The 284,953-nt window shown below is 45.2% G+C and overlaps 9 protein-coding genes, 1 long non-coding RNA gene and 1 pseudogene across 34 annotated transcripts; 6 read left to right on the plus strand and 5 right to left on the minus strand.

Moving 5' to 3' along the window:
• The first annotated feature begins 2,271 nt into the window (after positions 1-2,271).
• Positions 2,272-3,344, plus strand: LOC309829900 (3-hydroxyisobutyrate dehydrogenase, mitochondrial-like; annotated as a pseudogene). The gene has a single exon. The product of its transcript is annotated as a 3-hydroxyisobutyrate dehydrogenase, mitochondrial-like (transcript).
• A 4,878-nt stretch (positions 3,345-8,222) lies between these two features.
• PRR13 (proline rich 13) lies at positions 8,223-11,842 on the plus strand. Of its 2 annotated transcripts, none has more exons than XM_082666058.1 (4): positions 8,223-8,336; positions 8,897-8,935; positions 9,307-9,668; positions 11,176-11,842. In XM_082666058.1, the coding sequence occupies exons 2-4, from the start codon at positions 8,917-8,919 to the stop codon at positions 11,215-11,217; spliced, it is 423 nt and encodes a 140-aa protein (XP_082522184.1). In that variant the 5' UTR covers positions 8,223-8,336; positions 8,897-8,916; the 3' UTR covers positions 11,218-11,842. The 2 variants fall into 2 exon arrangements, with proteins under 2 accessions (XP_082522184.1, XP_082522185.1); XM_082666059.1 differs by having other exon boundaries at positions 8,314-8,414.
• A 6,109-nt stretch (positions 11,843-17,951) lies between these two features.
• On the plus strand, positions 17,952-40,189 carry PCBP2 (poly(rC) binding protein 2). Of its 12 annotated transcripts, none has more exons than XM_082666026.1 (15): positions 17,952-18,106; positions 20,434-20,576; positions 21,141-21,164; positions 21,253-21,285; positions 22,184-22,300; positions 24,694-24,825; positions 25,796-25,923; positions 26,942-27,029; positions 28,860-28,952; positions 30,035-30,076; positions 31,330-31,402; positions 31,912-31,950; positions 32,890-32,942; positions 33,838-34,007; positions 39,966-40,189. In XM_082666026.1, exons 2-15 carry the CDS (start codon positions 20,508-20,510, stop codon positions 40,000-40,002), a joined length of 1,098 nt encoding a protein of 365 aa, XP_082522152.1. In that variant the 5' UTR covers positions 17,952-18,106; positions 20,434-20,507; the 3' UTR covers positions 40,003-40,189. The 12 variants fall into 12 exon arrangements, with proteins under 12 accessions (XP_082522152.1, XP_082522154.1, XP_082522148.1 ...); XM_082666028.1 differs by having other exon boundaries at positions 17,953-18,106; positions 25,796-25,924; positions 26,955-27,029; XM_082666021.1 differs by having other exon boundaries at positions 17,954-18,106; positions 32,887-32,942.
• Positions 40,190-40,714: 525 nt separating this feature from the next.
• On the minus strand, positions 40,715-47,714 carry MAP3K12 (mitogen-activated protein kinase kinase kinase 12; the record flags this gene model as incomplete). Of its 2 annotated transcripts, XM_082666010.1 has the most annotated exons (14): positions 40,716-41,792; positions 42,193-42,466; positions 42,558-42,628; positions 42,826-43,450; positions 43,646-43,783; positions 43,907-44,023; positions 44,147-44,256; positions 44,504-44,612; positions 45,350-45,508; positions 45,674-45,832; positions 46,113-46,304; positions 46,470-46,653; positions 47,255-47,463; positions 47,563-47,699. In XM_082666010.1, the coding sequence occupies 14 exons, from the start codon at positions 47,697-47,699 to the stop codon at positions 41,694-41,696; spliced, it is 2,583 nt and encodes an 860-aa protein (XP_082522136.1). In that variant the 3' UTR covers positions 40,716-41,693. The 2 variants fall into 2 exon arrangements, with proteins under 2 accessions (XP_082522137.1, XP_082522136.1); XM_082666011.1 differs by having other exon boundaries at positions 40,715-41,792; positions 47,255-47,714.
• On the plus strand, positions 45,749-46,952 carry LOC309829808. Its single transcript, XR_014297430.1, has 3 exons — positions 45,749-45,816; positions 46,552-46,651; positions 46,892-46,952. It is a non-coding gene; the product is annotated as an uncharacterized lncRNA (long non-coding RNA).
• A 10,224-nt stretch (positions 47,715-57,938) lies between the features above and the next one.
• Positions 57,939-63,038, plus strand: TARBP2 (TARBP2 subunit of RISC loading complex). Of its 4 annotated transcripts, none has more exons than XM_082666036.1 (9): positions 57,939-58,130; positions 58,678-58,847; positions 59,664-59,766; positions 60,367-60,462; positions 61,021-61,093; positions 61,312-61,429; positions 61,717-61,844; positions 62,276-62,477; positions 62,634-63,038. In XM_082666036.1, exons 1-9 carry the CDS (start codon positions 58,078-58,080, stop codon positions 62,789-62,791), a joined length of 1,101 nt encoding a protein of 366 aa, XP_082522162.1. In that variant the 5' UTR covers positions 57,939-58,077; the 3' UTR covers positions 62,792-63,038. The 4 variants fall into 4 exon arrangements, with proteins under 4 accessions (XP_082522162.1, XP_082522164.1, XP_082522163.1 ...); XM_082666038.1 differs by having other exon boundaries at positions 57,942-58,130; positions 58,683-58,847; XM_082666037.1 differs by lacking the exon at positions 57,939-58,130 and adding an exon at positions 58,268-58,378.
• Positions 63,039-63,369: 331 nt separating this feature from the next.
• Positions 63,370-64,407, minus strand: NPFF (neuropeptide FF-amide peptide precursor). Its single transcript, XM_082666060.1, has 3 exons — positions 63,963-64,407; positions 63,613-63,734; positions 63,370-63,500 (listed from the first exon to the last, which is right to left on the minus strand). Exons 1-3 carry the CDS (start codon positions 64,062-64,064, stop codon positions 63,407-63,409), a joined length of 318 nt encoding a protein of 105 aa, XP_082522186.1. The 5' UTR covers positions 64,065-64,407; the 3' UTR covers positions 63,370-63,406.
• A 2,790-nt stretch (positions 64,408-67,197) lies between these two features.
• On the minus strand, positions 67,198-158,559 carry ATF7 (activating transcription factor 7). Of its 3 annotated transcripts, none has more exons than XM_082666016.1 (12): positions 158,440-158,559; positions 139,894-139,962; positions 94,723-94,819; positions 88,666-88,784; positions 85,442-85,579; positions 83,489-83,646; positions 82,156-82,255; positions 81,511-81,624; positions 80,772-80,924; positions 77,716-77,913; positions 76,080-76,188; positions 67,198-72,547 (listed from the first exon to the last, which is right to left on the minus strand). In XM_082666016.1, the coding sequence occupies exons 2-12, from the start codon at positions 139,939-139,941 to the stop codon at positions 72,330-72,332; spliced, it is 1,452 nt and encodes a 483-aa protein (XP_082522142.1). In that variant the 5' UTR covers positions 139,942-139,962; positions 158,440-158,559; the 3' UTR covers positions 67,198-72,329. The 3 variants fall into 3 exon arrangements, with proteins under 3 accessions (XP_082522142.1, XP_082522141.1, XP_082522143.1); XM_082666015.1 differs by lacking the exon at positions 158,440-158,559 and adding an exon at positions 158,108-158,162; XM_082666017.1 differs by lacking the exons at positions 77,716-77,913; positions 158,440-158,559 and adding an exon at positions 158,108-158,162.
• On the plus strand, positions 90,908-91,306 carry LOC309829350 (potassium voltage-gated channel subfamily E member 3-like; the record flags this gene model as incomplete). The annotated part of the gene is made up of 1 exon (XM_082665208.1): positions 90,908-91,306. One exon carries the CDS (start codon positions 90,908-90,910, stop codon positions 91,304-91,306), a length of 399 nt encoding a protein of 132 aa, XP_082521334.1.
• Positions 158,560-186,465: 27,906 nt separating the features above from the next.
• Positions 186,466-193,070, minus strand: ATP5MC2 (ATP synthase membrane subunit c locus 2). Of its 6 annotated transcripts, none has more exons than XM_082666045.1 (7): positions 192,515-192,580; positions 191,009-191,172; positions 190,402-190,577; positions 190,220-190,289; positions 188,894-188,971; positions 188,203-188,399; positions 186,466-186,738 (listed from the first exon to the last, which is right to left on the minus strand). In XM_082666045.1, exons 4-7 carry the CDS (start codon positions 190,256-190,258, stop codon positions 186,624-186,626), a joined length of 429 nt encoding a protein of 142 aa, XP_082522171.1. In that variant the 5' UTR covers positions 190,259-190,289; positions 190,402-190,577; positions 191,009-191,172; positions 192,515-192,580; the 3' UTR covers positions 186,466-186,623. The 6 variants fall into 6 exon arrangements, with proteins under 6 accessions (XP_082522171.1, XP_082522172.1, XP_082522173.1 ...); XM_082666046.1 differs by having other exon boundaries at positions 192,538-192,555; XM_082666047.1 differs by lacking the exons at positions 191,009-191,172; positions 192,515-192,580 and adding an exon at positions 193,023-193,042.
• Positions 193,071-219,804: 26,734 nt separating this feature from the next.
• Positions 219,805-234,985, minus strand: CALCOCO1 (calcium binding and coiled-coil domain 1). Its single transcript, XM_082666013.1, has 15 exons — positions 234,917-234,985; positions 232,533-232,712; positions 232,093-232,195; positions 231,168-231,358; positions 229,446-229,604; positions 228,894-229,042; positions 227,139-227,229; positions 225,070-225,225; positions 224,613-224,867; positions 224,027-224,152; positions 223,444-223,539; positions 222,967-223,075; positions 222,539-222,741; positions 221,823-221,929; positions 219,805-220,875 (listed from the first exon to the last, which is right to left on the minus strand). The coding sequence occupies exons 2-15, from the start codon at positions 232,686-232,688 to the stop codon at positions 220,698-220,700; spliced, it is 2,079 nt and encodes a 692-aa protein (XP_082522139.1). The 5' UTR covers positions 232,689-232,712; positions 234,917-234,985; the 3' UTR covers positions 219,805-220,697.
• Between the last annotated feature and the right edge of the window lie 49,968 nt (positions 234,986-284,953).

Consider the following 284,953-nt stretch of genomic DNA (forward strand, 5'->3'; position numbering starts at 1 on the left):
ATTTTATTATATATTTATTTATATTCTGCCTCTCCCACCAAGTTATTACCTCGATGAAGGCAAGGATTTTTTCTCTGTGTTTTCACTCTATCCCTAGTGCTTAGAACAGTACCTGGATAGATTGAGAAATATTTGTTGAATGAATGAATGACAGAAGCATGGTAAATCATTAATGATTTCATGAATCAGAGAAATGAGCTTTACAAGCATTATTTAAATGCTTTTTAAATAATCTGCGTTTAGGGAATTCCCTGACAGTCAAGTGGTTAGGACTCTGTGCTTCCACAGCAGGGGTCACGGGTTCCATCCCTGGTCAGGGAACTAATATCCCACAAGCTGCTTGGAGTGGGAAAAAAAAAATAAATCTGAGTTTAAATCTGAGGAAGAATTTCCCAACTAGCAGGTAGGTGAAGAGAGGTATGGAGGATATTGGCAACCTATGAGGGTCCTGAAGAGAGGTTAAAATCATCCTAGTTTAACAGTAAAAGTTCTTAATATTAACAAGAATCATGATAGTAATACATGGTAGCATATAGTAAGTACTTATTATGTGACAGACACACGATTATCTCATCACAACCCTATGAGGTAGGTACCATTGCCACTGTTTTACAAATGAGGGAATTGAGGTTAAATAACTTATTCAAGGTCACACAATAAGTGTCAAAGTCAGGATTTGAATCCAAGTCTCTCTAACTCCAGAACCACCTTGCTCTATTCCTCTTTGTCCATTTGTTCATTCATTCATTCATGTAGTTATTTATTTAACAGTGTATTCATTTATACCATCCTATGTACCAGGCACTGTGTGAACTGTTAAGTGTCCTTACTTTCAAGAAGCTTACAGTCTAATGTAGGAAGCTAACATTAAGTAATTACTGATTCATGTCTAATTATAAACTGAGATAGGTGTGCTAAAGGAAAGACAAGATTCGACTAGAGGCTGCAACAAAGGAGTTTTACCTGACTAGGGTGTCAAGGAGGCTTCCCTGAAGAAGTGATCCTGGAGCTGAGAGCTGATGAATGAGCAGGATTTAATTAGGCAAAGTGGAGAGAGACGGGGAGAGCATTCCAGGCTGCAGAAGCAGCAGGTGCAAAGGCCCTCCTGCAAATGGAACCAAGATCTTCTGGAGGGATGAAAGAAGCCTAGGGGCTGAAGAGCAGAAAGCCAGGGGTGAGTAGTATGAGAGGAGACCAGCAAGGTAGCAGGGCCAGACCACTGCAGACATTGCAGTAATAAGATTTTGAGTATTTTTTTGTTGGACAAGTTGGAGGAAACAGACACTCATGTATTGCTGGTGAGAATGTAAATAAATATAACCTCAATGGAGGGTAATTCATCAATACCTATAAAAAAGTAAAAATATGTAAAATGACATATTTTTCAGGTTATTTGTTACAGCATTGTTTTTAGTAGCAGAAGATTGAAAATAACACAAATATCTTTTGACTGGTTAAATTGATTATGGTACGTCATACAAAAGAATCAAATAGGGTTGTGAAAAAGACTGAAGACACACTGTGCTGACTGGTATGGAAACGTCCCCAAGATATATTAAGTGGGGGGAAAAGTTGCAAATTAAACTCTGCATAGTTTGCTGTTTGTATACTTAAAAGAGGGGATATAAATTTATATCAGTATTTGCTTGATTGTAATGAAGAAACTGTGGAAGTATATATAAGAAACCAGTTATGTGGTTGTGTGGGCTATGTGGGTTGGGGGAGGCTGGGTAAAGGAGAACAAGAGTGGGAGGGAGACTTTTCACTTTCTACCTCTTGGTCCTTTTTGGTTTTCAAAGCATGTGAACGTATTACCTATTCAACAAAAATGAATACGTACATGTAAAAATACTTTCCACCTTTGTCTTAAGGATAATGCAAAGCCGTTGAAGAATCTTAAGCAGTAGGGTGATGTCACAGTTGGCTTTAGAAAACAATTTCTGAGGTGGGAGAATGAATTAGAAGAGGGCCAGAGTGGATGCTGACAGGACATTTAATGAAACACCACTTCATACCCACTAGCATGGCTATACTAATAAAGACAGACAGCAACAAGTGCTGGTGCAGATGTGGGGTAATTGGAACACTTATACATTGCTGGTGGGGGTATAAAATGGTGTGGCTATTTTGGAAAGTAGTCTGGCAGTTCCTCAAAAAAGTTAAACATACAGTTACCGTATTACCTAGCAATTCCTCTCTTAAGTAAATACCCAACAGAATTGAAAACATATGGTGGTTGCACGCGTCCCCACGCACCCTCACAGTCAGTGGATGAGCCGGGGCAGCAAGGCAGCCTCCTTACAGCTCTGTGGAGGACCTCGGGCCTCCCTACTGGAGCCGCTGGCAGGGGCCAGCCTTGCAGCGGTGTGTTCTAGGTCAATGGCTTCTAAGATTCCAGCTGGATTCACTGGACTAGGCAAATGGGGCATCCAATGGCAAAAAAACTCATGAAACATGGCTATCCGCTTGTTATTTATGATGTGTTCCCTGATGCATGCAAAGAATTTCTCGATGCAGGTATACAGGTAGTGTCTTCCCCAGCAGATGTAGCCAAAAAAGCTGACGGAATTATTACAGTGTTGCCCACCAGTATAAGTGCAATAGAAGCTTATTCTGGAGCAAATGGAATTCCAACAAAAGTGAAGAAAGGCTCACTATTAATAGACTCCGGTACTATTGATCCTACAGTTTCGAAAGAATTGGCCAAAAAGTTGAGAAAATGGGAGCAATTTTCATGGATGCCCCTGTTTCTGGTGGTGTGGGAGCTGCTCAGTCTGGGAACCTAATGTTTATGGTGGGAGGAGTCACAGATGAATTTGCTGCTGCCCAAGAGTTGCTGGGGTACAAGGGCTCCAATGTGGTGCATTGGGAGCCCTTGGGACTGGGCAGGCTGTGAGGATCGGCTACAACACGCTGCTGGTATGGATGGTATGATTGGAACTGCTGATGCTATGAATCTGGGAATCAGGTTGGGGCTTGACCCAAAACCATTGGCTAAAATCCTATATGTGAGCTCAGGACAGCTTTGGTCAAGTGATACTTATAATCCCATACCTGGCATGATTCACGGAGTTCCCTTGCCTAATAACTATCAGGGTGGATTCAGAACAACACTCATGACTAAGGATCTGGGATTAGCACAAGACTCTGTGGTTAGCACAAAGAGCCCAATCATTCTGGGCAGTCAAGCCCATCAGATCTACAGGATGATGTATGTGAAGGGCTACTCAGAAAAAGCCTGCTCATCTGCGTTCCAGTTTCTACAGAGGAGGAGACATTCTGAGTTTGCCCTTTGGCGGTGGATACTGTTGGAAACCAGAGTCTATCTTGGAACCTCCTTATAGCTTGCTCCACAAGTAAATGGGTCTGTCTGCTTTTGATTGTCTTGGTCACAGTAAACCCTGGGATTTTTCACCCATTTTTAACTGCTTATTCTTTTTTTTTTTTTTTTTTTTTTTTTTGCGTTACGTGGGCCTCTCACTGTTGTGGCCTCTCCCGTTGCGGAGCACAGGCTCCGGACGCGCAGGCCCAGCGGCCATGGCTCACGAGCCTCGCCGCTCCACGGCATGTGGGACCCTCCCGGACCGGGGCACGAAGCCGTGTCTCCTGCATCGGCAGGCGGACTCTCGACCGCTGCGCCACCAGGGAAGCCCTTTTTTTTTTTTAATCCATTTAGCAAACATATAATATCTGAAAATTTTTTTTCTGTTAGCTACTGATGGTCCCTGCTAACTAGCTGACTCACCTTTTTCAAAAATTTGATCTCTGAGCATCTTTAACTAAATAGTTGCATATTTCAATCAGGATATTATTTACTCCAACTTACAAATAAAACCACATTTTTTTTTTAAAGGATAAAACATATTTTAGGGGAACAAAAATAAACTGGTGTGAAGAAAGGACTTATAGAAAGGGGAAGTATAGTGAATTACTACCTGTGTCCCTCAGAAAGTTTGTCCTTTTAACCAAGTGGTGGTATTCTTGCATTACTGAGGTTACTAATTTATTTTCTAGGAGTTGATAAAGCAAGAGAACGCCTTGCTGCATGGTATATAATTTGGACTCTGTTGCATTTATCTTGGTGTGTCTCTCTTGTAACAACTCCCAATACTCAGCGAACTTGTTTTTTATATTTTTGTTTCCTTGTACATTCTTTTTTTTTTTTTTTTAAGTAATTTTATTTATTTATTTATTTTTGGCTGTGTTGGTTTTTCGTTGCTGCATGGGCTTTCTGTAGTTGCAGTGAGTGGGAGCTACTCTTCATTGTGGTACCCAGGCTTCTCATTGAGGTGGTTTCTGTTGTTGCGGAGCACGGGCTCTAGGCGCACAGGCTTCAGTAGTTGTGGCTTGTGGGCTCTGTAGTTGTGGCTGGCGGGCTCTAGGCTCACAGGCTTCAGTAGTTGTGGCTTGTGGGCTCTGTAGTTGTGGCTGGCAGGCTCTAGAGCGCAGGCTCAGTAGTTGTGGTGCGCGGGCTTAGTTGCTCTGCCGCATGTGGGATCTTCCCGGACCAGGGCTTGACACCGTGTCCCCTAGCATTGGCCAGTGGATTCTTAACCACTGCGCCACCAGGGCAGTCCTCCTTGTACATTCTTACTACATGTTTTTTGACTTCAGAAAAATGACATTAAAAAAAAAAAGAATGACATCTTTAGAACTATTTCAGAGCCAAGGATGATATGTGTTTTAGATAATTATTACATTATTCTAAATATAACCATATAATTTTGAATTCAAATACATTTCTATGCTGATAATAAAAAACACATATGGATGCACAAATTTGTACATGAATGTTCATAGCAGTGATATATATAATAGGCAAAACGTAAAAACAATTCAAATGTCCATCAGCTGATGAATGGATAAACTAAATGTGGTATATCCAAACAGTGGCATATTATTCAGTATTTCCTTCATAAAAAAGAATGAACTACTGATTCATACTACAACATGGATGAACCCTGAAATATTATGCAAAGTGAAAGAAGCCAGTCACGATAGGCCACATATTGTACAATTTTCCGTTTGTATAAAACAGGAGAATTTATAAATTGATTAGTGGTTGCTAAGGGCTTGGGCAGAATGGGGGAGAGGCAGGGAGAGGAATGAGGATTCACTACTAATGGGGTGTGGAATTATTTTAAGGGGGACAAAAAATGTTCTAAAATTAAATAATGGCAATGGTGGCACAAGCTCAGAATATGCTAAAAACTATTGAACTGTACCCTTTAAATGAGTGAATTGTATGGTATATGAACTCTATTTCAATAAAGCTGCTTTAAAAAAGAAATAGTTTTAAATATTTAAATTCTAAGAGGCATCATGCCCATATAGACACATCAATAGTTTCTTTCAAACTCAATGATCTTACAAGGAAGAAGTAACTCAGATATAAATTGCGTTAAAAACAAAAACAAAAAAAGTGCCAGTCCCAATTCATCTCAAATATTTAGCACAAACCTGATATAAAAATATATCAATATGTACTATGGTTATGTAAAACATAATATTGTATGTCAACTGTATTTCAATAAAATATATATAACAAAAAAATTTTAATTAAAAAATTAAAAATTGGGACTTCCAGGCTTCCCTGGTGGCGCAATGGTTGAGAGTCCGCCTGCCGTTGCAGGGGACACGGGTTCGTGCCCCGGTCCGGAAAGATCCCACATGCCTTGGAGCGGCTGGGCCCGTGAGCCATGGCCGCTGAGCCTGCGCGTCCGGAGCCGGTGCTCCGCAACGGGAGAGGCCACAGCAGTGAGAGGCCCGCGTACAGCAAAAAAAAAAAAAAAGAAAAAAAATTGGGACTTCCCTGGTGGTCCAGTGGTTGACTCTGTGCTCTCAACGCAGAGGGCCTGGGTTCATTCCCTGGTCAGGAAACTAGATCCCACATATCTCAACTAAGAGTCTACATGCTGCAGCTAAGAGTTCACATGCCGCAACTAAAGATCCCACATGCTACAATGAAGATCCCATGCACTGCAACTAAGACCCAGCGCAACCAAATAAATAAATAAATATCTAAAAAAATACAAAATCTATCAAAAATTTTAGTTCAAGATGACAAACTCAGTATAAAATTTATCTTCAAATTTTTTGTAGCTCACAAATTTGGGATGTAATGTTTTCATTATGGTTGAGTTCAAAGTATTTAATTTCCATCATGTATTATACTTTGACCCAAAGTTATTTGCAAGACTTTTTTTTTAACTTCCAAATGTATGTTTGTGTTGCTGAATGCACACAAGCTCCTGTGCCCGACGCACAGTGAGGCCAAACCAGAACATTGGAGTTTGGAGCAGAGAAAGGTTTATTGCAGGACTGAGCAAGGAGAACCAGTGGTTTGCGCTCAAAAGACCCAAATTTTTTGATGTTTTTCGGGGAGGAGTTTTTATAGGCAAAGTTTGGGGCGAGGCCTGCAGGACATGTGACTTTCTTCTAATTGGTTGGTGGTGAGGTAACTGAGATGGTATTCCAGGAATCTTGTGCTCAGCTGGAATTTACCATCCTCCAACTGGGTGGGGGTCTTAGTTTTCACAGAATAACTCAAAAATATATTGTTATGTATATCCCTTTGTTACAGATGAGGGTTCTTGGCCTCCCTAATCAATAGAAATTGATCAGAGGTCAGACAAGAAATTCAGGCAAGGCTTTACTGGGGCCCCTGCTACAGCAGGGGGGAGCAAGAATGTACAACAGGTTCCCTCTCTGGCTCGCTCCCTGAGGGGTGGGTGGTGAGCTTGTTCCTTATGTGGGGTGAGGGTAGGGGTGTGTCCAGGGGTCGGGTTGGAGGGGTGGCTTAGGTGTTTTGCCCACCCCTTAGGTGGTGGTGTGTGCAGGGGGCATGCGCAGTACCCTGCATTTGCTGCAGGCTCTTCAAAAGTGGCAGTTGGGTTTTTGGTCTCTTTTGTATCTTTTGTCCAGAATTTGCCCCAACTGTGCATGCACATTATTTTTAGTCCCGTACAGTCTCTTTGTATTTTGTTGCTCGAGGAGAGGTGTGTCCAGGTGCAAAAACTGCAGCACTGCAGCAAAGGGTCCCAGGTCCCAGCCTGTCTCACTTTCAGGAGAAACCAGGACCCTGCTTTATTGATGCACTATTGTTTTTTGACTGTTCATCCTTTGTTTCTGCATTCCCTCCCTTCCCTAATTAGCAACTGTTTGAATCTGCCCTTTGGAATTCAGGGAAGGTCTAGGAGGCTAAACCCTTTTTCCTACAAACTAGAAAAGGGGACACGGAAAGGCTTTTGTACCCGTGAGGGCCCCACAGGGTCCTGCAGGTTTCATTTGTATTTATATTTTATGTTGTGGTCAAAGAATACAGTATATAATACACAATTCTCTGAAATTTGAATTATATTAGTTGAGACCAATTTTTTAAAATGTTTTATGTATGCTTAAGAAGGATAAGTACTTTTAAATTTTGGGTGTATGGTTCTATATATATTCATTAAATCAAGCTTGTTAATTGTGTTATTAAAAAAAATAGAGGCCATTGCTGCAATCCAGTTGAGAGATGATGGTAGGCTGGGAGCAGAGACGATGGAGAGAAGTGTAGTGATTCTAGATTTATTTGGGAAACAAAACGACCCTTCCTGAAGTTGGAAGGAGATGCGGAGGAAAGGTGAAGGAAAGAGAGAGCCATCAGGATGACTTCTTGGTTTCTGGTTTATGCAATTTGACAGATGGCAGAGCTATGCAATTGAGATAGAGAATCCTAGGAGAGATTAGAAATCTCTGTATTTTCCCCAAGAATGTTTTCTTATTTCCTGTGGGGACTAAGAGGGAGGCCGCAATATTGAGGCTTGGGGTGAGATTTAGCAGCTCTCCGCCCTTCCTTAAGCGCTCCATCCATATATATATATATATATATATATATATGTCTGTATACCGCTTATCACAGTATATTCACATTACAAGGTGTGGCACCCACTGGACTAAGGGCTCAGAGGTCAAGGTTGAGTTTCCCCAAGGCACTCAAGGACTTCGCTCAGAAACTGGCCCCGCCCTCTCCTAGCCGGTTTCTCCTAGCCCCGCCCCCAGGAATTTCCGGCCCGCCCGCTCCTCTGTACTGCCGCGTCCTGAAGCGCCTGGCTCCGCCCCTACCGCAAATGCTGCCTTCGAGCCTAGAGTGATTGACGACTATGTTCTCCAATCGTAATGCTGAATGACCACATAGTACCAATCAGGCGGTAGCAGAGGCGGATGCTGAAGCTTAAGGTGGGAGGGTGACCAGGAAGTGAGAGTGGAGGCTGAAAGGAGGAGTCCGCCCAAGCAGTGGTGTAGAGGTGACTGGACGCCTGGATTCCTCAGTTTCCTCCTTCTTCCATTCCTGGGTGAGGGGGTCCCTTCGCAGCTGGGAGCCAGGATCTCTATTTGCCTTTTTTAATGTGGGAGGGGGTATGTCTAGCCATGTAAGTGTTTGAGAATCTTTCCTGAGCCGCCTACCTCCTTTCGCCTCAAGGCAGGTCCTTTTCTTAGCCTGGGGTGGGGGTCCTGTCCCCCGTCACTCTTCTCCGGGAGCGGTTAAGTTGTTTAAGATCCCTTCGCAGCTTATAGGTGGCTAAAGTCTTCCGGACTCGGTCTCTGAGTGATGGGGATAGCGAGATTCGCGGAGTCTGCCCCTCTCCGGAGGACTTAGAAACCTCCAGCCGCGGCCAGAGCTAGTGGAAGGTGGAGGGGCCCTGGGAGCAAGGTTCCTGTGGTTAGGGAACTAGGAATAGAATAGGTGTTGGGGGCGAAGGAACGGGTGGAAAGAAACATTTCTTCTGTGGAGGTCTTGGTAGTTCTCTGAGAGGCTGTTGCGGAGCGGGAGGCGTTGGAGTTGAGCTTGGTCTCTAAAACCCCTGCCCATTTCTGGGCCGTCAGCTTCTTGCCTTCATTTGTTTCTCCTCAGGCTGGAAGAAATAGCTGAACATGTGGAATCCCAATGCCGGTAGGTGTTTGGGGGATCTCCTTTCTTGCTCCAACCCCTTTTCAGAAGGGCCACAACAGAAGGTTTCTGTGTCAGTTTCTCCTCCACCTCTCCCCGAACCCGCAAAAGCAAAGTCCTCAGTCCATAGCTGACCGATGTTCTCATCCTTCCCTAGAGTTCACTGCCTCCCTTTCTCCCCCGCCCTGCCAGGGACGTTACCTTTTATCTCTCTTACGTAAGTTTGTCTCCCCTACCCTCCATTTTCTTTCCTCACCTTTCCGTTTGCCTTTAACTATTGAGTGAGAAACGAAATCCTCTTCTTTTTGTTGTTGTTTGTTGTCAGAGGTTCTGGGCAGTTCTAATCTTAATTGATTCTTTGCTTCTTCCACCAGGGCAGCAAGGGCCATATCCACACCCCCCTAACGTCGGGTACCCTGGAGGTTGCAATCCTGCCCATCCACCACCTGCCATCCCTACCTTTCCTCCAGGCCCCTTTCCCACTCCCCCAGGAGCACCCCAGGGGAATCCAGCCTTTCCCCCTGGTGGGCCCTGTCACCCTGTGCCACCGGGGTATCCAGGATGCCAACCCTCAGGTCCTTACCCCCCTCCATACCCACCACCTGCCCCTGGCATGTGTCCTGTGAATCCATTGGCTCCTGGCATGGTAGGACCAGGAATGGTGATTGACAAGAAGATGCAAAAGAAAATGAGAAAAGCTCATAAAAAGAAGCAGAAACACCACAAACATGGCAAGGTCAGTGCCCTCTGGATCCTGGCTAGTAAGGGGTGCCCCCTCAGAGGGACTAGAGAGGCAGTGGGTGGGCAAGGAAGGAGGATTCGAAGTCTGAGGACATGGGGCAGCGATTGTGTAAAGGATTCCCACTGGGAAGAATCTGATAATCTTGATAATCTTGAGAAGAATTATTAGGCTAATTAGGTCTTCTATCTGGGAGGGGCTAGGCTGAGCCTTAGAATGGATATCAGAATCAAAAGCCTTTCTAATTTGCCTTTCTCTTCCCGGAATTCCACCCCTCCCCACCCCATGTTTGTTTTAGCAGGTTGGACACACCCACTGAGGTGGTCAAATGTCAAGCAATAGAGTCAGTCCTTTGACAAAGCAAAATCTTATATAATAATTAACAGATAATAATCTGGCCCTAGTTCCTGGAGTTTCTTTCTCTCCTTCAGTATTCTCAGGGTGTTGTGGTAATTACGTGGGCCTTATTGTCCTACTGTCTGGCAGGGAAACAGGACAAGAGCAGTCAGTGACTCTCAGCCTCAAATAAAGCCCTGAGTTTCATGCTCAGCCCCAAGGCTAAGTATCCTGTATGCTCACTGCTGAAGGAAATCCTTGCTTTTGCTGTTTAAGGGACAGTCTGGTTCAAGACTCCTGACCTTCTTAGAAAGCAAAGGGCACTTGGGTGGAGATGTAGGGCACCAAAGAATGTCCCATGGAGTGATCAGAGTTCATCTGGGTCTGATGATATCTCCTTTCCCTTTTCCCCTTGTAGCATTCCAGAGGAGTGTTAATTAGCAAGGGTAAAAGTAGCTCTCAGGACAATTCTGGAAGTGTTGAACCAACCTCGATCTTGAGGAGGCCTTAATTTACATTTTTCTGCCTAGCATTTATTTGCCTTATGGCTTTGGGTGCTAATCCTAGTTCTGGATCTTTGGTAGAAGTCTTAGGAGAAGGAAAGGTGAGATTGAATGGAGAGACTAAAAAATGTTTTTTATGACAGTTGTTGATGGGAGTATGCATGTGTAGAACCTTGACTAGGACTCTCCCAGCTTTCTCTCCCGCCTTCCTCACTTTCTCCCAGTTGGGACTTAGGAAGAAGTAGAGACAGATGCACACACAGCTGCTGATTCTACTCACTTTTCTTAGACTCATAGCCACTAGGAATGTCCATGCAGCTAATCATTATTATAAGGTAGCAGCTGTTTCCCTGCACTGTACTATGCTTGTGCCTATAATTTATTCCTTGCCTAGGCATTGGCTTAGGTAAAGAAAATTGGAAATTTGCTCCAAATGCAATAACTTCTGTGCAGTGATTTAGGATGGTTTCATCCATTCCTGTATGCTCACTGCTGAAGGAAATCCTTGTTTTTGCTGTTTAAGGGACAGTCTGGTTCAAGACTTCTGACCTTCTTAGAAAGCAAAGGGCACTTGGGTGGAGGTGTAGGGCACCAAAGAATGTCCCATGGAGTGATCAAAGTTCATCTGGGTCTGATGGTATCTCCTTTCCCCTTTCCCCTTGCAGCATTCCTCCTCCTCCTCCTCTTCCAGCAGTGACTCTGACTGAACACAGGGCCTGGACCCTTCCCTCAAGTCTCTCCAGTTCTGCTCTCCCATCAAGCTTGAGATGCCATCTTGTACTGGGGGAAATTAGCCCTTGTGTCCCTCCCCCCGCCACCCCTGCAATCTAAGCCTCACTCTGCTGTTCAACCCTAACTGGCTAGGGAAAATGGGAAAAGAATTGCCATGGGTTAGCAAAGGCCATCTTCCCACTGCTTGGATAGAACTTTTAGCTGGTGAATTTTGCAGGAGAACTATTTTTTGAAAATGGTGAGATTTGAGCTAAATGCTGCAGACAAGTCTAAGATCTGTAAAATGTGATTTCTTTACTTTCTTTTGTAATACTCATGATTGGGGAGATGCTGTGGAAATTTAATTATGGAAAGGAAAAAGCAACCTGTACCTTTCTTGTAATTGTGGCATGCTTGGATGATTTAGTGGCAAATAAACATTTCCCAGCAGGCGTTTTATTGATTGCACTCACTACAAGGCTGCTGGGAAGTGGAGTCCATTTGGCTGATGAGCTCTGACTGCCATTTTGGAAACTGATCTCTACTCCTTAGCTCAGGATGCTATCTCAGGTCCTCCTCTCACTCTCCAACTCTCAGTCCAAATAAAGCTGTTTCTCCTGGTCTCTGTTCACCTGTGCCATTACCGTGGTTGGGTCTAGCACATTCTACTACTTTCGCCTTCCACGGACCCTTTAAAGTGCATCAGTTTCATGGTAAGGAACCAGAGCGTCATCAGGAAGACAGCATACTGTCCTTACATGTCTCTAGTGGGAGGATCCTTCAGAATTGGTTCAGGCTTAGTGGAATGAATCTTTACTGTCTTCCATTTGATGAATGGATATAGGTCTTTAGCATAAGTTTTCATATCTGCTACCAAGGTTCTCAACCCTGGCTGCCCATCAGCTATCAGAGAGTGATTTAGGGCTTTGCCTGAAAGACTCTTGATAAGGATGGGGCCCAGCAAATCAGGATTTTTAAAACACTGTGGGTGATTCTGCTGGATAGCTAGAACTGAGGGCCACTGATTTACCAAGTGCCATACATGGTATTACACATCGGGTTCTCAAAGATCTGTTGAGTAGAGGAAAAAGACATCTAAGAGAACTAATTAGTACAGATGCTATAAAATGCCAGAGAGATATAAACCTAGAAATAATTGGGAAGTGAAGGAGGAGTCAAAGATGACTTCACAGGGAAAGTGACGTTTGACCTTTAGGGCCGTGAGTGGAGAAACATGAGTACACAAAAAAATGAAAGAATAGATCTACCAAGTGGATGGCAGAGAAGGACTGGGAAAGGCATGTGCTTAGGCACAGGGTCTAAAGCTCCATAGCATGTTTGGGAATCACAGGTATCCCAATGGAGCTAGATTAATTCCCTGGAAAAGTATTATTTAGGAAATACTGTGTTCCGGGTGTTGAGGTACAAAGATGAATAAGACAGTCCCTGCTCTTCATGGCCTGCAAGAGCTAAGGGAGCAGATAGATATGTGAATATGTGAATAGGTTATTATAATACAGTAAAAGGGACCACAACAGAGACAGGGATCAAGCAGTGGGGGAGCAAAGGAAGGAGTGACTGTGCCAGTGGGAAATGAGTGAGGTCCTGGCTGGGCCTCAGGATGCGTAGGAGGTTCTTAGTTGATAAATATCATCAGCTAACACCAAGCATTTATCATGTGCCAGGCACTAAGTGCTGTACAATTATAACTTGTGTTAATCTTCCCAGCAACTCTGTGAGGTAGGTACTCTGCTTCCATTTTGTGGAAGAAGAAAACTTAAGTCAGGATTCGAACTCGGGCAGTGTGGCTCCTGTGTCTATGCTTTTAACCCAGTGGATTTCAGGCAGAAGAAGCAGTTTTGCAGAGGCACAGAGTTGTAAAAAGGCGTGGGATGAAAGTTCAAGAATTCCTGAGCCTGAGATACCATATGGGAGCCTGAAAGCAGGAAATGAGGCTCTAGATGGGTCTAGAGGAAGGAGTGGACTTGAGAGATTTTACTGAGGTGGAACCCACAGGGCTTAGGGATTGAGTGTGGGGCTTGAACAGGGAAGGAGTGTTTTTAGTTGGCTGGATTGCATCTACCACTTGTCCCTGGGGTGAGTTATATGAAATAAATGCTTAAAATAAATATATTAGAGCTAGCTTCTAATTTTATTAGGATATCCAAGACCAAGGCCTGTTTTCCAGTGTCCTGGATTTGGGGGCCATTCTAATGGTTTTTTCCCAATCATACTCCGTTTTTATTTACTCATCAGCTCTTCCTTTTCGAGGAGGAGAGGGAGATGTGGGCACAGGGAGATTGTGAGGTGAAAGAGAAACAGATGTTGACAAGCAAACCACAAATTAAGGAGAGATAATGAGAAGTGGCTCAAGGGGGAAAACACAAAGAGAAACAAACAAATTAGGGAGAAAATTCACTGACCTCCTTCCCCAGTTTTAACCATGGACAGCCCAATTCCCCTTCCTGGCTTTTCTAAGTCACATGCACAACACCTTGCTGTTTTGCTATTGTTGTTTCTCAAAAGTCTATTAACTTTTTTTTTTTTTTATATTCCTACTAGCAATGTATGAGCAATCCATTTTTCCAAATCCTTGCCAGCATTTGGTGTTGTCACTAGTTTTTTTTTATTTTAGCCATTTTTATAAGTTTTTTTCTTTAATTAATTTATTTATTTTTGGCTGTGTTGGGTCTTCATTTCTGTGCGAGGGCTTTCTCTAGTTGCGGCGAGCAGGGGCCACTCCTCATCGCGGTGCACGGGCCTCTCACTGCTGTGGCCTCTCCCGTTGCGGAGCACAGGCTCCGGACGCGCAGGCTCAGCGGCCAGGGCTCACAGGCCCAGCCGCTCCGCGGCATGTGGGATCTTCCCAGACTGGGGTTCGAACCCGTGTCCCCTGCATTGGCAGGCGGATTCTCAACCACTGCGCCACCAGGGAAGCCCCTATTAACTTTTTGAAAGCTAAAAGTAATACATGTACTTGGGGGAAAATTGTAACATTTTTAATAGGATGCTCGGTGAAAAGTAAGGTTCTCTTCTCATCCCAGATTTCCAGCTTCCTCCCCAAAGGCAACCACGACTACCAAATTCTTTTGTAAATTTCCAGAGCTATTCTGAACATAGTTAAATATCCCCTCCCTTTCTATTTCTACCTTACATTGTTCCTATTGCCCCTACCCCGACTTTATATCAAATGGGAGCATAGTACAGGCCCTCTTTTGGACCTAACATTTTCCCATTTAATTATCTATTTTGGAGTTGATTCCATATCAGTATGTGTATGTGTGTGTGTGGGGATAACATTGTTTTAACAGCATTTCATTCAACCAATCTTTTATTGCTGGAATTTTAGAATGTTTTCAACTTTGCTATACATTTAACTGCTGTGGGGAGCGTTTTGGTACATATATCTTTGCCAGAGGTTGAAAAATTGGATGCTTACAGCTATATCTGGCCATGGACTTTTTTTTTTTTTGAGGGACCACTCTCTGTGTTAATTATCAGACATTTTCAATAAAGTTTCAGATTTCAAGCTGGAAACTCTAGCACCACTGCGCCACCAGGGAAGTCCCCCTGTTGCCTTTCATTAGGCCAGTTACATTACTTGCCTGGCTCCCGAGAGCACTAGGTTGGTGCGCCGTGTTTTGTGCATCAGTATAAGACTCTAAAGATGGTGGTTCTCACATGTTTTTGTCTTAGGCCCAATGTCCATGAGAGGATCTGGGATTCTGCCATTCTTTTCTTACTAGGAACTAAGTATAGTAAGATTTCCACACAAGTAATTGAAAATGGGAAAGGATAGGAAACCCATTAGGTCTATTAATAAAATCCAGGGCTTCCCTGGTGGCGCAGTGGTTGAGAGTCCGCCTGCCGATGCAGGGGACATGGGTTCGTGCCCCGGTCCGGGAAGATCCCACGTGCCGCGGATCGGCTAGGCCCGTGAGCCATGGCCGCTGAGTCTGCGTGCCTGGAGCCTGTGCTCTGCAACGGGAGAGGCCACAACAGTGAGAGGACCGCGTACCAAAAAAAAAAAAAAAAATCCAAATTGACACTGTAGCTTTGGGGACTGTTAAGTCATAGGATGAGTCTTCAGTTTGCTGTCTTTTCGGAATCATTTCCCTGTTTCAGGTTGTTTTGTAGCTGTAGGCAAGTTCACTCACTTGACTAATTTGGTTCCACTTCTGAGAAGAATTTATTGATTCATAAAATTATCAAGTGTTGCTATTGGATGCATCTTTTTCAAAGCTGGCTGCAACTGTTGGCCAGTCCCAGCAGAAGCCATGTTATTGTTAGTAGAGTTATGTTGTATTATTTTATCAACTTTTAATTTGATCTTTGTTTTGCGCCCATTATTAGAGATGATTTCACAGATAGCCACTCACTTTCACCCCAGCTCTTAGAGCCCCTGGGGTGTAAATGACCCAACTGCAAAATCTTGAGGTTAATCTGACCTTCAGCCCAGGCCTCACAGTAAGCCTGCTCCTTGGTTTGCTTTTTTCTGAGTGTCCTAACATTTTCCTACCTCCTTTGCTCTCTGTCAGTATTTGCTCTGCCCCTTGCCTTTGCCAAATGACAGACTTCTTTTTATTTCTATCTCACGTTGTTCCTAATGCCCACCCATCATTTGGAGGGTGGAAGGAAAGGCATTGGAGACCCCAAGCCTTATTTTCCACTTCAGAAAGCTATCTCTTTTCAGATAACTCCACTGAATTGGGGTTGTCCAATAATACTTGACTAATATTAAGGCCAGAACTGACACCTGAAGAACTCAAACAAGGGTAAATAATAACCCTGTAGTAGCTGTCTCTTTCAATATCCTTCTTTTTATTTTGTTTTATTCCCTTCCAGGGCTCTTCTCTATTTTTTAAACAAAAGTTTTAATTTGGAAATTTACAGATATATACAGGAGTAGAGAAAGCAGTTTAATGAACTCCTATTTCCCATAACCTAGCCTCAATAATTATCAACACTTTGCCAATCTTGTTCCATTCCACATCATATTTTTTCCAATTTTTATTATGAAAATTATTATTATTTTGGGGGGGCACACCACGGGGCTTACAGGATCTTAGTTCCCCTATCAGGGAATGAACCCAGGCCATGGCAGTGAAAGTGCAGAGACCTAACCACTGGACAGCCAGGGAATTCCCTGAAAATTATTTTTTAAAAGTTTGAAGAACAGTACAATGATCACCCATAAACCTACCACCTACACTCAACAACTGTTAACATTTTACCAAGTTTGCTTCATTTATATACCTATGTGAACCATTTGAAAGTCTGTTTCATGCATCATGACCCTTCACCCTTAAATATTTCATCATGTACCTCTTAAAACAGCATTTCTCCTGCATAACCACAATTCCATTATCACACTTAAGAAAACTAACAACACCTCCTAAAATTTGCTAATGTTCAGTTCATGTTTGAATTTCCTCAGTTGTCTCCGAAATGTCTTATATAGCTGTTTTTCTTCTTAAAAAAAAAACAGGATCCAAACAAGATCCACACATTACATTTGATTATCATTCTTTTAAATTTCTCCTCTTTTCCCTCCCGTTCCTTTTCCTCCTCTCTTTCTTTTCGAAGAGAACAGCCTAGTTGTCTTGTAGAATGTCCTGGATTCTGGATTTGCTGATTATCTCCTTGATGTGTTTAACTTTTTCCTTTATCCCTTGTAAATTTCCTGTAAATTGCAAATCGGGTCTGAAGGCTTGATTATATTAAGATTAAACACTTGACAAGAATACTTAATAGATGATGCTATGTACTTATTGCATCTCACCAAGGACTATGTCAAAGTTGTACTATTAGTGATGCAAAGTTTGATCACTTGGGTAAGGTGGTGACTATATGATGTTTCGATTTAAAATTTTCGGGTTTCTTTCTTTTTTTTCAAATAGTCCATGTGATATTTGGCACCAGGATAACATCCTGCTCCCTAACAAACTTTCCCTTAGAGTTTTGATGATTGATGGCACTTGCTTGAATCAATTATTTCATTTTGGGTTGGAGAATAAATGGTGATTTTCTAACTTTTTTATTTCCCTACATTCATTATATGGAACTCTTGAAAAAAGTTTTCCCTTATCGACTAGAGATGAACTACAGTTCTTCCTAAAAGAAAGGGTAAATGCTTAAATCTTTCCTTTTAATTACCAATTTTCAGAGTAAGTTGGTGTAAAAGTGACCTCCAATGTGGCAAATTAGCTTTTTTTCTCTTTCTGAGTATCACTATAGACTACTGGGTTTTCCCGGCTCTTGTCAGTTTCTCCTCACACATCCCATTTTCCCCTCTTTCCTTTATCCATGGCGACTGCCAACTCTCTCCGCACTTACGCCTGGGCTTTCCAGCCAGCCCGCTAGGGGACACTAGTTTCCTCCCTGCCCCCCCCACGCTGCCGCTCTATCATGAACTTCGCCGTCTGCTACCAGTTGTCTCGCTGGTGTCAGTGGTGTCCACGGAGCCGCTCTAGGCTGTTGGGAGGCCGTCCGTATTGCGTGGGGAGGGTTTGGACGACGCAGTCGCCTCGCCGGCCCCCGGGGCGGTTAGCGCTTCCGGGGTCGGAGGGTGCGCGGGGTTGAAAGCGGGCCGCTCCGCCCCGTCCCCCTCCCAGACCAGCAGAGGCAGCAGCCGGAGCAGCCGCAGCCTGCGCCCTCTCCCGCCCGCCCGCCCTCCGCCCGCCCGCCCGCCCTCCGCCGCCCTCCACCCGCCCCGGGGTCTCTTTCCCCCTTCCTCCTCCTCCTCCTCCACCCCCCCCTTCCTCCTCCGCCCGCCCGCGGGGCCCCCCTCGCCTTCCCGCCCGCCCCTATTGTTCCGCCCCCGGCCTCCCGCCCTTCCCCTTCCCGCCCGCTCCCCTTTTCCCCTCAGTCGCCTCGCGCCTGCAGGTAAGCTTCAAGATTCTCCCTCCGCCCGCGGCTATAGCTCTATTTCTATTCTTGCCATCTTTCTTAGCGGTCTCCGGTCCTCGTCACGAGCCCCGACCTCGCGTAGTCCCGCGTGAGCGCCTACCTCCTCACTCTGCTTGGCCGGCCATTCACGCGAGGCCCTGGCTCCGGCGAGGCCTACTAGGCCTCGCGAAAGGCCTTCCCCCTCCCCCCTCCCCCCCCCCCCGCTTTTTCCCGGTGGCGGCTGCGCAGGAGTCAAGGAGGGCGCGCGCGCGGTAGGGGGGGGCGGCGGTGGATTTGTTGGTTGAGGCGGGTGAGGGGAGGCGATGGCCGGCTTGCTGGCCGGGCGGGTGAGCGCGGCTCCCCGCGGGGGTCAGGCGCTGGCGCAGCCACACGAGGAGGCGCTACTAGTCCGGCTCCTCCCCCTGGATCGCAGCGCCCCCCCCCGACCGAACCGTTTATTTTTTTTCCCGTCTTTTCTAGTGGAGGGATAGGGGGTGCATTTTTTGAGTGGAAAATGCTTGGATGACCAAGGGGAGGGGGGCTGTGGAGTTAAAGAAAGGGTAGACGGGCTCCCAGTTACCGAGTTATGCAGGACGTTCTCTCGAGGTAACGAATTTTGAAATTACAAAATGCCGCTATAGACCCAGACCGAGCTATTTATAGGAGAAGGGGTAATGGACTGCAGGATTAACAGCTGGATTCCTGGGATTGGGTACACTGACGTTGACCTAGTCAGGAGAGAAGTATGACAGGGATTTCTTGGATGATTTGGAGTTGGAAATGCACCTTTATTCCTTACCTCAAGAAATGGCTTCAAATAGGTTTTCAATTTTCTTGCCCTTTCGAACTTGCATTTATTGTGGTATTTGTAACGTGCTTCCTATTATGTGAATGGGGATAAGGAATTAAACTGCCAAATTTTTACCATGTCTTACTGAAAAAAGAAAGTTTTCTGCACAGACTTAACTCTCTCTCCCCGTTCCCCTCCTCACCCCTAGCACTATTGTTTTTCCTTGAGTGAAAAGTGTTGAATTCTGGGATTTTGCCAGTAATTAATTATATTCTGGAAATGGAATGAAGTGCTTTGGGGATGCCTCAGTCACCTCAGTCACTTACTTGAGGTAGCCATAGGGCAGCTTGCCATATACAGAATGGTTTGGCAGCCACTTAAACACTTTAAATACTTAGGATATGTATGTTTTGTGTTAGAGCAAAGTTAAAACGGTGGCTGGTTTTGTGAAGGGGAAGACTGGGTGTAGGAGAGAGATCACTGATGTTGTTTTGAAGGGATGGGTACTAAAAATGTCACTGGAGAAATTTCACAACTTTGGGAAGAACCACTCTTAGGGCCTAAAGAGGTGTTGTAGGCTAAGGTATATCCAAAAACATTCTTTCTACACGTAGTCAATTATTCTAAAGCAGAAATGTTAGGAACATTTCTTTAGAGGATACGTGGGGAAAGGGCCTCAGTAGGAAAGGCTCGTTACTGCTGTTGTTTAAAACAACTACACAATAAATTTTTAGCAGTACCAGTTTTAATTTCGATTGTTTCCTTTGGAAGAAAATTTAAGATTTAATAGATTTGAATGAAGACTTGAGTGGTAACAGAGGTTAACACAGAAGCAAGGAAAATTTTCAGATCTTGAGTGACTATCAAGCTAGGTTGGGAAAAGAGGACTCAGGCTGCACTTAATGTATTGAGTCATTTCCCAAAGGGGAATATGGAACCCAGCCTGCAATAGAAGGCATTTCACATGCTTTTTCAATGAGGTTTTTGATGTAAATCTTTTAAAAATTATTTGGTGGCATCTATTGACATTCAAAATTTTAATGTGAGATGCCTCTTATCAATTTCTTTACCTAGAAATTGCTGCCAGTAAGAACGTTTACATGTGTCCTCTCTAGCTTTCAACCCAAGAAGCTTCCTAACAGGGAAGCGAAAGGTCGTTGCCCTGAGTGTAGTTGATTAGTTTGAGGTTTGCCCTCATGATTTCCAGGTGTTTCTGTATTCTCTTGAAGCTTATTCTGCTGAAGGACAACTGGTGCACGTTCAGCAGTTCCCTTAGAACCATTGCCAATTGAAGGAATCTTTCACATCCTGAGAGTCAGCGGAAACCATACCGTTAATGAGAGCAGACTGGAAAGTTGCCTTCCATACTCTGTAACAGAACCTGAGCTGTTAATGCAGTTGTGCTGGATGTATATAAGCCTGCCAACTGATAGACTGTCATTTAAGGAAAAGAGTTCATTAGAAAACATTGATAATGGTTAAAGTAAATTTCTGTTGTTTTCCTACTCTGATTTTCGTCATGTTTTCATTTCAGTTTTTGACTTTCACCCCCACCAGTGACCAAAGACTTGACCACTCAAAGTCCAGCTCCTCAGAACACTGCTCGACATGGACACCGGTGTGATTGAAGGTGGATTAAATGTCACTCTCACCATCCGGCTACTTATGCATGGAAAGGTATGCACCAGCTTGGGAAATTGGGTCATAGTAACTGCTAGGGGAGGGGCCAGGAAGAGAGGGCATGGATCTCGGAGCTCATCAGATTAGCACTGTGGGGTGTCTGGCTTTAGAACTCTTCTCTAGTGGAGTAGATGAGAGTGTAGTGGGAAAACGAACAGACTTTACTAGGAAGCGCCACTGAGCAGGAAAGGCTTAACCAGAGGCTAGAGCCAAAGACTGTCTCATACCTGGATGATAAGTTTTTCTCATGGATGTAGCTATAGCTTGTGATAGGTAGATTTCCCCTGCCCAAACAATTTTGGGGTAACTTTAAGGTGGGGTGATATATTTGGTATTTTAAAAAAGGATTTATATTAAAGATAGCATTTAATTACTCCATTATTTCTTCACAGTTGTTTGATAGCTTTGCTTATATTTTGAGCAAAGAAAATAATAAGCCTGTCCATTCCTTTTCCCAATAAATCTTAGTTTTTCCATTGCTTTGGACTGTTAAAAATTACTTTTTGTGATAATGAACGCTTCAGATTTCCTCATATTTGACACTAATTTTCTCCATTGCAGGAAGTTGGCAGTATCATCGGGAAGGTAAGACATCACTTCAACTCTAATTACTATTTAGTCAGTCTGCATTTAAATAGCAGTTGGAACTCACTCTTGACTTTTCCTCTTACAGAAAGGAGAATCAGTTAAGAAGATGCGTGAGGAGGTGAGTTATTGCGGATGGGGGGGTTAAGGGACTGTTAACTTGGGAAGTAAAAAACCTTTAAAACAAAAGCAAAAAAAAATTTAATGAGAGATTAGAAGGGGGAATTTTTTTTTTTGGCCGTGCGGCATGTGGGATCTTAGTTCTCCGACCGGAGATCAAACCTGCGCCTGCTTCAGTGAAAGTGCAGAGTCTTAACCACTGGACCGCCAGGGAAGTCCCAGAAGGGAGGAGATCTTTTTCTCTCTCTCTCTTTTTTTTTTAGATTTATTTATTTTATTTTTGGCTGGGTTGGGTCTTCGTTGCGACGAGCCGGGGGCCACTCTGTTGCGGTGCACGGGCCTCTCATTGTGGTGGCTTCTCTTGTTGCGGAGCACAGGCTCCAGGCAGGTGGGCCCCAGCAGCTGTGACACGCGGGCTCAGCAGTTCTGGCTCACGGGCTCGAGCCGCAGGCCCAGTAGTTGTGGCATACGGGCTCAGCTGCTCCACGGCATGTGGGATCCACCTGGACCAGGGCTCGAACCCGTGTCCCGTGCATTGGCAGGTAGATTCTTAACTACTGTGCCACCAGGGAAGCCTGAGGGGGAGATCTTAATAGGAGAAGCTTGTATTTTTCTGGCGCAGTTATTTGTAATGACAAATAGTATGCTGGGAAATGTAATTTTAGGAAGTCTCAGGTCATTCAAGACTTAAAGCAGCTTCTGTAGTTCATGTTTGAGGACAAATATGGAGCACTATTTGAAGTGATGTCGATATTGCCTTGTGTCAGAATCATGTATACAGGCAGTTTCTTGCCCATCTTATTTAGGAGGGATTATATATTTGCGTGTGTGTGTGTGCGCGCGCGCGCACGCACTCAGATCTTTTTCTCTTTAACCTTTTGGCTCTGTTTCTTATCCAGAGTGGTGCACGTATCAACATCTCAGAAGGGAATTGTCCTGAGAGGATTATCACTTTGGCTGGACCCACTAATGCCATCTTCAAAGCCTTTGCTATGATCATTGACAAACTGGAAGAGGTTTGTTGTTCCCTGCCCCTCATTCTTTATTTTGTGCTTCTAGGTAGTTTAATGATTTCTAAGGGCTTTTAAAATTCAAGGACAGACTAGCTCATAAAACTCCGTAAATGGGTTCTTTGCTCCCATTCATCATCCCCCAAATTGGACCATTTGTAATTAAAAAAAGATGTCACTTTAATCGGTAGAAAAATACAATTGTCCCTTGAACAACATGAGTGTGAAGTGTGCAGGTCTACTTGTACTTGATTTTTTTTTTTTTTTAATAAATACGTACTACACAACACGTATTGTAGAACTACACAATCAGAGGTTGCTTGAATCTGTGGATGCAGAACTGCGGATAAGTTAAGTTATACATGGACTTCTGACTGGGATGGGGTGTCGGCACCCCTAACCCCCAACTGTAGTTTGAGTGCTCACTTTGGCAGCACATAAACTACAATTGGAATGATACAGAGAAGATTGGCGTGGCCTCTGTGTAAGGATGACACGCACATTTGTGAAGCATTCCCTATTTTCCAGTTATAAGTAATGGGAGGTTAACTTTGTTTGGTGGCAAACGGTTATTACACTTACTGTGTTGATCATCTTGTAATGTATTTAAATGTCAAATCACTATGTTGTACATCTGAAAGCTAAATAGTGTATATTGACTATACTTGAATAAAAGAGCCCCCAGAAAAACCCCCAAATAGTTTGACTATTATCAGGGACTCTAAAAAATGTGTGAAAAACCAGCATGTTTTATTTCTTAACCAGCAGTTTTGAAGGTATGCCACCACTGTGTTGGTAATTATGTCCCCTGATTCATAGTTGAGTGGACTAAATTAACATGCTTTTGTTAGGAGCCCTTCTGAACACTAATATATTCCATAAATACAGGTATCTCCCAACCCTGGATGCAGTTATATATTTTTTAAAAAAATCTGGTAACTGTGTCTATACTATACTTGAGCTATACTTGAAGGGAGGGAATGCGTTTTATAAGTGATCAGAAGCAAAATATCAATACCAGAGATTTTCTGACTGAAGGAAGTTTTTTTAATAATTAACTGGTTTCAACCTTAAAATGCTGAACAACCATTGCCCTAGGTCCAGTCTTCAGCTTCCTCCCACTTCTGCAGTAATAGTGCTAATCATGCATTTGACATTGCAGGCAGAGGAGAGCTTCGGGGCTGCTGCTTGATGCCTTAATGGTGCCTGAAATCTTATCCTTGCCAAGATCAGAAATGTTATCCTTTGATCTGCAAGACCCTGCTAATCCAGAGCTTGTAGCTTTAAAAAAGTTCAGAAAATCTAGCGACTTCCCTGGTGGTCCAATGGCTAAGACTCGAGCTCCCAGCGCCGGGGGACCAGGTTCAATCCCTGATCAGGGAACTAGATCCCACATGCTGCACCAGAGAGCCTGCGTGCCACAACTAAGACCCGGTGCAGCCGAATAAATATATTTTTAAAAAATTCAGAAAATCTATTCATGCTTTCAACAAATAAGAAGCATGTTCTTGACTTTAGGGGCTTATGTTTGAGGAGTTCCCAGGTCTAGGTACTACATAGAGATTAGGCTAAAACCATTTAATTCTCAGAAGGCTAAACTTAACTAGTTTAAAGCCATGACTTTCAGATGCAGCATATTGTAACTGGAAAGACTATGGGCTTTGGAACCAATACAGTCCTTTAGTTTAAAATCTACAGCTTTTTAGATGTGATTGGGGTAGGTACTCAGCCTCAATTTCATTATCTGTACAATGGTACTATTACCAAGAAATTAAGACAAGGATAAATGGAAGTACAGTATTTAATCTTTATGTAGTTTTCTAAGAGAACAGAATTGGTTACTTGAATTTGTTTTGTTTTTTGTTTTTTTTTTTGCGGTACACGGGCCTCTCACTGTTGTGGCCTCTCCCCATTGCGGAGCACAGGCTCCGGACACGCAGGCCCAGCGGCCATGGCTCACAGGCCCAGCCGCTCCGCCGCATGTGGGATCTTCCCGGACTGGGGCACGAACCCATGTCCCCTGCATCGGCAGGCGGACTCTCAACCACTGCACCACCAGGGAAGCCCGGTTACTTGAATTTGGATTGCATTGTTTTATCTCTTAATATTTAATTTTGTCTTCTACTGAGAAAACTCTTTAATTACCAAAGTAAGTTTTCTCTCTACCAAGAACACTTCCGGTGTGAAGGAAAATATATTTAGGGCTAAACCTGAGGACGTTTGTAGGCCATTTTATCTTTTCAGAAATAGGGTTTTGGGGGGAGGCAATATTTGAACCTTTGTTGATGCAGATTGTGACATAATATGTCCCTTGTAAGGTTCTTTCATGGCAGTTATGGGTTCCCAGGGATCTGTTTAAACTTTTATATTCTGATGTTTTGACTAATTTCTTGTTGTAGGACATCAGCAGCTCTATGACCAATAGCACAGCTGCCAGTAGACCCCCAGTCACTCTGAGGCTGGTGGTCCCTGCTAGTCAGTGTGGCTCTCTCATTGGGAAAGGTGGTTGCAAGATCAAGGAAATACGTGAGGTTGGTAACTTGTGCTCATTTTCTTTTTGAAATGTAAATTATTCTAAATGTGCGTCTTCTATTAGCCTTTACTATGTCTAGGAAAAGTTTGTGTTCATTGAGATGAAGATTTTTATTAAAGTAATAGTCCTAGAAGACTGTAATTTGCTTGATATATGTGTATATATATTTTTTATATTCCATATATTTTAACAACAATAAATCAGAAAAGTTAACCAGAATTTCCACCTATTGCATATGACCCATTGGCAACTTTTCCATGAGACTACGTTATCTTTTTTTTATGTTTAAAGAGCTTTCAATTTGATCGATAATATCAAGTATTTTTCTTGGCCAAATCCCTAAATAGCAAGGGGAAAATGAAGGTGTATTGGGATGTAGTTGTAATTCTCCCTTTTAAATTATGGAAGTTACATGAAATTATGGAAGCTTTTAATTATATCTGGGAGTTATTGAATTGGATGTTGGAATGAAATTTGAATGGCTCCTAAAGGAAAACTAATTGTAGTTTTTGGGAGCCTTTTGTACATGCCATGTGAGCAGGGATTTTGATTTTGTTGATTGATGTATTCCAAGTACCTGGGGTGGTACCTGGCACATATAGCATGGGCTTGATATAAACATTTGTTAAATAAGAGAATGAAAGGTGGGTGATATTTGTGGGTATTTTGTTTGATGGCCTACAGAGCTATCATTAGCTGAGAGGAAACTGTCTAGAGGGACCCTTTTCTTGAGACCAGGTTAAATTTACGCTGTTATTCAGCCTTATTTTCAGCTTTCAGAGGATAATTTATAACTGATTAAACAGTCTTATCTGGAATAAGGGAAGAGTGGGAAGGGAGGATAAAAAGGGTAAGATAGGAGATGGGATAAGTGTCTACTGAGCTTTAGATTCTTAAGATTTCTGCTGGGAGATACTGAAGAGTATGAGCTGTTTTTTCTGATTTTTAAATTTTTTTTACCCCCAAAGAGTACAGGGGCTCAGGTCCAGGTGGCAGGGGATATGCTCCCCAACTCAACTGAGCGGGCCATCACTATTGCTGGCATTCCGCAGTCCATCATTGAGTGTGTGAAACAGATCTGCGTGGTCATGTTGGAGGTAAGCCCTCAGGCTCATGCTGAGAATGGGGGGAGGGTGATTTAGGGAGACAGACTGATCTATATTTAGTAAGACTAGAATTAGGTGAGGCTGTTAGAAGCCTTCAGTGGGGGTGGGGAAGAGGTTCCCTGAGTTCATATTTTCCTTCCCCCAGCTTTGACTTTTCTTATAGTGCAAGCAAAAATAGAAACTAAGCAGTGGTGATCATTTGGTTTACAGCGATTTTAGCAGAGTTGGTAGGGGAAGATTCACTACTAGGAATGAGTGGACAAAAGATGTATCTGGGTTCCTGAGAAGCTAAGTTAAATTGCCTTTCAGATTACAATATTTTAGCTACATGCAACTTTGATATATTCTTTAAATTAATTTCTGATGAGGCAGGATTATATTCAGAATGCTGTATGTATAAAAAAAAATGTATCCATAATGGTGTTTCTGAATGACTTATGAGGTTCTGGTGGATGCTATTCAATTAACAAGAATAGCAAAATTAAGGGGAATTAAACCGTTTTAGAATTGTCATAGGGAGTTGGTCCCATATTGGTGAGAAAGGAAAGTAGAATTTTCAAGTAGAGTTTAGGAAAATATTGATTGAGCCTTTGAACTATTTATGGACAGTCCTAAGTGCAACATTTGGGAGTTTTATTTCCTATTTTGTCTTTATTTCCTATTCAGGCCAAAATGTAGGATCTTAATTACCAACTCAAACGTACATATGTACACATACAGGTTTTTCGTGTTAATTAGACTTATTTGAACACATGGAAATAATGCCTAAATTATTACAGGGGAATCTGCCTTGATGAGAATTAGTGTGAGCTCTGTAGTCCACGGACCATCTTACTGCTTTAAAGGCAAATAACTGCAGATGATTTGAGATTAGATCTAGCCAGAGACAACGTTGGTAGGTGAGGGAATGGAAATAATACAGTTTTTAATTTAACTGACCTGTGTGAGCTTAAGCCACACAGCTGAAGCAGCTTTGAAACCTTATCTCTTTTTGTTTTTTTCCCCTCTGACTCTCTCCCAGTCCCCCCCGAAGGGCGTGACCATCCCGTACCGGCCCAAGCCGTCCAGTTCTCCAGTCATCTTTGCAGGTGGTCAGGTAAGAAATTTTTTATTGGTGGGCTAAGGTGAACAAGGATTATGTCTGAAATGTCAAAACTTTGCCAGCAGCACACCAGGCCACTCTGCATGCTTGCTGAAACCTGTACTCTGGCCATAATTTGACCTGCTTTCAGTTTTATTTATTTTTTGTAGTGGAGAAAGCTATGAATGCTATCTTATTTAATTTTTAGCAGGCAATGGGAGTTTTGTAGGCACTCGGAAGAGGTAATTTACTTAGTAATTTAAGGTGGGTTGGGTTAGAAGAACGGGTTAAATTGCCTTGGTGTCACTACTTCTTTCCCTACCCCACCCCATCCCATGTTTTTTCATGTGTGGGGTGTTCTTTAGAGGTCTGAATAAAGGTAGCAAAGAGTTGGACCTCTGAAAGAGATTCTTGGATGGTGGTCTCAAATTGGGGGTCCTGAAATTGAGTGTCCTACAAACTTCCCCTTCTCCCCACCTCACCTCCCCTACTCCTACCCCTTCACTCCCAAACTCCAGTGTGTTGTCCCCGGGCTCTTAACCTCATAAACACTGGTTTGAACCCACATGGCATAACAAATCAGCTGGGGTAAGGGTTCAGTGTCTAAGAATAGAAGGGGGAGAGCATGTTGGGTCTGTGACCTTTGGTGTTAGAGTAAGAACACCAAAGCACCTCTTTGGCCTCTCCTCCTTCACCCACCTAAACTCTGGATCCTTGGCACGTGGTTTATTCTGAATTTAGATTTTTATGACAAAGGGCACTGATTAGCACCATGGTTTTATGCTTTTTGGTTAGTATTTGAGGAGTAGGTAGGTTTTTAAAATATTGAGGTTCAGGCTGAAATAGTGACCTTGATTTTGGTAGCTGCCTAAATAAGTATAGTGCTCAAAGTGCCTTTTCGTACATGGGGCTGACCTGTTAAAAGCACAGATATTCAACTAGTTCCATCTTATATTTGAACTGGAGAAGCACTTAAAGTCCATCTCATTCATATTCTATTGAGTTGTGATAAAACTGAATAAGTTTTGGGGGACTTAGTTTGTCTTGTAGTTCTGGAAGCGTTCACAAGAAATTAATCATCTCATAGTTTAGTACCTTGCTTTTAACACTAGCCTTGTACAAACTGGTTTGGTCAAAGGGCTCTCCATGAGTCTGGATAGTTAGGCAGGATAAACAGGCCCAGAGTCAGTGTAGCAGGGAGGTTTAGTTCTAGGCGTTTTCCCTTCTACCCTGGAACTACAAGTTCCTACTTTTCTGGATTCTTCCACTCCCACTTGGGATTATCTAGAGTCCATACTGCACAGCAGCAGTCCTCTCCATTTACAAGTCTTCCTTCATTTCCCTTTCCTTCCCTCCCCTTCCCACCCACCCCTTCTTACCTCTTTGCTTTCCTTCCCTCCCTTCCCTTTATTCAATTGACCACCCTCTAAAAACTTGCAGCTTCTTCTTCCATGAGTGGCCCTGTCTTGGATTATTCCCATGGGCCTTTTTAAATGGACCGGTTCATGCAGTGTCCACAGATGGACCTGTGTCTTTTGTTCCTCTGTGACAAAGTGGGCTCTGTAGGGGTTCAATTTAATCGCACACTGACCAGGAGCTGGCATCAGCTCTGTTGCCCCACCCCTTCATTCTGACTGAAAATAGCCCAATTGTGCAGTGTGAAATCTGCCACCATAGGTAACTTTTTTTTTTAATTCACTGATTGCAGCTCGTTTCAAATTGTGTTGTGAGCTCCTTTTTAAAGGAAAAGAAAAAATTAAACAACTTTTTTTGTGTGAATTTCATGCTGGTGACAAGGTGCCGGATTGACAGCCCTGGAGACTGAAATCCTCTATTTATCCACAGGACAGGTACAGCACAGGCAGCGACAGTGCGAGCTTTCCCCACACCACCCCGTCCATGTGCCTCAACCCTGACCTGGAGGGACCACCTCTAGAGGTGAGAGGGGATGTTCAGTCTCCAAGGCTCACTCAATCCTTCCGCCTCAGCCGAGACTGCCAACACGCGGGGGGCCAGTGGCGCTGGTGATTTTTGTGCTGTGGACACCACCTGTCCACGGGGACCTGGACTGACCCCCCCACCTCATTTCACACAGGCTGCGTAGCCCACCAGATGGTAACACCAACTCTCTTTTTTTTTTCCTTTTTTTTCCTTTTTTTGTTCAACCCCTTTTCCCTGTCTCCTACTCCTCCTACCCCATTTTCACCTTCCCACCCCAACCTGGGTGCACTTTTGGGGGTACTGGCCACTGTGATGTGAGAAGCCTCACATCCTGTGAACCAGCTGCTCCTTCCTTCCCCTCCCTTCCCGATTCTCCTTGTCCCCACCCCATTGCCCTGAAGACCCAGCTCCCTTTTCGGGAGGTTATGGTGTGGGGGGAGGAGGGTGTAGTGGGAGCTGCAAGTGCCTTTTATGGAGGGGAGGTGGGAGAAGGCAGGACTTAGAACACAGTGATTTTTTTGTGTGTGTATGTTCCTATGGTCAGCTCCCTAGTGCTAGGGACCCAACTAGCTTCCAGTGCACTTAAGGTCTTTAGGCAGATGTAGAGAAAAATAAGATAGGAAAAGGGAAGTGTTTCAAAACATGCCATGTAGGTTTGTGCAGATAAAAATCATTCATGTCACCATGATTGGTAGAAGGGTTGGGGTGGCTGAGGAAAGACCGTTTTCCTTCTAGGCTATCTTGTACACAGGGAGAAGGAAGGGGGCTTGGGCAGTCGAGGCATTGTTTAATCCCACTTCCCACGTTCTCATTAAGAAACAGATGTGTTATTTTGTCTTTGATTGCAGGGAACATGGCTCCCTTTATAGGCATCCCGGAATAAGCCATCATATTAGGGTTTAAAGAAGGCCAACAGGTCTGACTGTATTTGTGAGATACCATCTGCTGCCTCAACCCCTGGCCTCCCTATTCTCTAGTTCAACTCTGGCTTCCTGGCTAGTTGAAATCTGTCTTTTTCCCCCCACTGGGTGGCTGTCCGTGATTGGTTTTTAATAGGAACTGTTTTCCTCCTTTTGTAGGCCTATACCATTCAAGGACAGTATGCCATTCCACAGCCAGATGTAAGTTTTGTTTTCACTTCTTGTTTTGAAAAGTTCCTTCTCCCGTCCAAAATTGTCTCTTTTCTCCATGTAGGCAGGAGTGAGTTGGGTCTTAAACATTTGCAGTATTGTTTTCCTCACAAGGTGAACTCCATATTTTGGCCCTTAAATAATCTTTAATCAGGACATAGTAGCACCTTGTTTTTGCCATTTAATCCCTGGAAATTATAATCTGGCAGATTATTAGATTCTGCTTTCTCCCATGTTCCAGATTACTCTAAAAGAGAAATGTTCCACGGTATACTGTCATTTGTTATCCCAGGGCACAGTTTAAATTGACAGTGGGCTGTGCATCTCTGCTTGGAGTCCTTTCCATGGCGGGGGATGGGAGGTGGGAGGTTGGCTTTGCCCTTCTTCTGTACTCCTCAGTCTGAGGTGACAATTTAAAAAGCATCTGGAGGGGTGGGGAAAAGGGGTTTATTTACACAGGGAGGGATAGGAAGCTGGATATTTGGGAATTCAACTCAATAAAACCTTCTTTGTCACTAAAAACTCCAACTTAAAAAGTGCTGGTATTTAGACTTCAAGGGCATTTCTTTCTGCACTTATCCTCTATCCTTACTAACTCTTTCAGGTGCTGAGCTTTAGATTTGGGAAGTTAAGATTGGCTCTTGGTTAGTGATAGCCCCCAGGAGGGGAAGTAGACTTGAAGAGGGATGGTTTTACAACAGCCAGGACAGTTTATATAGATGAAGAAAAACAGTTGTAGAAATCATGGGGTGGGGGTGTGCTAAACCCAGTTTGGTTTCACCTTAATCTCTCTCCTCCTTGCAGTTTCCCTGCCCCCTCATCTCCTTCCCTCCTCCCAGTACTGACAGAACCCTGCATGGTGTGTTTTCCCTAGCACCACTGCACAGTTTGTTTTCCTAGCCTGTCTGTGCTTGTCCCTGGGGCAACTGTTGCAATGGCTGCAAACACCTTCATTAAATAGCCCACAGGGGGATGGTTGTCAGGCGGGTGCTGCTGCTTGTCTTTTCACACACCCCAAATGCGCTCATTCTCTTTGTACTGATACCCTTTCTATTTCTAACCCTTACCTTCTTGTTGTGCCCATCCCCAGGATGGTGATACCAGCCCCATATCTTACTCTCTGTCATAGTTTGAGTAGTAGCCAACTTTGGGGATCAGGAGCTCTGCATTTTCAAATTTGAATGTGCTTGAGCCCTGACTGTTTTGCTCTTCTAATGCCAGCCTCTTCTGTTTCCTTCCTGCAGTTGACCAAGCTGCACCAGTTGGCAATGCAACAGTCTCATTTTCCCATGACGCATGGCAACACCGGATTCAGTGGTATGGATACCTCAGTGTTTATTTCTGTAAGGTGTAGTACAAGACAGAGGCCAGCCCCAAGGTCTCAGTTTGACATCTGTTTAAAACAAACTTCATTACCCAGCATCCTGCTGGTTTAAACTTGCCTGTTTTCTATGGCTAAACCAAAGGAGGTAATGTGTTTGTTAACTTGGTTTTCATTTGGGGTGAGTTATTCTAAAAGAGAAAAAAGACCCTGGAAGGTTTGGGGTGAGGTCTGGGGATGCTTGTCAGGCAAAGGGTAGGCTGATATTTCTTCTAACCCATCTTCGCTGCTGCCCCTTTGATCTGATTGGCACCCCCTTTCTCTCCACCAGCTGTTCATAGACCTGGGTAGAAACAATCCATTTGTGCCAAATTGTGTAGTGGTTTTTGTTTTTGTTTTGTTTTGTTTTGTTTTTTTGGGCTTTTTTTATATATATATAAGGAATAACTTGTCCGATAGGGTTAGGATGAGACCACCAAACTCATTTTCACTTGTATCTTAACAGGCATTGAATCCAGCTCTCCAGAGGTGAAAGGCTATTGGGGTAATGATTAAAAAAAAAATCTGTAGTATTCTACTGTTATATTAATAAACTGGTGGGAGTCTTGTTTCACTGCCCATGACATACCAGCAGAACATGCACATGGCAGAAAGGAGCTGAGAGAGCAAAGCGGGGGTGGGCCTGGTATCCCTGAGGGTCCCTTGATGGATCTGGCCTACCCCCTTCTAAAAATGCTGAGTTTTAGCAGCCACAGCTGAGAGCAAGACTAGACTTGTGAGTTAGCCAGCTGGTCTGGTCTAGTCCAGGTGTCAGATGGGTATGGGTGTTTGCTGATAGGAGTTTTTTTTCTTTTTCTTTGGAAAACAAAACCCAGAACAAATTATTGAGCAAAAGACAGGGAATAAATCTGGAGAAATGAACTTCCCACACCTTACTGCCATCTCATTCTCACTGACCTTCAAGTGTAGGTTAGGGGTAAGGGTGTGTTAGGAGGGTGTTAATCTGATATAGGTATATTTAAAGCAACTCTGCATGTGTGCCAAAAGTCCATGGTACCCAATAACAGGCATGATATTGGCGCTGGTGATAGCATCAGGTGAGATAAAATTGGAACACAACAGCAGGAAATCCAACCAGAAAAGGGGAGAAGTGCAGAAGTACTTGTTTAGATTTTGGTCCTGAGAATTGAGGATACCACATTCCCTTGCCCCTTGCTTCCATCCCCTTACACCCTAATAGGCTGGGCTTTGCAGGAAGTGTCATGAAATCAGCCTCTTCTGTGTGTACAGAGGAACCTTTCCAGCATTATTTCTACACCCCTCTCCCCCTCTTTCCTCCTTGGAGGCTTCCAAGTTAGTGATGAATCCCAACAGCCAATGCTGGGTTTCCAGTTCGTTTTCCTTCTGTTAGGTTAATGTACAAATCAGTGGGAGTTTGTATGCTGTGCATTGAACTTCTTTGCTCTCTTCTGTCTTTTAGCAGGTTTGGATGCATCTGCTCAGACTACTTCTCATGAACTCACCATTCCAAACGATGTAAGTATATGGTTGGGTTGCATGGGATGAAAATAAGAGAATTGGTTTTAAAGGATAGAGGTCTTTTCAACGGCATCATGCCACTCTTACGAAAATGGGGTTGTAGACACCAAATTAAATTCTTAAAACTACATAAAATCTCAAGTAAAAACTGATGGAGGAAATTGATGAGCCAGAAAGAAGCTTTTTGTCTCAAATAGAAATTCCCATTTGCCTTTGTTTTTTGTAGAACCTGAAGCCTTATCTCTAATTCAGTGGTCCTTGGATGTTCTGCCTGTACTATCCCAACGTGGTAGTCACCAACCACGTGTAGCTGTTGAGAATAATAATTCAATTTCTCAATCTTACTGGCCACACTTCATGTGTTTAGTTATCACGTTATTAGTGTCTACAGTATTGGACAGTGCAAATGTTGGCCAATTTTTTACTTTTTCCCAAGGCAAAAGCATTAGAAATTAGCCAGAATTCTTGTCACGATGGTGAAGTAGGAATCATGGCAGGATGAGTTATGGCATCTTTTTTACCAAAAACAGAATATACTTTTATCTTTATCCCTATCTCTGGTTAGCTAGGTTTATCATCATGTTTGCTCTGCTTTATTTTGTCTTTGGAGTTAGTACTCTGAGGAAGTGAGCTAATGCTCCTAGGAGTCATTCAGCTTAGAGTTGGCCCAGACCTGTAGTGATCAGACAGAAGAATAGGGCAAGAGTTGAGATATAATCTATAACTCAATTTTTAAAATCAGGAGTATATGAGTAGAATGTGTAGGATGCAGATAGTTTCCATTGTCATGTTTGTGGACCCAAGCTATAGAAGCCTGAGGAGTGGGGTGGAATTCTTGGACCTAACCATGCAACTCTTAATTTGGTATGCCTTGTTGTTTTTCTCCCTTAAGTTGATTGGCTGCATAATCGGGCGTCAAGGCGCCAAAATCAATGAGATCCGTCAGATGTCTGGGGCGCAGATCAAAATTGCGAACCCAGTGGAAGGATCTACTGATAGGCAGGTTACCATCACTGGATCTGCTGCCAGCATTAGCCTGGCTCAATATCTAATCAATGTCAGGTAAGTGTTCCCTATCTTTCGTGTTATTCATGCCAGCATAAGTAATGTATGTGTTGGGGGAAGTTACACTGTTAATGTAAAGTGTGGGATTCTTTGAGGGATGGAAATGGGAAGGGTAGAGATGGCAAAAGAAAAAGTTTAAAGTCTAGCTCTAGTTTTCACCCATCCTTAGTGTAGCAGAAAAAGAAACCAGTTTGTAATAAGTTTGCATGGGGTTGGGGGACGGGGAATAGATTGTTTGCATTTGACTTTTTGATGGTTTTGGGAGTGGAAGGTATGGAGCATGTCTTCACCAGTAGGACTGCTCTGGGTGGAGCACCGACTTAAAACCAAATGTGGGTCTTGCTGTAGATGTCATATAGACTAATACTTTACTAATGGGGTTTAGGCTCCAAAGCACCCTTAATTGAAATAAGGATAATGAAGTTATGTGACAGCAAGACAGTTTCTTGGAGGCAGTCATTACCGTTTATTCTGAAAACATCCATTTTTCTCAAGTTGCCAGTGTGTGCCATTGTTCAGAGCTTGTGGAAAAGGAGAGGTACAGGTATTGGATGTTTCAGAAATGCTTAGTATTTTCCTTTCCCCCACAGTCTCATCTCATCTCTTAATGACTTTCTGAGATTTTACTTTTTTTATCCAAACGTAGCTAATGTTAATACACACAGTTGTAGCAGGACTATTCACAGTCCAATGGGTATCCTACAAGGCATTTATATTACTTGCTTTCTCAGCACATGTGCTTAAGTCATGTTCTTAATTGCTTACTAACATCTTAAACCAGTGTTAGCAGCTCATTCCCCAAGGGACTTAGCTATCCCTTTTATGTAGACTTTTACCTAGTTGTTATTTACCTCTGTCACAGTCTCTGTTGTGCATAAAAATTTTATGGGTTCCTGAATCTAGTGCAAGGGAAAGGAATTCGTAAATATGGGATCTATTTTTTGCCATGCTTATGCAGATCATGTATTTATTCCATGGTCTTTTATCCCCTGGTTAAGAATTCATCAGATCCCCAGTAGTGGTTCTGACTTTTGCCTATGTCTTTTGATGCCTTGAGGTATTTTCTAGTCTTTATGTAGAAAAGACTTTCCTCTGTCTAGATCTGCTTTCTTCTTCAGCTACCAAGATGTCAAATTCTTACTGTTCAGACTGAAATGGTAGTTAATTCTGAGACTGTTTGCAAAGGTTTGTTTCCTTGTTTCTAATGGGGGTGGTGGGTTGTTAAGAGGAAAGAATCGTGTTCTTGGAAGCTGGAAACCAAGCGATTTTTCTTCTGCTTGGGTAGACCTGCCCTCAATGTTGTCAGATAGTGCTTCCACGTAACCTGCTTGCCTGACCCCTGTACTAGGTCAGTGGCTAAGTTGTAAGGAAGCAGAACGTGGTCCACCTTTGTTTTCTGATTTTAGTCACTCTTTTCAGGATCATCCTTTTTAATGAAACTGTCCAAGCTATGGATTTGGGTCAAAACTTTTCAAAGCTTCATTTAACACCAAGCAAGGACTATGTGTGCACGCAGCTAACTCTTCACTTTCTCATATTGGCCCAGTTTGAACGATTAATACTAGGTAAAGAAAGAGTTCTCTGTTTTCAGTAATGGACCCTGAGCATTTCTACTGATTTTGGCACCTTTTTTATGGATTGCAACTGTCCTTGGATTTAGGTAAACAAAATGGAGTCTTGAGAGGAGCCTCCTTGCCTTTGAAGAGTTCATCTTTAGCCGTAGGATGTCCAACAGACTTCAGCAAATGCCTGCAGTTCTGCCATAGACACATGCAGGCATTTGGGAGCTACAGGTCATTACTGTGATTTAGAGCTTATTTTAGGAGTAGCAGTGGTAGTTTTACTTTATTAAACTGAACTTTTCAGCAGTGCTTAAAGTTTCTCTCTTCCAGTTTTCTAAGGTCTATATGAGAAGTACAGTCAGTTAAAAACAAAGGGCCTTTTTTTCTCTCCCACCCCATCACCAGAAATGAGGCTTTATTTTATCTATGCTTCTGTTCTCAGCATTTTTCATTGAAAATGCTACAATCTTTGAAGTCTGAAATGAGTGACCTACTTTAGGCTCTTGTCCCTTTCCATCCTGATATATTTGGTTAGTTTGCTGTGGCGGTAGAAGCAAATTTTAATATCAGTTACAGAAAAAACAATTAAAAATTCTGTGCATTAGTATCCCAAAGCTGCTCAAGTGATTGGTGGGTGAAACATTTGTTCTTGTTTGGAGGTGGATGGGTACTCTTTCATTTTCTGCTTGAAATCGTTCTTTTCTGCCTTCCGGGTTGGATCAGTGTGTCAGGTAATATGGAAGTGTGTGATTTTTCTCAGTCTGTCAGCTTTTTCTTCACCATAGCAGTTTTAAATAGCATTGTGGAATGGAATTTGGCAAAGTATACATTTTTAGAGGGTGGGACACAGAATAAAAGACAGCTTGTCATAAGTTGATATTAAGTCTTCCTAATTGGCAACCAGAGGCACTTACTGATAACTGAAGCGGATTTTGTCCTGTACTTTTCCCTTTTGTGCTCTTCCCTTCCACCCACCCTTTTTTTTTTTGTTCCTTTTTTTCCTCTGTTACAGTTTAGAAAACGCTAAACCCTCCTCCCAGGCAGCCTCCGTCACGATCCCTGATCACCTCAGCATCAACCTCTCTCAACCCTCCACCCCTTCTTCTTCTTCTTCCTCCTCCACCACCACCCCCTCGCTCGCCACAGCGGGGACCTCCGACGCACCCTCCAGCCTCCCCAACCCTCTTCCGACCGCCCCTTGTGTCTCCAGTCTGCTTGGCATGAAACCCATCCCTCTCCTGGCTCTAAATGTTGTGTCTGCTGCTAAGGGTGCCGGGGCTTCAGCTACCACCACCACCACCTCTGCCGTGCCATGTGTAACTAACAAACTGAAAAGCGAGAAACAGAGATTCTCTCCCTACTGATTGCATATATCTTGGGGCATCCCCTCAAGTATTTTTTGGTTTTGTTTTTGTTTTCCCTTTGTTAACATTGGTGAGAACCAAACTATTGTGAGCTTGTGACCGTTTCCTTTTTACTGTTTTGGGGGATAACAGGGTGGGGGCAGGGGCAATGGTAAACTGTTTAGGTTTAGGCCGTTTCTGCTTGAGTGCCTGTTTCAGAGTCTGACTTGTTGAATTCTTATCTAGAGCCACAGTTCTTGCTCTTCTTTCTCATTGTTACATTTTGTAGCTTTATTCTGCCTTGCAATATAACAATGTTTTAGGCTCTGTGTTAATGAATAAAAGCTTCTCCATTAACCTTTTTTTTTTTTTTCATGGTTATCAGCCAGCCTTCTTGGCCAGATTTGTGTTTCTAGCTGTAATAAAGTTGCCACAGTAAGAACCTTAGTTGACTGTGCTGTGAAGGAAAGAAGTTATTTCTTTACCCAGAATGGGAGGCAAGTTGGGGAAAGTCTAATAAAGTTTGCCGGCTTCTGTCTGCATTCCTCTGAACTAGTATTACCCCTCTCCCTGTGACATTGGATAAATCTTGAACAACCAGTGGGTGACATTGCCTCAGATTTGGCAGGATTCTGTCCAGTTATCCTAAGTCAACCCTGATTATTCAGCCAGGTCCCTTTACCCTTCTATTCCCCGCCTACCTTTGTCTCCCCACCAACCCCATCATAATTAGAGGATTAAAGACCTAGATTTGGAAGGGACCTTTAAGATCAACTGTAACTCATTGATTCACTTTATCAGATTAAAGAAATAGATGCTCTGGGAGACTTTAAATTTGCAGATCACATGAGTGAGTAGTCAGGACTAGCAATTTGTGCTTTACATTTACTCAGTCTTCTAAGATTGTGCTTGATCTCCCTGAAGCCTCATTCTTTTTCGTATCCCAAGATCTTTCTCCATAAAAGAGTAGAAATGCCGTAGGTAAAATGGTGGAAGGGCTCTGATAGTTTCCACTCAGCCTGAATGCATATTGCCAGGGTAATGAAAGTATGATGCTCTTCCCAGGGACTTAGAAAACCAGTGTGGAGATTTCTTTCCTGGTGACCTTTTCCCATATCCCCTTTGGCTTACATTGTTTAAAAAACAAACAACAGAAAACCTAATTATATTGCAATATATTAACTTCTGGTTTCGTGGTCCCTCAATCTCATATTGGGGCTGTGAATTAGTGTTACACGTCCCAAGTCTGCCTGAAGGACTAGAGGGGCAAATTTCATTGTCCAGATAGGGTTTTTCTTGTTGGTTGCTAGATGCTCCTTTATCATGTGGTCCAGCTTTCCTTAGTAAGCTCTTTTTATATCTTGCTGATACCATCTCCCCCAGAAACCTGGTTTTTATTTTATCTAGTTCTTGATTTTAGAAGGCCTCTTTACCTAATGAGTACTCCCTAAAGGATTGCTTGGAAGGAAGTCAGATGTTTTAAGGGCTGACCAAAATCACCACATCCAAAGGTACTTCTTGGTGCTCGATTTCTTAGTAGCTTACAGCTCCCCCATGTGGTCCGTCTATTCTGGAGTCCTTAACACAGTATTTCTGGTTGGGTTTTCCCTTCTCCTTGCCCCCTCTCCCTGCCACCCCCAATTCCTGCCCAGGCTGTGTATAAATTCTGGACTGTTCTTTTTGGTGCCAGAGTGCCACCACCTTCTTATGTGAACTTAGTTTTTTTTAGGTCCTAGATCTAAACTGTTTGCAGCAGCTCCTTTCCTCAACCTTCAGTTCCCACTAAACTCTTTGATTCAGGGTCTGTTGTTCACGTTGCTCTAAATCATCCCATTTTGAGGTTGGCAAGAATCTACCCCCTTTAAGAACTATTTTCCTTTATGCTGAGGTCACAGTAGCATTTCTGACTTGAAACTAAATGCAGTTTGTAGTTGAAGGACCTATTACCTGCCCTTCCCCCACCCCCTCTGCCCCTGCCTTCCTGGCCAGTTTTTGGATTTGCGTTATTCTGGAAGAGATGCACATGCTGTCTTGACACGATTGCCAGTAAATTTTAAATCTTTATGAAATAAAGTTATAAACTCAGGCTTCCCTGCTGGTCCAGTGGTTAAAACTCCACGTTTCCACTGCAGGGGTGTGGGTTCGATCCCCGGTTGGGGAAGTTCTGCATGCCACGAGGTACGGCCAAAAAAAAAAAAAAGTTATAAACTGAGACTGGGTCTTACACATTTAGTTCTGTTCAAAATGGGAGCTAAGTCCTGCTGGCTACCTAATATCAGTGAAGCAGGCTGATAGCCGAACATCTAAAGACCTTTCCTTCAAAGCCCAAAATTGGATTCCAGGACCTCAAATAGTCTATTTGAAACAGGCATTGTAGCCAGGTATATTTGGATGGAGAATTTGGCTTAACAGGACCACAAATTGGGGAGCTTCTAGAGTGCGCTAGGGAGTTGCTGAAAACATTGTTTTGACTTCCACTTAGTCTTGAAAACTAGGCCTAAAAACTATAGGTTGGGTATAATTTTTGACCCATACTTAACACTTGCTGCTCCCTCTTTAACATGCCTTAGTGTTTAAAAACTCAAGCATCTCTTAATAGTAATAGTCTTCACATTGATGGAGAGACCTGGGACTGTTCTATTAGTAGCTTGGGAGAAACTAAAAAATAAGCTGGGCAGTAAAGAAAGTGTCTGTATATTGCGACCCTCTAAGGCTTTTGTGTGTGTGTGGGGGGGTGTATTTTCAGAGAGTGCTTAACATCTCCCACAAAGATTGTATAGAGCATAGTTTGAGGGATACCCACAATTAATAACCAAGGTCCTCAATTTCCCTTGGTTGTGAAGTAACTTGCCTCAGGAAGCTTGGATTGCAGGGGTTATAGGACCATGGTACTGATTAATCCAAAAAGTCTTTAAAATGTCTCCCTTGATAACTGAAGCAGATTATGTACTTCTTCACATCTCATCAGCCAGGCTAAAAGTTTTGGAGGTGAGGTACTGCTGGGCACTCAGAAAACTAACTTCGAGTTTTTTTTTGTGTGTGTGTTACAGGCTTTCCTCGGAGACGGGTGGCATGGGGAGCAGCTAGAACAATGCAGATTCATCCATAATCCCTTTCTGCTGTTCACCACCACCCATGATCCATCTGTGTAGTTTCTGAACAGTCAGCGATTCCAGGTTTTAAATAGTTTGTAAATTTTCAGTTTCTACACACTTTATCCACTCGTGATTTTTTAATTAAAGCGTTTTAATTCCTTTCTCTGTTCAGCTGTTAATGCTGAGATCCATATTTAGTTTTATAAGCTTCTCCCTGTTTTTTTTTTGTTTTGTTTTGTTTTTTTTTTGGGTTTTTTTTGGCTCATGAAATTTTTTTGTTTGTCATGGAAATGTAAGAGTGGAATATTAATACATTTCAGTTTAGTTCTGTAATGTCAGGAATTTTTCAAAAAAATTAAAAGATGGACTGGAGCTTTTTCTTTGTGAATAGAAACTGGATGCCACAGTGATTTCATGTGGGTTTTGGTGTCTTGCTGTTATTTTTGCACCTTTTATCCGTCAAAGGACACGGACCCTGCTTGGGTTTTTAATGTAAGCCTTTATTCCGTTGAAGATGTTTTCTTCTGTTTTACCACTCCCATCTTTTTCTGTAGCCCTTGAGCCTGCATTGCAGAGTGACCTTAATAGATATAGCAAGCTGGCTGTGCCCTTGGTCCAAAAGATGGGGGGTTATATTTTCCTAAGATTTGTCTGCAAAGTGTAAGCAAGCACTTCAACTGGGTGGGTGGGGAGGGATGCACATGCATACACATGGAAGCAGCTGAACGTGTGTCTCACTGGGGTTCAGGTTGCTGGGAATGCCTATACTCTTGTCCAGACTTAAAACGGTAGTCTCCTGTTTTTAAAAAGAATGGGTGTTTTATGGGTCCTACTAGAATCCTTTATAAAGACAGACCTGTTCCTATTTATGTAGATTTTTACAAGGTTGGGGCTGTAAGTGATGTTCAGTTTGTTAGTGAGAAAAGCATAAAAAGGAGGAAGTCACTCAGAGTCCTCAGATAACATCTGGAGCCCAAGGCTCCTACTTAGCTATGCAGGCTACCCCATTCAGTCACCAAGAAAACCCTCAACAGCTTGCCTGCATGGAGTGGTTATATTTCAAGGTTTTTTCACAGGGGTTACAATGTGACAGTCCCCACCCCAATCAGGCACCAAGATAAAAGCAGGGACTTAAAACAACACCCCAGTTCTTCAGCCTGAGCCATCACATGCTTTCACAATCTCCTGGCCTCCCCCTAGTCCCTAAGCCAGCGCTTGGGCAGAGAGATGGAGGGACAAAGAAATTACATTGCCACCTGAGAAACCTCAGAGGGGAGGACCCAGCCTTAGCCTCCCTCCTCCCAAGTGCAAAATGTGTAAACAGAGTAAACGGAAAACAAAAAAGTGCAGTCTAAATGGCTCCCTTTCCTGCTCCTCATAGTTTGGGCAGAAAGAAGAGAGAGGAAACTAGGCAAGTTTGGCTTTTCTGTCGCCTCACCACTTGCTGAACGTATTGGAGTGAAGCAGGAAGGGGCCAGTTTGCCCTTACCCATATCTCTAGGGCAGTACTTGTCTTTCATTTCCACAGCTGCCAGTGTCCCTAGAGTTTATCAGGTGACTTGGTCAGGGGTCAGTCTCCCTTGAGCCAGACTTAGGCTGGGATAGCCCTGTCTTTGTTGATTATGTGGCGCATATATATTACTTATATAAATATTTCTCTATGTACAAGGATAAGAGTGGCTTTCATGGAGGGAGGGAGGCTGGGGGCCGCAAGGCTTCACCACTGTTGGCATTTTCCAGTTCAGTGCTGTCACAGTCTGAGTCCTCAGAGTTGGGAGGGCCCTGTGAAGAAGAGCAGAAAGGCAGTGATGTGCGGCTCAGCATCTCTTGGCAAATAGATTCCTTCAGGATCCTTCACTGTGGTCTTTGTAGTTGCAGGTTTAGAGGTTTTACTGTCTCCCGATTTCAGTTGCTCAGGCCATTCTCCAAGGCACCAGACTTCTAGTTTCAGGATTCCTCCCTGGCTGCAATTTATAGGTACTGTGCACGCAACCTCGCTAGGTACTCTAGATCTCCCAAATTCTACCACGTGGATATTTGCTCTTTAGTACGGGAGGAAACAGCTTCAGATAGAGTGACACAGGGGCGAAGTACCTATCTTTCTGGCCTCTGCATCTGTCTCCCCAGCAGCTCTCAAATGACTGGACATCTGCTCCCTGTCCAGTACCTGGTTGCGACTCACCTGCTCCCCTCTGAGTAGGTTGTGGTGTGGGATGGGCAAGGAGCTGGGTTCCCGGCCAGTAACCACCTCTGAGGAAGGTGGGTCCAGTGGGATTTCTGAGCCCTGGGAGCACATGTCATCAGACCGCTCATCTGGCCGCTCATCAGTGTTCGTACTGCCAACTTCAGGTGTGCCACTGGGGGAAGGCTCACTAGCTGTGCCCTCCTCCCCATCTGACGGATTCTCTGAGCTGAAGGTAGATAGCGACTGGCGCATGTTCAGGCCCTGAGACCACCTGTATGTTGGGGAGACCAGGATTATAGCTTGACTACACCTTGCAGTTCAGAAAGCAAAGAATGCCATGATCTCCTGATTGCATCACTCACCTCTGGCTTGAGGTCAGCTCTACTTCACTGTCCACCTCTCCTTCCTCTTCCTCTGATGAGATTCCACGTTTCTGCAGGAGAGATGAGCAGACTGTGGTCAAAGGGGGACGAGGTCATCAAGGACCCAGGATAAGGAAACATGGTTTTAAAGGGTTAAGTTGGGAATGGCTTAAGATCAAGAACCTAACGTGGGAGGTAAATTAAGGACTTGCACCGCACCCCATGAAGAAGGAAAGGGGAAGAGCTCAGGAACCATTCCATACTTTACCTGACTTCGGGTGACAGCGGCCCTGTACAGCAGTGCAGCTGGGGTCAAGTGCTGGGACCCAGCCCGGCTTCCTCCCCGTCCCGCCGTCCCTTCCCTTCCAGTTCCCAGCAGCCCTACACCGTCACCAGGCCCTACTGGTGGAGGTGGCTCCCCTTTGGCTCCCCCTGGTGAATCCGGGCTGGTGGAGCCGGGTGCCGAGCCCTCACTTGGCGGGGTGTCACCCCGGGCTGGAGGTGGTGAGCCAGGGTCCCCAGCTCCCCCTGTAGCCCCCCGGCCCCGGGCTCCCAATGCCGCTGACAGCAGGTCGGGGGACGATGAAGACATCTTTCGGAGCAGGAGGTCATGGTGGAGCCCACGGAGGGCTGGAGGGCAGGCTTCCCAGGCTGAGGGTCCCCCTCCTAGCCCCACTGGGCTTCCTGGTCCCCCAGGTTCATGGGGTGGAACAACTGCACGAAGCCCGGGCAGGTCCCCGCAGCTGCCCTTGGCGCTGGCCTTGCGGTGACGGGTCTTGCCACGGCGACTCCGTCCTGGTGAGGGGGGGCCCTTAGCACACCCAGGAAGCCCCACCCCACTCAGGGCTGCATCTAGCTTGGGTAGCAAAGACTCAGTCTTGAGGATATCTGGCCTGGTGGGAGAGGGAAAGTGCAAGTTGGAGATTAACAAATTTATCACATGAAAGCACTCCCTAATCTCAGGCAGTACAAGGCACCTCTCTCCCATCTCAGTATCCGTCTTCCTGGCATCCTTGAGCCCTACTCCTGCCTCTCCAGCATCCCCCTTGCCATTCACAAGCGATGGCACTTGTAAACTCTGGTGCTACCTTTTGCTGTGGGGTGACAGCTTCTGTGGGACATTCCTCTTCTTGATGAGCTTCTCCATTGTGTTCCCGTGCAGGAGGCCTCGGGAAGGGTGTGACTTCAGCAGACCTGGGCACCTCCGCTCTAAAGCTTGCTCCCTCCTAAAGACAAAACACGTTAGCTGGGCGTGGGACCAGGAATGGGGGCCGAGGCTCAGTAGGATCTCCAAGTCAGGCACAGCTCCAGGAAGATGGGATTTGGTGTATGAGGGTGTGTGTGATTACCTGAGTAGCTCCCGTTCCTTCAGCTCCAGCTGCAACATGAGGGCATTAAGTTCCATGTACAGGTTGTTGGCTCTCTCCAGCTTCCGCTCATAGTGTTCCCTGATGTCCAAGGCGTGTCTGAAATGGGGAGAAGGGTCCCCGAGGTGAGCTGGCTTCACCTGGTGCCATAGTTTATCCCAGTCTCTGGGAACTGGTCTGCAGGCCCTGCTATTGGTGAAATCACCTTCCCAAAACACACACCTGAGCTCCTCCCGTCTCCGCATCACCAGCTCTTCTTCTAGGCGGTGCAGACAGGTCCCTTCTGACTTAATTTTTTCAAAATGCAGCTTTACCTCTTCACGCCACTCTGCCTGGGGGTGGAGAGAAAATTAGGGGTGAGACCTGTAGAAAGCCTTCGCAGGTGCCTGCACTGCTGCACACTGTGTGTGTTGGAGCAGACAGGAGTGGGGCACAGGATCAACCAAGACCAGGTCTCAGTCCTTCAAGAGCTAATCTGTCCATCCCCAGCCACCCTTCTTCCCAGCCTCCCCTCAAAGGACACCATTACCCCTGCAAAGAGAGGGAGCTAAGGTATTCGTTTTCCTCCCCACAGCACACCTGGGACTTAAAGTAAGTCTCCTGGGGTGTGGAGAGTACATCGGCTGAGGCGATGTCCAGATGCAGCAGGATCTGTCGGAATGATGGACGATTTCGTGGTTTGCTGTTCCTGGAGGAAATGGAGTCATGGGAGAGAAAGGAATTGCAGGGAGGTCCAGAAAGGAACTAGAGCATCCTTTCCCAAAGGGTGTCCTGGAGAATCCAACTCTACAATGATTCTGTGACAAAACTCCCTGGTCAACTATCTAGGAAATGTTACAGGCCATCTGTTAGCATATCAAAGTCCTGCAGTAAGGAAACCTATTTAATCCCATTTTCCAACTTGTTTGCCGAAACAAACCTTTTTGAGTAACTCCATTAAAAGAAACACATTTGGGGAAATGCTTAGCCAAAGATTAGAAATCTCCCACCTTCCTCCACGGTCTAGGTTCCAAACAAGGGTCCAGGGCCTCCCGCGTTCTATGACAGTCGATACTTGAGGCTCAACCAGCCATGCTCAGCGGCTGTGCTGGTCCTTCACAGGCGCTTCATAGACACCCTCTATATCAGATACTGTTGTCCCCATTTTGCAGATAAGGAAACAGGTTCAGAGGGAACACTGCTTGCCCAAGGTCACACACAGTTTGTGCGCCCCTGCAGACTATTGGTCAGCCCAATTTCTCTCCGTTCTTTATCCTAGTCCCCTTGATACACACTCTGAGTCCTGGGGTCTTTCTTGGAGAGCCATATTTGGGAGCTCTGTCCTCCTTTCCCTGTTCAGGATTCTGGGCCTGGATGCCCGGGTCCTGGGTGCTGGCTAACCGTCAGCCACCTCCCTTGCTTCCAGCTTGGCCAGGTGGTCCTTACCAGCACTGACGAAGCAGGATTTTGAAGCCGTCTGGGCAGCTGGAGGGCACAGGCAGATGGAGACTGTTGCTTCCCACACCCCAGATGATGGCTGAGGAATCTACATCTTTGTAGGGGATCTCACCAGTCAGCAGTTCCCACAGCACCACACCAAAGGACCTAGGGATAAGAGGGGACGTCACTTGGGGGGGTCTTCCTCCAGAGGCCCTGCAGGTTACTGCAGGCTTGTCTCACTTCTCACTTGTACTCAGGCCCTGGAAGAACCCCCAACCCTGCCAGCTCTCATGCTGGCCGCCTGCTATTAGTCCTCAGCCTGGCCCTCACCAGATGTCGACCTTCTCAGACACGGGCTCGTTGCGGATCACTTCAGGGGCCATCCAGGCTACTGTCCCTGCAAAGGACATCTTGGTGCTCTTGTCACTCAGCTCCTTGGAAGTGCCAAAATCGGAGATCTTCACCACATCGTCGTACGTGATGAGCATGCTGGTAAAGAGTGTAGTCAGCTGGGGCCCGGGCCCCTCCACGCACCTTGTCTAGCTGCAGCAACTCTACCTTTCTGTTTGAAGTCATCTGGGACACCCAGAAACGGGGGGCTTACCACAGCCCTCTTGAGATAGGGCTATCACTTGGGAGGGGTTTCTGAGATGGCCACATGGACTTTAGGACAGGGTCTGAAAGCAGGGAGATGGCCACACTGACCTGGGTGGGGACACCTACAGGAGACCGTGCACAGTAGCTTCTCCCTGCTCGCTTGCTTACTCACTTGGGGGACTTGAGGTCTCGGTGGATAATCTTGTGCAGGTGCAGGTAGTTCATGCCGCCGGCAATGCCCATGGACCAGTCAACCAGCAAGGAGGGGGTGACAGGGCGGCCAGCCCGCAGCACCTCATACAGCTGGCCCTGAGCGCAGAACTCCATAAGGATGCAGTAGCAGGGAGCCTGGGTACACACGCCCCTGGGAGCCAAACACAGTGGCATGAAGGGCTCAGCCAGCCCAGCATCCACTTGGTTCACACCTGGCACCCCCATTCCCACCCACGCCATTCTGGCACCCGCTGCAGGAAGGGTGCGGTAGATCCCTGCCCTCAAAAGAGAACCCCGGCCCCGCCCCAGACCTTACTTGAAGGTGATGATGTTAGGGTGCTTCAGCTTTCGCAGGTGCTTGATGTCAGTCTCCTTCAGGTCCCGTACCTTCTTCACAGCCACCTCCTCCCCATGGAAGCGCCCCAGGAAGACGGCGCCCTGGGCCCCTGAGCCCACCCACTGCAGGTCCAGGATTTCCTCAAAGGGGACCTCCCAAAGGTCTGTGGACAGGAGGCACAGTGCCACAGGCTCAGAGAGCCACACCTGGGGCCTTGGGGTGGTCAGGCTCAGGGAAAAGCATTGGGTTGGCTGAGATGACTCAAGGAGGGTGAGGCAGAAAAGTAGCTAAAATGGGCTGAGAAGATGAGGGGACAGGAAGGAAATGAAGGGGTGGTCTAAAAAGAAACTGGGGGGACTTCCCTGGTGTCATGGTGGTTAAGAATCTGCCTGCCAATGCAGGGGACACAGTTCGAGCCCTGGTTCGGGAAGATCCTACATGCTGCGGAGCAACTAAGCCCGTGCACCACAACTACTGAAGCCCACGTGCCTAGAGCCCGTGCTCCGCAACGAGAAGCCACCGCAACGAGAAGCCCGCTCGCCGCAACTAGAGAAAGCCCGCGCACAGCAACAAAGACCCAACGCAGCCCAAAATAAATTAATAAATTAAAAAAAAAAAAAACTGGGGAGTCAGTGGCTGATGGACAAATAAGGGGCTGGGCTCTGGGGAGAGAAAAGGATCATCAGGCAACTTAGGTGGGGCTGTCCAAACGGATGTCAGGCTCAGGGAGATGGGGAGAGGGTCTCCTCGAGGACACGGCCTACCTTCCTGCTGCTGCTTGTGCTCCGTGGAATAGGCCTTCCCAATCATGGTCCAAACAGGGCGCAGGCAGCCGAAGAGGCCTTCCAGGAAGCCGCTGCCGCTCTGGCACTGTAGTCGCACCTCATCTGCTCGAACTCTGGACGCCCGACTCTCAGGGGACCCAGTGGCTCCCCCTGGGCCCCCAGCATCCTGCTCGTGCAGCTGCAGGACACTGTTGGCAAAAGGCTCAGGGGGCGGCTCTCCACCTGGGGAGGGGCTGGGCCCGCCCCCGCCCTGCCCCCCGAGCGGCACTACATCTCGGAGTACACACTGGGTAGGCGTCAGGTCCTTCTCGGGGGTGCAGTCGGAAGTGTCTGGGTCCAGCTTGCGCATGGACGCCTCGCTTAGGGTGGACACGAAACCCCCAAAGGAAGGGGAGGGTGTGCGGGTCTCATGGAGGCAGGCCATGGCCTCTGGGCCCCGGTGTAGTGGTGAGCGGTGGGCCCTGTGGGAAAAAGGAGGACGGGCCGTCAAAGCCGCAGGTGCCCCAGCTCAGGAGGCTCGCCCTAGAGGCAGAGGTGTGGGGTGGGGAGCTGGGCTCACAAGAGCCTCCTGGAAGTAACACTTGAACCTCACCCTCAGGTACCTATCCCCCTCCAAGCTTCCCCTGGGATCCATCTTGGGAAACATAAGCTTCCTCTCAAGCATCTATGAGTGACACAAGTCTTCCTTAGGTATACAGGCAACATACCTAAGTACCATTCTCAGGTAGATACAGGTAACAGCCCTGCTCAGGTACATACTGGTAAGGTACGTCCCAAACCCAAGTAAGGTAATAGACTAGCTCCCTTCTCCCTGAAAGATTACTGTAATTTACCTCTGGAGCACATATTTCTTTCACTTGAGGCTCACATGCACACACGTGTCACATAAGGGTCCTTCGGATATACACATTTTGAGGCTCAACCTTAGGCACACAACAGTAACACTCTCACGCCTCCCTCACATTGAAGCACACACAGGTGACACTGCTAGGACTCGGCGCCGCTCAGGCACTCTCACAGGACATTCCGGGGCCTCACACTCATGTACTTGAGACATGACTGCTGAGAGTCTTATCCTAAGGCATATTCAGGGCTCACATCTGAGTCTCCCTCTCGGGTGCGCACACGTACACACCTGGGCCTCTCCGAGGTAAGTGACGGCTGTAACCAATGAGCTCCATTATCTGCCCAGCACAGACGAGGGAAAAAGGCAGAACCGTCCAAGGAGGATGCAGAAACTGTCAGGACAAGCTGTAGCCTAGTGCTTCACCCCCCTTAGCCCTCACATCAGTCCCACTGCTCCCCCAGGGTTCAGTTAGAGAAGGCCCTGTCTCCTTTCCTCTTTCTCCATCGCCCTCTCCCGCACTCCCCAAACCAAGATCCAGCTTTCCAAACAATAGAGATTTGTCCCAGTTCATAGCTGGGTGCTATCTATAAAGCAGCTATTACAAAATCTGAATCCTAGCTTTGCCTCTGTCGCTTACTGTCTGCGTGACCTCAGGCAAGCTGTAGTTGAGCCTCCATTTCTCCAACTGTACAAAGGGATGAACTAGCTATCACTCAGGCACAGCGAATTCTTCAACCTATACCAATCTTGTCCCAAGCCTGACACCAGAAGTCATCTGGTCTCCCATTTCCCTCCACATCTAGTCAGTTACCAGATCATCCTGAGGTGTAGGGATTCTTGAGGCCAGCAGTCCTCTCTAACTATTCAGCATAGTAGGGTCCCTCCTTAACCACCTGCATCGGAGCCTCTGAATCACGACTGGAGAGGGGTGGCAGGAATCTACAATAAAAAGGGCTCACTGGGTGGGGATGCACCTCTGATGGTCTCAGCTCTTGTAACTCTTGATTTCCAGGCCTCTCAAAGACCTTTTCAGTGGGCAGGTGTGGGGTTTGCCTGGGTGAGTGTTTAACAAGCACCCCAGTTGATTCTTATTATGCCTGGCACATTCGAAAAGCCCTGACCCAGTGCCTTTCTAGTCTCTCTTCTCTAGTTCCATGTTACTGCCTTAATTCAGGCCTCATTAGCTGTGTCACCTGGCCCAGGACAACTGCCCCTTAAATGGTCTCCAAGTTCTTCTAAGGCTCCCCCCACCCCATTCTCCACCTAGCCTTTAGAAGGATCTTTCTAAAGCACAAATTGGCCAGCACCCCTCTTCTTCAACCCCTCTAGTAGCCCCCACTTGGTCCTGCAGCCTCACCTCCATGCTCTTGGCCCCTCCCCAGCCTCGTCTCCCACTGCTGTTGGTACCCAGGCCATAATGGACAGAGCCTGTTACCAAGCTACATCAGGCGTTTGGGCCAGGGCACCTAATGAGAATGCTAACACTTATGGAAAGCTTACCATGTATGTTAGCCTCTGTTATAGGTGCATTAGCTTATTAAATCCTAAAAACTCTAAGTTAGGCATCCTTACACCCATTTGACAGAGGTAGCAGAGGTCTTAAATAACCTGCCCAAGGTGCTGTTAGCTAGGAAGAGGTTCAAGCTCTGTGCTCAGCCTGGAAGGCGCTTCTCAAGCCCCGTCTGTTGTTTTCCAAGTCTCACTTCATCCTGGAAGTCTTCTTCCCTGTCCCCGCTGCTCTGAGTTACTGTCCCTTCTGGGCTGGCACAGCCCCCTGTGCTTCCTCCATCATGGCTCCCATTATCCTGGAGACAAAGTGCGGTCGAGGGGGCGTCCGGCTCCTCCGAGAGCCTGTACTCCTGAGAGTGACGATGTCGCACGGGATCCCAAGGCTTCGAACAGCACGCGGGGAGCAGGAAGGTGTCCAGTAAGTCCACTGCCCTACACACCCCAGAGGATCGTCCTATGGGCCAGACGTACACTACGCGTGCATTAGCTCCCTCACTCCTCAGAACCACCCAGGGAAGGAGGTATTATCATTGGTCCCTTTATATTCTTGAGAAAACTGAGGCTCAGAAAGCTGAAATCCCAGCCTCCGAATCCCCAACATATCCCGCGAGATAACGGCGGCTTCAAGAGGTGAGATGCACGTAGTAAGGCAAATGACAGGCCAAGCAACGTGCCAATTCGCCGGAGAACGTCCGCGGGAGGACCCGAGGGCTTTCGCCTGCGCCCCTCACGCTGGGTGTCCCTTCCGGACCACTGAGAACGAAGGCCGGGGCTCCCAGCGCTCCGCCCGGGTGGGCCTGCAGGGAGGGCTAGCGGGACTGGGGCGCTCCGGCTGCTAGAAGCCAGAGTGAGGGCCGTTCGAAGCGGAGAGGAAGGGGTTACGGCCCCAGCGCCCCCTCCCGCTTCCCGACCTCCTTCCTGGCCGTCACGTGGCTTGGGGCTGGGGGCGGGGGCCCGGCGGCAGGAGGAGGGGGTCCGGGCGGGGAAGGGGAGGGGACGCAGCGGGTTGGGGGAAGCGCTGGGCGCTGCGGCGTAACCATGACGACTGGGCCCGAGGCGGCGCGTGAAGTCACCGGGACAAGATTAGCCCGGAGTCACGTGAGCGGCGATCGCGGGGGTGGGGCCCCGCCCCTGACCCGGGCTGGCCCACGTGCTGGTTGCGGGCTGTCAGGCGGGGACCTCGGACCCCACCGGCTGACCGCCTCTGCGTCCCCTCCTCCCCATGCCGACCCCCGTCCCCGCGTGCATTGGAGGGAGAGCCGGTGGTGGTGAAGAGAGGGGACTTGGGTTGACTTTGGGGGTGCGGTGCCACAGAGAAAGCAGGAAATGGTGAGACAGGGAGACTGGACACGCGAAAGGGCGACAGGCACGGCCAGAGAAGGAGGGCCTACCTAGTTGAGAGAAAGACCGAACAGCGTAAAGCACAGGGAGAGACACTCCTAAGAAGGATGGACCGAAAAACTGATTTTGAAAAGCAGAGGACACTGAGTAAAAGGAGCTGAAAGGGGATTGAAAAACAGATCATCTGTGCCCTCCCCGATTCATTTCCTATTTAGAAGCTGAGCTCTGAGTAGGCACAACACCTGGCTTTTTAAAGGAATTTTTCAGCCTTCACCTGGTGTTTGGCAACCTGGAGCCTTAGGCATAGAGAGGGTGACACGCTCTGAGACACTTGCAGCCAAGCCTCCCTCCAGTTCCCCTGGCCTCCCCAGGGGCCCCTCCAGTATCCAGGGCCAGCAGCTGGGGAGAGGGAGAGAAGCCATTTCACCTGTTTGTCATTTCGGGCAGTGGAAGTAGCTGAAGAAATAGGAGATGGGACCTAAGGAAAGAGAGGGAACCCAGCCACGCTCAGTCCACCCCTCCCTGTTCTCAGGCTAATGACAGCTCTTCCAGATTGACCTGAAGGAGTGTGTGTGTGTATTGGGGGTGGGCGGGTGGGGGTGGAGCTGAGGCCCCAGGAGATTATAGTAAACTGGAGATTCCTCTCTCCCAACACACACTCTCTCTCTGTGTCCTTTATCTCTGACCTGCCAGCTGTGTCCCACTGCCCCCCACCTGGGCCTTGGCACCAGGCCTTTGCGGCGGGGGGAGGGGATATCATGGCTAGGAACCCCTGCCCCAGACATTTGGTCACCCTGGGGGAGGGATGTCTCCCTGGCCATCAATTATGCAGAGCATGGGGGCAGGGCAGGGATGTGACAGGAGGGGCTGGATATCTCTGTCAGTCATTCTGTCAACCATATTTACCAAAAGGTCACTGTGCAGAACTCGGCTCCAGATTGGGTGAGGGGAGAGAGCGGTCCCCAAACTATGCATCTTCCAGGGGAAGCCGCTCTTTGGACACCCCAGGAAGCCCCAATTCAGTTTCAGCTACCAGGTTCTCTGTTTGCTGGTGGTTCCCTCCAGGTGGCTGTAGGGGTGGAGTGTGGGCAGGGAGTACCCCACATCCCTTTCATTCCTCCTCCCAGGTTCTCCTGCCTGAGATGCTGGAGGCCTGTGGCAAAGCAACCCATTACATCGTTTCTCACTCCTGTTCTAACAGCAGAATCTCAATGCCAAGCTGCTTGTCTGGCTGTCTTGGGGGCTCAGTTGAGAGGCCAGGCCATCTGTCTAAGTCTTGGGCTCTCACACTGAGCACTCGCCACTGTCTTGGACCCTATTTTGCACTCAGGAAAGGAAGATTCCCCTTCTCTCCTGACTGGGGGTGGAGGGGATGTCTTCACACAGAAAGGAGACCAAAGACTTGGGAATGGTAGTTCCACCAATCCAGGCTTTGAGATCCTGAGAGAGTAAAGGACTCTAACCCCTCCTGGCCAAGGCTCCCGGCCAATGGCTGCAGCTTGTTTTTGTTTTGCTTTTTACAGGATCCATGGTCCTGGCCCCAGGGTTGTTCTCAGATGGAAAGAACTACAGCTTTTCTGTTACGCCCTCATAAGGGGGGAATGCCTTCCCCTGAGAGCCTGGGCAAAACTGGAGATCACCCCTAACTCCAGGCCCCCAGCCTCACACAGGTCCAGCCCTGAGAACCCTAGCCGCCACCGCCTCTTCCTCCAGTAGTGTGGGCAGTGAAGGGGCTGGGAGAGAGGGGCGCAGTACTGTTTAGGAAAAAAGAACCAGCTTTGGATTTGGAGAGATCAGAACTAAAACCTCATATTGCCGTGAATTAGTTCAAGGAACGTAATCCCTCCGAGACTCCCAACCCTACCTTATGGGATGGTGAGGGTTAAGTAAGATGATGTGGGGAATGCCACGAGCACAGTGCCGGGGCTCCGGCTTTGTCTTTCTGGTTGGCTGGACACCAGGTCTTTCTCTGTGGATTCTGGAGGACATCTCTTCTGTCTGACCAGAAGGGAGACCAGAACCTTCTACTTCCCCAGGACAAATCTTGATTTCATGTCCCAGGGGAACCAGGTCACAATGGCAGCGGTGTGCTAGAGGCCCCTGTCCTTCCTTCGCAAATCCTTATATCCCACCTCCTCCAGACTGAGGGGGAAGGCCTAATTCCCTGTACCCCGTCCTCACCCCCTGGCCATCGTGGCCCAGGATCACCCCGCAGCCCTACCCGTTAAGGTTTGAGGGGAAGGCGAGGGTAGGAGCAAGGTATGATGGGTCACAGGGGTCCCTGATACTTAGGACCTCAGGTGCACCTGGAAGAAGTTCAGCGTATTTTAACAAATTGTTCCTGAGCCGTATGTGCATTTAAAAAGATCTGGAAGGGGCTTCCCTGGTGGCGCAGTGGTTGAGAGTCCGCCTGCCGATGCAGGGGACACAGGTTCGTGCCCCGGTCCGGGAGGATCCCACATGCCGCGGAGCGGCTAGGCCCGTGAGCCATGGCCGCTAAGCCTGCGCGTCCGGAGCCTGTGCTCCGCAACGGGAGAGGCCACAAGGGTGAGAGCCCCGTGTAACGCCAAAAAAAAAAAAAAAAAAAAAGATCTGGAAGGATAGAAACCAATGTGTAACCATTTCTAAGTAGGTGGAATTGTGGGTATTTTTATTAAGAAATTAAAAAATCTATTTTAAACTGAAAAAGAAGAAATGAAAATTACAGAGTGCCTATATCCATTCCTGTCACCTAGCCTTGGACAGTGAGCTAGGGAGGGAGGGTGGATGGCCTGAGAAGCAGAGAGGCTTTGCTTGAGGTCCTGTCTCTGCTCCTGAGCAGCTGGGCGACCTGGAGTATGAGACTTCTTAACAAACCTCAGTTTCTTCATCTCTAAATGGGGACAGTGGTCACTAGTTCACACAGTGGCAATGCAGGATATTATGTGGGTAATAACATAGGCTCTGGGTCAGATACACCTGGGTTCAAATCCTAAACTCTTTTGCCACATACTGATTTTTTGATTTTGAACAGATTCCTTAACTTCTTTACGTTTCAGTTTCCTCATCCCTAAAATAGAAATGATGATTATTCTACCTCTCAGTATTGTTATAAGCAGTATTGAGATACTCCACATAAAGTTCCTGGCCTGGTACCTGGCACACAGGAAGCTCCCTATAAACATTAGCACATGGAAAGCGCCTAACAAGCAGTAGTAGATTTTTATAAACGTGTGTCCCTCCCCTTCTTTCCGTTGTCTCCGCAAAGCAAGAGGCAGCAGAGATGGTATAGGTGGAAAGGGAGCTGGATAAACACAAGGGATAAAAAGGAGAGTGAAGAAAGAAGGAACCAAAGGAAAAGGGCTCTATCCTGGAGGATCCTTCTTCTCCTGTGGAATAGCGCGCCCCTGCCGCCTCGTCACCCTTCCCCAACACAGCTGCCCCTAGTTCTCCCGGGAGCAAGGGAAGCAGACAGACTAGTGTCTGTAGCCAGCCCATCAGTGAAGCCCCCGTGTCCCCTGCTGGCGTCATCTCCACATTCTCCTTGTTCTGCCTCGACGGGGACTCCTGAAGGGGTTGATTCCCTAATCCCTTCTTTCTCCCAGACCAGCAGGGCTGGGTGGGACTGCACGTGATGAGCCATTGGGCGAGTCCAGGCTGGTGGGTGGAAGAATTTAGGGTCCTCTTCCTGGCAGAGCCAGAGCAGCACATCACCTCAGGGGGAAGGACCCACAAACAGCAGTCAGTTTTTAGAGGGGTTTTGCCATCCTTAGCCATAAGGACAACCAGAAAGTCCTGAGCCACTTCCTTAGGTAAACTTCTTGCCTCCCCTGCCCATACTTGGGTTGAATTAGGGGAAGGATATTTAGTGGTTCGTTTTCACATGTGCTGGGGTTACTGTATCACACCATTGGTCTTCCAAGCATTGCCTCAGTCCCCACAGTGAGTGAGTAGATGGGTGGCAGGCTGGAGAGGGCAGAAGTTTTTTCCACCCTTAAGTGTGAGATAGGAGGGAGCAGAGGCCCTAAAGCTCAGAGGAACTTCAGTGCCTGGACGGGAAGACGCAGGGCGTACGCAGGCCCTTTCCTTCCTGAATCCCTCCTACTTGTCTTCCCTAGACATGACCCTCTGGCTGAAAGATCAGAGCTCCCAGAGCCATGGAGTCCATTCTGTGAGTTGGAAGGGAAATTGTGTTGAGGGAGGCACTGACTGTGGCTTGAGATGATTCTCTGTTGGACCTCGTGTGCACCCCTTCCTGGTTGAGGGCTGCTGACCCACTCTCCTCCAAGAGGGAGCAGGTGAAGGAGCTAAAAGGTGGGACTCTTCCCTCAATTCTAAGGGATACCCCACTATTTCCTTCCACTGTCTATAGAGCCTCTGACCCTTTCTCTTCCCTCCCCTTAGCCACGGCCATGGTTATAGGAGTTTTAACTCTGTGGAAAGGATTCCTGCTTATTTCTAAGCCAGGGAGTTTGAGGAGTGTGTAGGGAAAAGGGAGGAGGTTCATGAAAGGCCTGGGCTGGGGAAGTGGGTTAGGGGAGCCAGAGGCGATGGAGAGACTGAGGAGGGAGAAAGCCACGTAAGAACGGGGCAGGGGAGAATGACCATCACCTGGGCATCCAGGAACAGGTGCTCTTGCCTATAATCCTCAGGTGCAGCCTGCTAAGTGTGTGTGTGTAGGGGGAGGGGGGTGAGGGGCACATGAGGCCTTGTCCTTCCTTTCCTGCCCTGAGGGGGCCCAAACTCTTCTTCCTCCTTCCCTCTCCCCCCTCCTGAGGGTGAGTGGGAGGAGAGGAGGATGTTCCCTTGCCCCCTGTCCTTTACGTCCGTCCCCCAATCGTGCCCCCACCCCCACCCCACACACTCCTTTCCAGCTCTGGAGGCCCTTCGCCTCCAAGCTGGCCGCGGCGTTCCTCCGCTCGGTTCCCCTCCTTCCCATCCCCACAGGCGTCGGGTCCAGGTCCCCAGTTCCTCCATCCCCACGGTCTCAGCATCCCCGCGCCACCCTCGCCGCACCCCGCCACATCTACCTCCCGACCCTCCCTCGGCACCCGGACCCCAGGACCCAGACCCACCCCTGCCCCCGACCCTCCACAACTCGGCCCGGCTCTCACCTCGGGGGCTCCGCGGCCGCAGCACAAAAGGCGGCGCTGCTGCAGCTCGGCTCCGGATGCTGCTCCCGCCTCCTCCTCCTTCTCCTCCTCCTTCCCTCCTCCCCCCGCTGCCCTCGACCGGACCAGGGCGCTGTCACAGGCGATGCTCGTACGGTGTCCGGGTGCACGGGTGTCAGCCCCAGCTTTCTCCCCCCACCCCCCGACCCCAAGCCCCGTCCTCACTCGGCTTGAACTCCCGCTCCTTCCAAGGCCCCCGCCCCGGGCCCCCCGGGACGGACACGCCCTGAACGGGGGATGCTGCGCTGGAGCCGCGGCCTCTTAAAGGAGCCTGCTGCTGCCATCAGGCACGTTCCAGGCTCGTCCCTGGTCGTCCGGGCCCCGCACCTCCCTGCTGGCGGGGACCTGGAGCGACCCCACCCCCGGCCTTAAGCCGACTCTGTAGGAGCCCACTATGCTGGTCTTATAAGCTCCCTCCTATACCCTGAGACAGCAGCCCCTCAGGTGGGACCCCCCACCCCCCAGCATCGTTCCCCCTGTCAAAGGATCTTGGCCTGTCTTCTTTCCTCTAATTGTCACAACTCCAGTTCCACACAGCTGGATTCCACTCAGCTCAATGCCCCGTCCCCCTCCAGTGTTCCTGGATGACCCCTTGTTATTATTCCAAGATTCCTCTGGACCTCCACCCCCGCACAGAGAAGCCCATCTCTTCCCTGATCCATTCCCAGAACACTCTTAGAGTCAGACATTTTTCGTGATCTCTTTCTCTCCAAGGTCACAAGATTTTCCCTACATCTTTCAGGCCAGTGGCTGTGAGACCTTGGCGAAGAGGGAATGGAGCTCTGGGACCCAAAACTACGCGTTCTGCTCCGCACACAGATTAGTTGATTAGTCTTAAGAGGCCAGAATCCTCTCTTTAGCTGAGAGACCCAAGACCCACGGCAGAGGGAATGAGACCACTATGTGCCTTAGTCCTACTAATCCTGTTGTCCCACTATAGCCTGATTCTCAGGCACCAGAGGGGGGTCTCCTGGCGTAGGGGAACCAGCTACAGAAAGGTGTAGGGCCATTCTAAAAAGGCTTTGGAAAAGCGGAAACCGACAGGCTGCAGGGCAGAATTAAGGGGAAGGGAGGTGAAGGACAACCTAGGAAAAAGAAGCAGGTTCTGTGAGACGAAAGCCCGAGAGCTAGGGGCTTAGGCCAAAGGCTGAGCGGGAACTGAGACTGAGATGGGCTAGGATTTACAACTGCCCCGCTGCCCTGAGGGGCAGAGGATAGTGCCCTCCCGCGTCCAGGCAGGGCCCACCCTCCCAGAGTGCAGAGTCAGGAACCGACAGCCGCCTTGCACCTGGGCCAATCACAACCTTTTCTCAGAAAGAGGCGGGATCAAGGGGGGGTTGACTCTTCCCTTGTCCCCGCCCCTCTAGGTGAAGTAACCAGTCGCAATCCTCCTAGAGCAAGCGAGCGCAGTCGGGAATAACCAATTACGCCGCGAAACTTTTCGTGCACGTTTGACCCTGCCCCTCCAGCTGCGACAAAGATGGCGCGCAAGCTCCTGGGTTCTGTAGTTTTTAAGGGACCCGAAGGCCCCCAGTCTCGAGTTCGCCCTTACCGCCCCGCCCCTAGACGCTTCCACTCTGCTAGTACGCACGCCCAGAGCCCCAGCCCTGAGGCTAGGAGACGCGGAAGGAAGGAGGCGGGGCGATATTAAAAACAAAAAACAAAAAACAAAAAACCACCCTCAGCTCGGGAAGCGACAGTGGATGAGTCCGCTCCTCCCAGAAGGCGATGCTGCCTGCCCGGGCAAACCACGCGGAGGGTTGTGGGGCGGATAGCTCCCCTCCTGATGGAGACTCTTAGAGTCGGGTGGGCGGGGGACTCCATATCCCAGCATGCTCCGCGGCAGGCCCGACCGGCCGCGACTCGGGGCTTGGCCCCGGCCCTAGCTCGTCGGCGGTGTATTGGGGCGCGTGGAGGCTGCAGTCACGGTGGCGCCCGCGGAGACGGAGGAGGGAATGAGTGAAGAGGAGCAGGGCTCCGGCATTACCACGGGCTGCGGGCTGCCCAGGTGAGCCGCCTAGTACCGATCCCTGCAGGGCGCATAACTTGGCACGGTGCGGAGGGAGTAGCGTCGCGGCCCCAGCATGCACCTGGCCTGAGGGTTGTTCCCGGCAAGCACTGGGGTAGTGGGCCGTGGTTCCCGGCATGCACCCCGGCAGTGGCCACAGCCTCCAGCATTAGCTAGTTCGGGGTTGGCCCGGTTCCCAGACTGCACTGGGGCGTTGGGCTTTATGCCCCCGACATTCAGTGCATTTGGTGGGTACTGGGGACCTGGCCTGCACTGTGTCAGGGGACATGCACTTCCAAACTGCACTGGGGTACAGGATCCCTCGCCTTAACTAAGACAAGGAACAGTGCTTTCCCCGCTTGCCCTGGGGCACTGGACCCTGCTTTCCCAGCCTGCAACTCTACTCCACACTGAACCCAGCCGGTGGCTGCCTAAGGTCCCCTGGACCCTATGTCCCCCGTAGTGTGCCTGGATCTGATATGGCAGTGCTTGGCCAGGTGGGTGCAGAAAGGGGAGGTGTGATGAGGGTTTGTGCCCTTCCCCCCAGTATAGAGCAAATGCTGGCAGCCAACCCGGGCAAGACCCCGATCAGCCTTCTGCAGGAGTATGGGACCAGAATAGGGAAGACGCCCGTGTACGACCTTCTCAAAGCCGAGGGCCAAGCCCACCAGCCTAATTTCACCTTCCGGGTCACCGTTGGCGACACCAGCTGCACTGGTGAGGAAGGCTTGGGCAGCCTGGCTGGGGTGTGCATTCACAGGGCCCCATTGGCTTTATTGCTTGGAATCTATTCACAGTCCTTTTCTCCAAGACCAGTGAGGGCAGGAGAGATTTCAGGGGGAAAATCCCTGACTGGGTTAGGAGCACAGGTCTGTGAGGAGGTGGGTAGGACTCGGGAGAGTTAGAGGAGCAAAGCCGCGCTGCCACAGTGACCCGGCAGATCGTTGTTATCCTGGAGAAAGAAGTAAGAGGAGATAAATCGAAATCTCAGTGCAGCATTTGGGGGAGTGAGTGCCCGCTGTGCTGGACTCTGCTCCAGGTGCTTAATCAAGTTCACACTTACCTTAAACCGTGGTCGGATCCAGCTGATGTAGGTGGTAGTATCCTCATTTTGAATCTGAGGAAACCGAGGCTCAGAGAGATTCAATGACTGGGGCAAGGTCACATGCCTAGTAGGTGGCAGAGCCAGGTTTTGCCTCTAGAGCCTGCACTCTTTCTATTTTTCCAGCCAGCTCTATTGAGAGGAAAGAAAGTGCTTCCCAGAGGAAAGTGAGGCAGAGAAAGAACCTCCAGACAAAGTGTCTGACCTCAGGAGGAGTTCTGCCCGGCATGGCTTGATTTGGGGAACTCATGGAAAGATAAGGGCCCTTCATGACAGCAGTTAGCATTAACACTTCCAGTCTTGGGCAGGGGGAGGTTGATGAGAGGGGGCTTGGTTGACTCCTTCTGGCTGTGAGGAGAGAGGCTGTGGGATGCTGGTTTCTCTTCTGTCCTTCCAGTGACCTCCAGTATTGCCCACACCCCCTCTCTCAGGTCAGGGCCCCAGCAAGAAGGCAGCCAAGCACAAGGCAGCCGAGGTGGCCCTCAAACACCTCAAAGGGGGGAGCATGCTGGAGCCGGCCCTGGAGGACAGCAGGTGAGGGAGGTACAGCCAAGGCATCCTAGAGGCTCTGTCAGGAACCCAGGCCCCTGCACCAGCCCCTCTGCCCCGTAGGCTTGGCCTCGTGACACTGAACCACGCTGACTTGACCTCTTCCTGAGAGCTTCCTCTGGAACCCGAGCAGGATGCTTCCAGGGCTCCTGCTGCTGTGAAGGATTCTGGGGGGCAACGGCCAGCCCCAGTGAGGGGTTATGGCTGTGGTTTGGGGCCCAGGTTGGGGCCTGGGGAGGGGGAGGGGTGGAGGCTGAGGCTGGAGGGAGCTGCTCCCCAACATACTTCCCCTCTCCAGCAAGATGGCATATTCCGTCTTCCATACTCAGGTTGGTGTTTGTTGCTCCCGTGGTTCTTGGGTAGGAAGAGACCCTCCTCCCGCTTTTCTTAGTCTTTTTGATCAAGTGTTTGGCAGCAAAAGATCTCAGGAGGAACTGGTGGTTGAGCTTCCCTGAGTTTTTGTCTCTAGTGGGAAGAGATTTTCTTAGGGGATGGGCAGGTCAGGAGGACCTGGGTCCCACACCCTTTATTCCCCACCCCCACCCCACGTGGGTGTGAATCAAAGGCCCCCTTCCCCTCGGGAAGTTCTTTTTCTCCCCTAGACTCTTCACTGCCTGAGGACGTGCCGGTGTTTACAGCTGCAGCGGCTGCTATTCCTGTTTCATCTGCTGTCCCAACCAGGTATCTTGTGTTTCCTGCCTGCCCTGGGGGGGCGGGAAGGGGTCCTGGCTCCTGGCCCCTAGCCCTTGCACCCAGGCTGGTCAGGCATGAGGAAGTCTGAGTGTAAACAGAGGATGGAATAGTTGGGGACCAGAGTTTGAAGAATTTGCACCAGCTGGTAAGCTCTTGAGATGGGAGGTAATTTATAATTTTTCAGTAGCCACATGGTTGATGTTAAAGGTCTTGCAGGCCCCATTTTCTTCTGAGTTGGCCACATGATGGTCCTGTGTTTGAGTCCCATCAGGTGCTTCTGGGGACTGGACATACACCCCTCTCCACTGTCCTGGCGAGGCGACAGTCAAGTGTTCCGGAAAATCGAAATGGGCCTGGGAGCTGGAGGAGACCTTGCTGGGGTGGGAGGGGCAAGAGAGCCGGCTTGACGTTTGGAGAGACAGCTGCCTGCCTGGTGGGGAGTAGGGAGATGGCAGTGGGGGAAACCAGAACAGGGCTTAGGACTCATGGGCAGCCGCCGAAGGAGCCAGCCCCCTCAGCTTTGGCCCTGGGCCCTTTTTCCTTCAGGAGCCCCCCCATGGAGCTGCAGCCCCCTGTCTCCCCTCAGCAGTCTGAGTGCAACCCCGTTGGTGCTTTGCAGGTGTGTCCCCATCCTCATTTCCCATGCATGCCTGTCTTCCCTTGTACCAGGGGCCATGGGGGTAGCTGATGTGGGGCTGTTACCTTGTTCTGAGGGCTTCTCCCACCCCTCCTTTATTCCTTCTTTAACTCCGAGTCTGAGGCTTCCAGGGTGGGAGGGGGAGAGGATGTGAGGACTCTTTCTCACTGTCTTGTGCACCCTTGTTTCTCCCTTCCAAGGAACTGGTGGTACAGAAAGGCTGGCGGTTGCCTGAGTACACAGTGACCCAGGAGTCTGGACCAGCCCACCGCAAAGAGTTTACCATGACCTGCCGGGTGGAGCGTTTCATTGAGATTGGTAACTGGGCAGAGGGGAGTTCCTGTAGCTACTGTCCATCCCGCAGCACCTCAGCCACAGCCACAGGCAGCTCCCAGCCTCTCTCTGCTTTCCTGGCGGAGACCCCCAGCTTGGCTCCTTCCTCCTAGCTTTCTCCTTGCACCCTGTCCTGCCCTCCTCTTTTGGCCGGCTAGGTTCTCGGACACGTAGCAGGTCCTGAGCTCCTCTTTTCAGTTGACATCCCCTGAGCGGGTGGAAGCACTGCGTCTGTTGGGAACCATGATTCAGCAACCCTCTCCCCCTTGCAGGCAGTGGCACTTCCAAAAAGCTGGCAAAGCGCAATGCAGCGGCCAAAATGCTGCTTCGCGTGCACACGGTGCCTCTGGATGCGCGGGAGGGGAGTGAGGCGGAGCCTGAGGACGATCACTTTTCCCTCGTGAGTGCCTTGTGGGCTGGGCCCCGGGCTCCGTCCCCCACGCGGGGGGCTGGGCACTGGGGGCTCGGGTCTGTGACCTGCAAGTGAGCCTCTCGGGGTCCCAGGGCTGCTTCCGCCCTTTCTCCTACCAGACCCAGGGTTTCTTGGGCCCCCTCTCAGCCTCAGCTATAGGCCTGCATGGTGAGTGCGCTGGGGGAGGGAGCTGGCCCAGGGCAGGGGCCCTGTAGGCTTCTGTTACTGGAATGAGGAAGGCTGCCTGGCCATCCGGTCCACGGTCTAATAGCTAGAGGTGGCCACACAGGGGTTGACTGGGGGAGGCAATGGGAGGAAGCGTCCTTTGGGCTTTTCTCTCCTTGGACATAGGATGTCTGTTAAACGCTTGGGTCTCAGAGTCCCTGGCTGCATCCTCCTTCCTGTCCCCATCTTGTCAGGGTGTGGGCTCCCGTCTAGATGGACTTCGGAACCGGGGCCCAGGCTGCACCTGGGATTCTCTGCGGAATTCGGTGGGAGAGAAGATCCTGTCCCTGCGCAGCTGCTCCGCGGGCTCCCTGGGCGCTCTGGGCTCTGCTTGCTGCAGTGTCCTCAGCGAGCTCTCTGAGGAGCAGGCCTTCCATGTCAGCTACCTGGATATTGGTATGGTTACTGGGGGGCGGGGGGATGGTGGGACTGGACCCGAGCAAGTATGGATGGGAGTAAGGGTTCGGGAGGGCATGGTGATGACATGGACACCCCCTTCCCGGTGCTGCCTTCCTGCCTAGCACTGCCTCCCTCTTCTCTCTTGGTCTGCAGAGGAGTTGAGCCTCAGTGGGCTCTGCCAGTGCCTGGTGGAGCTGTCCACACAGCCGGCCACCGTGTGTCACGGCTCTGCAACTACCAGGGAGGCAGCCCGAGGCGAGGCTGCACGCCGCGCCCTGCAGTACCTCAAGATCATGGCGGGCAGCAAATAAAGCCCCGGCTGGACTCGTGGACATTCGTCCTTTGCTCCCTGCTCTTCCTGCCCCCGGCCCGTGCATCTGCCCAGCTCTGGTACCCCCTGGAGGTGCCACCTCTACCTCTGACACAGACTGCCTGCCTGCAGGCTGAGGAGGGCACAGGGCCAGGAACCAGGGGCCTCAGCTGGCCCGGGTTCTGTCCTCACGTAACTGGTAATGAAGAAGGGGAATGAAATCGGGAGCTCTCCAGTAAGAGCCTCAAATAAACGTGCTGCTTTTTGGATTCTTAAATCCTGCTCTGTTTCCCTGAGTAGTCGGTGGCAGAGGTTAGCACCAGGTCACTTCCCCTGGTGTGCCTCCCCACTTTGCTCCCCACAGGTCCCCATGTTTGCCTTTCCGGTGGCAGGAGGTTGGGTGCACTGACCTCTGGGAACTCCATCGCCTGTTCCTGGAGAGCTTGGTTTGGCAGAGACGGAGGGAGCTGTGGTTCTTGTCTTGGGACTCCCTCCTGGCCCTCTGTCTCATACAGACAGACACGCACACTGATTCAGAAGCCAGACAGCTTTATTTGGGGGGACACGTGGCACTTTCGGGTGTGGGCCTTGCATGCAAACATCAAAGGATGGCATGTCACTTCTTCCCAAAGCGCTGAGGGGCAGCCAGGCTCCAGAATGGGGAGCTCAGCCTTTCGTTGCTCCAGGAGCCCCGGGTGTTTCTGCCAAACCTTAGGAGAGATCCATCCTCAGCTGTAGGCCCTTCCAGTGCCCCCCTTCCCCGCTGCCCTCCCGCCCCTCTCACTCTGGCCCTTGCCTTGCCCGTGTCCCTCTTAGACTCACCTCTGGGGCTGAAACAGGAAGGCTGGACTCCGGCTGGGTCTCTGCATGGCCTGGAGCAGGGAGCGCAAGAGTGCCCCGGGGGTCTGGGCATCCTGCAGTGGGCGAGCGCCACGGTCTTCCTCCTGTGGTACAGGGGCATCCGGGAAGGAAGATGGGCTAAGGCCTTGGGCGTTTAGGTCATGAGGGGAAGGGAGTGGCTTCCGGGGGCAAGTTGTAGGAGGCTAAGGAGTCATTTTCTCAGATGTGAGGACCCAGTGACCCTGGCAGCCAGGGCGTATTTGAACCTGGAGTACAATTCTCAAGCTGAGGTACAGGAAAATGGTGACAAGGGGGTGGGCATGCTGACTTACCGTGAAGCTCTGGTCTCCTTCATCCCGGTCCCCTGGTCCTTCAGCGCGGCCCCAGTCTGTTACTAACAGCAGCAGCAGCACTGCTGCCCGTCTGGAGTCCATGCTGCCATCTGCCTTCCTTTGGCCACACCCGCCTCTTATACCTGCTGTCCCCGTTCCTCACCCCCGACAGCAGCCTGAGGGGGAATCTAGAGCAGGCAGTGGAAATGCACGGCTCCATGAAGAGCCGTCTGGGACCCCCCCCCCCGGCCCCGCTTTCCTCTGGCCCCCGTGGGACTTCCTGCTCTCAGCCTCCGGCCCTAGCCCCTAAGCCTGGAGTTATAGACTTTATTAGATGCATAAATCCTGTCTCCAGAGCTCAAGAAGCATCATTAATTGCAGATGCTTTGTCAGAGCCAGGCCCTGGGGGACCTTCAAGAACTCCCAATCCCTCAACAGGTTGGAGAGCAACAACTGATCACCTCCTCTTTCCTAACTTGTAGAATAAAAGCATAGAGACAGTCCTGTCCGGCTAGGCATTATGTCCTAGGAAGGAAGGAGGGAAGCGCCAGGGTCAGAGTCAGCCAGGATGACCCAGTCTGGTGACTGGAGAGGCTGCAGGAAGGGCCACGCAGCCCATTCACACCCATGTGTATGTACGTGCCTGTTGGAGGATCAAAAATGGAATCACTACTCTGAGATTTGCCTGTGGATAGAAAAGTGAGATACAGGAGACTAAAAGGTTTCAGAGCCCCCAGAAAGTGGAGATTGCTTCAGATGTCTGTAGACAGACCCCCATCTTCACTCGCACTGTTGAGGACCTGCCTCACTTCAGCCTAGGGAGCAGTGCTCTGCAGCTGAAGCACTGCTGCCACCCTGTGGTCACAGCTCTGCATTGTCAGGCCCGGCCATTTCCTTTTTCTGGAACAGAGTTTGTTGAAGGGTAGGGTGGCTGGAGGTCCTCAGGCCCTGACCCCACCGAGTCCCAGAAAGGCAGGGGCAGGATACTGGGGTGCCCACCTCCCTCTAGTCACTCCAGCCTCTGCCTGGCTCTGGCCCTGACCTACTGGGGCAGGTGCCTAGAATGCCACCTTAGGAAAAATCAGTCACTGCCTCTCAGGAAGCGTTCCTTCCAAGTCATCTGGTACAGTTTCCCTTCTGATCCTAGAGTCCCTTCCTCAGCAGTCCCACCAGTGTGGCTCTTGATGCTGCAGAGGTGCCATGACATAAAGGGCCTGTGAATCAGACTTCGACAAGATGCTTAGCTCTCTGTAAGAAGTTTCTTCACCTAAAACATGGCAACGTTAAAAGGAACCACTTCCTACGGTGAGCATTATTTGAGATACTTTTTGTAACCCATGCAGCACAGGACCTGGCATAGAGCAGGCTTCCTCACAACGTTAGCTGTGATTGTCCTGGGTCCTGGGGAACTTGCTATCTCCTCAGTCCAGACAGAATCATCCTTGCAAGGAGCTGGCTTTCATCTCCCTGTGGCCTCCACCAGGGGTCCTGGTTTCCCTCACTCTCAGAGAACACCTCTCATCGTTCATGTTACAAGCCTTTCCCATGTTTGAGGACAGATTTCATTCTTCCTTCCTTCTTTCTTTCGTCTTTCTTTGTTCAAGGGGAAGCGTTCCCCCTTCTTTAAAGTGAGACATCTAGAAACCAACTTACACTTAGGATAGGTAGGTTAGATCAGGTTTTGATACTCACGTCTATCAATGCAGCCTAAGCTAGGGTGAACCTTTTTGTAAGCTTTGTCTCACCGCTGGTCCCAAGCATAGAACCTGACATTCATCATCATTACATCTTGTAGTTTCACCACTTCTTACATGGGAGCATCAAGTCCATGAGGAGATGGTTCTTCTGTGGGAAATGGGTCCTGCGCTGTATCAAGGTCCTTGTCCATTCTCATCTGACCAAGTTCAGAGGAACAAGGTGTGAGGGTAGATGGGGTGCTGCAGAGCCGTTCCAGGGTCAGAGCCGTTTTAATCCAGCTCTTGCACTTCGCTGTGTGCCTTGGGCAAGTGCCTCAAGCTAAACCTCGGGTTATCATCAGTATCATGAGGTAACTGCTCCTGTTATCAAGAGGTTTTGTGAACAGTAAATAACTTGATGAATGCAAAGCATCTAGCACTCCACCTAGCACACAGCAGGCACACAATAAATGTTTACCCTCTGTGATTTCTCTGATCGCCAGTTACAAGTGGATCTGAGCTGAGGCTGCATTCAGAAAGGGGCTGGTCTAGCTGCTTCCTGTGTCCTGGATGGAGGTGATGGGTCTCTTCTTTGGCTAGAAGTTGGAATGGGTTAATTCTTTTAACTTGGGAAACTGTCCTCCCTTCAGTCTCATCCCCACCTCCAAAACCTCTCAATCTTGTTTCGGTATTTGGCTTTCAGCAACTTCCTTTACTTCTCTCTGGACTCCCACGTGCTTCTGACCACAATGAAGACCACCACTGCCTTTCCCGCTCCACAGGGGAGACTGGCGCTCCCTGTCTGTGTCAGTTACACCGAACACCGGCCACAAACAGCAATGTACATCTCCTCTCTCCTATTGGAAACCCCTCAGAGGTACCCAGCTATCTCCTGGTCAAGTTCTTTAGCCTGGTCACCCTCCTCACCTGTGGTATCAAGGAAGACACAGATGCAAGGAATTAGTAGTGACTGCCCCACACCTCCCCACAGTTCCTGAGCACTACCTGTTTTTTTCTTGTAAACCATCTTGCGTGTTTCTAAATAAACTCCACCTCTCATTTCCAGACTCCCCTCCTCCCCCCACACACAGAACTCATAGAATCATAGAGCACTTCTTCTGTCTGCGTCTAAGTGCACTCCCCAGGCATGCTGGAAACTTCCTGAGGGTAGGGCTTATTATTTTTTAATTGCGGGGGTGGGGGACATAACACTGAAAGGTTAAGAGGCCACTTGCCTTCCACCGCCCTCCGAGCCCCATTCACGCAAAACACACAAGTTCTCTAGTGAGGGCTCCCATGATGCCAAGGGCCCTCGTCCCTAAGGGCAGTGCACAGATCTGAGCCTTCTGTTGTGTTACGTAATTTATACAAACCACCCACCTCCCCTAGGCTGTGTCTTCCCCTGCATAAAAAGGAGGGATAAGAATGCCAGCTGTTTCTGTCCTAAGAAATGGGAGAGTGAAGACCGCAGACATGAAAGCCCAATGAATTCCCAGAAAGAATGGACAATGGGACTTGTAGATCAGAGTATTGAAACATCAGACGGAACAGTGCTTCTCTTGATAGTTTAATGTTATATTTGCAGCATAAATAAGGCACAATATATGTCAGGGCAAGGGAGGGGGGAGAAGGCATGGCCGGGGGATAACTGCTATGTGGCAAGGGGGCAGGAGGAGGGACGGTCAGGGAGAAGAGAGCGAAGCCTCTGCCTCAGCCCCGTCCCAGGAGACTGTGAGCCTGCTCACAGGGATCATGCTGAAGTGCGTGGAGGGGAAGGGAGAAGACAGTTTCATAACAAAACAGCCTGTAGCACTGCATCCTCCCACCTGTCAAAGTCTACCACTGGGGACTGGGGAAACCCAGACCCAGAGTCAAGTTCCTTGATGACATGGAGAGGTGTTGCTACATGTCAAGATATACAGATGAACAGAGATATAACCATAGGCACACACAGCTTTTCAACAGATACCATGTCAGGAGGCTGTAGCCTCCACTGTTGGGGCTGAAGGCTCATCTCCCTGCCTGAAAGGTGTGTGTTGGGGGCGGGGTGAGTGGGAGAACAGGACAGCCGGTCCTTCCTGTAACAAAGAACATGGAGTGACCAGTCTGCAAGGGAATATGGGACAACTCCTGTCCAGACCCACGCAGGGCAGGTTTTAGGAGTAAGCAGAGGAAGACAAACCTAGATTTTGAGATGAGTGACATTGTTGTTGTTTTAATGGGAGTGGAGGGAGGGACTGGAGGAAATGGAAAAACATGCTAGTGCTAAGGCAGAGGATGGTACTTAAAATATCCTTGATACCCTGTAAGAATTTCCCAGCTTGCCCCTAAGGCAATGGTTCTCAAACTTTAGTGTGTGTTAGAATCACGTTGAGTGCTTGTTAGAGCCCATCCCGAGTTTCTGATTCAGTATGTCTGGGATGGGGCCTGAATGTGCATTTCTAACAAGTTCCCAGATGATGGTCCTGCTGGTCCTGGACTACATTCTGAGAACCACTGCCCTAAGGGAAAGTCAATGAAACTAGTGCTCAAAGCCATTTCTTACAGCGAAATCCTCACTCACCAGTAGTTAACGCTGATGAGATAGCTCTGTGCTACCAGCCCCCATTAAAAAGAGAAACCCTAGCAGCTACAATACAAACCTGCATCTACAGAGGATGTAAGCTGCCTTAAGCTGCCCTACTCTCCCCAGCCTTTTCTCATTCCAGGGAAGAACTTTACCCCAAAGAGACACGAATGAACTGGTATGGAGGGTGGGAATGTTGGCTAGCAACCACCTACACTCACCCCTGCTGGGTCACCACCCTGGGATGGTGAGGATTTATGTCTGTGTGCACTTGCATGTGTGCAAACAGAAACAGAAATCTGTCTGTACTATGAAGGGAATGATTAGGGTTGTGGGAGGCTGAAGTAGGATGGGGGGCCTCTAATCTGCCTTAGGATCCTCACCTGTCCTGCTCTTCTCTCCGCCCCAGTCAAACAAAAGTCTAAAGAAAGCAGAAAGAGCATATCAACAAAGGCATATGTGATACAGCTAGGAGGACTGGATTCTAAACAGACTGGTTATGACATTAAAAAAAAAAAGTGTACATTTCCTTCCTGTGTATACAATGTACAATATTAATGAAAAATAATGATTTGGGGATGGGAAGGAAAGAAAAGGGAACTTTGTGGGGAAGAGCTGTCTTAGGGCTAGCACCTTTAAAGGAGCCTCTCAGTGTGAGCAAACGGGGGACTTAGGAACCAGAGGAGGAATATTTTGGTGTCTACTTGGTGGTTCAGGCTGTAGATGGGGCGTGGTTAGGGTTAAGCACCCTGTCTACCAGAATGGGTGGTGCTGGAGGGCAGTAAGTCAGCAAAGGAACTGGAACAACGGAACAGGCACAGGGAAGGCAGCAAAATGAGGTTCAGTTAGGCCATCTCCTCTTTTACTGCCACCGAGAGTGTACACAGTCTAGGACTTCGGGCCAAGGAGAGGAGCAGAGGCCGAAGGAAGCCAGATTTGGGTGTATGGCCAACAGGGAAAGATGAAGTAAAGGAGGCTGTACTCTTTCTAGTTCTTCCTCATAGTGTGGGAGGCTTTCAGACTTTTCAACTCTAAGCAAGCTTTCTTTTAAGACAACGGGGCAGTGCTCGCTTCGGCAGCACATATACTAAGACAATGCGGCATTAAGTCTGTGGACCAGAAGACCTGGCTCTGGCCCCTTTCTCTATGGCCTTGGGTCTCTAGCTGCTGTGTCCTTGGAGTGAAGTGGGAGGCCTGAGTCCTGTGTTCACTTAGAAGAGTCCTAAGGCATCCACATTCCCAGTCCCTTTTAGAAAGTGTCTTCCCTTAGGCCCCTAGAAAGGCCATGTTCCTTAAAAAGAGCTAAGTGACACCCTCCATGATGTTCTGGTCCAAAGGAGTCTGGAGGGCAAGGAGCAGGGGAGAGTGGCCACACAACTGGCTGCAGTAACAAGGTAAATGTCATTCCCCTTGACTACAAGAGAGACTTCAGGGCAAGCAATCGCTCTGCCTTCTTAGTGAGACTAAGGACCAACTGAAGAGCTGTCTGGGGTGGGGGAGGTCCTGTCGTTGTTCCTTCCTCATTTCACTGCTGCTTTACTACTAAGGTTCTGCCAATGCCTATCAGTTAGGTCCCCAATACTAACTTCCCACTGATGAAAATGAAATAAGGACTCAAGAGAATTAGACATGGGGATTAAGAAACTAAATAAGACCCTCTACATAAATTAGCCATCCTACACAGGGACAGACTGGCAGGACTCAAACTTCCTCCAAGGCCAAGCAGTGAGGCAGGGCATGTGTGCAGCGACAAACTGATTCTTAACTTGAAAAACACATGACTGAAGGGGGAAGAAAAACAGTCAAGGGTCTTATGAAGGCTCCTTAGGAGCCATAAACGCAGTCAAGCTTTAGGGCAAGGCTACAAGTGGGAAATAAAGATAACAAAAAATGAAACACAACTAAGGCAGGAGAAAATCCCAGGGAGCAGCCATCTAAAGGAAAAGTCCTGAGCACAAGTTATGCTGTGAAGTTTTAAAGGCAAGTGGAGTCCCTGGAGGTGGTAACCTGCATCCTGACCATCTGCCGTGCCATTTGCTAGTCTGAGTCACCTCAGGGTCTGTTCCTGTTGGGTCCTGGGTGGGGGAGGATGAGAAAACCATGTTTTCTCTCCTTTCTCTTCACCAGGTGTGGCTTCTTCAACACCAGCTCTGAAAAGCAGGAGGGAAAATTAAAAACAAATGCAGTAGAACATGTCCTCTAACTGGCTCACCAGTTTATCAGTCTGAGGAGATGGGAATCTCGTAGCTTAGAACATTTCCTCATTCCTCTACGATAGCCAATTTTGGAAGATAAAATAAGAAAGGAAGCTGGCAGTCACTCTGTATGCATGTATAAGTTGGAGGTAGGAGAGAGAGAGAAAAGGACATTATTGGCTTGGGCAGATGGCAGAAAGTGGCTCTGGGACAATTGGAAGGGCTTCATACTGAAGGGCTATTAAAGCTGACCTATCTATCCACAGGCCTCTGGCTTTGGACTGCTTCCTATGGCCTTGGTAGAAATTGCATAGTTCAGAGCCAAAGGAAGATGAGGAGTCTGAATGGGGAAGAAAGAGGGACAAGAGGGATGAATTTCCCCCCCGGCAACACAACTTTTCAAAGTAAGAATGGCTGAGAGCAACAGTCACCAATTTCCCAGGCAGGTCAGACTCTTCAACGAGCAGGACTCTTCTGCTGACATCAGTGCTCCACCTTCCCTTCCCGTGCCTCCCCCCACCCTAACTTATACTCAAGAAAACCCACTCAGGACCTCAGCTATGATGCCTCAGGGTCCTGGGGCATAGACTATGGAGAAGCATTGCATCCAGGGGGCAGAGAGAAGAAAAGAGCTAAAGAAACGCTACAGAACCAGAGAGACCTAGTGGCTAGGCTTGGAGCCTAGTGAAAGAGAGCGAAGGCAGATCCAGTGAGGACCAGTTGTGAATATCAGACCCTCACTCAGAAAAGAAGACAGATGTGTGAGACTGAGAGATGGGGGGCGAGGGGAGGGGAGAGAGCACAAGAATCCCCTACAGGACAGCTTCCAGAGGGCTGCATCAGAACTAATTATAGAAGAGAGACAGAGGCAGGAATGCAGGCAGGGGCACGAAGAGGGAGAGGCAGGAGTGGAAAGATGACCAAAAGCAATCTGTATGCTTTGGCTAGTAAACTCTTGTAAAACATAAAAGAATCAATCTAGTAACTTGATGGAACAAGCTTTAAACTACATTGTTCCTGCCTGTCCTGATGATTAGAACTGAAGGAGGATGGAGTGGGGGATGGGAAGGGAACCAGCCAGTCAGATCCTGGGCTCTTTCCCTTTTCACTACCAAGCACTATCTAATAAGGCCACAAGATGAGGTTGCCAAGGCTTAGTGGGAGGTGGAAAAGACCCCACCACTAGACTGGGAAAACTCAAGACATAAAATGAGGTACCCAAATAGCTCTGGAAATAAATGAGAAAGGACTAGACCGTTTGAGGTTTCATTTCTCTGTTTTTGTTTTGGTGGCAAGTAGGGAGGATTAAAGTTTATGGAAGAGCTGGGAAATACTGCTACTTCATACATCAAAGGTAACCTCACATTCTCCATAAGTGAATGTTTTAACTAGAATTTACGGAGGGGGAAAAAGGCATAAATAAGCAGCTACTGGGAGACAAAGTCCTGAGTCCATGGGGTGGCTAGGAATGGGTCAGCCATTGATATGCCATCAACTCTAGCCTCCCTCTACCTAGTAGGAAGTGGCATGCTGCTAAGAATCAAGAAGGTAAGAGCCATGGCTTGGTGGAAAGAGGGGGAACTGAGAAACCGAAACCTAGAAGTACAAGGGTTAGTGTTAAAAGAGACAGGTACACGTGCATGGGCAGGGATGATTGTTCGGACCGTCGGGAAAGGCCTTTGGCTGTGGGTACATCAGAAACTTCCCCCTTGGGGTATGATCTATGTGGCTCTGGGGCTTGGAGGCTCCTAGTACAGGTGTCAACGTAAATGACCATGTGAGAAAAGCCCCACATCTGACCATTACTCACAACACACAATTTCCCCCCCATACTGCCATGTCCAAGGCAGATGGGAGAGGATAAGATGACATCTCTCTTGGCTCTCGGGCGGGCGAGCTCTGGCTGGGGACCTCTCCACCAGGGGAGGCATCATCTGCCCGCAGACTGAGACTGTGGGGTCATGATCACATGCGACTGTATGGGCATGCTCAGTTCTGTCCTTTGGCTGGCCATCTGAGTGAGGACTGAGGTGGCCACAGCTTCAGCTGCAGAGCGAACGCTGAGGCCATTGCTCGGGGCTGTTGCTGAGCTGTGCTGAATCACAGGGGCTGGAGAACCCGTTGGCTCTGAGCTTTCCTTGGGGCTTTCTGCCAGGAAGGAGGGCAAAAGCAGAGAGCAAGTGGTTAGAACACAGAATGGGGAAATAGGCAGAACTACCTTTTGCCATAATTCTAAAGGGGCCCAAAGGAAAATGAAGCCCATGTTTTTAGGGGGGAAAACTTCCCAGAATCTTGGCCTCTAAGCCATAAATGGGCTAGGAAACTGGAAGTTGTGAGAAGAGAAGCAAGCTAGGCCAAAATTAACCCATCTATCCCCATAAAGCAAACCCCCAACGTGTTAATTATACTGCCTGGCTTCTAGGTCTCTGCACAGTTCATTACCCTTACTGGAACACACTTCCTCTTATTCATGTCTTTGAAGGTGATTTAAAATAGATCTCTTTTTAGCTATCCTCTCTTATTAATGCTCACAACATTGCAATCATTCTATTATTTTTAATATTCCTTTAGCATGTAGTTGCACCATAGGTAAACCTGATAGATATCAAGCTACAATCAAACGATGTTACAAATGACCAGTCCTTGGCCAAGGTTCAGTCAACACAACCAACTACAAAGAGGTCTGTCAGACCCTCCTGACTATTAACTAGCTAGGCATTAACGATTTAACACATTTACTTTGAGTTATGCCACTCCACCTAAAGTGACAGTAACTTTTATTACTAAACACAAATGTCTGAGCTGCATACAAAGGTAACTCCATGTTGCTTAACACTCAAGGAGTTTCACTGAACATCAGATAGCCTCTCTGGCTACTTAAACAGAGATGTGTAGAATAAGGGCAAAATTTCAATAGTTGGTTGTATTTCTGACCTCCTGATAAATGCCTGAGTCTTCTTTCAGGATTCAAATACTACCTCCTCTGTGAAGCCTTCTTTGTTACACTCAGGAAATTAACTATTTCATCGTTTGTGCTTTCAGAGCATACATTCATTTATTCATCAAATATTTACTGAGTATTGCCCGTGTGCCAGGCACTAGGGTATATAAAGAATAGACAGGCCCCTTGTCCTCAGGAAGTTCCCAGTCTAGGGGCTCTTTGGGATACCTGTGCTTACCTTACCCATGGCTGGACATGTTTATCTCCTCATAACCCTGTGAGTCTCTCAGAGATAGGAGAGTGTCTCGTTTGTCTTATGTCAGGTAACTACCACTATGTCCATACCACACAGTAGGAACTAAATACATCTTTGCTGTAACAAATAAGTAATTTCAAAGGTTGACTATCTGTCAGAGTTCTTGTAGGGACTGAAATGAAACCTTACTGTATATAGACTTCACACTGATAAATACTCAGTCCTTGTCATCCTTAGCCCATCAAAAGGACTGAAATAGTTGATCACTAAACTTCCTGAAACACTTTCTTACCTTGGCTTACAGAACACCGCACTCAGCTGCTCAGCTGGCTTTCCTCCTACCTGCTTGGCTACACATTCTCAGTCTCTCTTGTGGGTCCCTTCTCATCTCTCTGACCTCTAAATATTGGAGTACCCAGGGCTCAGTCCTGGAACTTCTCTTTTTCTACCTATGTGCTCTCTTTGACAATAACATTTCATCCAGTTTCATGGCTTTAAAAGCTATCCATATTCTGCTGACTCCCCAAGTTGTACCTTCAGCCTTTCCTCTGAACTGCAGACCCATACAACCAGCTGCCTGCTTGACAGCTCCAGCTGCAAGCCTAAGAGGCTTCCAAACCTGAGCTCCCGATATACCACCCAGTCCATTTCTTCCTACACTTTCCCCTATCTCCATCAATGGCAACTCCGTTCCTGCAGTCGCTCAGTCCAAAACCTTTGGTGCAATTTTTGATTTTCTTTTTCCTCACATATACTGCCCCATCTGGCCATCATCAAACCTTGTCACTCTATCTTCGAAATATATCCTGAATTAAATCCCTTCTCACCACTTTCACTACGGCCATCCAGTCCAAAGCTCCATCACCTCTTGCTCATATGACTGTGATAGCCCCACTAAGTGGACTGCCTGCTTCTGCCCATGCATTCCTCACTCTCTTAACAGAGTGACCCTGTTCAAAATAAGTCAGATCAGTCATGTCACTATTCTGCTGAAAACAACCCTCTAATGATCCCCAAAGTAGAGTAAAAGCTAAGGTCCTCACTATGACCAATGAGGCCCTAAAGGAAAATGCTTCCATTCCCTCCCCTACCTCATCTCCAAATAGTCTCCATTCCCCATTCTCTCCAATCCAGCCACACTAGCCTCCTTGGTGCTCCTAGAATGTGCCGGACACGCTCCCACTGCGGGTCTTTGCATTTGCTATTCCTCCCGCTTGCAGTACTTTTCTCCCATATTAATGCATGGCTAAGCTCCCTCACTTCCTTAAGGTCTTGTCTAAAATTTCAACCCTGCTGCTAACATTTCATATTCCTCTTTCTTGTTTTATTTTTGTCTTCCAAGCATTTATTCTTATCTAACATACTATATATATTGTACCTATTTATCTAGTTTATTGTCTGTCTCACCTACTAAAATATAAGCCCCTCACGGGCAGGGACTTTAATCTACTCTATTTGGTTCCCTATTATGTCCTCAGCATGTAAAACAGTGCCTGGCACAGAACAGGCTCAATCAATATCTGCCTAATGAATGAATGTACCCTGAAGTACACATTAAAATTAAAATTTAAATAGAGATGTTTAAAATTGGTGATGTGGTTACTCTTTTTCTATGGGAACACATCTCTGAAATGATAAAGACATTAGTGGAAAAATAATTCAATATATCAAAATTTGATAGCCAACATTTCTATGAATTTATTTAATTTGTAAAGGAAAATGATTTATTAGTTTTTACTGTCCATAAGCAAATTATTCACAGTAATTTTAATTTCAGGATTGTGCTTATCCAGAGCATGACTCTGTGACCAGCTCTTCCTAGCACTATATTATTTGTGCTCACAGATTACAAACTGAAACCAACATGAGCCCATCATTAGAAAGATAAAATGTACCACCAAATCTCAATGCTTAACAAACCCCAATGTGTGATCTACCACCAAATCTCAATGCTTAACAAACCCCAATGTGTGATCTACCACCAAATCTCAATGCTTAACAAACCCCAATGTGTGATCTACCACCAAATCTCAATGCTTAACAAACCCCAATGTATTATATCCTCTTGAAGCCAAGACAGTGGCTTTGGAATAAGAAGAGCGGGATGTGAATCTTGGCTCTGCCACTTCACCAACTGTGTAACTTCAGGTAAGTGACTAATCTGAGTGCAGTTTTCTTGTGTATAAACGCAGGTAATATCGATTTCATGAGAGAACTGGGAAGATGGTTGAGTGCCTCACACAAAGTAGGTACCCAATACATATTGCTACCCTTTTTCTCCAGCTACAATAGATAATTAGGGTAACTATATTGTTCTCAAAAATTTTTTTGATAGGACTGGTTGTTCCACAAAGGCTGCTCACTCGTCAATCTGGGCCCCCCCAGAACATTCAGAATGGGGTTATAAAATTATAAAGCGTTGAGACACTCATTACACGCAGTGTACTGACTGACTGGTCTTGCTTAGGTTGTGAGCCACTCACCTAAGTAGCCTTGGGTCTTTTTCTGTAGTGCTGTGACTGGGCAGTCTTTATGAGCTAACAGCAGCTGTTTCAATTGAGCCACCTCATTGCGTAGTAATGTGACTTCATTCTGAGGAGGGAGGGAAGAAAAGAATATGAAGAAAATTTATGCTCCACTCTTGAACCCCCCGTAGCTATGCCCGAAGTGAGGACAGAATGCTGTCTGGATTTTCTCCCTCAAATCTGGGAAAGACCCAGCAAGGCTTTAGACGGCCCAGGGCCAATACAGCCACGAATTCCATGACAGGAGCTGCTTACAGTGATAGCAGGGATTTTAAATAGAAAAATGACTCCTATTTAGGATAAATACGATTACACCAAAATTAATAATGCATATGTCCTTTGATTAAGAAAGCTAACTTCCAGGAATCTATTTAACAGAGCTATCTACTCAAGTGCATACAATGTACACTGCAGCACTGCTGTTATGGCAAAAAATTAGAAACATTGTAAGTATCCATACCTTATAACATAACTTACACTACAGAATGCTACACTGTACAGCTATTTACAAACACGAGGTAGGTCCTCTGTATACACGGCCAGATCTCCAGGAGATACTGTGTTATGTTACAACAGACAGTCCCTCCCTGACTCCCCCACAAAAGCTATAAATGAAAAAAATATTAGAAATACATACATGTCTGGTAGGTACACACCAAACTTATCTACAAGGAAGAGAATGAGACTAGGAAAGACATATTGAAGAGAGACTTTATTTTTAATCTGTACCTCTGTGTGTGTATGTATGTGTATATTATATATATGTTATATAAATATATTACCTTTGTAATGGAATATTTTAATAAATAATCAGAAGAAGGGAAAATAATATTCAAGAAATTATCTGGGGACTTCCCTGGTGGTTCAGTGGTTAAGAATCCACCTGCCAATGCAGGGGACATGGGTTCAAGCCCTGGTCCGGGAAGATCCCACATGCCGTGGAGCAACTAAGCCCATGCGCCACAATTACTGAGCCCACACTCTAGAGCCCGCGAGCCACAACTACTGAGCCCGCATTCTGCAACTACTAAAGCCTGTGCGCCTAGAGCCCATGCTCTGCAACAACAGAAGCCACCGCAATGAGAAGCCCGCGCACAAGTTAGAGTAGCTCCCGCTCGCCGCAACTAGAGAAAGCCCCGCGCACAGCAAAGAAGATCCAGCACAGCCAAAAATAAATGAAAATATCTGTATTATAACCATTCTATTTGCGTTTGAGTGGCTTTTTCTTTCTTTTCTTAAGCTGTGTTACCTGGGCAAATACTTTCCCTTTGGGTGTTCCACTACCCCTGTCAGATTCTACTGATGACTTAAAAAGAGCACCCTGGGGCGCTTAATCTAATTCCCTTCATCCAAACTGGTCTATGGATGACTCATTCTAGTAGCAGATTTGGGAGTAGTGGTAAGTGTCCTTTCCAGTCCCCGGGGAAGAGGTTTCAACTCTGACTGTTAAGACATTCTTTCTGCATTCTCCCTGGCATATGTTCTGGATCTGTCTTAAAGAATTATCATCTTCTATTATATCGTCCCACTTTTTCCTGATTCAATCTCACTTTCCAGATTCAACAATCCTAATAATCACCCAGGACACACTCACACTCAGCTGAATGTTCTGAGACGTGAGTTCCTCAGCCTTCTTCTCTAGGGAGGACACCCACAGCTTCCGCTTTTGACGGCAGCGCGAGGCTGCGGCCCGGTTGCGCTCCAGAAAGCGCTGCCGCCGCTCATCTGGATCTTCATCCACCGTGCGCCGACGTCGCCCTCCAGTACTAGGAGTGGGTTGGGCTGGTGAGACCTGTTGCCCAGAAGGAAGAGGAGTTACTTGAAGGGAATGTCAGTCCTTTCCAAACTAAACCTGACGTAAGCTCTGGCAAAGATCTGGTAAAAGTATACACCAGTCTCTGTAACCACAGCGAGTCTCATTACTATGTCCCTTAGCTTCTCTTCTGTAGTAGTTCCTCATTCTGCCTCCTGTTTTCTTTCAGTCTTCTCAGTTCCATACTCTGATTATTTCTGAGACAGACAGATAAAAGTGAAACTAGGATCACTTTTTGTTTCTTAACAGGAAATCTTGTAGGCAGGGAAATTATAATCAAGGGAGGTGTCAGGGGAAATTTTAGGGAGACTATGGAATAAAAAATTGGAGAATCACCTGTCTGGTCAAGCAATATATACAAATAACTGTGTGCTACAAGTTTCAGAAAAGGAGAAAAGATTTTACTATCAGTGAGATATGAACTATCATGGAGATATATGAATTAGTATATTCTCTTTTTTTTTGGCCACACCGCACGGCTTGTAGGATCTCAGTTCCCCGACTAGGGATTAAACCTGGGCCACAGCAGTGAAAGGCCAGAATCCTAACCACTAGGCCACCAGGGAACTCCCAATATATTCTTTTTATTTAAATCAGTTATTAATCATCCTCAGCAACGCCCCTGCTTCCTGCCTTGTTTGTTCTGTTTGTTTTTAAAGAGAAAAACATTTTTAAATCTCTTTACAAATTGGCGATTTAAGACTGTCTTTTGTTTTTAAACTTCAGGCTGATGTCTCTTGTCTCTAAAGCACTTTTGCATCATCTTCCTTTTCTGTTAGCTGGTATGTATTCAAAGAAGATAGACCAATTTTACAATAACGGTCAAAATTAAAATATAGAAAGGTCAACCATCTGTATAAAAGAAACTATGTAATGTAAAACAACGCCAAAAATAATTCTTCCTGAATCTGTTGCTATTAGAGAACATCTATATTGGTAGTTCCCAAATGCCAGAGCTCACATTAGTTGCATGAGAATAAGGATAAGCTTATAAGAAAACAGAATCTTATTCTACTTCAGGCCCTACTGAATCATGTTCTCCATTAACACAGATAATGAAGAGATCATTTTATTTATTCAGATTAATATTCTCTCTCCTAAAAGAAAAAAAGTGGAGAGGAAATTTCAAACTTATTTTAATGAGCTACAGGCCTTGGGGTCATTGCTTCTCACTGTACTAAGGGAAGTTTACACAAATTCTCCTGTGATTTTCAATTTCCTCTTTGTCCTGAGCTCACTGGAGCACATGTAAAGATTGGTGCTTTAGGAGGAGAATGGGTAAAAGGAAATGATGGGTTCCTATTCTCTCATAGACAACTCAACAAGACATGCAGGGAATGGAGGTAAAAGAACAGACCAAGAGAAAGACAGGAAGAATAAGAAGGAAAGGAATTAGTGGTAACTAAAAAATAAGTCATGTCATTTCCTCAAGAGGGGAAGCAGCACAACTTGGGCAAGGGGACTACTGCTTTACCATTTCCAGAAGGGACTGGCATTAGAAGGGGTTACAGGAGGGTGGGCAGGCTTAGCTTCCAACAAGAAAACTCAGATGAAAGCTTTTGTTGTTGGCCAAGCTTTAAGGCAGCATATGGTCATTAAATGTTAGGACATGTGGTGGTAACTGATAAAGCAGGTGGTGACATCAGGAAAAGGGGATGGGCAAAAGATGTAACTCTAGAAACTGATCTCAGGTTGTTGTCACCTAACCAGTACAGACAATATGAAAACTGAGGCCTATTCAGTTTTCAAAGAAAATTAGTAAACTGAGGCCTCCCTGAAAAAAAGAGTTGGGCTTCTAAATGGGATCCCTCTGGCTTTTTTAAGACTTTAATTTCTCCTGATAAAAAGACATTCAATTGATGAGGAAAAAGTGTTTTTTGGGGGTGTGTATTTGTTTACTGAGCCATCTTAATACTGTGACATCACATTTTATTAATATATTGTTTTTCTTTTTTCTTTTTTTTTTGGCTGTGTTGGGTCTTCATTGCTACGTGCAGGCTTTCTTTGTTGTGGTGAGCGGGGGCTACTCTTCGTTGTGGTGCATGGGCTTCTCACTGTGGTGGCTTCTCTTGTTGCAGAGCATGGGCTCTAGGAGTGCGGGCTTCAGTAGTTGTGGCACGTGGGCCCTAGAGTGTGTGGGCTTCAGTGGTTGCGGCGCATGGGCTAAGTAGTTACGGCACGCGGGCTCTAGGCGCACGTGCTTCAGTAGTCGTGGTGTGCGGGCTCAGTAACTGTGGCTCGTGGGTTCTAGAGCGCAGGCTCAGTAGCTGTGGTGCACAGGCTTAGTTGCTCTGCGGCACGTGGGATCTTCCCGGAGCAGGGCTTGAACCCGTGTCCCCTGCATTGGCAGGTGGATTCTTAACCACTGCATCACCAGGGAAGTCCCTAATATATTGTTATTATCTGATTTTTGCTATAAATCTAATCAGGTAAGTTTTTTTAGGTGGGTGGGGGCTAAGACCTAAGATAGGAGAGACTAGGGGAAGCCTCCTCTGGTGTACAAAGTGGTTTGAAGTGAGGTCCTGTCACATTTTAGAGCGTTCTGCAGATACAGCATTCATATATAGAAATAACCAAAAAGCAGAAAACAAAAACTGAGACCTCCTCTGTGACAGTTCTGCATTACCCAGTCTGTTTGCATTTAGTACAACCCAAGGATGGATAAAGAATAGTGCATTTTGCTAGTTTCAAACTGTCAACAAGAACCAAAGTGCAGGTAGACGCCCAGAATGCTGAAATCCACTCTTCTTTCATTTTCTTCCTCCTTGAAAAAACAGGTATGACTTAAAGAGTAATGGTGACACAAACTGGTTCCCCCATCCAAGGGTCTAAATGACCTGTGGCTGGGCAGGGGATGGGGCGTCAGGGTGCTGGACGAGGATCTGGCTTTGCTCTGGACGGGCTGTCACCATGGTGCTGGCAGTCCCCACCACCATTCCACAGCCACCGTTGATTGAGGAGACTTGGTGGGTTAGGGTAGCTTTTAGTCTCTGTAGGAAAAGATAAGGAAAAATAGCTTGTCAAGGGTGAGATTCTATCAAGGGTGAGAAGAGTGGGCTTAGATTTTATTACTGATGTTACAGACAACTAAAATTCCCACACTGATTTTCCCTTAACAGAGGGATTAAAAGAAAATGACAGGGAGAGAGAATGTGCACATGATCCCTAAAATACCTACTCTGTCCCCTCACTATCATCCTGGGCACAGTTGGAGGGCGGGGGTTGCTGAAGCTATAGAGTCCAGATGAAAGCTCTCTCCTGGAACCTGGCCAGGGGCTGGTTATTACGCAGTTATTCACCTCCTGGCCAGCTCTCCTGCCCACTCATCCACCCCTCCATCTGTCACCCTGGAACTGAAACAGCAAGAGTTCCATTCCAAACAATCTGTGCTGCTTCTTTTCACTGCCATGGTCTATGTACCAGTCTCTAAAGGTGGAAGAGAGGAGATAGGAGTCATGAATCAGGGTCTTTTCTTCTCCAGACCCCACAACTGGGTGGGTCTTTAGTTCTGCAAGCCCCAGAAGATACCACTTCTTTCAGAAGGGCCAGCGTTGCCCCGGGCTGGGATGTACTCACCATCTTGGCTTCTGATGGCATAGGGTGGCCAGAGGGAGAAATGGAACCACTGCTGTTAACTGGTGGGCCAGGGATACCAGGAATGTTGGGCACCATAGACACAGGTCTGGCCAGCTGGATCAAGAGAAGGAAGAAAAACCAGAAGGGAACATAATGCTATTAGTGGGGCAACAGCTTCCCCAAATGAAGTGCTTTTGAGATTGGCACATTAGGGCCTGTTCTATGCAACCTGCGCATAGGGCATGCAGAAACAGCCTGGGAAATACCATCCCCCATGGAGCGCCACAGGATAGGGGACCTAATCCTCCAGTGCTATGACAATTTCTATGGGGAAGGCTGAGGCTGTATCTTGAGGAAAGTGGTGGGCAATTTGTGAGGTACTTAGTGCCAAGTGAAATCAACCAATCAGCAGGCTGGCAAAATCAATTCTTGGACCAGGAGCCAATTGTCCAGATGAGCCTTTGTCTAGTGTTCCATAGTGCTGGATTGGCAGAGGTTAGTGAAGAGTACGGGCAGGCTGCCATGTTCAACTACTACAGATCAGAGCCCACGTTTCCCTGGGGCTCATGTGTGTCTATGAGCATTCAGGTGGAAGGGAGGGGTTAATGTCTTGGTAGGGTTGGCTGCCCCAACTTCAGAGCTCACCGATATAACAGAAGGCATCTGTACCGGAGGCCCTGGCAGCACAGGCATGGTCTGTCCATTAGCAAGATGCATGACGAGAGGGAGGGAGCCAGTGGGAGACCTAGAGGAAATATGAAGAGAAATGCTCATAATACGGACCCTTTTGCCAATGATCCTCCTCCTATAATTACAGCAGATTTCCCAGTCTTCTCTAGTAGCGTTGTAAAATCCTGGCACCCTCATGAAGGTGGATAAAGCAGGGAATGCTACTTACCTTACCTTATAGATGGAGAGAAATCGCAAGATCTTTACACCTTGCAAATTAAATGCACCACTGAATTCAAGTGGGTGGGAAGCTAATCCTATTAAGAGTTTAGAACAATTAAATAAACATCCCTACCACTGGCATGTATAAATTCTGTCTTGCCTTAGGCAAGGAATACTTCGACCAAAGCTGCCATTTTGCAAAGCTGAATTATGTCATATGATAGCCAAATCTGAGTAAGTTCCTCCTGTTCCTTTCCACATTTTGCTCTACTCTGTCTAAGAAAGAAGCCATCCCTTTGTATTTTTCTTAGTGGGTCTAGAGAACAATAAACTTTAAGAGGCTGAAGCCTGATAACAACCTCTTAACCCATGGGTACCTGGGGACAGGATCTTAAGTCATCCCACTAGGAAATCTGTATGGGCCATGCTGGGAGTGAAGACAAAATTAGGAATAGCAAAGACCAAGAACCCTAACTGGGACTGAGGGGAACAACCAGACTTAAAAAGGATGACTTGGGCTTCCCTGGAGGCGCAGTGGTTGAGAGTCCGCCTGCCCATGCAGGGGACATGGGTTCCTGCCCCGGTCCGGGAAGATCCCACATGCCGCAGAGCAGCTGGGCCCGTGAGCCATGGCCGCTGAGCCTGCGCGTCCAGAGCCTGTGCTCTGCAACGGGAGAGGCTGCAGCAGTGAGAGGCCCGCGTACAGCAAAAAAAAAAAAAAAAGATGACTTAATGGGTTTCAGCGCCTCCATAAACATCCATATGATTGAAGCCAAGAACTAAATATATACTTCCCTGTGTGACCTCCACCACTATAATGAACTTCCTAAAGTTCTAAGGATTCTTCTTTTAGATCGAAGAAGTATTAAACCTCCAAATTAAGGCAGTACACCCCCAAATAAATTCTTGCTTGTCTACTAAAAAGGTAAAGAAGATTCTGTTTATGGGGTGAAAAATTTATGTTGAGAGACAATCTCAGTGACTTGTTTTCCTTGAGTATTCAGAAACAGTCTCTATTTAATCAAATAATTTCACACAGAGGAAAGACATTCAGGCTTCACTGTTTCTCCCTGCTCTCTTTACTTACCCCAGTTGCCTGTTGGATGGTGGAGCCTGTGTGATGACGGAGGTTGGGGAAGGAAGGGTTGGGTGAAGTGGATCATAGCCCAAGTGGAGAGGCAGGGAGCCAGGGCGTACGATGGTAGGTGTGGGCGTAGAGATCACAACAGGCTTTGGGGCAACATCCTGGGGAGAAGACACCAACAGATCACAAAATGCTTTAAGGGACTGCTTATAGGGAAATACATAGCTGGTAAAATCTAGTATAAATTTATTGGAAAGAGCACTTGGACTACTCATGTAAATCATGACCTGATTCCATCGTGATCATGGACCCATACGTCACTCACCCATTCAGTAGGAATGCTGAGTTAAGACCTTTTGGCTATTTCCCTTTCAGGGATGATGGCTATATGAGTGAGATGACAGTTGGCAGATCACTTGAAATTTCTGTAGAAGCACTAGAGTACCATATAAATTCTAAGGAGTGTTATAATTTTTTTTGGCAGGCGACCATGCCGTGCAGCATGTGGGATCTTAGTTCCCCAACCAGGGATCTGAAGTAGAAGCGTGGAGTCTTAAACACTGGACCGCCCGGGAAGTCCCAGGAGTGTTATAATTTTTCATGATCTAGATACTCTCATTCTAAACTTGATGCTCAAGTGTCCACTGATCTCTAATGGGAAAAGACAGGTATAAGACTGGTGATAAGGCAACCCAACTGGTCTTAACCCAACGTCTCCTAGAGACCCCTTAAAGAAAGGGCTACGGAAGTTTGAATAATGATCATATTGTGATAAAACAAACCGCTTCCCATTGTTAAGCTGTAAGGACCTTAGACTGCCAGTGGCTACAGTAGCCCTGAAAACATCTCTAAACAGCCTCTAGGACCTGGCTGCTGATGAAAAGAGGAGGGGGGATACAGTTGTAATGTTTATGGAGAGGGTAGTTTTGAGATGTTAGCAAACCAGTTTTGGAGGGAGGTAAGATGAGGTACAGATGCTCTATCCACAGTGGATATTAAAATTAATAACCACTGGTAGCACAGTAGAGACTGGAAGGAGGTATGATGGGCCTTCTGAGGTTATGATGAAATTATCAAGGTGTTGGTTACATAAGCTGTAAACTTTGTGAAAATTCAGTAAGCTGTATACTTACAATTTATGTGCTTTTCTGTACGTGTGTGATATTTCAATAAATTTATTAAAAATACTTCACAAAAAGTTTCCTTTAAAAAAATAATAATCAGAATCCTGACAGATACTCCCTTTGAAGCACTAGAAAACTTCCCTCTGGGAAGACATTTTTTCTAAATTGTTTAATGTTCAATTTATGAATTATGTGATTTTTCTTTTCCACTTATCAATTGAAGTAGTACAACATACATAAAGTACGTTAATCTAAAGGATAAAATAAAACTAAATGACTTTTGATATATGTAACAAGGCTTGTTGATGGACATTTGGACTGCTTCCAGTTTTTTGACTATTACGAATACAACTGCTATGAACTTTCTTGTATACTTCTTTTGGTGGACATATGTACTAATTTCTCTTCCATACAAAGTGGAGTTGCTGGGTCAGAGAATAGGTGTAATTTATATAAATCTTCTAAACAATTAACATTTATTTAAATATAATTGGGCTTCCCTGGTGGCGCAGTGGTTGAGAGTCCGCCTGCCGATGCAGGGGACACAGGTTCGTGCCCCGGTCCAGGAAGATCCCACATGCCACGGAGCGGCTGGGCCTGTGAGCCATGGCCGCTGAGCCTGCGTGTCCGGAGCCTGTGCTCCGCAACAGGAGAGGCCACAGCAGCGGGAGGCCCGCGTACCGCAAAAAAAAAAAAAAAAAAAAAAAAAAAAAAATATATATATATATATATAAAAAATCAATCCTCCTGTATCACACAATATTTATACAACAAACGCATCAAAACTTCATCTATCAATTAACGTTTGAGATGACTCTTGGTAGAGTTTTACCTTCTCCCTGAGTGGTGGGGAGCAGGGGCTAGAGGCAGGACTGTCAGGTGGGGATGAGTCTACCTCCACTGGCTCTTCTTCTTTGATTTTGATGTCTGGTGTAGAAGGCAGAGACATGTCAAGGGGCCCAGAAGCAGCCTGTTAAAAGAGAGAAGTGAGCATAGTTCAACTTCATGATTCCCTTCAAGTTAAAGTTATATCTTCCCAGTTAAAAGATGAGGGAATATACTTCTAAGAAGTTCAGTCCTTGGTCAAAGCACCAAACTGAAAGTCAAAGAAATGTGGAGCCCAGGTTTTATGTACAACTCTGGCCAAATCCTTTAACTTCTCAGGGCTTCTGTTTTCCTCCTATAAAATGAAGTTATATCTGCCTCGCCATGGGTGAACACTTATAAAAATTCCGAAAGGGAAAAAAAAAAGCAACCTTAAAATGCTTATAAAGGCCCTGAAAGGAGAAAACAAAAAAAGATGCCATTTATCCATGCAAATACAATGACTATATTATTTTTCAGGAAAGCACGATTCCTGAATCCAGTGCCTTCATATTCGCAACCAGCTCCATTGGCTACTAGCGAGCTGTGAACAAATTTTCTGCCGATCAGAATGACTAGGTTACCCAATTATCAAAAGCAAACCAAATCAAACTGGCTATTAAAGTACTGTCAACAAGACAGGAAATATCTTTTCTGGGGAACTCCCCATGCTTGATCGTGTTCTCACCCCAAAATCTGGTGCTAGAGGCTAGAAGTTAGGGTTTGGGGATAACAAAGAAAGGAAAGGCTGGTCATTTCATCAGTGAAAGAAATTAGAACTTGGTTCTAGGAGCACGACTGGAGAAATCCAGAAAGGAAAGAGTACTTTTCTGGCAGTAGTGCAATCAACTCACAGAACTGTGGAGCCATAAGTGGCTTTGAAGAGAACAATAAACCATCTGAGATGACCCTGATACTGCGCCACAATAGGAGAGCTGGCACTGCAGTTCAGTTTCATGACAAAGTGCGTCCTTTGTTCTATTCTTCCCATATCCTAGGTTTCTTGATGAAAGAGGAGCTTGTTTTTAATTTATCCCTTGCTATCTTAATCACTAGAAATATTGGTATTTGAGCAAACTGAAGATAATCTAGTGTCTAATACATGGTAATGTAGTGGTAATGGTTCTTTCTCTCCAATCTGATAAGGATGAGCAACAGCATAGATGATTTCATTTCTGCCCTCATTTTTTCTACACAGATGTCAGGTCCAGTTGGGCTAATTCTCAGATCCCTGAAGTCAGAGGGCTGTAGGAAGGAGAGGCCTCTAAGTGAATACAATCACAAGTTTAAAATCTGCTAGAGGAATCTCCTAGAAAAGCTGTGGTTCAGAAAAGTTTGGGGCTCATTAAACACTCCTGGAGACAATTTTCCACTGAGCCTGTGCTTCTCATCAAGTAGACGTGAAGACCACCCCTGACCCAGCAGGGAGAAACACTGAGAGATGCCCAATGAGTAGAGGCCTAACTATGAATGGCTTCCTGTGTCAAGTGAGCTAAAATGGAAGTGGAAAAGACCTGGAGCCTTAAAAGGAGGTTAATTTTCTTGAATTTGCCTATAATGAGTTTGGTTTAAAATCCTTCACATCCTGGTGGAAACAATTTGACTGATTTCTTTGTTTAGGGGGAGGGAGAAATGACAGGGGGGATGAGGTAAGGAAACTGTAAAATAAAATTATACCACATAGGTTGAAGCAACTGATTGATGATGGACCTGGGTCTCTGAAGAAAAAGAATGACAAGCAGACTGTGGCTAGTTCTGCTGTTTGAAAGAACTACAAATATATGCCACCGTTTCCCCACTTACTTTTAGTTTGCGGGAGACAGCATGAAATGAAGATCACAGAAAAGCTATGGAACTTGGAAAGACCCCCAGTGATAAGAAAACTTCATTCTTATAATTTAAGATGGATGAAAAAATCATGCACAAACTCTCTTGATTTACCTGCTATCTCTCTCTTAAGAGGGAAAGAGCTCCTCCTGGAAATTTTTTCTTATGTCTTGGCTTTCCTATATTCTCATGGGATTCCATGCCTCACTGTACCACACAATTATGGGAGGTACATGTGTTAATGTATATATGTTTTGGGATATACTGGAATTTTTTTCTGAATTATTAGGGAACACAAACATGATTTTACATAGTGACTAATAACCCAGAATTCTAATTCTAAAGTACAGTAAACTTTGACCTTCTCAATTTCCTTTTTTTCCAAAACCCCTTATTCCATGGGAATTATTTTTCTTTGACTCTGCTTCTTGAACTATTTCCTCTGATCTTCCACACTAAAGGATTCTCTAGGGATCTTGAATATAAAGGTTAAAATCAGAATCACAGCACCTCAGAATCTGAAGTGATTCCAATATTTTAATCCTCTCTACAATATCTATACGAAGTGGCCTACACATAAACGAACACACTTTGTTATAGCTTCCTATCCTGGTCCTATTTCTACCCCTGGGGCACAGAGAATATTAAGTTTAACCCCTCTTTTACAGGAAAGCTCTTCAACTAGCAATGTTTGAAGACTGCAATTTTGTTCCAATAAAATTTCTTTTCCAAGCAAAATGTCCTCAGTTTCTTTAAATGTTCCCAAAGTGACCTAATTTCTAGTTCTTTCACCATCCTTGTTGATCTCCTTTGAAAGGCTTTAAGAACATCCTTCCTTAAGCTTAATGTCTTGAATATTACTAGAGAGCTACTTGAAGGTAAGAGTGATATACACTGAAACAAAGAAGAGTTGAAATTCAATAAATGTTTATTGATTGGCTGATTGAATAAAACAGTCCAGGTGACAAGTCTGATTAGCTCAGAAAAGAGTGGGATTTAGCAAAAAAGATGTTATCTAACAAAATCTGAGTAATTTATAATCTTTTTTAACATCTTCAACATATTCAGAAAAATAATTAAAAAACAGATCACTGAAAATGCTCCACTGGAAGAGCAAGAAGACTGATTTTTGATGAAGATCCAACACTTGTGCTGATCCATCATCGGGACCACCTAAAGACCTGAGTGGCTGACTAGGATCTGTGAGTACTATCTGGTTCTACAGAACCAAGCCCATAATTCTGTGCTTTAACCAATTAAGCTAATTAATTATTAATTTGCTTAATTATTAATTATCCCAGGACACAATGAAAGTTGCCTAGATCTGAACACTACCAGTTTTTCAGCAAAAGTCCCGTCTCTTGCCTTTTTTTCATCCTCATCTGCAGCTTTCTTGAATTCATGTTCAAAGGAGCTAGCTAGTTCATTGAAGAGCCCCACCTCTTCACAGTTCTTCAGGAATCTAGTCGGAGTAGGAGTTTGATCTGTAGACATGAAAAGAAAAGGAACCTCTATTTTAGTTTTGACCTGAAATTAAAACTTGAGAGCACATAGAGAACACACTTTTATTCTTCTATTTGGAGTGAATCTCTGTGTTCAGGCAAATTTGCTTTAATTGAGCTCTAGTAAGTAAAGACTGGTGTTAGACCACCAGAGGGTGTCTGTGCTGTGTTGCCTCAAGGCCAGCAGAGGGAAGTCAGAACAATGTTTTTGTGTGACTATCTATGTAACCACCTTTCTCCCAGAGGCTGGTTTCAGCTCCCTCACCCCCAAGCAAAACAAAACCGCCCACCCAGGTGGAGTCTGTGAAACCTCTAGATAGGAAAATCAAGTACAGTTAAGTGACATTTTCTCTTTACACTTACTCCCTGCTAGGTCTGAAGTGAGTAGGTATACGCAGATGGACGTTAAAATCTGATGAGGAGAAGAAACTGAGGATCAGATGGTTGAGTCTACTTGCTAAAGCTACCAAGTAAGAAATGGTGCCTTGTCTTTCAGTTGTCACTGAGGTAAGGGTCTATTACCTTCTGAAGGCATTCCAGGCAAATCTAGGGTCTGGGGAACAAGACAGCAAGATCATGAGCTAGAAAAGGAAACTGCAAACAATAGAGCTCATTTCATAGAGACCTGGGTCTGAGAGCAAATTCGAGAAACCAGGATATTTGGATTTAGATTTGCCAGCCAAAATACCCTCTCAGAGGCTGCACAAATCTTTCCTCAGCACAGTGCCTCTGCCCTTGGGAAGAGGAAGTCTCTTGGTAAGCCATGGGAACTTTTTAAGCGACCTGAATTTTAGATTTGAGCTTCTCTCTCCCCACCCAGTTTTTCTAGTTCTTCTCTCTTAGGTCAGTTGAATCTTGTTCCCTGGTCCTAACTCTATTATGGTAGTTTTCCTTGACATACTAATCACCTCAGGGATTCATCTCATACTCCAAACCACTAAATTGAATGATAGGGATAGAACAATGTTTAAATGATATTTTAAGGAGTGAGACCTGGGGCTAAAATCGCTCCTTCTAGCATGATCAACTGGGAATAGTCCAGTGGGATTTTCCATGGAAACAACATAATTTTTTTTTTATTTAAACAAAACCTCTTCTGAATCAAAAGAATGTTTGGAAAAATTACCACTACCTCCCAAAATAGTTTTAAAAGGTTCTCTGGCAGCTTTGGTTGGCCAACGATAAAGCCACTTTCCCTCCATCTCTGGGTGAGTGGAGGTAATATTCCCTTATGCTTAGAGAGTACTTCAGTAAGGGCACATGAAAAAGTCACGACTCAAGTGGAACAAGACGGGGCAGCTAAGGGCATGGCTATGGCAGAAGAGGGCCTTTTGGATCTCTGGTCTGAGGCTCATATAAACTTTTCCCATTCATGAACAAACAGCCAAACAGCCAGAAAATGTATAAGAAAACCCTTAGCCTGCTCTGATGAGTCCAAAGAAATCAACAGGTGTTTACTGAATACATTCTGTGTTTTGGTGCTATAAGCATACACTTGTGTGTATATTTGGGGGAGGGGGAGATAGGAGGATAGGAGTCTGGGCCAAATATAAAACATGGTTCTTGCCATAGAGAACTAAGAGTATGTTTTTCAGTTGAGGAAATCAATTTACATATATAGTATCATAGTATACAAAAAAATAGGTGCCATGTACAGTAGAGAAAAAAATTGTTATAGAAACTAAATAAAGACAAATTAATGACAGCAGTTAGGAAAGGTTTCAAGAAGCGGGACTTGAGCTGGGCCTTTAAAGAATGGCTTCAGATGGTAGAGAAGAGAGGAGATTAGGAAGATAAGAGGAGTAAGTCAGGTGAAGGCACAGAGAGAGGCAGGGTATGGGCACCAATATATAGATGAGGAGAAAAAGGTATGTCTATGTCAACTTACATCCCATGTTAGGGATGTAAGTTGCATCTAAAGTTGGGTGGGGCGCATAGTGGAGGGGGCGCAGGCGGTGCTGACCGCAGGCTCCGAGCAGAGGGGCTGGCGGAGTGCCTTGGGGTGCAGTGTGGGGCACCCACGAGCCCAGGACGAGGTGTCCAATGAACAGACGGCGCCCCCAGGAGCCTTGCCGACCGGCAGGACTACAGAATGGTACCCCTAAATGGAGAGAGTTAGGGCTGATCAGAGAGGACGAGAAACAAGGAAGGCTTCTGAAGGACAGCATCCTCCGATTCTTCCCCCACCTGAATCCCTGTTGCTATGGAGACCACCAAATGGGACTGAGACCTGGTATGAGAGCCTGCATACTGTGATGAAGGCTCTAAATGCCGCTCTTCACAGCAACTTGCTCTGCCGGCCAGGGTCAGACAACCTGACTGAGGAGAGGCAGGCCACCCTACCTGGCCGCGATGACAACTCCTACAGGTACATTCTCTTCATCATGTTCCTATTTGCTGCCACTGTGGGCAGCCTCATCCTGGGATACACCCGCTCCTGCAAAGTCGATAAGCGTAGTGACCCCTGTCATGTATACATCAAGAACCAGGTGTCTATGCTCTGATGCTAAGAGCCCGGGGATGGCAGAAGATCAAGATTCCTGAGGATTATCTTGTGGGGCCCCCAGAACTCAGCTATGTGTTACATCAGGCCTCAGAGTCCTAGTCTGTAAGATCAACAAGAAACAGTGCTAAGGGAGGTCATTTCTGGGGTAGGAGGAGAGGATCTGGCAGAACTAGGCCTTGTTGATAAGGATTTTTTCCAGCAAAGATAGACTTTACAGACAGTGGGAGCCCTCTGAACAAATATATAAAAGTGGCAGGAACTCCCTGGCGTCCAGTGGTTAGGACTCTGCGCTCTCACTGCCAAGGGCCTGGGTTCAATCCCTGGTTGGGGAACTGAAATCCCACAAGCCGTGCAGTGTGGCCAAAAAAAAAAAAAAAATATATATATATATATATATATACATACATACACATATATATATATATATATATATATAAAAGTGTCAACAGATGATGACAAATGAGTGTTCTAGTGGCTGTAGTGTTGGGGGCTAGGGGTTAGAGGAAGTTGTAGCAGAGGGAAATGAGACAGGAAAATGCCCTGAGGACACATTTTTTGATGTGTTATCTTCAATAACCTGAGAAACAGCGATGATTATCCCATAACACAGACAGGAAATCTAAGTTATGTTACTTACTTATATTTTTTCACATTTTATGTTTTTCAGCCCATTTAACATTTGTGATTTTACTCCCTGTGAGGGAAGCAGAGCAAGTGCCATTCTGCCCATTTGGGCCAAAGCAGTGCCATGACTGGAACCCAGGTTCTCTGGTCTCCTTGCCTAGTGCTTTGCAAAACTCTGTGCTACCTAGGAGTGGATCTAGGCCTGAAACTTATATAATTCTGGGGGGCCCTCCTTAAGAAAAAGAATTTTAAAATATCTTATTTTTGCAAGTACTACAAAAACATATCACCATGTTAATACATTGTTAGGGCTCCTCCTAAGATCTTAAGGAGGAACCATGTGAGTACAGGGCCCTGAATGTTAAGCCTCATTAGCTCCATGGTTCCTGTGCCCCTCCAGCCATGTCCCAGTGCCCTTCCCAGCCCCATCTCCAGTCCTGGGGACTTCACTACCTCTAAGGCAGCCTCTAACATTTTGAATGAATTCTGTGAGAAATTTTCTGATATCAAGTTGAAATCTACTTCTAGAAGATTATTATCACACCTAGAAGATTATCATATTAAAAGAGGCAGGTACCTGATTCAGTGGAAAGAGAACCAGCCCTGATTCTACTACCAGTGTGGTGTATAAACTGGCTAGACACTTAAAAATAAATAAATAAAATAAAGTTGGGTGGACACCATGGGGCTAGGTTATAGAAAGCCTGAAAACCCAAATATAAATAGCCTTAAAGTAAGAGAAAACAGGAAGATAATGACAGATTTTGAGCAGAGAAGAATTTCAGGAAGTCTGGCTTTTCGACAGAATGAAAGGTGGATTAGAATGAGAGACGAGTCAAGGAGGCCAGCTAGGAGACTATGGAGGAATTCAAGCACAGTGACAGTGGATGGCAGGAAGAACAGAAAAGAACAGAACAGTCAGAATTTGAAGAAAGAATAAAACAACTCAAGATTTTGATAATACTGCTATCAGTGAATAACAAAGGAGAGGAATTGGTTTAGGGCAGGGGTCCCCAACCCGTGGGCAGGCCGTTACCAGTTCGCAGCCTGTTAGGAGCTGGGCCGCACAGCAGGAGGTGAGCGGCAGGTGAGCCTAGCAAAGCTTTATCTGCTGCCCCCCATCGCTCCCATCACCCCCTGAACCCTACCCCTACCCCCCCACTCCCACCCTGCCCGTGGTCCTAGGAAAAACTGTCTTCCATGAAACCGGTTCCTGGTGCCAAAAAGGTTGGGGACCGCTGGTTTAGGGGACAAGGAGTTCCCTAATTGACAGTCATTGACATGAAGATTTGAATGACAGAAAGACAGCCAAGTAAGTGTTCAATAAGGTGTTGAAATACATGTGAGATAACCAGGTCTTAATTTAGAGATACGAGAATCACCAGACTAGATAGGATAGCTGAAGTGTGCAATGGGGCGAACACTCCAAAACAGAATGTGAAGAATAACAGGGAAACATTTTAGCTCCTTGGGATTGTCCTGTATCAATTTCTCTCCCCACTGCTGGAGGGCGGCATAGGCCTTTCCACGCATTTGGAATAACCTCTCCAACTTGATAACTTTGACCCAAATTTAACTCTTTCATAAACTTCTCCAATCAATTTCACTTAATAATAATTCTCTTAGTATTGATATTGTTTGTATTATTCATTATACTTGGCTGCAAATACTAAAATTTTTTTCATGTATACACGCCCTGACAATAAACTTAAGTATGTGTTGCCTACATATACGCTTACGTCCTCTCCACTCTTTCCAAGGACCTCCCCCAGGCTTTCTGCAGGATCATCAATGACAATGTCCCCAACTCGAGCAAAGTGCCTGGTGCAAACAGTAGATACTCAACAAATACTTGCTGAATTAATAAGGAACAGGAGATCTGTAGTGCAAGCCCCTTTCTTCATGTACAGAAGTATGGTAGGAGGTCCTCTCTTTCCTTCTCTGTGTCTCAGGCAGCATTTTGGCTAGTAGTACTTAGAGAAATTGTGCCTTACCTGAGTTATTAACTGATATAATACAGTAATCACCAACTAAATCCCCCATTGGTTAAACATTGGGGTAAGCTTGCTTTAACTCAGGCTAAATCAGAACCCCTCACGGTATCAAAAGAAAAAACCCATTTTGGTTTGTTTGTCTAGCTGAAAATGGCACAACAGAACTGCTGCACGGTTTGAGAGCAGTTGCTGAGAATGCTCCCTTGAGAATGGCATAGGTAAGCAAAACAATATCCAAAAAAACCAGTGAGAGGTTCCAGGTCACCCAAATCGGCCTAGAAAAGTCCCACTGACTAAGTGTCTTGTTTGTCCTCAATGGTGTCTGGGTGCATAAAGGGAAGTTGAATTTACAAACTGACAATCTGCCTACTGGGGGTGGGGGAAGACGACACTGACACCCAGTGGAGGAGAAGTAGCCAGGCTAGGTCGGCTCTCTTGCTTTCTTTTGTTCACCCCTTCACTGTGGGTAGGGAGAAATGTCAAAGGCGTCTTTTGTCTGTAAATCTTCCAAAGTCCTAATAAAAAGGCAAGGAGGGAATAGACTGAAAGAAAGCTAAAACAAAACCTCAACACACCCACCTCAAAAACCACAGAACCCAATCGTATTAAAAACTGAGAGTGGAGGACACAATAGAAACTTGGGAGCTTTCAGTGTTCCTCTTTCCTGATTAAATGCAGATCACATAAGGGCTCTTAATGGGAGAAGGGGAGTACAGCTCCCAGTACATCTGGTCCCTGGTATTAATCTTAACTGTCTGGTGATATCAAGGCACATGGCTTCTGGGGCAGCAAATACCTGCAATGATGACTGAGTCAGTTCGGGCTGGGCCAAATTTCAATGTCATCTCATGCTTGTGTTTATGAACTGCCAGGTGGTCCTCGTTTGTAAATCTCTGAAACGAAACAGAAGCAGAGATGTGAAAAAAAAATAAGCCATTCAGTGCCTTTTCAAAATGTCCTACCAAACATCCTGCAACAAGGTTGGTCCCTGGAAAGAGGGACTGGAGAAGGAATAGAAAGGAGGAAAAAATGGAAATGATGGAAAAGGAGAGGAGATGGATTAAAAAAGAGAAAATAGGGAAGGAGAAAACAAAGCACTAGAAATCTTGGAGGAGAGGGTAAGGGGAAGACCATAGCACCAACTGCTCTGTAATATCAGGTCCAAACTAGAGAAATGGACAGATTGTTGGTGAAGTGGGATCCAGGAAGGAGGTTCCAAATGAAAAAAACATTAAGGCAAAAGCGTAGCAAACAAGGGGAAAATAATTTTTAATAAAAATAATAAAGAAAGGAGAAGGGAAAGGCTGGGTACTAGTTGGTCATCACAAAAATAGGAAATTCAGACCACAGTGGGGCTGAATTGGACTGTTTATGAGCGGGCTAACAGGGAGATAAATTATGCAGGATTAGGAGAACAATTTAACTTCCTGGCCCCCACAGTGCTGCAGCAGGCGTCTGCCCAGATCTTTGGCTCAGGGTTTTAATGAGCCAGGATGGAGCTGTAGAGGACAGAGGCCCAACAGCCAGCAGTAATGGCACACACCAGCCCCATTGGCCAAATGCTGTCTCCCTTAATCGGGCAGGCCGCCTGGGCTCCATCAGCCATAAAGGGACCAGTGCAATGTTGTTGGCTATATAATGGTAGAATAAAAATGCAAGCAAAAAATTTTTGTTGGGTAGGGAGAAGCCTGTGGCCAGGATGAGGGAAGGGAAAAAGGAGATGGTATAGAGATTTTACTTATTTAAGGGTTTGGGTGAAAGGACAATGAAAATGTGAGGCTAGGTCTGCCTCAGTTTATGACTAAGTAAGACAGTGTTACTGGACAATAATTTATGCTCCCACCCCTTCTTCAGAAGGGGGAGGTGAAGGGAACAGATGAACAGCAGTAATTCAGAACAATGATACACTCAAAATTTCCTCTGAGGCTGGCTGGCTAGTTCCTTCATTAAAACATGCCTGCAACACAGTAACAGCTTGGATGCTGCAGTTTTCCACAGCTCTTTCACCAGCCAGGCTCCAAAACATGGTGCTATTTGTCTTTTTGTTTCTAAAAATAATGACTGGTTAGTCCTCTCTTTTCACTTTCCTCATTAGATAGATACACACTTCCCACCAAAACTACCTTTAGCCCTCTATCCACAGCTCTTCCTGACTGCAAACCAGACAGGAGTTGGCCCCATCCTAGCACCTATCCAGTCAAGAAAGCAACACTGAACTGTTCAAATTCCTTTATTTTATCTAAAAGTAGCTTTTCCCAAATTTGCTCTGAGCCCTATCATAACTAAAGCCAGCTTAAGACCTAAAATCCTTCCAGGCTGGGCCTATAGGCCTGAAGGGTGAAGGAAAATTTCAATGAAAATACGAAGAATCAAGAAGTACAACAGTCAAAAGAACACTGCCTTGGTGGTTTCCAATGCATCTAGGACAAAACCGAATAAAGTGTGGGGATATTTAGCCAAGAACTTTAGTTTTCTCTATCGCTGGTGAACCGTAGATATCAACTTTGTCAGTCACAGATTGTTCCTAATGAAATTAGGGTGGGGGTGGGAAAGGGGGGGGAACAGTCTGTTAACCATGGGTATATTTCTAGGTTAAACAAGTCACCGTGGAGGGTCTGGGATTGCCGGGTATTCAGTAAAAGGAAATGAGCAAAACTAGTCTAAAAAGGAGGAAAAAACCCATCATTTCACAAGGATAGGAAGAACAGTGGATTAGACGGGTATATGTTTTCAAAATGTAATGGTAATAACAATCTTTTTTCAAAAATACATTTATAGGTAACTTGAAGGAAATTTCCTGTAGGTAGCTTTAAAAAATTGGCACAATGTTCCAGAATACAGAAGAATGACTTTCATGCAAAAAAGTCCTTTTCTACTATTGGAAATACAGCTTATCCAAAACTGCTTAGAGGACGATTTTATTTTATTTTAGAATTTATTTTATTTTATTTTATTTATTTATTCATTTTTGTTGGCTGCGTTGGGTCTTTGTTGCTGCGCGTGGGCTTTCTCTCTAGTTGCGTGAGCGGGGGCTACTCTGTTGCGGTGTGTGGGCTTCTCATTGCAGTGGCTTCTCTTGTGAAGCACAGGCTCTAGGAGTACGGGCTTCAGTAGTTGTGGCACGCCGGCTCAGTAGTTGTGGCACACGGGCTTAGTTGCTCCACGGGCATGTGGGATCTTCCCTGACCAGGGCTCGAACCTGTGTCCCCTGCATTGGCAGGTGAATACTTAACCACTGCACCACCAAGGAAGTCCCTTGGAGAAAGATTTTAAACCTCCAGGTTTCGCTCTCGTTAGGACTGTTTAATATATATATATATTTTTTCTGTATGCGGGCCTCTCACTGCTGTGGCCTCTCCCGCTGCGGAGCACAGGCTCCAGACGCTCAGGCTCAGTGGCCATGGCTCACGGGCCCAGCCGCTCCGTGGCATGTGGGATCCTCCTGGACCGGGGCACGAACCCACGTCCCCTGCATCAGCAGGCGGACTCTCAGCCACTGCGCCACCAGGGAAGCCCAGGACTATTTAATATTTTAAAAGGCAACTCCACTTCTTGTTACAACTTCTCTGCACAGGCCTGACTTGCTTGTCCTCTAGTTCTTGTTTGTCCTCTAGTTCTCTGCTGCACACCCCCCACTCCCTTCCACACCACCCTATTCCCCTTTGAGCTCTTTATTTTTTCCAAATCAAAAGCTGGGATATGAAGAGGACTGAAGGTGACTGAAGGGATCTCCCACCTATCAGCATCTCAGAGGGTTTTGATAACTGTGAATGTGGGTAGAAAAAAAAAATCACGTCTTTATTTTCACTAAACTCTAACTGAAATTTAGCATTCCTAATTCATAATAGAAATTGCACATATTTTCATATCACGTTATAGTTATTGCAGATATCTCAAAATAGCCTTTATACTCATCACTACTTCAAAATTATGATAGTCACTAGACCTACCACTAGAACTTATAGACAGCATTATGCTTAAAAAAGCACATGTTATATTATCAAATATTTTAAAAACATTTTTAATAACTATATATCAAAATAATTGCTTCCTTTATAATCCTATGTCTTTTATTTTATTGATTTAAAAATATTATTCTGGGGGCTTCCCTGGTGGTGCAGTGGTTGAGAGTCCGCCTGCCGATGCAGGGGACACAGGTTCATGCCCCGGTCCGGGAAGATCCCACATGCCACGGAGCGGCTGGGCCCGTGGGCCGTGGCCGCTGGGCCTGTGCGTCTGGAGCCTGTGCTCCGCAACGGGAGAGGCCACAACAGTGAGAGGCCCGTGTACCGCAAAAAAAATAAAAATAAAAAAAAATTAAAAATATTATTCTGAGAAGGGGTTCATAGGTCTCACCAAACTGCCATTGGGGGTTATGACACCACAAAAGTTAAGAATCCCTCCTGACTAAATCAGGTAGTATACTTCAGAGGATGAGCCAAAAGGGCAGAATTTTAAGAAGCAGGGCACTGGCCTGGTCTCGGCTCCGGTCATCTCTCCCTGCTATTTCTAACACAATTCTTGTATGCCCAGAGTAGGAGGGAGAGAATAAAAGTTTACTGAAGTTTTTTTTTTTTTTAAATCAAAGTGAATGTCACTCTGGCTATGATTTTCATTGTTCCTTACATTCTCTCTCGTTTATTGAGTTAACTCAAGAATTCTCTAGATCAATCTTGAACCACATGCTTAGGAAACCATACCTCTAGAAGCAATTTCTCAATTAAAACGTCTAAAATTATTAAGTGATAAAAATTTGACCTTATTAAAAAATAGATTAGGGGCTCCCAAAAGGATTTCCTTTTTGAATTATTGCCCATTTAAAAATCTAGCTCTCCCATTTGTTAATACCCTTCGTGGGTCTTCCTTTGTTCTTTGCTCTTACCTATGACTAAGGTTATGGCAAAGAGCCACTCAATTTAGGGAACATTCACTCTGGTTGTAGGGTAAATAATGATAATTATCAATAAACATGTAGATATTCACCATCTCCAAGAAAACCGAGGGCTGATATTATTCAAAATGGGGGCTAAAGAATTTGAGTTACAGTGGATCAGGAAGGCATTTTATATGCCTTGGGAGAAGATTTGAATAGCAAGACAAAGTTTAGAGCCTTATTTGCTCAAGTAAGTGAATCAGGACAGCTTCTTGGCATAAATGGGAGAGGGAAAGTATTATGTGCTAATTTGTACCCTATCTATAGACCAAGATGATTTAGATTTGCCCTATCCAATACGGCAGCCGCTAGCCGCGTGTGGCTACTGAGCGCTTGAAATGCGGCTAGTCTAAACTGAGATGTACTGTACTAAGTAAAAGATTTAGTACAAAAAAAGAAAAAGAGAATGTAAAATATCTCATTAATTTTATTTTGATTATATGTTGAAATGACAATATTTTGAATACACTGGGTCAAATAAAATATATTATTAAAATTAATGTCACTTGTTTTTGATTTTTAATGTTTCTACTAGAAAATTTAAAATTAGATATGTAGCTTGCATTTTGTGATTTGCAATATATTTCTTTTGGACAGCTCCGACCTAGATAACATGCTCGAAGATCTAATGGGAATTTTAATCATGTGCCAAACTTGATTCTTTTTTTTTTTTTAATTTATTTTTTTGGCCATGCCACGTGGCTTGTGGGATCTTAGTTCCCCAACCAGGGATTGAACCCAGGCCCTCAGCAGTGAAAGTGTGGAGTCCTAACCACTGGACCGCCACGGAATTCCCCAAACTTGATTTTTTCCCCACACACACATTTTTTCTAAATACAGTTTATACTATATGGCAGTGGTTCTCAACAAGGGGCAACTCTGCCCCCGACATCTGGCAATGTTTGGAGAAATATTTGCTTGTCACAACCTGGGGGATGTTACCGAACTCTAGAGGGTTGAGGCCTGGGATGCTGATATATATCCTATAATGCACTGGCCAGCTCTCCAAAACAAAAAATTATCTGACCCAAAATGTCATTTGTGTCTCTGCTGAGAAACCCTGCTACAAGATAACAGGGAAAGAAAGAAACAAACAAACCAAAAAAAGGGCTGTTTTTTAGTTTCTCTTGCCAAACTGCCAACACATGTTTTTGGATCTGAAACTTGGAAGGAAAAAAACACAGGCAGAAAACTCCCAACCTCATTTCATAAAATGGCTGACGTACTACTGATCTGCAAATACTTAGGATAGGGAAATTAGGAAGATGGAGACAGAAGGTACTGTTTGTAATTGGGAGAAAAGACTAAATGGAATTCTCATGCACTGCCTTGTTAGTAGCAAGGAGGTAACAGAAAAAGCAAATCAAAACAATTTTGGCTACTTCTGAATTTTACTCCCCAACGGAGGGAAAAAAAAATCAAGAAAGGAAATTTTCTTAGTTTAAGAAATGTTAAGAAGCATAAAATATCAGGACTATGAGGAAGTCAATCTGAAAAGTGGTATTAGTATTAGGATGGGCAGTGAAAGTACAGTTTTGATAAAAAGTTTCCATTTCTAGGAAGTTTCATTCTCACCCATCCTGCTGTGATGAGAAACTGGAACCCTGGGACTTCCCTGGTGGTGCAGTGGTTAAGAGTCCGCCTGCCAATACAGGGGGCACAGGTTCGATCCTTGGTCCGGGAAGATCCCACATGCCGCGGAGCAACTAAGCCTGTGCGCCACAACTTCTGAGGCTGTGCTCTAGAGCCCGCAGGTCGCAACTACTGAGCCGGTGCACCACAACTACTGAAGTCCACGTGCCTAGAGCCCGTGCTCACAACAAGAGATGCCACCGCAATGAGAAGCACACACACCGCAATGAAGAGTAGCCCCCGCTCGCCACAACCAGAGAGAAAAGTCCGCGCGCGGCAATGAAGACCCAACGCAGCCAAAATAAATAAATAAATAATAAAATAATTAATGAAAAAAAAGAAAAGAAACTGGAATCCTACCTACTAGCAAACTGACAAAATAAGCAGAGCCAAATAAAGTTAGGAATGGCTTGAAGAACAAGCATGGTGTGAACTGGAAATCAGGAATATATGTCAATGAATGAAGCCTTAAATTTTTTAAAAAATTTATTTTATTTATTTATTTTTGGCTGTGTTGGGTCTTCGTTGCTGTGTACAGGCTTTCTCTAGTTGTGGCAAGCGGGGGCTACTCTTCGTGCCGTGCGCGGGCTTCTCTCACTGCGGTGGCTTCTCTTGTTGCGGAGCACGGGCTCTAGGCGTGCGGGCTTCAGTAGTTGTGGCTCATGGGCTCTAGAGCGCAGGCTCAATAGCTGTGCTGCACAGGCTTAGCTGCTCTGCGGCATGTGTGATCTTCCCGGACCAGGGCTCGAACCCGTGTCCCTTGCATTGGCAGGTGGATTCTTAACCACTGCACCACCAGGGAAGTCCCTGAAGCCTTAAATTTTTTAATTTTTAAAAAGTTGATGTATAATGTATTCAAACTGTAAAAAATCTCAAGTATACAGCTCAATAAATTTTTATATAAGTACATGCTGGTGTAATTACAACCCAGATCGAGAGATGAAATATCTCGGGCACCCCAGAAGGCCCCCTCATACCCCACTTTTCTTAAGCTTTTAAATGAAATAATTATATAAAACACTTAGTACCTGGCATACAGCATGTATTCAGTTAGTTCTCTCCTCTTTCCCTTTTTAAATCTCAAGGCAGACCGGTATTGTAGTAAAAATTAGTTTTTCTTTGTAGAATAATTCTAAATAAGTCAGTGCTTAGAGTTCTTTTCCTAATCCCGTTAAGACTAGTCTCCCAGAAGCTTTCTGAAACAGCAACACTAAACAGAATTGAAGAGAAGGCTCAGGGCAAATGAGAGCTCAGGCCAAACTAAAGCTAAATGTTTGTCTTTTGACTCTGAGCCAAGCACAAGCATATGGGCATCAGAAATGTAGTAGTTTCAAGTAAATCCTTGGTAAAGTTTTGTGACTAATGAAATTTCTGTGCAGTATGCACTCAACCCCTAGCCAAATTCATTCCTGAAATGTTGTTTTTGGCCACCACGCTCCAGTTTCCATGTGGATTTGTCTCACATTTAAAAATGCTCTTATATCCTGACCTATGATTAATTCACGTCCCTTTCCTTGTTTTAGAAGAGTAGGCTGGGGGAAGGAGACAAATCAGAACTCTTTAGTTATTAGGAAATGAGCCCTGAATGCCTAAACTATCAGGCAACTGAGTTTATATTTATGATAGTCTGAAAGTCACTTACGCTGAAACCTAACTACTCTCTTCTCCAAACTTTGTGGGTCTGGCAGCGCTTCATGGGCAGAATAGTTTTCTTTTATTACAGTATCTACACTTGGTCATATTCTGATGAAAGAAAATAGTTTGAAAAAGCGGGAGAAAACTGAGAACTATAGGTAGAAAGCTATAGAATACAGTGATCTTGGTGCTGAGTAGGGTGGCAAGAATAGCTGACCTTTTTTTGAACACTATTTAATCACTTCAGCTGATCACATATCCTGAAAGAAACTGGGAGATCAGCAACAGTCTTAATAAGGCTTCTCACCCTCACTGCACAGCTTCTATTCCCAATGCATCATTTATATTTGGGAAAGTGGGGAAAGGGAGAAGGGAAGGGACTAAATACACATACCTCAATCCAACATAACTTTCGTTTGTACCTTAGTCAATCTGAGGCTCCTGCTTTCTACTTCAAGATGCTGCTGTTTACGAAATGAGTCACACATCCTGCTTTGAATGCTTCATGGCTCTTGAATGAATCATTTCAAAGTACAGGATTGTTCAACAAATAAATACAACCACAGCAGCAGCAGCTCATAGGCTGCATGTGTGAGCAAGGTAATTTACAGAGGAAAAATAAGAACAGGAAACTTCTCAAAATATTCTAAGAGAAAATGTTGTCAGGGGAATGAAGGAGTATAAACTAAAGGGAGGGGGAAAAACCCACCAAATTGTACCTAAGGTAAATTTCTTTGTCTGTGGATTGAGGAATTTTCTGCTTGGGGAAGGCTGTTTGAGTGTCTTAGAAGATTCTGGCAGCTGACTAAATCAGTCCCTTGTAAAAAGAAGGAATTTTGAGAGGAGAGACATTATTTGATAGTTATTCTAGCAGAGAAGCCATCTGATAGAATATATGCCCCTCAAGGGCAAGAATCCTCATATGTTTGCTCGTGGAAGTATTCCAAGCACTTAGAACAGTACCTGCACATAGTGGGTGCTTAATAAACAGCTGTTGAATAAATGCCAACTAGCATATCTCATTAAAGGGCTACAAAGCATCCCTAACTTATAAAACTCTTATCCATGTGTACAATGGTAGGAGTATTTTCATCATCAACATTCAAACGGAGAGTTGATATTGTAAACACCAGCTCTTTCCTATGGAACTAAAGGCTGGGCCCAGTGGGGACCAAGAATACCCTAATGGGAGGAGCTTAGAATAAGAAACAAATAGAATTTCAAAAATTAAGACAACAGGAAAAGATCAAAATGGCAGCAAAGGGGATTTAAATCATTGGGAAGAATTTCTTGACTCAGAGGGTGGGGGGGGCTGAAATCATTTCCAAAGGAGATTTTAAAGCAATGTAAAATCTATTAGTTTTCTGGTCCTCTTGTATTTTTTGTAAATGATTTTTTAAAAATAATTTAATATTTTATTTATTTATTTTTGGCTGCATTGGGTCTTCGTTGCTGCGTGCGGGCTTTCTCTAGTTGTGGTGAGCGGGGGCTACTTTTCATGAGGTGCGCAGGCTTCTCATTGCAGTGGCTTCCCCTGTGGCAGAGCACAGGCTCTAGGCGTGTGGGCTTCAGTAGTTGCAGCACACAGGCTCAGTAGTTGTGGCTTGTGGACTCTAGAGCGCAGGCTCAGTAGTTGTGCTGCACAGGCTTAGTTGCTCTGTGGCACGTGGGATCTTCCCAGACCAGGGCTTGAACCTGTGTCCTCTGCACTGGCAGGTAGATTCTTAGCCACTGCGCCACCAGGGAAGTCCCTGGTCCTCTTGTATTTTTATAACTTTATTTTCTCCTATTTTTCCACTAACACTTTCTATCCAGGTCAGTCTCTACTGATCTGCAAAATCCACCTGTTTTCAATTTTGTGCTTCCACACAATCGCCCTATTCTCAGACATGCCTTCCTCTCTCCCCTCAGTTTATCCACGTACTACAACTTTCCAAGGTCCAGCTGAAATCCAATTGCTTTTTGAAAGCTTCTCTAATTTTCAGTAGTCTATCTTTCCTGAACTTGTATGGTACTCTGAACAATCTGCACCATATAATTTAGAATTCTAGTCTACATGGTCTCACTATAAAGGATATAGTTTTATCCTTTAAACTATAAACTACCAGAGGGTTAAAAATGTATCCTACACTTACTCCTTTTTTTTTTTTTTTTTATGGCCATGACATGTGGCTTTTGTAATCTTAGTTCCCCAACCAGGGATTGAATCCGGCCCCGGCAGTAATACCGCCGAGTCCTAACCACTGGACCGCCAAGGAGTTCCCCTACACTTATTCCTTACCTTCCCCACCAACCCCATGTTGGGGCTTAACCCCGTGGAGAGCACACAATAGGCGCTCAATAAATTCCTTTTTAAGTGATTAGGTCAAGTTTTATATAGTGGTATGAGAAAAACTGTTGAAAAGCTTTATCACCTTTAGATCCTAAGACCTTTAACAGGGCACACTTTCAGAATGATCTGATCCCTTTCCATCTCCACTTCCAAAGTATATTTCATCATGCAAATAAGTGAGAATCAGCGTATCCTTCCCACTGTTGAGACACCAGATTCCCTTTATTACAGAAAGGCACTTAGGACTCTTTCAGTACACTGGAGTTATACTGCTGTTGTATGAAAGGATACTGGTGCCATGTCTTGTGGGTCAATTTACTTTCTTTGGGTATCTGAGTCCATTGCTGAACCTTATTACCAACTAAAATGCTCTGTGCAAAAAATGTCAATTCATCAACAGCAACCTTTTCCTTCTTCACTCCCCAAACCACTAGTGGTAATTTTAACCACATCCTTTTAAGCATTTTCTTTTAGGATCTCAATTACTTGAATTTTACTGGGCAGAATATCAGCATCCCACAGGAGTCAAGCCATGTCAAGAACTGGATTCCTCTGTTTACAAAGTTTACCCTGGAGAATCTGACAAGAGGAAAAGGTATATTACAATCAAATCAACAAACCAGTTGGGGGTTGGGGAGTGGAAAAATGATATTCAAACCCACAGTCAACACTGAATTGCTGGATCTTCACTGTTAGGATCTGGGATTAACATTAATGCATTATTCCATAACATACAGACCAATGATGCAACTATTCCTCTAAGCAGCAGAAGTTTTTACCACTCAGCCACACCCAATCACTCATTTTATTTTCGTTCCTGTTCCCTCCTCCTGTTTATGACAAATGTGAAAAATCATGAGTCCCATGGGTGGTATGTTTGCCTAATAAATCACAGCAGAAAGGAAACAAGCTCCAAAGGTCATACAGGCCAACTCCAACCAGGGATTGGGCAGTGTAGAAAAGAGGGTGGCAAATATAATTTCTTGTCAGTTTAACTGAGGAAAAATAGGTATTTTAGTTTTATTTTATTTATGAATCTTGTTTATTATGGGATTGAAAAATATAATTTTACTTCAGGTTTCAATGTACTTAGAAAGTTCTGGTCATCTCAACTTCCATGGGATTCCCTAGTATCACAGGAAAGCAGTAAGTATAAATCTTTTCTGCTCCTCCTCTTGCTCTTTTTATTTTTTTATTGTGGTAAAATATACATAACACAAAATTTACCATATAAACCGTTTTAAATGTACAGTTCAGTGGTATTAAATACATTCATATTGTTGGCAACCATCACCACCATCCATCCCCCATAACTCTTTTTCTTTTTTTAATTTATTTTTTGGCTGTGTTGGGTCTTCATTGCTGCGTGCGGGCTTTCTCTAGTTGTGGCGAGCGGAGGCTACTCTTCGTTGCGGTGCGTGGGCTTCTCACTGCGGTGGCTTCTCTTGTTGCGGAGCACGGGCTCTAGGTGCGTGGGCTTCAGTAGTTGTGGCACGTGGGCTCAGTAGTTGTGGCTTGCAGGCTCTAAAGCGTAGGCTCTGAAGCATAGGCTCAATAGTTGTGGCACACGGGCTTAGCTGCTCCGAGGCATATGGAATCTTGCCGGACCAGGGCTCGAACCCATGTTCCCTGCATTGGCAGGCAGATTCTCAACCACTGCACCACCAGGGAAGTCTCCAACTCTATTTTGTAGAACTGAAACTCTATACCCATTAGACAATAACTCCCCATACTCCCCTCCCCCCATTCCCTGGCACCACCATTATACTTTCTGTCCTTATGATTCTGACTACTCTAAGCACCTCATATGAGTGAAATCATACAGTATTTGTCTTTTTGTGACTTATTTCACTCAGCACATCTTCAAGGTTCCTCCACGTTGTAGCATATTGCAGAATTTCCTTCTTTTTAAGGCTGCATGATAGCCCACTGTATGTATATTCCACATTTTTTTGTTCATTTATCAGTAGATGGACACTTGGTTTGCTTTTGCATTTTAGATATTGTGAATAATGCTATGAATACAGTTGTACAAATATCTCTGCTTTCAGTTCTTTTGGGTATATACCCAAAAGTGGAATTGCTGGATCATATAGTAACCCTATTTTTAATTTTTTGAGGAACTGTCATACTGTTTTCCTCATTGGCTGTACCATCTTACATTCCCACCAACAGGGCAGAAGAGTTCCAATTTCTCCATATTCTTGCCAACACTAGTTATCATCTGTTTTTCTTTTTTTAAGTAACCATTCTAATGGGTGTGAAGTAGTACTGTAGTTTTGATTTGCATTTCCCTAATGATGAGTGATATTGAGCATTTTTTCATGTGCTGGTTGGCTACTTGTATATCTTCTTTGGAGAAATGTCTATTCAACGTTTTCGCCTATTTTTTTTTAAAATTAATTATTTATTTATTTATGGCTGTGTTGGGTCTGCGTTGCTGTGCATGAGCTTTCTTTAGTTGCGTCAAGCAGGGGCTACCCTTCATTGCAGTGTGCAGGCTTCTCATTGCAGTGGCTTTTCTTGTTGTAGAGCGTGGGCTTCAGTAGTTGTGGCATGCGGGCTCAGAAGTTGTGGCTCGTGGGCTCTAGAATGCAGGCTCAGTTGCTGTGGTGCACGGGCTTAGTTGCTCCACGGCATGTGGGATCTTGCTGGACCAGGGCTCAAACCCATGTACGCTGCATGGCAGGCGGATTCTTAACCACTGCGCCACCAGGGAAGTCCCTCGCCTATTTTTTTATCAGGTTGTTTTTTTGCTGTTGCTGAGTTTTAGAAATTCTCTAAACATTCTGGGTATTAATCCTGTATCCAATATATGACTTGCAAACATTTTCTCCCATTCCTTGGTTGCCTTTTTACTCTGTGGACATTGTCTTTAAATGTACAAAAATGTTTTAATTTTAATAAAATCCGACCTATTTTTTTCTCTTACTTGCTCCTCTGGTGTCATATCCAAGAAATCACTCTCAAATCCAATATCATGAAGCTTTTGTCCTATTTTTCTTCTAAGAGTCTTATACATAGTTGATACATCTTCTTACTGCACTGAAACTTTTATTAGTATATAATGTCCTTCTTTGTCTCTTGTAACCTATTTTGATCTAAAATTTATTTATTCTGGTGTTAGTAGAGCCACCACTCTGCTCTTTTGGATACTATTTGCATGGAGCATCTTTTTTCATCCATTCACTTTTAAAAAATATTTATTTATTTATTTATTTTTATTTTGGCTGCACTGAGTCTTAGTTGCAGCATGTGGGATCTTTGTCGCAGCACATGGACTTCTTAGTTGTGGCATGTGAACTCTTAGTTGTGGACTTCTTAGTTGTGGCATGAGAACTCAGTTGTGGCATGCATGCAGCATCTAGTTCCCTGACCAGGGATTGAATCTGGGCCCCCTGCACTGGGAGCAGAGTCTTACCCACTGGACCACCAGGGAAGTTCCCATCCATTCACTTGCAACCTGTTTGTGTCTTTGGGTCTCAAGTAAGTCTCTTGTAGACAGCATACAGTTGGATCATATAGGGTATTTTGTTTTGTTTTGTTTTTATTAAAGTGTAGTTGATTTACAATATTGCATTAGTTTCTGGTGTACAGCAAAGTGATTCAGTTATACATATATATTTTTTCACATTATTTTCAATGATAGGTTATTATAAGATATTGAATATTGTTTCCTGTGTTATACAGTAAATCCTTATTGCTTATCTATTTTATATATAGTAGTGTGTATCTGTTAATCCCATACTCCTAATTTATGCCTCCATTTCCTTTGGTAACCATAAGTTTATTTTCTAGGTCTGTGAGTCTGTTTCTGTTTTATAAAGATTTATTTGCATTACTTTTTAGATTCCACATATAACTGATATCATATAATATTTGTCTTTCTCTGTCTGGCTTATTTCACTTGGCATGATGTTCTCTAGGTTCATCCATGTTGCTGCAAATGGCAATACTGCATTCTTTTTTGGATCAAGTGTTTTTATCCATTCTGTCAATCTGTCTTTTGAGTGGAGAGTTTAATCCATTTACATTTGAAGTAATTACTAATAAAGAGGAACTTACTTCTGTCATTGTGCTGTTTGTCTTCCATATGTCTTATAGCTTTGTTGCCCCTCATTTCTTGCATTACTGTCTTCTTTTGTGTTGAGTTTTTGTAGTGAAAAGTCTAAATTTCTTTCTCATTTCCTTTTGTGTATATTCTACAACTATTTTCTTTGTGGTTACCATGGGGATTACATTTAATATATTAAAGTTTTAATACTCTAATTTGAATGTATACCATCTTAACTTCAGTAACATACAAAAACTCCGCTCCTTTACAGTTCTGTGCCTACCCCTTTCAGCTGCTGATGTCACAAAATTACAACTTTATACATTGCGGACCCCAAAACATAAATAATTTTTTAAATGCATTAATCTCTTAAATTACATGAAAAACAATATTTGAAGTGACAAACCGAAGTTACAGTAATACTAGCTTTTACAATATAAATATTTTTCCTTAAATGTATTACTGTCTTAAATCATGTAGGAAACAAAAAGTACAATTACAAGTCATTCATTCTTACAGTAATAATATTAGCTTTATAATTGCCCATGTATTTACCTTTCTTGAGATTATTTTTCCCCACAGCTTTGAGTTACTGTCTAGTATACTTTCATTTCACTTTTCAAGACTCCCTTCAGCATTTCTTGCAGGGCAGGTCTAGCAGTCACGAACTCCCTCAGCTTTTACCTCTCTGGGAATGTCTTAATTTCTCTCTCACTTTTGAAGGGCAGCTTTGCTGGATATAGGATTCTTGGTTGACAGTTTTTTTTTTTTAGCACTTTGCATATGTTTGGTCAACTGTTTTCTGGCCTCCAAAGTTTCTGATCAGAAGTCTACTTATAATCTTATTGATGATTCCTTGTATGTGATGATTCACTTCTCTCTTGCTGCTCTCAAGATTCTTTCTTTGTTTTTGGCCTTTGGAAGTTTGTTATAATGTGTTTTGATGTGGGTCTCTGAGTTCTTCTTCCTTGGAATTTGAGGCGTTTTTAAAAATTTTTTTTAAGTCTTTATTGAATGTGTTATAATATTGCTTCTGTTTTGGGTTTTTTGGCCCTGAGGCATGTGGGATCTTAGCTCCCCGACCAGGGATCGAACCCACACCCTCTGCATTGAAAGGCAAAGTCTTAACCACTGGACCACCAGGGAAGGCCCCAGGAGTATGAGCTTTCTGGATGTTTATAGTTATGTCTTTCACCAAATTTGGGAATTGTTCAGACATTATTTCCTCAATTTTTCTCTCTGCCCCTTCTTCTCTCTTTCTCTATTCCCTCCCTGCCTCCTTCCCTGTACTTCTGGAACTCCAACAATGCATATATTTGTCTGCCTGATGGTATCCCACAGGTCCCTCAGGCTTTGCTTGCTTCTTGTCAGTATTCACTTTCTGTTCTTCACACTTGATAATTTCCAAATGCCTATTTTCTTTTCTTTTTGTTTTTTTATTGGCCTCGCTGCACGGCTTGCGGGGTCTTACTTCCCCAACCAGGGATCAAACCTGGGCCCTGGCAGTGAAAGGACTGAGTCCTAACCACTGGACTGCCAGGGAATTCCCCAAACTCCTATTTTCAAGTTCACTGATTCTTTCTTCTGCCTGCTCAAATCTGCCTTTGAATCCCTCTAGTGAATTTATCATTTCAGTAAATGAATTTTCAGCTCCAGAATTTCTTTTTAGGTTTTCTATCTCTTTATTGATATTTACGTTTTGTTCATACATTGTTTTCTTGACTTTCTCTACATCTTCCTTTAGTTCTTTGAGATTTAAGACAGGTGTTTTAAAGTCTTTGTCTAGCAAATCTGTCATGAGGCCTTTCTCAGGGACAGTTTATGTTGATTTTTTTTTTTTTTTGCGGTATGCGGGCCTCTCACTGCCGTGGCCTCTCCTGTTGTGGAGCACAGGCTCCGGACGCACAGGCTCAGTGGCCATGGCTCATGGGCCCAGCCACTCCGCGGCATGTGGGATCTTCCCGGACTGGGGCACGAACCCGTGTCCCCTGCATCGGCAGGCGGACTCTCAACCACTGCGCCACCAGGGAAGCCCCATTTTTTTTTTATCCTTTGAATGGGCCATACTTTGCTGTTGCTTTGTATGCCTTGTGGTTTTTTGTTGAACACCAGTCATTTCAATCTAATAAAACAACTCTGGAAATCAGTTTCTTTCCCCCTTCTGCAGAATTTGCTGATTTTTGATATTGTTTTTGTTTTTATGATTGTTGTAGGGTCTCTGTGCCAAGGATCAGCATGAGGTGTAAATTTAATGCCTTCTTAGGTCTTTTCTGACACTTTCCCTAGGTATGCACAGTCACTTCCTAATTTTCCCCATATATGTGGCTGTTTTTGAATGTCCCTGACTTTAATGTCTGGCTTCCAAAAGGGGAAAAAAGTGAAAAATGAAGGGGAGAAAAAGGGCACAGGACCTTTAAATCCCCTAGAAGTCACTTCAGCCAGAGAAGGAGGGGCTTGTAACAATGTGAAGAGGTTCAACAAAATGGCTACCTGTCTATACCTCTGTGATCAGAAGCAACAATCAGCACCCAGAGCACAGATCTCTGCTACTTAGAGGAAAGGACCTTTTTGACCATCCTAGCTCCCCCACATGCTGTGTGCAAACTGCTCTAGGAACACATGCACAGATGCTTGGCACTGGCTGAGGGTGGGGTGATGGATAGCTGCTACTGTGCTGAGCTGAAATTGACTGAAATTAACCACAATTTACCCTCCAATTCTTCCCCTAGAAGTTGCAAGCCTTCAACAGACTCCAAATTTCCAAAATAGTTAACATCAGACAGATTCTGCCAGTGCAATTGTCTATGTGGGGAAACAGATTCTTGATCCTTTCTACTCTGCCACCTTCCCAGAATCCCTCTCTCTCTCTTTTTATTATTAAATTTATTTATTTATTTATTTATGGCTGCATTGGGTCTTCATTGCTGCACGCAGGCTTTCTCTAGTTGCAGCGAGCAGGGGCTACTCTTCGTTGTGGTGCACAGGCTTCTCGTTGCATTGGCTTCTCTTGTTGCGGAGCACAGGCTCTAGGCCTGCAGGCTTCAGTAGTTGTAGCACGCAGGCTCAGCAGTTGTGGCTCACAGGCTCTACAGCACAGGCTCAGTAGTTGTGGCACACGGGCTTAGCTGCTCTGCAGCATGTGGGATCTTCCCGGACCAGGGCTGGAAGCCGTGTCCCCTGTATCGGCAGGCGGACTCTCAACCGCTGCGCCAACAGGGAAGTCCTCCCTCTCTCTTTTTAATACTATTTTCGTGTGACTTTTTTCAGTAAGGCCATAAACTAAATTCTGTGTCCAGTGGCTTTAAAACTGGAAATCTGTATGGCTTATCAGGCCTCTCTGGTCCTGAAATGACTGTTGTCAATTAATGCCTTACATATTAGATTGCTTGGGGGAAGGTGGGGGTGGGAACAGAAATGTAAGAGGTTTGGGAAAGACACTATTAGTTTCTAAACCCAACCCTCATTCCCAACCCTTCTCCCTTGCTTGCCTCCCATTATAAAGGCTGAAAAGCCAGATACTCATTTTTCCAGTTTCCCATGCAGCTAAGATTAAAGCCACCACACAGTTCAGGCCAATGAGACACAGAAATCCACTGGGGACTGGGGCAGAAGACTGCACTTCTGGGAATGGCATTTGCTTCCTTACAAAAGGGAAAGCTAGAAGAAGAAAATTCCTGGTGCTACTCCTTTTTTCTTCCTCATCCTCTGACAGTGAGGCAACACACTTGAGACTAAAAGGTAAAATAGCTAAAAATGGCAGAACAGAGAGGTAGGAAGTCCTCAATAACCTTGCTTAATTGCTCAGTCTTAATTCTTATACTTGTGTTACAGGTGTTCATGAAGTTTTAAGCTACCGTTAGGTACTTGTAGCTGAAACCATTCCTAACCAGTACATCATGGTTTTCAGGATATAGATTTTTCCTCATTTTCTATGTAAGGAACGTGGATATGGAATATGCAATAAAATATCTCGTTCTATACCTTTAAGAATACTTATCAATTGGACCCTAATGTGGAATTCCATTTTCATTTTCACATAGTATACCAAATAAATTATTCTATCTCATCATCAATTTTTGCCTCAGGGCTCCTTAAAAACAATAGCTATATAGTGTCTGAGTTGGGAAGGACAAAACAGTAGGAGAGGCACCCTATCATGCTGCTCTTGAAACTGAAGTAGTTAAAGATCACTCTTCACTAAGGTATGGAGTTTCAGGCAGAAGGACATCTTTTCTCATTCCTGGCTGCCCCTCTCCCTCAGTACCTAATAGCTGGCTCTTTACTAAATGCCAGGGCACTCTTGGGAACTATGCTAAAGAATTAACAACAACAGATCCATTATCTTTCTTTAGCTGGTCGCTACTTACTTGGATGGATTAAATGCTCAACAAACTTTAAAGGACCAGTGCCTAGGAGCAGAGAAATCCCAGGGACAATTCAGCAGGGCTCGGTCCCCTGTCAGTTACATGGTTAATTGCTTTCTCCATAGCTCTTGCCTAATGGTAGACCTTTTAGTATTCTACTTTCCAGATGTAGCCACTTAGTTGGGGTACCATTAAAGTTCCCAAACGGAAAACTTTAGTTCTTAACAAAGCAAGGAAACTTCTTTTTGGGTCAAAATGATTATCACACAGTCCTATTAAGTTCTTGTTGAAATTACAGACTTATATTTTTCAATCTCATCTCTCTTCCCAAATTATTAAGATATAATGAGCCCTTGAAAAACATCAAGTACTTTTTTTGTTGTTTTGTTTGTTTTTTTAATTAATTAATTATTTTTTGGCTGTGTTGGGTCTCCGTTGCTGCACATGGGCTTTCTCTAGTCGTGGCAAGTGGGGGCTACTCTTCGTTGTGGTGCGCGGGCTTCTAATTGAGGTGGCTTCTCTTTTTGCGGAACACGGGCTCTAGGCGTGTGGGTTTCAGGAGTTGCAGCATGTTGGTCCTACAGCACAGGCTCAGCAGTTGTGGCTCACGGGTTCTAGAGCTCAGGCTCAGCAGTTGTGGAACATGGGCTTAGTTGCTCCGTGGCAAGTGGGATCTTCCTGGACCAGGGATTGAACCTCATGTCCCCTGCATTGGCAGGCAGATTCTTAACCACTGCTCCACCGGGGAAGTCCCAAAGAACATCAAATACTTTTATCGTCTAATTTCCTACACAGTAAGCGATGTCATCCCTGGATCTCACATATGGGTGGGAAGGACAAGCATGCATTGTGAACAGTGTGGACCATAACCATTAAAGTTAGGAAAATCTACTACACTGTGTTTTTCTCTTGGGCTGCTGAAAATTTCATTACGGAAAAAGAATATTCTAAACACTTCTTGATAATACAGGAGATTCTGAATGCTTTCAACAAACTGAGCAGAGTATATATGAGTCACAGTACAGAGCATACAATAACTAAAACCCTGCCTTGTAAGGGCGTATACAATTTACTACTGTAACAGTTAAGTCAAAAGAAAAATTAAAGCTGAGGAAGAAAGAGAGCGACGGAGAGAGAAAGACAGAGGGGACAGGAGAAGGAGAGAGAGATCTCGGTCTCCAAAACTGAGTGCTTAGATTGTTGGGGCAAGCTTACAAGATTACACTCACTCACTCTAAAATAATTTCAAAATGCAGCAATACACTTTTGTTTTAAGCAAGCTATCAAATCTTAAGTGCCCAGAGCCTTAGGAACCATAGAAGAGGTTACAGGCTGATGAAGAAATGGGCAAAGACAAGACTCAAATGGTTTGGCAGTCTCTAGAATAAAACAGAAGCTTATACAGGGTATACTGATTCTGCCTTGTCACCTTAATTTAATGCAGAAAAAACTTCTTATCCTGATTTGTTGACATATTCGGCTGATTTATCTTTGTGTCTAACTTGGAAAGTTCTGAAATAAAACCAGGCAAATGGCAAACTCATTAAATTTGGATGTTTGCTTTTTAGCCATTAGAGATATATTTTCGAATGTTGGCCACTGAATAGAAGTCTATAATAAAAGAACACAGGCAGGCAGGGGAAAAGAATGGAATCTATGCTGCCTAACAGTAACACTTATCCACATGCTCCTTGACTTTCATAGTGATCTAATATAGCAACAACATCAAATACTGGGGAAACTGCCCCGGCTAACCTCTCCAGCCTCACCTCTTGCTGCTCTCCACCAAAATTTATGCTCCAGCAACATAAAGGTATCTGCAGTTTCTCTGAACATGCTATGCTGTTTCTTTCTTTTGTATCTGCTGTTCTCTTATGTGTGGAATGTTCTTCTCCACCTTCTCTGTCTAGCAAATTTCTATTTACCTTTCAAAACCAGTTAAAGCATCATTTCCTCCATGAAACCTTCCCTGATGTCTAACAGACCTCTCAATACTTGCAAATACTTACATTATTACATTTATCATATTACAAGCAATTACACTTTTATGTGTCTGCTTCCCCTATGAGACAATGAATCTGTTGATGTCTTATCCACCTTTCTGTCACAGTATCTAGCATGGTGTCTAGCACACTGCAGATATTCAAATATTTTTTTATTAAATTGAACCCACAAAAGCTAAAGAAGCTCTGAATGAATTGAGAAAATTATTCATGGACTAGTTTTTGGAAACGTGTCCCCAGGCTTACTCAAGTTTGGAGGTACCTGGAAAAATACACAATAGGAAATGCCTTGATTTTAACAATGGATCCTCCGTGTACACTAAGTCTCTCACTAGAGACATTTGTGAAAACCAATAGTCAATTTTTGATTGTTCTCTAAAATGATAAATTGATCCAGTTACATAGAACCCCCACTCCCCTACCTTCCCCCCATTATATCAGAATGGAGACAAACCAGCAGGTGGTAATGGGATCCTATTAACCGTCATATCACATTACAACAGGCCCATCTGTTAGGAGAAGAGAGGAGAGAAAGGATAAATATAAAAACCATCAAGCACACTGATAGGGGTCAGGGAAGATCTAAGTAGACTGTGGTACTCCTAGTCCCTACTTCTTGGTAACAACTCACTATAGCAAACTGCTAATTTCAACCATAGTGTGGTAGGTCAATAACAGCTCCTATACTAGTTTGCTAGAGCTGACAAAGTACCACAACTCTGGGGTCTTAAACAACAGAAATTTATTGTCTCATAATTCTGGAGGCCAGAGTTTAAAATCAAGATGTCAGCAGGGCTGGTTCCCTCTGAAGGATGTGAAGGAGGATCTGTCCCATGTTTCTCTCCTAGCTTCTGGTGGTTTGCCAGCAATCTTTGGTCTTCCTTGGCTTGTGGCAGCATAACTCCAATCTTTATTCCCTGGGTGTACGTCTGTGTCCTGTTTCCTCTTTTTATAAGGACACCAGTTATACTGGATTAGGAGCCTACCCTACTCCAGTATGACCTTATATCAACTAATTACGTCTATGATCCTCTTTCCAAATAAGGTCACATTCTGAGGTACTTGGGACTAAGATTTCAACATGTAAATATGGGTGCACAATTCAACCCATAACAGTTCTCAAAGATATGCCCATGTTCTAATTCCTAGAACCTGTGAATGTTACCTTATATGATGACTAAATTAAGGGTTTTGAGATGAAGAGGTTATCCTAGACTATACAGTTGGGCCCTCAATGCCATCACAAGTACCCTTATAAGAGAGAGGCAAAGAAGAAGGTGATGTGAAGGCAGAATCAGAGATTGGAGTGATGTGGCCACAAGCCAAAAATTGTTGGAAGCCACCAGAAGCTGGAAGAGGTAAGGAAAGGATTCTCCTGAGAGCCTCCAGAGGGAGCATGGCTCTGCCTGCACCTTGATTCCGGACTTCTGGCCTCCTGAACTGTGAGCGTAACGAATATGGTAGATATTAAACCAACTATCAATAATCACTTTAAATGTCAATAGTCTAAATACACCAATTAAAAGAGATGATCAGGGCTTCCCTGGTGGCGCAGTAGTTGAGAGTCCACCTGCCGATGCAGGGGACACGGGTTCGTGCCCTGGTCCGGGAAGATCCCACATGCCGCAGAGCGGCTAGGCCCATGAGCCATGGCCGCTGAGCCGGCATGTCCGGAGCCTGTGCTCCGCAACGAGAGAGGCCACGACAGTGAGAGGCCCACATAACGCAAAAAAAAAAAAAAAAAAAAAAAAAAAAAGAGATGATCAGAGTGGATCAAAAAACAAAACCCAACTATATGTTGTTTATAGGAAACACACTTTAAATATAAAAACATGTATAGAATAAAAGTAAGGGGATTCAAAAAGATATACCATGGTAACACTAATCAAAAGAAAGGGGAGGGCTTCCCTGGTGGCACAGTGGTTGAGAGTCCCCCTGCCAATGCAGGGGACACGGGTTCATGCCCAGTCCAGGAGGATCCCACATGCCGCGGAGCGGCTGGGCCCGTGAGCCATGGCCGCTGAGCCTGCGCGTCTGGAGCCTGTGCTCCACAACGGGAGAGGCCACAGCAGTGATAGGCCCGCGTACCGCAAAAAAAAAAAAAGGAAAGGGGAGTAGCTATTTCAGTAGTAATTTCAGACAGAGCAGTCTTCAGAGCAAGGAAAGTCATCAGGGATAAAGAAATATTACATAAAGATAAAGGGATACATACTCCAAAAAGACAAATATATCCTTAATATACATGTGCCTAACAACAGAATGTCAAAATACATGAGACCAAAACTGATAGAACTGCTAGGAGAAATAGATGAATCCACTATTATAGTTGGAGACTTTGACATTCCTCTATCAGAAATGGACAGATCCAGCAGGCAGAAAATCAGTAAGGACATAGTTGAACTCAACAGCACCATCAATCAACTGAATATAATTGACATCTATAGAATACTTCATCCAAGAATAGCAGATTACACATTCTTCTCAAGTTCACATGGAAGGAACATTCACTAAGACAGACCTCACTTGAGGCCATATAACACACCTTAACAAATTTAAGAGAATGGAAATCATACAATGTCTGCTCTCAGATGACAATGGACATAAAAAAGAAAAGCAAATTAAAGCCAAAGTAAGCAGAAGAAAATTAATAATAAAAATTAGAACAGAAATCAATGAAATTAAAAACAGGAAATCAATAAAACCAAAACCTGATTCTTTGAAAAGATCAATAAAGTTGATAAACCTTTAGATAAGCTAACTAAGAAAAGAAAGAAAGGAAGTTCTCTGGTGGTCCAGTGGTAAAGAATCCACCTTACAGTGCAGGGGACGTGGGTTCAATCCCTGGTCAGGGAACTAAGATCCCACATGCCGTGGGGCAACTAAGCCTGTGCACCGCAACTATTGAGCTCAGTGCCTCAACTAGAGAGCCTGCATGATGCAACCTACAGAGCCTGCGTGATGCAAACTACAGAGCCCATGCACTCTGAAACCCGCATGCCACAACAGAGCTCACACGCTCTGGAGCCTGTGCGCCACAACAAGAGAAGAGAAAACCCGCACACCACAACCAGAGAGAAGCCCATGCGCCACAACTACAGAGAAGCCTGAGTGCTGCAGTGAAAGATCCTGCATGCCTCAACAAAGATCCTGCATGCCGCAACTAAGACCCAACGCAGCCAAAAGAAAAAAAATTAAGTACAACCTAATGAAATCTGGACATGTTATGAGACTACATGGTAGGGAGAAACCAGCTTTATAAGAATTGGGGAAGTCATGATAAAGGAAAATAAAGATAACATTAAAAAAAAAGAAAAGAGAGAAGACACAAATTATTAGTATCAGATATGAAAGAGGGACACCACTCCAGATTACATGGATGTTAAAAGGATAATAAAGGACTATTATGAAGAACTCTATGCCCACAAACTTGATAACCTAGATGAAATGGGCCAATTCCTTAAAAGACACAATCTGCTAAAACTCACAGAAGAAGAAATGGACAATCTGAATAGGTCTATATCTATTAAATAAATTGACTCAATAATTAACAACCTTCCAAAACAGAAAGGTCCAGATGGTCCACTGGTGAATTCTAGCAAACATTTAAGGAATAAATTATACCAATTCTCTACAATCTCCTCTAGAGTATAGAAGCAGAGAGAATATTTCCTAACTTATTCCGTGAGGCCAGCATTACTCTAATACCCAAACCAGAGAAAGACATTACAAGAAAAGATGACTACAGACCATTCTCTGTCATGAACATGGATGCAAAAATCCTCAACAAAATATTAGTAAATCAAGTCCAACAATGTATAAAAAGAATTATAAACCACAACCAAGTGGGATTTATCTCAAGTATGCAAGGCTTGTTCAACATTCAAAAATTAATCAATGTAATCCATCACATCAGCAGGCTAAAGAAGAAAAATCACATGATCATATCAATAGGTAAAGAAAAAGCATCTGACAAAATCCTACACCCATTCATGATAAAAACTCTCAGCAAACTAAGAATATATGGGAACTTCATTAACTTGATAAAGAACACCTACAGAATACCTAGAGTAAACATTATACTTAATGGTGAAAAACTCAAAGCTTTCCTGCTAAGATCAAGAACAAGGCAATGATGTCCCCCACTCTCACCACTCCTTTTCAGCACTGTACTGGATATCCTAGCTAATGAAATAAGATAAAAAAAGGAAATAAAAGTCATAAAGATTGGGAAGGAAGAAAGAAAACTGTTCGCAGATGACATGATCATCTATGTAGAAAATCCGAAAGAAACAACAAAAAACTCCCAGAATAAACAATTATAGCAAAGTTGCAGGATACAAGGTTAATATACGAATGTCAACTGTTTTACTATATACCATCAATAAGCAAGTGGAATTTGAAATTTAAAACACGATGCCATTTACATTAGTACCTCCGAAAATGAAATACTTAGGTGTAAATCTAACAAAATATGTAAAAGATCTACATGAGGAAAATTATAAAACTCTGATGAGAGAAATCAAAGAAGAATAAATGGGTATTTATTGTCAAGATGTCATTTCTTCCCAACTTGATCTATAGATTTAATGCAATCCCAATCAAAATCCCAGCAAGTTATTGTGGATGTTAACAAACTGATTCTAAAGTTTATACAGAGAGGCAAAAGACCCAGAATAGCCAACACAATACTGAAGAAGAACAATGTTGATAGACTGACACTACCCAACTCCAAGATATACTATAAAGCTATGGGTAATCAAGACAATGTAGTATTGGTGAAAAAACAGATTAAAAGATCAATGGGACAGAATAGAAAGTCCAGAAATAGACCCATATAAATATAGTCAACTAATATTTAACAAAGGAACAAAGGCACACATTCTTCTCAAGTGCACATGGAATATTCTCCAGGATACACCACACGTTAGGCCACAAAACAAGTCTTAATAAATTTAATACTGAAATCATATCAAGCATCTTTTCTGACCACAGTGGTATGAAACTAGAAAACTGGAAAATTCACAAATATGTGGAAATGAGACATGCTACTGAACAACCAATGGGTTAAAAATGAAGAACTTGAAAGATACATAAAAAAATACCTTGAGACAAATGAAAATGGAAATGTAAGATACCAAAACTTATGGGATGTAGCAAAATCAGTTCTAAGAGGGAAGCTAAGAAAAATAAATACCTACCTCAAGAAACAAGAAAAATCTCAAATAAACAACTTAACTTTACAGTTCAAGGAACTGAAAAAGAAGAACAAACGAGGCCCTACGTTAGGAGAAAGAAAGAAATAACAAAGATCAGACCAGAAATAAATGAATTAGAGGGATGTCCTTGGTGGCGCAGTGGTTAAGAATCTGCCTGCCAATGCAGGGCAGGCAGGTTCGAGCCCTGGTTTGGGAAGATCTCACATGCCGTGGAACAACTAAGCCCGTGCGCCACAACTACTGAGCCTGTGCTCTAGAGCCTGCAAGCCACAACTACTGAGCCCACATGCCTAGAGCCCGTGCACCGCAACGAAAAGTAGCCCCCACTTGCCACAACCAGAGAAAGCCCACGTGCAGCAATGAAGACCCAATGCAGCCAAAAACAAACAAACAAATAAATAAATTGATATATATATATAAAAGAATTAGAGACTACAAAGACAATAGAAAAGATCATGATACCAAGAGCTGGTTCTTTGAAAAGATAAACAAAATTGACAAACCACCAAGAAAAAGAAGACAAAAACAAAAAAAAAAACAAGAAAAGCAAAAAACCAAAACAAACAAACAAAAAAACCCCACAGGGCTTCCCTGGTGGTGCAGTGGTTGGGAGTCCGCCTGCCGATGCAGGGGACGCAGGTTCATGCCCCGGTCCGGGAGGATCCCACATGCCGCGGAGCAGCTGGGCCCGTGAGCCGTGGCCGCTGGGCCTGTGTGTCCGGAGCCTGTGCTCTGCAGCGGGGGAGGCCGCAGCGTGAGAGGCCTGCATACCGCCAAAAAAAAAAAAAAAACAAACCCACAGAAATCACCAAGAAAAAGAGGACAAAAGCAAAAAACCAAAACAAAAAAACACCACAGAAATGAAAGAGACATTCCAACTGGTACCTCAGAAATACAAAGTATCATAAGAGACTACTACAAACAATTATAAGTCAACAAATTGGACAACCTAAAAGAAATGGATAAATTCCTAAAAACATACAACCTTCCAAGACCGAGTCATGAAGAAATAGAAAATATTAACAGACTGTTTACCAAAAAGGAGACTGAATCAGTAATCAAAAACCTCCCAACAAACAAAAGTCCAGCACCAGATGGCTTCATTGATGAATTCTACCAAACATTCAAAGAAGAATTAATACCAATCCTCAAACTTCCAAAAAATAAAAGAGGAGGGAATACTTCCAAACTCATTTTACAAGGCCAGCATTACCCTGATACCAAAACCAGTCAAGGGCACCACAAGAAAAGAAAATTGTGGGCCAATATCCCTGATAAACTTAGATGCAAAAATCCTGAACAAAATAGTAACAGAATTCAACAATACTTTAAAGAGATCATATACCATGATCAAGTGGGGTTTATTCCAGGGATGCAAGGATAGTTCAACACCCAGATCATTCAATGTGATACACCACATTTACCAAATGAAGGATAAAATGCGTTCGATGGGACTTCCCTGGTGGCACAGTGGTTAAGACTCCATGCTCCCAATGCAGGGGGCCTGGGTTCAATCCCTGGCCGGGGAACTAGATCCCACATGCGTGCCGCAACTAAGACCCCGTGCAACCAAATAAATAAATAAATATTAAAAAAAAAAAGTGTTCGATCATCTCACTAGATGCAGAAAAAGCATTTGACAAAATTCAACAGCCATTATGATAAAAATTCTCAACAAAGTGAGTATAGAGGGAACATACCTCAACATAATAAAGGCTATACATGGCAAGCCCACAGCTAACACCATACTGAACAATGAAAAGCCAAAAGCTTTTCCTCTAAGAGGAACAAGACAAGGATGCCCACTCTTGCCACTTTTATTCAACATAGTACTGCAAGTCCTAGCCAGAACAATTAGGCAAGAAAAAGAAATAAAAGGCACCCAAATTGAAAAGGAAGAAGCAAACCTGTCATTATTTGCAGATGATACACAGAAAACCCAAAGACCACCAAAAAATTCTTAGAATAAGTGAATTCAGCAAAGTTTCAGGACACAAAATCTATACACAAAAACTCTATTGCATTTCTATACACTAATAATGAACTATCATAAAGAGAAATTAAGAAAACAATCCCATTTATAATCACATCAAAAATAATAAAATACCTAGGAATAAATTTCACCACAAAAGTGAAAGGTCTGTACACTGAAAACTCTAAGACACTGACAAAAGAAACTGAAGAAGACACAAATAAATGGAAAGATATTCATGCTCATGGACTGGAAGAATTAATATTGTTAAAATGCCCATACTACCCAAAGCAATATACAGGTTCAATGCAATCCCTATCAAAATTCCAATAGCATTTTTTCACAGAAAGAACAAACATTCCTAAAATTCACAAAAGACCCCGAATAGCCAATGCAATCTTGAGAAAGAACAAAGCTGGAGCATCACGCTCCCTGATTTCAAACTATAGTACAAAGCTACAGTAATCAAAATAGTATGGTATTGGCATAAAAACACACACATATATCAATGAAAGAGAGCCCAAAATAAATCCCTGCATATATGGTTAATTAATTTATGACAAGACTATACAATGGGGGAAAGGACAGTCTCCTCCATAAATGGTGTTGGGAAAAACGGGACAACCACATGCAAAAGAATAAAACTGGACCACTATCTTCTACCACATACAAATATTAACTCAAAATGAATTAAAAACTTGAACGTAAGACCTGAAACCATAAAACTCTTTAGGAAAAAACATAGGCAGTAAGCTCCCTGACATCCATACTGGTGACTTTTTTTGGATCTGACATCAAAAGCAAAGGCAGCAAAAGCAAAAATAAACAAGTGGGACTATATCAAACCAAAAAGCTTCTGCACAACAAAGAAAATCATCCACAGAATGAAAAGGCAAGCTACTGAATAGGAGAAAATATTTACAAATCATATATCTGATAAGGAGTTAATATCCAAAATATATAGAGAACTCATACAACTCAAAAGCAAAACCCCACACAATTCAATTTAAAAATGTCAGAAGATCTGAATAGATATTTTTCCAAAGAAGACATACAGATGGCCAAATGATACATGAAAAGATGTGGAACAACACTAATCTGTACCCATGGATACAGAGGGCCAGTCATATGTGGAATCTTAAAACAAAACAAAAGCCCACCAAACTTACAGAGAACAAACTGGTGGTTACCAATGGTGGGGGGGGGGGTTAAGGGGGTCAAATGCGTGAAGGGGGTCAAAAGGTACAAACTTTCAGTTATAAAATAAATAAGTCATGGGGATGAAAGGTACAGCATGGTGACTACAGTTAATATATTACATATTTGAAAGTTGCTAAGAAAGTAAAAGTTCTCATCACAAGAAAAAAATTCTGGGACTTCCCTGGTGGTCCAGTGGCTAAGACTCCACGCTCCCAATGCAGGGGGCCCAGGTTTGATCCCTGGTCAGGGAACTGGATCCCACATGCCGCAACTAAAGATCCCACATGCCGCAACTAAAGATCCTGCACGTTGCAACGAAGACCCCACACACGGCAACAAAGATCCCACGTGCCGCAACTAAGACCTGGCACAGCCAAATAAATAAATAAATAAGAAAAAAATTCTGTAATTATGTATGGTGATGGATGTTAACTAGATTTACTGTGGTGATCATTTTGCAGTATATATAAATATCAAATCATTATGTTGTACACCTGAAACTAATATAATGTTATATGTCAATTATACCTCATTTTTTTTTTTAAAGGAGCAAAAGCAATATAGTGGAGCAAAGATAATCTTTTCAACAAATAGTGCTGGGACAACTAGAAATCCATATGCAAAAAAGTGAATTTAGACACAGACTTTAAATCCTTTGCAAAAACTAACTCAAAATGGATCATAGACATAAATGTGAAACACAAAACTATAAAACTCCCAGAAGATAACACAGGAAAAGACCCAGGTAATCTTGGGTTTGGCAATGACTTTAGAGACAACAACAAAGGCATAATCAATAAAAGAAATAATTGATAAGCTGGACTTCATTAAATAAAAACTTGTGTTCTGTGAAAGACAATGTCAAGAGAATGAGAAGGTCACCCATAGCCTGAGAAAAAGTATTTGCAAAAGACACATTTGATAAAGGACTGCTATCCAAAATACATAAAAAACTCTTAAAACTCAACAGTAAGGAAACAACCCAAGTAAAAAATAGGCCGAAGACCTTAACAGACATCTCGCCAAAGATATACAGATAGCACAAAAACATATAAAGAGATGCTGCACATCATGTCATCAGGGAAATGCAAATTAAAACGACATACCACTATACATCTATTCTATTGGCCAAACTCTGGATCACTGACAACACCAAATGCTGACAAGGGTGTGAAGCAACAGGAACTTTAATTCATTGACAGTGGGAATGAAAAAAATGGTAGAGCCAAGCTATAAGACAATTTGGCAGTTTCTTACAAAAATAAACATATTCTTACCATACGATCTAGCAACCATGCAGTTTGATATTTATCCAAAGGAGCTGAAAATTTACGTTCACACAAAAACCTGCACATGGATTTTTATAGCAGCTTTATTCATAACTGCCAAAACTTGGAAGCAACCAAGATATCCTTCAGTAGGTAAATGGATAAATAAACTGTGGTACGTCCAGACAATGGAATACTATTCAGTGCTAAAAAGAAATGAGGTATCAAGCCATGGAAAGACATGAAGGAACCTTAAATGCATGTTAAGTGAAAGATGGCAATCTGAAAAAGGCTACATACTGTATGATTCCAACTATATGGCTCTCTGGAAAAGGCATAGCTACGGACATAGTAAAACGATCAGTGCTTGCCAGGAGTGGTGCGGGGGGGAGGAAAGATGACTAGGTGGAGCACCGAGGATTTTTAGGGAAGTGAATATACTCTGTATGATAATGTAACGATGACTGTATGTCATTATACATTTATCCAAACCCATCAAATGTACAACACCAAGAGTGAACTCTAAGGTAAGCTGTGGACTTTGGGTGATTATGATGTATCATTGTAGGTTCATTAGTTGTAACAAATGTGCCACTCTGGTGGGGGATGTTGATAATGGGAAATGCTATGTTTGTGTGGAGGCAGGGAGTATATGGGGAATCTCTGTACTGTCCTCTCAATTTTACTGTGAACTTAAAACTGCTCTAAAAAAACAGTCTTAAAATTTTTTTGGAAAACCACTAAGTAAAAGTAAATAGATTGTTGCAAGCACTGTTGCAATTATTCTCATAGAGTGCTCAGAAAAAGAGCCTGAAAAATTAAGCCTGAAGTAGAGTACTCATTGCTTATATTTCTATAAGACAGAAAAGCATGGCATAGCAGAAAAGTCCAGCTTCTAAACAAGAACTGTAGTCTCTTTGACAGAGCTCCAATCCAATTATGCCCTAGCCACTGATTTTTCTATCACCACTTCCCCCCCTTTGTTTCAGAGACAGCAACCATGACCTTCTGTTCATGTGGTGTAGGAAGAAATTGCTTCCCAGAAAGGCTTTTAGCCCACTGCATTTTACTAGATAAAGAGAAAACAAAAAGCCATTCGACTCTGACAAGCTGATTCCTGTCTACAGAGGAGCAAAATGCCTCCCTCAGGACTACAAGGTACAATATGTTCAAACCTTTAACCACCGCTCTGCCATGAGCTACCACATATGTGCACACAACTCTCTCTCCTCTGAGCAGTCACATGCATAACTGAAAGTACAAGCCTCCATAAGGCCCTGTCTGGCTGTAGCTTCAAATGCATATAAGTAAAATAATGCTGAAATAAAGTCTCCCCTTTTCACTTTTGCAATTATTTAGGTAAAATTAAAAGGGAAGAAAAGGAAAGGCTGAAGAGGGAATAGCTAAATTGTTGAACCTAACATGGTACCTTATAGAACATATTTAGACACCTAGACCCCTGAAAATTTTAGAGTAATTACTTCTATTGTTCCCTCCAAATACAGTCTAAGTGGACTACAGTCTCTTCCTTAATCCTAAGAAATGCCTGAAACTGAAGTATAATAAAACGACAAATGTCTGAAGTTATAAACATTAACACAGTGAAAAAAATTAATGCACACAGATTGCCACTGTGTAAAAAAAAATGATGCTAACTGAAGTGATAGATGTCTGTAATACTATCTGCCCACTCTGGTATTATACAGCTATCTCCACCTACACACCACAACAGATCTTTAAAATTACCTCAACAATCTTTTCACTTGAGTCAAATAACTTATGGTAGTGAAAGCTTTTTTTGTTTTTGTTGCTATTGTTGTTTTGGTTAGTAAGCTTGAGAAGAGAGACACAAAAATGAGGTAACTGAGGCTAGCATTAAAATGTAGGGCCTTTTTCTTTTCATTTTTTAAAATAATCATCCATCCTATTAGGCTGTCACTGTCTACCTGATAACCTCTTCGGAGCCAAGTTTGTAGTTTCTGTTTGATAGGTTGCTGCCCTGAATCACCTTTTCTTTGTATTTACAGTTTTTCAGAAACTCCTGGCAGGACACACACACACACACACACACATATACACACAACTAACTAGCTTGTCAGAGGCATCCAACAAAATAAACAAATGAGATCTTTGGACATCCAGAGTAATCATTTTGATAGCTTGTGACCTTGTCCAATAAGGTATTCTTAGCTCTGAAGCCAAGAATTTGACTTCATGGTCAAAGGTAGGAAAGACAAGGCTCTAGTCAGATACTTCCTACAGCTGAACGCAGAGTTAGTTTCACATAGTCCATGGTTATATAATGAATCATTATTAGAATCAAGAAGGAAATGTATATTTTAAGCAACTTTCCGGTAAAGGATAAAGACATTCAAACATACAAAGAATCCCTTTACTAAAAATGTCAACTATAAGACTCTCCAGGGACAGTAATGGAGATTCCTCAAAAAACTAAAAATAGAACTACCATATGACCCAGCAATCCCACTACTGGGCATATACCCTGAGAAAACCATAATTCAAAAACAGTCATGTACCACAGTGTTCACTGTGGCTCTATTTACAATAGCCAAGACATGGAAGCAACCTACGTGTCCATCAACACATGAATGGATAAAGAAGATGTAGCACATACATACAATGGAATATTACTCAGCCATAAAAAGAAACGAAACTGAGTTATTTGTAGTGAGGTGGATGGACCTAGAGACTGTCATACAGAGTGAAGTAAGTCAGAAAGAAAGACAAATACCGTATGCTAACACATATATATGGAATCCAAAAAAAAAAAAAAAATGGTTCTGAAGAACCTAGGGGCAGGACAGGAATAAAGACGCAGACATAGAGAATGGACTTGAGGACACGGGGAGGGGGAAGGGGAAGCTGGGACAAAGTGAGAGTGGCATGGACATATATACACTACCAAATGTAAAATAGATAGCTAGTGGGAATAGCATAGGGAGATCAGCTCGGTGTTTCGTGTTCACCTAGAGAGGTGGGATAGGTAGGGTGGGAGGGAGACGCGAGAGGGAGGAGATATGCGGATGTATGTATATGTATAGCCGATTCACTTTGTTATACAGCAGAAACTAACACACCATTGTAAAGCAATTATACTCCAATAAAGATGTTAAATAAATAAATAAATAAGACTCTCTGGGGGGCTTCCCTGGTGGCGCAGTGGTTAAGAACCTGCCTGCCAATGCAGGGGACATGGGTTCGATCCCTGGTCTAGGAAGGTCCCACATGCCGCGGAGCAACTAAGCCCGTGCACCACAACTACTGAGCCTGCACTCTAGAGCCCGCAAGCCACAACTACTGAGCTCGTGTGCTGCAATTACTGAAGCCCGCATGCCTAGAGCCTGTGCTCTGCAACAAGAGAAGCCACCACAATGAGAAGCCCGTGCACCACAACAAAGAGTAGCCCCCTCTGGCCGCAACTAGAGAAAGCCCACACGTAGCAATGAAGACCCAACGCAGCCAAAAACAAATTAATTAATTAATTTAAAAAAATACTCTCCGATCTCTTTTGATCCTTTATGTGTACTTCTACATGTTTTTCTCACAAATTATTTCACAAAAATATTTCCATGTATCTACTTAGCCATATATTTCCACTTCCAATCATAAATGAAACGTCCATCGTATCAACACACCACAGTTCGTAAGAGAAAAGGAAAGAGCAGATATATGAAAGTGCTATGAAGTCAAAGAAGGAAAGATTGTGAGATCTGAGTGGAGAAGGATTCTATTATTTAACAGTTAAGACCCTCCATGCAGTCATACTTCCAAAAAGTCAGAGAATAAACAAGTTATCAATCATTGGGCAGATCATGTATCTCACTACACTGGTAACACACTCCGAATCATACCCTAATTCCACCTTAGTCACATTTCCTCTTGTTAACAATCAGTATGGCAGCCACAATAACAAAAGCCCCACTGCTACATGGTACTACATAAAGCAAGACACCCAGATACCATCCTTTGCATTTGGGAGCTTACAGGCATAAAACTAAGAGGAGGAAGAAGGTAGTATGAGTGAGGAAGAAGGGAATATGAGCCAGGAAGTGACCCAGTCTAGAATTCAAAAAGATGACAGCACAGTGTTTCTTTGGGCCTATTAGTGGAGAATGCTGAAGCTATGATTTTTAGGTCACGGTTTTCTAGCTCTGTCTACATTTCTGGTTGGTCAAGAATTAGTTTTCCTTCCCATTTTAAAATCATGCCCCTACTACTAAACAGTGGTTGTTTACCTCACAAAGAGTTAGATACATCTCAGCAGCATTCCCAGGTACATAAAAAACATCATAGATTAATAAGGCTGAGGCAGTTGCAGAGATGGCTCTTTGTTTTAGTAAGAATTCTTACCTTTTTGTACAGGCAGAGCTCAGCTGTCGATCCAGCTCTCTCTGGTATGGCAGCCAGACGACTACCTACATCAGTAACAAACTATAGCTAGGACTTACTTAAATGATTGCATTTGGAGCAGTGCAAAAAAGCACTACTTATTCTTTTTTTTTTTCTTTCCCTGTGCTAGATGTGCATATTTACATGTGTATGGAGAAGAATAAGGAAGCAATTTATCCTAGTAGAAGTGCTGGTCTGAAGTGTGCCTGGGTTTGTATTACAGCTCCATCACAAAGTATTGTATGACCTTGTACAAGTTATTTAACCTCTCTGAGCCTTAGTTTTCTTATTTCTAAAATGGAGATAATATTATATCCTCCCTCAGGATTTCTAGGGTTAAATAAAATAATATCTGTATACTATTTCTGCACAGTATATAAGAGCTCAGTTAGCTTTAGTTATTGTTGCTGTTGCTGCTGTTATTATTATTATTAGACATTGATAAAGTTAAACAATTTTCTTTGTTTTTGTTCTCTCCCTTTCCCCCCATATGATCCCCATATAATTTTCCTATACATTATATAAACACAACATTTCCTCTAAGTTGTAGATGTATGTATGCACACATAAGATGTTGGCCTGCACTAACTGCTGTTAATCCTGAACATTATGCTATAGAGCCTATCCTAGGCTAGTGTTCATTTTTACCATAGAGTCAATTCAGTTCAACAAGTAAGGAAATTAAATTAGTGCTGAGGCCAAGACTGAAAGATTCTCATATGTAGTCGAATCTAAAAGATAAAGAGTCAGTATCTCTATGAAAAGAGATCTTACCCAATACCAGGGATTTAACATTCTAAGTAGATGGGAAACTTGAATCCCAGAACTAAAGAAATCAGGTCACTCCCTTTCCCCCATATTTTATCAGTCTAAAATTTCCATGGGAATTCCCTAGTGGTCCAGTGGTTAGGACTCCACGCTTTCACTGCCACGGAGAGGGTTCAATCCCTGGTCGGGGAACTAACATCTCATAAGCCGCGCGGCACGGCCATAAAATAGTAATAATAAGTAAAATAAAATAAAATAAAATTTCCAAACCAGGACAAGGAGGAAATGTCTCTTTCTACCCTGTTAAGTTGTTTCTAGTGTTTACTGGTGCCCTTCTTAATTTATACTTCTCGGGAATTCCCTGGTGGTCCAGTGTTTAGGACTCGGTGCTTTCACTGCAGGGGCCAAGGTTCAATCCCTGGTCAGGGAACTAAGATTCCATAAGCCGTGCAGTGTGTCCAAAAAAAAGATTTATACTTCTCAACTAGCATCTAGCAGAAGGAAGTTGAGATACCCCAAACAAACCTAACAAGTAAATCTGTTTATCTTTGACATCCTCATAAGTCGTCATGTCTCTTTGGCTTAGGGGCCATTCTACCTAAGCCAGTTCTCATCTACTAACCCCTAAACCCAAATAAAAACTTCTATTCCTTTATGTAGCCAATATTACATCTGTGGTTAAACTAATTTATACTAAAGTGTGAAAGATAGCTCCCATACTTTTCTAATAACATTAACTTACATGAATCTTTAATTAATGTAGAAGTACATTATTTAAATGTACTTCAACAACATTATTTAAATGTACTTCAACAAAGGAAAAGGGATCACAGGCTTTACTTCCTCTCACCTTGCCCAGCCCTAATACCTTGACTCCCCAGAAACAGCCCATTCAGTGTTCATCCTGTCCTTGTTCCCAATACCTAAAACCAGTAAAACTGTCTCCAGGCAAGCCAAATCCTTTAACATCAGAGAGACTCCCAGTAGAGAAAAAAGGCTGGCCACATAAATCTCCCTAGATTTGATTCTTGTACTTTTAGAGAGACCTCAGAGCTGTGACCTCACATCTTAATTTTCTCTCCCCCATTCTCCAGCTATTCCCAATCACATGGTTATCTGCTCATGACTTTAAAAAAAATTAAAGAAATGCATGATTCTAACCATATGACATTCTGGAAAAGGCAAAACTATGAAGACAGTAAAAAGATCTGTGGTTACCAGGGGCCGAAGTGGGGTGGGGGATGCATAGGGGGAACAACGGGATTTTTAGGGCAGTGAAACTATTCTGTATGACACGGTAATGGAGGACACATGTTATACATTTGTCAAAACGCATAGAATGTACAACACAAAGAGTGAACCCTTATGTAAACTATGGACTTTAGTTAATAATAATGTATCAATATTAGCTCATCAGTTGTAACAAATCTACCACACTAATACAAGATGTGGCAGGCTGGAGGTACAACAAGGTAGGGGGTAGATGGGAACTCTTGGACTTTCAATTCTGTAAATATAAAACTGCTCTAAAAAAATAAAGTCTATTAATCTTTTTTAATTAGAGGAAACACTGGTTAATAATGCCCACCAGGTACAATGGCTAATAAGAGCCAAGATAAGCAGTACAAGAGGAAAGCAAAAAGTAAAAAATTAAGACTATAAGCCTTGATCTCAAACTGGAGAGGACAATAATTAAGACAAGGAAAGAGACTTGAGGAAATGAGAGAAAGATAACTCTCGCAGCATTTTTATAGTGACTAGTGTGCAAAACACTAAAGCAAATGTTTTCTCCCTCAGAGAAAGAGAAGAGAAGCCAAGCTCATACGGGGCACTGAGATACTCAGCAGAAAAATCACCACCATTAAGCCTCTGGCATACTTACGAGTGTCACCCTGATGCCTCTCCCTGTGGCTAAGAAATCAGAGCTTGTCATTGTAACCAAGTCTGCAACCTGTGCTGGTGCCAATCTGTATAGTAGATTGAGGTATTTTTCAGAAAAATCAAGGGGTAATTGCCCAGTATCGAAAGAAGATCTGACCCTTGAGAGGAGAGAAGAGGCGTTCCTTTTGCCATTGGATGATCCTCTCTGGAATAACATAAATGGCTCTTAAGAGAGATTATATATCTGATAAGCAGAGCTGCAACTCTGACAGCCAATCTGCTGAATGCCGAACAGAGCACTCAGCTTTCTACAATGACTCAAAGGACAAGGTAAAGCTGCAGATTTATTCTGCTGACTTTCCTTGCAGAGCTACTCAAGTTTTTCAAAGGCAAAAAGGAAGAACTCTTTCTTTCCAACCCAGGGAATTGCAAATTCCACCTGGGATCTAAAGACAGAACTATGTTTGCTCCAAATCTGACATCATCGATGTGAACAAGAAGATTTAAAGCTGGAATGATGGCTGGCAATTTTAGTCTTTAGAGCAGAAGCTGGTTCAGCTCTTCAATCTGCCAGCAGAATCAGCAGCCACACGGGGCACATGGTGTGCCAGACTGGGAATGGGCTAATTTCACAAAATTCATTCTCATTCTCTCTGTACTTTCACATGACAATTGCAAATAGTCCAGATTCTTACCAAATCACAATCTTAGGTAGCATATTTCACTGCACAAAGAAATTTCAAAGTAAAAACACAAAGGCACCATTACAAAGAGATAAATCCCAAAGCTTCCATCTTTTCTCCATGATGCTTTCTTTCCTCCTTGAAATCCTTTCCTTAACCTGTTAATTTTATGAGAAGACGTAAAAAGCAAAATCTGTCTACAATAAACTATAAATAGCAGCATTTCTGCCTCACAATTTGTATGTCACTTCTTCAAGATGAGATTTTGAACGAGAAAAGCTTTCTATACATCCGAACTCGAATATAACAGCCACATGCTATGATTTATAGGACAGTTCTTCTGTGGTTAAATAGATTCAACCATCAACAGACAAAAGAAAAACTAGGCTTGAGAGTTAAAAGATACCCAATTTGTTTAAAACCTTTTTTTATGTTATCTTATAATAAACAAAGACTAAGAAACACTAACATTTAGAGGGAGTCAGTTTTATTTTTATTTTTAAAAACATGCATTACTGTACTGAGCAAGTACCCTGGAATAGGTACTGGAGGAAGGGGATTAATAATAACAAAATATAGCACAGAAAATTATAAGCAGGCTAAACCAGAATAATATTTTTTCCCCAAAACAAAATACCCCTTTTTAGAAAAATGAAGGAAAAGAGGAAAAAAAAAGTTTTGCTCTATAAATAATACTATCAAATGATCAATTGTATGTCTTAAATTTTTAGATAACCCAAAGTCTAAAATATAGCTAACTGAAATTTAGCTAAGTGTTTACTAACACTTGCAACTGTAACCCTTTTAAAGGGATTTACCGTTTAGTTATAAAGACAATTAAGACTGAAACCTGGCTCTGACCAAACTCCAGCTGAAGGTGCTTTTCTTGTATTATAAAGTCCAATTTAAAAGGGGCATTTTGTTTTATTTAAGTCACTAGCATATGGTTAAAAAACTTAAGTTTGCCCTGTTACATCCTTTGAGCAGAACATTTAAGTTCTCTTTCTTCTCCTATGAAAGAGCATCCAGAGAGCATCTCTTGCACCTTGTTCGTAATGCACAATTTATCGGCATTTCGTTTCCTTTCTAAATGGCCGGGAGGGAAGAAGAGCTCCATAGCCACTGTGTGTGGTTAGTAATGGCGCTTTTACTTGTCATTGTACAAAGCCTGTTAAATATTTACAACACAGCAATATCTAGTCCTAAACACCCAGTTGTGAGTTTGAATTTTTTTAGAAATAAATCTATGACAAGTTTTCCCCAGCAAAACGCCAGAAGACTCTCCTAACAGCTTCAAGAGACCCAGCGGGTCCAGAGGAGCAGTTATAGGCCATCTGGTGATTACTTATTATTATTTATACAGCAGTGTAGATGTACACACAGATGTGTTATGAATCCACATACAGAGTAGGCCTTAACAAGGGCTTCAGACAAAACGCGACTGCTGAGCAAGTCAATCTGCATTAAAGAAACATGCTAACCAGACAGAGGGAGCACAGTGGCTGTGTTTCAATTTGCCGCATTAGCTGGAAGAGTTTTTGATAAAAGAACAAAGAATTCTATATAATAATGACAATATCTTGTAAGTTAACAACCTAGTTATATGTACATGGTTTTGCAGGGGTGGCAAAAGAGGGATTAATGAAGGACAGGCTCTCATATCCAGAAGGCGGTTTATAAATTCAGCAGTTTGTAAAAGAAGGGACTAGGAAAGAGGCCCTTCTCCTGACTTAGGATGAACTGAGATACAAAGACAGAGGATTTTTTTTTCTATCAGGAATGTTCTGAGAACAGTTTCTGGGCTCCCATACCAAATATTAAGTCATATCCAAGGAAAACAAGAGTGAGTAACTGAAAATTTTCACCTTAATTTCTTGGGTATAGCTCCAATTAGGTTCATACGGCCTTTTTTTTTTGGCAGACTGGAGCTTGGATGCTTTTAACCTACTATGCTCTTAGTAACGTAATAATAAATATAACACAAAAAACTAAAATAACCAACCACTTGTTTCTAAGAGTAAATGTCAAAAGTGCCAGATCTGACATTAAAAAAACTTGGGTTTAATTCCTTGCTCTTAACATGTCTACATTTTTTATCCCAGTCCCAGTTTTTTTCTTTACTATGCATAACAGTGGTCTACTGCTATTACAAGATTACATAAAACTGCAGCATACTTAAAGTGGACTGAAAGTTATTTCAAAATCAACATATTATTATTACAAAAAACAAGGTTAGCATTTGGCCTAATTGTGTATAAGGCAGTGTATCTTCAGCTGCCTGACAGCATGCAGGCACTCTTACCAGATGGGAACTGGATTAATTATTGAATGAAATATGAATTATTAAATAAAATTTTGAATTTTATTTATTTATTATTTTTTCTTCGGTACGCGGGCCTCTCACTGTTGTGGCCTCTCCCGTTGTGGAGCATAGGCTCCAGACGCGCAGGCTCAGCGGCCATGGCTCACAGGCCCAGCCGCTCCGCGGCATGTGGGATCTTCCCAGACCAGGGCACGAACCCGTGTCCCCTGCATCGGCAGGCGGACTCTCATCCACTGCGCCACCAGGGAAGCCCAAAAATTTGAATTTTTTAAAAACTCTTGGCAGGCGGTGAGAAAGAAAGGCTTATTTGTTTGCCTGAAATTGTTTTCACCTGTTGAAGCATGTAAAGATAGCACATATCACAGCACATATCACCACAAGTGGTGTTTATGTACCAGAGCCATTTTTTCCTATGTTATTCTCCAATTCAAGATGCTCCCTTAACATAAAGAATTAGTAATCAACACCAGCCATTCTTCCTTGCTTTTCTTTTGTGCCAATGCCAGTTAATAGGAAAACTTGCCAAAGGGACAGAACTAACAATCCAGAGTCCCACAGTACCAGTAGAGCCTATTTCATGGGAGGGCTGGGATAACAGGAATAATCTCTATAGATTTGTGTTACATAGGCAATAAAATATACACCTTTGCAGCATGCCAGCATTTAACCAATCATAGAAGCTATTTGTTGCCTCATATATTACAAAGCAATAGAGATTTAAGGGATAATGTTCATGGAGGCAGAGGATACGAAGCAATAAACAGCACTGGAGGTTGGTTAAATGCCAAGTGAAGCCAGGACTACAGCACCATAAACATTATTCCTATTATATGACAAGATAAGGATGTAAAGAAGCTGCCCTCCATCCCACCACAACTAGGGCTCTACTGCTACCCTGGCCTTCGGAAGGGAAAGCAGGCTCCGGAGGTCTTTGAACTAGTTATACGTGTCGTGTCTCAGAAAGATATGAACAGAACATCAACCTGTACCTAAATGTTCTCTGGGAGAAGAAAAGATCTGGTAGTAGATATCCTCGGTGGGGGGGGTGGGGGTGGGGATAGAATAACAGCACCTCAGCATCACAATGGGTAGAGAAACAATCAAAGGATTTTTCCTTAAAAGAACAGAGTCGATACACAGTGGTTATGACAGAAACCTTTCTCAAAAATGGCTAATAATGGGATGATACTACCCATGAATAGTACCTTCTCAGAGGAAATGTGTTCCTGTTCTTAAGGAAATAGACATTCTAAGTAAGAAGCTTATACAACCAGCTTCTGCTCAAAGACTTGATGGTGGTAACCAGGACTACTTAAATCTGCATAATTCATACTGCAAACTAGCATCATGGGCCTGAAAGGGAGGTATAGGAATATGGAAATTGTTGACTCCTGGTAATAAAGATTGGACAAGGAATTCCCTGGCAGTCAGTGGTTAGGACTTTGAGCTTCCACTGCAGGGGGCACGGGTTCGATCCCTGGCTGGGGAACTAAGATCCCACAGGCAGTGCTGTGCGGCCAAAAAAAAAAAAAAGGTACAAATTTCCAATAAAACATTTTAGGGGAATTCCCTGGTGGTCCAGTGGTTAGGACTCCATGCTGTCACTGCTGAGGGCCCGGGTTCAATCCCTGGTCACGGAACTAAAATCCCACAAGACTGGAGGCATGGCCAAAAAAAAAAAAAGGACAAAAGGCATCCAAAAGGTAAGATATCGAACTGTATCCACATGAAGTAACAACTCAAATTCAAGATTACTGACACACAGTAATCTTTCCTGCTTCCACATGCAACAGAACTTTATAATCCACCTTCAAGTAAAAGTGCCCCCCAAGCATTAAAAACTTACAAGACTTCCTAGATTCAGAACCAAACTGTATTTCTAATATTTTAATAACACAGAGGCAAAGCTATTTTATAGTTACAATGTTTTTTAAATAGATGCTATCTTATAAACATTTCTGAAACCCATACAACTCAAATTCAACCAGTGCTTTACCACAGGGTATCTGGGGCTCTGCTGCCTTAACACTAACCCATTCTCCAGAAGCAGCTCTATTAACTATTCCTGCTACCTCATTCTGTAAAGAAATATTAGCAGGAATATTACTTTCCCTGAGTTCCTCTTCATGAGGGTGATGAGGCCTCAAGAGAAACAGAGACTCAACAGGAGAATAGGAATAAGTTAGCTCAAAAAGCCCTATCACCTGTCTTTTCAGATAAGAATGCAAAGAACACAAACTTCAGCAGCCATCTTTTTTTAAAAAGTACATGTAGCATATTTAGAACTCAGCTGTGTCACATCAGACTTACTGTTGGGAAGTGGATCATGAACAGAATCCAAAAATAACAGCCATTAAAGACCTAGCAACCAAAACATGTTTACGTATCCATTGAAAGCCCGGTGGTTTTGATTATATGGTGCAGCGCATAATCCACTAGTCTATTTTAGGTGAATTTTCCTTTCACCTCCCCTTAATATTATGGCATAAGATGATTTCTGAATTTAAGGGTACACAGGGTAAAATCTGGGCAGAGAACAGATATTTAAATAATACAAGATTCCTACAGTTTTTGTTGGTTGGTTTTTTTATGGATCAGTCTCTTGAATTATAATTTGCTTTCATTCCTTCTTCCTCTAACTGGTAGAAGCCACTGATTTTTGAGACTTCTATGGCTGCTGAGTTCTAAACATGCCTTGCAAAAATGATCGTGGTCCTTATTACCCCTCCTGGGACTTACATAGCCTTTTTATTATTCTACCATATCTGGAGTAATCAATGAATCAGTGACAACTGATTATAAATAGGCTTGAAGGCCTCAAAGTGGCTCCAGAATGAAACCATTTTCAAGGTAATAAGGAAGTTGGGACGACAGGCCAAGGGTAGTTCACTTTACCAAATTTATCTTCTCTGTCAGATTTTCACTATTTCATATAACATAAAGCAATCAAGGTAAATCTTGTAGAGATCCCACTCTAGAGTTATTTGTTACTAGATATTGGGAGAAACCTGAAAGGAGACTAAATATAACTAAAGAACTACAATCTCGGGACTTCCTTGATGGCGCAGTGGATAAGACTCCGTGTTCCCAACGCAGGGGGCCTGGGTTTAATCCCTGGTCAGGGAACTAGATCCCACATGCATGCCACAACTAAGAGTTCGCATGCCACAAGTAAGGAGCCCACCTGCAGCAACTAAGACCCAGTGCAACCAAATAAATAAATAAGCAAGTAAATAAATATTAAAAGAACTACAATCTCACCTGACCATAAAGTTTTGACAGGCAAAGCAGGTAAAAGGATGAATCATGCTACCTCAAAGCCTTAAGTTGTAGCTTTTTATCCTTTTTTCTATGAAACAGGTAATTTGAATCCAAAAGAAGGTAGCAATCTCCCTCAGTTCCACACTCACTGAGGGAAAAAAAAGCCTCAGGATCTATGCCAGAGGTTATAATGAATCCTAATGACCAATTCAGAAATGGGAGGGAAAAGTAGGGGAAGGAAAAGGCTTATGGTAAACAGAACCCAACAATACAAGAAGGACTCAAAGTAAAAATCCCTGTTTTCCTACCTCTAGTCCAAAATAATGCAAAACAAAAACAAAGAAACAAACACAAAGCCCTTCTGGGATCTCACAAATCTCAGTGAAAACTACTTTTTTCTGATGAGATAGCCTGAAGAAACCCTACTGATATATTTTCTTTCTCAGAAAGCTTAAGAGATGATTTTCCTATGTATTCCTTTATTTTTACCATCCATTTTTATTTATTTAACTCCTTGTCTGGGTAGTCTTAAGCATACAATACATAAGAGGGGCACTGAGCAGCTTAAACAATAAGTGAAGAAAAATAAATCTTTTCACCAAAAGTTCAGATTCTTTAAAGTAAGTGAGATAAGTAAAAAGGGTACCGCGTAACTATTATGGGAGTCACAGTAAGCACTATAATCAACAAATTCACACACAAAAATTTGGAGGAATCAGATTCAGGTATGTACTCCCATAAAGCTGTCTGAAAACAAATTTACTCTATTTTCCCAAGTGGCTTCTATTGTAAAAAAATATATATACACACATACACACACACACACACACACACACAAACCACATGAGGAAAACATGCAGTCAACAAACAATACAGTTGAAAGCTTTGACAAGGAAGGAAATAAACTCTACAATGCTAAATACTTCAGAATTGGCTTTTTTAGTCTTTTATGAAATTTTCAGCATTTAGTGGAATTTGGAGTCATCCTTCTGCCCATTCCTTGTCACCAACCCTATTTGTCTCTCAAATTCCAATTCTTAGGAATCTCTGGAACTTAACTCTCTTCTTTTTATACTTCTCTAAGTATTTACAATGTTTAATAGAACTAGCCTGCAATCTCACATACTACCAGTAAGTGTCACTGGACAGTCACATGACATATTCCTAACTGAAAAGAAATTCAACCCTTCAGGCTCCATAAAATCAACTGTTGAAGGCAAATAAAACTCTCTTGAATAAAACTTTCTTTGTATTCCTTTCTTCATCCTTTGTGGAACATGGCAGAATGGGAGGATCTAGGAATAAGTGTTAAGAAGGTACAAAATGAAAAAAAAAAAAAGGCAGTTTCAACAAAATTATTTAAAAAGTACATGATGAAAAATATTTGACACAATGTATACGCATACAAACAATAACATGGCAGCTAACACACAGAACAAGGCATTTAATGGTGTCAGACAGGGAAAATGGCTGAGAAAACTTGTAGCTGATACACTGCTGTGAGATCTCGGATTCTATGTTGGATTTGTCCTTCCTAGACAGGTATTTGCCTTAGCTGCTAACAATGATTTTCTTGATCAACAGTCAAAAGAAACTTTTTCTTATCTAGAAAATCCAAAATAGACTCTGGCAAATTGAGGTTCAAAATGAATGGGTGCATTTTCAGCTTCCTATCCAAATATGTTGAGCAGACTTTTACATCCATGAAGGCTGAAGAAAGGATATTTCTAAACTTGCTTTGTATTTAAATAAATAGCTTTAGAAAGGAGGCGAGAGCAACATGTATTCCTCAACACTGTGTGTTGCGAAACAAACACCAGCAGAATAACAATATGAAAGACAGCAAGGCAGATTTCATTACGGTAGAGTGTCCACATTTCCTCATAACTTGGATTTACACACTACAAATCCTCTGATCTGATTACCTCCAGTGATCACGTAAAACACTGGCTTTAAACTCTTTGCCTCAGTGATAAAACAGCCACTTTGATTCACAACGAGACATTCACAATAAAGTATATTGTAAACGTACCTGTCCACAGCCCGGGGCATTGCACACAAACGGTCTGTCGTCTCCCATATTTCATATAGCAGAGCGGAGCTGAGGAGGGGGAGGTAGGGGGAAAAGTTATGTTAAATACGTTGGAGTTAAAAAAAAAAAAAAGTGCTTCAAAAATATCGAGCCTAGAAACAGGTGTTCCAAGAATGCCGTCTATCAAAGCTGTAAACACAGGCTACTTTGGGGAGACCCATTAGACAGGTGGCATATGATCTACTGTGCCTCGGTTGAAACTTTTAATTAGAAAAATTTAAACCTAAAGAGTCAAGGAATTTCAAGCCTTTTACTAGATTTTTCCCTCTTTCTGCTACAGTATATAACACACTTCTCCAGTATGCTGAATTACAACCAGTGCAGTTCCCTATGTCAATAAATTCACTGAACGCTCGATGCGGAAGCCATATTTCTGAACTAGAGAAGACCAAAATTTGTCATTTAATTAATTAAGGGATTATAGGAGGGGTGCTCCATTTTACAGGGCCATAATCTGGCTCCCTGGTGTATAAACAATGAGACTGTTGGCAAGGGCCGTTTATCCCAGATTATTGCCAAAGAAAACAAAGCACCCATCCTATTGGGCTACATGGGAAATGATTTTCATTAATAAAAAAATAAAAATAAAACCCTTCTCTCCCCACGGGGAGCCTCCTTCTCCCCCCACCAATCGTCGGTGGCAAATGGAGAAATATCGGTGCCCTTCCCCCCTGATTCTATTTATGGCTAGGTTTTTAAAAGCAGCAATAAAACAAATGTCGACTCTTTGGGGGTTTACTGGGTGAATATGTTCCGGCTGTTTGTGCTGCTCTCGGCCAGAGTTCTTGGGCTGCTCTGTTGCAGCCAACAGATGTGTGCTGCTGCAGGGGATAAAAGAAATGGCACTAAAAGGCATCACCATCCATCCTCTCCGTTTCTCTTTAGAATTTAACAGGGTTTATACTGTTGTTGTTTTTTAATTATTGAAGCTAAACTTTTGAAATGTTGATCAAAATTCTTTGTCAAAGAACAATAACTCCAAATGAATGTGTTGGGGAAATTTCTCATATCCCAACTAGGAATAAAAATAGAGGTAGAGATGGATAAGGATTAGAAATGCAAATCATAGTAAAAATATTCCTAAAAGATACAGAGTATTTTGAAAGAGTGAAAGAGAAAAAAGGGGGGGTCACAAAAATAGTCTTTATAAAATAAACTCCTAAAGGACATTTTCAAACATCCTTCTACAAGACAGAAAGCTGTATGAAAGAATACGAAGAAGGGAAGATGAAAGAGGAAGAACTACAATTTGAATATGCGTAGAAACGACTTCAGAACTATAACCAAATTTCGAATTTTCATCTTGGAGATAAACCAAAATGTCAGGTTAACCTCAGTCAGATCTACGTCAAAATAAATATTAAAGTGCTAGACCAAATCTGGCAATCAGAAAACCATGCCTAAAACTCAGAGGGCAGTGGTAACATCTCTCCTACTCTCTTAAGACTCACTCTAGGGTTGGAAACCCGTATTTCTGGTAGTCTGATCAGTAATTCCACAACTAATCGCTGTTTAAAATTGTGGGGTGCCCCATAAAATACAAAGGGCTTCTTAGCAATCCTTCATTGTGATAGGAACAGGGTCTGACTAGGAAGGAAACTGATGCTGCAGCACTGCTGTAATGGAAGAGAGCCTGTATGTACATAGGTGTACACAGATTTATATCACATTTAGCCAGGATAAATTGCTTCAATAAATTCTGTTCCTGGGAGAGGCCAGCTCAAGCTGATGCTTGGTACTGGGAAAATGAGAGCTTTATTCTTCACACAGCCCCAGGACAAGGAGGTCTTCTGGTTTGTTCGCTTGTTTTAAATACACTTCCTAGAACTACAACACAGTGCAAAAAATAAATACAAATATACAACAGTAAATAAATGCAAAGACCAATGCCATTATGGCTGAAAACTCAGAACATTTCTGGAAAGCAACTGATCTCTGGAAAAATTCCTAACAACTGCTGTGCTGGAGGTAATTTTACATCCTAGTCCCAGAACCTGCTTTTCTAATAAAATCACTAAATGAGAATTTTATTTCAACAAGATCCTCTAACCTATTTTCAATCAGGAAGTAAACTACAAGGGATAGAGCAGATGTAACATAAGCAGGCAGGATTCCCTATTTTTACCTTAATTATGTTTTTTGAGGCTAAGTTTTCTCAGTTTTCTACCGATTTAGAGGAGGAAAAGGGTCTCGGCTGAGAAGTGGGGCAGCACTGGTAGAGAAAGTTGATTAAATAAATTCTGGAATGGTTTTCCTCAAACCACAGAATTCAAAATTTAACTTGGTTTTGCACAATCACATCACAATTTATGGCTTCCAAATTTTATTTCATTGCTAGGAAATAGAGATGAAAAATCAAGACTTTCTAAAAGCAGAAAAAAAGGCAAAAATAAGTTTTGGGGAAGAGAATTAAAATGTAACAGAACCAAGCATTTTCATGGCTCTTAAATATTCAAATCTGTCGGTCACTAACTAGGATTTCCTGCTTCCTTCCGATTTTGCTGCCTTTTGTTTTGCCATTTTCACTGAAGAGAGATCACAATGGGAGGAAGAAGGCCCTCTTTCTTAAATACCTACAATTATTCTTTTTTTTTTTTGGCCCCAACCGCGTGGCACGCGGGATCTTAGCTCCCCACCCAGATCGAACCCACGCCCCCTGCATTGGAAGCGTGGAGTCTTAACCACTGGACCACCAGGGAAGTCCCCCTACAATTATTCTTCAATCATTCCCTCAATCTCTTGCTCCTTTTCATTTCCATCATTCTTGCTTTTAACTTTAAAGTGATGTCTTTTTTAAAAATGAAATATTTAACAATAATGATCTGTCTCCTCACTTAAAAAGAATTTCCAGTTAACATCATTCTAAAAATTTCTTTCATTCCCAGTCTGCTGTATCAATTGCTACATATAAAGAATGCCATTGCTTATTTCTATTTGATACTTAAAACTAACCTCTGATAATGAGAGGTCAAACTGATGCCTCCTCAAAAACAAATAGCAACACATTTCTGTAGTATAAAGACTGAGACAAAAGGTGAAATCTTGAATAATGATACTGCCATTCACTAGAATTTAACTCACAGCCCATTTGTAACTGTACTGCTTGACAGGTAGATCACGTGTCCAGGCACGGCATTCAAGTCTGTCATCTGTTTCTCAATCTATTCTTCAGGATGAAACTCAAGCATTCTTTAGAACTAAGCAATAAATGACGGACAAGGGGATACACATATTTAGAGACATTTCCAAAAGAAAGTGAAACGCTCTCAGTGGTGATCTTAGAACAGGAAAACAAAGATGCATAAAAAGGCTGTCCTATGGGCCAAGGAAAAGGCTCATGTGCTCAGAATGCATGAATGATAAAAATTGGTATTCATTTAAAAGAGAGAAAGTTATCTGAATGCTGGCAGAAAAGTGAAGAAAATCCAAGGTTTAGAGAATGATTTTAATAATTGGGGTAATTTCATAGAATCTTACTTTTTTTTTTTTTTTTTTTTTTGCGGTACGAGGGCTTCTCACTGTTGTGGCCTCTCCCGTTGCGGAGCACAGGCTCCGGACGCGCAAGCTCAGCAGCCATGGCTCACGGGCCCAGCCGCTCCGCGGTGTGTGGGATCTTCCTGGACCGGGGCACGAACCCGTGTCCCCTGCATCGGCAGGCGGACTCTCAACCACTGTGCCGACAGGGAAGCCCCATAGAATCTTTCTTAAATAGTTTTGTCAGAGCCAGAAGTATATCCTAAAATGGTCAATGTGCAAATAAGAAAACTGATTCTCTGATTCTGTGTGTATACATATGTATATCTATCTTTTTTTTTTTTTAATGGAATGAGGATGGAGTCTGCCACTGAGGTCTACAAAAAGTCAGTTCTCTGGACCTGGCGTAATATAATTATTTCTTTAGTAATCAACTGATGTTATTAAGATGGCCCAACGTAAGGTAAGGAATAAAAGCCATGTATCAATATAAACACATCCAACGGACTGTTTGCAGGTTCCTAATAACAAAAAGCAGATATTGCTAAGTATAAAAAAATGAGAAGGGCATATACACCATAAATATCAAAGATTCATGAAAATCTAGAAGGGGTTCAAACTAGCTATCATTTATTCATTCAAAAGCATTACTAAAGAACTACTAAGTGCCAGGCAAAGCGGACACAAAAATAAAGACAATAGTCTTTTGCAAAAAAGAAATCTTTCTCTCAACTGTGTCAAAGAAAACCAGAGTTGGACAGTAGTTAAAGCAGTAAAAAATGGATTTTATTCAGGACTATTGCAATAGTGGCTAAGAGATCTCAGTATATAAACCAGGCTCAGTTTTGAATACACCATGGGCCAGTGGGAATTAACAGCCAAGGACCAGGGTGGAGTTCAGTGACTAGAAAATTACTAAGAGGAAACATAAGGGGTAAAGGGGATTCTGGTTAAACTAACCTAACAAGATTCTTGCTGATGACAGGCCAGGGTGATGAGACATCACCTGAGGGATGGTAGAGGATGAAGAACCTAATCAGATATGCGAGAGAACAGATACTGAGGGTGGGGGGCTCTTGCTAAACTGACTTAGCAGGGTTCTTGCTGAAATTCAGTTTTACAAGGAAGTACACAGATAAGCCTAAAAGAAGGTTCAGGAGCCTGACTAAAGTTTGGTCGGGAAAAGAATCCTTGTCATCTGGCATGAAAGATGCCAAGTAAGGGGTAAGAATGATGGCTTAATTTACAAGTTCAATTAGTCATAGGTTGATCAGTATACGTATTAGATCCCTTACTACTTCTCCTATTCTTTTTTTTTTTTTTTGCGGTACGCGGGCCTCTCACTGTTGTGGCCTCTCCCATTGCGGAGCACACGCTCCGGACGCGCAGGCTCAGCGGCCATGGCTCACGGGCCCAGCTGCTCCGCGGATCAGGGCACGAACCCGTGTCCCTTGCATCGGCAGGCGGACTCTCAACCACTGCGCCACCAGGGAAGCCCTTCTCCTATTCTTTATGGTCATTTATCAAATTATTTTACTAGCAACTCCAGAGTATATACGAGCACAAAAAAGATGGCTAAGTCTTGGTAAAAGATCTGACAAGGAAGACGTACGAAACTAGTAACTACAATTTACCTTTGGGATCAAAAAGTAAATTTAATCATTAAAAAAATTCATTAATTCAGGGACTTCCCTGTTGGTACAGTGGTTAAGAATCTGCCTTCCAATGCAGGGGAAGTGGGTTTGATCCCTGGTCAGGGAAAGAAGATCCCACATGCCGCGGGGCAACTAAGCCTGCGTACCGCAACTACTGTGCCCACACGCCTCAACTAGAGAGCCCATGTGCCACAAACTACAGAGCCCATGCACTCTGGAGCCCATACGCAACAACTACTGAGCCCACGTGCCACAACCAGAGAGCCTGCACACCGCAATGAAGAGCCCGCAAGCCGCAACTAAGACCTGACGCAGCCAAAAATAAATATATTTTTTAAAATTCATTAATTCACTGAACACTTTATTCAGCGCCTACCGTATCTAGGCCCCAAAATTCAACAATGAATGAGACACACAAGATATCTGCCCTCATAGTGCTTACTTACAGTCTACAAAGAAGAGGCAAACACAAAGAAAGTAATAAACAAAATCATTTTAGATTAACAGCAGATAATTGCTAAGAAATGAAATCGTGATGTGTTAGTAACTAGAAGTGGACTACTTTAGCTTCATGAATAAAAAGGAAATGGCTGTATTATCTGTGACCAAAAGGGGAATGGGGAAGAATATAGAGATCCAGTTAAAAACTTCTGGAAGCCTTTCCTTTCATAACACGGTTGATGTTCAATAAATATTTACTGATTTAATCTGAAGTAGATATTCAAGTCTACTTTGCTGAAATTTTACACTTATCTTTCCAAGTTTTGCAGAAAGCTGCTGGGTCCACAAGACAACCACTATGCAGGTATTTACGCATTTAAAGCTATATGTATTTAAGACATATTTAAATACATATTTATAACTACTTTGTGCCTAAGGTACTTTATGTGACTGCATCCAACCAATTCTATGCTTTTCCTATCATACAAATAACACAAAAGAAGCTCTACAGTTTTTGGTTAGACTGTTAAAAATGGGGAGAGGGGAGGTATTTGTCAAGTTAATTGACACTTAACTGACCCTTGAAAACAAAACCTAGACCAGAGCTTTTACGGTATATTTTCAAGTATAAAAGAATGCTTGCTAATCAAGGATGCAGCAGAGAGGGCACCTTAATATGGGACTTGTGGGAGTACATATATGGACAATCTTTTTGGAAAGCAATCTGGCAATGTTTATATTAAGTGTCTTAAAAAGTTTTACACCCTTTGAACAAATCATTCTTCTTTCAGGACTTTATTCTGAGGCTAAAACCAGAAACATGGACCATTTATATATGAAAATGTTCATCAGTCATATTTATAACAAAAAAGAAAAAGGAATTAAATGTTTAAAAAGAATGGATAAATATAAATTAAGATATTGTCTTACAATAGATATATTTAAGTTGTTAATAATAACCTTTCTGAAAGCTATTTAACAACATGAGAAAATGTTATACATTAAGTGGGGAAAAAAAGGAGGATACAAGGGGCTTCCCTGGTGGCGCAGTGGTTGAGAGTCCACCTGCCGATGCAGGGGACACAGGTTCATGCCCCGGTCCAGGAAGATCCCGCATGCGGTGGAGCGGCTGGGCCCGTGAGCCATGGCTGCTGAGCCTGCGCGTCCGGAGCCTGTGCTCCGCAATGGGAGAGACCACAACAGTGAGAGGCCCGCGTACCACAAAAAAAAAGCAGGATACAAAATTGCATATGCACCATAATTCCAAATCTATAAAAAAGCAAACAAAATAATAAGCATAGAACAAGATGAGCGAATTAACGTCAAATGTTAATAATGGTTATCTCTGGATAATGGTATTCCAGATGATTTTATTTCCCTCTTTCTACCTTCAGTATTTTCCAAAGTCTCTACAATGATCACAGATTGCTTTTTTTTTTTTTTTTTTTGCAGTACGCGGTACTCTCACTGTTGTGGCCTCTCCCGTTGCAGAGCACAGGCTCTGGACGCGCAGGCTCAGTGGCCATGGCTCATGGGCCCAGCCGCTCCGTGGCATGTGGGATCTTCCCGGATCAGGGCACGAACCTGTGTCCCCTGCATCAGCAGGCGAACTCTCAACCACTGCGCCACCAGGGAAGCCCACAGATTGCTTTTAATAAATCAAAAACTTTATAATATAAATAATAAAAAGAATACTGATCTGCATGACTTAAAAAAAAAACATGTCTGAGTTTAAAAAAAAAAAAAAGGCCCGTATCTGCTAGACTATTCCGTTTTTTTTTTAAGATTTTTTTTTTTTTTTTTTAATGTGGACCATTCTTAAAGTCTTCATTGAATTTGTTACAATATTGCTTTTGTTTTATGTTTTGGTCTTTTGGCTGCAAGGCATGTGGGATCTTAGCTCCCCAAGCAGGGATTGAACCTGTACCCCCTGCATTGGAAGGTGAAGTCTTAACCACTGGACCACCAGGGAAGTCCCTCTGCTAGACTACTCTAAAGCACTAAACAGTATAGTATTTAAAAATTATACAAAGTTGTTCACTCTCTACTACAAAGCAACAGAACCACAGAACCAACTGACAAAGTTCAAAATGAACTACCAAAAACATCTTTCTAAAAATGTAAACTAACAGCATCAAATAGAAATAGACATGGTGGAAACTTAGATCGATACACAGGGTAAATCAAGCATTTCAAGATAATTCCTTATTAGTTACCCTCAAGGACCCGTTTTCAGAATCCACAAATGCTGCCTAACAACAAGTAGTACTTATATTAAACACTTAGAAATTGCCCCAACTGTCCAACACAAAGGGAATAAAGAGAGTTGAAACCAAGCTTAGCAGGTACTGAATGCCTTTCAGTGAGCTACAAATACGCTAAAAAATTTAGACCGGCACCCAGAGCTCTACAGGCCCCATTCCCCTATGATATTAAAAAGAAAAAAATTATATACAAACAGTTCTCTTCCAAAACCATAACTTTGGATACCAACTTTCAGACTCTTAGATAATTTAGCTGCTGCTAAGCAAAGAGTACAAACACTGAAGCTCTTCACCATAGCAGCCTCAACATTTTATTCTCCATAAGATACTCTGTGCTCCTGTGACTTGCATTACATCTAGAACACTGACTTTAGGAAAAGATTCCAATAAACCTATGAACAGTGACACGATAATGAAGGTATGTTAACCGCAGAAAACAAAGAAGACTCATGTTTTACTAGGCAGTAGATTATTTAGGAATTGAAATTTCTGTTCATAAATTCTGGGTTCATTTTCCACTGTAGTATTTAGCATAACAATAGTTTAACACACTATTTCATTAGTAGGTAAACCAAATGCCCCAAAAGGATTACATAAAAAGCATAGGGCTTCCCTGGTGGCGCAGTGGTTGAGAGTCCGCCTGCCGATGCAGGGGACATGGGTTCGTGCCCCGGTCCGGGAAGATCCCACATGCCGCGGAGCGGCTGGGCCCGTGAGCCATGGCTGCTGAGCCTGCGCATCCGGAGCCTGTGCTCCGCAATGGGAGAGGCCACAACAGTGAGAGGTCCGTGTACCGGTAAAAAACAAAACAAAAACAAACAAACAAAAAAGCATATATAAGTTTATAACCTTTAACTAATTAGCCTTTTGTAAAGCACTTTGCTAACAGATTGGAAAACTGAGGTAGAGAGTGTAGAAAAAAAATGCAAAAGATGAGTCAAGAGGTTGAGGTTGGACTGAACCCTGGTTACCTGTTCTCACACACCCCAAAGAAGATATAAAAATGGACACTGTATCTTTTTATAACACCTGAAAGTTGTATGACAACTTGCATATTGTATGACTACTCCTAAGTGAATCATGTATTTCCAAGTTTACACACAATAGGTGTTTCTTATATGTTTATTATATAAACGAATGTCCAGAAATATGAACTTGAGGGACTATAATTTCTTGGAGCATTATTTTTGTCTAGGAAAATTAAATAATGTTGATAGTTTGAACATTAAGTATATTTTATTATAATTGGGCTTCCCTGGTGGTGCAGTGGTTAAGAATCCACCTGCCTGCAGGGGACGTGGGTTTGAGCCCTGGTCCGGGAAGATCCCACATGCCACGGAGCAACTAAGCCCATGCGCTACAACTACTGAGCCTCCACTCTAGAGCCTGTGAGCCACAACTACTGAAGCCCGCGCGCCTGGAGCCCGTGCTGCGCAACAAGAGAAGCCACCACAATGAGAAGCCTGCTCACCGCAACTAGAGAAAGCCCGCTCACAGCAACGAAGACCCAACACAGCCAAAAAATAAAAATAAGTAAATTTTTTTAAAGTATATTTTATTATAATAATTTTTAAACTCATAATCCAGTTATAGTATACATCAAGGATTGGTAAACTGCAGCCCATGGGCCAAATCTAGCCTGCCACTTGTTTTTATATGGCCCACAAGCTAAGATGTTTTTTACATTTTTAAATGGTTGAAAAAAATCAAAGGAAGAAAATTTTGTGACATGTGAAAACTATATGAAATTCAAATTTTAGTGTTCATAAATAAAGTTTTATGGGAACACAGCCATGCTTATTCTTTGCATGTTGTCTCTGGCTAGCTACTTCTGTGCTACAATGCTGGAGCTGTAGTTTCAACAAGAGACCTCATGCCTGCAAAGCACATATTTACCATCTAGCCTTAGTTTGCCAACTCCTGGTATTTATAACTATTATTAATTAAAATACAAGGTTAAGATATCCCAATTATGACAAATGTCAGAGTGATTGTTAATTAAGGACTTTTATTATGTGACTATTCAAGTACTAATTTTTCATCTGACTTCTCGAAATTTAGAAATTAGGTTTTCTTTTTTTTTTAGAAATTAGGTTTTCTTAAAACATGATTGATTAATCTACCTCTATAGTTCTCAATCTTTAGCATATTCATCTAGGCTCCATGTAAAAATACAGATTCACAGGCCTCCTGGATTCTCTTGGCTTTGGGGCCCAAGAATCTACACTTTAAAAAACATCCTTGGTAATTCTGATGCAAATGGTCAGTAACCTACCCTTTGAGATGCACTAAATGGTTGGATATTCCTCCCGTATGGTAAACAACTGTATTTTTCAAGTTTGGTACCATAAGACATCAGTTCTCAAAGTGGGCTCCAGGGATCCCTACAGATCCTTGAGACCCTTTCAGAGGGTTCATGGGTGTTCAAATCATACAAGGGTAAAAGATCTATTTAAGGGGCAACATAGGCCAATTCATTTTTATGTAACAGAGTATTAAAAGTTCACAGATGTGGTAGCAGATTCTACACAATAGCTAACCTTTAAGAAACTATCACTTTTCAGATTTTGATGTAGTATCAAAGAAGAAAGATTATCTACAATTATCTGAAAAGAATCTTTCCTTTTCCTATTACATATCTGTGTAAGCACAGGTTTTCTTCGTATACTTCAACCAAAACAACATATTGTAACAGACTGAATGCAGAAGCAGATATGAGAATACAGCTGTTTTTTATTAGCCAGACATTTGATGTTCTTCCCCCAATTTTTTTTAAAACTATAGATAGTTATTTATGTTGTTATTTTTTTGTGTGTATGTTATTTTAAAATAAGCAAATAAATATTTTAAAATTTTCTCCATTTTAATTTCTAATATACTAAATATTAATAGATATAACCATGATAAGCAAAAGCTCTTTGGAGTTCTCAATAATTTTTAAGAGTATAGAGGGGTGGGTACTGAGACTAAAAGCAGTTTGAGACCCACAGTTTGAGAAATAAACAGTAGAGTGCCCTGAATTGATCAAAGGGAAAGTTAAAATTAATTTCTGGATTTCAGGCTCAGGCATGCAGGGACAGGTTTCAAAGAACGGAACCGGCTTAAATAGACCAAATAGTTTTGCAGCAAATGACTGAAAACAGATGGGAGTGAGAATTAGGCTGAATCATAAGTTAGGCAACACATGGCCAAAGCTTAGAACCTATGTGGAAACAGCTTCATACAGGCAACTACTAGACTAGAACTTTCTCTCCAGGCTTTTGGAGGATTCAAGGAACGATTCTGAGCTATTCTCAGAAAGGCTAATAAAGCAAAAACAAAGAAGCAACAACTTGCTAAAGTGATATCAGGAAGCTGAGTTAGAAATAACTAGAGAACATTATACCTATCTGTGTTTGGCCTCAATATGATTTTAGAAGTAAAAAAATTCCTGGAAACTGGTAGGCTGTGAAAAATCTAGTGTTGTGTTTTGTTTTTTTGTGTACTCATTTTCAGATGAAGTGAAACAGCAAAGCAATAGCAATCAACCCCAAAACACTGATCTTTAAGGATAAATTTTAAACCTTCATGGACTTAATTTAAATAGGCTGCAAACAACAACAAACCTGATAGACTCTAACATTAAACCCCAGTATGAGTTTGGTCCCAGATAGGAAATAGCTACAATATCCCACAATGATAATCATGGAGACGCTTAGAAATTCTCAAGAAAAAAATCTATTTTCTAAGACTGTCCACATACTGGCAACACAGCGACCTATCTGGGGTATTCCAATGTTCACTGACTTTCAAAAGTCCCTAGCATAGATATGTAAAATATTAGCAAACTAATGCTTGACCAAAACTTAAAAAAAAAAAAAATTTAAATGGTGCTACAAAAGACATGTTAGTACCAGAAATATCAGAAAAACCATGTTAAATAAAAATAGGATGGTGTTACTCAAGTTTGATAGCTTAAACATTACTGGCCAGAAACTTGGTGCCAACACAAATCATTTACAGCAATCGTATGTTATATTCAATTAGTCATCCTGTTTTTATAATAAAGTCAGGCATATTCCTATTTCAAAAAGAATGGTTATGCTCTATTTTTTACTTTTCTACTACATGGTAAATTTTAAGCCCCAAATAAAATGTGGCCAATTTAGAACATAAATCTCCTCTGTCCGCTATGTCAGAAAGAAGCACTATATCAGATAAGAAGATATTAGTAAGTAATTCTACACAAAGAAAACAAGTTGGGTTTTGTGAGAAGGTGAGGAGATGGCAGAACAAAACTATTCCCATGAAGGCCCCAGCCACAAGCTCACAATAACTTTTCAAGCTAAATCTTGGCACTTGTTAGACTTTTCACAAATTGATATTTATTAAAGATAAATGCAGTATTGAATTAGAGAAACTTTTTTCACAGTCAGGTTTCAAATATATGAGAACATTCAGGATTAAACTCACCAAAAGATGAAAAGAAGCTAACAAAGTCATGAGTTTGTAATGAGTTCTGTTCTCCTTCATGACACTACTGTTGTAGCTCACCTTTGGTTTAGTTGGGAATCTTTCCTAGATGTCTGCTTACAAAGTTTTAAAAACTAGGTAGTAAATTTGTCTTTTCATAAAACCTTTCCTGGGCTTCCCTGGTGGCACAGTGGTTAAGAATCCGCCTGCCAATGCAGGGGACATGGGTTTGAGCCCTGGTCCGGGAAGATCCCACATGCCGCAGAGCGACTAAGCCCATGCGCCACAACTACCGAGCCTGCACTCTAGAGCCCGCGAGCCACGACTACTGAGCCTGTGCGCCACAACTACTGAAGCTCACATGCCTAGAGCCCGGGCTCTGCAACAAGAGAAGCCACCGCAATGAGAAGCCTGCGCACCGCAATAAAGAGTAGCCCCCACTCGCCACAACTAGGGAAAGCCTGCACGCAGCAACGAAGACCCAACACAGCCAAAAATAAATAAATTTATATATTAAAAAAAACCTTTCCTGAATTTTACCATTCATCCTTCCTCTCCAAGGAAGCCATGCAGTATATGTTTACTTTCAAAACTGAACTGAATTTTGCTTCACTGTATACAGGCAGTGAGAAAATTATTCAGATTTCTTTTTTTTTTTTAACATTTCTCAACAAAAGGACAAACAAGAGAAGGAAAGGAAACAAAATACTATGACTTAACAGAAAGAAAAAAACCAACCACATTCTTTCAACACAGTGTCCACCAGGGAAATTCTGAAGAGAAAATGTCATGATAAAATATTTTAAGACATAAAATGACCCCAATGCAAAATGTTTGTTGTTGTTCATTTGTTTTGTGTTTAGCTCAAAGGAATTATTATTTCTTGTCATTTATGTTCCTTACTTTTTGTTTGTCCATCCCCACTGGGTCAGTAGAACCATTTCAATTTCTTTACATTCTATTTTTCTTCCTGATTTTTCAATAGTAAGTTCCTTGATCTGAGCCTCTACTTACGAATGTTTAGATTGGAAAGGACCTTGAGGGGTCATCAAGTCCATCCTTCTGCTTTCCAGGAGAATTCATAACTACAATCTCAGATGGATGAGAATGTGTCAAAAGAAAATGTACAAACATTTCCATTCACAATTTGCAATTTTCTAAAAATGAAAGTAAAAATTAAAACCTCAAAAGAGGAAGGTGCTTTAAAACTGCATTTATCAGCTAAAATTGCTCAAACATAATTCAACTATCAGGCTAAAATTAACACACAGGAAGGTTGTTGGCTGCCAACATAAAATCTTTATTTAGTCCCTAGAGATGTCTTCTGATGTTTTATTTTATTTGTAAGCACCATTTTACCTTAAGCACATAGCATGACAAACTTAGATGACCACACCAATAAATTATAAATAGCAATGATACATATATATATCACCAGGAAAGCCCTGGGCAATAGTTTAATTCTTTGATATGTAACTTAAAATGTTCAGGGAATGATGTTTCTTCCTAAAGGAGTTTCCAAAACAGAATTTCATCTGATGACAAAAAACATACAACTATGAGGAAACACTGTTAAATCATTCTAGAATTTTTTTTTTTTAAAGAAAACAGGACCAGGGCTTCCCTGGTGGTGCAGTGGTTGAGAGTCCGCCGATGCAGGGGACACGGGTTCGTGCCCCAGTCCGGGAAGATCCCACATGCCGCGGAGCGGCTAGGCCCGTGAGCCATGGCCGCTGAGCCTGCGCGTCCGGAGCCTGTGCTCCGCAACGGGAGAGGCCACAGCAGTGAGAGGCCTGCGTACCGCAAAAAACAAAAAGAAAGAAAGCAGGACCAGAGGTCTTGGAAGTGCGGAAAAAATAATACTTAGAAAAAACAGGGGCCAGGGAAGGTAGAGTCCAGACACTATATTTTGATGAAATATTGTTTCCCAGGAAGATTATAAAATGAATTATTAAATAAATGGCTTATGAACCACTGGCAAGTAATGCAGTGATCTATAAACACTAGCATAAGAAAGCTAAATAGTAACTCATGTCTAACTTCACTTTCTTCATATGAAATATAGGTTAGGTAATAAAACAGTAGGTGGATTCATAACTGAATTTTACCCAAAAGGTTCATTAATGGATTAATATCAACTTAGTGATAGTGTTCTGATATTACATAGCATTGTTCCACCCTTATATATTTTTACCAGTGACCTAAAACAAAAACACAGGTGTCACGTTTATCAAATTTAACTATCAACAACAGAAAGATATGAGGAATGGTTAAGAGGCTAAAAATAACAAGCAGATGTAAACTGGTATATAGAGAACGGATAAACAACAAGGTCCTACTGTATAGCACAGGGAAATATATTCAATATCCTGTGATAAGGGACTTCCCTGGTGGTCCAGTGGTTAAGACTCCATGCTCCCAAAGCAGGGAACTGGGTTCGATCCCTGGTCAGGGAACTAGATCCTACATGCCGCAACTAAAGATCCTGCATGCCGCAATGAAGATCCCGCATGCCACAACTAAGACCCAGTGCAGCCAAGTAAATAAATATATTTTTAAAAATCCTGTGATAAACCATAATGGAAAAGGATATGAAAAAGAATGTACATATATGTATAACTGAGTTACTTTGCTGTACAGCAGTAATTAACACATTGTAATTCAACTATACTTCAATAAAAAATAAATTTAAAATAAAAGGCTAAATAACATTATCAAGCTAAAACAATAAACCAAAACTAACAAGATGACAATTACAGGGATAAACACAAATTCCTCAATTAAAATTTTAAAATTAATTATATAAATTAATGTGATCTTAGGCTTTAAGAACAGAGGTATTGAGTGCAGTGATAAAAGAGGCCCTACTCTCCCCTGTACTTTGTATTGATCAGATTATATCTGAAATGTTATATTCAGATCTAGATAAGAAACCCTAAAAACTCAGGCAACTAAGTTGATAAGGAGACTGAACTTTATTAAAAATGTCACTTAAAGAATGGTTGAAAGAACGTGGGGTATTTACCCCAGTAAGAGAAGCCTTAACAGAACATAACTGTCATCAAATATTTGAAGGGTTACCATGCTGACAAGAATTAGCTTTATTTATTGTAGCTTCAGATGGCAGGAGTAAAGAGTTTCACAATGTAAAGAATGTTCTAAAAAGCAGAGCTCCTATAACGGAACAGGGTATCTATGAAGTAGGGACCTCCTCCTTACAGCATTCAGAAGTTAAAAGACCACCCACCAGACATTCCAAAATGATGCATTTTCACACTTCATGAATATATCAATACTTGATCCTAAAATAAGCCTATTAGGGGAAGGCAATATTCAAAATGAGAAGCTTAAAAATTGTTTTATTTGACATGTTTCTAGAGACGGAAGACTTTTTTCATGAACTCTAAAAGAGAAATAATGCTTTTTCTTTTTAACTGAATGCTGCGTTTGTTTTTCTCAGAGAAACAACATATGCACCTTAACTTTAGTACCTTTATCAAGGGATAAGAAGCAACTGTATGCCAGCCTGCCAACTAGTTTCAAGAAGAGAACTGTTTTTATTAGACATTTACATGGCAATGCTATTTGCTCCACCTAAAACTTCCTTCCAAAAAGGCTCCTCCTCATCAGACGTGGAGAGGAGGCTGCTGTAACACTGACTCCTTCCTACTGCAGCCTAGAAAAACTCACTCTTGACATGTACAAAACAATAACTTGTGAGAACTTCAGAGCAGCTGTGTTCAGGCAGAGCCAGGGACTTAAAGCAGCAGCTTGAGAGTAGGATGAAAAAACAAATTTCATTTTGGGTTGGAAGCAGGGAGAGGAAAGATAAAGGAGATATACAATAACGGTCTCTATTAACATTTAAAAGCCATGGTAAACAAAAATGCTTAAAAGTTACAACACTGAAACTATCACAGGATGTAACCTTTGATCCACAAGTTTAAAATGAGCAGTGTTCATCATTCTCTAGCTTTCTGCTAGGTGTTAACACTGAGATAGTGCCCAAGTCAAAGCCATCACAAATTCTAGGATGGAAGAATAAAACAAGGAACTTTGCTCTCTCATTGGATATTTTTTTGTGCTGCTGCCAGGCAAACTGTGAAAATGTCTGAATATCCAATAACAATGCTCTCAATGTGAAATACTGGAACCCAATTAAGTAATTAATGCTAAAAGGTCAGTAATTAATTGGTCTCAATGTGCTGCAGGGGTAACCTCCTGGCTAGGAGGACAAATGGCTGCTGAATACCAAAGGTTAATACAAAGTAACATACTCTGGTTTCTCCTCATGTAACACCTTTCCCGGTATATTTCAGATGTTATTTTGCTTCCAAAAGTAAGAGGAGAAGAAAAGGAATGTAAAAGACAAATCTATGCAATAGCAAAGAAGTCATTAATTAATTGGCTGTATTAGCTCATTATTAAATAATACAGAACTATCAAACAAAGGGCAAAGACTTGTCCCTTTTTTGTACAGAATTAAGAACTGGTAAGACTACTTAGTATAGCTGCCAAACTTTTCTTTAGCTTCCTTTCTCACAGACGTGTTACATTTCGCAATAGTCTCCACTTACCTTAAAGTATTCTCCATGTTTAAGTACAAATTGTGTTTGATTTCCCCAACCCTTGCCCCCAAGATATCAATATTATGACTTATCTTTAGCTTCTGAATCGGAACACAAAGGAAGAAACTGAAAATTTTTCACTTTCCTGAAATACGTGCCCATTTTATTTACACCATTTAAAAAAACATAAGCTAACTAAAACTAACTGCAACCATTCATTTAGCAACTCTTCAAGAATACGAGTGGGTAAGAAACACATTTAACAAAACAAACCAGTTTAGTACATTTTTCTGTGCTTATAATACCTATAAAGACCTGTGTCTCTGCAAGAATTATTTATACTACTGAAAAGTTTTTAAAAGTAGGAATCAAGTGAGCTTGTGGAGAAAACTCTGCACACCCCTACAAACCTACACTTACTATGACACAACCTCAAAGATACTAAAACACCCTCTGATAAGTAGAAAACAAACTTTTAAAGTTAGGAAACCAGCAACGCGGGAATATGGGGAGGAGGTGCCCTGGGTAGTAAACACCCCAGTCACAGAACATAACAAGCAATTCAGAGTAACGTATAACTCCCGATGGAGCTCCAACTTGGCCGCTTAAGTCCCAAGCCCCCATCCCTGAGTTGAGGAAGAGATGAAGTGCAGAACAGGAAGAGAGGGAGAAAGGAAATCTGAGAAGTGATGAAAGTGTTCTATTTTTCTCCTTCTCTACCCCTATCCCAACTTTCTTGCAGGCTGGTCACCAGACTGGGTGCCATATCCACCAAAAGCCCTAAATCCATTTCCCAGGCTTTTTCTGACACCTAGGCTAAACACCTGTACATATGAGCCGTCTCCTAACCAAACACCTCCCCTTACCCTTCTGGATTCCCCCATACCCTTCCCAAAGTGATACCTCTTGGCCACTAGCCCACCTCTATGAAGTCTTCCTAAACTCGTTCACTTAATTTTCTCCATATCCATACTTTCTCTCTGATATCATGTCCCTGGTCCTCTTTTTTATAATTCAATCGAAATGCCATGCTCTCACTTCCACTTACTCCTCCCTATCTTCCCAGCAAAACCAAATACCATGTTTTCACCTCCTCATCCCCACCTCCTGCCTATTACCCCTGACTCTTCCAATGCCAAGTCTCTAACCCCACTCTTTGAAGAAGCTCTGGGTCTTCAACCAATTTAGTACCCCTACCCTTTCTCCATTCCACCCCATTACAGGATCCACTAGACTTCCATTCCCTCAGGATTCAACTCCCCTCTCCTTGCCACGCCCTGTGCCCCCCGGGGCTACTTACCCCCAAGTTCTCCCCACACTTCAGGCCTCTGGCCCCGCCTTCCCCCCAAAGGAAGGAGGCGGGAGGAAGGAGAGAAGAGGGGCGGCACTCCGCAAGGTAAAGGTGACCTCCCATTAGTGCTCGTCGCCGCCAATCGTAACTTCCTTCTCTCTTATTGGTCGGCGTTGGTCCATGCCCCACCCTCTTCCTCAGACAGGGCCCAGCCACCGCCTCAGCGCCCCCGTCCAACACACACTGGGAGGGGAGACCCCGGCCTGGGACACTGGGACTGGCCAGAGTTGATGGGGAGACTCCCGTCAGATCATGGACTAGTTAATATTATCTGGACTCACCCGCTGGTAGCTCCGTCGCCTCCCGCCCGCCCGCGCTCGGTCCCACAATCTGTCTCCAGCTCCTTCTTTCCCCCCTAAGCGGAGCAGATACTTTTCTCTCGTCCGGCCAGGCGGGCTCACTTCTCGCGAGATATGGAGAGGAGTTGGAGGAAGGGCGAGATCCGCAGGGCCTGAGTCGGAAAGGGGCCGAGGGGCGGGGCTCCGGAAAAAGAAGGGGCTGGACTTTCGGTGGGCAGGGCTAAGGAGGGAGGCTGTAAGAGTTCCTAATCGCTGGTCGCACGTGTTCGGCTGCGGAGTTTAAGGGGAAAAAAAAAAAAGAAATAGGAGGAAAGGGACTCCTTACAGGTGCCTGTAGTAATGGAGATCCAAACGGTTCTCATACTAGAGAATTAGATTATCCCAAAGTAGCGCACTTTAAAAACGAGACAAGGTTGTACCTCAGTAAAACTTTTTTTAAAAAGAGCGGGGTGGGGGGCTTCCCTGGTGGCGCAGTGGTTGAGAGTCCGCCTGCCGATGCAGGGGACACGGCTTCATGCCCCGGTCCGGGAAGATCCCACATGCCGCGGAGCGGCTGGGCCCGTGAGCCAGGGCCGCTGAGCCTGCGCGTTCGGAGCCTGTGCTCTGTGACGGGAGAGGCCACAACAGTGAGAGGCCCGCGTACCGCAAAAAAAAAAAAAAAAAAAAAAGAGCGGGGGAATTCCAGTGGTTAGGACTCCGCGCTTCTGCTGCAGGGGGCACGGGTTGGATCCCTGGTCCCAGAACTAAGATCCCGCAAGACGAGCGGCTCCGCCAAAAAACTTTTTTTTTAATTAAAAAAGTGGGGGGGAAACCGAGACAGCTACATAAGATGATTCAGTGTTCCAAACAGTCGAATAGTTGCATTTTCTTCTTTGCTCTTACAGTAGCATCACTGGCCGTAATCTCTGCTGTGTGTCTGTATATGGGGATGGGGTGTGGTAAAAGTTCAACCGCAGGAACTGGCGACTTTTTAAAAAACGTGTAGGTTGTTTCTATGGTCCTCCAGAGTTATCACTTCCTTAATGGCAAAGTAGTTTGAAATACCCTTAGCCCTAGAACTGAAGTGCATGTATTGGGAAAAGCGAGCTCCCAGCTCTATCATTTTCTTTGAGTATCTTTACAGTGAGGCCAGCAATCCCATTTTACTCAGAGTTGTAATGATCAAATGAAATAATATGTGTGAAACTTATTTGGAATTAAAAGGCACTATATTTATTACTCAGTAAGTATTTTAACAAATACTTTGGACATACTACATGCAAAGAACTGTTCTAGGCATGGGGAGAAGAGTAGACAGACCAGGTCCCTGCTCTGGTAGAATTTATGTTTTAGTGGGAAGGGGGAGACAGTTAATAAACACAAATATTATATATTTCAGTTAGTGAAGAGTGCTGCAGGGTAATGAGACGGAAAGTGACCAAGAGTAGGAAAGCAACTTTACTCCTGGTGTTGAGAGGCCCCTTTGAAGGAATAACATTTGAACTGTGAGAAGGAGACAGCCTTGGGAAGATTTTCGGTGAAACATCAAATGCAAAGACTGTATTTAAAATTTTCTCATATGGTTATGAAGGTGGTAAATTTTATGTTATGTGTTTTCTTTGTTTGTTTGTTTTTTCTTGCGGTACGCGGGCCTCTCACTGTTGTGGCCTCTCCCGTTGCCGAGCATAGGCTCCAGACGCGCAGGCTCAGCGGCCATGGCTCACGGGCCTAGCCGCTCTGCGGCATGCAGGATCCTCCCGGACCGGGGCATGAACCCATGTCCCCTGCATCGGCAGGCGGACTCTCAACCACTGTGCCACCAGGGAAGCCTTGTTATGTGGTTTTTTTATCACAACTAAAAAAAAACTTTTAAAATGTTACTGTAAGTATAAGGACAGTTGACTCAAAATATTACCCATGGAATCGCTTTTCTCTCAGGTAACTTCCTTTTGCAGCTTTATATTACTCTGCTTTCTGAACTTCCTCCCTAGGATCTCATCTATCCTCATAGCCTCTGAAAGGTGGAAAGAATCCAGGTGATTTCTCCCCAGGTAACAAAGGTGAAACAGAAACATACAATCACTTATGTTCTTGTGAAGTGAACTGAGAAAAGTTGAGAGGAGTCTTGGCTTCCAATCTACTCTCCCCTAAAACAATTCCTACTTAAAAGAATACAACGATAGAAACAGACCTCAATATATATGGGAGATTTGTATATAACAGAGGTGGCATTACAAATCAGAGAAGAAGGGATTCCACACATTGTGTTAAACCAATTGACTATTACTCTATACATGCAAAATAATTACTATAATAGACAATGTTTATAGGTGTCACTATGTTCCAGGCACCATTCTAAGTGTATTACATGCATTAATTCATTTTTTCCCCGAATGTATATCTCCAATCCATATCTCTCCCCTGAACTGCAGACATATCTCCAGCTGCCTACTTAACAGATCCACCTGGATGTCTGACTGGTATTTCAAACTTACCATGTCCAAAACAAATTCTTCCTTTCTCGCCCACATGTGCCCCTTCCCTAATCTTCCCTATCTTAGTAAAAGTTACCTTCATAGTTCCAGCTGTATTTTTTTTATCGTGATACAATTCACATACCATGAAATTCATCTTTTTTTTTTTTTGGCTGCACCACACGGCTTATGGGATCTCAGTTCCCTGACCAGGGATTGAACCCGGGCCATGGCAGTGAAAGCGCTGAGTCCTAACCACTAGACCACTAGGGAACTCCCCAAATTCATCTTTTTAAAGTGTACGTGTAAACCAACTATACTTCAATAATAAATAGAATTAGATATTGGTGATAGTTGCATAACTTTGTGAATATACTAAAAATCACTGAATTGTACACTTTAATAAAAATAAAGTGTACAATTCAGTGATTTTTAGTATATTCACAAAGTTATGCAACTATCACCAATATCTAATTCCAGAACATTTTCATCACCCCCCAAAGAAACCCCATATTCACTAGCAGTCACTCCCAATCTACCCCCACCAAACCCTGGCAACCACAAGTCTACTTTCTGTTTTTGTGGATTTGCCTATTATAGATATTTTATATAAATGGAATAATATATGTGGCCTTTTGTGGCTTCTTTCACTTACCATAATGTTCAAGGTTCATTCAGGTTGTAACATGTGTCAATCAGTACTTTATTCCTTTCATGGCTGAATAATATTCTATTGAATGAATATACCAATTTTTGTTTATCCATCCATCAGTTGATGGACATTTGGGTTATTCCCACTTTTGAGCTATTATGAATAATGTGACTCTGAACATCCATTTACAAGTTTGTTTTTCGTTTTGTTTATTTTTTAAATTAATTTTTATTGGAGTATGGTTGCTTTACAATGTTATGTTAGCCTCTACTGCATAACAAAAAAATGAGCCATACGCATACAGATATCCCCTCCCATTTAGGTTACCACAGCGCATTAGGTACAGTTCCCTGTGCTATACAGTATGTTCCCATGGGTTGTCTATTTTATACATAGTATCGATAATGTATATGTATCAATCCCAGTCTCTCAGTTCCTCCCATCCCACCCCTTTCCCTCTTGGTATCCATACATTTGTTCTCTATGTCTGTGTCTCTATTTCTTTTTTTTTATATAAATTTATTTTATTTATTTTTGGCTGCATTGGGTCTTCGTTGCTGTGTGTGGGCTTTCTCCAGTTGCGGCAAGTGGGGGCCACTCTTCGTTGCTGTGCATGGGCTTCTCATTGCGGCGGCTTCTCTTGTTGAGGAGCATGGGCTCTAGGTGCGTGGGCTTCAGTAGTTGTGGCACGCAGGCTCAGTAGTCGTGGCTCGCGGGCTCTAGAGCACAGGCTCAGCAGTTGTGGTGCACAGGCTCAGTTGCTCTGCGGCATGTGGGATCCTCCCGGACCAGGGATCAAACCCGTGTCCCCTGCATTGGCAGGCAGATTCTTAACCACTGCACCACCAGGGAAGCCCTGTCTCTCTATTTCTGCTTTGCTATATATCTATACCATTTTTCTAGATTCCACATATATGCATTATTATACGATATTTGCTTTTCGCTTTCTGACTTACTTCACTCTGTATGACACTCTCTAGGTCCATCCACGTCTCTACAAATGACCCAATTTCATTCCTTTTTATGGCTGAGTAATATTCCATTGTATATATGTACCACATCTTTATCCATTCCTCTGTTGGTGGACATTTAGGTTGCTTCCATGTCCTGGCTAATGTAAATAGTGCTGCTATGAACATTGGGGTGCATGTGTTTTTTTCAATTATGGTTTTCTCTGGGTATATGCCCAGCAGTGGGATTTCTGGGTCATATGGTAGTTCCATTTTTAGTTTTTTAAGGAACCTCCATACTGTTTTCCATAGTGGCTGAATCAATTTATATTCTCACCTACAAGTTTTTACATAGACATTGTTTTCAATTCTCATGATATATACTGAGGAATGGACTTGCTGAGTCATATGGTAGATCTACGTTTAACTCTTTGAGAAACTGCCAAACTGTTTTCTGAAGCAGTTGCATTATTTTACTCTTACCAGCAATATATGAAGGTCCCAATTTCTCCACATTCTCACACCAACACTTTTATCACCCATCCTTCTGATTCTAGCCATCCTAGTGGATGTGAAATGGTATCTCATTGTAGTTTTTTTTAAAATTAATTAATTTATTTTTTTTGCTGTGTTGGGTCTTCATTTCTGTGCGAGGGCTTTCTCTAGTTGTGGCAAGCAGGGGCCACTCTTCATCGCGCTGTGTGGGCCTCTCACTATCGCGGCCCCTCTTGTTGTGGAGCACAGGCTCCAGATGCGCAGGCTCAGTAGTTGTGGCTCACGGGACTAGTTGCTCCACGGCATGTGGGACCTTCCTGGACCAGGGCTCGAACCCGTGTCCCCTGCATTAGCAGGCATATTCTCAACCACTGCGCCACCAGGGAAGCCCCTCATTGTAGTTTTGATTTACATTTCCCTGATGCCTAGTAATGCTGAACATCGCTTCAGTGGCCATTTATATGTCTTCTTTGGAGAAATGTTTATTCAAATCCTTTACATATTTTGTAATTGGGTTATTTGTTTATAACTATCTAGTTTGCATGAATACCAACTTAATTTCAATAGCATACAAAAGCTTTGCTCTTACATAGCTTTATTTCCTTTCTCCTTTGCGCTGTTGTAATAATTTCTATATTTTCATTGATATTCTTTATTTGTGCTGTTATTGTCATACAAATTACATCTATCCACATTGTGTGGAGGTAGGAGATAGATAGGGCCCAGGTTGAACAGCTGCAACTGGTTTCCCTAGGCTGAGCAGCTGTAGCTGGTCTCCTGCTGATGCTTCAAGATGGGATACCAGTGGGAGCATTGGGCCCTGATTGGGTGCATTCTTGTAGACTTCCTGGCCCAACACATGCTCAGAGAAGGCCCTCAGCCTAGGGGAAGGACAAAAGGAGGGGGAAGATACCAGATGGAATCCATCTTGGCTGAGAGATGGGCACACACACCAGGACAAAATATGGAGATGATTGGCCAGAGAAAACCCAGAAAACTGCCCCCATATAAGCAATCTAAGCTGCCCCTATGGTGCATAATTCACTCCAAGTCCACCCCTGTGTTTTTCCACATGTACTATGCTTCTAATAAACACTTTTATCTTTTTCACAATCTTGATCTCTTTGCTGAATTCTTTCTTAAAAGAAGGCAAGAACTGAGGTCCTTCTTCCAGCTTTTCACCGCTGGAGTCAGTATGACCATCAGAATAGATTTATGATGATAGTTTTACACAATTATCTTTCAAATACTATAGGAGAGAAAGAGTTACAAACAAAAATCACATTTATACCATCTTTTACATTATAGTTACCTATGTAGTTACCTTTATTGGTACGCTTTATTTCTTCATGTGGATTAGAGTTACTGTCTAGTGACCTTTCACTTCAGTCTAAAGGACTTCCTTTAGTATTTCTTGTAGGACAGGCATGCTAGTGATGAATTCTCATTTTTGCTTATTTCGGTATGTCAATTTCTCATTCAATTTTTTTGAAGGATAGCTTTGCTGGCTATAAAATTTTTGTTTGACAGTCTCTTTCTTCTAGTATTTTGAACATGTCCCACTACTACCTCTGGCTTCCATGGTTTCTGATGAGAAATTGTATTGAGGATCCCTTGTGTGTGGTAAGTCACTCCTCTCTTGCTGCTTTCAAGATTCACTCCTTTTTATTTTTTAATATTTATTTATTTACTTACTTACTTTGGCCACAACAGGTCTTAGTTGAGGCACACGGGATCTTTAGTGGTGGCATGCAGCATCTTTTACTTGTGGCATGCAGGCTCATAGTTGTGGCATGCAAGCTTTTTCGTTGAGGCATTCAGACTTCTTAGTTGTGGCATGCGGACTTCTTAGTTTCAGCATGCGAACTCTTAGTTGTGGTATGCATGCGGGATCTAGTTCCCTGACCAGGGATTGAACCTGGGCTGCCTGCATTGGGAGCGTGGAGTCTTACCCACTGGACCACCAGGGAAGTCCCTTAAGATTCACTCTCAGGGACTTCTCTGGTGGTCCAGTGGTTAAGAATCGGCCTTCCAATACAGGGGATGTGTGTTCAACCCCTGGTTAGGGAACTAAGACCCCACATGCTATGGGGCAACTAAGCCCACGTGTTCTAGAGCCTGAGCACCACAACTAGAGAGCCCTCATGCCACAACTACTGAGCCCACACACCGCAATGAAAAGATCCCACATGCCGCAACTAAGACCTGATGCAGCCAAATAAATAAATATATTTTTAAAAGATTCACTCTTAATTTTTGTCTTTTGACAATGTGGTTATGATGTGTGTAAGTATGGATCTCTTTGAACTTCTCCTTCTTGGAGTCTGTTGAATTCTTGGATTTGTAGATTAAGATTTTTCATCAAATTTGGGAAGTTTTTGGTCATCATTTCTTCAAATATTTTTTCTGTAACTTTCCTCCTCTCTCCTCCTGTGGTACACTTGTTAGCATATCACGGGTCATTTTTCTTCATTCTCTTTTCTTATTCCTCAGACTGAATCATTTCAATTGACCTGCCTTCAAATTCACTGTTTCTCTCTTCTGTTTGCTCAAATCTGCTGTTGAGCCCTTCCAGTGAATTTTTCATTTTCGTTGTTGCATTTTTAAATACCAGAATTTCTATTTGGCTCTTTAAAAAATAATTTCTATGTTTTCATTGATATTCTCTATTTGGTCAGACATTCTCTTTCATTTAGTTCTATACACATGGTTTCTTTTAGTTTTTTGAATATATTTTATTTATCTATTTTTAATTGAGGTAACATTGGTTTATAACATTATATAAGTTTCATGTGTACAACATTATATTTTGACTTCTTTATACACTACAGCGTGCTCACCACCAAAAGTTTAGTTTCCAACTGTCACCATAGAGTTGACCCCCTTTACCCATTTTGCCCTCCCTCCCCCCACCCCCACCTCTATTAACCACTACTCTGTTCTCTGTATCTATGTTTGTTTTGTTCATTTATTTTTGTTTTGTTTTTTATATTCCACATATGAGTGAAATCATATGGTATTTGTCTTTCACCATCTGTCTTATTTTACTTAGCATAATACCCTCAAGTTTCATTCATGTTGTTGCATTTGTCAGATTTCATCTTTTTTAAGGCTGAGTAGTGTTCTGCTGTGTGTGTGTATCACATGTTCTTTAGTTGTTTTTTGAATATATTTAAAACGGCTGATTGAAAGCCTTTGTCTAACAAGTCCATTATCTGATCTTTTTCAAAGACAGTTTCTATTGACTACTTTTTTTATTTGTATGATCTGTATTTTCTTTTTGCGGTACGCAGGCCTCTCACTGATGTGGCCTCTCCCATTGCGGACGGAGCACAGGCTCCGGACGCGCAGGCTCAGCAGCCATGGCTCACGGGCCCAGCCGCTCCGCAGCATGTGGGATCTTCCCAGACTGGGGCACGAACCCGTGTCCCCTGCATCGGCAGGCGGACTCTCAAGCACTGCACCACCAGGGAAGCCCTGTATTTTCTTGTTTCTTTGAATATCTCATAATTTTATGTTGAAAACTGGACATTTATAATAGTATAATGTGGCAACAATAAAAATCAGATTCTTCCCCTCACCCGAGGTCTCTTTTGATGCTGTTTCATGTTGTTGTTGGTGTTTATTTGGTGGATTTTCTGAAATAATTCTACACATTCTGTATTCTTTGTCATGTATCCTCTGAGATCTCTGCAGAGTTAGCCTAGCAGTCAGGTAATTAGTTGACAGAGATTTTCTTAAATGCCTGGAACCAACCTGTCTTTGCCAAGGGACTCCGAATTCATATTGGGGTATGTCTTCAACACTCAGCCAGGCAGTTCGCAACTCTGCCTTAGGCTTCACTTCCTGCTTACACAGAGCCTCAAGTTTAGTCAATGGTGAGAGTTTAAGTGCTTCTAAGTTCTTCCCTGACCATGCACCCAGCCTTATGAATGTGCATGGCCTTCTAGACTCCCAGGAACATGTCAGAACATTCCAAAGCCCCAGTGGACATTGTAGTCCCCAGATTTTCCTTTTATATTTTTTGGTCAGCCAATTTTTTTTTTTATTTTTTACCCCAACTGCTATCTACAACCACAGCAGCTGCAATGTTGAAAAATTGCCTCTCATTATTTTAAACAAATGCCTCCAGGGAAAAGGCTGTTTGCTTGAGGCAAGCTCTGAGTCAGATCAAATAAAGATAGCCTGGAGTGAATCTTCTAGGGAACCACCAGATAAGTCAAATAATGACAATTCTCTGAAGATGAGGCTTTAAAGGAGCTCCAACTGCATTCTGCCCCCTCCGTGGGCCTAAAGGGCTGCTGGTTTTCACCGTGATTGCAGGATTTTGGTTTTCAAGGTTACCATGGAGCTGGAGAGAGGGGAAGATGGGAATAGGACAAATTAAAATGCCACATAATTCACTGTTCTTACTGAGATGCAGCCATTTTTCTTGCATAAACACTCCCTTTGTTGTTGCAAACCTTTGGTTAATTTCCAAAGTTTTACAAAAGCTGATCCTGCCAATCGTGCCAGTGTTCCCATTGCTTTTATGGAAGAGTAGATTTTTGGAGGTTCTTAATCCATCATTTTTGCTGATGTCATTTCTTCCAGTTGTTTTTCAGCCAAATCCTTTAGAGTCATCCTTGATGACTTTCTTAAACATCCTATATCAGCAAATCCTGTAGAAGCAGAAAATCCTCTACTTTCAAAATATATCCAGGATCCCACCACTCATCACCACCTTCTTCTGTCTTCTCACTCATTGTTTTCCAACAACACCACCTCCTCACTTTTCCTTAGACTGCCAAGCATGAGCCTGCATTTTTCTACCAGGTATGCACATTCCCTTACTTCCTTCAAATCACTGCTCAAATGACATCTCCTCAGAAATGCTCCCTGACCACTCTACACCTCATACCCCATCACTCTATCCTCCTCATCTTGCTTCATTTTTTCTTAGCATTTACCTGACATATTATATTATGTTTAATAATATTTATTGTTTGCTCCCATTAGGAAGTAAGCTCATAAAGTTAGAGGCTTCATTACTGAGTTTATTGTTGTATCTTTAGTGCCTAGAACAGTACCTGGCTCACGTTGGCAATCAATAAATTCTGGTTGAAAGTATGTCATTATCTTTCATTTGCTCCTCCAGATCCACTCTCCCCCTTCTTCCCAGTATCTAGTATGGACATCAGTGGACTCCTGTGCCCTCTGGCTTCAGCCCATGCAGAACCCCAGTATGAGTTTGGAGAAGGAAGGCCAGCGAAGTCAGAGTATTTATTCCACAGGCTCTTCCCTGCAAGATTGCCTCAGATTTACCCTATCCCTAGATCTAAGATCACTATGTTTCCAATAACCACTACCTACCGTATTCCTCCCTTTTGGCCTCAGTGTTATAACAGCTTCTTTGCTGTTACTACCCTCAGGATATTGTAATACCCCTTAAGGTTCCCCTTTACCTATCCATATCTCTGTAAATAAACCCATCTCATATCATCCTAATTTAAGATGTTTCTTTGGGTCCCTGCCTCATACAGATGAATAATCCTAAGAACAACTCTATGAAGTAGATATTATTACCATCCCCATTTTACGGATGAGAACTCTGAGGCCCAGAAAGATTAAGAAACTTGCCCAAGATTACATAGCTAGTAGGTAACAGAGCCAGAATTTACTTTAGAAAAATATGTGGAAGAATATTTTTATGACAACATGATAGGGAAGGAATCCTACACAAAACTAAAAAAGCATACCCATAAAAGAGAAGACTAAAAAACTTAAATTCTCTATATCAAAAGATACCATAAACAAAGTGAAGAGATAAATCACGGACTAGAAGATATTTGCACTCCACACAAAGGATTAGCATATAGAACATATAAAGGACTCCTAGAAATTAATTTTTTAAAAACCATAAACAGGGGCTTCCCTGGTGGCGCAGTGGTTAAGAATCCACCTGCCAACACAGGGGACACGGGTTCAAGCCCTGGTCCGTGAAGATCCCAAATGCCAGGGAGCAACTAAGCCCGTGCGCCACAACTACTAAGCCTGCGCTCTACAGCCCCCGAGTCACAACTACTGAAGCCCACCCGCCCAGAGCCCGTGCTCCACAACAAGAGAAGCCACTGCAATGAGAAGCCCGCGCACCACGACAAAGAGTAGCCCCCGCTCTCAGCAACTAGAGAAAACCCGTGTGCAGCAGCGAAGACCCAATAAATGAATAAATAAATAAATTTATTAAAAAAAAGCATAAACAACACAGTAGAAAAATAGGCTGGGCAAAGGATAAGAAGGTGGTCACTCCAATTGTAGCTGCAGTAGGAGATGTAGTTTCATTGCCTGAGCAAATTAATATATGCCCTGGTACCTACTATGCAGCTACAGATCTGGCAAATACCTTTTTCTCTATCTCTGTCAACAGGGCCTGCCAGAAGCTCTTTGCTTTAAGCTGGCAAGGCCAGCGATACACCTTCACTATGCTACCTCAGGGGTATATCAACTCTCCAGCCCTATGTAATAATTTAGTTTGCAGGGATCTTTTTTTAAAAAAAATTATTTTAGGCTGCGTTGGGTCTTCGTTTTTGCGCGCAGGCGTTCTCTAGTTGCGGGAGCAGGGGCTACTCTTTGTTGCAGTGCGCAGGCTTTTCATTGCAGTGGCTTGTCTTGTTGCGGAGCACGGGCTCTAGGCATGCGGGCTTCAGTAGTTGTGGCTCACGGGCTCTAGAGATAGCCAAGGTGAAGGATAAATTGTTGCATCTGGCCCCTCCTACAACAAACAAATAGGCACAGTGCCTAGTGGGCCTCTTTGAATTTTGGAGGCAACATATTCCTCCTTTGGGTGTGTTCCATTGGCCCATTTACTAAATGACTCAGAAAGCTGCTAGTTTGGAGCGGGGGCAAGAGAAGGCTCTGCAACAGGTCTTGTGCAAGCTGCTCTCCTACTTGGTTGGCCACATGATCCAGCAGATCCAATGGTGCTTGAAAGTGTCAGTAGCAGATATGCTCTTTGGAGATTTTGGCAGGCTTCTGTTGGTAAATTGTGGCATAGGACCTTAGAATTTTGGAGGAAAGTCCTGCAGATTACTACTCTCCTTTTGAGAAACAGCTCTTGGTCTGCAACTGGGCCTTACTAGAGACTGAATCCTTAACAGTGAGCAACGAAGTTACCATGCAACCTCAGCTGCCCATCATCAGGAACTGGGTGTTATCTGGCCCACTAAGTCATAAAGTTGTTTGTGCACAGCAGTAGTCTATCGTCAAACAGAAATAGTATATATGAGATCGGGCTTGAGCAGGCCCTGAAGGCACAGTAAGTTATGTGAAGATGTGGCCCAAATGCCCATGATCCCCACTCCTGCTACACTGCCATTTCTCTCCCAGCCTGAACCTATGGCTTCATGCAGAGTATCCTGTGATCACGTGACAAAGGAAGAGACTTAGGCCTCGTTTACAGATAGTTCTGTGTGATGTGCAGGTACCACGCTGCAGTAGACAGTTGCAGCACTACAGCCCCTTTCTGGGACATCCCCTTTCTGGGACACACTGGTGAAGGGAAATCCTCCCAGTGGGCAGAACTCCAAGCAGTGTACCTGGTTGTTCACTTTGCTTGGAAGGAGAAATGGCCAGGCATGTGATTATATACTAATTTATGGGCTGTGGTTAATGGTTTCGCTGGATGGTCAGGTACTCAGAAGGAATATGAGTGGAAAATTGGGGACAAGGAAATTTGGGGAAGAAGTATATATACAGGGAATTCCTTGGTGGTCCAGTGGTTAGGACTCAGCGCTTTCACTGCCGTGGGCCCAAGTTCGATCCTTGGTTGGGAACTAAAGATCCTGAAAGCTGCGTGGCTTAAAAAATTTAAAAAGAAAAAAAAAAAAAGAAGTATGTATACAGACTTCTCTGAATGGGCAGAAAAAGTGAAAATATTTGTGTACCTTGTGAAGGCTCACCAAAGGATGACCTCAGCAGAGCAGGATTTTAATAATTCTGTGGCTACCAGACAGCCTCTTTCCTCAGCTGCTCCTGTAATCACTCAATGGGCTTGTGAACAAAGTGGCCATGGTGGCAGGGATGGAGGTTATGCATGGGTTCAGCAACACGGACTTCCATTCACCAAAGCCAACCTGACTACAGCCACTGCAGAGAGCCCATTGTGGCACCATTCCTGAGGGTGATCAGCCAGATACCTGGTGCTGGTTGATTACACTGGACCACTTTCATCATGGAAGGGGCAGCATTTTGTTCTTACTGGAATAGACACTTACTCTGGTTATGAACTTTCCTTCCCTGCCTACGAAGCTTCTACCCAAACTATCATTCATGGACTTACAGAATGCCTAATCCACTGTCATGGGATTCCACACATTATTGCTTCTGATCAAGGAACTCATTTCACAGCAAAAGAAGTGCAGCAGTGGGCTCATGCTCATGGAATTCACTGGTCTTACCATGTTCCCTACCATCTGGAAGCAGCTGGTTTGATAGAACAGTTGAAGGACTTTTGGAGACCCACTTATAGTCTACTAGGTGGCAATATCTGATTATTTTTGCTAATGTATAAGTACAATTGATTTTTGCATGTTGATCTTGAATCCTATAACCTTGCTAAACTCTTAAGTCTAGTGGCTTTTTGGTAGATTCCATAGGATTTTCTATATAAGTAACATGTTACCTATGCAAAAGGACAGTTTACTTCTTCCTTTCTAAAATATATGCTTTTCTTTCTTTATGCACTGACTAGAATCTTGAATACAATGTTGAATATAAGTGGTGAGAGCAGACATCTCTATAATTCTCAGTGCATTTCTATGTTTCAAATGATTCACTTAAACATTTGTAATTCATGTCAAAATTAAAGGAGAAATGCAAGAATAGTACAAATAGGGACTTCCCTGGCAGTCCAGTGGTTAAGACTCTGCACTTCCTCTGCAGAGGGTGCTGATTCAATCCCTGGTTGGGGAACGAAGATCCCGCATGCTGTGCAGTGCGGCCAAAAATCAAAAAAAAAAAAAAAAAAAGAAGAGTACAAATAACTTTTCCCCCCCTGAACAATTTACAAAAGGAAAACCATTTACCATCAGCTCTGAATACTTTAGGGTATGATTCCTACCAAGTAGAGCATTCTCCTACACAACCACAAGAGAGCCATCAGAATCAGGAAATTGATATTTGATACACTACTACCATATAACCCACATACTCTGTTCAAGTTTTGCCAATTGTCCAAAACATATCCCTCAGTGCAAAAGGATCCAGCTGAGGGTCACATGTTGCATTTAGTTGTCATATTGCTTTATTCTCCCTCAGCATGGAACTTGTCTTTGTCTTGGTCTTTTCTTGATTTTCATGACCTTGACATTTTTGAAGATTACAGGCCAGTTTTTTGTAGAATGTTCCTCAATCAGGTATGTCTGATATTTCCTCATAATTCGATTCAGATTATGCATTTTTGTCAGGAATTACTATGGAAGTGATGCTGTTCTAATTGCACTCTATCAGCCTGTATATTATTTTGATTTGTCCCATTAATGGTAATGCTAGTAACGTTCATCCCTTGATTATGGTGATGTCTTCCAGGTTTCTCCACTGTAAGATTATTCTTTTTCCTTTTGTAATTAATGAGTATTTTGTGGGAAAGTACTTTGAAAGTATGGAAATATCCTACTCCTCATCAAATTTTCACCCATTTGGTTTAGTATTCGTTGACGTTTTGTGGCTTAATTATTACCGATGGCTTCTAAATGGCATTTTCTAATCCCATCATTCCTTCTACATTAATTAGTTGTCTTTTACTGAGAAAACTTTTTCTTCTTCCCACTTATTTATTTATTTAAAAAAAATTTTTTAATTTTATTTATTTATTTTTGGCTGCGTTGGGTCTTTGTTGCTGTGCGCAGGCTTTCTCTAGTTGTGGCGAGCAGGGGCTACTCTTCGTTGTGGTGCGTGGGCTTCTCGTTGTGGTGCGTGGGCTTCTCATTGTGGTGGCTTCTCTTCTTGCAGAGCACAGGCTCTAGGCATACGGGCTTCAGTAGCTGTGGCTCACGGGCTCAGTAGTTGTGGCTCGCGGGCTCTAGAGAGCAGGCTCAGTAGTTGTGACGCACGGGCTTAGTTGCTCCGCAGCATGTGGGATCTTCCTGGACCAGGGCTCGAACCCATGTCCCCTGCATTGGCAGGCAGATTCTTAACCACTGCACCACCAGGGAAGCCCCCCACTTATTTATTAATTATTACAATCATAATGACTCATAGATTCCTGTTTTATTCAGTGGATTATAATCTTTTATTGTTATTATTTAGTTTGATGTTCAAATTGTCACAGATTTGGCCAGTGGGAGCCCCTTCAAGCTCTTTGTTTTTTGTTTTAATTGGAGTATAGTTGGTTTAAAGCTGTCTCATATTCTTTTGAAATGATGTCTCCATCAGTTTTTGGAAGTATAACAGACTTACAATATTATATTAGAGGTGTACAACACAGTGATTTGATATTTTTATATATTACAAAATGATCACCATGATAAGTCTAGTTACCTCTGTCACCATACAGAGTTATTACAGTATTATTGACTGTATTCCCCATGCTGTACACTACATCCGTGACTTATTTTATAAGTGACATGTCCCCATCATTATTTGAGCATTCCACACTTTGTCCTGGCACAACCATATATTTCAGGTTCATCTTGTACTTTCCCCTTCCCAGCCCCTGAATCAGCCCGTTTCCCATGAATCAATGGTTCTTTTCATTGGAGAACTGCTATTTAGAAACCATAGATCAATGCTATGGGGTGTCACTATTCCCAGGTCCTCTCAGTGAACCGAAGTAGGGGGAAAATGTGTTTATGTGTATATATATCTATATGTATATATTATAGATATAGATATATACATTTTACCCTGATACCTCTAATTCTAACCTAATGTTACAGGGTTCATTCTGATTTTCTTGTTTTCCACATTTGAGACCCTTATCTGGCAGAAGAAACCTCGCTCCCTTTATCTTCAATATATTTATTTATTTGACCAATCCCACTTGTATATAGCCAGTCTTCTGTTGCTGTTGCTTCCCATCACTCCTCCTACCACGGATGCTTGCTTGAGCTCCAACACCGCATGCCAGGCTCCCAAAATGGATTCCACACATGGAATCAGAACCCTCTTTACCCTCCTCAGGCTCTAACATACCACAATGGTATGGGCCACTGCTGCTGCTCATCTAACTGGACTCCTACATTCCTCACATAATGCCTTTTAGACTGAATTATTCAGGAAGGAAGGAAGAAGAAAGGAAGGAAAGTAAGAAGATAGGCAGGCTTATAATTACTTTTTAATTAAGGAGAAAAAAAGAGCCTCAAATCATTTTGATTCCTAATTGTCATTCACAGGGGCACTGTTGGCTACTCTTTTACTTGTGGCCGAAAGAAAATCAGGTTTCATTATTAAACTGCCTATGGTTCATCTGTGTGCATGATATATATATATATATATATATATATATATATATATATATATATATATTTTTTTTTTTTTTTTTTTTTTTTTTTTTGCGGTACTTGGGCCTCTCACTGTTGTGGCCTCTCCCGTTGCGGAGCACAGGCTGCGGACGCGCAGGCTCAGCGGCCATGGCCCACGGGCCCAGCCGCTCCGCGGCACGTGGGATCTTCCCGGACCGGGGCACGAACCCGTGTCCCCTGCATCGGCAGGCGGACTCTCAACCACTGCACCACCAGGGAAGGCCCCATGATATTTTTAATGATTTACGCTATACCCCAAAGAACCATGTTTAAGGTAATTAGATATACAAATTTCAGAGACAAAATAGAATAGTTGAATCCAAGAGAGCTACCAGAGACTCAGTATTACTTTCATCTTTGACTAAGCTCTGAAGTACAGGCTTCTAGATGGAGAATATGCCTCAGACACTTATAGATAAGCCACGCACTGCATCTTTTGTTATACTGAGTCAGTTTTTTTTTTTTTTTTTTTTTTAACGATACGCGGGCCTCTCACTGTTGCGGCCTCTTCCGTTGCGGAGCACAGGCTCCGGACGCGCAGGCTCAGCGGCCATGGCCCACAGGCCCAGCCGCTCTGCGGCATGTGGGATCTTCCCGGACCGGGGCACGAACCCGTGTCCCCTGCATCGGCAAGCGGACTCTCAACCACTGTGCCACCAGGGAAGCCTATACTGAGTCAGTTTTAAGATTTAAGAGTTATCTTAGATGGGATATGCCAGATATGGACCTATAATGGATGATAAATATTTCACACTGATTCAGGAAGGCAGCAGTGCAAAAGAGCATGGGCTCTGAAGCCAGACATCCTGGGTTCCAATCTGCCCTATCATGTTTACCAATAGCGGGACCTTGCAAAAACTGCTCAGCCTCTTTAGGCCTCAATATCTTCATCTCTAAAATGGAGCTTCTACTTCATAGGGTTGTTTAAGCAGATTAAGCAATACCCTTAAAACAGTGTCTGGCACTAGAGGTGGATTTGCCTTGAAACTAAAGACATTTAAGTTTTAGGGAATCTCACTTGCACAGGCTACCTCCAAGGCCCTGTACTTAATTTTATATTTGTAATTTTTTTTTCTTTTTCTTAAAAAGAATCCCCAAATTGTATAAACTTCAGGCCTTACCCAACTGGGTCTCCTCCTGTCTGGCACATAGTAAGTACTTGGTAAATGTAAGTTTTTATCAGTTACATCTAATATTAAGAGTGGTTCTTTATGGTGTTTTTGTTTTCAGTTTTGTGTGTGTATATTTTTATTTTTGCTTTTAAGTTGCTCCACCTTGTAGAAAAACAAACTAGAAGATAAGCCATAATGTAGGATATTTCTTCACTTATTCTTCACTAAAAAATATTTATTGAGTGGCTACTATGTCAAAGGTGTTCACAGTCTTGTGGCCAAGACCAACATATATATAAATAATTACAATATGAATAGTAAGTGCTATAATAAATATACATACAGACACAAAGAGGAAGGCACAAAACTTAGCCTTTTGACTGAAATGTTTTAGTGGATAAATATGAGATTTGGAGGGTGGAGGATTATTCAGTTTGAAGAAACAACATATTCAAAGGCCTTAATTCCTTCATTGAATAAATATTTATCAAGGATCTGCATTATGGCAGGTACTATTCTGGATGCTGAGAATACAGCAATAAATGAGTCAGGCAAGAGCTAGGCTTTCATAGAGCTTACACTCTAGTAGTAGGGGCACTAAATAGGGTAATGCGATAGAGTGTTACACAGTGTATTAGTGCGTGTCCATTCTAAACTGAATGGTAAAAGAAGGCCTTTCTGAGGATGAAACATTTGAGGAGAGGCTTGAGTGACAAGAAGGAGTCAGACATGAGAAGATGGGGGGCAGGGAGGGGCACTCAAATGCAAGAATTGCTGGTAGCAAAGGACCTAGAATAGCCAAAACAATTTTGAAAAAGAAAACAAAGTTAGAGGACTCACACAACCTGATTTCAAGACTTACTGTAGAGTTACAGCAATCAAGACAGTGTGGTTTTGGTGTAAGGACGGACATTTATATCAGTGGAAGCGAAAAAAGAATCTAAAAATAAGCCTAACTGCATATGGTCAATTGAATTTTAACAAAGGTGCCAGGTTAATTCAATGGAGAAAAGACAGTCTTTTCAAAAAGTGGTGCTGAAACAATTAGGCATCTGTATGTAAAAACAGAACTACAACTCATACCTTGCACCACATAAAAAAAGTCAGCTTGAAATGGATGATAGACCTAAATATAAAACCCAAAACTGTAAAACTTCTATAAGAAAATATAAGTGAAAGTCTTCATAATTTTGGGTTAAGCAGATATTTCTTAGCTAGGACACACAAAACACAAACCATAAAAACAAATTGATAAATTTGGACTTCATCAAAATTGAAAACTTGTCTTCAAAAGATCCTGTTTAAAAAATGAAAAAAACAGCCATGGCCTGGGACAAAATGTATGAAAAACACATACCTGATAAAGGACTGGTATCCAGATTACAAAAAGAACTCTCACAACTCAGAAGAAAACAAACAACCTAATTTTTAAAATGGGCAAAAGGTTTGAACAGGCATTTCACCAAATAAATATATAAAAAGATGCTGAACGGGCTTCCCTGGTGGTGCAGTGATTGAGGGTCCGCCTGCCGGTGCAGGGGACGCGGGTTCGTGCCCCGGTCCGGGAAGATCCCACATGCCGCGGAGCGGCTGGGCCCATAAGCCATGGCCGCTGAGCCTGCGCGTCGCCACAGCAGTGAGAGGCCCGCGTACCGCAAAAAAAAAAAAAAAAAAAAAAAAGATGCTAAACATCATTAGACCTTATGGAAATGCAAATTAAACCACAGTGTCATATCACCACATACCCACTAGAATGGCTAAAATTAAAAACATAGATAATACAAAGTGTTGGGGAGGATGAGGACACCTGGAACTCTCATACACTGCTGACAGCAGTGTAAATGATATACCCCCTTTGGAAAACAATTTGGCAGTTTCTTATAAAGTTACACATACACTTACCACATAACCCAGAAATCCCACTCCTGGGTATTTACCCAAGAGAAATAAAAACATATGCCCACACAAAGACTTCTACATGAATGCTTGTGGCAGCTTTATTGTAATAGCTCAAAACTGGAAATTACCTAAATGTCTATCAACTGGTGAATAGACATATAAATTACAGTATACATCTACATAATGAAATACTACTCAGCAGTAAAAAGGAATAATACATGCAACAAGATGGATGAATCTCAAAAGCATTATGTGAAGTGAAAGGAGACAGACACAAAACCTTACATATTGCATGATACCATTTAGTGGCATTCTGGAAAAGACAAAACTACAGGGACAAGAATCAATTCAGTGGTTGCTAGGGACCGTGGTGATGGTGGAGGAGGGGACTGACTACAAAGAGGCAAAAGAAAACTTGTTTGGGGTCATAGAAATGTGCTATATCTCAATTGCAATGATTATATTACTATATACATTGCCAAAATTCAACATATTGTACATTTAAAAATGGTGAACTTTATGTGAATTATTCCTCAATAAGCCTGAATTAAAAAATCACCACTGGTAACAAGTGTTGTTTTAAAATGTGTCCACAAATTCTACACTTAATCTTAGCCTAAAGGATGAGAACTGATTATCTGCAAATCCTTTGACCCTCCTCACTTCAAAAGGTGAAGCCTAATTCCATGCCCCTTTAGTGTAGGCTGGACTGACTTAGTGACACACTGCTAATAAACAGAGTATGGCAGAAGTGATGGTGTGTGACTTCTGAGAATAGGCCATAAAAGGCATTGCAGCTTTCTCCTTGTTCTCTCTCGGATCACTCACTTTGGGGGAAGTCAGGTACCACATTGTAAGGACCTTCACTAGCCTTATGGAAAGGCCCACTTGATAAGACCTCTTGCCAACAACCGTTTGGGTGAGACATCTTGGAATTGGATCCCTGAGCCCCAATCCGTGTGTCAACAGGGGCTGCAGCCCCAGCCAACATCTTGTCTGCAACCTCATGAGAAATCCTGAGCCAAAACCAACTAGGTAAGCCAGTCCTGAATTCCTGACTCACAGAAACTGTCAGATAATAAATATTTGTTGTTTTAAGCCAGTAAGTCTGGGGTAATTTGTTATACAATTATAGATAGCTAACATATTATAACAGAGATGAGAGGAGTAATCTGAGGTGAAGTTGAAGAGGTAGGTAGAGACCAGATCTTGTAAAGACCTAACAGGCATTGTGAGGACTTCAGATTTGATTTGGTAAGCCATTGGTGGTTTCATTCAGAAGAAAAACAAGCACAATTTCATTTTCAGTAATCATTTCACTATGGAGTGGTCAAGAATGGATGCAGGGAGACCAGTTAGGAGGCCATTTTGGCAGTACAGGTAAGAGATGATGGTGGCTGAGACTAGGGTGGTGACAGTGGAGATGGACGTATAGAGTGAAGGAAGTAGAGGAAACAAGGATGAGCCTACAGTTTTTTTGTTTGAATAGTTGAAATGAGGGTAACTGTAAAAGGGACATATTGGGAGAAGTGATGGATGAAATCAAGGCTTGAAGGAGTGTATAAGCATAATGTGTTTGAGAAACTGCAAATAGGTCAGTATGGTTGGAGTTTACGGTGATTGGATAGGAAGAGAGAGTGGTGAGAAAGTAGGCTAAAAAGACAGGCATGAAAGAAAGACCCTGTTTATCACCATAAAATGTCTGACTTTATCCAGTTAGTCTGGGAGCCACTAAAAGATTTTTTAAGTAAGAGAATGATTGATCAAATTCACATCTTAGAAAGATGACCAGCAGCAGCAATACAGACTTTGGATTGAAGATGAGAGATACTGGAAACCAGAAGACATTTTGAGTAACTTTCTGATTTTTAGGAGGCAGCATAGTACAGTAGAAAGAACACACAGGCCTTTGGAGTCAGATGGACCCAAGTTCAAATTGGCATAGCAAGTTACCATCTATTATGGGTTGTGTTGTGTCCCCCTCCAACTTCAGATGTTGAAGTCCTAACCCCCCAGTACCTCAGAGGTGACCTTATTTGGAAATATTGCAGATATAATTAGTTAAGATGTAATTAGTTAAGATAAGGTCATACTGGAGTATGGGAGGTTAATCCAATATGCCTGGTATCCTTACAAAAAGGGGAAGTTTGGTCATAGACATGCACACAGGGACAATGCCATCTGAATATGAAGGCACAGATCTACAAGTCAAGGAATGCCAAAAATTACCAGCAAGCCACTAGAAGCTAGGGGAAAGGCATGCAACAGATTCTGCCTCATAGCCCTCAGAAGGAACAAACTCTGCTGACACCTTGATCTTGGACTTTTAGCCTTCAGAACTGTGAGATAATAAATTCCTGTTAAGCCACTCAACTGGTGGTACTTTGTTATGGCAGCCCTAGTAAAGGAATACACAATCTGTGTGACTTGGACAAATGGCTTTATCTTGCTAATCCCTAGTATCCTAATCTGTAAAATGGGGATAATTGTGTCTACCTAATAAGGTGGTCACGAGGATGAAATGAAATGGCATTTGCAAAACACCTGGCACTGCATAAATATTATTTTACATTTGTGAGACACTAATGCTACAAGGAAAATGGGACATTTTTGAACATTTTTGGAAAGACTGACTACAACTTTAAGGGTCATGTGTAATACAACTTAAAGGAATAGGATGGACAAAATGAGCTTGGAACCCTTATTTCCTGTTGGATTCCTTAGAGAGGAGCCCTGGGATTGTCTTGCATTCTGTGAAAATGCAGCTTCTTTTGGGATAGAACACTAGTACAAGAACCAAAAGCACTCTCCAAGGCAGGAAGGTTGAGGCTAACGAACATCCTGTGGTGTGGTAAAGTTGGGAAGGGAAGGAGGTGAACAAAGCTAGAGAAGAATGGGCCAGATGCCTTAGGCCTCCAGGTTTCCCAGCACACTTCCTTAGGTAAAAGATTTAGGCTGGGGGTTGTCCTCTCCTCAGCTCCATGTGGGAAACCCAACAGAGGCCTCTCACCGGTCTCTGGAACGCCTAGTCTTTTCAAGCAGGGAGTCCATTGCCAAAGCAAACAATCCCAGCTCTACGATTGTGCTCTGGCTGGGGTAGGGGAGAACAAAGCTCCCTTTCTTTGCTTCCCCAACTCTATGGCTCCAGCCAAAGGCACTGTTTACACAATCTTCCCTGGTGAAGAATTTGTTCCTTTTCTCTCTAGGTTACAGCTGGAAAAGATTGACTCCCTCCTTGCCTGTTCCTTTTTCCCAGACCCCTGGACAAGAAAAGTGTCCAATACCTGAAGCCTCCCACCCTCAGAAAAGATGTCAGCACACTTAGGAGTAACTCCAGGCCCTTTTGTGATGTGACAGAGACCCTCAGTTTTAGTGGCAGAAAGCCTGTCTGGCTGGGAAAGGGAGGCTGGCTGGAGCTATCAGGAGCCTCGCTTGTCTCCATTCCAACTCTGTTTATTCCTCCCTCTCTCACTCCCCAGGGATTCCGAGGCTTTCCCAGGTCCATATCTAGGAGTGAATCAAATAATCAATATCCAGGGCAGATTTGGGTTTCTTCTTTAAAAGGATGAAAACAATGTTTTCTGGTGGGAAATGTTTTCTGTAGTCTTTAGTTCACTAACTCCAGCAGCACATATGTTTCCCTCCAGCCCCAAAAACAAAAGCAAGAAGGAGAAAAGGAAGCCCCAGAGTGGTGGAGTCTAATTTTAGCACTGGCAGAGAGTCCCAGTGTTAAGTTACTCCTGGTAAATTGTAACTAAGAAACAGAAGAGATAGAGACAATTTACAAGGTCTAGGCCCCCAGCAAGAAGTTTTAAAATCGACTTTCATTTATTTCTATGGCATCTCCAGGAGGCACATCTCAAGGAAATGTGCCTCCCATTTCACACAAGGGAAGGAAATTGAAGCACAAGAATTTACCAAAAGTGACTTGAACCCAGGATTCTGGCACTTACAATTTGGTCAACTCTATAAGCCAAGTTGCTTTCTGAAAATTTTATGGGTCTTTGCACTGTACAAATTTTTCCTGAGCTAAATCCCCACTGGCTATCCTCCTGCTGTTAAGGGAGTTATGGGCTAGGTGTTTATTACCCTTTGCAGCTATGTTTTGGAAACTTAAAGTCCTTGCTCCAGCTGTTGGGAGATGTGGATGGAAAGGCCTTAGGGGTGCAAAGGGGATGCAAGTCTGTTAGGCTCAGGTATCACCCCTATACCTACACAAACACCATCACCCCCCACCTCACCCCGCCACCAACCACCCTCCCCAGTAAGACCTGCAGAGTTGGTTTCTGAAAAAGCAGCTCCACAGTTCCTGGAAGGCTCTAATCCACAATAGTTAAAAATATCCATCTTGGGGCCAGAGCTGAGCCAACTAAGCTGACCCTACCCAGAAACCCAGGAAATTACCCAGCAGTGGGTAAAATGAATACAAGGGTAGGCAAATGCTACCTATCCGCAATATAACAACAGGGATGATAATTATAAGAAAAACAGATCCAGCTCCTTCACTGAGAGATCTAAAAAACTGTCCAGATTTGTCTTTCCCTCTCCTTCAATGATACCCGGGCCCCCACACCTTGTGGTGTGGCATAATGCAAGGAGCTCTGGTCACGGGTTTCTATTCTGTTCTATCTAGAACCAAGTCATGATTCTTGAACAGGAGTCTTAGTTTTCTCATTTGTTAAAACGAGAAGAAAATATCTACTCCACACAAATGAAATAGCTATAGTAAAAATAGCTATAGGCATACAGTTTTTGTTTAAAGGTCTTTCCTGGACTTCCCTGGCGGTCCAGTGGTTAAGACTCCCTGCTTCCACCGCAGCGGGCACGGGTTCAATCCCTGGTCGGGGAACTAAGATCCTGCGTGCCACAAAGACTTGCCAGAAAATTAAATAAATAAATAAAATAAAGGTCTTTCCTTATTTAGCCTTCCTGAGCTAGGTTAGAGTCAACACAGTTAGGAGGCAGAGCGTCAGATAAGTCAACTTTAGAGTTTCCTTTCAGTGCAAGATTCAGATGAAACTTCACTCCTTTTGCAGACTGGAAAATTGCACCTGTGTTAGCTTTCTATTGCTACATAACAAACTATACAAACTTAGTGGTTTAAAACAAATTCCATTTATTATCTTACTGTTCTGTAGATCATAAAATCCACGCAGGCTTGACTCCATTTTCTGTTTAGGGTCTCCCAAATCCAAAGTCAAGGAAGGTGTTGACTGGTCTGGGCTCTTATCTAGAGGTTCTAAGGAAGAACCCACTCCAAGCTTATTCAGGCTGTTGGCAGAATTCAGTTCCTTCCGGTTGTTGGACTGAGGTCGCATTTCCTTGCTGGCTGTTGGTTAGGGGGTCAATTTCAGCTCTTAGAGGCCATTTTCCAATCATTGCATATGGTCCCCTCCAACTTCAAAGCCAGTAATAGTGCAACGAATCTTTTCTTCAAATGTCTCTGATTTTTCCTTCTGCCACCAGTCTGAGAAAGCTCTTTGCTTTTAAGGGCCCATGTGATTAGATCAGGCCCATGCAGATAATCTCCCTATCGTAGTCAACTGTGCCATATATAACATAACCACAGGTGCAATAGCTCATCAAATTCACAGGTTAGGGATTACACCATAACATTTTTAGGGGATCATTTAAGAAATTCTGCCTGCCACAGCACTTATTCAAAAGATGAAAGGAAATGATCTCTTTTGGGGTGGGGTGGGGAGCAAAGAAGGAAGTGGGAATAGACTATCGCTAACTAACCATTTATACCAATAAGAGAAGCCAAGCGTTTGAGATGAGAGTCCTGACCCCATCCCCGGTATTCTATCCATTATATCTTCTGCCACCTTTTGATTGGCTACTTTGGTCACAATGTCCTAACATAGTGCCTTGAGGTAAATGCTCAATCATAAAGACATGTTAAGGAATGCTTGGGGACTAAAAAAAAAATCTTCCCATGTTTTAGTTTTTTCTCATTAAACGGTGTGAACACAAAGCTGTCCAAAGCTGTCCGAGAGTGTGTCCTAAGAATACATGTTGGAAAATGCATATTGTCAGATATGGCTCAACTAAGTCAAAATTTCATTGCTCAAAACTTGTAGGACCAGGATAATATTCCCTGTACTCATTTTCTATTTCAGAATTCAACATGAATATTCCTTCATCTGATTTCTCTTCAATGGAGGTAAGACACAGAGCAGCCTCTAGGTTCCTGGGCACCAACTTGAGCTAAAGCACCAGGGCTGTTCCTGAGCAGCTTTTTCATCCTGATGACCTAAGAAGGCCTCAAACTAATAAATCCATCCTGAAAGGGAGGCTGGAACAGGGTTCCTCATTACTGCTGTTTAGCATGTAGATGATTTTCAAAGGACGTGATTTTCCTCTAATTAGGATGACTAATTGAAGAAACTGAGAAGAGGGAACCAACTATATGGGAAGAGAACCTAAAAAAGAGTGGATATATATACATTAGTATAACTGATTCACTTTGCTGTACGCCTGCGACTAACACAACAATGTAAAATCAACTAGACTCCAATAAAAATTAGAAAAAAAAAAAAAGAAGAAGAGGGAACTCTCTGCCTTCAGCATCCCTGGGTCTTTTCCTCCAGATGATTTATGGCCAGACCTACCAACCATAAAAGAGGGAGAAACTGTGTATAAAATACCTGTAATAGGCTCTGAGCTTCACGGAGAATGGAAAGCAAATTATAATCAATATACATTGAACTTTCATGGCACCATCCTTTCCAAATACCAAGGTACTGCATGCACGTAATTCCTGGGATGAGTATTATCTCTATTTAATAGATGGGGAGAAATTGAGGTCCTAGAGTTATTGGTTAGTGATCTGACCACCATCACAATGGCCAGGAGTAGAAGAGAGATTAAACTAACATCTCCTAATTTCAAATCATGTGATCTTTTTGAAACTACAAGGACAAATAGAAAGCTTTCATTCCATGTTATCAAAATTGGAAAGACCTTCAGAAAATTTGCTCTTGGACCCTCTCTACTAAAACGTAGCACTCCTCTACCCCAAGTTGCTGGCAACTTGAGTTGCCAATAAATATCTCTTGGGACCTGAAACTAAGAGGATCCAGGTTGCCTTGACTCCTGAAGAAATTTGCTTCCAAGCTTCTTGCAGCACCATCTCATCATTCGTCTCAGAGAGAACAAGAACACGTGGGAGACCAGGTGTGCTCTCTCCAAGCACCTGAGTTGTTAAGGAGTCAGCTAGATTCAATCCCAAAGAAAGGGCCAAGGAGAAAAAGAAAACACAGATGACTCTGATCTGATGACTCGGTAAGGGGATTGGCAAGAGAGGCTCCTACCAGAGGCTCAAACTTAAATGAACAAAACAGAGGGCTATTTCTCATCCCCACATATGTAGGTACCTTCCACCTACTCGTGTCTGGAGGAGCTGTTCTTGTGAGGTCCACCTAGAGCCCCAAAGTCCAGCATATAGTTATTTGGGAATAGTATAGCAATGTAGAAGTAAACTGTGGATAAGACCCCATTCAACCCTTGATCACAATAGCAAAAGGGCAAGGGTGAATGACTTGGGGTGACCTGCTTCCTGAGCACCAGTTTACTCTGAGGTGCAGTCTCTGCCCTGGGCTTTAATTTTAGTCACTGACTGAACCAAAAGAAAATCTGTTGTGGTCATCTACATTATCATGAAAGGACTTTAATTTATACCCGACTTCAAGCATATGTAAGATAAGGCTTATTTAAAGTTTAGCCTTTAGAAAATAATAATCCTTTAGTTTATACTAACCCCACTGTCCAAAGTCCCTCTTGAGGCATTTTTAAGGGAAAAGGTTTATCTTTGTTTATTCTCCTCTTTCTTGCTTGCTTGGGAAAACAATGGTCATCAGCAACACTGGAAGAGTCCCACAAGACCAACAGTGTGGTAGTCTTACACCCTGGGCTACGAGACATGACCTTTGCTCTAGCTCCAGCTCTGCTAGTAAATGTTCCCAGGAGAATCCTTTGATTTCTCAGAGTCTGTTCCCTTGCTTGTGAAGTGAGGTGGTTGGTTCAGATGATTAAAAATTTAACCAAGATACTGCTGTGTCATGCTACATACGTCTAGGGATACAAGATGAATATGACATAGTCCCTGCCTCAAGAAGCTAACAATTTAACTTGGAAGATAAGGCACACATATGTGCACACATGTATACATAAACCCACAATTTATTGTACACAGTAAGCATTATAAAGGATGCAACATGCTCTACAGCCCTTTATATGGGTTAACGCTCACCTGACTGAAAGTGGATGGAAACCAGATGAAAGCTTCATGGAAGAAGAGGTAGCATTTAAGCTGTCTTTCAGGATAACAGGGAGTTTGAAAAAGAGGAAAGTGACCAAAGATTCAGGGAAAGAAAGCAGAGATGGACAAAGGGAAAGGCCTGTAGATATGTAAGGAGAGTAAAGCAGGGAAAGTATTTGTAAAATGACAAATAGTCCACTTTGGGTAGAGTGTTTGGGAATAATAAAAAACAAAGCTGAGAAAGTCGAGTCAGACTGTTTTCGAATTGGTAAATGGCAAAACCAGTCCTATGCTTAAGGATTAACCTGACAGCGGTTGGCAGAAGTAAATGCTAGAGGGTAGAGATGGGAGGCAGAAGACCAATTAAGAAGTTATTGCAATAGACCAGGTGGGTGGCAATGAGGACCTCAGCCAGGAAAGTGGCAGTGGAAACAGACAGCCCATTAGTCAAAATTTTAAACCAGTACTGTAGGTTGCTATTGACCCAGTTCTCCAAGGTAACATGCCATCCCAGGTGAAAATTATTAAAAAGGAGCACTAGTTTGAATAAAGCTTTCCCAACGTAAGAGAATGAAGAATAAGTGAGCCCAGACCCGTGTTGAGCTTAGCACCATCACTAACCTCCAGGCCTTATACTTTCACCAAGGCATTCAGCCAATTGTGGAAAAGAAATATACACAGGAGACTCAAGAAACATCTTTTTAATACAGTATCTATTTGTCTTCCTTCTGTCAAACCCTGAGCTGACCCCTTTCCCCAGGCTGCCTGGGGAGGTACAGGAAAAGGAACATACAGGGCAGACAAGACACGGGAGAAAGAACTATGGGAGATGGAAACGGCTCCTTCACATGGCGAAGAGGATGAGAAAGGCCACCATCAGGCAAAAGAGTCCCATGGCTTCCGAGAGGGCAAAGCCCAGAATGGCGTAGGAGAATAGCTGTTGCTTCAGAGAAGGGTTCCTGGGAGAAGGGGAGGAGAAAAGACTGAATCTCTAGTCCGCACAAAGAAAAGGACAATCATTAAAGGTGGACTCAGGGAGAATCCATCTCAAGCTCACATCTCACTTAATGAGATGACAACATCATGCCCCAATTCTTGCTCTGATACACCAAGGGCTCTACAGAGATGAATAAAGGGAGTGGACAATCCAAAATTCTGTAACACAGCCCAGGTACAAACACTACTGCCTCTACTGGATCACCCACATCTTCCTCATAACTTAAGACTCCTGGGTCTGGACACAACTATCCAGGGCTCAACCAGAATGGAAGAGGTGTCTGGAGTGGCAGGGCCTATCAGACCAGTGTTTCCAAACTGTAAGCAGCAGAACCCCGAAATACAAAATGCATAAATCTAAAGTGTAATTGTAAAAAAAGTGGGGGATTTGAAAGTCTTGTTTCATTGGTTTCCCCTTCATTCTCTAAGACAGTGTCTGGGGTATAGCCTCAGAACCCTAGGGCTTTATGTAAAACAATTAGAAAAACACTGTTCTTGTGGACAATGGAGGCAGAAGGACAAATAACTTCTCTCATTTCAAAATAGTCAAAAGATTTTGGGATACAAATGGTCTGTGAGGTTTAGATGATATGATTAAAAAATGGCATAAAGGATTCCCAACTTTGGAAGTCAGTATATAATTTCTATTTCCCTTACTCTGTCACCTCTGGAAGCCTTGATGGATAAACTAAAGCAATGCCAGCTTTTAACAGATTGTGGACACAAAAGTTTCTTATTTCATACAAATCCTTAAAAATAACCTTATTTCCCCAAGAACATTAAAAGAACTTGCAGGTCTCTAGAGGATTAATTTAGTTCTAACAGTGAATTGCCCAGAGTTGGTGGGGACCAAATAGTCCCAAGCATCAGGGAGCCATGGAGCTGGATGCAGAGGCAGTTTTCCCAGGAGTGATGGGGGAATTCCCAGGGATGGGGACAAATGGCAGTGAAGCCACTATGCTGACTGAAGCTCTAGACTGGGGGGAGGGTGGGGGAACGGGATGGGGACGATACTTTTTCTGTAAAAGGCCAGACAGCAAATATTTTACGCTTTGTGGGTCACATATGGTCTCTGTTACCTTTTTATTTTCATGACCCTTTAAAAATGTAAAACCCTTCTTAGCTCAGCTATACAAAACCAGGCTGTGGCCCAGATATGGACATCCTGCCTTAGTTTGCTGACTCCTACTCTAAACCAACGCTGTCCAATAGAACTTTCCAAAATGGCAGCCACTAGTCACGTGTGGCCACTGAGCTACATTAAAAGTTACAAAATTTAAGTCTGTGTACTTTCAGTTAATTAAAATTTACATTCAAACAGCAATAGGTGGCTAGTGGCTACCGTATAGGATAGTGCAGCTCTAGAACCCCGTCTCTGCCCAGACCTTTGGAAACATATCAGAGAGCAAATGGTGGGCCCATCTTACCTGGCATAACCAATGATGAGGCTCCCAAACACAGTCCCAATTCCTGCCCCAGAGCCAGCCACCCCTACTGTGGCAGCCCCAGCTCCAATGAACTTGGCGGCTGTGTCAATGTCCCTTGAAATGACACTGGTTTGGAAACTGCGGCTAGGAATAAGTGAGGTGGTCAAGGGACGTGGGGCTGCCAAGCTGCTGTGGCTCTGTGAAGAAGTAGGTAGAAAATTTTTAGGAAACGCTTTTTTCACTTTGGAAACTTGTGTACCATTTAAGTCCTTTATGCTATCAAATCCCACTGCTTCTCCCCCATACAGAAAATCTTTTAACTCCCTGGAAAACTCCCTAAAATGCTGCCAAGCAGAACTTTTAAATGCAAGAGGTGGACGTCAAATACCTTCAAGATTCAGTTATGATCTAGAAATGTTAAGACTGAAGCCCTAGCCTGTTCTTGATGCCTTGAGAAGATCATCTTCCTGGGACTAAACACTCCCAACTCAAGTCAGTACAGTAAGTCATGTAATGGCAGTTATCAGCAGCACACACGGACATGCGCTGCCAGTGGCAGAAGCTGGAACATTAGGGTACCATATATGGAGTCCTCAGCACTCCCCCTACTGGTTCTGTCAGGTAACCCTCCCCACCCAACCCCACCCCACCCCACCCCTCCCCCACAGGCCCAATTCCACTTATTACGAACCTCATCTGTCAGTGTCTCTGGTCGCTTCAGCACCACTGCAGACAGTGATCGGTTCAATAGTGGAGAGGTTCTCCTGATCTAGTGGGAATAACACAAGGCCAAGAAAGTCAAGGAAGGCTGTGGAGAGGAGTTTTAGAACCACCCCCAACTGTTACTCAGATGCCCCATTCATTTGCTAGAACTCAGAATCTCAAGAGAATCTGGAATTATTCTTTTACTTTTAAGCAAATTCTAGATTCAAGAACGGCACCATTTCTCTTGCTTCCTAGGCTTCTCCACTGATTTAAGGGAAGAAAGTCTACTTCCTTTTGGAAGGAATTACCTACCCTTGCTATTCCCTTTTACAGGCCTTGAGAACGGGAAGAAATTTAAGCCTCAGAAGCATTTACTTCGCTCAGCAAGAAATCTATACATATACTGGTAATGGCCAGCCCATTAGAAGGAAGCCAATGACTGGAACATCTTTCCCTGAACACACCCTTCTGGAAAATAGGCACAAAAATCCATGCTGAAAATTTACCCCATCCTGGTAGCCTTTTCTGACTAACTCCAAGCCAGTGTCTCCAAAGCAGACAACATGGTGGTTAACAGCCAGGGCTTTAGACAAATATAACTAGATTCAAATCTTATCTCTGTATCAGCTCTGTGATCTTAGGACAAGTCACTTAAATCTTTCTAAGTCTGCTTTCTCATCTATCAAATGGGAATAACATAGCTCAGGCTTGATTTGAGGAATAAATAAGATTATGTATACAAACTGGTAAACTCAGTGCCAGGCACGGTAAGTGTTCAATAAATAATAGCTACTAACAGCATCACTCCTTTTCACTTACGAGTGAATGAACCAATTGCCTCCACTATCTAATAATTTGTAATTTCTTCCATGCTGTTGCTTCTGAGTCATATATTTTCCCAATGTGTATTTTAGCTTCCCACCCAAATTTAAGCTTCCAGAAGGAACTCCTAGCTATGGCTCTCTGACACTCAGGACAAGATCCTGTGAACAGTGCATATTCAGTCCAACTTAGGATATTTAACTCATGTTTACCATTTCTGGTGGGGTTCCAGTTTACAAGAACACAGAGTTTCAGTCTAGAAATAACCTGATCTTAGCCTAGGTTCTCATTTATACTCTTCTTCTAATATAGTTGGATGAGAGGAATTAACTGGCCTTCATGGGACACAAGGCAGGGAATGCCTGGGAAGCATTCATTCTCTCCTGTCAGGCTAGCACAGCAAAGGGCCCAGCTGTGAAGAACAAGGTCGGAGAAGGAAAAGACAAGATGCCTCTCCTTAAAAACTTTCCTGGAAAAGGCAGGTACTCACCAAGGAGGAGGTGGAGATGAACTTGGCGCAAGCGTACATTTTCAGGTGCTGAAGGGCCGTGGCAGGAGAGCTGCAATTACAGAAGCAGCATTGTCAAAATTGTCCTTGCTTACCAAAGGACATCCTTATTAGCAGAAAAGGTGCTCTGGAAAATTTAAATGGCCCAGAGAGCAGTGACTGACCTCAAGTCTCAGCAGAGATGGAATTAGAACCCTGAAGTCAGGATTTCCTCCACACAGCTTCTAAGATTTCCTTATAATCAAGTGACTTCTCCTGGTCTGAACAAGAAGCCCCTTGGTCCCAGCTTTAAGACCTGTTATCCCAGACTTCCCTGGTGGCACAGTGGTTAAGAATTCTCCTGCCAACGCAGGGAACATAGGTTCAAGCCCTGGTCCGGGAAGATCCCACATGCCGCTGAGCAACTAAGCCCGTGCACTAAGCAACTAAGCCCTACAGAGCCTGTGCTCTAGAGCCCGCGAGCCACAACTACTGAGACCGTGTGCCACAATTACTGAAGCCCGTGCACCTAGAGCCCGTGCTCCGCAACAGAAAAGCCACTGCAATGAGAAGCCCGCGCACCACAACAAAGTGTAGCACCCGCTTGCCACAACTTAGACAAAGCCTGCACGCCCCGCGAGGACCCAATGCAGCCAAAAATAAATAAATTAATTAAAAGAGAGAGAGAGAGAGAGACAGAGAAGACCTGTTATCCCTTTCCACAGACTCATGCTGGGGTTGTCAGATGAATTTCCCCAGTATCTTTTGCCTAAGTTTCCCTCAGTCTCTTACTCAAAAGAAACTCTTCTCAAGGCTTCATTGGGCCTCAAAATGTTGCCCTTTAAAGACTCTTGGGGGAATTCCCTGGCGGTCCAGTAGTCAGGACTCTGAGCTTCCACCGCAGGGGGCACGGGTTCAATTGCTGGTCAGGGAACTAAGATCCCGAATGCCATGAGCTGCGGCCAAAAAAAAAAAAAAAAGAAAACTTAAAAAATGCGTACTCTTGGGTCCCACCTTAGACTTTAGACTTTCCAGGTCAAGATCTCTGGGAATAAGGCCCAAGTACCCTCTATTTCAATGAAGCTTCTCAAATGATTCTTAGGTACATAGCATGTTCTTAAAAACAGTCTTGAAACTATGGTAGTGGTACAGCCAGGACTTGAACTCTTCTCACTCTTTTTTCTTTTCTCACTCTTAATGCTTTCTAATATGCTACAGGTTGAAACACTCAGTGATTACTTAGTCCTGTTAAATGACACTTCCTTGAATGAGCTGGACTAATACTTTCCCAGATTACACTTCTGAATGCAGAATCTTAGTTACTCTTATATTAACGGATGTCTTCAACTCCTGTTCTGTCTAGAACTCTGATTTCTGCCCATACCCTAACTCTAACCCAATTGTGCTGCCAGACTATTCAGGTTTTCTTGGGTCAAAAATCCAAAATTTCGGGCTTCCCTGGTGGCGCAGTGGTTGAGAGTCCGTCTGCCGATGCAGGGGACACGGGTTCGTGCCCCGGTCCGGGAGGATCCCACATGCCACAGAGCGGCTAGGCCCGTGAGCCATGGCCACTGAGCCTGCGCGTCCAGAGCCTGTGCTCCGCAACGGGAGAGGCCACAACAACAGTGAGAGGCCCGCGTATCACACACACACACAAAAAAAAAAAAAATCCAAAATTTCTTTAAAGCTTTAAAAAAGAGAAGACTTTTTTTTCCCAAGGCAACAAAACCTCAATATCATCATTTGTAAAATGTAGTTCTTAGGCGGATTAAATGAAATAACATATGGAAAGTGCCTGATGTGGCACTGAAGGGAGCCTGCATGAAGTGGCGACCCCTCCGCTGGCCACCTAACCTTGGCCAAGTCTGCACTTGTTAACCAATATCACCTTGGGCAACAGCACTACCCAGATTCATGGGTTTCTTCCTCAGTGTAGATGGGCCAAGGAGTTACAGGGCTGCTACTTAACCATTCCCTTTCTTAACCTTCTTTCCCTCTCGTGGGCAGAGTCCGGGGACTCCCGGTAAACCCTTGACAGGAAAGCTGGCCGGTTGGTACTACCCCATGCTGGCCCCACCCCTTTTCAGGCCTCCTGCCTCTAACGGAAAACCTCAGTGTCAGCCCACGACTTGTGCTTTTCCCAACTTCACCGCAGTGGAAGGAAAAGAACGGCGCTGAGAGACAATCAGTGGTTCCAAGGAAACCGGCCTCCTTTCTGCTATCGCTCTCCCAGGCCACAGTCTGAATGGAGGGGGCGTTTTGGCTGTTCTGTTCATTTCTACCACTTTCAAGGTTTACTTTTTAAATCGAGAGGTGCTGACTAGAGGGGGTGGTGTCTTGAGACGATCCACAATCTCCATTGTTCGGCACCTGAAGTCCTGGGGCCAAAAATCTAGAGGTTTCGGAATAAGAAAGGCACGAATCAGGATGTGAAGAGAAAGCAGATAGGAGGGGAGAGTTTGGGGGTTGGGACAGCTCTGAAAGGACAAGAGAATGAGAAAAGAGCGTTTGTAAAGGATGAGTCGGGACAGGTGAAATGAGCACCCCGGCATTTGACTTTCGCCAGCTCCAAGCCACGCTCCCCCAACCCACGAGACATCCAAGATGGCGCCAGGCCCGCGCGGTTGGAGGTCACAGGCACGCGGAAGGGGCAGCCCTAAAGCACGGGGATACGGAGGGTAAGGGAGGGCGTGAGAACCCGGGTGGGAGCATGCAAGATAAGGCTCTCAGAGCATTGGCGCGAGGTGGGGCGCCTCGGGTGCGCGCGTGCGCGGCGCGAGGCGGGAGCGAGGGCCCAAGGCCTTACCTGCTCCCAGGGCCGAGAAGACAAGAGAGAGGCGGGGAGAGGGCGGGAATAGCGAAAGGAAGGCTGTGCTCATGCGCGGCCCGGACCAACGAGTCGCTCTGCCAAGGATAGAGTGATTGCAAAGTTGAGGGTCGGCCCAGGCGCCACAGCGCCGCCTGCCAGCTCTGTGGCGACATTCGGCCAGTCATTCCACCTGGCGTTTGAGAGGAGAAACTGCAGGCGGAGCCGACCGTGTGCAGAAATAAGGGCACTCCGCAGTGTAAGCCGATCCGTAACGTGGCCTGCGGTTTGCTCTGCACGGTATTTGGGATCTTGGATTTGCTTCCCTTTTTCAAGCATGCGCAGTCACATTAAAAAAAACAAAACAAAACACAAATAAACAAAACTACCCAGAATTTTGGTGTTAAATAGCATGCAATCAAGATTGGGGTTCAGTGTCCAAAATGTATCAGGAGGAAAATGAAGTCACGGGATTCCTTCTGTTGCCGCGGACCCTGGCTTTATGGATGGGAAACCCGTTCAACGGGCGAATAGTCAGCAAAATGCCCCAGCTGCCTCTTGTGGTTTCGCCTTTATTTCCCTCTCCTTCTTTCTTATTCTAGTGATCAGCTAGGAGAAAACCAGCATCAGCGAACGAGAAGATACGGGCTAAAGATGATTAGGACTCAAGCGCCCTGACCCTAAGCCTTCTTTCCTGAGTCATGAGACAGTCAAGGAATAATGGGCATCAGTGACCTGAGGTGAGGTTGCGAGATCACGTCAAGCATGCCTGTGCCTCCGCCCAGGTTTTATTTACACGAGTTGAGAGAAGCAGCCCCCACAGGAGGTGCTCTTATGGAGGCCCCTCGGCTTCTCCCTCGTGTCCTTTTGCTCGTCCTTTCCCCAATGGGAGGAAGTAGGGGGCTTCCTGGCCCTCACCTCTTATTCTTGGCTGCTTTATCTCCCACATAGGGTCTGACCGGCCCCTTTGGAGAGAGGTCGGTACCCACGTCCCCTCATGTCCAAACCTCGGCCGTCCAGGCATCGTATTTGAACGCAGCACAAGAAAGACGGGGAAAGCTCACCAAACCCCCATAAAAAATAAAAAATAAAAAGAAGGCTGTGGCTGTAAATAAAGCCAAATCCGCCACCCTCTGAGGGGCCGTTTGTCCTCCCCTCCTTGTCCCCGTCCTTCCCGCCGCCCCCTCCCGGCTCCCGGGCCCCGCGGCGCCCCGGCCCCGAGCTCCTCCATTTAATCGGATTTGGGAGAAGGGGAGGATAAATCACGGCAGCAGCTTTACGGTCCCGGAGGAGAGGCGAGCTGCAGCCAGGCACACCCCGGCCGGCGATAAAAACCGCCGCTGAAAGCCCACGGAGCAATTTCCCGGGACCCCGAGCGACGCCATTACAGGAATGTAATTTTGCCCGGATGAGGCCCCGAGTTTAATTATCCTCGCGGAGGAATTTCAATGCGGCCAATCCATCTTGCAGGCGGGCGGCAGAGGGATTTATATGGGCCTGTTATTTCACACCGATCCTCCATCTGCATTTTTATGGCCCTGAACTCCTGAAAGGGAGGGGAAGGAGTGGGGAGAAATCGGAGAAGCAGGCGAGGAGAGACGGGTGGGAGACTTCCCGCCTTTCCTAAATCCACGATCCCAGGCCGATGAGGATTCTCACTGGTTCCCCTGAAATGCCCAGATCTCCCTCCAGTTCCAGTTGTTGACTTGGGGTGGGGTTGGGGGTAGGTGAGGAATGGAGCTGGGATCCTTGGGAATCAATCAACAGGTATTTACCAAGTACCAAGCGGTGCCAGGCACAGGGTAAGATGCTCAGACGAGAACGGAAAGACAGACTAGCAAGAATATCTCCTCAAGTCCCCAGACACCCCCACCCCGCCCACACTGAATTCCTTTTAGCTCTCGGCTTCATATCCTCCGAGGCAAAAAGTCCACAGTTCTTAAGAGGCACCACCACCAACCGGTTGTTGCAGCTGTTTATTGCGACAATTTAGACCACGCTCAGATATCGCTAACAATCCAAAGGAGAATTGGAGAAGGGGCCCGTGGCACAGTCGGCAATGCTTATTTCTCCCTTACCTCCCTGCAGTGGTGGGCTTTGGATTCACATACCTGGTTTCCCAAATCGCTGTGTGACCTTGGGCAAACTGTTTAATCCCTCTATATCGATCTTCTTTTATGTAAGTTGGGAATAATAATAGTGCCTACTCTGCAGCGAATATTGGGATAATATACGTGAAGCTTTTAGCAAGGGGCTTGGAACTCAGGAAGAGTTCGATAAATGCTAGTAATAGTAATAATAATAGTTTTTTGGTTGGTAGTGGTAGTAGTGTTATAGTTGGGAGCTTTGCAGCTCAATTCTGCTCTGCTCCCTAGAGACTTTATTGCAAGCTTCTTGCAATGATAGCTCCTGAAAGAGACTCAACTATCACTTACTGAACTTTTTTACCTACGTAAATCACACAAAAGAAGTTATTTGACCGGTTAGTGGGTGGAGATCTGTGGGGAGGACTGAGAATCCTGGGGACTGTTGCTACCAGGTTCGAAAATAGAAATTAAATCGGTAGGCATGAGACTACAGAAAGTGGTTGGAGGCATGTGTGGACGGGTGAATTTGAAGACAACAAAATATGATCCAAGAGAGCATTAGCTAAGGGTCTAGGGATCTTCTTAACTAAGGGCTTGGGAAAGGGTCCTTCCTTCACTTCACTGAGGGAAAACTTGGGTCCAGGAAGGAAAGGGTGTGGAGCCAGAACTATCCTTTCCAATCAATCCCTTTCTTTTCCTACCAGACCATGTAACAAGGTTGGCCTGATTGGCCAGTTTTCCTAATGACTGTTAGTGGCAGATTCTGACTGGGTAGCAGCCTCCCTGCAGGGTGATGAAGAAATGAGATTGATCTTTTCTTTCTTAGGATTGGTTAACAACCCTGGGGGTGGGGGTGGGCAGAGACTCATTTTAATTGACTGGATAGGCTAGGAGGGAGGTCCAGCACCTCTCATGTAGAAATTCTGAGAGTTCTTTTCCACAAAGGTCACCAAGAAAGAGTCTTGATTGGCTTATGCATGTTTGTCTTTGGACTAGAAACACAATAGCTTAGAGAAGAAAAATCAAGAGAATCTGCAGGCAGGCTACAGTTCAATTTGAAACCCAAACAGAGAGAGGGATTCACAGAGAAACAGAAGAGTGATAAAAAGAGAGAGACTAGGACACAGAGAAACGAAAGAAAAAAAATCGCCTGAGAGAAGAGGAAGGATTTGAATAATTTGTTTTTCATTCCTGATGGTTTAAGAGGAGACTACTTTGTGACGCATTTTGTCAAATGCACATGTTGCCAGATGCACGGAAAGAACAGCTGTCTTGGAGGAATCTAGTCCCAGCCCTGCTACTAACTAGCTGAGTAACTATGCAAGTTACTTCATCTCTCAAAGTTTCAGTGTCCTCATTTGGAAAAATGAGGGGGAGAAGTAGGTGATCCCTAAGGTTCCATCCAATATTAACATTCTAGCATTCTCTTTCTGACAAACAGTTTTGTACAAGTTGAAGCGGTAACTTTGCACTGCCAATAAGGACTATTCTTGGGTCCTGTGCTCCTCTATTTATTTGTACTTGTTAATTTCAAGCTTCTGGGGCTGGTGGGCACTGACTGAAGGATTTTTCTACTTTCTCTTGCTAAATCAGTTCCCCAGGACAGCATGACAGTGAGCCATCAGTAAGCCTCCCTCCTCCTGGAGAAAGAAAACAGTAGATGGAGGAAGAAACAGGGTCATTAGTATCCAGGATTGCAAGAGAGGAATCAGTGGGAGGGTTGGTGACAGAAGGATGGCCAAACAAGTTTTTGCTGAGAAGAACCTAGACAAAACAGAAAATAAAAGTCATTGTGATATGTTGTGAAGACCTAAGGACAGCAAGTTAGAGATCTGAATCTAGATTTGGGACTGTTCTTTGTTTTGAAAAATTTTATTTATTTACTTATTATTTTTGGCTGTGTTGGGTCACTGTTGCTGCGCGCGTGCTTCTCTAGTTGTGGTGAGCAGGGGCTACTCTTCGTTGTAGTGTGTGGGCTTCTCATTGCAGTGGCTTCTCTTGTTGCGGAGCATGGGCTCTAGGCGCACGGGCTTCAGTAGTTGTGGCTCGCGGCTCAGCAGTTGTGGCTCACCAGCTCTAGAGCGCAGGCTCAGTAGTTGTGGTGCGCGGGCTTAGTTGCTCCGTGGCATGTGGGATCTTCCCAGATCAGGGCTCGAACCCGTGTCCCCTACGTTGGCAGGCGGATTCTTAACCATTGCGCCACCAGGGAAGTCCCTAGATTTGGGATTATTAATTAATTATGTGACTGAAAAAAATCCCTTCACCTCTCCGGACTTCAGTTTTCTCAACTGCAACTTGTAGGAAAACACTAGATGATTACTGAATTCTCTTTCACCTTTAAATATAAATGACATAGATCTATTCTTCCTGGTTTGCCCTGTCTCCTGTGACTTCAAGTAATCAACCAATATTAACTGAGCATCTACTGTACTATGTGCGAGGTATTGTACTACGTATTGTGAAAGGGAATAAAAAAGGAGAAAGGACAATCCCTTGTCTTTATAAATTTATAATCAGTAGGAAAGACATATATATATATATATATATAACTATAATATGCAGCAAGATTTAATAGGTTATATGGGTTATAGGGGTTGAGGAAGCAGTATGACTTCCAGCTAGAATGATCCAGGGGTACCATGATTAAAAAGTAGGTTTTTTTCTTCTGTTAAAAAAATTGCATTCTTTTATGAATCACATAAAGGAATGCAATTAATGCATATCATTTATTCAACAGATATTTTTGGAGATCCTACTACGTGCCAGGCGCTGTTCTGGGTGCTGGAAACACAGATGTGAATAAAATAAGACAAAATCCTTGCCTCCTCAGAGCTGACATTTTATATAAATTATGAAGCATAATAATAAAATGGGCATCCATTAAACAACCCCCAGTTTAAGAAAAGAAAAAAATTACTAATACCGCTGAGGGGGGGCTTCCCTGGTTGTCCAGTCGTTAAGAATCCGCCTTCCAATGCAGGGGATGAGGGTTCGACCCTTGGTCGGGGAACTAAGATCCCACATGATGCAGGGCAACTAAGTCTGCGCACTCAAGAGCGCAGGCCACAACTAGAGAGAAGCCTGCAAGCCACAGCAACGAACCCGCGTGCGGCAACTAAGACCCGACGCAATCAAAAAAATACCACCGAGGGGCCCCGCATGCATCTCTCCTATAGTAATCCTTGAATTTTATGTTTATCATTTCAAGATTTTTCCTCAGATTTTTACCATATTGCTTATTTTGGTCTTTTTTTTTCTACCATTCTAAAAGTGATATAATATTGTTTGTATACTTCTTTACTTGCTCATTTCACTCAACATTATGTTTCTAAGATTCATTCAAGTTTAGGTAGGTAGCTATAGTTTATTCATTTTCATTGATGTATAATAGCCCACCAATTTGTTGATTAATTCCCCTGTTAATGAGTATTTAGGATTGTTTCCAGCTTTTTACCATTACAAACAATGTTGCTCAGAGCATTTCTCCTGGTATACATAGGCAAGAGTTTCTTCAGGGTACGTATATATGAATTGCTGGGTTGTAGCACATGAATTTTTCAACTTTTCTGGATAATGGCAAATTGTTTTCCAATATAAGAGTTTATAAGAGTTCGGGTTCCTACCCTATCCTTACCAGCTTTGGTATTTAGTCAATCTGTTGGATGTAAAATGGTGGTTTGAGTTTATATTTAATTATATTTGCCTGATTATTCACAAGGCTGAGCATCTTTTCATATATTTATTGGCCACTCATGCTTCTTTTTCTGTGAAGTGCCTATTCATGTATGTCTTTTGCCCCATTTTCCTATTGGGTTATTTGTCATGTCCCTATGGATTTTAAGGAATTAACAAATATATATAGCCTAGTCTTGATTCTTTGTCAGTGGCAGCTATCTCCTTCCAGTTTTTAGAGGAGTTGGGATTTTAGTAGAGGCTTAAAGGATGGATAATTTCAGTTCCAGCTCAGACTCTTCAATTAGTTGGATTAATTAATTCTTAATTAATTCATCAAATATTTATTGAATGTCTAGCCAGACATCATGCTAGACTCTGAGAATACAAACATATCCCACATTGGCTCACCCCTTAACCATTCCCAAGATCTAGCTGGGTCCAAGTCACTGACATCTCCTGCTGGACCACTACAATGGCCTCCTAGCTGTTCTACCTATTCCAGTTTAGTCTTGCCAAGGTCTGCTCTCTACCCAATAAATAGTTAAAGTGATCTTTTAAAATGTAGATCAGATCATGTAACTTAAAACCTCCCAATGGTTTTCCAGTTCTCATAGAAAAAAATTCCAGGGTTCAGCTACATGAGGTTTTGATCCTCAGTCACACTAGACTTGTTCCCACTCAGGACCTTTGCTGTTTCCTCTGCCTAGATCAGTCTTCTCCCAGATCATGCTCACTCTTTCATTTCATCTAGATCTCATCTCAAATATCACCTCCTTAGAGAGGCCTTTCCTGACCACCTGATCTAAATAGCCACCACTTTCCCTTCTTTATCTCATTATCCTCCTACATTTTTCTTTTTAGCAGTATCATAGCTTTATTGGTATTTCTTATTGCTTTTTTCCCCACTAGAAGATAAGCTCCACTAGTGCAGAGACCTTGTCACCACTGTATCCTCAGCATTCAGAAGAGCGCCTGGCACATAATAGGCTCTCAATAGAAATTTTGTGAATGATTGAACAGTGAATCAGATAGAGTCCTTGCCCTTAAAAGGCAAATAATTTCAGCACAATTCAATAGTGTTATAAGATGGGTAAGCACTGGTTGCTGTGGGAACGAATAGGAAGGGCATGTATCCCAGTCCTGAGAACTAGTAGTCAAGGAAGGCTTCCAGGAAGAGGTGACATTTACAAGAAACTTAAAGGATCTGTATAGGAAGGGAATGGAAGAATGTTCCATAGAGAAGGAGTAGTAAGTACAAAGCTTGGAGAGAGGGATAAAGTGGTCTCTTCAACAAAGGGCAAGTAATTCATTGCGGTCAGAATGAATAGTTGTGGGTGCAGCAGGGTGCAGAGACTGGTGGTTAGTGGCTAGATCCTGAAGGATCTTGAGCATCAAACTAAGGAGTTTGGATTTTATCCAGAAAGCATCCAGGAGCCATTTAACCAGGAGAATGAGAAGCTCAGATTTGTACTTTTTTTTTTTCCCAGGAGGGGATGTGCTGCGAAATTAGTTTGAACTCTCCAAATGCTTTCACAAATGCAGGGGTCAGACTCTGGGTCACGAACATTCTTCCTAGTTTTACTTAGTTATTTATTTTTTAATATCAGATTTGCATTTTACAAAGATCATTGTAGGTCTAGTGTGGAGAATGGATGAGAGGGGGCAGGATTGGGGGTATGGAGCGCCATAAGGGGCTGTCGTCAGAATCCAGGTGGGAGATGGTGGTGGCCTGAGCTCTGAGGTGACGGTGGTGATGGGGAGAAGTAGAGAGCTCAAGAGGTTTAGAAGGAAGAACCAGTGGGCCTCAGTGATTGTTGTGGGGGATGAAGGAGAAGAGAGCTGTGAAGATGGTGCTCAGTTCTCTGGCCAGGGTCACTGAGTGGTGCGATTCTCTGGTTGGAAAAGGGTCAGAGGGTTAGAGTGAGATGAGCAGCCCCACCCCCTAATATTCGCGGGGCCCAGGGCAAGATAAAAAAATAGAGCCTACATACCAAATGTCTAAATATGTACAAGTTACAAATCAAAGCTAACAAACTGTTACATAAAACGTGTTCTACCCTGTTATCTTGACAAATATATCAATATCAGCTGGGAGACTTATATTTAGAATCCTGGGACTCTTCCAGCCCCAAGTCTGACCCTCAGATTCTCTTGCCATTCCTGGCTCTGTCCCACTACCTGAGGGGCCTCACACCAAAGAGCGTGCTTGGGGCAGCCTCACATTTAAACTCCACCCCAACAGGGCTGATGGTGTGCTCTCCGGCAGCTCCTTCTGTACTTTCAGGAAATCGAACCCCAGGAAGAGGTCCTAGAAGTGGGCTTGGCGCTGCTTGGCAGCACCCTCTGGCAACTGGAGCATGGTCTAGGAGCAGGGAGGCATGAGCTCTAGGTAGGCACATCCCCTTGGCCTTGAGTTATCCTCCCTCTGCAGAAGGAAGAGGCCCTCTAAAACAGGTGCCCAGGGTAGAGGTCCCTCTTGCCAGGTCTAAGGACATGGACTCTGAAATCAGATAGACTGGGTTCAAATCCCTATTCTGATATTTATTTACTCTTCTTTGAACCTGGGCAAACTCTCTGAGCCTGTTTGCTTTCTTGTAAAACGGCAATAATAATATCTACCTCATAGGGTTATTGTGAGAATTAAATAAGCTAATATGTGCAAAGCACCTGCCATTTATTTTTATTTTATTTTTATTATTATTTTTAAAATTTATTCTTGGCTGCATTGGATCTTTGTTGCTGTGCGCGGGCTTTCTCTAGTTGTGGCGAGCAGGGGCTACTCTTCGTTGCAGTGCGCGGGCTTCTAATTGTGGTGGCTTCTCTTGTTGCGGAGTGCCGGCTCTAGGCGCGCGGGCTTCAGTAGTTGTGGCACAAGGGCTGCTCAGTAGTTGTGGCTTGGGGGCTCTAGAGCACAGGCTCAGTAGTTGTGACGCACAGGCTTAGTTGCCCTGCGGCATGTGGGATCTTCCCGGACCAGGGCTCGAACCCATGTCCCCTGCATTGGCAGGTGGATTCTTAACCACTGGGCCACGAGGGAAGTCCAAGCACCTGGTATTTAATAACCACTGCTCAGTTTACATTGTTTTTCTTCCCATTCACCACCATGTTTCCCTCAAGGCAACCATGGAGGCTGGGGAAAAATATGAAGTTTGTTTCAGGTAAATTTTTCTGGGAGGAGTGGGTCCAGGAAAAATGAGTTTATAAAGGAAACAGTAATAATCTAGGCAACAGTAATCCCAGCACAGGCTGGGGCCATATGGGAGAAAGAGGGAGGGTAAGTTGTCTTGTATGCAGATGAATGAGTAATGGTAATAGCGTAATTGCTTTTACAATCTGTTTGTTTTGCTGAGGGTAGCAGCTGGTTACTGTTTTGATTCTTGCTTTTCAGGTTAAGATAGAGGAAGAAGGTGTGAATAATCTAAAAGAATAGAAAATCCAAACATAATTTCTTGGGGACCAGGAACATGGTCAAAGAAACACATGGTTGCAAACACAGATGGATTCTGTCTTGCAAACACAGAGACTGGCCCTGTTATTAAGCTGATCTTGTATTGTTGCTTAACCTGTATAGATTCTTACCACGCACTGTCACTCTTGCTACTCCTGCAACTGGAATGCCCTTTCTCTCCTTCTCAGCCATTCCAAATTCTACTCTTTATTTCAGGCTCACTCCTTCCATGGTAAGCATCCTTGCCCACAACCCTCCCCAGTTCTTCTGAGCTCTTCCTAGTCTATATCACCTAGAACTTATTCATGGTCTTAACACGTTTACTGTCTCATATTGTTCTCTTATCCTTTTAAAATTTTTTTCAAAATTTATTTATTTTTGGCTGCATTGGGTCTTCGTTGCTGTGCACGGGCTTTCTCTAGTTGTGGTGAGTGGGGGCTATTCTTCATTGCAGTGCACGGGCTTCTCATTGTGGTGGCTTCTCTTGTTGCGGAGCACGGGCTCTAGGCACACGGGCTTCAGTAGTTGTGGCACATGGGCTCAGTAGTTGTGGCTCGCGGGCTCTAGAGTGCAGGCTTAGTAGTTGTGGCTCACGGGCTTAGTTGCTTCGTGACATGTGGGATCTTCCTGGACCAGGACTGGAACCCGTGTCCCCTGCACTGGCAGGTGGATTCTTAACCACTGTGCCACCAGGGAATTCTTAACCTTAATCCACCAGGTGGATTCTTAACCACTGCGCCATCCTTTTTAAATTTTAAAAAAAATTATTTATTTATTTTTTTGGTGGAGCGGCATGTGGGATCTTAGTTCCTTGACCAGGGATCAAACCAGCGCCCCTACAGTGAAAGCATGGAGCCTTAACCACTGGACCACCAGCAAAGTCCTGTTCTCTTATCCTTTTATGTATGCAAGTCTTGTCTCCCCAATGAGAGTTTAAGCTTATTAAGGGAAGGAACTACATTTCTATTTCTCTTCCATTTCCCATAGTGTCTATGTATTCATTTAATATACATTTACTGAGTTCCCAAGTGCCTGAACTGGGGTTTAGGTACTGGGGATACAAAAATGAAATATATATATATATATATATATATGTATGTATATCTCCTCTTCACTAGTGGAGCTAGTAATGGACTCATGGTTTGATAACTGCCTGCAGAAGTGTTGAGCATATAATGGTTCCTCAATAGAGGTTTGATGGATTGATGAACCGTGCTGCTTTTCAACTAGGCATTCAATGAATGAATGAATGAATGAATGAAATAACTGGATGACAATCCCCTGATGCAGCTGTTCCAGGTGTACTCCTACTATATGAACTTAGTTCTAGCAGACGTAAAGGTGTGAGACTTGTTTGAGGGGAGAAATGCTCTTTAGAGTCATCAAAACAGAGAGCCTACTGTCTTTTCAAGGCAGTGTTCACTCCTTCCCTTAAGGCCTAGTGATTAAACCACAAAACATTTTACAGGCATTGGTGAATACCTTTTGCCAATTTGTGTCATTCAGGTTGTGAGTTATGAGAACTGTCCATTCATCATGATAAAGAACAGCTATTATTGAATACTTACTATGTGCTGGATGTTTTGCTGATTTCTTTACATGAATTATCTAAATCCTAACAACAACCCTATGAAGTCGGTATGATTATTGTCCCACTTTACAGAAGAGGAAACTCAGGCACAGCTAGGAAGCAGGAAAGACAGGACTTGAATCCAGGAAGTCTGATTCCACACTGTGCTGGCTACACAATGAATTGGGAGAGTGGAGAGCTGAGTTCTTGAGCCAGCCCTGCTATTTGCTTGCTGTGTGACCTGCAGAAATCCTCTCAACTCTCTGGTCCTCGGCCCCTTCTGATCACCAGTCTTAAAGCTTCTTCTTTTGAATTCAAGTCCTCTGGTCTTTCTACCACCCTCAATTGCCTAAATCTGGTGGTAATTCCCTGAATCTCATCTTTCATCTCCTTGTATCTCCTCTGATGCAATAGTATCAGAGGCAGCTTGTGATACTGTGTCATTCATAAGAGGAGTATGCTTTTTGAGAAGTTATATATGAAGACCTTAATGGCTTTGTGAACGTCTTGGCTGATGGGAAGTATGGAGAGATCTGCAGAAGGACCCCTGAACCCAATTTCTTCCTGTGACTCCATCCCTCAACTCCTAGTTAAATAAAAATATTTCCTAGTATACAGGATGCTTGTTATCATGGGTCCATTCAGAGCTCAGAGCTCATAGCGGGATCTCCTCCTCGCGAGCTGGGTGACTTGCTCTCTGGGCAGGACCGGCTCTCCGCGTCCCTCCACCACCTGACCCCGCCGGCTCTCGCCTCCTCCCTTGCCATCCCCGGGCCCTTTCTTCCACATCCACTCCTCCTAGCTCCCCCTCGATAATCTCCTGACATCTCTTCAAATCCAATTATCGAATTAATTGACGTGGTAACCGAGAGGCAAACAGAAAGGGGCGGCGAACACCGGGCGTTTGAGGTTTATCCTCTGGCCTCCACAGGCCCCGGCCGGGCGAGATTTACTGGGCCTCGAACACGGCGACAGTTCAAAGCTTTGATTAATCATGTTTTTCTCCCAGCCCCATAATTTAGTTGCTCTTTTTCCCTCCCAGACTTTTTTTTTTTATCAGTGTAAACAGAGACGTAGTCCTCATCAGCTTCAATTACAAATATTAAGCCCCCGGACAGCAATTTGACAGAGAGAGGCCAGCCCCCACTCCGTCCCGCCCCCCTAAATCATCCCCGAATTAACATCACAATCGGTGGCTGGCGCGCGTTCAGATTTAAATGGTGGCATATTGTTCGCGGATGGTCTAGTTCAGACCAGCGGGTTCGCAGCTCCAGGCGGCAGCCCCCGCCTCTCACTCCGCCGCTCCCCTCCTGCCTCCGGGGTGTTTGTGACTCAGGAACCGCGGGAGGCTCCGGCGCCCTGTCTCCAGCAGCTGAGGCTGCAGGCGGGGGTGCGCCGGCGTGTGGGGCAAGGCGGCTGGTGAGAGGGGTAGGGTGTGGGGTGGTGCGAGTCAGGCACAGGGAGAGGAGCTACAGACGTGGGGTGGCGGGGAGAAGGGCAGAGGCTGGTGAGTTTGGCATGGGGCGGGGGGAGAACTGGGTTTATGCAAATGAGATGCAAATGAAGGCGCGGAAGCTGCGGGTTTGGGAATGCCACGATATAGCCCCTATATGGCCGCCTTGACCCTTCGCAGGGTCTGCAGGGCACCCTTGGGTCGTGGTGGAGTGGCCAGGAGGTAGGGAAATCTCTTGCTCTTTGAGGCTTGCGTTATGAAAGAAGAACTTGGGGCAAGATTTCTCCGTTTCCTGAGCATGTTAGAGAAAATTGGTCTTAAACTACAGCCGGGAGGCTTGAAGATAGGCCTCAGAAAGGACTTCCTTAGTGGGAAGACCAAGCGTGAGGCTGGAATACCTCCTGGAGATTTTTTGGATTAGAAGACCTTCGAAGCACCAGATTTCTCTGAAGGCGTTTTGGGGAAACGATATGATACCTCTTTGGCTCTGTACCACTGTGGAGGAGAAAAGGGAGAGTCATTTCCCTGACCCCATTAATCCTTTAAGAATGAAGGAGCTCAGGAAGAAAAATGACAATTCAAGAGTGTAGGTTTCCAGATATTTTCATATCCACCTGTCTCTCCGGTCTTGCCCACATCGATTTCCAAGACCTCATTTCTGCCTAGCAACATCACAACCAATCAAGATGCAATTAGGCTTGGCAGCTCGGCTCATCCTTAACTAGGATTGGCTGCTCACAGTATGCGCATCCTAAGTTTTCATTGGCTGACGGCCACCTGTATGGAAATGAGAATTACAAGGGACTCAGCCGCTTCTCTGCGACGTGGACCTGTGGCTTAATGCACTGAAACTTGCAAGCTCAGAGTCGGAACTCCTGGGCTTCTTCCCCCAAAGAGATATCTCAGACTTTTCCGTCGGCGCCTCTGCCTGAGACCTAGTCTGAAAGAAATTCGACGAAATAACGCATAAAATAAGGCGAATTTGTATGCTTTTTGCGTCTGCTTTGCCTTCTCTTGGTTCAATGTCAAGATTTTGCCTCTTCCGTCCAATGCCACGACAGTTCTTGCCCCTTTCTCTCTTCCACGTCCATCTAGGGGGCGGCTTCTCTCCGTGTGGAGTCCCTCAGTCCCTGCCTCCTGTTGCCTCAAATCCTCCCTTTGGGCTCAGCTCCTCCAAATTCCCAATTGCCCCCTTCCTCCCATTCAGGATCCAGGCATCTCACACAACGATCTAAAGCCCAGTTTAGGAGGGAGTTAGAGGAGTGGAGTACTGTCCCCCTCCCCCCCAAAAAAACCACCCTCCATCCTCACTCCCCATCCATTTTCTCCGAGGGAGCCGAGTTTGACAGCGAATTCATTCCGAGCGGGGAGGGTGATTTATTCTTCAAATATACCGACAAGTGCGGGCATGATGGAGCCCATTAAAATGTTGGGAGATTGTTTTTATGATTGAAGTCTGTATTACTCCAACCATAAAGAAAGAGAGCAAGGAGTCATTAGCATTTTCATGATGGTGTATTTCTGCTTGTCTCCGCGCCATCACTCATCTTTACTGCCCGTCCCTTTGCTCTCGCTCTGCTACAACGAGGAGAGACTGCAGCCTGAGTTGGGGTTGGGGGTGGGGGAAGGTGGGGGGCCAGAGATCCCCCGCCGCTCTGCCCTTCACGCCAAATCCTCACCCTCCCTGGGACGCAGATCATGGGGTGAGAGGCCGAACGCAGACGATGATGTGCCTCAGCTTTCTCCTGCCGCAGGCGCTTCCTGCCCCCTGACTGTCCCTGCAGGGGGTCCCGTCCAAATGGTGCTTGGAGATCTGGGCAGACCTGGTTTGGGAAAGGGGGAGTACCCCTTCCTTTCTTTGGCTCTTCCCTTCCTGGCCTACACACCATTTAGAGCTTTCCAGGGTTGTCCACATAGGGATAAAGTCAGGAATTCCTGGCTGAGTGCCCTGGGCTGGAGACATCAGAGTAGGAGAGGACAGAGGGAGGAGACCCCAAGTCCCTGGGTTTGGAGGCTGTGTTGGGAGGAAGTTGGGAGCCTGGACCTTTGGCCTCTGTCTCTGCTACTCCTTCTTTAGAGTTTAAGCCTCCTGTGACCACCCCAATTCCCCCACTCCTGCTCTCCTAATTCCTTAAGTCCTTGATTCTTTCTACCCAATCATTTATAAGACTCTCCAGTACTCCAAGGAAAAATTTCATAACCTCCATGAAAATAATGGAGCTCAAAATAATCATTGCCAAGGTAGGAGTTCAGAGAAAGTTGGTTATGGGTGAAACAGTGTCTCTAGGTGTCCAAGGATTGTTAGAATCACCTGTCCTGACCCTTGGCTTTGGATGTCTCTTAACATAAAGAAACATTCATTCTAGGTTGGACACGACCTGCCTGCATATCCTGTTGACCCAAATTGTGTGGTGGTGCTTGAGTGAGATTTGGTTGGGATAAAGTCTAGTTAAAGGGTGGTGGGAAAATGGAAGTGTTAGCTCACAAGACATTAACAGTGATAGTAACGATTAGTGGACCACTTTCCCGTTGGTCCAGTGCTTTCTCATGGATGTCTCACAACAACCTGAAAGGTAGGTTTTATGACTGCCATTTCACAGATGAGGAAACCAAGGATCAGGTAACTGTGTGTGGGGTACTCAAGATCACTTAGCTAGTGAACAGGAGAACCAAGATCTGAACCCTGGGCTGTCTTCATTAACTGATACTGCCTGAGAAGGTGTTCAAGGTCTCTAAAGTGGAAGCCAAGATGACTGATTGCCCCATATACGTCATCTGAGTTCATAAGAAGGTGGAGAAGACATTCTAGTGAGTGTTAAATATTTTGGGAGAAATCTTAGTGGGAATATTCTTCCCTCGGCCACCACAGCTGGGTAGTTGGGTAGTAGTTAGCATTGCTGGGATTAACCCTTCTCTCATTCAGGGAACATTTATTGAGCACCTGGTATGTGTGATCTTCTGACTGACCACACCCTCCCCTTCCACAGGCCTCCTCCCCCCCCCCTTTTTTTTTTTTTTTTGCGGTACGTGGGCCTCTCACTCTTGTGGCCTCTCCCGTTGCGGAGCAACAGGCTCCGGACGCGCAGGCTCAGTCGCCATGGCTCATGGGCCCAGCCGCTCCGCGGCATGTGGGATCTTCCCGGACCAGGGCACGAACCCCTGTCCCCTGCATCGGCAGGTGGACTCTCAACCACTGCGCCACCAGGGAAGCCCCTCCTCCCCCTTTTGAGATGGGTATAATAGGGCTCTGGGGTCCTGGGCAGAGGTAGAGCCCCAGGCAGCTGGACAGAGATGGAGCAAAGGGGGGGTGCGGAGGTGAGAGCCCCCCTACAGCCTGCACAGTGCCCAGAGGCGGCTGCAGCAGCAGCCCCAGATTTACAGCTGTCCTGGCTCTGATGCCATAAAAGCAAACGATCCTTCTCTGTACTAATTTCTGTGTAATTAGATCTCTCCTGGCATGGAAAGTGGGGAGTGGGGGTGGCCAGAAGGGGAGGGGTGCCAAGGACTCTTCACAGAGGTGGGAGGAGGGACTGTGGGACACACATGGCTTCATGTGGCACAGGGATGGGCTCAGGGATCTGCATGCACTGTGACAAAGATGGAAAATGCAATCATGCACACGTGGAAGGCAAGGAGGCAGATAAGTCCTGATGTGAAAACACCCTTGTGCCCAGGATAGGGACAAAGCTGGGGTCCTGCATAAAGATCCTGAAGCCAGAAGAATAACTCCTGGGTAGTCTGTGTACACACAGGAGGAACTGAAATCCTCGGAGGAGCTGCACACAGACTTCCCCACATGCAGCTAGATACTAAAATCTCACAGAGAGGCCTGAACAGTAAAACATTTGTGCAGACACATCACATTTACAAAACAATATACACACATTTACCTGCACGAAAGCAGATACACACTTCTCTTAAATGCAAAACTTATAGCATCTGCATTAAATAGCAACTCAACAAATGTCTATTTCCTCTTCCACCCCCATCCACTGCTTGCCCACCTATTAGAGGCAGAAAACTAAAAGATGCAAAAAGCCTTTTTTTTTTAAAGCGAGATTCTCTTTAAGATACTTGAAGATGGATCCTATCAAGCCAAGAAAGAAAGAAAAAAAGAATTAGAGGAATGTGGGGATGGCTAAAGAGGGAACAATCCTGGAATCTTCCCTTTCCTTGGGAAAAACGAAGTCTCAAACCGGAAAAACATATAGTTGTTATTATTACTATCCCCCCATCCCACCCCATGGTGACAAACAATGGCCATGGGTATGGCAGTAATGTCGTTCGGAACAGCACTTCTACCGAGCTAAGTATTCATTATGCACTGCAGTGTATTTGTGGAGGGACCTCAAAGGGCCTCTTATCCAATCTCCCTCTGCAGCCCAGATTTCTTTCACAGTAAGCCTGCCAGGGCATCAGCCGGCTTCTGCTTCAATACTTCTGCTGAAAAGGAGCTCTTTACTTCATAAGCAGTTTGCCCCTGTCACTGGACTGCTGTAATGGTTAGGCTGTTCTGTGGTAGAATTGAAATTCGTCTTCTTTTAAATTTCAGAATATACTATTTCTAACTGTCTGTTATTTCGAGTTATTCTAATGTTTTAAGACCAGTTCAATCAAAGCGTTAATCATCCCCCCCACCACAGCAATAACAATTAGAAACCCATTGGAAAATCAGGAGATTCTGATCTCCACAGATGACTGTCATGTACTTATCTTAAGCCCTTGTTCTAGTGGGTAATTCCTGATTAACCTGAGTAATGAAAATGTATCACAATAAAGAAAGGTTTGTCATGCCTTGTTATCACTTCATAAGGCTGTCCTTCTAGATACCTGCCATAACATCAGGATATTTCTATCCTAATAAAACATGATCATGATGTGCTTGGCTAATAAAAAGGAAAAAAGACACGCATTAAAAATATGTTTAAAATGATTTGCATGAGTGATGTAAATATAAACCACCACCATCATCATTGTCAACATCATCCTCAGTTTATTTGCCTTTTGAAATCCCTGCCCGACCTTGTGGGTCGAGGTAAAGGAAGAGAGAGGCAGAAAATTAGCATCTATTAAATGCTTCCCATGGCCAGGCACTCTGCTAAACACTCACGATAACCCTGTAAGATAGGTATTCTTATGACCTTACAGGTGAGGGAATGGGGATCAAAGAAGTTAAGTACCTTGCCTGAGGTCAGACTGCTAGTACAGGGGATCAGGATTGTAACCCAGGTAAGTCTGCTTCCAAAGCCCACACTTTCCCCCCTAAACTCGGACAGGTTAATTTTACTTTGATGCAAGCAGAGCCTCACTGAGTGGATTTATACACTGACTTGACGTTGGTGAGGAGTATGTTGGGCTCAAAGACCTCACCCTTCCCAGTCTGGACTCCCTGCAGGGGAGCCAGGGGTTCAGAGGCTGAATATTATGGCCTTTGTGCCCGGTCACATTACTATCATCACCCAGGGGTGCCCGTATATAACTATGGGTGGTGCTACAGGCGCCGTCACTGCTGTACAGTGACATGCTCACAAAACTCACTGTCACATTTAACCCATGCCGGGACTCAACAGAGGCTGGCTGTTCCTTCCCTTCTCCCAGTCGGTGGAGTGTGCAGCCAGCAGGGGTCGCCAGCACACCAGGAATTACCACTTGCTGGGCCAGTCTCCTTCTGCCCTAACAGGACAGAATATTCCTCCTCCTCTGCTCTTCTCCTAAAATCTCTCTCTGATCCCTCCCCTTTCCTGCTTTCCCTTTCTAGCCCCCCTCCCCTTCCCCAGGCCTTGTAGCTTCTTATCCGCGAGCTGGATAGTTGCCCCTTATGCAGCACCTAAACTGCCCAATCCCAGCCTAGACCAGGGACCAGGGATTCAGGCTGTCATCCTGCTTTAGTGATGCCAGGGAGCTGGTAAGGAGCTTGGAGTGCCCAACCTTCTGGTTCATCCTTGGCCAATTAAGCTTCTTCCTCCTCTCAGTGCCTTCCCAACATCCTGTCATGACCGTTCTTTTATTGTCCCAATGTTCGTGTAAGAATGTGTTGCAAACATCCTCAGACTCCCAGGGTCCTTTAGCTCCCTCATCTTGGGAGAACCTAAGAATGAAGGAGGAGGCAAATCTCTGGTGGAGTGGGTGATCTGCGGCCTGTGGTTTTTGGATGAGAAACCACGATTTGGGGCGTACAGCGGAGGGACCCATGTACCCTGGCTCACAACAGAAAGAAGGGCCAGGTGTCTGCTCCCTGCAGGGAAGCTGTGGCTGCCTTCTGGGAGTGACATCTCTCTGATCTTTTCTGCCTCTCCCCTCCCCTGGTGTGGCAGCAGCGCCCCAGCTTTTCCATGCCCCCTTCTCTCTGCAGCCCCCTCCCTGCAACTTCTGGAGCCCAGTGATTGGCGGCTGCCTGCTGCAGGGCCGGCTGGGTTTATGGCTTTGTGGCCGCTGGGGAGAAAGCGAGGCCAGAGACCGAAAATGGAAACCCACCAAGAAATTGAGAATGATGAAAGAGTAAAAGAGAGGGAGACCAAGACAGAGGTAGAAGGACCTCGAGAATAACAGATACCCCAAATCAACATGATGAGAGGGACTAAAGCAGAGATGGACCCGAAGAAAATTATAGAGATGCTGATAAAAGAGGGGGAAAATGTAAGAAGGATGGGGTGAAAAGGAAAAGAAAAGCAGACAGGAAAACAGTCGGATAAGTCCTGAGAGTAGGGATGTGCAGGGCTTTCCAGGGGGACAGGAATTGCTGGTAATATGTAGAGGGTGGGGTAGAGTTCTAGGGACTCCCAGAAATTCTGATACAGAAGAGGCCAGAAGATCTTGCAGTTCTCCTCACACCTGTGCTCCCATTCATCCATTTTAGCCTTTTCCATGTTCACACCCTCCTGAAATTTTAGAGGTTATTACAAAAATGTCCTCCTTAAGAATGATCCATGATCTAGTGTGGAAGGATCTTGTCCCATTTTCCATGAAATGAATGGGAAAACTGAGGTCTGGGATTTGGGAGGGATTTTAACATTAGAGCTACATTTTTTTTGTTTTAAGATTTTTTTGATGTGGACCATTTTTTTTTAATCTTTATTTAATTTGTTACAATATTGCTTCTGTTTTATGTTTTGTTTTTTTGGCCATGAGGCATGTGGGATCTTAGCTCCCCAAACAGGGATCAAACCTGCACCCCCTGAAATGGAAGGCGAAGTCTTAACCACTGGACTGCCAGGGAAGTCCCTAGAGCTACACTTTGTTGCACATGAATTAACTTGCAAGGTTGTTGGCTCTCTGTCATGGCATCTTGATTGGCGCATATCACATTTACCTTATGTTATAGTAATTTCTCTGTATATCCTTTGTGCTAATATATAAATAGGCTCTTTAATAGCAAGATCTGTGTCTGCCCTTCTTTGTGGCACCCATAGTGCCTTGTTCTTGTTTATTAAGTGAACCAATTAATGGCCACTAGAGATGTATAAGCAGAGGTTGGATGAATATCAACTAGGGGTGGAGTCCAGGGAATTGCTGCACTGAATGAGAAGTTGGAGATATATCTCTAAGCACCTTTTTGGTTTTGAGGTTCTATCAGGCCATGTATAAGAACCTGACTTTGCTGTTTTCTTTTCCCAGTTCTCCAGATATGCAGGGGTAAGACAGACACAAAGTGGGAAACCCCAAATTCCAAAGTAACTACTGTGGGTGGAGCTCTGTACAAGGCATTTTACACATCTGATCTCATATAATCATCACATTAACTGTTCCGGGTAGGCGTTATCCACATTTTGCAGATGAGGACTCAGAGAGGTGAGGTGTTTTGCTCCAGGTCACATGGTTAGGAACTACGACAAATTAAGTCTAGAGGTCCCTAAAGCCTGGTGATTGCCACAACACCGTGTTTCTACCAGTTTGAGAGATTTCCAAGGTTTCAGAAAGGCAAAGCAGGAGTTGAGAAATGGGGAAAACAGGGAGAAGGCATGGCTTCTAAATTTAGGGTTGGGAGGGAGATTCGGAACTCTAAGCTGGGAAAAAAAGTACACTTTTATGAGAGTTAGAACAGGACGTTTCTGCTCTTACCCGATTATCAACAGACCTGGAGAAAGAGGGACAGGGACAGAGATACCCAGAGGTCGGGTATCGAGCACTGGAATCTCTTGCCATAGGTTCTGGCGTTGGGAGCTTGAGACATCCGGGTGCCTATAGAATGCAGTCTTGGGAATTCCAGGCATTTCTCTTTCTGCTAGGACGGTTGTTGGGAGTCTAGGGATGTCCAGGTTGTGGGTGTCCTATTCAGTGTTAGTGCTGTGCAGTAGAAGTTCTTTTTTTTTTTAATAGAAGAATGTCTTTTTATTTATTTATTTATTTATTTTTATTTATTTATTTTGGCTGCGTCGGGTCTTTTAAATTTTTTTTTTTATTTTTATTGGGCTATAGGGGATGGGTTGGGAAATATCTCTGTAAGTTATGCCCTACTAGGGAAATGTCCATTCTCATTTTCCTGCGATAGCTTTCGGAGGTTTTCCTTTTTCTTGGAGCTGTTGCTCTTGCTGGCAGCAGCCTCTTCAGGTCCACTGCTGAGAGGCTCCTCCTTGGAAGAGAATTTCCTCTTTTTCTTGGGGACCCTCTTGTTTCCTGACTCTTCAGGGTCACTATCTGGTTCCTCTTTGGGGAAAGATTTCTTCCTTTTGGTAAGACTTCCACTGCCAGCTGTCTCTTCAAGATCACTACTAACCAGCTCCTCCTTGGGAAAAGATTTCTTCTTTTTGGGTTTGGAGGAGACGGATGGGCCTTCCATTCCATTCTCCTGAGGAGCCTCCTGGGGCTTTTGCTTTTGCTTCTTTTTGGGTATTGCACTTGTCTCCTCACATTCCTCCGGGGTCCTACTGCTGTTTTCTGAAGACGCCAGGGCAATCGCAGCCAGCCTTTTCTTTTCCTTCTTCAAGCGTTTCTTCTCCTGTTTCTCCGGCTTCCTAGTAATCTCAGCAGCTGCTTCCTCTGCCCGAACGATTGCCTCCTTCATGACATCCAGATTCTTTCGTGGAATCTCTCCAGTCTCATAGGACAGCCGCTCCTCAACTTGTTCTCGAAGCTTCTCCCCAAATACACTGGTAGGTACCTCAGAGAAGCAATCGATTCGTGAGGCAATACTGCATGTGTTTGCCAGGTATCGGGAGATGCGGCCTTTGTTCTTGGCAGCCACTCGGCCAATGAAGGTAGAGTGGAAAATGAGTCCGTATTTTGGGGTGTTACCACTTGTCTTCAGGGCTCTGGAAAGTTGGTCCCTGTGCTGGGCCCATTGAATCACTCAGACACCAGGACTGGCCAGCACTGCGTCGGGTCTTAGTTGCGGCATGCGGGATCTTTACTGTTGCAGCGCGCGGGCTTCTCTCTAGTTGTGGCGTGAGGGCCCCAGAGCTCATGGGCTCTCTAGTTGAGGCGCTCAGGCTCAGTAGTTGTGGTGCGTGGGCTTAGTTGCCTTGCAGCATGCGGGATCTTCGTTCCCTGACCAGGGATCGAACCTGCGTCCACTGCATTAGAAGGCGGGTTCTTTACCACTGGACCACCACGGAAGTCCCTGTGCAGTAGAAATTTAATATGGGTCGTATACATAAAGTCTTCTAGTAGCCACATTTTAAAAAGTAAAAAAGGGGCTTCCCTGGTGGCGCAGTGGTTGAGAGTCTGCCTGCCGATGCAGGGGACACGGGTTCGTGCCCCAGTCCGCGAAGATCCCACATGCTACGGAGCGGCTGGGCCCGTGAGCCATGGCCGCCGAGCCTGCGCATCTGGAGCCTGTGCTGTGCAACGGGAGAGGGTGAAACTAACTTTAATAATATATTTTATTTAACCCAATGTATCCAAAATATTATATCCCTTCAACATGCAATCAATATAACATTATTTTAAATTCATTTTTCTTTTTGGTGTTAAATCTGAGATTTGTTATGCAGTTTGCAGTTGACAAATCTCAATCTGTACTAGCCACATTTCTAGTGTTTAGTAGTGGGGAATTCCCTGGTGGTCCAGTGGTTAGGACTCTGCACTTCCACTGCAGAGGACATGTGTTCGATCCCTGGTCAGGGAACTAAGATCCCGAATGCCATGTGGCAAAAAAAAAAAAAAAAAAAAATCAAGTGTTCAGTAGTGGCATGTGGCTGGTGGCCACCATAGTGGAGTGCAGGCTTAGAGCGTGCCTCGAGCCTGCAGGATCTTTGATGTTAGATCCAGACATCTTGGTTCCCACCCTTGATTCTTCTGACACCTTGACATAGGAGTCCTTGTTCTTCTATGAGTATGGAGACATAGTCCCAATTCCCACGGGTCAGAAGAATTGCGTGTCTATTGCAGGGTATCTGTTGCAGGCTCTGTGAAGTCCAGCTGCACAATAACTTCCACCGGCAACACGCTCCTTAAGCGCCTCTTGCTGAGCTGCCAGTGACCTCCTGGCTGCTAAACCAGCTGTTTCCAGGGATACTTTCCCTGGCTTCTCTGCTACATCTGCCGCCGCTGGCCTTTCTCCTTGACTCATCTGTCCCCAGTTGCTTACTATCTCTCTGATCGATCCTTCTATCTTCTCCGTGATTCGGCACTCTCCATCCTTCCCTTCCATGTTGATGGTCTCCTGGGTGCTGCCCTTGGTCCTCTTACCTCTCACTCTACATGCAGGGAGACCTGGGTAATCTATCTTCACTTGTATCATCTTTATTTACCAGGATCTTAAGTCTCTATCTCCAGCTCTAAACCCTTCTGAGCTCCGGACTTAAATATCTATCCAATTGTCTACTGGAGTTCTCTCCTTTGAACGATCCCAAAGACATTGGGAATTCAACAAGACAAAACAGCACGAATCATCTTTTCCCTCAATGTATGATTTCTCCATTTGTATTATTAATTTGGTGAATGACATCACTGGTTATCTGGTCATTGAAACCAGAAACGTGGGATCAACAGGACTCCTTCTGTTCAATTCCCATATCTGATTATCAAGTCCCATTAATTCTGCATCCTGAAGAATTCTGCTTCTTTTCCTCTTGACACTACTTAAGTTCAGTGCTCACTGTTTTTTTTTTTTTTGGCTGGGGGACCTTGCCATGCGGTTTGCAGGATCTTAGTTCTCTGACCAGGGATTGAACCCGGGCCAGGGAAAGTGCCAAGTCCTAACCATTGGACTGCCAGAGAATTCCCTAGTTCAGGGCTCACTTTCCTGGCCTGGGTTATTACAGTGGGTTCCTAACTGGTTTCTTTGGACTTTCATGGTCCGGCAATAGCGTGTAAGCTCCTTGAGGGCAGGCATTCCTATCTGTTCATGCAGATTCCCAGTGCCTAAGACAGCACCTGGCACACAGTGGGCATTCAGTGAGTATTTGTTGAGGAAATGTATGAGTAGAGGTCTGTTATCCGTCGTTCCAGCCTCACTTCCCACATCGCGTCCAATCCTCATTCGGCAGCCCTGAGTGTTGAGATTTCTGAGTGAATTAGGTCTTTGCCGTCTTGTCCCGTCTGCCTGCACACTCTGGGCTCCCGTGTACACACTGTTGAAGACTCAGCCCCCATATCATCACCCACAGGAAGCTTTGTCTTCCGAGTCTTGGTTAATTAAGTACCTGTTCTCTGTGGTCCCACAGCATACTGTGCATATCTCTAAAGGAGCACTTACCTTGTTTTCTTCTATTTGTTAGTTTATGTTGACTGTGAGCTCTTTGAGGGCAGGGCTTTTGACTGTTCCATCTCTAGTCCCAGCAATTGACCCATAAAGAACACTCCATAAAGTTTTTTTGAATGAACGCATGAAATGTCTTTTTTTCCTGTAAAGATTTTATTTTTTAATTTTTTAAAATGTAGAGTATTTTGCCATTCTTTTTCTTTTTTTAAATTAGTTTTTATTGGAGTATGGTTGCTTGCATGGAATCTCTGTATCCTAACTGACGTCACATCTTGTTCTTTCAGGCCACACGGGGCACTTCAAAGGTACTGGTAATGTTTTTAAAGCTGGTTAGTAAGTCCAATAATGTGCACTTTATTATTCCTTATCCCTTGTGTATGGACATATATATCTTCTTTTGTATGTATGGAGTATTTTATTAAAATAACTTAAAAAATTACTTTTGGAGGACTGGTCCTATGAGCCAGTTTCTGTACTGGACTTCAGGGACAAGAGATGTACAAACACAGAACCTACCCTCAAGCTGTTTATAGTCGAGAGAGAAGAAAAACTTGTGATCATGATATAGTGAGTTTTTACAAAGTGCTATGTGTAGTATCACAGAGGATAATGGAGGAAATCACGAAAGGCTTCACGGAGGAGCTATCTTTTGAGCTGAGGCGAAAGCATGTGTTCAGAGGCATGCAAGAGCAGTGCCTATTTCTGTGGAGCGGTTGTGTAAAACTGGACTCCAGGGTTCCTTAGGGTAGGATGGGGAATGGAAAGGCAAGTTGGTGAAGACCCTGATGGGCACACTGAACGATCTGCACATCGCATTCCTGTAGGTAATAGGCAGCCATTGTGGTTCTGTAAGTGGGGAGTGATGTTTGGATTCATTCATCTCTCACCAAATACTGACACCTGAGTTCCTATCTGCTGCTACTTGGTCTAAGCCCATTCAGGTCCATCACTTTCTGCAAGAATACTGGGAAGCAGAGGGAGAGAGACAATCCCTTACAGGAGGGATACAGTAGGAAGGCTGAGTTGCCAAATACCGCATGGTGAGTAGGAGAAAGAACTCCAGTTGGAACCCAGCTGTCTTCCCTCCCTGCCCATGCAGTCAGTTACTCTCCCCTGAGCTCCCTGTGTTGGGGCCATGCACTGGACCCTGGGGTAGACAAATCGTAAGTGACGAAGAGAAATGTCTCTACATTTCTGGGGAACTCCTAGTCTGAAGGTGCCGACTGCACACTTGACGACATATGAAGGGCAGAGAAAGGAGGGACTGGAAACTCTAGATACCCAGGTTAAGGGGTCCAATGAGGGACTGGGGGACTTCGTGGAGGAGGGGAGTAGGGAACAAGTTTGGGAAAGTGAGGCAGAACTGGGCTGGGGGGAAAGGAAATAGGTGAAAATGACCCATGCCGTTTTGGAGGTGGGAAAGAACAAAACTTGTGCTGCAGTCGTCGTAAGTGCTTTTAGTCTGGCAGTGTCTGTGTCAATGGCCTTGTGCAGCTACCCATGTGGCTCCTGCCGGTGTGTGTGTGCGGCTTTGCAGGGGCTGTGGGATGGCAGTAAAGGCCCTGGGTCCCTTTTTCTGTCGCCCTTCCTCCTCTTCTGCACTGGGGGGGGCACCCTTCTGGAAGCAGGATGTCTGGGTTCCAGGTTCTTCCCTCCCCAACCTCCCCCAGACATAAATCACAAGCGATTTCATTAAATGCACCTCCTGCTGGGGATGTTGGCTCATAATTCCTCTCTGATTAACCCCCACAACCCCGGCAAGTTTACAGGCCAAGAGAGGGAGGGGATAAGGGGGAGGGAAGAAGGAGGGATGGGGGAATCCCAGGCCGGTGATGGATGCCTCTGTCAGCCCGGCTCGTATTTATTAATAGTCTTAATACGGGAAGCAATAAAGGAAGAGAGGGATTCTATTAATTAAATCATTGTTATAATTAACTTTCATTAAAGTAGGATCAATAAAGAGGAGTTGAGATGGAGAGAGGAGAGATCCATTATCTCTAATTTCCTTGGAAGGGATTCAGGGAACGAGATGGGGTTGCTAGGAGACAGCAACGTGAGGGAAGAAGGAAGGATGTAAGATGTCACCCAGGTGGGGTTGGAAGGGGGGTGGGCAGGAGGGTTTCAGGTGGATGGAGAGAGGGGATGGTGGGGGTGGCCCACCCACAGGCCCTGAAGGGAATGGGGGTGGCTGATAAGAGAGCTATTGGGATGGAAACCAGGGGGCTGTAGGCACGGTTAATGCCAGGCATTGCTGAGCACGTGGGTCCTTAATACATGCTTTGTGATGCTGTGTGTGTGTGTCTGCCTAGCCTGTGAAGCTGGTTAGAGTGGATGAATGTGTTTTTGTGATTGTGGAGTCTGTGTGTGCATATGGGTGTGTGAGGATGGCAACAGAGGGAGAGAGGGAGGCAGGGCTGGGAGGAATTCAAATAATCTCTAGAGGTAGGAGGTTTAGGATATTTTTTACGAAGCGGATACTCAAAGGTGTGCACTCTTCACAGGAGTGATGCCTGTCCTTTGGCTCAAAGTACAGTGAAGGCTGCTTTGGGGAGTGAAGGTCTCAGCGGCGGAAACCTCCCCCCACTCCCACGGCACTCACCTTGGCCCATCCGAAGTCCCTCACTGCCCCACCCCTGGGACTAAACCCTTCCCTCCCCCTCAGTTTGCTCCCTCCTGCACTGCAGTGTTCCCCAAGCCAGACCCCGCCTGAGACAAAGTTTCCTCCCTCCTCTCTTCCCACTGGTGGCCAGCACACCAGGGAGGGGCAAGATGGGAAAATACCAACAGCCTCCTCCCCAAGGCAGCGGGGGTGGGGTGAAGGGGTCCCTTCCTCCCTCCCTCTTTCCTCCACTAAGGTCTAAGCGCCAGAGGTCTTGACCTTCTCTGATCCAGCCACACCTCATGATAAGAACACATTTTATTAGAATAGTTATACATATCATATAAATATATTTGTCCAGCTACAGGTAGGGAGAGGGATATGGCAGGGGGGAAGCTCTTATTGCTGAGGGGGGACCTGGAGAGGAAGGGAGGGCTGGCAAGTGGGGACACCTGGGACCATTTGTTCTCCCATCCCTCACAGAAGGCACAAACGCATCATTTCTTTCCATGTGAGGACCCTGGGGGGTGGTGGTAGGGAGGGACAGGAGATAGAGTACAGAAAACCTCAAAAATACAAAAGAAACATCCAAACTTAATATCTAATGGTATAGAAAAGGCTGGCCTGGGGTATGGAAGGCAGTGGGGCAAAAGAAGGAGGAACCAGGGAAGTTCAGAACTGGTAGAGACCTAAAGAGGTCATGATGTCAATCCAGGTCCCAGGGAAAACTCAGGTAAACAAACACACACCCCAAACAAGAGAGGGTGGGGTGCCCCAGGAATTGGCTTCGGGGCACCAGAGAGTGTGAGTGTGTGAGTGTGTGTGTGTGTGTGTGGTGGTGGTGGTGGTGGTGGTGGTGTAGTGGCTGGTGTGAGTGACACAAGCAACCAGCGCCAGGAGGGGGTAATGATTCCCCCTGGAGACGGCCTCCTCCATCCAGGTTCCTCCAAACCACTTTCAGGGAGTAAATTCAGCCACTGCTTCCAAGAAGGAACCCCTGCCTGGACAGAAGAGCCAAGTAGCAGAGGATGAAGCTGGAGAGCTTGGGATGAAATCACACAGGAGCAGGTCTCAGGCAACAGAATATCATGGAGCTGAGTGTGTTGGAAAAGAGGCATGAAACCTAAGTGTACGTCTATGCATGAGTGTGTGCATGTGTGTAAGTGTGTATTCGTGTGTGTACTGGGGGTGCGGGGGTGGGATCATTCAAAGGTGAAGGGGTCCTGGGTGCTGAAAAAGAAGTGTCCATCCACGTGGTCCTCCAGGGCATCCTTATCACTCTCGGCTGGGAAGCGTTCCTTACAAATGGGACACTCCTTCCATGGGGGGGTGGTAGGGCCCCCAGTGCTGGCCTCTGACAAGGGACCCGCCGCAAAGCCACTAAAGAGAGACAGGAGAAAGGAGAAGGTCGGTGCGCTCCACTGCCTTCCTGGCTTTTGGACCTCTGGGAGAGGGACCCACACATGTGGGCTCCCAGATGACCCTGTTCCTAATGCAGCGCCCTGGCAGTTCCCTCTGCTAGCCTCTCATAGTATCCCTCTCCCCACAATACTGGAAGGCTTAGTTTCCCAGCTCCCCACGCCCTCTTTTCTTTAGTCCCTGCTGGTTTCTCTAGTACAGAGCCCATCCCCCAACCTCCTGCTCTCCTCCCTCCATCTCCGTCTGCTGCCTAATGAGGCTGAAAATGAGTGTGACATCGTCCTTCATCTTCCTGCTCCAGCCTGGAAGGATGACAGCATCACCCGCTCCCTGCCCTGAGTCCATCTCACATCCAGGCAAAGCTGGGGGCTGGATGATAAGATCTCTCTTCCCCCCTGCCTCCCCCTCTTGAACTGTGGAAGAAAAGGGAAGGTAGCGGGCAATCTGATACTTGAATTCCCCACCCAAAGCGTCCCCCAGGGAAGTCAGGGAAGAGGGATAGCATCTAAGGGACGACCAGATGGATGCTGGACCCCAGTCTTCTTTCTGTTCCTGTCCCAAGGGGCCTTGGTCTCCTCTTTTCAATCCCTGACAGAGCCTAGGTACTTACCTGGTGGTTGGGGAAGGGGTAGGGGCAGGAGAGAGGGGATGCAGGGCAATTTGGGCTCCACGGAAGATGGTGCTGCTAGAACAACACAGAAGCCAGTTAAAGGCAGGGCCTCTGAGTGCGCAGGTGCATTGATAGGTGCCGGTGATTTGGAGTGGTGGGTCATTTTGTGTGTCAGTACAACTGTATCTCTTTTTCTTGGTTGGGGCCAACAAGAGGGAGGTTGGGGGAAGGGCATGAGGCATGCCCTATCCATGGGCATCCTCCCACCTCCCTCCTGTCCTCCCCCTTTGGCCCTCACCTGGCCATGTCATAGAAGGCATTGCCCAGTTCCGGAAGTAGCAGGTTGGCCTCCTCACCACCACTCTGCACAGCTGCCATCAGGACTGACTTCTCATCTTCAGCCTCCTGGGCACCAAAGGGATAGGGGTGAGTTTTGGGGTAGTGTCCCCAGATGGGGGAGCAGCACACTGGGACAGGTAAGGGAAGTCTAGGCCGGGACTGTTAACAGAATTGTAGTAAGAGTGGAGCAGGAGAAGTTTTTTTTGTTGTTGTTTGTTTGTTTGTTTGTTGCGGTACGCGGGTCTCTCACTGTTGTGGCCTCTCCCGTTGCGGAGCACAGGCTCCGGACGGGCAGGCTCAGCGGCCATGGCTCACGGGCCCAGCCGCTCCGCGGCATGTGGGATCTTCCCGGACCGGGGCACGAACCCGTGTCCCCTGCATCGGCAGGCGGACTCTCAACCACTGCGCCACCAGGGAAGCCCAGGAGAAGTGTTTTGATGAGAGCTGGTGCACAGGAAGAGAACGGGTGTGGGGAGGAGCTGCTGGCAGCACAGAGGCTACTGGGTCAGACTGGTGTCCACTTGGTGGCCCTGAAGAGAGCCTGTGCCTGCCTGCTCTCCCCCAAGAGAAAAGAGAGCCCTGTATGGCTAAGACTCCCTGCTCTGGAGGCTGGGCCACTTGGGGTTGGTTCTACCTCTTGTCCCTGCCCCTGCCCCATCTCCCCTCCGTGCTCACAGAGTCAGAGCTACTGTCCTCAGCTGGTCCTGAGAGGTGGGGAGCGATGGGAGCCGGCTGGCTGATGACAACTAGGGGAGAAGCCTCTCGTGGCCCTGCGGCAGGGGAGGAGCCCAGGTCTCCACGCTCACACAGACCGTAGGGCGGGAGCCTCATGTCTTCTGGAGACTCATCCTCTGAGTCTGTCAGAGCCACTGGGCAGCCTGCAGGTGAGGGAGTGGGCGGAGAAGAAACATTGTTAGAGGGTCGGATCAGCTCTGGCTTCTCTGGATGAGGGATACAGTTAAGCTAATCAGGGGCCAGGGTCTGGGAAGGAAAAAGGCAAAACATAGAGGGCAGAGGCAGCTCCCAGAGGGGTCATGTGGAGCTTTCCCAACACAGGGAGGGAGAGCGGGGAAGAGGTGTCCCAGGACGGGGGGTGTACAGACGCAGCCCCGCAGCGGCCTCCTCGTCCTCTGTGGCAGGGTCCTCATTCCACTTCTCGTCTGCCACCTTCTCCAGGCGGGCCTCCAGCTTTCTCATGTACTCTAGCAGTTCCTGGAGGTGGGGAGGAAAGACATGTGAGAGGCTGGGAAGATGCGAACCATGCAGCCCTGCACAGCCTTCCCTTGCATCCAGGATGAACTCTGAGCGCTTCAGGATTAGACGATTTTGCCAAAGGGGGGGGCAGTTTAAGGCAGATCCTCCCCCCACAGCCCCCAGCCCTCTTTCACCCCTTCTTCCCCCAGCAACCCTCCCCTGTCCTGCCAAGGCAGCTAATAAGGGGAGCCATGGTCCCATTTTTAGCCTCGGGGCCCTCTTCACAGATGCCAGTTTCTAAGCCAAGAGGTGACGAGAAGATACCAAGTTTCCAGCCCTCAAGTCCCGCGCTGGGGCCTCCAGGGGGCTGGGTTATGGCTTCTCACCTGCTTCTCCTCCTGGAGCTGCTCCTTTTCCTTCTGGAGCACACGCAGGGCTGACCGCAGCTCCACCAGCTCCCGCCTACTCTCTGACAACTGCACCTGAGCAGAAAGGGCCAGAGGGAATCTGGAGCCTAGAAGGTACCTCCCAGAACCTGGGCTCTGACCTGGATGCAACAATCTAGAACCACGACTCTCCGTGCCTTCGCTCCTCTCTTGCCCTGACACACAGGAGGCCCCGACACTCTGCTTCCACGAGTCCCTTGTCTTGGCTGCAGGAGACTCACCTGAGTCCTAGTCTCTGTCTCCCAAGTGGGGACCAGAGGATGACTGCCTCTGGGCTGGGGTGCAGAGGGCTCGGTCATAGCAGGGGGCACTCTAGAATTCTCCTAAGTCATCCCTACTGGGCCCAGAATGTGTGCCGAGAGCAGAAAGGGACATGGCATGCTTCGAACCAACGAGGGCTGGGGGGCGTGCAAGTGGGAAGTGAGTGCCTAGAACTTCTGAGCCCACAGCCAAGACAGAGGGAAGGGGCACTGATGCCTCAGGAGTCCCGGGCCCGGGACTCTTGGGTGGCCGGGCGCCTCACCAGGCTAGAGTCTTTTTCCTGGGCCAGTTCAGTCTTGAACACTTGGTTCTGGGTCTTCTCCTCCTGTACTGCCTTTTCCAGTCGAAGTATCTCTGCACTCAGCTTTAGGATCTTGTCCTTCTCGGCCTGGGAGACGCCGAAAAGGAAAACGGGAGGGTAAAGGAAATGGGATGCCACTGGCAACAGCACCATTCCTCACTGTGTCTCTTCTTTATTTAACTGAGTATTTTGGAGTGATTTCCCCTTCTTGCTTTCCTCATCCCCTGTATCCCCAAATGGAGGAAGGTCCCTGACAGCGTGGCGCCTTGCTGATCAGGGATGGGTATCACGGCAGGGCCGCCGCCTAGGACGGTAAATGTTTCTGAATCAAGATGGTAACCAAGACAGGTGCTACGGAGATCAGGATCTAGACACTCTGCTCAGGGAGGGGCCACACCTGGACAGCGACTGTACCTCCCTCACAGCCCCTCCCCACCCATAAGTCCTCTAAGGTTCTCACCCCCGTCTCTCTCCTCCCAGGGGATCTGACCACACAGAGGTGCGGGCAGTAGCAGCCAGGAGCCTGCAGGTCCCCCCATCCCTCTACCTCCACACTCTGCAGCAGCCCCGCCCGCTCCTTGCTCCACTGGCTTTTTTCCTCCTTCAAGTGCAGACTGAGCTCAGCCAGCCTGCCGTTGACTCCAGCCACTTCCAGGCGGCTGCGGTGCAGCTCGGCTATGGTGCGGTCCCTGGCTCCCGCTGCGCTGGCCAGCTCCTCCCCAAGAAGGGCGGCTTTCTGCTGGCTCGAGGCTGCAAGCTCCTGGGCCCCTCGAAGCTGATCCTTCAGGGGCTCCAGCTCAGCCTCAGGAGAAAGGAGGAGATGGAATCAGGGCTCCCAGGGAGTCATTTGTGAGCCCGGAAGGTAACTAGGCTCCCTCCACTCCCCCACCGCATCAGGACTCAGGATTGGGTTGTTTAATCTTGAGCCATGTCTTTCTCCCGTACTTGTTTACAACCAGCCCTGGAACATTTTCCACTCCCTGTTGCCTAGGGGCTTCACTCACCACCCGCTGCTGGGCCTGGCCGAGGGTGTCCTTCATCTGGGCCATCTTGTCCTTCAGTCGCTGGGCCTGAGCACTCTGCTCCTCCTGCCGGCCCCTGGCCTCCTGCAGCTCCAAATTCAAGCGACAGTTCTCCTGCTGTGCCACCTGGAGCTCAGCCTGATGGCAGTAGAGAGCAGGTAAGGAAAGGGGACACATATTTGGGGTGGCCATGGAGGTGGGGCTCTGTGATGAGAGAAGCCAAGGTTCCACTCCTCAGATTGAACACAAACTCAAGCATTTAACCCTGGCCAGCCCTTCCTGGGTTCTCAGTGCAAAGCGTCTCAATCCTGAGCAACCCGTCTCCAGTGGCACGGCCTGGGGTCTTCCCCTGCCCCATGTCTGCTTCCCCGCTCTTCCTTTTCGATCAAAACTCAATCTGGATGTCCTGCAGGCCTCTCACACTCGGCGTATTCTACCTCCCACTCCACCCCCGTCCTTGCCACTCTTGTTTCTGTCCATGGCACTAACTACTTCTCAAGTCACTTGGGCTGGATACCTCAGTGCCACGCGTGGTTCTGTTCTCTCCCTAGTGGCCCACAGGATGGACGCTTCTCCATCCTCCATCTTGTTCACAGCCATTTTCTCTTTTCTACTGTTACCACGACCACATTAGCTCAGGCTCTGGTCATTTCTTGCTTGGACTACTGAATAATCTCACAACTAGCTCATTTTCCACAAGGCAATCAGATTAATAATCTTTTTTTCTTTTTTCCCCCCAGCCATGCCACGTGGCTTGTGCAATCTTAGTTCCCCGACCAGGGACTGAACCCAGGCCCTCAGCAGTGAAAGTGTAGAGTCCTAACCACTGGACTGCACTGGACCGGAATTCCCAGATTAATCTTCTTTAAGAACATTCTTTAAGTATGTGTCCCCCACTTGAAAATCATCAATGCCTCTCACTGCTTACAGAATAAAGACTAAACTCAAGAACCTCTATAATCTGACCTAGGCCTTACCTCAAACTCTTTACCCACGCATTCAGCTGCTCTGAGTGTTCTGGACTCTAAGCCTTTGCTCATGTATTTTTGGGTTCTTTTTTAGAATTTATTTATTTTTTATTTATGTATTTACTTATGTGTTTATTTATTTATTTATGGCTGCATTGGGTCTTCGTTGCTGCGTGTGGGCTTTCTCTACTTGCAGTGAGCGGGGGCTATTCTTCGTTGTGGCGCGCGGGCTTCTCATTGCGGTGGCTTCTCTCGTTGCAGAGCACGGGCTCTAGGCGCTCGGGCTTCAGTAGCTGTGGCACGAGGGCTCAGTAGTTGTGGCTTGCGGGCTCTAGAGCGCAGGCTCAGTAGTTGTGGCACACGGGCTGAGGTGCTCCGCGGCACGTGGGATCCTCCCAGACCAGGTCTCAAACCTGTGTCCTCTGCATTGGCAGGCGGATTCTTAACCACTGCGCCACCAGGGAAGGCCCTCATGTGTTCCTCTCTTCCTAGAATGGCCTCCCTCTCATCTCTGTCCACTCAAATTCTACCTACTCTTCACTGCTGAGCAAATGGTTTTCAGATCATCTCCCATAGAAGCCTAGGGTTCTGATGAAGCCATTTAGAAGCTGAAATATTTGATTTCAACTTCTTCCAAATTATGAAAAATTATGTTGAAAAACAATGCACAAACTCACAAGTTAGCACACTGGAGATCATCAAGCACTGATATGTGCTTCCAGGTTAATTCATTTTTGTGCAAAGCTCAGAATAAAGTTTCAATTGTATTTTCTATTGACGTGGAGAGCAAACTGAGATCGCAAGGTAGAAGCTTAAAAGTTATCATTTGCACCTGCTTGTGTGTGAGACTCAAGGTGTTCTCAATACTGTACAACCATGACACAATACAGAAACATATTAGCTGCTGAGGCTGACAAGACGGTCATCCATAACCTCCAATTTCCAAGTCTGGTATCCATCAAAATTATCTGATTGCTTTCATTGCTTTATAAGTAAATGTTATACATTTGAATTTATAAAAGTAAATTTATAGTAAAGCACTGGATGGATAATTGAGAAAGCAAACCAACTCTGAGCCCTTACCTCGCTTTGCTCCTTGTCTGCCTGCACTTCCTTCAGCTGCCCGAGGAGCTTCTCTTGTTCCCGAGTCAGGGCCTTCACCGTGTCTCTAACCCTGTGAGGGGTGGATGCAATGTCAGAAGGCCAACTGGTCACCAGAGAAGGAACAAAGACTCAGACTCCTGTCTTGAGCCCTTCTGCTGGGGCTCCTCTAGCCCAGACCTCTACTTCTCTCTGGGATGCCCAAATCCCCAAACCAAGACGATCCAGTTCTAAGCCCCAAGTACCCAAGATTCCTAGTTTTAGAGCAGAATATAGAAATAAACAGTTGTTCTTTTCTCCTTATGTATCACTTTAAGGGATGTTCTGCTAATGGCTTCCCAGTTGTTTGCAATAAATCAAGAGACCGGAATTCAGTCTTTTCTAGGCAAGGGGCAGTCATTATTGACGATAAACTTTTGATCTAGGTCAGAAGTCGGCAGATGTTATCTGTAAAGGGCCTGACAGTAAATATTTTAGGCTCTGCAGGCCATGTGGACTTCTGGGGCAACCTCTCAACGCTGCCACTGGAGTGTGGAAGCAGCCATGGACAATATGTAAATGAATGAGTATGGCCGTTCCAGTAAAACTTTATTTATGAACACTGGAATCTGAATTTCATATGATTTTCACATGTCACAAAATATTACTCTTCTTTTGTTTTTCAACCATTAAAAATTGTCAAAACCATTCTTCCCTTGTGGGCTGTACAAAACCACGTGCGTGGCAGGCTGGATTTGGCATGTGGGTCATAGTTTGCTGAACCCTGGTCTACACAGTCCCTGATCTTTTCCAGATGCTCGGTTTGATCCCAATTTTTCTATTCCATGATTTAGAACCTAGACATTTAGTATCTCCCTAGGGCAAGACTAACATATCCTGGACTGAAGAAGCCTTAGTGATCAACTCACTTTTTACTCTGGGTCTTGGATAGCATGCCTCTTTCCTTTAAAGAGTTTTTCTGAAAATATCAAATCTACCACTACTGAATGAAAGAAACTTAATTATGTCATTTGATGAAAGAAGTGTTTCTCCTGGTGAAAATCTGAAGGACAGGCATGGGAGGTGGTCAATATTCGTGCCATTTGGTAGAAAGAATAGTTGTCTGGCAGAAGAAAGAAATTTATTCTATGTGGCTCCAGAGGTCTAAGCCAGGACCAAGGAATGAAAGTTACAGGAGGGTAAATACAACACAAGAGATACAAAAATGACAGCTGTCTGATATTGAAAGAGGCTGCCTTCTTTCCTCACATACCCTCTTAAATACTTTACATTCCTCCCAATGCTAAGATTCTATGATTTGTACCTTTTTTTCAGGGCAGAGATCCTAACATTTCTGGACCACTGGTTCTAACATTTCCTAATAGTGAGAACAGAGTCTAATCTTATGCTTTGCTGGGGTAAAATCTGAAATCCATCCTCTCTTATCTTGCCTGGACCGTCCTATCCATTCTCTTCCTCCAAATCCTCCACTCCTAGCTCTTGCTTTGCCTTTGCTGCACAATAAATGGTAATGATGATTATTTCCGAAGGTGAGGAATACAGAATAGGTTAGGAAAGATGGAAGCGAGCTTGGCAGAAAAATTACCCCCAATAATTGGAATACCCTGAGTGAGGTTGAGAAGGGAAAGAGAAACCATGTGAGATGGAGAGCAGGTCTTGCCTACCTGACACGGGAGGCTGGGGTTCAAGGGTCACAGGAAGCAAAGGGAAGTAATGGGGGTAGAGGGGTCCCCTCACCTGTCCAGCTCCACCTCTTTCGTCAGCACCTTCTCACTGATAGTCTGGATGTCATCTTCCAGCTCCAGGATGCGGGCCACGTGGTCTCCCTGTTGCCGGCTCAGGATGTCCCTCTCTTCTGTGAGCTCCCCGTGGGACCGGGAAAGCCCCTGGAATTAAGGTTCCCCAAGAAGAAGAGGGAAGCTGAGATGCATCTCTCAAAGAGTGCAGTAAAGGCTTAGGAGAACTCCTAAGTTTGACTATCCACCCTTCTACCCGGTCACCTTCCTTGAAGAAGAAACTGTAAGGGAACATCCCCTTCCCGGTGAAGACAGCCACCTCCACCCTAACTCAGCACTCCTGTGTTCAGAGAACTGAGTCTCACTACAAATTTGGGACGTGTTTCCCATCATATCCAGTTTAACACTACTTGTGACCGCCTAAACCTATATCTTAGATGCCAGCACCATCTTAACAGCCCACTAACGTCTCCCCTTTACTGTCTTCACTGGGTTCAGATTTTGGACCCCAGGTGAGCAGGCAGGCCCCTCCCTCCAGCAACCCTGCTCCCACCTTGTACTGCTCCTCCAGTGCCACGTGCTCCTGCCTGGCGGACGCCAGAGCCGTCTCGAGCTCCTGTACTCGGCTCCTCAGCTCTGTCACCTGCCCCTCCAGCTGCAGCTTCAGCTGCATCAGGTCATTCCTCTCTTGCTGGCTCTCATCCAGCTGGTTCTACAGGGGACGGGATGAGAAGGGGAATCTGCCTGTGAAGCGCCCATTCCAAGGTCCCATCCCCACCACTCTGCAGATGCATGTCAGGGCTGGGAAGTTACATCAGTACAGGCTCTAAAGAGGCGAGTCAGGGGAGGCCTGGTGTGCTACTGAACCCTGCCCACCACCCATCAGACACACCAGCTCCTGGCACGCTGAACTGCCCACCCCTCTTATCTTTTCCCCGCTGAGGCCTGGTTCCTCCTTTGCCCAGCAATTGCAGGAACCCCTTGTCTGGCAGAAGTCTTTCTCAATCCACATGGACAAAGGGGATGGTTCCCCTAATTTTACCCTATCTGTTCTGGAGTCAGACAGATGTGGGTTTAAATCTCCAATACAATTTTTACTAGCTAGGTGACTTTGAACAAGTTACTTAACTTCTCTGAGTCTCTCTTCTCAACTGTAATGTGATCCCTTAGCCTGGGTTGTTTTAAGGTTTAAATGAGAACAATGAATGTAAAAACAGAACACGGGTAGGAGATCACCCACCTCTGACTTATGTAAGATATAAACATCTTCCTATTCTTGTATTGATTCCATATGTTTAGAGGGTTCCACAGGGCAGGAGTTTGTGTAAATCACAAACTACTCATTCCCACCTGCTGAGCTTTCCTCAGGCCTGTCCTCTTGTCTGGGGAATGTACTTCCTCCCCACCTAGTCCTGTCCTTCACCTTCCTCCAAGAAGTCTTCCTTGCTAACATCTGCCTCCACTCCCTAATTCTTCTCTATTTGGTCCAACAGAAAAATAATACAAGCTACATAAATAATTTAAAATTTTCTAGTAGACACTTAAGTAGTAAGCAGCAGATGGAATTCATTTATCTAACCCAGTCAATCCAAAATGTTATTTCAACATGTAATCAATGTAAACAATTACTGAGATCTTTTACATTGTGTGTGTGTGTGTGTGTGTGTGTGTTTTGGCTGTGCCACGCAGCTTGTGTGAACCCAGGTCCTCGGCAGTGAGAGTGTGGAGTCCTAACCAGTACACCGCCAGGGAGTTCCCTACATTCTTTTTTTAAATACTAAGTCTTCAAATCTGGTGTGTATTTTATCCATACAGAACACCTCAATTTAGACCACTCACATTTCAAGCGCTTAAGAGCCACATGTGGGTAGTGGCTGCACAGGCCTGGGGCCCTGCTGATCTGTTCTCACTCCTCACTTGCCGTGGAAGTGGGTCTCATCCTCCCCTTTCTTGCAGTGTTCCTTCCCTGCGTGGCCTCCCTCTACCCTTTGCATCTTCCTCTAGCGCCTAGGGAAGGCTCCTGGAGAAGGAAGCCTCAAAAAATTCTTAGGAAATCTTGAGTGATGTTGGCCTGTGGGTGGCTTGCTTTCCTACCCTATGTGTTCGTGTCTGTCTGTGTCAGATTGAGACTTTCCTGTAGGCAAGGCTTTGTATAACTCCCAGTGAGGTCTGCAGTTGAAGCTACAGCGAGGGGAGGGTGAAGTGGGAAGGGGCCCCTTGCAATGCTATCCTCCGGCACCCTCGCCCAGGAGCAGCTCTGTTGCTCTGCTCTCACCTGCAGCACAGTTGCCTTGGGAACAACCAGCAGGATGTCAGAGCCGCCGTCAGTCTCCTCCAGGGTCACCAGTTCATCCATGGGCCGTGGCTCTCGGAACTGGAAAGGGGGGCTCTGCCCACACACCCGGCCCTGGCGGTTCACGTACCGGAACTGGTAGAGCTGGGCTCCGGGTTTGGGCAGGTAGCTGGCTGTGGGAAGAAGTACAGACCCAGGACCCCAATATGATCCCAGGCCCTCAAGTGCTCAGCAGGTTCCCCCTCCCCTTGATGTGTCTTATTATCCATTGTCTTTGGCCCCAGCCCCTTGTTACCTTTTCTATAGACTGTTTTCTCTCCTCTCCACCTCCCACAGGCTATTTCTGATCTCTGGGATACTCTTCTCCCTCCTTTCTGCCTAGCCTTCTCTTTCCTCTCTTTCCCAAACCTACCCTCCTTAATAATAATAATAATAACAACAACAACAACAATGCTAGTTACCATTTTTTGAGTACCCATTACATACCAGGCACTTTGCTAACAGCTTTATCTGTATCGTTTAAAATTTTCATATTGTCCCTGTAAGCCAGGCATCCCCTTTTACTGTTAAGATAACAGACACAGAGAGGGTAAATAATTTGCCCAAGGTCAAACAGCTTGTAAGTAATTAGAGCTGAGATTTGAACCTGGGTCTTTCAAAATCTAATGACCATCTTCTTGTTAATATATGAAGCCACTTTTCCCTCTTCCCTACCCCCTAGTCCCACAAGAAGAGTTCCTCCTTTTTTGCTAAGAGGCAGGACTAGCTGCCCTTTTACAGTTCCTTTCTTGTCTGAATCCCTGATTCTTTGAAAATCCCATGATTCTGTATCTGCTGAGACCACTACCCTCTTCCAAACCTCCATCCCCTTGACTCCTCCCTCCCGGTTTTCCCTCTTCCCTTGTACCTTGGAACTGGACACTGGCATGGATGGGGGAACCATCAGTTACAATTTCAGGCACCGAAGACCACACAAACGTGTGGTAATCCCGGACACAGGCAGCCTCCACCTGTCAAAGCCCACGGTGGGAGAGGGGTATAGTGATGCAACTCCCAGCTCCGGAAGGTGGAAAAGGCTGAGGGATTGAACCAGGGGTGGGTAGGATGGTGTTGCAGTGGCAAGGATGCTGAGAGACAGGGAAAGTGGAGGGATGCTAGTGTGTCAGGAGACAGCAAGGCTAAGATGGGGAGATGGGCTTTGCTTACACACATGGCCTTGTCATCTGTGACATCGTTCTCCCTTCCTCTCTATCATCATGAGGTTAAGAATTCAGAAACCAAATCATTCCCCTTACTCCAGACAACCCATGGCCCATAAGCCTGAGCCAAAAGGGGATCCAGGGATACCTTGAAGATGCCAATCCAGTCGCTGGCACTGGGCACAGTGCCTGGGGGGAGCGTGTAGTGACACTCCACCTTGGTGTTGGGGATGTAGGTCCGGGCCACATTCAGAAAGTTGACTCCACCCCGGGATGGTGCCCGGCTTAGCGATGATTCTTCCATTCTGGCCCTGAGATGGCTGCCCTCCTATGAAATGAAGATTGAATATCCTGAAGTCTCTCCCCCTCTGCCTCTCTGCCCCCCAACTCTGTCCCCACCCACAGCCCCTGCTCCTGGAGATGAAGTCGTATCTGGTTTCCAGCCCCTGAGGGTTTAGGACCCTCTAGAGGTATCAATCTTAGTCTCTAGGGCATAGGTCTGGCCTTCTGGGTCAGTACCCATCCTGGCTCACACTGTACCCTCTGAGTCACAGACTCTTCCTAGAGGTAAGAGCTCTCTAATTTCTGCTCCCTTTTCACAGCCCCATTGACCAAGCCTCAGTCTCCCAGGCTCGGCCTCCTGTAGTCCCTCCTTTTCCATCTCTTAATAGCCTTGACCATTCCAAATTCTTCAGCCTCCATCTCCCCACCCCATCCCCTACATCTTCTGGCTCTTGAATTCAACATCCAACTGAGGCGGGGTCCCCCTCATTCTCAGCAGGCCTCCTTGCCCACTCCAGCTATACCCAGGAATGACTTAGGACACCTGAAAACAGCAACTCTCTCTGAAAGTAACGACTAAGTCTTTGGAGCTGGAATATGGCTGGGGGTACGAAGAGACCAATCTTCAAGCCCCTGAACTCTCACCCTCTCTCCCCGTCTCTCAGCTGTCTTCCGCCATGAGCAAAAAAAAAAAAAAAAAAGCCCGCACTCTCATCCAAGAAACAAAGGGAAAGGGAGGATAAAAGGAAAGATAGGTTCTGTCCCTCACTCATTCCTCCAGGAAGTCAAGAATTCTGGAGGCGGCTGCTTCAAAGGGTGGAGTGAAACACTCAGCAGGAACGTGGTGCTGCGGGGAGATGGAATGTGGGGGCCTGGAGCCAGGAAAGCCCCACCCCCGGGTAGGGACAGCCTGGAAGTAAGGGGCCCTGGGAAGGGAAATGTACACATAATGTTGAGAGAAGAAATGGTTCAAAAAGAACCTCATATTCTTCTCTTCAGGTCTTGCCAGGAGCAGGGCTAGAAACCTACTGGTTTGACGGTTCGTTAACCCATCGCTAGTATTCCCCTCCCCCCCATTTTCTCTGCTCCCCTTAGCCTCAATTCTAAGTGCCTGAACCCTTCCATCTGCTTGGATTGGTAGTTGGAGGCATGCTACAGGATGGGATTAAGACGAAGCGTTCCAAGTTAGGTGGGGAGAGTTCAATGGAAAATATGAGGCTAGGGTGAGGAAAGATAACAACAGTCAAGAGAACTCCTAAGCCCAGGGCTGTGAGATGGCCCTTGTCATCTCTCATCTCCAGCCCACTGAGCTTTGTCCTGTGTCAGTCACAGTAATGCACGTCCAATCAACCATGGCCACTAGTCATGTGCACGCCCCCAAACATCACAAACCCACACCAGGCTGAAGCCAGGTGGGTAGGGACTTTAAAAGAGGACAGAAAATCAGTAAAGAAAGGAAGGTGGGACAGCTCTACAAAAAGGAGCTACTTCTCCCTCCAAAATAGAGACTGAATTGACGACAAGAAGTTTCTCTGAATTTTCATCTCTCTGAAAAATCCCTAGTTAAAACTAGTCCATGTTTTTTTCCAAATACAATTCTTCTGGCTTTCTAAGAGGGGGTGAACTGTCCTCAAAGACATTGTCCTGGGGACCCCAACTATTCCCCACAAACAAAATTCAAAAAAGCTGGAAATATCCCCCACGCCTGAATGAGAGCTCTGGGCAACTAAGGTGTATATGTGTAGCCAGATTCAGGTGTTTGCATGGGGCGGGGAGGGGGGTGTCCCCATCCCCCCCACGCTGTAGGGCTCTAGAGTTCTTTGACACTCTACACCTTGGAAGCTTCCCCCGCGCCAAGGGATTCAGCGTGGTAAAGGCCTTTGGATTGGTGGTGGGGCGCGGGGGTTGGCGGTTTGGGGGATTAGGGGTAAGGGAAGGTTTGTGGGGTCAAGTCTTGCCCGGCCGAGAACGAGCCGACTTAAGCCTCCCTCACAACTCCCTTAGGCCTATCAAGCTTTATAGAGAAGGACTGAGAGGGAGGCGAGAACAGCCAGGGGGCAGCCCCTGATCAGGGCCCCCTTGAGACCAAGAACTCCCGAAACAGCGGGGTGGCTTCTCCAGTACGGAAAGTGTTAACACCCAAACGCTCCTGCTTCCCCCTTCTACGGTTCCCTTAGATTATCCTTTCACAGACTGGGAAGTGGGGGGATCCCCCATAAGATCGCCCCCAAATTAGGCCAAGTTTCTTACCCCACCGACGGATCAGCTGTCCCCTCACCTTTCACCAACAACAAAAACAGCACTCGGCTCCGAGAGAGGGAGGGAGAAGGGTGGGCGCGAGGGCTTCTGGGGTTTGTGGTTCCTCCGCGCGTTTTTTGCCAGTGAGATGGAGCATATATGGGACTACATGTGCCAGGAGGCTGTGCGCAAGGAGGGCGGAGTAGAGGGCGGCTGTGGTAGCGGCGTCACCGCCGCATCCTGGGAGGCGTAGTTCTCACTTCCGCGGCAGCAAACGAGGGTGTGGCCAGCAAAGGACTTCACAGCCCAAGAGTCCTTGCGAGGGGGCAGGCTATATGAGTGGCGACTGCTGATTGGTACCGTGCGTGGTTGGGGGGTGGGGAGGAGTTACGGCTCTAACGCCCCCACAGTAATACTTCTGAGAGGGCCGAACGAGTTCGGGTACGCGCTCCCGTTTACTTTTAACACCAACCTGCGAGGTAGGCAGTTTTGTTATCCACCCTTTACAGATGAAGAAACTAAAGCCCAGAACGGTTACGGAACCGGTCTAAAGTATCAAAGCTATGAGATGGTAGGTTTGCACGACTCCAAGTGCTCTCGCCACTACATCACACCTACGTACCATTTAGGGGATAGGAAACTGTATAACAGCTGTGGTAGCTGGTTCTCCTTTGCTTCAACCTCAGGGACAGCCCCTGTAAAAACTGTTGTGTGCACCGCCGACCGTTTTTTTCCAACTTGAAGGTTTCACTGCCAGGGGCCTGCCAGTACTCACAGTCCTGGCCTGGGCATCCCTGGAATGGCCTCTAGGTCCAGGAGGAGGATCCATTGGCTGACGTGGTGGTGTGGGGAGAGGGGGAAGCTGAAGTGAGAAGAATCAAGTTGAAAAGGGAACCTGGCATAATTCAGGACGGGTCACAATTCAGAAACAAGACCCTTGTGGGGCTAGTTTGCCCAAGCCTCTTAACTGGTTTGAAGTAATTAGAATAACAATCCGTGTGCTTTTGTTTAGAAGAAGTGAAAGATTCACACTGTTCCCACACCCCCCCCCCCCAGTCACATTAAAGACTTGGGCATCCTGCGCCCCCTACCTGCTCTGGACCCTCCAAGTAGTCTAAGGCATTCAAAATGATCTCTCTCTCTGTCTCCGTAATAGGGATTACAGTCTAAAGATTGATTTGATCTTCCTGGGAGCCTGATTTAATTCTCTGCTGCATTGTTACGGAGCCTCTGCCTTTTCCAAGTTTTGGGGTAGTATTTTGCTTTTATGACTGAATAGGGTGGCTGGTGCCTGCCCTTGGGTGCCTTTCATCTGAAGATCTCCAAGCACTTAACAATAAGTCATTGGGCTTCACAAACATTAAGGTGACACGTCTGTGTCATTAGTCAGGATTTATGAGTTACGGAACAAGCTGGTGGTTGCAGAGATGGCTCAAGGTCCTGGGGTGGGTTCAGAGTGAGGCCTGTTCAGGGACCCAAGTCTCAGTTGTTCTTGGTTTTTGTCTTCCACCCAGAATAAAGGCTTGGGCATCCTGCTCCCCCTACTCAGTCTCAGCTGGAGCTAAAAATAATAACAACTTCCATTTACTAGGTGTTTACCATGTGTTTAAACTATGCTAAGGATTTTTCCATTTAATATAACAGTCTTACATAGTCGGCCTTATTATCAACCCCATTTTACATATGATGAAAATTGAGGCACGGACAATTAAGAGAGTTACCTGGGGTTATCCAACTAGTAAGTAGTAGAATCAGGATTCAAGCACAGCTAGTCAGTACACCATATTACCACCCCAGAAACTCCTGTTATGGAATACTAACACCCTTTGTTCTAAGGAACAGTACTGTTATTCAGGGGACAGGTGTTCACTGAACATTTATGTGCAAGGTGATGTTAAACAGATTAATTCAACAAATAGATGTGACAGGTACTATGCTAGGTATTCAATAAATTTAGTTGAAAGAATAAGTATACAATATAGATATTTGAGGGAGGAACTGGATAGTTTAACAGGACAGGGTCTGAGAAGGATAAGCTTATGCCAGGCTGAAGCAAAGATGCAGCGGTGGGAATGTATAACATGTACTGGAGCCTAGGAAGTCATATATATAAGAAGAGCACATCAATCTCAACTTTTTTTCCCCAAACTCAGATTATTGATAATGACTGCCTGAAATGTTGTGTTGAGGAGGATTCTGAGGAAAGAGTGCTAGGATTAATCAGTAATATCTGTCATGTACTCCAGATGGAAGATGGCCGTTGTATTAGATTGACTTATTGTTTGAAATCATTTCCTTTCTCCTTCTCTGCCGCATGACTTGCAGTATCTCCTGTGGAAGGAGTATATGTGTCATTTCATTGATTTTGGACTCGATCATTTTTCGTGTTTTGGCCAATGGGTTGTGAACAGATGTGACTCATGTCATGTTTGAGCATGTGAATTTACACTTTCTTGTTTCTCTCTGCCACTAAAATGGGCATATTCCACATGAGGGTTGCTCCTTTTGCCTGTGTCCCCCAATGAGAAGTGCTGCCCATGGTCTGCATATACGGAAGTCAGAGATCAGTCTTTGTTGCTGCAAGCCACTGAGATTTTGGGATTGGTTGTTCTGGCAGCAAAGCTGACTAATGGCCATACCTGAGTAATGGTATAAAGTTTGAAAGGTAAATGGTATCAAGTGTGAAAGGTAAGTTTAAGCCAGGGTGTGAAGAATCTTGAATGCCAGGTGAGGCAGGGCCTGCTATGTGTTTATCAGAATCTCTTTCCTTCTTTTTCTTGGACACACAGCTGGACCACAGTTTTCGGTTTCCCTCTAAGTGATGCAGTTCCATGCCTGCGCTGTGAAACCTCCCAAGGGAGATCCTTCCTGTTCTTTCCTTTTTGGCTTGATGCATAGGACCTTAAGTACAGTGGACTTGAAGGCTAAATGTTAAAGATCGTGGGGCCACAGGTAGGAAGGAACCTAACTCCCTGAATCACTACTTGGCAGAGAACTACCTGCTAATCAGGAACATGTGTTTTGGACTTCACTTGACCAAAAAGTCAATTTCTATTTTGTTAAATCACTAAAATTTCGGGCTTTATGTTTTGTAGTAGCCAGTGTTTTCCATCAGGTTAAAAGATTTGGACTTGATTCCCATTAGGAGTAGGAAGTTAGTCACTGAGAACTTTTTAACAAGGAGAGTAATGTTGTGAAGACTGGTGGAAGTGACAGCTGTAGGGATTAAAGAATCCTTCTGGGACTTCCCTGGTGGCTCAGTGGTTAAGAATCCATGCTCCCAGTGCAGGGGGCCCGGGTTCGATCCGTGGTCAGGGAACTAGATCCCACATGCATGCTGCAACTAAGAGTTTGCATGCCACAACTATGGAGCCTGCATGCCATAACTAAGGAGCCAGCAAGCCGCAACTAAGGAGCCCACGAGCAGCAACTAAGACCCAGCACAAACAAATAAATAAATATTTAAAAAAAAAATCCTTCTGAGTGAGGTTGTGAGATCTTGGGACTGTTGCTGTTTTCAGAATACAGGCTGACTCCTGATGGGGCTGGGGGAAGAGTGACATGATCTTTGGAAAGCTTTCTAGAGGCTGTGGAAGAAGGTGCTACAAAATGAATCCTATCTTCCTGAAGTTTAAAGTCTCTTTTATCTTTTGTAAAAGCCCTAACTCTGGTATTGCTTCATCTAGCCCAGTGCCTGATATGTAATAAATGTTGAATGGAAGGTGGTCTTGGACTCTTGGAATGTTTTGAGGAGCTACCACTAATGGAGTGCCTACTGTTTGAGAGGGCCCTTTCCCCCACTGAATCATCACAATAGCCCTGCAAGATGCTATCAAATTTTACAGAGGAAGAATCTGAAACACTAAGAGTAACTTGCCCAAGGTCTCTCAGAACAATCTTATTCTGAAACCCATACCTTTTCCAATATAACAAGATGCTTTCACAGAAAATCATAATGGCTAGTATTTGCTGAGTGCCTGCCATGTGCCAGGCACTCTGCTGGGTGCTTTACAAACATACAGAAGCAGCTGGTGCATCAGACATTGTAGGCTGTTACTAGTGTATCCAAACTGTGTACTCTGTGGGAAGTAGGTGTCTTAGTCTGCTTAGTCTGCTGCTTAGTCTGCTCAGGCTGCCATAATAAAATACCATAGAATGAGTGGCACAAACAACAGGAATTTATTTCTCATGTTTCTGAAGGCTAGAAAGTCCAAGATCATGGTGCTGGCTGATTTGGCTCCTGGTGAGGACTTTCTTCCTGTCTTGTAGACAGCTGAGTTCTCACCGTGTCCTCACATGGAAGAGAATGAGAAAAGACAAGCTCTCTGATCTCTTCTTATAAGGGCACTAATCCCATCATGAGGGTCCCACCCTCATGACCTCATCTAACCCTAATTACCTCCCAAAGGCCCCATCCTCAACTACTATCACATTGCTGTTTAGGGTTTCAATATATGAATTTTGAGTGAACACATTCAGTCCATACCAGCAGGAAAAACATTAACATTATTTTAGGGCAAAGTTGGATTCTTTTGGATTTCTCTGTAGGGTCCCTAACCCATTTTCTTTTGTCCTCTTAGTTCTTTGGCTTTATTTCTTCAGGCTAGGTGGAAGGGTGGTGTAGTATAGGGTTCTCAATAATACTAAGGTCCTGGAGCTCCTCCTTCACTCCATGGACTCACAGACCCACTCTAATCTCAAAGAGTTCAGATCACCTTAGTCCTTCCTTTATTAGTGATGAGAAGATGTGGCTCTGCGAACTCATCCATCTATTTATTCTCATTCATTTATAGTTATTTATTCAACAGATTTTAAATAAGCATTATTTGTCAACTGCTGGAATAACAACCAATGACAATGTAGCTTTCTGGTTTCAAAAGCCTTTTAACCTTCTTGGACTGATTTGATCCCCAGAACCAGTACTATGAAATGGCTTGTATTATTATTGATACTATGTAATTTTTATTAATGAAGAAACCAAGGCTCAGAAATACTAAATAACTTGATCAGAGTCACAGAACTAGTATGACATTCAAATCAGGAATTTCTGGGACTTCCTTGGTGGTCCAGCAGTTAAGTCCCCACACTTCCAATGCAGGGGGTGTGGGTTTGATCCCTGGTTGGGGAGCTATGATCCCACATGCTGTGCCATGCAGCCAATAAAATAAAATAAAAAATAAACCTAAAAAGCGGTCTTGTCTTTAAAAAAAAAAAAAAATTTTCTGAATCCCGGGAATTCCCTGGTGGTCCAGTGATTAGGGTCCTGTGCTTCCACTACAGGGGGCATGGGTTCTATCCCTGGTCAGGAAACTAAGATCCTGCATGCTGGGCGGCGAGGCCAAAAGAAAAAAAAAAGAATTTCTGAATCCCCTGTGCTTCCCTCTGCCTTCTACATCCGTTGCAGTCCAAATTCTATGGTGCCTTAAGCCTGGTTTCTTGCCATTTTGGCCTCATTACCTTGATTCGTATATTAGAGTAGATATAACAGCTGCAACAGACAACCCCCAGATCTCAGCATCTTAACATGATAAACACTATGTATCACATAGTCTAATGTGAATATTTGTAGTCAAGTAACTTGGGAATCTGGATCTGTTCATGCTGTGGATCTGCCATCTTAACCACATGGCCTCGGGTTGCCCAGGTGTCATCCTGCCAGCAGATGGGGAAGAGCAAGCATGTGGAGAAGCCATAACCATTATTTTTTTTAATATAGATTTTTATTTGTTTATTTATTTATTTATTTATGGCTGCGTTGGGTCTTTGTTGCTGTGTGCAGGCTTTCTCTAGTTGCAGCGAGCAGGGGCTACTCTTCGTTGTGGTGCGAGGGCTTCTCATTGCAGTGGCTTCTCTTTGTTGCAGGGCACGGGCTCTAGTCGCGCGGGCTTCAGTAGTTGTGGCTCACTGGCTCAAGAGCGCAGGCTCAGTAGTTGTGGCGCACAGGCTCAGTTGCTCAGTGGCATGTGGGATCTTCCCGGACCAGGGCTCAAACCCGTGTCCCCTGCATTGGCAGGTGGGTTCTTAACCACTGTGCCACCAGGGTAGTCCCCATAACCATTGTTAACCTCCTCAGTCCAGAAGTAACACATCACTTCTGCTTATATCCCACTGGTGATAACCAGTTATATGGCCTCACCTCACTGCAAAGGGGTTGGAGATCGAATTTAGCCATGTGCCAATTCCACTTTCCATCAGCGTGGGGTTGAGTCAACATTCGAGATTTGATAGAGTTGTCCTGGGAGAAAAGATACCTCTGGAAAGACCTTCAAATGTTGGTGGAGCCTCAGGCCCCAAAGTGACTGGTGATAGAAGTGGTCTTTTCCCCTCAGTAGAGCGTTATTCCTATAGTTTTTATTATTTTTACATTCTACTGAAAAGTTTGAAATTTTTCACATTATTACAAAATAAACAAAGCTGTGTTACGGTCATAAATTTAGTCGTTGATTTTATGCACTTGACAGTTCTATCACCTTTCTAGCAGTTTCAAAATACTTCTCCCTGGGAAATTGTGTGGGTGGGCACGTCCCCTAAGCTTTGCAGGCCTCCCCAGTGCCATGAGAATAGAGAGGGTAACCCTGGAGCCTGGGAAAGCAGTAAGGAGGCAGCTCAGTCATCTTGCTGAGAGCTGCTTCTCATCTGCTAGAGAGAATGGAGCCAAGTGGGTAGGCTCAAGAGTTATGTAGGAGGTGGCATGGGCAGGTTGTGGGAGTGAAGGAGAGGGAGGCAAGTCATTTTGATGCCTATGGACGTGTGACTCTAAAAAAGTTAAACTTTTAGCTTAAAAGAATTGTCACTTAAATCAATGAGTGCAACAGACTCCCTAGTCCTATCCCTAACCCAGGGAGATGGAAGAGTCATGGCTGATCCCAGGTTCCTGGCTTGGTGGATGGGAGTTCCTCCTTGAGATGGGGACCTTAGTGGAAGGAGCAGGTGTGGGGCTGAGGCTGGGTGGAGGAAGTTGTTCTGCTTCTGGACATACATGGTCTGAAATACTTCCCAGTCTCCGGAAAGCCATTCCTTGTACTGTGGAGCTAGGCCTTCCTGGCCATCTTTCTGTTGCTCCAGACTTGCTCTTAAAGGAGAAGATTCAGAAATTCAGGCATTGGGAGAAACAGAGGAGCCAATCATAGATAAAAATAAAGAGTGTGTGTGTGTGTGTGGGTATGTGTGTGTGTTTGTGTATAAATACCATTAGCAGCAGGTTGGGATTACAAAGACAATAGATGTTCATCTGCACTCACTGTGCATAACATTTGCACGTTAATTAGTGCACATAAAAATGCATTGAAAAAGGCCCCCCCAAGTCTCAGCCCCTCTCCCAATTGAGGAATCATCCTTCTCTTTTCTGGTTGCACCGCCAAACCCCTAATTCCTGTTGTGTAAATTTGGGCTCTTCATACTTGAAAAAACTGGTTGGCTTCCCTCCTGCCATTTCAGGGTAACTTCCCTTTGTGCCTGGGTCAGAGTTATGGGGGAGGGAGCAGCTGTTGAGGGGCCAGGATGGGGGCAGGGACTGGCTTAGTCTGGTCTCAGGGGGTGTCCTTGTCTGTATCTATCTGGGTCCCTCTTTCTGTCTCTTTCCGCTCACAGATTGTGTGGCATTTTGGAGGGTGGAGTGCCTGGGCACCCAGCCCACGACATCCCGCCCCAATCTGGCCCTGGGCACGAGCCACATGGTGCTGGCCATCAGCCTGGCCTCTTGCCCATCCGTTATAGCCTCAGCTGCCAGACTGGCACAGGTATCAAAAGGAACTTCTACTAGGCCCTGACCTCCCCCAATTCTGTTCCTAGGGCCAAAGTGAAGGAGAGTCAGATGGAGAGAGCACACTCTTGGGTGGGGAACCAATCCCAACACCCACCCCCCATGGTGGAAGAGGGTGTCTGGGCCTTGGGGAGGACTGCTGAGGCGCTAGGCTGCAGTCCATGGAGGACCACCTTAGTGTGTGTATGGGCTGGGGGTAGTGTTGGGAGGAGACACCATCAGTTGCTATGGTGTGAAGGAAGACTCCCTACTAGGTCCTAGGAGATGTCTCCCTTCTTCTCTCTGTGTCTGTGCAAATCATGTGAACTTGTGCCTGTTTCCTACTTGTGGGCTTATCCCCTGGTGGGACCATGCACAGAGCTCTGATGCTGTGGGGAGGGGCCTTTAGCTCTGCCCAGGCAGCGCAGAGGTGACCCTGCAGTGAATATTGCATGTCAGGATATATGAATCTGTCCCATGCGGGAATGACATCTGTGAGAGTGCTGTTAGGGTACAGGAGAAGTACACGTATAGCTGAGGCATGGGGCCTTTTAGTCCCCTGGGGGGACTGCTCTGTGGGGCACATGAATACCACATACACGGACCCTGGTTGTAGAAGACATGCACCCTCATTCCTGAAAGCAGCGGCCTGGTCCGGCTGTAGACTGTATCTGGGTGTGGGCAGCGAGGGATGGTCTTGGTGGGTGGTATGTCCCTGGAGAGTGCTGGTCATGCCTTGCCTTTACATCTGTGTGAATTGTATGTTCAAATATATGAATCCCCTAGAGAGATGTTGGGTGGTGAGGGGGTGGGAAGCCTGAAAAAGATGGGAGAATTTATGAGCTGCTTTTGTCGGGAGACAGTCGTAATGAAGAAAATTCAATTTTCTGCAGCTCGAAGAGTCAATATGTTAAATCTTGGAGAAGCTGTGGAGTGACAGCGGAATGGCAAAGTCAATGGGACGTGTGTGTCGGGAAGCCGTCTATCTGTGTCTGTGGTGAGGCTGCCTCCTCTCTGTACCCTTGAACTACAGCTGGGACAGGATGGAACCAGATACCCGAGTTCCTGAAACTGCCCCTCTCTCCCTTCCTCCTCCAAATCAGTGGCCATCGTCTCTTGTTTCCTGCTTATAGGGAGAAAAGCTGCTCTTTCCCAGGCCCAATCCGATCCTAGCACTTCCCCAGGAAGTCCTTCCTGTAGTCTAACCAGCACTCCCTCTTGCTGCAGTTACTAATTTCGGAGTGACTGTTTGTAGCCCAAAGTGATTAGTAGGAAAGTTCTCTTTTCTTTCTAACTTTTCATCCCCACTCTCCCCTCAGCTACTCCATGACTGGCCTCCTGTTTCCCAGCAAGTTTCAATTTTTCCTAACCAGTCTTTACCCCCTCCTTTCCAGCCTTCTGTTCTAGGAGGCAGGAGTGTGGAGGGGTGGGTGTTGGGGAGAGGAGAGGGAAGCTGGGGATTCCTCTGTGAGCCACAGTGTCACCAGGAGCTATGATTAGCTGAGCTGCTGGCTGTGTAATTAGTGTGTGCCCGCGTCCCAGGGGTCTGGTGTGTTAACAGCGGGTCCCTGTGGTAAGTAACGAGATCATGCCCATGGCTGGTTGCACACGCTAATTAATTAGTGCTCCTCTGGTGTTGAGGAATGAGGAGGATCTGGGGGAGGTGATGGTGGGGGTGTCTCAAAGCCCAAGAGCCCAGCTCTTCAGAGCCCAGAGGTCACCTAAGGTTCTGCCGGAATGGGGGCATCAGGCTGTTGTGCAGAGTTAGGGGTCAGAGACTTGGGTGCCCTAGCTGAAGAGAGGGAGTGTGGGGTACTGGGCTCTTGGTGGTGGGTGTCCTGGGCTGGGCTGGTGGAGGTGGATGGAGGGGAGGACAGCCCCCTCAGCTTAGGGAGCTCTCCAGGCTCAGGGCCTGTCTTAGAGCATCCTTTCTCCAGGTGGCCCAGAGAGGGAGTGGAACAGGGAGGAGGCATTCCAGACCCTTCCAGCCTCATTCCTGTCCCCTCTACCCTCCCTCACCTCACTAAGCCCAGCTTCTCAATCAGCCATTTCACACTTATTACACACTCACTGTGTGCAGAGCTCCAAAAGCCTCTCTCACCGTTCTCACTGTTATAACCACTGCCTTCCCCTTTGCCGCCCTTGCAGATAGAGACCCGAACTCCTCAGCTCCTGGGTCTATCTTAAGAGCCCAGAAGCCTCTTCTGAAGCCTGGGATGTGGAACCTAGATATCTCCCAGATATCTAGATATCTGGGAGAAATATCATGGAAAACCTGAAGAAACGGGGAGGGGAGAAGGTTGGGAGAGAGCCTCACAATTTCGCAGAACACTGTGGTCACTTACAGCAGCAAGAAGGATTAAGGTGAGAGGAGAGGAAGATCTTCCAGTGAGCAGGCAGCTCTACTCGTTTCCTGAGGCAGAAATCCTCCGCCGATACAGGAAGGGATCAGAAGGGAAAGGGACCCATAGAAGGAGATCCTCTCCCCTTGAGCGGTGGGATTCAGCAAGGCGGGGCGGGAGTGGGGAAGGGGAGACAGAATAGAGAAAACGGGCAGAAAAGAAGACGAGACTGCGGCAGGGAATCTTTGGCTTCCGTGTGGAGGCGCGAGTCCCATTCCTGCACACGGTAATTGCTAAATTACCCGCCATCTGCTCGGCTCTCAGACATAAATTATCTGCGAGGGGAAAAGACGCAGAGGCTGCGCACTTTCCTTTCTCTCCCCCAAACCCAGCGAGGAGCAGAGGGGGTGCCCTTCCCTCCAGCCCGAGTGGAGGCGAGGTGGTGAGACCACCTGATGGGGGAACAGTCACCCTTTGCCTCTGCCCTCTCCCGAGAGGGAGTGCCTTTGGGGTGACCGAGGTCCCAGCGCTGCCAAGAGTCCTGTCGGACTTGGGGCGGGGCGAGCTGTGGGCTGGCCTGGCCGGGCCTCGCGAGGTCACTTAGGAGGGGGCGGGGCGCGCCTTAGTGGGCGGGGCTTCTCTCAGGTGTGATGTGACCGAGTTGCCTCGGCAGGTTTTTCCCTGGTCACCCTCTACCTCCCCCACCTCCCACCCACCGCTTTGCTTGTGGGGAGAAGTCTCTTCAGCTCTCGTTTACGCTTGTCCTGTCTGCCAGAAGGAAGAGAGGGAGGAGGGCAGGCAGAGGGCTTGAGGAGAGAGGAAGGGGGGGCAAACCTTCCTTTCATTCTGCTCTGAACCTCGCCCTTCCCCTCTAGAGTCTGAAGAGTGGCAGAGATGTGAAAGCAGATGTAGGGGCAATGATTTGAAATGGGGCAAAATGGTAGAATGCAGCAGGTTGGAGAGATGGAGGTAATGGGAAAGCAGAGCCCGCTGGGAGATGGGTAAGAGAAGCAGGTGGTCAGGCTGGGGAGGTGAGCCAGGAGGGGAAGGGAGCAGAGTGGGAGGTGGGCAGAATGAGGGGGTCAGAGAGATGGGGGTGGGACGGGGTGGGGAGGTGGAGAGATGGAGCAGGTGGAGGAGGATGGAGTGGTAGAGAGATGGGGTGGGGTGGGGAGGTGGAAGAACGAGGATGGGGCGATGCCAGATGGAAACTCAGAGATGGTCAGGGTGGTGAGTCTTCTAGAAGGAGAGCCGGAGGAGGATCAGGGTGGGGATGACAGGAGTTCAGGAAGCAGGTCAGGCTCTGGAAGGAATGTAGGGAGCAAAGGCTGTGGCAGAGAAAGCAAGGGCGTTTGTGGGTCCTTGGAGGGTCCCAGGAAGGTGAGGGTAAGACCCCCAGAGCCACTTCCCACTCTGAGGCAGAGGCGCGACTCTGGAGGGGAGTTGAGGAGGCCACTTAAGAAGCTGGGGTGGGTGTGCCCATGGGGGTGGGGGTGTGTTGGGCGGCTTCCCAGCCCCGAGAGCAGAAGCTAGTGGGGTTTCTTCTGAGCGATTGTTTAGTATTCATGGGGCGACGCAATCTCTCCCACATCTGCTTAGCACAGCAAGTCCTGTCATATAACTGTCTCCCGCACTGTCTGTCCATAAAGAATGTCTCGGAATTGGTGTAATTCAGAGAAATTAATGACGACTTTCCGCGGGACTGCTCCCTGGGGGATGATTAACACTTCATCGTCCATCTGATGCGCGGGGCCCATCGCTCCATTGCGAACATTTGGGCCGTGGCCAGCCGCATTAAAGGTTATTACGGAAAACGCGACCTGCAAACGGGCGAGAGGCATGATGGACCAGGAGGGGCGGGGGCGGGGGAGTCGGATGGAGCCGGCCAAGTCCGAGATCAGGTTTTCCGAGGTGCGCGCACCTGGGGGTCTGAGGCTGAGGGAGACTGGGTTTCTGTTTCAAGGACTGCAGGACTGGGAGGGTGTTGGGGAGACGCTCACCACGGGGGACTGGGGAAGGGGAGGAGGTGCTTTCCACGGTGGACACGTTGCTGATGGAGGCTTTCCCTGTCTTTTAATCCCCACAGAATTATTGGGTAAATTTTATTTAACCCCATCTTACAGGTGATGAAACTGAGGCTCAGAGAGGTTATGTAAGGTGTCCTAAGTAACACAGTTTATTAAGAGGCAAAAGCAGGATTTGAACTCGGGTCCTTGATTCCTGGGCTCTTGCTCTTTCCACCACACCATTGGGCAGAAGTTCTCACTGTTTTACGTGTCCGCCTCAGCTTCAGGCACGTAGGGGTGTGTGTGTGTGTGTGTGTGTGTGTGTGTGTGTGTGTGTGTGACAGATAGGTGCTCCAAAATGTTTGTTGTATCAATGAATGAATGTGCTTTGCAGGTTCCACTTCCCTGGTGTGGGCGAGAGTCCCAGAGACTCTGGAGGCAGGAAAGGGAACACAGCAAAGGAGTTTCAGTTTGGGTCAGGAAACTGGAAATAGGTTTCCTGTGGATTTCCATGCTTCCCCCCCACCCCCACCCCCCCTGGGCATTCTAGACCTCTAGAATCTAGAGGGCTGGGCTCTTCATCCTTAGTCAGAAGAAAGGAGTAGAGACACATGTATGTATGTATACATGTGTGTTTGATGAATGTAGGGGTGTGTGTAAGTTTGTGTGTATATGCTTGTCTGTAAATGTATGAGTTTATGAGCATGTGTCTTTGTGTTGCATACGTGTGAGAATGTTTGTGATGTTTGGTTGTGGATATGTGTATATTTTGAAGGTATGTGTCTATGGGTATGTATGAGTGTGTGCCTCGGTGTGTGTGTATCTGCGTGTGTGCAGGTGAGTGTGTGTATGATGTGTGTGGTGCCCCGGGGGGAGCCTCACAGCTGAAGATGTCTTTCATTTGCCCAGATCTCTAGCATGTTCCAGGATGTGGTGTGTGGTGGGGCTGAGGTGAGAGGCCAGGAGAGGAAGGCTGTTTCTGCTTGGGGCGTGGGGGATTGGGTAGCCTGATCATTGGGTGCCTCTGCCCCGCCAGGCATGCGTCAGGGTGCTGGTTCTGAGGCTGGGTGAAGACTGGGCCCTGAGGTCTTCACTCAGGGCTTGTATTGGATGTGCTCAGAGGCCCTGCTCTGACCAGTGGAGCCCAGAGAGTGGAGGAGTGAGGCCTACTCTTCACCTCTTCCCCCACCAGGTTTTAGGAATGTCTTCTAAGCAGGCTGCAATTCCTAGCTCTAGGCTCCACCCATTCCGCCTTAGGGTGGTAGAGTCCCTGAAAGTCTTTGTGTGAAGCCTTCTGACTCTGGGGGGACCATAACCACGGTGAAAACTCCTCTCTCTAGTCAGCACTACCCAGACAGGTCCAAAATAAATGTCCTTGTCTCTTGGAGATGTACAAGCTGAGGCTTTCAGACCCCTTGTGCTGGGAAGTTCTTTCTGAGTCTAACCTCAAATCCTCTTGCTGCACCCTGTGCCCAGTAAGCCCAGGCCGAGTTTGTGAACTTGGAACCTAGCACCTCCTGCCCTTTGGCATGGAAACGGTTTCCTCTGGATAGGGGAGTGGGTCTGGAGTTTAGGGACACTGAGAGAACGGGGGGCTAAAGCCTGGTGGATCACAGATGGGTCGGACCATTCTTGGGGAGAAGGGCAATGATCAACAGGACAATTTCAGAGACAGGAGTTCAGAGACTGTGGGTTCCAGCTCTCTTACTGTACATACAGAGCCTCAAAGGTGGGAATACTCACTCAGTGTCCCCTGCTCCATGGTGGCCGCCTCTGGAAAACCCAGGCCCCTGACTCCTGGTCATGGAATCCTTCTTGTGTCCCATTTGGAGAACCCTAGACTCTGCTTCTATTCTCTTGGTTTTAAGGTGGTGGGGAGAGAGGGAGGAATACTTCAGCTAATTGGGGGGCTGTCTCCCTTCTTCTCGCTGAAGCCTCCAGCGACTCCTTCCCAGCCTTCCCAGCTGGCCTTTGAGGCCTCTTACCCACCAACACCTGTTCCTTCAATTTCCCATCCCCCTCGCAGGAGCCCGCCATCTGCTGTCTTAGATGCACCTGGGCAGCCGTCCCAGCATTTGGTCCTCCCCTGCCCTCTCCTAGCCTCATGGTCTATCCCCAGTCTGAACCATTTCCTCTCCTCCTCTTTCTGCAGACTAGCCTCTTGACCCTTTGCAATATCACCCCATACTCTCCTTCTCTGGGAAATCTTCCTTGATTAATCCTCCTGTTTCTGGATCCCAAACGTTCTCTTTCTAAACCACTGCCAGGGGAGCTGCAAGTCTCTCCTCATTCTTTTGTCTCCTCTTTCCAGCTGTGTACCTTGTCCCTGTTTCCCACTCCCACCTCTGAATGGAAGGTGCTTCTGCGGGCAGGGCTGTTTTCTCCTCCCTCCCAGGACTCCTCTCCACACACCAGGAAGGTCAGGACTGCTGTGGTGAATTGACTGAACCCTGCCCTGTTTTCTGTGTTCTGAGAATGTCAGAGATAATGGCATCCAACTGAGTCTCTTCCCGAGGAGGGAGGTGGCAGTGCAGAATAAACACCTTCCCGGTGTTTATTCTGGGTTAGACCTCACCCCCAGCTCCCATTCCTCTTCCTGTTCTTGGTTGCCTCTGGCCCAGTTAACAGGCCCCTCTAGACTACTGCCCTAGTAACCCTGGGATTCTGGGCCTGGTGTGGGGAGTGACGGGCAGCTCCACTATGATGCCACAGGGTTGGCATCCTGCCTGGGCAGGAGGGGGTGGGATGCGTGGAGGTCTGGGTGGAGGAGAGGGTCCTGGCGCTGGTGAGGCATCAGCTCTAGCTCTGGACCAATCGGTGTGTTGGCCGCCACCTTGTGGCAGGCACTGAGAACTGCAGGGATGGGGGCCTAGTGCTAAGAGTGGGACCTCCAGGCAAGAGAACTGGGAAGGCCGGTAGGGGTGTGCACTGTGAGGGTAGCAGGCCTCAGAATTCCTAATTGACATTGATGGTTTCTTCAGGGAGCTTTTGAATTCTTAGTTGACAGGGGAGTAGAAACCTGGGAGGAAAGCCAAGTGGCAAGGACACTTCTACATGGAGAGAGATAATTGAAACTCTGTCCTCAAGTCTCAAACCTACTATTCAAATTCTCCCTCTCCAAAAGAGTCCTAAAAGGGAAACAGCCTGAAACGAAAGCAGGAGGAGTTGAGGTTTGACCTGCAGAAGAACTTCCTAATAAATCCCAAAGTGTATTTGGATGTCACTGCTTCTGATAGTTGCACAGCTTTTTCAAAGCCACCCCCTACCCCCATACCCAGTAAACTGCCCACCTTCTCCAGCTTCCCTGATCTCATCATGCTCAGCTCATTGGGCCTATTCTGAAAAGCCCAAGTTCCTTAGCCTCCCCTACCCCAGCCTGTGCTGTGGCTATTACCAAGATGCTAACCTGGGAAGTCCCTTCTGTGGTCTGACTCCAGTCCTTCCTATAGCACTGGAAATGGAGGGAACCACCATACAGCTAGCAGATCTGCAGAGGGGAAGGTGGCCAGAGAAAGGAACCTGTGAGGAAGGTTCTGAGGGAGGGCAGTGCTGCCTCAGTTTCTCCTTCATTCTCTGCTCCCCTGCCTTACTGGATCCTTGGAAGTGAAAGGGGATGGGACAGAGTGGTCCACTTCATGGGAGAACTCTCTCTGTTTGGACCTCAGGATTCACAGGTGCTGGGGGAAGGCGAACCCCTGAGTTCCAATCATGGCCCTTGTTATTCTCTTCTGTAGAGCAGGTATTGTGGGGAGGGAAGATGGGGGCAGGGTTTTGTCTTCATCAGCCTGAGTCTTTCTGGTTCCACCTAGGGTCCCTGTGAAGCCTTCTTCTTTCCCTGCACCCACATCCCGGTTCCTCAGAAGCCCTCACAATGATCCCTCCTCCTCCACTGCCCCAGTCCAGCCCCCTTCCTTGGCAGGCTGAGAGTCAATGAGTCCTCGCCACCATCTTCCCTGTGCTCCCGGTGGCACTGCTTGGAGATCTTGGCCAGGAGCTCTGGCTCTGCAGGCTCCGGGTCGGGGCCACGCCCTGGCACCCTCCCTCTGAGGTGCCATTCCTCCCCTGCCTCATTTGCTGCCACTGACCTTAGTGAGTTAAATTAAAAAGCAATGTTCTGTGTGCGGCTCCAGCCCCGTGGAGCTTGACTCAGGGAAGACGAACACAATTACCGGCCCTTCCATCTCCCTCTCGTCTGGCTGCCTTATAATTTTTCCCCCCGCTGCCTGGTATGCAACATTTATGTTTTTAATAACACCAGAATGGTTTTGACCTTGGGAATTCATAGCAGAATGGGCACCGTGAGAGGCCCCAACGTGATTGGCATTTGTCTCAGTACTTTGCAGGGAGGAGGCTCTGGCTGGTGCCTCCTCAGTACTGGGGAGGGTGTGGGTGCTGCACCTGAGGGGGACATCTCAAAAGCCAGAGTGACAAAGGGGCACATGGGGAGGGGGAAAGACAGGGGGAGGGTTTTGTCTTTTCAGATCTCCCCTGGAGGATGAAAGTTGGAATAAGGTGTTTGAGAGGCTGGGATATTTTTCTCTTCCTGTTTTATAGGGAAGGAGTCCTGGATGGGGCAATGGCGTGGAGTACACATGTGGGGGGCTATGTGGAAGGCGTGGGGTGTGGCACCCCTGTATGCAGGTACTCACACATGAGTTTGGAGTTTGCATGCGTCCCCCTCTGCCCCAGGCTCCACCCCTCCTCACTCACTCTCACCTTTGTCAGCTCTTTAGCCCCAAGGAGAGTAGAAGGAGTGAGGACCGGCCAGAAGACTGGGGTCATACTCTAAGTAGAACTTCCCCACTGAGTGTAAAGGGAATAGAACAGAGCCCTCACCTGGCTCGCAACTAGGTTTTCTTCCTTGTCCCTCCCACCTTTCCTTCTCTCTCTTTTCTGTGCTCACCTCTCCAGGAGACTCAGCTTTCGAGGTTAAAGGAGGGCTAGTGGCAAGAAGGGTCTGGAGGAGGAGGCCGGTCAGCAGAGGATGGGAGAGGCAAGGAGCAGTGAAGGGCCTGGGAGAGAGGATTTCTGGGAAGAGAGAGTGGCCTCTCTCCTCCATCTGAACAGGGCACTGGTAGGAGGGACCAAGGTTACAACCGGGAAAGTGCATCTCTGTCTCAGCTTTGAGGAGTCTCTGCAAATACGGTGAAAATCGCAAATTATAAATGAAGAGAAATTCCTCTTGCAGTTCAGGAAGTAGGAAGAGAGGGGCGGAGGGGTGTGTGCGCCTAAGGATGAGGGGGTGCAACTCTGTGCTCTGTGGTTAACAGTCCCATGTGCACCAGTTACATATGTAAACATGGGGAAGAGTGTAGCTTTGACATTTTTTTTTTTTTTTTTGCCTGCGTCTGTGTGGCTTGCGGGATCTTAGTTCCCCAGCCAGGGATTGAACCCAGGCCCATGGCAATGAAAGTGTTGAGTCCCAACCACTGGATCACCAGGGAATTTCTGACATTGATTTTTTTTTAAACCAAAGGTTGTAAGCTGGTTTTCCATTGGGGCCTGTAAAGTATGCTTTTCTTTCAGGAAAGGCAACCAGCATAATGGGAAGACCCCTGTATTGAGAATCAAGAAAACTTGGGTTCTAGGTCTGGCTTCAGTTATCAGCTGGGACCCTATGAAACGTCCCTTCTTTGAGCTTCGGTGTCATTTGCTGTACAACTGTGATGGAAAAGCCACAGGGCCCTTCTGTGCCAGCAGACCCAGTGCTGGGGGGCCAGAAAATGGAAGGGGGCTGGGGTGGTTGGTAGGTGATGGCCTTTCAGGGGCCTGAGACCCAGAGCAGAGATGCTGGTGGAGAGGGATGCAAGAGGGATTTCCTGAATTCGGAAATTCATGGGTTCTTGGTGGAGCAAGACTCCCCCAGCCTGGGCAGTCCAGCCCCATCTCAGCACACAGGGCCAAGGTCTGGCTCTGCAGGGAGCGCCATTCTCTGCCGCCCTCCTGTGGCTGCCGAGCCCTTTGCAGGTCGCCGCTGAGAAGGTTCCGCCTAAGTCCGCAGAGCTACGTCCCTCGCCCCCTGGTGGAAATTGAGTATATTACAAGAAGCGATCTTCGGTTGTTCAACAGCATTTCCCCCCACAACCAGCTTCCTAGTTTCTGGAGACCTTCCTAGTTTCTGGAGGCTTTCATGACTTCCTTAAAGCTGGGAAGGTCTTCCTGACATGTTAAGTTTTTCTTTTGGGGATGTGCGGTGGAGACAAGGGGCTGAGACCAAGATATTGACCAGAGAGGGCAATTTCTCTTCCTTCTTGGGTTCCATCTACAACCCCAGTTTCCTAGGATCGTCGGTAGTTCTCAAAGATATCAGGGTCTAGTGACATTCCTGGAGGAACTGGGTCTGGAGCGGACCAGGCATTATGCGTCTGGGCTTCCTCGAATTTGCACCTGAGCTCAGTCGTCAGCAGGCAGATGGATTGGCAGGAACCAGGAGGCAGGAGACAGGGATGATGGAGGGAGATGGCATATTTGACAGATGCTGACAGGGCTCGTTATTTGCTAGCTCTGGAATCCCCTCCCACCCACCAGGCTGCCCTTGGCCCTCCCCTTCTAGTACTCAGCGCTCCTTAGTGACTGACTATCTTTGGGGAGAAACCTCGTGGGCCAGGCTGCACTGGGGAGGGAGAGGAGGCGGGAGGAACACCAGGTAGATGATGGGATGGAGTGGCTGGAATGACTGGGATTTGGAACTGGGGTCCGATGATCACTGGGGTGCTTGGAAGGCTTCGCAGGGGAAATTGTCAAGGGGGCAGTTGCTGGGGGTGAGTGAGGAGAGGGAATGGGGAGGCATATTTAAGGGAATTGAGCTCCACAGATTTAGGTGCTAATTTTGAGAGAACTGGTGAAATATGTGTCAATAATTTTATCGGGAGCTTCCTATGCACAGGGAAGGGTTATAGGTGCTATGTGGGGGGATGAAAGAGGGGCAGTCATCTCTCTCTTCTCCCTGGACTTGTTGCTTCACGTGTGCCTATCTGAGGGGTGCAAGGAGCTGCTAGGCTATTCTCGACCCGGGATGATGCTGACACAAAGCTCCAGGGCGCGTTTCTGTTCTTCTCACCCCCGACACCTGCCCACCTTAGACAAAGTACCTCCAGGCGACCTCACACCTCTCTTCATTCCTTTTCTCTTAAAATGCGCAAGACGTGTGGATACCTGAGTGAGAGAAGGGGCCCTCGGGTCCCCTCCCAGGATTTCCAGTGGCTCCCAGTAGACGAACTGGGGCAGGGGAGGGGTGAGCCACACAACCCTGAGCGGCAGGGTAGCAGGCAGGGAGGGGCAGGCGTTTGGAGTCGTGGAGAATGTTGGGCGAGGAGGAGAAGGCTGCAGTCGGAGCCAGCGCTGCATCCTAATCAGCGCTGCGGAGGCTGCGCCGCGCGGCCGTCAATCTTCCACACAAAGGGCCGCCTGCCCCCGTCCCCTCGAAGCCCTCCGCGGCAGCCCACCCATGACTGCGGGGCAGGGCGAAGAGGCAAAGAAGAGGGAGACAGACACATAGACAGGGACAGAAAGGCCCACTAAATTCAAGCCAAGATCGACACTGTGGGACCAACATGGCAGAGTCGGTCACAGCACCCTGCAGATTAAAAGAGATCGAGACACAGAGGGAACGGAGACAGACACTGGCAGAGTGGAAACGAAGAGACAGGAGAGAGACCCAGAGACAGGAGAGAGCAAAGAGAGAGGAGCATCCGGAGAGCAGAGAGAAAAATGGAAGACAGACACAAAAACAGAGACACCCAGAGGCCAGAGACAGCAGAGACAGACAGGGACTCAGAGACAGACAGGGACTCAGAGACAGGAATTGGACCTAAGCCACGGGGAAACCGAAAGTCATGGACCCAGAGCCAAAGGCAGATCCACCTGGGGCCAGGGTGAAGAGAGAGGGAGAAGGGAAGAGAAGAGATGGGAGACAGAGGAGGGGGTGGGGAGGCAGTGAGAAGGGGCAGGTCGAGGTTGCAGAGGATGGGATGGAGACCCTGAGTCTGGGGCTCTGCTGGCTTCTCAGAACCTGGGACTCTGTTGGGAGGAGAGGCTGTGTGTGTGTGTGTGTGTGTGTGTGTGTGTGTGTGTGCGCGCAGGAACACAGCCATTAAGAGCTCTAGTCAAAACGCCAGAATCATCTGGTGCTGAACTAGACTTCCACACACCCTCCCTCTGCAGTGACTGCTCTGAGCAATTGAGGTGCAGCATGGAGGAGAGAACAGGAAAAAGATGGAAGTTAGAGAAAGACTGAGATTGAAAAAGGAATGGCAGAGCCTCAGTAGAGATCAGGGGAGAGAAACTGATATTGAAAAAGGGAGTAGAGAAATTGACAGAAGACAGGGACAGACAGAGGTGGAGAAAGAAATATGATGGAGGCTGTGTAGATGAAAGACACGGAGGGGGAGGGAGCCTCTAACTGCAGGAGGGAGAGGGGAATGGAGAGAGATTGGCTGTTGAGAAGAGAGGAGAGAGACTAAGGGGGTGGGGTGTAGCAGGCAGGGCACCTGTCTCTCCAAAGAGGTTGGGTTGGGATGAAACAACTCTTCGGGTAAGTTGGGGAGGCAGTCAACTTGTGGATTTTTGGGGTGACCTTGTGTGTTTTTTTTTTTTAATACAAAGAACCTATTCCAATGCATGCCATCTTCTTCAAAGTAGCACTTTGGGCTGCTGCTACTGCAGTTGCCTGGTCATTCCTGGCATTCCTCTTTGGGGATCACCTTTAAAGCCTGCTGTACAGCTCTGAGCATCCTCACCAGAGGCAAATTTTTATTCTTTAGGGTGAATCTAATTTTTGAAAAGAGCCAAATTTTCTCCAAGGGTGCAGAATGAGGTAGCACCCAGTTGGGAAGCCATACTGGGAAGCAGTATTTCCAGTTAAGAACAAGGTGAATGTGGGAAGACCCAGTGGAGGGTATGTCCTCCAAAGTGGCTCTGAAAGGTCATTCTGAAGGAGATACTTGCAGGATGTGACAGAAGGAGACTTTCCTGATGGCTTCTTGAGGACCAGTTTCATTTTTCTGTCTGTTAAAACCAGGTAATAGTACTCCCAGGAACATTCCAGCCTGGCACTGAAGCCTGACATTGGCCTGAAATATTTGGTCAAGTGGTCCTGCCCTTGGGGAGCTTACAGTCTCTCTCCCTGCCAACGTAATAGTCAACGTGGTGACACACACCACTGCACAGATCAACAAGTGTAAACGACCAGGGCAGGTTCAGAGTCAATTAGTTCATCAGGGAAGGCTGCCTGGAGGAGGAGAATTATATGTAGGCTGTGCAGGGAGAAACCCAACGAGGCATGGAATGGAGTAGGAAAAGAGGAAGAACACCTCTCTGATGGCTCTGGAGCAGGAGCAAACCATCACCCAGGCAGGGGATAGCTTTGCTGGCCTGAAATAAAAAGTTGGGGTGGGGAACCAGCATGAAGGGGAATCGAGAGGGGCACATTCTGAAGGTGGGGCTGGGTGATCTGAATTTGCTGTGAGAGGCATTGGGGCCCAATGGATGGTACACTGACGTGTCAGGCAGTGACACATTCACGCACAACTGTCTGGAGAAGTGTGTACCCAAGTTTGCATGTCTTCTGTGTGTTGGGGGGGGGGCGTGATCCAGTTGGCTTTGTGCCCCAGGCTCTCGTCTTTCCATCTGCATGTGTGACTGGCAAGTTGCTGTGTCTGAGAGCGTTTGCTCATTTGTGTGTTTCCATGTAGTCTACGTGTGAATGGCATCTCGGTTTTTGTGTGTTTTATTTGGCTACATGCAGTGGATGTGCGCGGGATCGTGTGCGTGTGTGTGTGTGCGCGCGCGCGCGCATGTCTATGGGAGATATGGGGCCGGCAGGGAGCACTGGCTGCCCAAGCATCACCGTCTGTCTCTCTCCCTCCATCTGCCCTCGCTGAGGTCGTGACAAAGAGGCAAACAGCAAACCAGCAAAATGCTACGCCCAGAGCGACCAGAAACATTGTAAGCCAAGCGAGACTCCCCCTGCGGAGGAGAAACCGGCTTGAACAGCCAGGACAGACCGACAGACACACAGTCCCCGCGCACAGGCCGCTCCGCGGTCGCGCTCCCGGTAGCAGGTGCACTCACACGCACACGTACTCAGTCACACGCAGGCCTGCCACGCACAGGACATACACACTCGCTCGTGACCTCCCTCTCCCCACCCCTTCTCCGAGCCCTGCCTTCCATCCCCTCCAAACGCCTGCCTGCCTGCCGGGGTTTGGGGCCACGGGACTGGGGACGCTCCCTCGGACCTCGGAGCCAATCACCGGATGTTTAATTGCTCCTTTGGCTGTGTAAGGGTGTGTGTTTGTGCGCACCCCCTCCTTCACTCCTTCGCCAGTCCCGCCACCTCCTACCCCCCTTCCGGCCCGCCGCAGTTTCCCAAATCTCACGGCGGCTGAGAATTCATTAGCGGGGGGCGGATGTAAACGCAGCGCGGTGGAACGTTTTAATTAGGCCTGAACAATAAACAAGCTAAACGAGGCGCGCAGGGCTCCCTTGCGGGCCCTCAGCCTCCTCCGCGCGGCGCGGACTCATTACAGCTGCAGCCAATTTCATGCCAGCGCCGAGCACGGGCTGGGCCAGGCAGGGGTGGGCAGGGAGTGCAGGCGCGTGGACGCGGAGCGGGGGCGGCCGGCTGGGCCGATGCCCGCCCCGCCGGGGTCGCGGCTCCCCCATTTCTCCACCATTTATCTGCCTTTCTCAGTGTCCTTGAGATGAAGGTTTCTTCCCCCACCAGACGGCCAGAGTGCGCTTCTGGCTTTTTTTTTCGTGTCTACTCTTCCTCGCTTCTCTCTCCGTCCTTCCCTCCCACTTTCCCTCACTGCGGCTGACTTCAGCTCCCCCTCTCCGCGCTCTGCCTCTAACCCTCGGGTCCTCTTTTTGTTCCAGTCTCCGTGTTTCCTCCACAGGGTCTCTCCCTCCCTCCCCCGATTCACACTTTCCCTTGAACTTTATCTTTCCTCCCCCTGCCGCCGCCATCGATCTCTTCTTCGCCTCGTAGACGACGTAGCCCGCTGCCTCCGCGCCGTTGTCCTTCAGCTCTGTCTACACGCGCCTTGGCCTCCTCCGCGTTCACCTTCCTCTCTCGCGCGCTCCGCCCGCGGCGGCCGCGGCCTCCCAGCTCCCGAGCGGGCCCTCTGTTTCTGCCCGGGGCTCTTTTCTCTGACCTGTCTACCCCTAGGTTTCAGGTGTGGTCCCTGGGCTTTGCTCCCACCCCATCCTGATTCGGGCTCTTCTGGTCTGAGCCAGAGTTTGAGTTTGGTCTGTTTTTTTTCTCTGCTTTCCTTTTGTGGAGCTGCAGGCATGGATTGCTGGCTCCCAGTCTCTGCCAGGACGTCCCTGGTTGTGGGTGGCAGTTGTTAAGCAGTGGGTCTTGGGCTAAGTTTGAATCCCAGCCCTAGTTCCTCACCGTGTAGCCTCTTAACCTGGGCTTACTCACCTGTAAAATGTGGGAAATAATCTTAGGTGCGATTAGCACTGTGATTATAGATGTAACACACTTGGCACACAGAATGTAATCAGTAAATATTAGACCATTATTATTCCTCACCCTTCCTCAATTTGCCCCCCCCCCCGTCTCCTTAGCGTGGAGTTAAAAAATGTTTCGAGGAGAGAAGAACCAAAGTAATAGACTTTATAGGCCCCAAACCAATTGAATATCAGGAATTTTAACAAATGCTCTAAGCTCTGAACCCTGAGTGTGGACAAGAAGGGAGGATGGGGATTGCATTGAACGGCAGAACATAGGAAACCACGTGGATTGGTGCACTGGACTGAGCAGATTCAAGTCCAGGGAGTATGGGGCATGCCCAGAGTCCAAGCTGTGTCAGTCCTGCAGCGGCTGCTCTCTGTAGATGCAGGCATGGGACTGGATCTGCTGGGAGGCTGCAGTGTGTCTAGGACTCCAGTTTCCCCAGTACTCCAACCACAGACAGGAACTAGACTCCTAGAGCCTCGGGTCCACATCTTCCTCTCCCCTCCATGCGGGTCACACAAGCGCACACACACACACACACACACACACACACACACACACACACACACACATCCAAAGGTACCCTGGAATTCTAAAGGAAAGCAGTACCGCGCTGGACAGCAATTCCCTCCAGCTGCCTGGACACTAAACCTTACAGGGCAAAGTGTGGGCTCAGAACTCTATCCCTGCTTGGGTTTCTTTCTCACTTCCCTCCTCTCTCCTAGGGAGCAGAATCAGTGAGTCACACACTCTTCCCAAGTAGAGTGAGGGGAGATCCAGAGGGAGGAGCGTGGGCCCTGCCTTGGGAGAGCTCCTAGGCTGAGGGTAAGATGAGGCTAATAGCCAAGACCTAGAGGCACTCTGGGCACTCCCCCATCAAATGCTTGTGAGTTGAGTTGGTCAAAAGCAACTGGGCCAACAACATGACTGTCAACAGTCATGCCAACGTGATTCTGATGACAGGAGACTGGGAATGACTGAAGGAGGGAAGGTGGAGGAAGACGAGGAGGTTTAGAAGACTTCCTAGAAGACAAGGAAAATGGCACTCATTAAGTTAGCTGGGAGCAGGAAAATTGAGAGGAGAGGGACAGAGTTTGAGCTCTCAGTGAGTGCATTATCTTGGGGTAGGGAATGTGAACCCTGGAGGCAGATGAGGAAGAAACAGGTAGATTCGAATGTAGGCGCCACGCCTGTGTTCTCTTTGGGGAATGTGTGCTGGGGAGGCAGGGGGTTGGAGGAGGCAGGGTTTGGGAGGGCAGCATTGCTGGAGGGAGGGGCTTGGGCTTCGAGCTGAGATGTCCCAGAGGACCATCCCTCCAGGGATGGGATGTGGTGGGGTGGCCGTGGTGGTGGTGTTGTGGAGCAGCAATAAGTGTCCCACATTGTAGCTCCACAGTGACCCTGGGCTGGGTGGATGAGATCCTGGGAAGCCAGGCTGACTTCCCTGGCCTTGCTGTGGCCTCTTACAGCGTGAGGATAAATGAGGCTGGATTTCATGGGCTAGTGAGACGCGGCTGGGTGGAGACAGCTGCTCAGACTGTGAAATGTGGGGAAGAGGTCTCCTGGGGTCAGTAGACAGAAAGAGGGAGAGGGAGATGGGAATGGGGAGGGGTAATGGGAAGACCGAAGGCTTTGAGACCTTTATCCTGGCTACTCACCCCTTTCATGGATTGAGTTATGCATATTAAAGCTAAAAATCTTCAATCAATTACCTGGTTTAGCCTTCCATCTTCAGAGGTTAAGATATTACTTCCCCATTTCGCAGATGAGGCCTAGACAAGTTGACTGACTAACAGGGGTCTCCTGAGCAGAAGATGCTGAAAAAGGCACAAGGAGGCAGGTCTTTTGCCCTCTGGGGATTAGTCTCTTCTTTACAGAACTAGACCCCAAGCCTGGCTGCTTCCCAAGAAACAGAACTTGCAGGAGTTGGCACCAGACACACAACTTGATTCCTTGCTCTGCCACTTACCAGCTCTGTGAACCAAAGCAAGTTACTCAACTTCTCTGTGCCTTAATTTCATTATCTATAAAATAGCGATACCAGTACCTGCTTCTGTGGCTTTTGATTGAGGATAAAATGAGATTTATGCAAAAGAACTGTGTACTGTTGTGAAGTTTTATAAATCTAAAGGTATTAGGCTTTTTTTTTGCGGTACGCGGGCCTCTCACCGTTGTGGCCTCTCCCGTTGCAGAGCACAGGCTCCGGAGGCGCAGGCTCAGCGGCCATGGCTCACGGGCCCAGCCGCTCCGCGGCATCTATTCCTGGACCGGGGCACAAACCCGTGTCCCCTGCGTCGGCAGGCGGACTCTCAACCACTGCGCCACCAGGGAAGCCCTAAAGGTAGTAGGCATTTTAAATCATCCTCATCCTCACTTTTGCTATCTTCCCAGCTTATTCTCTCCATACCTGCTGGACAGTTCAGCCTCTTGCCTCCCAAGTCCTTTGTACCTTCTAGCCTCTAATCCTGGCATTTACTCCTCTGATATTGCTTTATACTCTCAATCTTTATTTCTACTCTCCTTTCCATAGGCCTCTCAGTACTTGAAGGATCTGGCTACACTCTATTAACTTACATGCATTTTTTTTTTTCTGCCTGGATCTCCTGTCTTGTGTGTCTCTCTTCTCACATTCCAGAGATCAGGGCCCTGTCTTCTCCTCTCTTTGGACCCTTTCCCTTCCCCAGGACTGGGTTCACAGGGTGAGTTCAAAGGAAGGACACTGAGAGGTACAGAGAGGTTGAGATAAAACGGAAGAGGGAGGGCTTGGGGGACAGGACAGCAGGCTAGGCACCTGCACGTGGGGCTCTTACCTATGGGCTGTGTAGTCCTTCGGCAGCATGTTTGCCATGACCCTGGAGGGAAACAATCAGCTCCCTCCTGGAGCTTGGGGTTAGGGGGAAATTACTTTCCTCATGTTTAGAGAGACTGTATTTTGCCCCATGATGTGGGACACATCATCTGGAGGTCAATCCCACATGAAAAGAAATGGCAGTCAAGAGTGTGTTTTCCTTTTCCTCTTTGGGGTATGTACTTGTGTGTGTGTGTGTGTGTGTTCCTCTGTGTGTGCATGTGCTTCTCTTCTTATTCTAGCATTTACCAACCCTAACTCTAAAATACTTTTCAAAGTGTACTTTAAATTTCTTTTGCTGAAATGAAGCCCATCTCTTTAGTGGAGATATTTTCTAAAGTTCAGTGTCTTTCGTAAAACATGTGTGTATGTGGGGGAGGAAGAGGGTAAAGGGTAGAACTTGGAGAAGAAATGTAATTACCCAGCTCCTGGCTTTAATTACACATAAGCCCTGGACATTCTGAACTTTATTAAACTACTAAGTGTCCATGGGAGTGGGATGGACCTGGTGGGTTCTGTTCCCTTGTCTTCTCTGCAGGGTTTCTCTGGAGGGTTTCCTCTCCACCCTCCCTCCCCATCCCAGCCTTTGGCTACACCCCGTTTCACCCAGCTACAGGTGGCACTATAAATCAGCTCTCCCAGAAATGAGGCTATCACCTGTCCAGTCCAGGTGTCTCACTGACTCTCTTTATCTTTCCAAGATCTTCTGGTTCCTTCTCTCCAAACCCACACGCTCTCCCCAACACTCCGTTTTTGGATAGCCCGTCTGTCTGTTTTGGAGGGAGGGGCTCTTTCTGCAGGGAGCCCCCTCCCTTCCTAAGTGGCTTACTAATTACAAACAGAGAAAGCCTGGTTTGTGAGGTTAGTCTGTCCCCAGCTCCCTGGCTTGGTGGAGGGAGCCAGGAGCTGGGGGATTTAAAGTGCAATTTCCTGTACCTTTTTCATTTCCTGCTGGGGGTTGTGGAGAGCAATAAGCAAGGTGGGTGGCAAGGACCAGACGGATTCTGCAGGTGGGGGATGGGCTGGGGGAAGCGTCCTTCCGTACACTCTTCTGCCATCTCCCCTTTTCCAGGTCTCAAGGTGAATTCTTTGGGGATGGGGAACTTGATAATCAGTGCCTGGTACTCCTTCCAATCCCCGTCTTACCTCCCTAAGGTAAAGAAACTGAGTAGAGAGGAGTGGGAGATGATCCAGGTGCTGCAATTATTAGCATAATAGGATACTATATATAGGACAGGAAGGAATCTTAGAAAATCTTACAAATCAGTTGGATCCCCTCAGGTAACAGATGGGGAAAATGAAGTCTTTGGAGAGGAGATGTTATCTGCCCAAGGTCACATATTTAGTGGTGGGCTGGTGTGGCTGGGATTTACCTGACCCTCTGGGCTTGGAGTTCAGTGCTCTTTCCTCAGTCAGCGTGGGCTGTGGGTCGTGACTAGTCTGTGTGCGTGCCTGTGTGTGCGTGCGCTTGGGGGATGCGATGGGATAAGGAGTAGGGGGTTACAGGGAGGTGTCTGGATAGCTAGGGATCCAGGTCCTGAAATATTCACCCTTTGATAGGTCTTGCAGAAGAGCATAGGAAAGTCCAACCTTGGGGAAGGTTTCTGGGAGTTGGTCCAGGAAACAGACTTGTGAATAAAAAGGAGAGAAGGAGGCACGTGACCCTTGGAAATGATTAGCCCCACAGCTCTTCTTACCCTCTCCGCAGTCAGAGGTGGATGGGGTGGGGGAGGGGGGCACGGCACAGGACAAAGGAGCCAATTATTGAGTGAGTGGATTAATTGATTAATTGTCCAGAAGCTTCCAGTGATCCCCCAACAATGACATCCCCTCCTCCCGACCCCAGTCAGGCATGGCCTCGGTTGGCCCGGATTATTAATTAGGGCTTGAAGTCATTTAACGATGATTTCATTATCGATGTGCTGTCTGTCTCAGGCTCAGCCTGGTTGCCAGGGCGACTCTGATCGATTGCCTTCCGGTCTCCTGCAAGTCCGCCTGCTCCTGCCTCTCCGGAGCCTGGCTGTTGGTGAGCACTCCCTAGCGATCCCCTCTAGTATTACAGAGCTCCCCAGTCGCAGCTTTGCTTGATCCAGCCAAGAAACAGATCTAGAGCTGCCTCGCAGCGTCCATCAGCTGGCCTGGAACCTGGGCTGCCCAACCTTGGTCCCTATATCAGAAGTACTGACCTACCTAGCTGTTGACAGGGACCCTGGGTATTGGGTCTTCCTTTTCCCTGCTTCGTGATGTACCTCCTTTCCCGTCCTCTGGTGGCCATCCACCCATACCCCTTTGAGATGGCTGTAGGAAGAGGTAGGTGACCTCAGTTATTGTCCTGCAGCCTCCGAATTTACCTCTGGGAGGCCCAAACCCACTGCGTTAAGATTCTTCCTGCTGCTAAAGAGACTCTTTGGGCTCTAGCTATAATCAGACATCAGGCCTCTGGGACCTTCAAATGCAGCTGATGGAGAAAGAGGTGGGGAGAACAAGTCCCCTTCAGACTGCGTGAGTTGTTGCCCTGAGAGGAGCTGGGGGAGCTAGTCTTTGCAGAGCTCAGCTCAAGAAAGCCTGGGGAAACAAGGCGGGGTCCAGCTTGCCATGCTAAGTCTTAGGTCTTCGGAAACTTGGCTGGTTGCTCCATCACTGGTCCCTTAAAACCTAGATTCACGCAAGTACACTGGCCTCAGGATCGCTATTCTGTGCCTCAGTTTCTCCTTTTTGTGGGTTTCATATTTCATGTGTATATTCGTGGGGGCCTTTTATAGTGGAGAGTTGCTTGAAGGCATTGATCACGATTGCTCAGAATGTGTCTACATTGTTGACCCCCAATTAATGGACAGTCACGGGTACCTTATTTCACTTATCCTTTGCATGCTGCTTATTTAGCTCTCAAAGGCAGACATCTTCCCGGTCCTTCCCTCTCCTCGCTCTTCTCCGAGTGATCCCTACGCAAAGTGTGTCCCCAGCACTTCCTCGAGGACTTGCCCGCCTTGCTTGCCGGCCTGCCTCTATTTCTCTCTCCTCTGTCCCGCTCCACCTCGCACTGTTTGTATCAGGCTCCATTAACTCTGCAAAATTTCGGGCCAAACTTCAGCCTCTTTTGGTTGCAGCATTTTGGGGGAGGAAGTAAGGAAGGCGGGCTGGGTTTTCGTCTTCACGCAGGGGTCTCTGGGATCCCCCCGGCGGGCACTGGGAGAGAGCCTGGGGGCAGCTGTGGCAGCAGCTTCAGCCTATCAGCTTTCTGGGCACATCCACCACCGAGCAGCACCTGAGAGGGGAACCGCTCAGCAGTGAGCCGAGTGAGATTGAAGAGGATCATAAAGAAAATATATATCCTCCTCCCCGGCCTCGCTCCCTCCTCCTTCTCTGCACTTGCCTCCTGCTCTCTCTTTGTCTCGCTCCCTCCCCTCTCCTCACCGCATCCCTGTTTTCTTTGTTTCTTCTTTGCCTCCTTCACCTTCATCTCTGTCAGGCAGATCTGTCTGTCCGGGTCTATCTGTCTGTCTCTCTGACTCCAGATATTTTTTGGTCCGAGTCTTTCTAGGACTCTGTCTGCCATCAGCTCCTCTCTTTCTCTCTCTCCCTTCTCCCTTCCCTCCCTCTCTCTGAGGGTCTCTCAGACCATCACATCTTTATGAGTTTCACCGTGTGTGCCTTTTAGTCTCTCCATCCCCACCTCCTCCCATCTGTCTCCTTTTGCTGCCTCCCCCATCACTGTTCCCATCTCTTGCCTGCCCTTCCACCTCTCTTTTTTGCTTCTCTTATCTGTGTGTCTTTCGGCCTCTTCCCCTGTCTCTGGCTCCTACCCCTGCCCACCTCTCATCTTCCCTCCTCCCACCCCTCAAGGTTCAGCTACCTCATGTGAAATCACCTGGATGGGCTCCAACTGTCAGGTCCCCCCATTCTGTACCCCCTCCTCCAAGGGAGATTTATGGCCCCAACTCTGCATCCTCTGCATTCCCCCCAGCCCTGGGCCGGTTCTTTTCATTACCTGGTGATTATCTGGGGGCCCTGGCATTTCCCCCAGCCTCCACCCTCTACCCAGCAGGCAGTGGATAGCACGGGGAGAAAGGGGAAGGGATTACTCTTGGGACCAGATGCAAGGACGTGGAGACCCTCCCCCTGCACCCGCCCTTCTTTCCCTCCAGCAGATGCACATCTGGGAAAATCCCAGCTTGAGGCAGGGGAAGACAGCCTAGGACTGTTGGAACAGACATAAATCAAACGCGCAAATGCCCCTCCCCTACTGTTCTGTCATTACAGACATCCTTCCAATTCCTGCCTGTCTCCTTTGCCTCTAGGAATTTTGGTTCTGTACCCTTGGCTGGGGCCACTCATCCAGTATCCAGCATAGTGCCTGAAACAAAGGAGGCGCTCAGTTAATGCTCTATGCCCGGCAGGAGACGCGTTAGGGCAGGGTCAATGACTTTTCGCTTTTCCTCAGTTGGAGGTTCTTTCTGAGATCTGGAGCAATTCTTTCTACTCCAATGACAGTATCTGTTTTAATACAGTTAGTATAGACTCCAACTCTTCAGGGTCCTGTCTTGACCCTCTCCTCCCCTTCCTCCCATCTCCACCCCAGTCTTTACTGCACCTAACTTAGGGTTTAGAGGAATAGCAGTACTGTCAAGTAAAGGCAGGGGCACCCCTTTTTCTCGAGACCGACGGCTTCTTGGGCTGATCACTTGTCCATCCAGCCCTCAGTTCCTAAGTGGCCTTACCTTCTCCACCTCTGCCAGTTTACAGACTTGCCTCAGTTTGAAGATTAACATTTTGGGAAGGAGCAGGCACCTTCCTTTGGTCACTATTTCAGAGTCTTGGAAGCCCTACTTTTTTTTTTTTGCGGTACGCGGGCCTCTCATTGTTGTGGCCTCTCCCGTTGCGGAGCACAGGCTCCGGACGCGCAGGCTCAGCGGCCATGGCTCACGGGCCCAGCCACTGCGCGGCACGTGGGATCCTCCCGGACCGGGGCACGAACCCGCGTCCCCTGCATCGGCATGCGGACTCTCAACCACTGCGCCACCAGGGAAGCCCGGAAGCCCTACTTTTTGAAGGTCTCGAGCAGGAAGCTCTCTAGGCAGGGACTGTAGCCTTCATCTTTATTTCCTCTAGCACAATACTCAGTGCATATTCACTTAGAAGATGCTGTGAAGCTGAACGACTGTCTCAGTCTTCACCTTGTGGTGAAGCTTAAACCAGTTCTCTTTTATTAATTATTTTATCTCTGGAGTGATGGGAAATGTGGGTGAGGGCGGCTCAGCTGGGTGGTGAGGGTAGAGCGACCTGGTAGGAGGATTCTGGAAGAGGCTGGTGGGGGTTTTTGCTTCTATCCTTGTTTAAAGGACTCTTGAGTGGAGGTCCTTTAACTGAATCTGGGACTGGCCCCCAAATCTCCACGTGTAGGGCTCCACCACCTCCCCAGACTCTCCTCGAACCCTCCCTCATACCCAGGACCCTGGAAAGCGTGTTTACTTCTCAATTCATAGCCTTCTGTTCAGTCTCCAACCAAAAGCTCCATTTAAACCCTCATTCCACCCCCTCACCCATACAGGGCCCCGCTTGGCTTCCATTGCCCACCTCCAGCTCCTGCGGCATTCCAGGCTAAACCGCGTCTTTCACACTTTCCCACCCCTTCCCAAAGCCCCGCCCAGCTTCCCAAAGCCCCCCTCCCCGGGTGCCCTGACCTTCTTCCCCGAGCTGCTTGGCCAAGGCCCTTCCTTACATCTCCCTAGATTTGGCTTGTTTTTTTCTCCTCAGGTCTTTCTCCTCTGAGGTAGAAAAAGACCATCAGTAAGTGGTTTCTTGTGGTTATAGACTTGGTAAGAAAATAGGCAGGGCCAGAGAGGAAGAAGGCTGGACCCGGAGGGCTGCTGCCTGTAGACGTCCTGTGGGGTTTGAGCAGAGGGTACTCCACGGTGCCAGGGCAGGACTTTGGGTTGGAGAGTGCAGACGAGAGGCCTCGAGAGCTTGGTGGGTGGGGCGGGGCGGGTAGGTTTGCTGGAGCTAGAGTGATTTGGAGTACATTCTCCTCCAAACCAGAAAAGTCCTCAGCAGAGCGGGTCCTAGAAAAATATGAGTTAGGGGAGGTTATTCCCTGGCCCTTCTTCTGCAGAGTCCTTCCCTCTTCTGCCCTGCCCTCCGTCCTGGCCTTTCCTTTCTGGACTGGTGTGGGGCTTGCTTTATTCATCTTTCTTTCCCACACGGCCTAGCACATAGTGTGCTTAGACATGACCTTTGAATGAATGAAGATTCTTCCTGCTGTGTCTGCTGTCTCCTTCATGTTTTGCCACCTTTTCTCACTTGAGGTTCTGAAAGTATCTGTATCTCATCTTCTTAGGGAGGACATTGATGTGGACCCTGCAGAAGTTAGTCCAGCTTGATAAGGCCGTCCACACTAAGGAGAGAGGTTTGGAGGGGCTTCGTGCTGGATGCTCAAGGAGCTAGATATGTATTTTTACATATGCTGAAGGTAGTCTCCTTGCCTTTCTCATCTAGTTTTAAAAAACCGAGGTGGGGACTCTAGGCTAGGTTGGATTGTAGGAGAAAAAATTACCAAATTCCACCAGGGGTTTGGCTGCCTAGTGGTCTTTATTTATTTATTAAAAAAATTATTTTATTTATGGCTGCATTGGGTCTCTGTTGCTACGCACTGGCTTTTCCCTGGCTGTGGCGAGCGGGGGCTACTCTTCGTTGAGGTGCGTGGGCTTCTCTTGTTGTGGAGCACGGGCTCTTGGCGTGTGGGCTTCAGTAGTTGTGGCACACGGGCTTAGTTGCTCCGCGGCATGTGGGATCTTCCCGGGCCAGGGATCAAACCCGTGTCCCCTGCATTGGCAGGAGGATTCTTAACCACTGCGCCACCAGGGAAGCCCCGCCTACTGGTCTTTAAAACATTGTATGAAGGCTTGTCTGAGGTCCCAAGTATATTATAAATGATCCAGTGCTAAAGAAACATTGAAACTTGATGGCTCTGTTCTCTCTCTTGGAATCTGTCAATTTTATGTACATGATGGGCATATTTATTGATTGATAAAGCATTGGAGGAGAATCCTGAAATAGGACTGACTGCTTGGGTCTCCAAGAGGCAGTTTGCTGCTATCACAAAACATGTTTGCAACTCTGATTTCTAAGGCACTTGGAGTCTTAAACTGTTCTCCTTAGCCCGTACCCCTCCACACACTTTGGTTAATACCCCAACACCAGGAGCCCAGACAACACTTATCCATGCATGACACCTTTTTATTGATTGTATGTGGCAAGTGTTTATTTCTAAGTTGTCTTCTCTTGCCCTCCAGCAGCTCTTGGGCAGCTTCCCTCTGTTACCAATTGACATGTGATGTATGCTTCCAGAAGGCAGACTCATTTTAACTTTAGTTTAAGCAAAATCATGTGGAAAGGTTAATTTCCTTTAAAAAGTATATTCCAAATTAATAAAAATTATTTTTGGATTCTATTCTATTCTATTTGTCCTTTTTCCCCCCCTCTTATTATCACAGAAATCACAAGGCAGACTGGAGAACAGAAAGAACCCCTGGAAGTCCAGAGGTTAGGAGTCCGTGCTTCCACTGCAGGGGGCTTGTCTAAGCAAAGAAAGAAAGAGAGAAAGAGAGAAAGAGAGAGAGAGAGGGGGAGAGAGAGAGAGAGAGAGAGAGAGAGAGGGAGAGAGGGAGAGAGGGAGAGAGGGAGGGAGGGAGGAGGGAGGGAGGAAAGAAGGGAGGGAGGAAGGAAGAAAGGAAGAAAGAAAGAAAGAACCAGGGAAAAAGGTTAGAGAGTGTCTCCTAAAAAGCATGGTGGTGAAGTTTCTTTGCTGTAGATCATGGTGCATGAGCTGGGTGGGTCTTGGTGGAGAAGTCATATTGATCTATATTTGGATAAGACCTCAGGACTCTGAGGCATGATACAACTTTCATATGACAGATGATCTGGTGTCTTTCCTAAAACAAAACAAAACAAAACAATTTAACTTTCTAAAGGACATGGTGGAGGTGTGGAACAGCAGCCTAGGGCTGTAAGAGGAACCAAGTGAACTCTGGTGAGAGAGGACAGAAAGAGAGATGGTCATCTACTCATATGGGGGGACAGAAGGATACCTTTAAAGATATGAAGGAAGATAGCCAGAGAGATAGTTGGTGTGTCCTAAGCCACCTTGTGTGCAATGCGTTATTGTGGGTGTTGGGAGGAAGTCCACGGAAGAAGGGGCCCGTGGACTCTGGCTGCTCACAACTGCTAGTCTAAAGGTAGAGACAGGATATAGTGATACAAGGGACCACTGGATGGATTTCTAGATTCTATTTTTACAAGGAAAGGAAGGTTTGGGAAGGGGGAAACAGAACTAAAGCTATTTAGCAAGGCTTCTTGGAAAAAAATGAGTGTGGATTAGTGCTCACTGAGACAAAGCCCATCCTGTACTACAGTTGTAGATTGGAAAACAAGGTGGATAGGCAGATGGATTTCCTTTTACTGTTTTCTCCTGAGGTCTTTATTTAGAAATTCTGGGTTGATAGGATGCAGGGTTGAGAAAAGGGGAGTAGAGAATCATAGGGGGAAGGAGAGAAGGAACTGACTTTCACTTTTGACGTCAACATACCACATCATTTTCTAATCCTTTCATTTCACACCCTTCTTGGCTTTTTGCAGCTCTCTTTCTGAATCCTGTTTGGAAAATCTAATTCTGATCCTTTCTAGTAGCCCATCTAGTTACTGAAGGGCTCTATAAGCAGAGGCTTCTGCTTCTGCTTTTGGATTTGTTGGTCATCTTGTTTGGTGTGATAGAAAGGTTAAGAATTTCCAAAACTGGGTTCTGACTGAAATTAAACCTGCGAATGTGTCAGATCAGGAATGAGGAATGTTGGATTTAACATCAGAGGCTCTGGCTCTCTGATTGTTTACCCAAATAATGGTGTAATGATACTATGTAGTGTCTGCCTATAGTACAGACTCCATGAATATTGAGGGAAAGAAGCAAAAATGTTTCTACATCTACATGCATTTTGGTCTACATTTGGGTGGGTGGATTTTGTCAACACCATATTGGTGTAAATTTGGTCTGGAGTGTTTTGGTCTCTATCAGGATGGGTTTTCACTCACTTGGAATTCAGCCTCTGTCAGACTGGGAAGGGATGTGAGAGGTGTAGTGCTGGCGGTTGTAGGGTAGGTAGTTTAGTTGGATGAGGTAGCCATTTGGGGACTGCCACAGCTTTCAAGTTCAAGTCTTGGTTGCAGTTGACAATATTTACTTGCAGAATTATGGTTTCTAGCCTCAGTGAGAGAACATGAAGCAGCTTCTACCCTAAGGAGTTTTTATTTTAGAAAGGGAGACAAAGTATTCTCCCAAGTAACATTCAAACAGAATGCAGTACAAAGTAAAATCATAGGTGGAGGGAAGATGCCTTGTAAGCTATCCGTTTGGTGAGGTCGTTTTTTGGGAAGACTCCTGGGTTATAAGCTTGCATATTTATTTTCTTTGGTATGGGCTGAATTTGGTTCCTTCAGCTTTCTTTCCGACCTTTCAGGGAAACTTTCTGAGCTTTTCTTTTCTCTCTCCAGGGGAGAAGTAAAAGACTTATTGCACTAAAATGGTTTATTTCTGACAGACTCTTACTTTTCTGCACAGACCAGGACAGAGGATTTTTATTATTATTGTATTTTAGTATCGAGATCTGTATTTGTATCTGTAGCAAATATTTAGCTGGATCTGTATAGTTGGGCAAACTGGATTTACTGGTTCAAAGTGTGGTAAGGCTTGTTTTGTTTTGTGTTTTTGGTGGGGGGCTGGGAGGAAGCCCTCAGTAAGGCTGGATTTATTGAATCATAGCCCAAGCATCACACTGTCATGAAGACATAACTTGAACTGATATTTCCCTGGGAAACACTTAGACAAAATGCCAAGATGGAGCAATTCCCCCCTCTTCCATGCAGCCTTCTCAGACTTCCCATGGTGCACAGAAGATGTGCTCTAATCTTGCCAGCACTGGAAAATGAAGCCCACTACTCTTTTCTTCTATCAACTGTGAAGTCATCTGGGATCTTGACATGCCCTTGCCTCTGATGTAAATAGCATACTGTTCATTTCTGATTTAGGGATACCCTTTCCGGTTCCTGGTTTATGTATCTTTTACTTTTTTGGGGAGGTGGGGAAGAATTCACGAAATGCCCCTAATTGTAAGTTCCCAGAGAGGGGAATTCTCTGTTTGTCACCATTATCTTGCACTGCATATAAACAAGTGTGTGGTGATTTGGAGGTGATGGTGGTGATGTTAATGATTTACGGGGAAAAAGACGTTGGTTTTGCTTGAATTCTTTTTGCACAAAGAATCATTTTGGTGTCTGAATTTTCTAATTTGGAATTTGTCTTTGTATGCATTTACATTTAGTTGACATCTGATTTTTAATAGTTTGAATACAGTCTTTCTCACATGGAAACTTTTTGTGGTTTCCACGAGAAACCCAAACCCACATAGGGATTATCCAGTTTCTCACGTTAGACCCAACCCAAACGAAACAGAATCTATCTGTGTACTAATTTACAGACAGCATGGGATAAATGATAGCACATTCAGAAAATTCTCTTCTCTGGGAGCTTACAACATAAGGACATTTCGTGCATATCTCCCTATCTTCCCGAAACAAGTAAAATCCTATTCTAAACAATATCCAACCATTTGACTACTGGACCACTTCTCCCTTCTGTAGTGTAATTCTTAAGCTTAGTTATTGCAGTTTGAGTATCATATCATGTTGCCTAATGGCAAAGCATTAGATGACTTATTTTCCAAATTAAGTAAAGCAATGAAAGTAATAAAATTCCGTTGTCTGTCTGTTCAGTCATTGGACATCAAGGGGATGACACTGGGACAAATGATAAATGTCACAGATAATGTGCTTTGTCTCAGACAATATGGGTTATTCCCTTTGTACTTTCACTTTGTTATGGGAACTTATATTTCCCTGGCTGTGGCCAGTTGACTCTTTGTACCTCAGGCTTCAGTGAGAAGGAGTGGTGAGCTGAAAGCTTCCGCAGGTTGAAACTGCACTCCTCCGCTCCGTGTCACCATCCACTACTCCCACTCTTTTCCCCGACTGGGCATTCTCTCAGTGCCAAGTTCTAGGCCAGTGAGTTTACCACTGGACACTGAGGAGGGGGGAGCAGGGGGCAAGGAGAGCATACTGGAGAGATCAGATATCTGTAGGTGTGGCTGGAGAAGCTTCCCGAAGGAGGGTCATGCTGAAAAAGATTTGGAAATAGGGTGTTCTAGGCAGACAGGGACAGTCTGTGTGAGGGCTGAGGTGCATGACAGCAAGATGTTCACGTGTGGGGAAAGATGTGTCCTGTTCAAGCAGAGAGCCACAGAAAAGGTGGGGTATGAGGTAGAAGAACAGTGAAAAGAAAGTCCTGGAAATACAGTTTTAGAAGTTCGGATTTAACAGAGAGCTGGAAACTGCAGGTCTGGTTGGGAGAAAGGGTGTGCGTGTGTGTGTGTGTGTGTGTGTGTGTGTGTGTGTGCGTGTGCGTGTGTGTGTGTGTGTGTGTGTGCGTGTGCGTGTGTGTGTGTGTGTGTGTGTCTTTTTAAGACTTGAGGAACGTGTCATTTTCTAGAAGGAGGGTAGAGGGCACTCACACTTCAGTTATCTACTGCAATGCAGCAGTCAGGGTGAATGTGATTTAGGGCTGTAGCCTGGTTCAGGGAAGGACAGCACTCTCTGATGGCTGCTGAGTGAATCGGAGTGGGATCTGAGAGCATCTCATTGTCTAGAGTTACCAATTTTATGGACCAGGAGGGTGGACCAGAGAGTATGGCTGCAGGCTGGCCCTGGATATACAGTATTTGCAAGCTGTAGGAACCTACTAGATAGAAGTCTAGTGGGGACAAGGTGCTGAGTGTTTAAGTGACTTCATGTCAGCTGAATTGAATTGAGGGCTAGGAGAGTGATTCCCAAATATCTGAAACCAATGATTTCAGTTGAAATTCCTTAGGTTTAATCTAAATTTTAATGCAATTTCCCTGAATAAAGTCAGGATCCTTAGAAGCTGCTTTGGACACATCTGGAGCTCTCTTCCTTTTGAAACGAACATGGAAAGGCAATCCTTTATCTTTTCTGTTGATCTTCCTATACGCACAGCGTTTCCAGAATATCCATTATTTCTTATCTGGAGTCCGTATTCCACAATAACCTTTACAAAATAACGAGGAGATCCCAAATAAAGACTAAGAGGTCTGTGTTGATGCCTGATGTCCATTGGTCTTTGTGCTTATTTCCATGGATGATTAATAAATATTAAGAATGTTCTAGGCGTTATGAGCTCAGAGCTGGTCACAGACAGGTTACAATGGGAACACTAATGCCCATTAAAAAAATTATTTAAATTAATTAATTAATTTTTGGCTGCATTGGGTCTTCGTTGCTGTGCGCGGGCTTTCTCTAGTTGTGGCGAGTGGGGGCTACTCTTCGTTGTGGTGCGCGGGCTTCTCATTGCGGTGGCTTCTCTTGTGGAGCACGGGCTCTAGGCGCACGGGCTTCAGTAGTTGTGGCACGCAGGCTCAGTAGTTGTGGCGCATGGGCTTAGTTGCTCCAAGGCGTGTGGGATCTTCCCGGACCAGGGCTCGAACCTGTGTCCCCTGCATTGGCAGGCGGATTCTTAACCACTGCGCCAGCCGGGAAGTCCTAATGCCCATTTTTTATATTCTACTAAGTCCAGTCTCTGGTTGTCAACAGCAGTCTCACCACACTGATCGACCTGATGTAGCTGAATTCCTTTCTCCCGGCATCATCATGAATTTTTAGCTCTGGAATGGGGTTTACCATGTTTTAGAGTGACTGACATACTGACATTTCTCTGGTACTGGGTTCTTCTGGAGGAGATTGCTGTTCTCTGGCAAACATTCCCTGTCGGCTCCTGATCGGCAGCCAAGTCTGGGGAGCAAATGGCCAAGTGAATTAGGAAGCTTAAAAGATGCTTTGTTAAACTATCGTCATTAAACTGGCACCGTCTGCCTTCCCACTCTCCTTTGTCCCAGTTGGGGCTGTCCTTTGTGACAGATGTTTCCTAACAGTGTGTGCTGGCAACATCTGGAAGCCTTGGGTGACGGCTGAGGTTTGGGAAGGCCAAATCTGGAGGTATTTAGATTGTCAGGGAAATTTCAACCGTCTTCCTGCCACTGGGCTCCCATTTAAAAAATTGTTTGCTCCCCCACCCCCATCTTCCTTTAGCCAAGGAGAATCAAGATTTCATTTCCTTCTCTAGCACTTTCTAATATGGTTTGATTCTTCTCAAGAATGGTGTAGTGAATAGAAAAGATTTGGAATAGCATGAGGAAAAGAGTCTCAGAAGGGTGACATATAGACATCTAGATATATTAGCCTATATTTCCATTAAAAGCCAAGCAAAAGGAGATGGGTTAAAGTTGTGGGTAAGAGTTGTAATTAGATGTAAAATTATATCTGGGAACTACTGGAATGGCCACAGGGATGCTTTGGAATCTCCTTTCTTAGCATCTAAAAGGAAAATCTGGAGACATTTTGGCCCTAAATTGGATTAGGATTTTAGCAGAACATGGTTTAGATGGAGCCTTCAGATTTAATGATCCAACTACTTCTAGCCCAGGTCCATCAGCATCTGTTAGGGGAGAAAGGGAAGTCATTGACAGGGGCTGACTTGGACACTACGATAAGAATTGGCTCAGATTCTCCATTAATAGCCATTAATTTTAATGTTTGTGGAGGCAGAATGTTGCAGTAGAAAGAACATGGGCTTTGAAGTCACAAAGAACCAAGTTCAAATTCCAACTCTTCTTTTTATTGGCTATATGATCTTGGGAAAGTTATTTAATCTCTCGGTCTGTAAAGTGGAATAATCATACTTATTTCATTGGGTTGTTACGGAGTTAAATGAATTAACATATGTGCATTACCTGCAGCTCAACAAAATTCTGGTTCTCTTTCACCTCCCTCTCCAGGTTTCTGTAATTCTTACACATATACCTGCTATCCCTCTTTTCCAGATACCATTTTTCTCTGCCTCCAGCCTCTGCAAATCTTCCCCAATGCCTCACAGAGTTCAAGTCTAGGGCCCTGATTTATTAATTTGTGTTAGTCCCACAAAATGACAATAACAGTATGTAGTTTTTATAACCATACCAACATGAGCCAAGGTTGTGGTTTCTTTCCAGGCATTTTTACTTGCTGACAATTTTGGTTGTAAATCAAAGGCAAAGGAGTTCTATCTTCCTACCCACCCCTCTGATCTAAAGTTCCTGATTTGGGGCTAGATTGTTCTGGGTGAGATTTTCCTTCAAACAAAAGTGATGGCCAGCTTGTTTATAAAGGTCATTCAAGGAAGGAGACTTCATAACCTTTACTACTGGGACATTCTTGATTTCCTCCCAACTCTTTAGTTTGAAAAATATCAAATGTACAGAAAAGTTTCAAGAATAGTATAATTAACACCCACTTAGCTCTAACCACGATTGACCAATTGTTCATATTTTGCCACGCTTGCATGCTCTCGCTCATATATACATACACATATATGAAATACACTCTATGTGCAGATTTCGCTAATTGTCCAATAATGTTTTTTCTTGTAAAATGTTTTTCCCCAATCCAGGTCCAATCCAGGGTTATGCATTGCTTTTCATTGTCATGTCTCTTTATTCTCCTTTAATCTGGAATAGTTCTTCAGCCCGTCATTTCTGACATTGACAGTTTTGAAGATTATAGGTCAGTTGTTCTGTAGAAAGTCAACTTTCTGTAGAAAGTTGTTTTGTAGACTGATTGTTTGATTCAGGTTACGCATTTTGGGCAGGATATGATACAAGAACATTCTTTTAAAAATTTTATTGAAGTATAGTTGATTTACAATGTTGTGTTAGTTTCTGCCGTACAGCACAGTGATTCAGTTATACATACATATACATTCTTTTTCATATTCTTTTCCATTATGGTTTATCACAGGATATTGAATATAGTTCCCTGTGCTATACAGTAGGACCTTGTTGTTTATCCATCCTCTATATAATAGTTGCATCTGCTAATCCCAAACTCCCACTCCATCCCTCCCCCAGCCCCCCCTCCGCCTTGGCCACCACAAGTCTGTTATAGAAACATTCTTAAAGACAGTGAGTACCATGTAGGCAAGGAACATCTTTTTCCTCCCTGCTGTGTCCATCATACCAAGCACAATGACTGGCGATTAGAAGGTCTTAATAGTTACTGAATGAATGAATAAGTGACCTAAAACTTTCACTGCCCTTTAGGTCCATTATTTTTCTACCTGAGGAGAGCGGGAAGAACAGCCTTCTCCTCTATCCTAGTCCCACTTTTATTATAAATGTTTGGGGGCTTAAAAAAGGTAACCCAAGACCTCTGTGATGAGACCACAGAGAAGGGAAGTGAACTAGGTACTGTGACGTGAGGCGAGCTGCGGCTTCTCTACCCCGGGTTGGGGGTTGGCGATCACACTGTGTTCAGAGAAGAGGATGAATAAGTTGGTTTCCGATGGAAAGAAAAACACACAAAATCTAGGAGTCCATGGCCTGCTTTCTTGTGGAGAGAAATTAGTTATTTAGGTTTCCAGATTTTACCAAACTTCCCTCCCCATTTGAATCCTAAGAATGCCATAGTGAAAATTGATTTCTGTCCCTCCTCCTTTCCCAGAGGGGACAACCCCATAATTCTCTCCTTCTCTACCTTCCACCACCCCCCCGCCCAGCACAAGTGTGTATTTTCTAACATTTATAAACGGTGGTTGGGCGGCCATTCTCTCCAAGTTATTTATTGTTGAGAAAATCTATAACTCCTTGGACTTCTCATTTTGATGTAGAAGCTTTCATCCCTGTCGCCCGGGGGAAGCGAGGTTATGAGAGGTACTCTTTGCCTCTCGAAAATGTGTTTTCAGCCTTCCCTTTGGGGCCCTTTCTCTCCCTAGCTCTTATCATCTCAGACATTTCTGACAATCCTTCCTGAGGCATCTGGGGCTTGGGACTGAATTCATCCATTTAATTCTGAAAGGCTTGTGAGTGCCTGATTCACATTGTTCCTGCCCCTTTTCTGAGAACCCACCTACCCCTGTCTTTGCAGCCCTCAATTTTCCCAGTTTCCAGAAAAAGCACCCTTTCTCTCCATGTCAGCGCCTGATTATCCACAATCATGGAGGGGTTAATCTAAAGGAGTGAATGACACCAAGATGACTTCTGTTTGATTTTTAAGAGATGGAATCCTGGCTAAAGATAATCCATAAAGGGAACAACTTTGATGAGAGCGATCCATCACGTTAATCTCCCATGAAGGATGTGTGGCATCTCTTCTTTTGTACCTAGAGAGAGAGGCAGATGGGAGAATCTCAGCTTGTGCAACCCTCATTGTGTTGTCAGAAGCACCGGACATCTAACTTCTCTCCGTGCCTCGTTTTCAAACTCTGGAGGACTATTCTTTAGTCTGAGAACCAAATACTTAGTTCAAAGCCAACATACAAAACTATCACTTTATCTAGGGTTCCCATCACACCCAGAGTAAAAGCTACAATCTTCACAGCGACTCTCAGGCCCTACTGAGCCTGAGAAGGCTCTGGCCTGCTGCTTTCTCTCTGACCTCATCCCCTGCTGCTTCCCCCTCACCCACTCTGCACCAGCCCCACCGGCCTCCTTGTTACTCCTCAAAAGTGGGCAGTACTGCCTCACACCCATTGGGATGGATGGCTGTTATTAAAAAAAAGAGAAAATAACAAGTGTTGGTGAGGATGTGGAGAAGTTGGAGCCCTTGTGCTGCTCTGCTGATGAAAATGTGAGATGGGACAGCCACCGTGGAAAAATGGTGTGATGATTTCTCAAAAAATTAAACATACAATTACCATATGATCCAGCATTCCCACTTCTGGGTATGTATTCAAAAGAACTGAAAGCAGGGACTCAAGAAGCTATTTGTACACCCATGTTCACAGCAGCACTATTCACGACAGTCAAAAGGTGAAACAACCCAAATGCCCTTCAACGGATAAACAAAAAAATGTGGTATATACACACAGTGGAATATTATTCGGCCTTAAAAAGGAAGGATATTCTGGTACATGCTACAACATGGATGAACCCTGAAGATGTTATGCTAAGTGAAATAAGCTGATCACAAAAGGACAATATTGGATGATTCCTCTTGTATGAGGTCCCTAGAGGGACCAAATTCATAGAGACAGAAAATAGAATGGCGGTTGCCAGGGGCTGGTGGGGAGGAAGGGTTGGGGAATTACTGTTTAATGGACAGAATTTCAGTTGAGGAAGATGAAAAAGGTCTGGAGATGGATGGTGGTAATAGGTGCACAACAGTGTGAATGGACTTAATGCCACAGAACTGTGCACTTAAAAGAGGCTCAAACGATAAATTTTATCTTATGTATATTTTACCATAATAAAAAAATTCATTTAAAAAATGGCCAAGGTCTCTGTACTTGCTCTTCTCTGAGATCTGCATCGTGGCTTGTTCTCTCACCTGCTTCTGATCTTTGGTGAAATGTCATCTTCTCAGTGAGGCCTTCTTGGACCACCCATTTTAACACTGCAACTCCCACTCTAACCTTTTCTTGCTTTACTTTTCTCTGCAGCACTGATTGCAATCCAACACAATATGTATTCTTTTTACTTATTTGTTTACTGTCTGCTTCCTCCTGCAGGAATGTAAACAACTTGATTGGAGGGATTTTGTGTTTTTTTCTTTGCTGTATCCTCAGTGCTAAATAGTTGGGGGCCAGTACATATTTGTTGAATGAATGAATGACCACGACTAGAGACAGAGCAGGCACAAACAGAAAAGAAATGGGAAGATTCCGTTTTTCATTTGCCTTGATTAACTAATTCCTTCTAACCTTGGATATGAGATTTGGATCAGTTTTCGTGGTGGCTTTTGCTCTATTTACCTTCTCATGTGTATTGTCAACTGTTCCCAACTGGAAGTGTTGGTCCACTACATACACCACACTAATGATTATTTAAACCTTTCACCTTGAACTCGAAGCCTGTGCTCTTGGATTCCTGACTGTCCCTACCAGAGTTGCAAGGGTGCTTGAGTTAGGACTTTGGAAACTCTGGGGAAACTCAGATACCCAGAAAGTTTGTACTTGTTTGTTTGGGAGACACTGGTTTGATTGGTTCTGGGAGCTTTCATTCTCTGGAAATTTTAAGGAGGATGAGAAAACTCATAGAGTTTGGGGTCAGAAAAGGAGCTGTACTTGCATTCAGAGGATTGATATAATCTCTGGAAATGTGACATTTAAAGTCCACTTCTCTGAAACGCTGAGACCTAAAAATAATTAATAGCCTCGTTAGCCTTCCTCTCTCAAGTCTTGATCAAACTTCTAGCAAAGCAACTTGGATCCAAACTATATTTGAAGCTATTCAGCAGGAGCCATGAGGCCAAACTTCTTGATTGGCAGGTTTCTTAACACCCATCCAAGGGAACCAGTGGAACTTACTGCCTTGGACAAATGTTTTGAAAAGGAAAGGCCCAGAGGGAGGGCAGTGCCCTTCTTAGAGACAGAGGAGTGAACACAATGACCTCCAGGGTGAAGGAAGGTGGGTGGGGTTGTCTGGGAAAGCAGGACAGCCTGGAATTTCGTGTGTGGATTGTTGGATTTGACATGGGTTTTCTTGGCTACTCGGGATGGAACTTTTGTTTTGGAGTTTGGAATGAGCTCAGAGCTGAAACACAGGGAGGAGGAGGGAGGGAAGGAGGAAGCAGAGGGCATTCTGGAATTCACACAAGCTGGCTTCCTGTTCCCTGGGCTCTCTCATCATTTCTTTAAGCACCTCCCTTGCGTGAAGCATCTCCTCTGGGAGAGACTGTTTCCTAATTAAACTGAGATTCACAGGCCCAGGGCCCTCATTAGGAAATGTCCTTAGGAAATGCTCTTGAAATAGATGATTGTGCATGTTTTCGACTCCTGTTTCCACCTCTCTCTGGCCCTTTCTCTCTTAAAATATTTTTTTTTCCTACTTCTAGGAATCTCAAGGTTTAGTAGTCAATCAATACATCTATATGTTCAATACATCTATATGTTCTCTGTCCTAAATGCCTCTTTTGGTTGCCTGGTACAATTATGAGCAGATCCATGCCCTGGGTAGAGAGGATTGAGGGGTGGGAGTGTGGAATTCAGAAAGAGGAGGTACATGGATTCTGACCCTGCCCTCTGGGAGCTTTTAGACTATAAAGGAGTTTAAGGGACACACCAAGGGAACCACCAGACGGAAAGGGAATATTTATTTCAGCTGAGAATCAGGGCTAGCTATAAGTGCTGGTGGGATGGGGAAGAATGTTGGAGATTGGGAGATGGTTTAAGAAAGGCTTTCTAGGAGTGGTGGGGAGGGTAGTAGAATAGGATTAAGCAGAGCTATAGGGTCAAGACTGACAGAGACGAGTGAGGAGGGCATCGCTGGCAGGGCAAGTAACTCACACAGAACAAAGGCTCATTGCATGGAGGGTAAGTCAAGATGTAAGGAGCTGAGTTAGGAATGAGGTGATGGGCCTGAGGCTGGGGAGGAGGTAGAATTAGGGAAGGACTCTGACAGCTGGGTTGAAGAGTCTGGACTGAATTCCAGATTATTGGAATACTTGGAATAATTGGACTATTCACAGATTATTGCACAGTGAAAGGGCATTTCTGAACATTGCATTTGAGGAAGATGTTTCTGTTTATTGTTATAGGCTGGGTTGAAGGTAGACGTTCTCAGGATTCCCCATCAGGTGTTTGCTATTTCTTCTGTAAGGTATGTTGTTTATTCGTCTGTTCTGCCTGCTTCTGTTTGAGTGATAAAATACGATTGTTTAATTCCCATTTTTTACTGAAGTATAGTTGCTGTATTATATTATGTAAGTTACAGGTGTACAATATAGTGATTCACAATTTTATACTCCATTTATAGTTATTCTAAAATATTGGCTATATTCCCTGTGTTGTACAATATATCCTTATAGCTTATTTTATACATAATATTTTGTAATTCCCATTTGTTTTGTTCTTCAGTTTGTTTTCCCGGTATCTTCTTTTCTTTTTTTTTTTACATCACCCTATTTGTTAATTAATAAATAAATTAATTAAGGCTGCGCTGGGTCTTCATTGCAGCATGCAGCCTTCTCTAGTTGCATCAGTGGGCTTCTCTAGTTTTGGTGCGTGGGCTCTAGGGTGCGCGGGCTCAGCAGTTGCGGCGCGTGGGCTTAGTTGCGGTATGTGGGATATTAGTTCCCCAGCCAGGGATTGAACCCGGGCCCCCTGCATTGGGAGCATGGAGTCTTAACCACTGGACCACCAGGGAAGTCCCTTTCCTGTTATCTTCATACTTCGTCTGTAGGTCCACTTTCACTCATCTTCAGTAAAAGAGGGAGGGGCCCAAGGATGTTCCTGTGTAACAAAGTTGAGGGAAACAGAAATTATCACAATCTTGCCCGTCTCTGACCCTGCCATTCAGAGGTTCCTCATCTGGAATTGTTGCTCAGCATCCACGGATGGACTTCAGAGGAGTGTGTGACGTCTCTCTGAGTTGAGTGGCCTCAAAGGGGCCTGTGACTCAGAAATTGTTAAGAACCACTGTTCTATTCTTTGTTGAGAGGTAGGTGCCCGAGCACAGTTTCCCAGACAGAAATGGGGTATAAGCATCCTTAGTGCCAGTTATGGGAGCCTCCAAAGACAGTTGAAGGAGATGGAAGGAGGAAGAGGAACTGGGAGAAGGGAAAGGGGTGCCCAGGGAGCTAGTAGGAGGGGTGCCCCATCTTCCCTTGTTCTTCACTTTCTTTCTAGCTGGTATCCCTTCTTTGTATACTCCACATCCTGACAACTACAGGATTCTGAGTCCTCTTCAGTTTAAATCAATTGAGTGTCTGCCATTCATCAGGCTCTGCACCAGGTGCTCTCACTACATCATCTCATACAATTCCTTTATTGACCCTCAAGGGCACAGAACTGAGTCAGTCACCTCCCCAGTTCATGGCACATTAGCATCATTGTTTGTGTCAGGCCCCTTTCCAATTCATTCTGTTTTTCCTTTTCCTCTCTCATCTCTATTCTCATGTTCCCTCCTTACTGGAGGCACCTGCTTTAGTGTATTTAACAAATGCTCTTCCAATCCATGCTCTATATGTTTATTTAGATATATTCATCCATTCTACAAACGTACAGTGTCGACTATGTGTCAGGCAGTTGTAGGTGCTGGGAATACAGCCGTGAACAAAACCATGCAAAATTCCTGCCTTCATGGAGCTTACATATTCTAGTGGAGTGAGACAAATCATGAACAAACATATAGTAACTTAAATAGTGATAAGTGCTATGGAAAAAAAGGACAGGGGGATAAAGTGGGTTGTGGGTGGTTGGGAGTGGATTGAAGTTTTTTGTGGGGTGATTAAGAAAGGACTTACTGGGCTTGCCTGGTGGCGCAGTGGTTGAGAGTCTGCCTGCTGATCCAGGGGACATGGGTTCGTGCCCCGCTCCGGGAAGATCCCACATGCCGCGGAGCGGCTGGGCCCGTGAGCCATGGCCGCTGAGCCTGTGCATCCGGAGCCTCTGCTCCGCAACGGGAGAGGCCACAGCAGTGAGAGGCCCGCGTATCGCAAAAAAAAAAAAAAAAAAAAAAAAAAAATAGAAAGGATTTACTAAAAAGGTGCTATTTCACCAAATGCAGGTAAGGTACCAACCGTTTGGATACCTGGGTAGGAGTGGTCCAGGTACAGGAGACAGCAAGTGCAAAGGCCCTGAGGTAGAGTCTTGCTTGGTATGTTAGGGGGCCAGAATGTTAGGAGGCTAGGGGCTAGAGCAAAATGAGTGAGAAGAGAGAGAAACAAGGCTGAGAGGTAGCTGGGTCAGTGGCAAGTCAGGTAGGACTTTTTAGGCCATTGGAAACACAGACTTTAGCTTATACTCTGAATATAAAGAGAAACCAGTGGAAGGTTTTGAGCAGAGGAATGACATGTTCTGTACATTTTTTAGCAGAAATATGTGTATTCTTAAAAATATACAGTGTTATTTTGGCCTTTTTATTCTTAAATTTATTTATTTTTAAATTTTATTTACTTATTTATTTTTGGCTGCGTTGGGTCTTCGTTGCTGTGTGCGGGCTTTCTCTAGTTGTGGCCTCTAGTTGCAGGGAGCGGGGGCTACTCTTTGTTGTGGTGCGTGGGCTTCTCATTGCTGTGGTTTCTCTTGTTGCAGGGCATGGGCTCTAGGCGCACGGGCTTCAGTGGTTGTGGCTCGTGGGCTCTAGAGTGCAGGCTCAGTAGTTGTGGTGCACGGGCATGTGGGATCTTCCCGGAGCAGGGCTCGAACCCTTGTCCCCTGCATTGGCAGAAGAATTCTTAACCACTGCGCCACCAGGGAAGTTCCGTTTTGGCTTTTTAAAATTTACATAAATGGCATTGTGCTATATACCTCATCCTGCTTTTTACTTTTCCCCTTTAACATTGTTTCTAAAATCTCCCCATGCCGCTATATGTAAATCTGCTTCATTATCTCTGTTTGCTGTGTAATATTCCATCGTGTCCATACAGCACATTTTACTTATATGTTCCTCTAGTAACAGATGCTTGGGTTGCCTCCAACTTCTTCCTACCGCAAGCAGTGCTGTGATGAACGTCCACATGTGGGCCTCTTATGGACCCAGGAGAGAGTTTCCTTGGGTGTATACCTCAGAGCGGGATCGTTGGGTCCCAGGGTGTGTGCTTACTTAATTCCACTAAGATAGTGCTTCAGGATGGCGGTCCCAGTTACACTCCCACAAACAGGGTGTGACAGTTTGTATCTTATTTAATTCTCATGTGGATCCAGTAAGGATTATTATTATTCCCATTTTATGGATAAGGAATCTGAGGCTTAGAGAGATTAAGCAAGTTATCCAAGTTTATATTCAAATAGAAGAGCCAGGGCCCACATCCAGAATTTTTGACATAATGTTCTTTGCTCTTACTACTATAGTACCCAGTATTGACTCGCCTAGAAATAAGATGAGGCATCCACAGGCAAAGATACTACTATTCTGATTATCATTATTATTATTATCACTATTCATGCTATCTTCCTCTTCTGGGCTAGTTGGACAGAAGACAAAATTCTTGGGGTTCAAGGAGCCACAAGAAGGGAACTGTGGCCTTTCTCTCAATCTCTGCCCATTTTAGAAACTGGGATGTTGAATGCAAGCTGTGCACAGTAGCCATAGGGAAGGAGGGCAGGATGGCAGAGTTGTTCACCTTGAGTTTTGGTAGCAGATAATTTTTGTTCAAATCCTGGCTCCATCATTTGCCGTCTCTGTGATTTGCACAGTTTTTTTTTTAACTCGTCTAAGCCTCAGTTTCCTAACATGTGAAATGGAGGCAATAACAAGACTTGTATCTTAGGACTGTTGTGAGGACGTAGAGGTAAAATACTTAATACAGTGCACATAGTAAATGTTCATAAATGTCAGCCATTATTATTATTGTTGTTGTTTTTATTATTACATTTGAGCCTTGCATTTTTCAATGTGGTCTAACTCGGTAAGCCTAGGAACCCCTGAGGTGTTTAGCACCAATATGTGTGAGCGTGTCTAATGCTAGTCCTTAGAGCTTCAAGACAAACTATATGGAATAAGCCTGCTTTCATTTTCTCATGAGGGCTAGCTAAGAAGCTCAAGTTTTAGAAGATGATTCTG

This window comes from Grampus griseus, assembly GCF_964374135.1.
Source record: "Grampus griseus genome assembly, chromosome: 11".
In the NCBI taxonomy this organism is placed as follows: Eukaryota; Metazoa; Chordata; class Mammalia; order Artiodactyla; family Delphinidae; genus Grampus; species Grampus griseus.

Coding starts and splice junctions, on each gene's coding strand:
- PCBP2 (XM_082666025.1), top strand. CDS start 20,508: ATGGACACCGGTGTGATTGAAGGTGGATTAAATGTCACTCTCACCATC. Junction 22,301..24,693: donor TCATTGACAAACTGGAAGAG/GTTTGTTGTTCC, acceptor TTCTTGTTGTAG/GACATCAGCAGCTCTATGAC. Junction 34,008..39,965: donor CAATATCTAATCAATGTCAG/GTAAGTGTTCCC, acceptor TGTGTGTTACAG/GCTTTCCTCGGAGACGGGTG.
- NPFF (XM_082666060.1), bottom strand. CDS start 64,064: ATGGACTCCAGACGGGCAGCAGTGCTGCTGCTGCTGTTAGTAACAGAC. Junction 63,735..63,962: donor AAGGAGACCAGAGCTTCACG/GTAAGTCAGCAT, acceptor CCTGTACCACAG/GAGGAAGACCGTGGCGCTCG. Junction 63,501..63,612: donor TTCCTGTTTCAGCCCCAGAG/GTGAGTCTAAGA, acceptor ATCTCTCCTAAG/GTTTGGCAGAAACACCCGGG.
- ATP5MC2 (XM_082666044.1), bottom strand. CDS start 192,576: ATGGAGATTGTGGATCGTCTCAAGACACCACCCCCTCTAGTCAGCACC. Junction 190,290..192,514: donor AGCACCTCTCGATTTAAAAA/GTAAACCTTGAA, acceptor CTGTAATTGCAG/CTCTCCTGCCACGGCCCTTC. Junction 186,739..188,202: donor CTCATCATTGGTTATGCCAG/GTAAGATGGGCC, acceptor CCCTTCTCCCAG/GAACCCTTCTCTGAAGCAAC.
- ATF7 (XM_082666016.1), bottom strand. CDS start 139,941: ATGGGAGACGACAGACCGTTTGTGTGCAATGCCCCGGGCTGTGGACAG. Junction 85,580..88,665: donor CAGATGAGGATGAAAAAAAG/GCAAGAGACGGG, acceptor CTCTTTTAACAG/GCTGCTTCTGGGCCCCTTGA. Junction 80,925..81,510: donor TGCCATCAGAAGCCAAGATG/GTGAGTACATCC, acceptor CTTTTCCTACAG/AGACTAAAAGCTACCCTAAC.
- PRR13 (XM_082666058.1), top strand. Junction 9,669..11,175: donor AACACCACAAACATGGCAAG/GTCAGTGCCCTC, acceptor TTCCCCTTGCAG/CATTCCTCCTCCTCCTCCTC.
- CALCOCO1 (XM_082666013.1), bottom strand. CDS start 232,688: ATGGAAGAATCATCGCTAAGCCGGGCACCATCCCGGGGTGGAGTCAAC. Junction 223,076..223,443: donor AGCTCCAGGAGGAGAAGCAG/GTGAGAAGCCAT, acceptor CCCCACCTCCAG/GAACTGCTAGAGTACATGAG. Junction 221,930..222,538: donor AGGACAGTAGCTCTGACTCT/GTGAGCACGGAG, acceptor TTTGGTGCCCAG/GAGGCTGAAGATGAGAAGTC.
- TARBP2 (XM_082666036.1), top strand. CDS start 58,078: ATGAGTGAAGAGGAGCAGGGCTCCGGCATTACCACGGGCTGCGGGCTG. Junction 58,131..58,677: donor ACGGGCTGCGGGCTGCCCAG/GTGAGCCGCCTA, acceptor CCTTCCCCCCAG/TATAGAGCAAATGCTGGCAG. Junction 62,478..62,633: donor TGTCAGCTACCTGGATATTG/GTATGGTTACTG, acceptor CTTGGTCTGCAG/AGGAGTTGAGCCTCAGTGGG.